This window comes from Pieris rapae, chromosome 16 (genome assembly GCF_905147795.1).
Source record: "Pieris rapae chromosome 16, ilPieRapa1.1, whole genome shotgun sequence".
NCBI lineage: Eukaryota > Metazoa > Arthropoda > Insecta > Lepidoptera > Pieridae > Pieris > Pieris rapae.
Window position 1 is genome coordinate 7,719,435 of NC_059524.1, and position 288,358 is coordinate 8,007,792.

The following is a 288,358-nucleotide window of genomic DNA, read 5'->3' on the forward strand; positions in this document are numbered from 1 at the left end:
AAATAATTAAAAATTTAAAAAGTTTGGTCCCTGTGGCATAGTACTTTGAACTCTGGCAGCGTTACCTCTACCTGCCTCGCTGTATTGCTATACTTATTCCTTAAGTGAGAAAAGCACTAGATCTGGGGTCACCGGTACTATCTACCAGGCGCCAAATTAAATTTTTAATTAGTACTTGTGCACTTGAACCCCACGGCCCAAGAATGTCAACTCCAGAAGGAAGAAAATTGAAAAAAAAAACGTTACATACCTTTGGTTAAAAGTTATTTATAAAATTGCCTAATTGATAAACGTAAACATTTTTGAAAGTTCATCCAAGTTCTACCAAGTTTTTTTTTCAAATTGTAACGTTAGCTTATAAGTGTTCTCATGTAAGTGACTAATGTCTATTATGAGAATAAATGTCTTTAATACTAAACATTTAAACGCATTAAAAATTACAAATCTGTTATTACATTAAAATGTACCCTACATTTTGAATAGTAATAATCACTATTAAAATAATTATTATTCTTCACAATTAAGCAATTTTTTTCTTTAAATTCACTTTAAATATGACTGTTAGGTAATCTCTTTATTATCATGGAAAATGTAGGCGATGCGAAAGGTGACTGCCCTCTTGCACAATAATTACTTATAAAGGGTGTCTTAGCGCCGATTTTAAATTTTTATAATAAAAAAAATAAATGTATTTGTAATATAATAATTGCAGTAAATTATAATGTATTAGTACGGGTTTTATGTACGGAATATTACACCGTCAAGTTGTCTGCCACCACGGTGAATGCAGAGTGAAGCATGACTTAAAAAAGTGCGGTAAAACAAACATTTGAGTTAGAGGTTATTGCCAGTTCTTCTCTTCCGTTCTACGCCCTGGATTTGAAAACTGGCAGTTAATGTAAAAATAGAATCATTTACTCTAGGTATTTCTTATCTTGGCTTTCATAAGTGTACATTATGTTACCTATATGAATAATGATTATGATATGATTTTTGTTTTGTTTTGTTTAACTTACTTGTATTTTTATGTAATAGGAGGCAAACGGCTCATCTCATGTAAGTGATACCGCCCCGTCCATGGTCACTCAAATTGCTAAAAGGCTAGCAACGGATCATAAGTCGAATTGATTCGAAAATAGCTACTACTACCACGACTGCAGCGGTGGCGGCAAAACCAGAGAGTACCCAGTAGTATTGGTCATGGCCTAATGCCATGACCAATAAGATTGTTTGAAACCCAGAAACTGATTCGCCAACACACTTATATTATGTTTTTCCCAAAAAAGATGTTTTTATAATAAGCTAAATTGAATACTACATATTTATTTGTATATTAATTCCTTCATGCCTCATAAAGTTCTTATAGGCTACGGTTATCGGTGTGGCACAGAGCACTTAATTCAAAAGTCTCAGATTATGGGCTCTCCGAAAAATTATGCAACTGGATTTTCAGCTTTCTGGGTCATCAAGGTCTGACGACTAAACTATGAATAGTTTATAAGGCAGTGTTGGTCGAGTACTACCACTATATGGAACCAGACCTTCAAGGACAAGAAATAGCAATTCTTAAAAATCTGGGAGTAGTGGCAGTGTCCATGGGCGGCGATAATTAACTATTTAAATAAAAGGGCTTTGCTGACTTAAAGGGATAAAATAAAATAAATTAAGCAATAATACTTTATTATAAACACAGCCAAATTTACCCATATCTCTTCAAATATAGGTAACTAAACTTAAAAGAAGTTATTTAGTGTTGAAAGATTACCGCGATAACGCTAATGAAAACTATGGTATAAACAGTATAATTATTATTTGCTACGCATCATTTCATTTATTCAACTCTTTTTTTACTTATTTTCATTTCATTTACCGACCGTTATCTTTCCGGACGGTCTCCGTCTTTAATAAGTATTACAAATATTATTTACAAAGGAATTGATTAAAACCAAAATTTCGTTATTAACCTCCTCTCAAAACAGTACAAAAGAAAATAAGATTTAAAATGATCTTCTAAGGTTTATTGTTAAATTTCAAAATACAAACATAGTATTGTCTTTAATTAACATAACTTTTACACATTAAAAGAAAACACTTTTTCAATGGATTGAAGGTTTGTATTATTATAAACTTATAATTATTTAACATAATTTCACGGTGTCAGTCACTGTGACTGAAGACAAAAGGTAATTTCAAAAAGTATCACAATTAATTAATTAAAAGTTTAAAATAATACATAGCATCAATCCGTTAAAAAAGCGTTTTCTTTAAATACAAAGATGTTTAATATCCTATCAATACTACAATGCAGTAAAATGTAACTTCGTAATTTGTGAATTTTTATTTCGTAATTCGTGGAACGTGGGCGTTCGTTATGAAAGAGATACTGTGACAGGTCCCCAAATCTAAAATTTGTAACACATACTACAAAGTCTTGCATTTGTTACACGGATCAAGGTACTAACTAGTAAAACTCATTATGTTAAGTATACCTGTCGAACTAAGGTACGGATATTAATTACTTCATATGAATCCACTCATTAATAATTCTTACATTCATTTGCTGAACTAAAACATGCCAACTACACGGCTGAGTGAATCCTTTCATAAGCATATGACTATGACATTATTTAACCATTATTTACAATATCGTGTGGCCTTGCTCCATATTAATTCCAATTTAAAATTAATCTAACAACTCTAGCACACGACACTGTTATTTTAAAAACCACAATCGATGAGATTCAGATATTAAATTTCTCAGACATTGGTCGACGTAAAATAATAGTTACACTTAATTTTTGTAAGGAAATATTTCCTGCGGCGCAGCGCTCCAAGAATTCTAGCAATTTCTGTCAATTCACGTGATTAACATACCATGGTCCTCTTTAATCATATCTGCCCCCTTTTCCCCAATCATCATTGTAGGTGCATTAGTATTACCACTTGTTATTTCAGGCATAATAGATGCGTCCACAACTCTTAATCCTTCTATATTATGCACTTTCAATCTTTCGTTGACGACTCCATCGGGCGAGTTCGACATGCGACAAGTTCCTACTGGATGCAGTATGGAGCTAACTGTATTAACAACATAACATTGCCAATACGCATCGGTGCCCCATTCAAAATTTTCGCACCCTTTAACATTTAATTTGACAATTTCACCTCCTACACTTCTATAAAACGATGTTCTGGCTATTTTGGTTAAGAACTTCATACCTTCAGCTGCCACGTATATGTCATTTGGATTCCTAAAGTATCCAAGTTCAATCACTGGTGGATCTAATGCATTGGTACTTCTTATTGTTACTTGGCCTCTAGATACTGAATGCAGAAATACAAGTGATGTAAAATCTAATTCTCTGATTGTATTAGCTTTACTAATAGAAAAACAAAAGTCTCTATTAAAATTTCCTATTGATTGACATCCATATAAGATACCAGGAGCTGCGGTTGCTCCGATATGTAAATTAAATATTTGGAATTGTGGCTTCAATGTTCTGTATCTATTTTGATAGTCATACGAAGTGAACGTATGGTTCAGTTGGAAAAAGCCTGATTGTATTGGTGCAGGGTAGGCATCCAATTCCGCTGATATAAGCAAGTTTTGAATTGCAGTACTTAATCCCTTTCGACCAGTTATTATCAGTGGCATAATTGGATGATCCTGCAAGTTCTTGCCAACTGGAAGATCCGCTAGCACTTTTATATTTAACTTCCTCAGTACCTCTTTAGGCCCAACACCAGATAACATTAAAAGCTTTGGTGTGTCAATTGTTCCAAGTGATAGAATAACCTCTTTGCTTGCATTAACATCAATAACTTGTCCAGAATTTAAGATAACTCGGACACCGTGAGCCCTCATTGTGGTTGGATTAATGTGTACCTTAATAACTCTAGCAAACTTAGTTATGTATAAGTTCGCTCTATCTTTTGCTGGTTTCAAATATGCCTCGGCAGTACTCGATCGCCTTCCATTTGCAAATGTATAATGTGGTCGAGATATTCCGAATTTTTCTGGTCCATTGTTTTCTAGTACCTTTTTAACTCCTATTTCTTCATAGGAATTCAAAACTATTTCGTCTATTTCTTGAAAGTATGAATTACTATTTGGCCTCGATACGGCAACAGGACCATCTCTTGAATGTAATCGTGCATTTCTAGGATTCTCAAATACAGTGTTGTCTGTCATTCCTTCTAGTTTTTTGTAGTAATATAGAACCGATTCCGAGTTCCATCCGGGTGCTGACTGAGCCCAATCATCAAAGTCTTCTTCCACACCCCGGGAATATATTTCGTAATTATTAGATGAGCTGCCACCCAACATTTTTCCACGTGTCATGGGAATGTACCCATCGGGGTGTGTTTGTCCAATTCCAGGATCTAAGTATGCTTTATAGTCCCAATCATACTCCGTATGTGCCAATAAACTAAACAAACTGGGTGCCTGAAACACATAAATTCATCTCTTAATACGACAAAAAAAATATTTACAAATTTATCTAAATATATTTAAGTCAATTAATAATAATAATAATAATAATTTATTTATTTTTCTCCCTTAAACATTAACAATAATAATTCATAATATAGTGACAGTATTGGGAGACTGGTTTCCAAACTAGGTAAGAACCTGTAATATGGATAACCAGGCTTCCATTCCATAGCAAGTCATATACATAACAAAAAGGAAGTTTGTAAGGGATTGTGTATGTGAGTGTGTGTGTATTTGTGTGTGATAGTGGGGAAGGGTACGCATGCGTGTGTTAGTGAGTGTTAAAGGGTAAAAATTAAGTAACAATGAAAATTAAATCTTGTTAGGGATTGATATTTTCTGGTTTGTAAATAAAAGTAAGTCTTCTAAAAGAATTTGGGAATACCACACTCGCAGGTGGTGGATCTCCTCCAGCTTCAATTAGCAGCACTCGCCAATTGTAGATTTCACTGAGCCTTGCAGCAACCACTGCACCACCGGAACCCGCACCTACTACTATGTAATCGAAGGTATCGCCGCCTGAAAACACCAAATTTTTATGAGTTTATATTCAATTCATCTTCATCATTAAACACTAAAGCATCGGGTAGCTAATCAACAAAAAAATTGATAAGAAATATATCCCCCTTTCCTCAGACTGCATTACCTAAATATGTTCCATTTAAACTCTTCCACAGCTTGCAATTTATCTTTCCTTTGATATTTGAGTCGATTAGGTTAGGATTATTATTAAAATTAAATTGGATTTCATCACACCATACAGATTTAAATAACTGAACAAAATACTATTTTACTCTGTATTACACATAAGATAGTAAAAAAACGTGATCCCGCGTTGTAATCATTTATTTTGTAAATTGCCACTACTTAGTATGTTGATCCGCATGTTTGTTGGTGGTGTAACAGACAGTTCTGGAGAATAACACTACGATTTTTTCCATAGTACAATACACAGAGTACACACATTACAATTCAGGTGAAGTAACGTAATAATGATAGTCTTACCATGGTTCTGAGCCTCTTAAACTAAATTGCTTCTGGTAAGATTTTTTTTTATTGTAGATTGACATAAATATGTTTGAAACCCTAGCGGGTGTCAAGTGACTGAACTACGTCGCTAGGCTAGATTTCAGTTAGAGCGGTAATCATATTTCGGTCAATGTTGTGCAAATTTTATTTATTTATTAGTAATATTACAGTTAACATAAATATCCATATATAAAACAAAACACTGATCTTGCCATCAATCTGTTTTAGCTAAGTACATAATGTACTTACTTATAGCAAAATATATGAAACAGAAAATATACAAACGAAATAAACATAAGCAGGTTGAAAAATAAAAAAATAAAACTATCATTAAACCTTAAACTAACGACAATTACTTAAAAGTTTTAAGAAAAAGTTCTTTAGTAAGGTGGAAAAAGCAACATAATTAGTGGGATAGTCAGCTAAAACTGAAAACATTGGGGATCTGTGCACATAATTCGTGTTCGTACGAGGCACATGGAACACTATGTCATGTCCATGAATCACTTAGATAGACTATTCATTCCTAGAGAAATTGAAGACAACAAATCTTTCCGCCCACAAATAATAGCGTGCAAAAATCTGCATAGCTATCGAAATATTGATACTGTTGTAAGCTAAGGAATTCACAAACTTTTTATTTTTACAGATTTTCATATACAGTATGGAGACCAGAAAAAACTTATAGAGTCCAGCACGTTCTATCATAAGCAAAATAAAGGCATGGACACGACTTACACTACTAAATAAGTATAAAACTAATAACTAGGGTCTAGCCACTGTTTGAATTGAAGCCGTAGTCTCAAGATGTCACATTCCGTAGTCACATGAATATGGATGGAAAATAGACATATTTTTGTATTCAGATTACAGGTTGCTTAATTCTGTCTGTGTTAGCTGAAATATAAGGATCTTATCACTACATAGTAAAAAAACAGTCGCTTTCTGTGTCTCTATATCACTATGTATGCTTAAATCTTTAAAACTACGCAACGGATTTAGAAGCGGATTGAAAAATAAGATTTATATGTATATCAGCCATATTAAATGGCTAGAGGATAGAAAAAAACTGATATTTTTCAGGTTTCTAATGTGATGTTGTAAATAATTACGTTTTTACCGCTTACATTGCAAACGCAGTCTGAACCCTACGACTTGATTTAATATAGATCTATATGGCCTTTTACAGCATGATTAAAATGAAAATTTTCGAAGATATTACAGGTTTCAGAATTGCAGGCCGTAGCGTTAGCTGTTCTCCCTTACGCCTGCGCGGCCTGTCATAATAGTAGCCACAGACAGATTAGGGTAAAAAAACCGCCTTCACCGGGGAAAGCGAAAACCTTTACTGCGTACTTCGCTCACTAGAGTGAGCTTCCGTCCTAGCCTTGCCCTGGCCCAATCGAGTTTGGCCTCACAGGAGACGCCCTTGCGCCAGCCGAGGGAAAAACGCCAATTCATGCCGAGCTCGCCAAAACAGCTGGATCTGAGCTGTAAAGGCCCTTAAGGCCAACAGCGTGTTCTCCCTATAGCACTTTGAATTTAGCAGCGATCGGACGCGTTTATTATCGGAGCTCTCTAGAGAGGAAAATAAAAATACTTAATAAAAACGTGCTTTTTGTCAGCATTGCAGCCGTGCGAAGCCGGGGCGAGTCGCTAGTATAGTATAAAGCCTTCTTCATTTTCAAACTCTTAATTTTCCTTTCCAACATTGATATTCTTTTGGCCTACCCACTCTTCCTTTCCCGCGGTCCATTCCATTGTTATTAATGTCCATCTGATGTCTAGGTATGGTATTAAAATATAAGCAAAAAAAAATAAAAACAGCGTAATCCTTTTAAAACGGTATCATACTCCATATGTACATGATTACGTGAAACAATGGATTTTTCATTCTAAAAGAACAGAATAGTGATACCAATCGCAAAAAAAAACCGGCATGTCTTTGACCAACTTTATATGTAAGGCACAGAAGACTGATCACCTCACTAAATGTAAATGATATCAAAGGCTCTTTACGATTGTAGTATTAATATTTATACTTAATTAACGAATTTTACCTTGTTCCATTCAAAACCTTGATAAAAATCAAGTTTATTTTGATCTGTATATTTCGAAACTAAACATTGGCAAATAATATTATGGATAACATTACATATATATACTGTTAAGGTCATACTTTGCAATATCTTATTTTTAACAAAAGTTTCATTCAAATATAAATAGATATATATGATTGAAAATTTACCAATTTAATTTATTAAATTATATTACATTTTTATTATCACTCGCATGACAAAAAACTTAATAAAAGATACCCAGTAAGCAAATAACAGGTAATATATAATAAGTAAATAGGTTAGAACTATTTTTTTATTCCATTAAGCGATAGATTGATTTAAGACATTAGAATGCAGTCATGTTACGGATAAACATTAAAACATAAAAATTTTAAAAAGTTTTCTCAATACAAATTTAGATGAAAATGAAGTTTTATAAACTAGTTAAAATATTAACAAAGAATAACAAATCTATAATTTAGTAATTATATTCTTTATGAGTAAATAAATAATTGTTTGTTTTCATAGTACCAAATAATTGATCAATTATCATGAATTTGATTTACTCAGCAGAGATAAATAAACTTTAAAAATACCGAAGGTTTATAAATTCGACGTATATTTTTCAAATTTCACATTCAAGGATTCTGTTTTAATTAATTATTTTGAACTGTGAATAGTAAAAGTGACTATTCCAATAATCCTTATCACAATAAAAAAATCTTGAACGATGTTTTGATAACATTATTTTTTTCAGGACTAGGTCAGGACGTTACACTTATATTTAAATAAATTTATTTTATACATTTATTTTATAGATTATTTCAAAATATAATACGTTTTTATTGTTATAAACATAAACATAATTATAGTACTTATAGATTGATTCAAAAAAAAACATTTGAAATTATATTTCTAATTAAAGCCTTTGCAAATATTATTATTATTAGTGTTAATTTCGATATGTATATTTAATGATAAGCGAAATAGATATAGATAAAATTAAACTATTCGTTCATCCAAGAGAGTATTTACTATATTTTTAAAATTCTAATATGTTCTTGATATACAGGATTCGTTACTTACTACTTTATATAATAAAACATTTGTATATGTAAATGATGCACACATATTCGAATCATTTTTAAAACAGAAAATTTTAATCCTATCTATTAACAATCGCTTCATACTCTGTGCAAGAAGACAATCACGTTTAAGGACGGTGTCTCGATGATTCGATGTTTACGCGGGAAAACTATCAATTTTGACTTGAACAAAAAAATGTGTATACAACCCCATCGAAACAAAGATTTATACTATACGATCAATGTAATCCTCAACTATACAAATTGCATATATCACCGTACTAACAGTTTCACTTAAAAATTATTCATATTTCATACCTTTCAAATCGTAGGAAATAGGCCATCCGGCGGGCGCGATTGCCTGGGACAATGCAAACACACGCAACATCCATCGCAACCACGGATTCCAGGCCCACTTCGATTGCAGAAACCCGAGGAATTTATTAGCCGCTACATTTAAATTCATTTTCAAAAACACTATTTTTTTAAGCAAAAATTTTACTCTGCCCGATATTTTGTAACATACAACCGAATGCGAGCACTGCTTAAATAAATATAATTAAAGAAAAATTCGTGGCATTCCACAAAAGGCCGAATTTGATAAACTGGATGTCAATTTATCGGCTCACATTATATAAGTATACTAGCTCGATTGACGCCGATTTGGTGTCTATTGTATAGAGTTGACTGACAGTTTCTCGCATCTTTCCATATTATTATCGTTGTGTTTTAAATAGCGTAGTCTACTTAACTTATATATTATATAAATTGATTTATGTGGTAGGTTAAATCTCATGTAATTTAGATATATATTATAAATACACTAAATATAAACAGGTGTTCAAAAAGTTATTTTAAAATTATTAGAAACGTATTCAGTTTCTAGTAATTGTTCAATATAATTATCAAAGTGAAGAACTCTTATTTCGTTTCAAATACAATTAATATTTTGACGAAAAAACATAATATTTGCGAAAATTCAATTCATATTAATCAATTGCATTATACTCTTTATGAAATCAAGTTAATAGGAAGTTTGATCTACTTGGAATTTTTATTAATTGGTAATATCACCTTTGTGACATTAATTTATTCCTGATTCTATTAAGCGTTGTTTAGGATGATAGTTATCTACCCAAAAGTATTTAACTAAACAGTAGTACATTGTTAGTACTATTTTATCTTTACTTAACCATTAACCCAGAAATATAAATTATAAATTACTTTAATTAACGTAAAAGTATCCAATTTCCTTTGTCCTATTGCTTTGTGATTAGAAGTTTTAAGTGTCATATTTTTTTTTACTGACTTCAAAAACCGTAAAGAATTAAATGATTTTAAAAATACTTTATCAAATTACAGTCACAGGCAGTTCTGTTCTGTTCAAAATTTTTGGGTTTGTGTTCACCGCGAAATTTAAAATTGGGGCTGTTCTATCACTAAAATATGCCAATTTTTTAGTAGTGAATAAGATATATTTATTCAAAACAAACAACATAACACATAAAAATATACCTAATAACTAACCTTAAAATTTAATTATTAAAAAATATTATTAAAAGGAGTCCCTTTAGGCAAGGCTCCGAAGAAACTAGACTAATTCTTTGTGCGAGGTAGCTGCCAGCTCTTCGTTCTCCTGTGATGTCGACTTACCTTATTGATATTTCCCTAAAAAGCCTTATCGCGCTAGCAACCCACGGACCAAGGGTCTCGACACCGAATGGGAAAAATCATATTCATATAATTGTACTTTTGTTATCATTTGGCATGTTTTTTAATTATGTTTAATTCGTATTATATTACTATCGTATATTATCGTCTTTAATCCCTTATATTAAATAAAATCAAAGGTGTACATTGCGTTGTGATGCCCATACATGATTTAATCAGTGATTTTAACGTGACCAATTTATACAAGGTCAACAAGTAGCCATTGGAATTTAGGTTTATGCTAAATTTACTCACGTCATCAAAGCCCAAAGTGCCCTTAAAAGGTATTTACTTATATACTATAGTTTATGTAACATCTTTATACTAATACTATGACGACAACTTGTATTTCTATATGACTGTCCAACTCTAAAACTACTAGACTGATTTTAATAATTCACCATTAGGATGCCACATCTCTAAGCAATAAGTTTCCAAATATTATTAAAAATGTCTCAACGAATCTGGGACTAGTAATTAGTGAGTCTAGGGACTAAGTGAGGCCTACTCCATAATCCCTGTTCAATCGGTAGCTTATATGCAACGTAGTCAGCAATGAAACATATGAGGCGGAGAATCTGTTTCCACCGGTCTCTAACTAAACTGTTTCTATGCTTTTACTCTATAATTCCGATTTCAATAATCAAATAATAGTTTGGGTGACGTAGGCCTATTCCGTAATATCGCTTATTAAAAAAATAGATAACAAAACTGTATATTGAAATATATTTATTTGTTTACATAAGCTTGGCAACTCTAACCTTAGTACAAGAAAAACTAAATACTAGCCTAGTCCCATCAAGCAAGTTTAGGCAAACAACAAACATGAACAGAAAATCGGTGTCGGCGTTTAGAAGCTATGATGCAGCTCGTGATGATGTTTAGTCTATGTAAAAACGAGAGGGTCATGATATTAACAATTCTCTATTGACGTTAAAATTGTGAGACTTGTTATGGTACAAATACTGCGATCCAATTTCAGGGAGTTAAATCTTACAATTGTTAAAACCAATTGCTAATTACTATAGAAGTAGGCTAATTGACTTCTTAAATATCAATATAGTTTTGGGTACAAGGCTTCATAAAACCTCTACTGATAAAGATCGCAAAATCCTGCATAGGAACTCTTTACCTCTGATATTGATCATTTTTCTTCCGCCTCGTGCTAATTATTATTATTTTTTATTTTTAGTTAGTGTTATTTTATGTACGTTTTTGTTAATTATTTATGCATTTCTCGTACTTTACCCTCTATAGGGCCCTACATGCCTGCCTATATGGCATATTCTGTCTGGACGAAATTGATTTTTAGGTTCGTTGCCTAATATCTTATGTTAACCCTGATTTTTGTTAAGTATATGTATATGTTTAAGGTTACGAAGTGTTTATATACTACACTTTATACACTAGGGCCATAATTTGTTTTTTATATTTATAATTTTTTAATTTTACTTTATAAGATCTGTTATTAACACTGTCCAAAACTATCAATATATAAACGAATTTCTAAATGGTATTAAAAGGATTTATTTTGAATTCTGCAATAACTATATGAAATTAATAGCAACATTTTGATTATAACCGGAATTTCTTAACGTTGAGCAAAAAAAATCATGTGAAATATTCCTAACTTTGTTGCAATATTTTATTTCAATTTTATTAAAATTATTGTATGTGATGCTATTGCTTCACTGAATTTTAGATTGACAACATTTATAATAAAGCAATTTGCACTATATTTTAATTCAAACTAGGCTTAATAAAATTTTGTACTAACAGACGTCGTTCATTTAAAAAATATAATATAAGTATTCGTTACTCACCTAGATAATTTTAATAATATCTCAATTAAGTAATACATTAGCATACTAGGTCAGGGTCTTCAAGGCTAAGTATTATACATAATATAATACAAAAACCTGTTTAATATACTTATTGTGTTGCGTGGTTGGAAGTAATAAAACAAAAGTTTTGTGTGCAATTTTAAATGTTAGCAATAAGTTAATAAAATTATATATTTATATTATTATATTAAATACTAGCCGCCCCCGCGAAATTCGTTTCTCCTTAGTATACCTTTTTAGTACATACTAACATGAAACATTTTGCTGTGAAAAGACTAACTGACGGTTTGCCGGAATGAAAACTTTTTATTTTTTTTTCTCTATACAAACCTCAGAGTTTTAATTAATATTATTTAAAAAATGAGGATTCATCGTAGAGGTGTGAGAATTAAGGATTGTATCTTTTTGTATGCCGTATTATAAAAAAAAAGTGTATTGTCTAAAAATAAAAATTTAGGGGTTACTCTTAATATTTATGGAAATTAAATATACATGTTAGCCGATTCGCAGACCTAAGCGATATGCACACAAAATTTTACAAAAGTCAGTCGAGCCATTTCGGAGAAGTTTAATTACAAACACCGTGACGTGTAATTTTATACATTAGATTAAATACCAGCCGTCGATGAATTAATACTAATTATTTATTTATTTATTTAGTACTCCTACAGCTAACATAAATTATACATAATGACATACAAATACACTGAGAATATAGCCAAATATGAAATACATGATATATTTAACAATAAAAAGATTTAAAATTAAGGGAACAAACAAACAAAAATTATTTAATACATTTGACTAATTGTGATTTAATTTATATAACTAATCTTAAATTAGTTGTGTTGTGTGATGATATAAAAGTGTGGGTATGTACGTCATGGTGTGTATGTGGGGTGTGCTCATGATGTGTGTGATTTTGCGCTGTGGATATTCCTAATACATTTTTTAACCACATTCCGTGATAACCCAAACAAGTCAAGGCCCAAATAGTGGTCATTGTATGTCCGGGGCAGCGCGATACAAAACTAATATTAACTTTATTCCTGATTACAATTATAAATATAGTATGTAGGTACGATCAATCAAGTAATTGCGCTTCTTAAACGTGAGATTTCGAAATTACAACATATTTTTATGCTCCTATACGGTATTATCAGCTTAATGAATAAACATAGGTGATTTTTATAAATTACTTACAAGATAAATAAATAAAAACAGCTAAAGTTGAGATATCAGAGAATATCTTTTTAATGAATTAAAAGTTTTGTCAAGAAATTAGGCTAAGCCAAGTATTTCTTGCTATTTTAATAAATACCTTTGAAACCTGAAAAAAGTTTTTTTTCAGGTTTCAAAGGTTTAAAATCTATCTAAGATTGTTTTCTTAAATCCTTGCCTGCGAATAAACGCGCTTTTGACACCTATGTAAAAAAGTTTCGGCAGCAATCTGTCTTGACCCTAGATTATTTTGCTCATTGAAGTAAGAATATTGAGTTGTTAATATGACGTCATTAATAATTAAGCAAGGTAGTTAAATATACCGCTGTGTAAATGAGTTAAAATTTAATAATGTATACTCGTATAACGTGAACATTTTAAATTCATAGTAAGTAGTAACTCAGTTTTTATTTTATTACGCGTGCTGAGTTTTGACAGCTTGACTTTGGTTACTGTTAAATTGTCAATTGACCATGTGCTTGTCGCTTGACCAATGATTATTGGGATGAAAATGTTTATACTAGAGCTTCCTATTATCTAATTTACAGAAAAATGTTTTAAAATACTTATAAAGTAATAATATATTAATGTATTATTTGTGAATATTGTGTTTATGTACCTTTTCAGGGTAGAAATATTAAATTTTGTAGTATTATAATCTTTGATCGACACGTAAACATGACATATTCTTTTTAGCGCCTTTGTATTTAAAGATTGAGAAAAAATAATACAGAATTATATATTTCACCGGTTTGAGACCTAGTAGTTAACTCTAGTGGCTGCTTAATAAATATAAATCTAAAGAAATGGACTTAGTAAAATCCACTTCAGAATTAAAAATTCAAGAGTAAGTTTTATTTATTAACCTGTAACAATACAATTTACGGATTGATTTATTATCATACATTATATACCAAAAGTGTTTTGAGTATTAATTATATAATCGTATTCAATTGTTCATCGATTTGCTTAATTTCAGTACAGACCGGCTACAAAATAAGCGGGAAGACTACATTGATTGGAAAGACTATTTTATGGCGATGGCATTTTTAGCTGCAAAACGTAGTAAGGACCCTTGTTTTCAAGTTGGAGCTTGTGTAGTCAATAAGGAAAATAAAATAGTTGGTATTGGGTAAGCTTTCCTCCTAACATAACAACCCTTTAGTTGCTGTAGTATTACTAACACTTAAACAATATATGCAGATGTTCTTATACATATAAACTGGTTAATTTTTTTTTCAATTTCAAAAATTCTTTATTTACTGGTTAGAATTGTAAGACTAGAGTCTATTTATAATAAGAATCAATATGTAAATTAAATCATTACCAACACATCCTATAGTGTAGAATTATTATATAATTATTCTTATGTTATACATTTCGTATTTCTCATACACCTTACTTTCTGTTGAGACACACCCATTCAATGTTTAATATTACTAAAGCATTATTAAGCTACCATAAACATTTTTAGGTATAATGGAATGCCTATAGGATGTAATGATGATGATTTTCCTTGGGGAAAAAATACACCATCACCTCTGGATAGTAAATCACTCTATGGTAAGTTACATTTTGAAATATGGATTATCAGAAAAAATCTATTTCAATGGTTAAAATTAGTATATTTAATAGAATATTTATTTTCCTATTCTCATTATTATTTGTAATATAATTTAGCAATTAATTTAAAAATGCAGTAAGCTAATATTTATTTGAAAAAATTTTAGGCATTTTTTTCTGTGTATGGATTCAAAACTATATTGCTACATAAGCAAATAACTGTTTGAAATATTCAAGGAGCCTTAAATATTTGTCAAAAATTCATAATGACCATTAAGTCATTTTTTTTTATTTTAGTGTGTCACGCAGAAATGAATGCAATATTAAATAAAAATTCTGCTGATGTAAAAGACTGTACAATGTATGTTGGTCTCTTCCCATGCAATGAATGTGCTAAAATAATAATTCAGTCTGGTATCATTGAAGTTGTATATTTATCAAATAAAAGTTGGGATAAACCAAAATATGCAGCATCAAGGAAAATGTTAGATGCAGCAGGTGTCAAGTATTGGTAAGAGTAATTCACTATCATATGCATAATTTATTTGTTAAATACTATTGATGAACTCTTTTTTGGCTTAAATAAATGTATTGATTTTTTTTATAGTATGCATGGTTAAGTTGTAATGATCTTATTATGTTTTAATACTTTTTCAGGCAATATATACCAAAGCAAAAGAAAATTGAAATAACATTTATACCTTCATGCAGTAGCAGTTCTTCATAACAAATACTTTTACTATATATTATTAACAATAATAATTATTGTGATATGAATAATTAAAATTTTTGAATTGTTTTGAATAAACTGTTATATGTACTAATGATATAAATGTGATATGGCAATGTATACTTATAATTTGGACGTGTTTTGTAAAATAAAATAAAACTAATTTTGTAAAATAATTTTTATTACTTTATTTACAAAGGGTACACAATACTCCCTCCCATCAGGGAGCTAACAACAACTGAACACTAAGAACCCATAGGAAAAAAATTGCAGAAGAAAACTGCTATTTGAATTATAACTGAAATTTAAAATGGTTTTACTTGAGGTTACAATGTAATTAAATCTAATTTCTAGTTTGACCGGAACACATGGCACCAATCTTGTGTTAAATTTCCCAATATCTAAAATTAAAGGCATAATATGAATATTTTCTTCTATAAACACTATTTCCGGGATAGCAAGGACATGTTTGGGTTGGATTTGTTTTTAATGGGATTACAATTGATAATTTTAAATTTCCAAATCACTGTTTCCATAAATGTATGTATAACACAGTAACAAACTGGTCATAGTATTTTTTCATGTCTAATGCAGTTTGAAAAATATACCTTTAAAGGTAGATAAATATATGTGAATATAAAAAAAACTGCATTTAAATAGTCATGTAGGTTAAATGTCCTACATTCATATGATATAATGTTTATCTCTAGATATAAAACAAATAATTATTACCGGCCTTATTAATAAACAAATTTAAAAACTAATACTAGGAAAGTTGTAGAATGTTATGGGAATAAAGACAAAACAATATGTATAATTTATTCATGAATAAGACCATATTTTATATAAAACACTGTTTTATAAAAAAAAATTACAAGATACGATGGGCCATTTATTATAATTTAAACAAAATTTTGATCAACAATTTCCAATCACTCATTTAGATATCAAATATTATGCTTGATATTTTATATTGTAAAAAACATTTTTACAGTTGGTATTTTCGCTACTAACGTAAACATTGTTCTATTGGTCAATCAGAGATACAATTATACAGAAATCGTCAAATTCAACTATTTCAGGGTCACCTTCAATTTGTAGTCATCAAAGATAATCATTTTCATGTTTGGGTAATGTATATCTGAGGAAGATTAAAATGTTATCAATGATTATTACTTGTAGGTTAAGGTAGGTCATCAAAAAACACATTCCTGGTGACAGTTATCAAACTTGCACTAATGTTTTAAATTTTTAATGTGTATGTTAATTTCATACTATTGAACTACTGTTTCTGTCTATACACTTAAATTTATAACAATAAACTTTGTTCAACAAGTTGATATCTGTTACCATGGCTACAATTTTAGTATGGAAAAAACATTGTAAGGCAACATACTTCCTTCAGCCCATGCTTCAAAATATTGTCCAAAAATAAATTGAAGCAGCATCAACATTGAATTAGTGATTTTTTATAGTTTGACGATAACTATATTAATTGTATAATGAAATTCCACTTACAAATTTTATCCTTTCCCCATTAGCTATGTAATAATTACATATTAAAATTGGTTTACAAATACTTAGTCCGTACAATTTGTATAACAGTCAATGAGTCGAATTAAACCTAACTGTATTTTACAGCGAAAACTTAAAGTAGTTATTTACAAAGCGAACCTCGATCAATTATTGCGTGAGGTTAGTTCACACATTTATATATAAAACCAGAGATTTAATACAAATCCTATGTAACTTGAATATTGAACACTTGAGGCCATGCTTACAAAATCAACAATCACTAAATTAGAGGAAGCTAAAATTGATGATGTTTAACAAGGGATAAGCGACGACTTAAAATTAAATGAAAGGAACATTAAAGTAATTTGATGAGTTTGCCCTTGGAAATGTATTTACTAATAGACATTTTTTTTGTTTACTCAATAGGTACAAAAATTTTTGACAGTGTTTTGGGAATCAAAGTGATGTTTCTGTCAAATTTCCTTGACAGTATATTCACTAGAATATGAATCAAACAATTACTTATTTTGAATTAAACATTTGCATTTTAAAAATAAAAAGTGATATTTAAATTTATTTTATTAGTAGAACATTGGAAAATCAACAGCAAACTGAGCATTTTTAATCTTCACAGAAACATTCGCAAACAAATTTCATTCTTTGTGACACCCGAAACCTATTCATGCCTTAATATTAACTATTATTAATTTTATCAATCGAGATATAAAAACCATTTTTGGTGTTTCCAAACTTCAAAAGGGCGAAGCTACCTTCAATAATTTTATTCCTCTACCATTATTGCGTTAAATTTTTTAAAGAATTACTAGAAAGTCTTTGTCAACATGGAAATTCAAGGCACATAATTTAACGTGTAGTTTCTATATTAGACAATACAACATAAACCAAATGTTCGATAAAACTATATAAATTAAGTTTAATGTATAACCATAAAATACAAAGAGTGACCAATAGTAAAAAAATATTTGAATGGAAAATAATGCTGCATAATATTTTGCTGTCGAGAACTCAAGAAATAACTAATAATAATAATATATGCTTAAATAATCTTTGCAGCATAAATTAAAACTATAAACACTAAGTTAGTTAAAACACATTAAAATTATTCATCAAAAAATTATGTTGGTGTAAACAATGTTGAAGTTGTCTTTGCTCGAAGGAAATTTCACTCCATCTGAAAAATCGTTTTGCACTATTTACGAGGGTAGGAGTTAGAAGGACAGGATCAACTACCCTCACTTTCAAAAATCCTGGTAAATACCAAATACTTTCTAGTTTTTTCTACGATTATGATCTACAAGCCTTGGAATAAAATTACTGCAGACCTGCCTTTAGCCTTCATTGGTTAAGGTCAATTTCCTTTGGCTGTAGATCTTCTGAATGGTTTTCTTCCGGTGGAGGAGGTTTGAACGCGATCGCGTAAGGGAATTTAACCCTACACGCTTCTATGTAAGCTTCAATTTCTTTTTCGCAAGGACCGAAGTCGCCTTCCCTCAGACTTTCTAGTACTTCGAGAGAACCCTGGAAAGTGAATAAAAACAATCTTTAGGAAAATTGTATAATGTTATGTATTGTATAATATCAAAATAATAAGGGGACAAATTCCAATATTCTCAGAGAACAATATTCCTATAATGAATGCGAAAATAAGTCTGAATGTTTATGGAGTAGTGTAGTATGATATTTTGTTCTTTCGTTCGTCATAATAATGTCAGTTTAGAAAACAAATCATTTTTACACCGCAAGCAAAACCAATATATAATAGTATAGAAAGTGAAACAAATCTTTAAGCTAGACGAAAGTTTTACTCTTGGGTCATCTGCCTATAAAGTCATTTATGATGAAAACATTAAATTGAACCAACAAACAAAATGAACAGTTTTGCCGCCATTTATTTTGTCAATTCCAAATTTCATACCTGTATAGTAGTGTTAGGAGTATCCAAGGCTGTGGCAAGTGCGAGCGCATCGTTAGTACGTTGCGGCACGAGTCTTCGCAACGCACGCGCACCCCACAGAGCGGACGCTTGCGACTTTGACCCGCATTTAGTCACGTACTCTTCTGCTATTGTTAGAGCGCTGCGATCACCGAACATCTGTCAACAAAATATACCATTATTTTTTTACACGTATTCATTATTCCAAAAAAAAAAACAAATAAAAACTCAATAAAAAATATTGTACAGTGTTAACTCCATGTAACGTAAACTAAAGCATTGAAATCATTATCATTTGATTGGTTTAGCTTGTCTTCCATACAATCATACACTCTGTATAGCAAACAGCCCTCCTCAATAACGACAACAATAAGAATAAAAAGTACTTTTTAAGTCGCAGGAATTAGTTAAAACTGCTGCTGAGCTCTGTTCCTTTTTGTTGTCGCTTTATTGTGAAATCCGCTCTTTTATTAACAAATTGGTATTGCTTGAGTATGATTTATCCTGAATATGCCAAAATCGCAACATATGAATAAAATAAATAAAAATTACAAGAGTTTCGGGTACAGCAAAATACGTCAGGCAAAGATAACAGAGTATACGCAATAGCGTTCAAATAAGAATTGTGTTTTATGTAAATACTAACTCTAGCCTGAAATAAACTTTTTCTTATTCTAATAAAAGATATTTGTTATTTACCATTTAACGACAACTCAACGTCATAATTTACACAGTCCCTGGGAGTCGTTAAATAGAGTTTACATTTGTATATTGTATATGTAATCATTAATTTAAAGCAATTAAAAAGTGCCTTAGTCACAATCTCGTCTTGAGCGCTGTCACTCTCAACATACAAACAAACAATTATGGTATAGACACAAAAGGATCACCTTGCTTTATCATCAATGCAAGTCCGTCTTACTGGAGATACGAAAATTTGTTACAACAAAGTCAGTCACAAATTGATTATTTATTATTCCTTATTTACCCTTTATAAGCCATCTATGTGCTTAGCATCATAGTTAGGTTTATGTTTAAAGACATTTCATAATAGACCATAGTCATTTACATGGGAACTTTTGCTAAAGATACAATTTATCGCGTCGTGGGTCATTGAAGAGCTTCAAGGATGAATTAACAAAATAGAACTTGGGTGGACTTTCATTCGGTAGATAACTGGGATCACTCAAAAGATTGTATTCTAGTCTTAATGTAAATAAAGTATAATATACCGCTGGTTGGTTCTATCCGTAAGTGGAATAACATTATGAACTGCGCTTCTGAATTAGTTTTATTTCAGTGAAAGTAATGATAGTGTATATAGTTACATATATGTAATATGACTATGATAAAAACTGCCAAACCCAAAGCATTTCATTACTAAAAAAATTTTAAAAGTACAATGTCAATTTCAGTATAAAATTTTTAACCAAATTTTTTTTTATTATAGAACCGGGGGCAAACGGGCAGGAGGCTCATCCGATTATTAAAAAACGACGTACTTTTTTAAAATTAAGTTTAATTTCATTACAATTTTGCTTAAAGGGAACCTTTAAGCTTTCTTTTTATGTTCTATTGTTGAAGCGATACGTACCGGTTTTGTCTCCGCATTGATGACAGCTGCCACGTACGGGTTGAGTGTCGGAAGTCGTTCTTCCAACCAGCACTTGAACCTCACCAGACAATCGTGAAGATGCTCATGGGTGTTGTCCAGCGCCCACGCACGCTTTATGCTTTGCAGCATGAGTAGGGGCTTGTCTGAAAACGAAAAGTACTTTATTATAATAATAAAGTTTAAATTTAGCTGACGACGACGCCTATTATTTACGTGTATCAATAGTTTTTTTAATGTTAATAATTTTATTAAGCAGCACAATATTTTTTTCGCTCCAAAAGCAAAAGGAATGAATTAAAACAACAATAAAGTATATATTATTTTAGACAAATAGGTGATCAAACTCAAACTCAAAATATCTTTTATTCATATAGGAAAACAAGTACACTTATGAACATCAAAAGAAATTAAATTGTTAATTCACATTTCATAGTTCGTAAGTGAAGGGCATGGAGGAAGAAGAACTGGCAAGAAACTTTCCGACACTCTTTTTAATCGCTAAGTTTTAAGCCATACAAATTGTTTGAAACTGGAGCAAATCATTAGAATCATTTAAAATTTCGTCAAATTTACAAAAAGATTTATTGAGTAATTTACGTTTAACGAGGGCTTTGAATTTATTTTGTGATAATTTTTCAATTTCGCTTGGGAGTTTGTTGTTAAAACAATTTCCATATTAGGAGTGGTTTATCTTCTGGAGCCTGGTTGCTCGTACACTCAAATTAGTTCTATTTCGTGTACTATTCTGGTGAAAGTCGGTATAAAATCATTTATATTTTTTTGTTGATCAGCACTGTCGCACATATGGGATCGTATTTTAACTATAGCATATAGTTAAAATCGCCTACCACCAGACCAAGAGTATACAAAGAAAAATATTCTGCTGGAACACAAATTCACTGTATGTAACACACCGTCATCTCGTAAAATATATTAAAAACAGTACCTTTTCTATAATATATTTCGAAAGCCATTAAATATGTGTCTATCCTGTCGGCAGCCAGCTGCCGGAGTGGCAAAAGGAACTTTATTGCCTGTTCTAACGGGTCTTCTACCTGTAAAGTATAATAAAACACTAGTAAGTTAATTTCATGTACATAACAATTTTCTATATGTTTATTTCTGTTTGTTTATTCATCCAGTCAATGAGTTTATTGATAATGTATGTGTATTTATGCAACTCTTACTTTGTGGTCTGTGGGTATTAGACCTCAATAATACACTAACATTCGACGTATGCGCAATGGCTTAAAAGCGTCGCACAGTCGGCAACCGCTGTCCTTGTCTGACAAACGCGTTACGCGTTATGGTTTTAAACAAAAACTCGATGAACGCACCAATCCTGCAGTGGGATCTCGGACCATAAAATCTATATATTTTTATTCCTTGCATTATTAATTACAATGGCAATGTTTTATCGTTTCTCTTTCTTTAATTTACGAACACTGAAAATACTTAAGATACCTGCAATCAGAACCGTTAATTTATGGTACAGGTAACAAAACCTATCATATGGGAACAACAGGTTTCTAATTTTGTGTCACATTTATTTAAGTCTAGAACTGTTCTAGATACTAGTATACAACGTTTTATTAGGACATTTAAATTAATTATTAGGTTAGCCTGATTGACTTCAAATTATTCCCCTTATAATGGTTAATTTTTCAGCTTCAACCCGTTGAAAAAGTGTTTTCTTTAAATATTTAAGTGGAATACTAAAACTTAATATTGTTATTATCAACTTACCCTAGCTAACTTATCAGGTATCAACTCGTCGAGTTGGGGAGCTTCGGGATCACCTTGTTCCTGCTCCCGTCTCGCCTTGTGATGTTGCTCACGTTTCACCTGAAATTTCCATATTAAAATTTACTTATCTTACCCGCTCTACGCCCTTGACTTGCGAACTGGTGGTAAATGTAAATTTACGATTAATTTAATTTGTTTTTCTTGACGTTCATAAGTGTACATGTTTACCTAAATGAATAAAGATATTATGACTAGATATTATGACTATGACTACTTTACTTTTTGGATTGACTTATATATAACCGATTGATGATAGCAGGGACTTTTAAGGCTTTATTTTTATACAGATATCGTTCAGGCTTCGCAAGTGGAATTATTCTGAATATTCTACTAAATTTCTATAACATGGATTACAAGTATCATAATAATGTATTATTATATATAAAGGATAAATTAGAATACATATAGAAAGTTGGATTTTTTTCAAAGCAATTTACTAAATGGCATTCTTAAAATAATTCTGACTTGATGATTATAGCACGATAAGTGTTATATACTAAGCTTTTACTCACTACGTCGTTATAGAACAGAAGCCAAAGGCACAAAATACTTATGCCTCTTAAACTACAAAAAGAAATAGTAAGGAGCTTCTGAAGTTTTCTTCCTTAGAGGCCCAAGCCGATAATGAAGGCAAAATATTATTTCCACAAAAGAATATAATATACACACCTGTACTTGCGCGGCCAGCGCGCTTTCCTGTTCCGCCTTGCGTTTCGCTTTCCTTTGCTTGTTTCTAAGTTTCTTCAGTTCTGACGGCGCCAAATTCTCTGCAAACAATGTCAGACAATTAGTATTCAATTTAAACCCTTATTATAATACAATACAGCGTGAATTCCTATGACGTACGAAAAATACCGAAAGCAGCGTGCTTTGCATCATAAATATATGTCTCATTTTGTTGACATCTCTGTTATGCATAACAAGCACTGCTCAGTTTATGAATGAAATTTTCTATCTGGAACATTCCAAGACATTTTGAATTAAGAACAAGGGGATTCATATGGTTTTTTTATCAGAACATTGTCACAGTAACATTTAAGTATATATTAATTATTATAACAGGCTGAGGGTAGTGGAAAAAGATAGGCATGGACGGTGATTGCTGTACATTGGACCTTTTCGATTTATAAATCTTTTATTTCTTTGTATTATACCAAATTTGTATTTTTTGTATTGTTGTAAGGGTTTTTGAAGTTACATTGTTAAGTTAAATCTTGGGAAACGCCCTCACGTAAATCAATTATAGGTTAATAGAAAAATCAAGACGGCAATCAGCGTCCGTGTCTATATTTTTGCACTACCCACAACCTTTTAATAAATATTTTTTAACTATTAAAGTAATTTTATCTTCAAACAATCTATTTTTACTATGTTTAATGTAAAAAAATCACAAATTCACCAAATTATAAATACATAAAGCTAAAAAAATCATAGATTTAACATCAAGATAATAACTAAGCATAAATTATACAAAAATCATTACGAGTACGCAATATTAATGACGCGTTGGTTATTTCTAGATCATCTTGGCGTAATCAGAATCCTATTAAATTATAATGACGAGATCCGCATAAACAATTAAACTAATCGATGCTTAACGGATATCAAATAGAAATTGATACGTTGTTAATAGATAATTACTTACAGGGAATGTGTGTCACGGGATTTTCATCTTTTCACTTAACAACTCAGCACATAACAAATAGCTGAGAAATGAAAAACAAAAAAGGTACATACAGAATCGGAAATTAACTGTTTGCCTCTTCGATTTTTGCATAATATATATGAAAGATTTTGAATGACATTTTTGCAATTTTTGGGTACTTTACTTAGATTCTCAACTAGAGAAAGAAAAAAAGAATGTGCCAAGAACTTGTCCAAATACAAGAAGCAGGGTCAAGATATACGCTGAATATGGGTTTAAATAGACGTTAATTCCAGCCAGATTTTTGTCTGCTGACCTGGTTACATATTTTTTTCATATTATATATTTTATTTATTTAAACAACTGGGGTCAAACGGGCAGGAGGCTCATCTGATCTTTAACGATTCCCCGCCCATAGATCCGTATCGTAATCGTAATGTATCGTATTGGTTCGGAAATACATAGGTGGGCAGCTGGTTTCACATAGTATTTTATAAACGACAATTCGAAAGGAACTCTCAGTAAATGTACCACGCTTAGCATGAAAGAATAATCTCTAATCTATATCAGCTGATAGTCAATAACTAGGACATATCCTGTCGACTACCGTGATGTCGTCACGTCCGTTGCAATATCAGATACAAGTAGAGCGTGGTAAGAATCGTGATCACCACGTGAGGCCAAGTGCGAACATTCACTATTTAAATCATAAAAATTAAATTTATATGAACAATAGAAGTGGAGAAGACTTATTTTTATTAGTTTGATTATCTTGAAGGAACTGTATGACTTTACTGTATACAACTATACCTACTAACTGCATTAGTAACTTAATTGAGATATATTTCTTATCAGTAGCCAGTACTTTCTGTACTTGTATATTATATGTTTAAAATAAACTGTAAATTAGTAAGCTTACAAATATTGTGTGCTTTGAAGATTACTAGACAGTGAATAGAAATAACGCAAAAGATGAGTAGAGTTCTTTAAAATTCAAAAAAAATTACAAAATCTCTCATCAACTTAAGTTATAATTTAAAAAAAAATATTTTTGTGTATGTTATGTTCGCCTATAAGTGCTTCTTGTATTTTAATTTTGCTCTACAAATGGTTCAGCCGTGCCGAGCTTTAGGAAGTTTTGTAAATTAATTAATAAAATAGTTTCTTAGTTACTCATCTCCTTGGAGCGCTACTTTTTAAACATCCAATATGAAACAGTAAAAATTGAGCAGAATAACTGCATCGGGCACAGTGCATAAGCTCCAATGAACCGATCTGTTAGTACCCATATTTGTGCATTATTATAACTAAGCCGGCAAAGTTTCGCAAACTTCAGCGGTATTAAGGGCACCCACTTAAGGTACACCGCCCTTCAAGCCTTTGTCTAAGCATTTAAACGTTGCAATCGATCCAGTTTTGATGGTAAATATGAAATGATTACTGCCTTAGTAGTTATATACATACAAAAGGACCTTGTATTTTTTTCCCGTAAGTTTTGGGCGAAATTTTCATTCTACATTATAATATTTATACATACAAAACGGTTGATGGTGGATTATCTTGCATTATATATACATATTTTCTGTGAGACTTCTTCAAATTAAACTTGGATTAATCAGATTTCATATGATGTGTGTTAAAGAAGATTCGAGAATGGTTAAGATTTACAATAAGATGATGTTTTTGTATTTAAGACTCATCTCTCGAGTCTCGGGTTCACTAAAAAAAAACAGTAAAAATATTAAATAAACTAGCTAGTAATTTTGTCTAAAAGCACTAATGAATTTATCATTAGGACATAAACGTCATTAAATTAAACATTTCAAAACTATAACATAACATACATAACGTACATAATAAATAAGACAGTCTTCATAGAACATTAACGAACAATTGATTTTAACTTTATTCCACATAACAATAAAAAAAAAACAAAAAAAGCTAACAAAATTAATATCTACATATATAGATAATATATCTTACTCGTCGATCGTGACAACCACACACGACAACCGACGCATTCCCGAGTTGGAAATATAAACACTGACATATCGAGGACATAAATGTCATATATATGACATAACATCAATTTCAAGAAAATATATATAAGCTGACCCGGCGAACTTTGTACCGTCTTACAGCTTAATTAGCTGAATCAAATTTATGGTTTTATGAAAGTAATACGATGAATGAAAAGTAGATGTTAAGATAGCATTAAGAAATTTGCACGAAAATAAAAATCTACGAAAATTGAAGAAAATACTGTCTTGCCCGAAAAAAAGCTATTATATTATATATTGCCTAAAATTTATTAATTTTCCATCGTTTGGCATTTATATTTACTTATAACTTTAATATATATGACAATTTAAATGTATTTACGGTGAACATTAATTGAGAAAATGACAGTCATGCCGAGAAAAGGAACAGAAATCATATTTTAACAAAGGATCTCGCAAATCCTTGTCCTTTTCAATAACGACCTCTTATGGAGATTTTATAATAACATTCCGGGTATAATTAATGTAGACTTCTTTGTTAAAATGTGTTCATGCGTGCAAGTCCTTGACTTCGCAAACAAGACATATTATGACTGATGTTTGTGTCTCTAAAAGTAGTGTGAATAAATTTAAATCGAGGCGATTCTTATTAAACGCTAAAATTTGTTGTTCTTTACATGGTGTTTTTAAATAATTTAATTCAATAATTAAAGCATAAGAACTAAACATGAAACTATCGATAACAAGACTTATTTAGCAGATTTGCTGAGTAAAACACAATATGTGCATGGAACATAAAAAAATATATATTTTCTAAATATTAAAAACAAGCAAAAAGGCAAGCGACCTAAACTTTTTATACTGTACTTTTCTAAACAACATACAGTAATCTTCGGAACAGTGAGGTCGCTCCGTGAAGCCTGCGAAGTGCCCAGGAAGCCTCTATGCTTTTGGAAGGAAGGCTGGCTTAGTTAACCAGGGCTTCACGTACATCAGACCTATTGAGCGTCTAAGTGCGGAAACAGAGTCCACATACCATAACCATGTACTGTTCTAATGCAGTTTTTTTTATATAATAGGGGGGCAAACGAGCCTGCGGGACGCCCAAAAAGGGCAGTCATCGTAGCCCATAGACACCCATTTTGTGCGTTGCGGCTTTTGGGGGAGGAGTACGCTCGAATTTTGAATTTTTGGAGTTCGTATCTCTCCTATCTTTGGAGTTCGGAAAAGAAAATGCTTTGTTAAACGGACTGTGGAAGATTTCCAGCCATCAAGGTGGATTTATTACAACTTAGTACTTTTCGAGGCCATGTACGGTTTTAATGGCTAATGAAAACGGACACATTTTCGTAAGAATTGTGTCTCCGGTCTGTCTAGGACACGACGCATACATGTTGCTCTAATTCACTATGCATTTTGTAATAAAAACTTACGATTTATAGTAAATTTTAGAACAAGGATAAATACACAAGAAAATAAGACTTTATGTTGGATTATGGATGAGTAATATCAAATAGTTTAGTTGAAAGACTGCACTGAAACGTCGGAAAAACTGCAAAGAGAGTAGTCACAAATATCAATAGAATAAACTAAAACCTTGGTTCATGACAACTTACGAATTTTGAATATAGAATGCGGGCGTTAAAAAAATCTTAATAATTTCACCCAAATGCAACATAAACAAATGAGCATAGCCAACAATACATACTTATGAATTATAACAATTCTGAACTTCGAAATGACGTCATTGTACTAAACAATGAACTTAAAGCTTCTAAAGAATTCAGAGGTTGGCAAAAATTCGAATGGCACCGGTAGCCCTGACAACGCCCTGCGCATGAGTGTCGCAACAGACCACACCGCAGCTGTTTTGTTTGATCCAGTTTCATATCCACTTGTCTTTTGAAATGCCTAACGAGTCTAGATAGTTGTTTATTTTGAGTACAATTCGTGCGGAACTATAAACCGGATAACCGTAATTCCTTATATTATAAATGCTAATTGGAATTTTACTGACTTTGTAAATATTTAAATTGCTAGAATAGGCGGTTTGTAGGAGAGACCAAATCCTAACATATCTTCTTTGGTTAAAGTTATATATTAATTTTAAGCTTTTTATAGTAATATAGTTCAAAGTAGTAATAGGAAGAGCTGGGCCTTGAGACAAAATCATTTATGTGACGTGACCAACTAACGCCAAACAAATTTGTATAACATAGTCGGCTAAAGACTAATGTTGTTCCAAAACAAATTCCTTTTGCGTTATTCAAAAACTACAACAGAGCTAAGTCGTTCTTTAAGCTAACTTTCTAATAAAGTGCCGATTCCTGCAAATTACGTCAGAATTACAGGCCCCTTTCCCGTCTGGTTATTTCATTAAAACTAATAGTCTTAAACTAAAATACTTTCCTTTGTGATGAACGACAGATACTTAAATGGGTGCATTTACTCTGAATTAAAATAACTTAAAATATGATATAAAATTCAAGTGACACAAGTTTTAAAATCTACCCAGATTTTTTATTAATTCGAAACAAATTGAAAGAGATTTGAAAATTAAATGTTAACGTTGAAAGTGCATCAGACATTTCTAAGAAATTAAGCGATTGATGAAGGATGCTCATATTACCACATAAGCACGATTTAAGACAATCGTGTGCTCCTCATTATTCTCGAAGCCACGTATACGATCCACTTGAATAATGACTTTTGTCGGCATCACGATTGAATGTTACGAAATGCGCACGTGTTTTTAATATTAATTAAATTCATAATAGATCATTGAATGTAATTAATTCGGATTCATCCTTGACATCATCATGAAAAGTACTATAGGGTAATGATTGAAATCTACAAAGTTGCTTAAAACCTTATATATAACAAGTACAATTTCTTAAACCAACGAAGTACCCATCAAGAACTTTTAAGTTTTAGGGTATTATAGGGTAGGATACTCGCAAGGGTCCCGGTAGAATGCGACAGCGACCCCGGAGCCTCTGTAACGCGGCTTTGTAGGAATTTGTCGAGGTGTTTTTAGTGGGTATTTCTCCCAGTCTCTGAATAGCAGAGATTTCGGTGTGGGTCGAGTCCCACATACCCCTGCAGCTTTTAGAGCAGGGGAGGCGCAAATGCATTTCCACCTCGAATATAAAAAAAGGATTTCACTTTCATCAAATTTGGTTTAAAGATAATTAATAACGTAACGGAAAGCACATACTTGCTGGGAGATGAAAGATTATGATAATGTACGTTCCGGACAATTATCACCGGTGCCGGAAACATAACCTTTTTGCTTTGTTAACTACTCCAGCGTCAACAAGCTCCATTCCCCGCTTACTTTATCTTACTTAATAGTTTTCCGAACTATTCGTTGGAGAGGGGTTTTTTATTTCTTGTACTTTCATAATATGTTAATTTACAATTTTCCCATACACAAACGATAAATAATTAATTGTTACATCTTCATCTCTCTAATCGACTTAAAAACTAAAAATATTTTTTGTATTACTAATGTAATACAATAATTACGTGGGAAATAAATACAGTATTGGTTTAGAGATGAAATTTGTCAAATCAAAATAAACCAAACACACACAAAACAAAACCCGTCGCCGTTCCCTTTATCACTAGACCCCATAGACGCTCGGAATAAATACAATGCAATTGTTCTTGATAAAGTTATTTCACTAAAATACGTAGTTTATAATCATTGAATACTATTAAGACGGATGTAAATCATGTGACCTATTGAACGAAACAGGATACAAAAGCGATTTTAAATTTATATTAACAAGCATTGCAAACAAATTGTTTTACCATTAAATACGAAGTCGTATTCTTCATATTATGCAAAAGTCCTGACTTTTTGACCACAATCGGCGATGGATCAACTTGATGATGCGTTCATTAGAAGTTGAAATAACTTATTTGTACGATATTTATAATAAGATAAATTCTCTTAACACTGCCTTTTATAAAGCATCAGTTGACATTGACACGCAGAATCGTGACTATTCTATATTTACTTCCGCTTTTTAAATGAGACAATATCAAATATTACGAAAGGTTAACGAAAGGTTCGAGGTTGAGAACTAGCTTCAATGGCATAAACAAATAGTAAATGTCTTATTACATTTTTAGATTAATATTCTTTTTAGCGATTTTTAAACGTACCAAGCCTTAGTGTACCTTTATGTAAGGGAATAATTGTAGAAACTTACAACATTTAAAAAAAGTAACGCAAGGGTAACATTTTTCACCAATAGACTGAGTAGTAATTTGTAAAACAAGTTTATATAATTGTGCGACAACAATGTTAGAGCTTGTTAGATCTTGGCTAATCATACGAATGCAACACAGATGAAGCTGCGGTTGGAAGTAACATAGTATTAAATAGCTGTGCAACGTTTTTATTTAAAACTAAAATTTCCTTGGGCCTTTTAAAAAGCATTCGAACAATTATTACCCGGCTCAAGTTATAACTACGTAAGCAGATAGACAATAATAGGACATAAATAAATCAGTGGCGCTATAACCTCTTTAGGTCCTGGCCTCAGATTTCTGAATCTGTTTCATGATCATTTTTAAATCTAATAGGCAAGTAGATGATCAGCCTCCAGTGCATGACACATGCCGTCGACTTTTTGGTTCTAAGACATGTCGGTTTTCACACGATCTTTTCCTTCACCGTTCGAGCAAATGTTAAATGCGCACATACAAAAAAACATTGGTGCACAGCCGGGGATCGAACCTACGACCTCAGGTATGAGAGTCGCACGCTGAAGCCACTAAGGCCAACACTGCTTAAATAAAAATTTCGTTTTCAAGCATAGACAATGTGTGGGCAAAAATTACTGTCATCAACCCCTCTATAGTGATTACATAATACATGTTTCATAGTTTTCAACAAAACAAAACACAAATTTGCAATTTAGTATCGAATTATATATTTCCATAATAATTTGTATTATTATAATATACTTTCTTAAACGAGTACCCCGCGGCAATTTCCAAACTGTGTCACTATTTCAATAATAACACAGCCGAGTAAATACTTGTCTCAGGCAAAATAGCAGGTTGTTTCAGTTTCATTAATGTTGATAAGGCCAGCTAGATATTAGCAATTCTATATCCTGCAATCGACTTTCTAAACAACGGATAAATAGCCCAGTTTCACTGTCGGCACGATCCATTTCTCATTGTGGCTCTATAATAAAATTGGTTTTTGCCAGATTTCTATTTTTCATAATTTTTTCCAAACTGCAAGTAATTGATCATCATACAAGCATACATGCTTACATATAATTTATTGAGTTTCTTCGCGATTTCATTGCAGAAAGCGGTTATTAAAGTTACACATAGGAAAGTTTAATGGCACTAAGCCACAACTCGAACTTAGGATTGAACTATTACTCACATGTTGTACTTATATTCTTTACTTCGTTAAAGAAACTCAGAATAAAACCACGTTTTTTACCTAACCTTACTTTAATTTCGCCAAGAATTTAAAACCTCTGAAATTGCGTACTTATGGAATTTATTGATTTATCATAATTTTGCAGATTATAAAACAAACTTACATCTAACATAATGTATTAACTTATGTTTCATATATACTCTTTATTTGTTTGTTTATTTTGTTTTATAATACGCATATTAGCTGTAAGGTAACTAATAAATAAATAGGAGTTTCCATTCCACAATCCATCTATTAAAATTCAATTAGTCACAAAAATTACATGTTTACACGACTTGTAATGACATAGGCCTATGGCAGATAAAATAATAAACTCATCACTAATAAAATCTTGATTATTATCTGTGCACCATAATTGATGTTATACGAGTAGCAGTAAAGGCAATGAGCAAACGATGCTTTAGTTCAATTATCCTTAGAATGTTAAACATTGCACTTTTGTAAAAATATCATACATATTCTTAGCAACAATTTTTTTATATAGCTCATTTTTAAATAGTTTCAAAACGATGTACATTACTAAACCCTAAAATTTCTCATTAAGTGAATGTAATTCTTTGAGAAATAAAGTATTTTTGAACTGAACATACTAATATTAAAAATCTTGTTTAATCTTAAACAGTCTAAACCATAATGATGATAAATTATATATCTGTTACATATAAAAAAGCACTAATATTTAATAAGTCAATTTTAATATATATATATATATATATATATATATATATATATTAGATTTGAACTAGAAATATTAAAGAACCACTGTTATGGAAAATTATTCAAGTAATAACCCTGTAGCGTTGCAACCTTCAATGTTAAACTCTTGGTCTCAGATTGCATCTGTGCTTAATTTCATAGACAAGTAAGTAAACAGCCTAACTGGCACATGTCAAATGTCATTTGTCTTGAAAAAATCGTCGACATTTGGGTATGAGACTGCCGGATTCGGAAAGTCAATTGGTGCTCAGCCGGGGATCGAACCTACGACGCAAACGCAAAAAAATATGGATAGGAAAATAATTTACCAGTATATTTTTATATAAATAAAATTAACTTAATATGACAGATAAGGACGAATTCCAAGCACAGGAATTACGCATATCACCTTGCAAAAAGATTTATCGGTACAGAAGACGCTTAACATTGTTGACAACAAAAATTATTCTACGCACATTATTAACAAGTAATCAGCCTGGTTCTGTGTGCGGACTTTATTATTTCTAATTCCAGTTATTCCTCTTGTGTAGAAAGTTTTATGATGTCAATAGCAAATGTCATCCCAGTATTATGTTTTTGTAGAAACAAACATTTAGAAAACACATTCTTCTAACGATATATATACAACTACTTTCTTTTTAATAAAATGGTTTCAAATAATATTATATCTGTAAGTTTCCAAAAATAATAATAATATTGCCTTTTATTCAGATCGACTTAAGTACACGCATAAACATAGATTATATTAAACTAGATATTCAAAAAAAAATGCAGATCTGTTTGCCAGTCGGCAAAGGCCTCATCCAAACTTTTCCACTCTGTTCCACATCACTCCTGCCACTTGTACCCGCCCAAACACACCTTATAAAAAAACCAAAATCATGATTTTATATATAATAATAGCAGACAGACGAAACTTTGTAATAATGTGATCATAGCCTGGTAATCCCATTCCCCTTGAAAGGCTCTACAGAAGGCAAGCGCTGAATATGAAAAAGCTTATTATGATGTTATCAGTGTATTTTATTTAATAATTATCATGACACAAATCATTGATTAAATGCGTTTTTATTGATAAGGTTACTAAAATTGTAAAAATATGTACTTTTACATTGTTAATTTAAAAACATATTTGTGGTGTAATAAGAATATGAAATCACATTTTTATGCCATACTTTACTTTATAAAAACAATTATTCTACAATTTTGCCTCATTCCTGTATATTCCTAGATTATTTTTAGTAAAGGCAAATCATATAACATTATATTTCTGTGGCTGACACACGCCATAGAAGGATAATCTATAAGGCTCTCTGGCAATTAATAGTTTGCTTGGTATGACTTGAGTACCACAAGGTGTCAAAAGAAGGTTTCAAATTCACACGCTCGCAGACAAATTCGGTAAACAATTTCACAAAAAACGTCGAATTCCAGCATGTCTCAATGCCTAAATCGTACGAAAACAGAATTTTAATTAATCTATCCAAAATATTGTTACATTTCGTCCCAATTCCCACCCATGTTTACATACATACGCGTACGTGCCAATTATTACACTAACATCGTAATAAAAATTCCTAGTTTACAGCCTTGACTAAGTTTTTGAAAGGAACCCATGACATATGCAATAATAATGCAATGTTATGTTATTTGTGAAAATTTATTTTAGGTCAGACAAAACACTTCAATTTTGCGATCGTACTCGGCATTTACCAAAAGAATGCGAATAAGTCCTACACTCAAACATTTTGTATTAATTTTTTTTTTATTCGGGACAATTATGTATTGTGATCTTTAGTTTTACTCGTTATTTTAAATCTTAGTTTTATAGAGCTAGATTACTATTTATGAATGCTGATTAGCCGTAAATAAATAAATTGAAACTTCGTATGACATACGACCTTCTTGGAACTAATCAATTAAATCAATCAAATTCATCCCAAGGATTAGGGTCATTTAAGTATTCGTCACATTTATAAAAAGCTTCATTGATGAATTTACTTTAAATAGCTCCGGAACACAATAAAAACTATTCATAATTTACATTAGTGTACTTACTATTTTTTTTATTTTACAAGACAATATAAAAAAATCCCGAAATATTAAATTAAAAAACCACATTTGTATTAATACAATCAAAGTAGCGAGAAATGCATATAAAATAGTTCTTTTAACTATATTTCAGGCTAACGTTAGGCTATCTAATAACTGACTGGGTAGATCATTAATTATTATTAGCCGCGGTAGAATAGACCACAACGTTCTCCCGCCATATTCGCATATATTACTTGTCAAACGGTTGAACAATGCTTTCGATCATGAACCCGTACAAACAATAATTATCACCCGATTAGATTTACCGTGGCACGAATTCGATGTCAATGTCGTCTTGTTTAAAAAAACAACGGCTTCGTGCTTGTGGGAGTTGTACTCATTATCCTGGTATGTGAGAGCCGACCTCGCCTAATACCAATTAGCGGTTTCACCCATTCTGAATGTCTTAAAGGACTTTTGCGGTTTTCCTCAGAGTATGCTAGTCATCTAAAAGAAAACATACAAAGTCCAAAAATATAACCTTTATAAATATTAACAACCGGAATATTCAATCAAAACTTATTTATGTGCAAGAAGTCATACTGTACACCTTTTAATTTTGCTACTTGCCTATTAGATTAAAATGATCAAAAACCAGATATAGAAATATAAGGCAAAGACCGATTTAGAACAGGGGCAAACGGGCAGGAGGCTCACCTAATGTTAAGTGATAGCCCATGGACGCTCTCAACGCGAGAGGGCTCGCGGGTGAGTTGCCGCTTTGAATAATTGGTAAGCTCTTTTCTTGAACCTAAGTCGATTTGGTACGAAAATAGTTCAGCTCAGCTGGTTTCATATAGTGGTAAAAACTTTCTTAAAAACGCTCGACGTCTTAACGTCGTCGAAGGGATACGGGTATACATATTTGTATAGAATCCGCTTTTAAGAAGGACATCCTAATAACTGTAGCATTTCCTACTGAAATATGAGTAAAACATTCGAATAAACAATACGAGCATAATAAAATAAACAAACAAAAATCCAAATCCGTCATCACGTTCATCCGTAGTCCGATATCGTTCATAGATCACAATGTAAACAGTGCTGAGAAAAACCCACACAATTCCTATATGACGAATAGCACAAAAATGGCCAAAGGCTCAGTGCTGACGTGTTCGGCGTAGGCACATCGCACGTGGCATGCATTTTACGACCTCATCGGGAATAACACGAAACGTAGGCGTGACGTAGACAAAAGAATATTGACCTTTGCGTAACGACGAGTCAACAATGCCGTAAAATAAATAACAAATCGGATCCACGAACATTACCTTTATATATAACGAATACTAAAACGCTATATAAGTATACATTTCATTTTTTTATGTAGATTATATACATTATGGGGGGTAATGAGACTACGGGACCCTTTTGGGCGGGCAATCATCGCAGCCCATGGTCATGCATTTTTGTGGGTGCGTTGCCGAGCCTTTGTGAGGAAAACATGCTCTTTTTTAAGCAGGAGGTCGTATCTCCCAGGATTCGATTCCACAGTTCGCTACCAAGGCTATTTTCAAAATTTTATCGATTACACTACTAGCTACAAAAAGATACGATGCTCAAATATACAAGTAATTAACCACAAATTTCACAATCCACATAACTCAGAGCATTACACAGTAATGATATGACGACACAAAACTTAAATCAGCGAGATCAACCGCAATGATATCGTCAAAAAAAATGTTGCCTTTAACGTCACGCATGTCTTTGAAATGACGTCGATTTTTGGACGCACCAATCCAGTCACTCTATTCTAGGCAAAGCTATTTTTTATTTTACCACTGTAACTGTCAGAATAACTTTTCTGTACACTGCTTTATTATTTAACATAGCCTGCTGAAAATAATCAGATGGTAATGTTAGTTATCTATGAACACAGGATCAAAATAAAAATCTTGCCGCCTTACGCTTGTTGTATTGATTTTAAACTCAACATTTGTATTCTATTTTCAAAATGTTATCGATTACACTAGCTGAAACAATTTTTTAGTAGCTTCTACAAAGCTATCTCGTAGACTTAAATATTTTAAAGCGATGATATGATCGCTATGATATCATCAAGAAAAATTTACCTTCAACGTCACTCATGTCTTATGACAACATCGACGTCAAACTAAACTTAAATGAATCATGTAGCGATTTTAATTTGTAAAAGAATGTTGCGATGACAAACGATGAGTAATATATATGATTTGATAATGGTTAGTATCAATAAAGTTAATTGAACAAATAGAAACCGGAACGATGAAGAACAAGGAAAATGATTGGCATTTTTAATATTTCCTATATCTACGCTGAACAAACATAGTTTCATACAAAAATAATAATGAAAACTTTTTTGAATTTCAATTTTAGAACTCTTCGGTAACCTTATGTAGTATATTGCATTCGTTTATCATTTATGTGAATTGGCAGCAAATCTAAAACTCTTGTTACACGTGAGTTTAAGCATGGATGGCAATCTCAATGATGATCCGGGTGAAGGACGTACCTTACCATCGACTAATGAAGATAACATCAGTGATGGGCGACGCAGGATAAAAGAAGATAAGAGAGTAACCTATCAGTAGATACGGGCAAGCCTAGGCATTGGCATAAGTTCAAAAAATATTACACAAACATGTAGTACGCCTCAGCTTTATATCAGATGTATTCCCCATACTTTAACAGACAACCAGAAACACCTTCGCATGGACCGGTGTCGCTAAATGTTAGATAAGTTCAAAGGCCGCGACTAAATGCTGTGTTTGACATCGTCACAGGTGATGAAACATGGATATATAGCTGCCAACCCGAAACCAAAACACAATCAGCTCAGTGGGTATTTCGAAAGAAAGAAATTAAGGAAAAAGATGATTGCCTCATTCTTCGGTCGGAAAAGTAATTTCGCGACAATTGTGCTAGAAGATGAAAGGACAGTTACTCCTGAGTGTCGGTGAGCTAATTATACGGCGCCGTTTAGTTAAAAGGCTAGGTTGTTAATTGAACGGCTAATGAAGGTAGTTTGGCTGCTACATATAGTGTAAAAGTAATAAAACTTTTAAAATAATGATCTAACCGTAGCTGTGACGACATCCATCTCCATGAAAGGCAGTCCACGTGGTAATAATTGTCATCGAACACGCGCACTTACAATTACTCATTTTGGCGTCTCATTTTTACATACAACTCCCACATATAGTTTAGAACAAGAATGAAACTTAATTGTTACGAATATGAAGTCATAGTTACGTGTCCTGTTTATAAATGTTTTGACGGATTAAATTGGAAAATCCTATGTCTATTACTTTACTTTAAAATATATAAACGAAACACCCAAAAATGTTTGCTTAATATGAGAAAATTGCAAGCAACAATGATGTATGCTACTTGTTCAAACAGGATTTAAAATATTTTAACTTTTGTTGTGATAACAAACAAAGGCGTTTTAAAGTCAAATTCCAAGGAAGCGATAATTGCCGAAGCGAAGAATAGAGTATTAGACATGGTTCGCAGCATCCGACCTATCTGGATGACATGTGTGGGAAATAATAAATCTCCCATTGAAAGACATGTATTGTATTACATTGAATTTATGTATTTTCCGAATGATTTACATAAGTGTGAATCAATTGTTATTATCCATGAAATTGCGAGAAAAACAACATAATATGATGTTTAATATCCGTGAAGCGGTTCTTAAAATATATATTGATAATTTCGTGAGTCGGTAGGATTTTTCCTTAAATGGGTCTTCATTTAGATAGATACGGCGAAGATATCTGTATACCGCCTTAGATTTGTGTTTCTCAACAATTTTTGTGGTATGTCACCCCACCTTAGCTTTTTCAAAATCGTTAATACATAACTTTTAATGAAATAAAATAATTGATCACATAATAATAAGTTTTAGATAGATCTCACTATTAAATTATTAACGAAACACTTTGAGTAAATATTTATTATTTTATTTTAATTTACTGAGATTCCACTTTGGCTACCTTCAGTCTCAAGTCTCCACGTTGTGTTATATCCGACCTAATTTAGATTGCCCCTCTTAACAAACCAATTGCCCCACTGTGAGACGTGGGAACCATGTTAGGAAACCTTAGATTATCAACTTTAAAACAAACTTAATTAGATTTCTATCACGTATATTTTAATAATAAATACAAAAATCTACTAAAAAAATTATAATTTAAATTACGCACGTGTTATAAAACAATAATAATTTGCCTATCCAAGTGGAATTTCAAGACAAAAAATAGCATAAAAAGAGGTAAAATAACGACACGCAGTTTTAAATAGATTCCATCATCAGTTAAATAACTGCTATTAGGAAAAATTACTACTATCACAAGAAACGTATTAAACTGTATTTAAATGACTAGGAATTTTAAATGGTATCCACAATGGTCAATCAATGGTTGACCACATGGCGTATAACTAACTTTGAGGACCTGAGTTCTCAGTTGAACAAGACAAAAAGAATCGGTAAGATTATTAAACTTACATCATGCGGGAAAATTTATATACCTTTAATATCGCAATTATATTGTACAATTCATACATTATTTTAGTGATATTATGTTCTATGGCCTATTTGTAAAGTTTGGAAAATGTACCTGCCAGGTAGGACCTCCACTGGAAGTCCACAGCTATCAGCAGTAAAGCAATTCCAAGAGATGAGGACTGTAAAAGACTTTCAGCCATCAACATATCTGAATCTCGACCAATCTTTTCAAGTATCAATGTAGTCATCCCTATTCTTATCAATTCTAAGCAACGCCGCCTTACATTACCAGTGTTTAACACGTTTTGTTGAGAACGCGGCTTTATTATTTACTATAACATTACTGATAATAATCTGAGGATATTATTAGATATGTATGAACACACGATCAAGATAAAATATCTTGCCGGATGCGTTTTCGCTTGCCAACTTGTCGCGTTGAATTTAAACTCAACATTTGTATTCTATTTTCAAAACTTTATTGATTACACTAGCTGCCCCACTAGCTTGGTTTCGCATTAATGTTTTTTACTTAGCCTAAATTTTTAGTAGCCCGATACCGTATTATTTGCTGGTGTTGTTTAAATAAACAACGTACTAATTTCCTCTCCATAAAAAACCTTCATCAGAGTGCAAGAAAAAAATGAATACTCAAATTGGTCCAGTCTTGTTTTAACCGAACAAACATATTTTGTTCATCATATTTATTATAATCGCATCAAAATGCCATCATAGTTTTGAGCAAGTTTTTGTGCTAAATAAAATATTTGTGAATTCCTATACACTAATTAAACGTGTCCTATTCGTAATGACTCAGCGTCTCGCGTTTTACATATCACAAATAAAACGGACTTAGGAAACCACAGTGTTTTCTTTTATCTTATATCTTTAAACGAGCAATTCTTGTATATATATATATATATATACAAGAATTGCTCAAGATATAAATATATATTCCGAGATTCCAATTATATATATATAATTGGAATCTCAGAATAGGTTCCAACGATTTTCATGAAATTTAGTATACGGGGGGTTTCAGGGACGATAAATCGATCTAGCTAGAAATTATTTCTAGAAAATGTTATTTTATTCTGTCGGTAAGATCGAAAAATATTATTCATATTTCAGCATTTTATTAGTATGTAATTCGTACTTAAATATAATTTCCAAAAAACACAATTTATAAAAAAAATACCGAGCAAATCTCGATCACACAGGTACTAAGATATATAAACTAACGGCACGTTTGTCTATAGGATTACGTGTTTATTATTTCATATTAATAATATTTTTGCAATACATAGAGGTTTTTCAAAACTTTTAGAAAAGAGCGTACCAATTCTTAAATGGCCGGCAACGCAGTCGCGAGCACTCTGGCATTGAGAGTGTCCATGGCGGTATCACTTTACATCAGATGAGCTGTTCTAAAAAAAAACTTAGGGGCCATGTATTTAAATTCTTTTTGAGTCTTATACTCGTATATCCGTACCGTGAAGGCAACTCACATGTCAGGACTCAAAAATCATCTCGTATCGGACATAAAATTAATTCATATAAATCCCTCAGAACAGTTGCCATCGGCTCTGCAACTGAATTAACTAAAACAAACCGAGTTATCAAACTTCGAGACGTAATGACAACGTAACAAGACGTTATTCAAAACTTGATGGATTGCATGCAAGTTTACATCGAGTTACCGATATAGGTCATCAACAATAGAAGACAAAAACAATATCGCATGTCAAGAACAAGAATTAAGCCGACCCGATTCGTGACCAGTCTGTATCTAGACCGGAAACCGAGACACGTTTTAAGAGTATTATGACTTACGCGATTGTAATCTGATATTTTCTGTGTAAATTCGGTAATACGATTGTGTTTCATAGTGGACAAAGCTTTTGTTACGCGTTGTGACTTCATATCGTGATCTTTGTAGACATATTAAACCCAAGCAGACAACCGTGATTAGGTCAGAGTAAAACAAAAGAGAAAACAAAACCGTTTATGACGACATAATTTAGCAGAATATACCGGTTATATCGACCAAAATAAAAGGTCCCAGCTAAATTCTATTGCCTATCAGTTTATACGACTTAATATGAGTAGTCCCTTTCATGTCGTTATAACAGGTTTTGACTGTAATCGTTTCGTCAACGCGTATTGGACTAGGAAAGCTGTTGACCAATCAGAAGCAAGCGCTACACGCGGTCGTGTTTCTTTTAACTTTCTCTTCCCGGTGCATAGTTTTAAAATTTATTGTAATGGTGACAATAAAACTACGGTTTTCACGCTACTAATTACTGAAAGTACTAATTTACGATTATATATATAGTAGCTTAAGTCGCCGGCGACAGTTATTTAGATTATTAAACGGGAATTAAAAAAATAATCTACAATATTTTATCAGTAGAAATGACATTAGAGTCTAAGTTTAAAGAAAACCATTTTTATTTATATTATTTGTATAAAAAATACTTTCTATTCATCTGAGAATCATTATAAGACAAAAAGTATTATTCTATTGTCAGCAATCTCATTAATTAAACATAACATCTTCGGGAAGCCCGCTATTAAACTATTATATAATAGCGGAATCAAAATACTAGCCGTTAACATCCGTAACCATTGTTTGCAAATAGGAGATAATACAAGATCAACGTTGTAGGTGAAGTACAAAGTATGGTATTTGTAATGACAAAAAACGATATTCTATCTTCGGGACAAGAAGCTTTGGAGAAATTAGTCGTGATGATCTCAAGGCAAAAAACCTCGCGGATGGAAACATCACTATTAAAAGACGATATAATATCCAATCATGTAGACACAAAAAGGTGAAGACATAATCACACATGATGATTCCCTGCTTATATACAAGCTTTTGATCTAAGAGAGACGAACTGTCTTATCACTATTTAGGCAAAATATAGCAATAGTCTTGTTTGACTGTGATTGTTCAAACTGAATGAACGTTTTGTGTGGTTTTAGAGACGATGTCGACCGATTAGAAACAAACAAACCGCAGATAATTTCTTTGATTGTTTCACATTCAGATCCTAACAGTTAAAATCACGTATACTTATTAAGATTAAATATGTAGGTAGGATTATAGAAACATAACAGATTAATAAAGTTACCACAAAATTGAGACAGCATTAGTATATCGAAATTGGGTTTAATCTTTCAATAATGTTTTGTTTAGTGTAAACTAAATCGATATCGCTTTTACAGGATACACCGGTAAAACGATGATCCAGAAGCAATATTTACGTATGCAAATAAGCTTTATTGCGATGTAAGCAGAAAACGTTTATTACAATAATTATAAGAAATAATTACAACACCAGTTTTATCTAATTGTAATATTTCTGCATAGTTAATTGGCTGCATTGTGCTGGAACATTAGATGAGAATAATTTGATAGAATACAGCTGATGACTGGCCTTTTGAAAACAGATTTAAACCTGCCTTTATACGTAGAACATATTCTAGCTATGTGTTATATGTAAATAGACATATTTTATACGACTTACCCACAATTAACACCATGCTAATAAATTAAGAAAGCTTCACAAGTATTGTTACCGGCTTACCTGAAACAAAAAAAGAAATATTAATTATAATTTTGAATATAATTCCTCGATCTTTATTACATGAAAGCAAGTCAGACCAAAATAATAATATCTATCGAAGAAACGCGAGATTTATGACTGTAGGTAGAATCCCTATAACACCTGAATAAACTACATTCCTGCAAGTGTTGTTTAATCACAAACATAAGAGTTTGATTTTATGCGAGGTTTCTTCAGTGTCTGCGAAGGCTTGCTACAAGCATTTCTAACAAGTTAAGTTTTGAAAAGTTTTAGATTCCCTGCCCTGCTGTCTGATTGGAACTGAGCTCGTCAGCCACCAATGCTACATAAGATTTCACTGCTTAATCGTTTTTTCAGTTCAAATCGTTAGTTGTTAGAACTGGATATAATTATAACAAATTTGGGAAGACTGAGAGACAAATAAAAATAATCATCAGACGAATGTCTGTAACAATTGTTTGGTATCTATGCTGAGAATAAATAAATTTTATATGGTCCTAAAAAGTTATCAAATTAGCAAAAAATACTCAGATAACAAAAGTTAATTAAGACTGTAAACAATGTTAGTTACATAAATAACCAAGTTGCATTTAGCATTACAAAACATACGCAATGAATTGCCAACCCCTATTGTCTGGTGTGATCGAGATTTAATTCGATATTAATTCACGTTTCCGACATATGTACATTAATCATTTTGTAACTATTTGTATTCTAAAGACATGAGATCAAAGCTTCAACTTCGCAACGCTTTCTCATAAAAAAATAAAACTAATTAAATAATTTTTAGGTGTTCGTCTAAATTTCTATACGAGTGCCTTGAATTTGGTTTAGTAAACCTTACTGTTTATTGATGAGTAGGTACATTTCTTCTACAAATTATTTTAACTATGAATAATTTTCAAAGGCAAAGTCGTAGGATCGATCCCCAGCTGCATCAATGGACTTTCTATGTTCTTGCTAATGCTAAGCTTCTAGGGCTTGCCTAAGTTCCTAAAAGACGACAGCGTGTGTCAAGCACATGATGATAATCACCTACTTGCTTATTAGATTACCTATAAGGTAGTAGCAAGACTGATTTATTTTTATAAATAAATTTACTAATTTAAATAACAATATTTTTTGCACTTTATAAGATACTAGACATTAAAATACATAATTTTTCTAAATAAACCAATTTGGTATCATTATCTACCTTATGCAAAATAATGAAATGGGATTGTTTATGTTTTATATAACACATTAAAGAACTGATAAACGTAACGTAGGACCAAACTACATCTGTACTATAAAGAGTAGTCTATAGTCTCAGACAAGCTAGTCTATGATCAATAACCAGAGATTACAGACTCATAATCAATGGGAGAGTTAAGTAAAAACAATAAACTTTCACACGACTCGCTATGGAAAGCGAATGTTACAAGAAACGCGTAAAAATCAACGAGTTACCTTCAAGCAAATTGGATATGTGACAAGTTTCACTCATTTTCGAAAATTTCTACTTGCTATTTCTAATATACCAGCTTTCACTAGGTCGGTGCTGTTTTTAACAATATGTTATACAAGAAAACCAGGACAGGTCTGGAAATACATCAACAGCCATGTTATAAATACTGCCTCAGTCGGTATTATTAAAATTTTACCAAAGATTCAGTTATAGTTTTTATTTCAATTTGGTGTATTCATATTATTATAGGAATCGAATATAAGGTTATGAGCTAGATGAACGATAAAGATTCACAAATACACTTCTTCAGTACGACGCGTACTTAAAGGTTTCACTTTTCTAAATTATCTATTATAAAATTGAATCAAACCTATGAGCGGGGTTGTATACTCCGCCAAACCACAAAGCCAGTAAATATTTGTTAATATTATAAAAGTCTAGCAAAATTAGCTTGACACGAATTCTTCATTCAAATACAGAAAGAGTTTAAACATTAAAAAACAAATCAATTTTCCAAGAATTTAGTCTATTAAAAATGATGGAACGAAAATAGCCAGTCGATTACTTCAATTATCTCTCGTCCTACCACAACAAACACAATGCATGCAATCATTTTTAACAATTACAATGTGCGCAAACAACTTTTTGCAAATGCACATACGTATATGTAAACTACGCCATTTAAAATCTCGCAATAATCACTGGAAATAATTTTATAATTTCCAGTGTTATTTGTAATTTTATTGTTTTCTTTGATGGCTTGGACGTTCCTCGTCAAGGTTCAACGGAATAGATTAGGTGTTCTCTTATCTATTCTCTTAAACGTCTAAGGGTAAAATTTAGTGTAGATTAAGATTATTACAGAGAAAAAATGCTATAGACAGAGTCGGTTAAAAATATCGAAAGGGGGCTTAACCTCGATAGATCGATCTTTAGATATAGGATAACAAGATAAATAAAATAATGTTTTAAAAGTAAAAAATCTAATAAATATCTATAAATGTTCCTCTTACTTACCATGCCAATAGACAATTTTATAAATTTAGTTCTTTTATATTGTGTTGATATTGTATGCGTCTTTTTTTAATAGGTTATAAACGAGCCTACGATTTTCTTATGGACATCCAAAGATAGTTTTAATTGAGTTCTGATTTGGTTCTGGTTGATCTTGTGAACTTCTTAGTATTTCACTGCCCATGTAAGTGCTTAAATAAAAATTTTGTACGCGTTTAACTCATTCATAACGTCATCACTAACAGACTTTTCCACGATACTTGTCAATAACAATTAATAATATATGGGCTTTAGACACGAACCTCAAGCAATTACGTAACAGATCTCCACTTCCAAGAAGTGTATTAAAAGTTGACAGATTGTTCAATTTTCTTCTCATAGCATAAATGTGGGAATCGCGCTGTTAATGTGCAATGATTAATTATCAACGCGATTAACTCTCTAACTACTTATATGCGAACTGCGCATTGTGTAGGGCTTAAACGATTATGCCTAATTAAAATTTATATAACACAAAACAGTTTAAGAAATAATTCAGTCGTTATATGGCAAAACATACCTACTACGGCGTTAGAAATTGCCTCATACCTGGTAAAAAAATCGATTCCACCCATGATTGTCTTGGCTTGGCTATGAAAGCCGATGAATTACGTGGTATTATACCCCATAGATATTACGAACTGTTAATAAAGTAAGTTTATAAACAATTTAACATCTTTTCGTAAACGTCGACGTATAAGAATAAAGTTATTTTGTTATAAGAATAAAATTGCTAACATGCTATGGAAACAATTGCTATCAATATAGTTCAGTCCTTACGATGATTTCAACATTTACAACCGGTACACTTACAGTACCTACATACTTTTTACATATATAAAATAAATAAATACATCAGTGTACAAGTTTTTCTGGGCCTCAGATATCACTTTCATGATAATTAATTATCTAATAGGCAATGATGCACCGGACACACGCCATCCACTTTTTGGGTCTAAGGCAAACCAGATTCCTCACGATGATTTCCTTCACCGTTCGAGCACACAGAAGGAAAGTCCATTGGTGCACAGTACACCTACCATCTTAGGGTTGAGAGTTGCACGCGATAACCAACACTGCTCTTCATTTTCATTATCATTTCATGTCTATACCGTTGAAACGTAAACGTGTCAACTGTCAATATGTGGCGATACATGTATACTTATCAAAGCCTGCTAATTTGTCTTATTGTTAAACCAATGTATAATACCGCCTACACGAATGTGATCTAATTTTTACACCGGTCTCAATACCGGTTAAATGGCTTATGTTAATGTAACGTGTTTATTGTTATGTAGTTGAAATTATCCTTCAAGGTTACGAGTAGGCACAGCAAAGCGACTTTATCTATATATATAAAAGAAAGTCGTGTTAGTTACACCACTTATAACTCAAGAACGAAAGAACAGATTTGAGTGAAAATTGGTATGGAGGTAGCTTAGAGCCAGGAGACGGACATAGGATACTTTTTATCCCGTTCGACAGCGTTCCTGTGGGACTTGACATGAAACGTCAGTCACTATAAAAAGTGGTATAACAAATAAGAATCAGACTTGGAATAATAAAACGCAAATGATAGCTATGTAATTGACGTATAATGACAGCTATGTAATGACGTATATATGACAATTTGATATTTGTAAGAAATCAATATTCAAAATATTTCTATTAAATAAATACGTTTAATTATTTTTACAATTTACAATTTAATTATAATGATAGTGCTATTGCCCATTCGTATAAACAGTGAAGAGAACTATAAAACTCGGTATTGTCGTATGTATACAGTTCATCCAAAGAATGATGAATGTTTCTATTTGTTGTTGTTGTCGAATGACGCATTTAATCGAGTATTGGAACGGGAACGTGAATATGATCACCAGGAATTAGATTTAGTAGTTCAAACGAATGTACCCCTGTTGAAATACCAACAAAAGGAAGTTTATGATACTTTAATGAAGGCAAACGATGATGAAAATGGTGGTTTATATTTCCTAGATGCCCTTGGTGGAACTGGCAAGACATTCCTCATGTCATTAGTTTTAGCAACTGTTCGGGCGAGATCCAACATAGCGGTTGCAGTTGCTTCTTCTGAAATAGCAGCCACATTGTTAGAAAGATGCCGTACGGCTCATTCAGAATTAAAATTACCGTTAAATCTTCAAACTATTGGAGAACCAACGTGTAATATTGCAAAACACTCAGCAATGGCCAAAGTTTTAGCGGCATCGAAAATCATCATCTGGGACGAATGCACAATGGCGCATAAACGTGCATTGGAAGCACTTAACCGAACATTAAAAGATTTACGCAATGAATCGAGATGTTTTGGAGGAGCAATGATTTTACTGTCTGGCGATTTCCGCCAAATACTGCCAGTAATTCCAAGATCTACGGCTGTCGACGAAATAAACGCTTGCCTCAAATCGTCAAATCTATGGCGCTATGTGACGAAACTGCAGCTGACAACAAACATGAGAGTTACATTGCTTACTGATAAAAAAGAAGAAAAAGAATAAAGATGTAGATGACCTGAACTACATAATGGTATGCGTTTGGTGGTTAGAAAATTGAAGAACAATGTAATTTACGCTACGATAATGATAGGAAAATTCAAAGGTGAGGAAGTTCTTATTCCGAGGATCCCGATGATCCCAACCGATATGCCGTTTGAATTTAAAAGACTTCAATTTCCGATACGTCTTGCATTTGCCATGACCATCAACTAATCACAAGGCCAATCCTTAAAAGTTTGTGGTTTAAATCTAGAACATTCATGTTTTTCCCATGGTCAATTATACGTGGCATGTTCACGGGTCGGAAGACCATCAGCGTTGTTTGTTTTTGCGCCTGATAATAAAACAAAAAATGAAAAAATGTGTATCACAAGGTACTTAAGGGAAGAGCAACCTATGTACTAAAATACAGAAATAATAATGAATGATTAATGTAGGTATTTAATTTTTTTGTATTTTTTCCAATAAAAAAACCCAAACTGCTTTTTTATTGCCATTAAGGCGGAACAAAGTTCGCCGGGTCAGCTAGTATATACTAAAATTATTTATATTTCAAGAAATGATGTATGGGTAACGTAAAGCAAGTAGTGGGGAATACTGTGTGAATGTTGCTCAAGACATTCAAGAAATGGAAAAATATGGAGGAGGCTTTCCCCTAAAAGAAACCATACAAATACTAGAACAATAACAGAATTAACCTTTTTAGAACTTATACTAACATAACTAATACAAGAAATGTGATAAATAGTTGATTACGGTTAAATTAATAAAGCTTTAATAAATATAAAAAATATTGGATAAAAATAAAAATATGGATTAAAATAATCATAAAGACGAATAACTAATAATTCAGTTATTAAAATGATATTAAAACTATTATTTAACAAAAAACTGTCAAATCTAGGTACAAAAACTCAATAGGAAAACCTGCGTCTCACCCACAATGAACGCGCATTAAAAATTCCACATTTGCTACAAGACAAATAAATATTACTAGGAAGGCCTGGTACAGATTAAAATTATACTCAAACCTTTGTCATTTCATCAAGTATATAATTCGTTCTTTATATGCTCATGATGGGCGTGGCCTAGCACGATCCTGTCATTAACTGACCACTATGAATGTTTGAATACACGTTTCATTTGTCTTACTTAATACCATTGTTTGAAAATATCATTGTATTTTGCCAATTCGTTACATGTATATCTATGAAAGGTATCTACAAAATTCATTCGAATAAACAAATTTCGATACTTCAAAAACATACTATTATTTATTAAGTTTTTATTTAAAGTAATCCTTATATACTTGTTTGTATATAATTTATTTTTGTTTCAGTGAAACTGTTTCTTGTAAATTAAACAAAAATAAATAAATAAATCAGTGTAATTCGATACAGAGGTGGTACTGGTTAGTATATTATAACATATAGTAGTATAAGTATAACATACTAACGAACCCGACAGACGTTATTCTGTACACACATCTTAAATACAAAATTTCAAACTTAAAAAACAATACAAAAATATCTAATTGTACATAATCTGAACTATTTACGAATCTACTTAAACACTCGTCAAAATCGGTCCAAACATTTATTGCATTACGGCTTTGTCGAGAAAGATTCGATCGCCTTCGTCGTGACTTAAACGTGAATAGAAACTCGAAATAAACAGTAAACACATCAACCTAATAGCTTCAAGACTTTGACTCTATTGTAAATAGAAATATTACCGATGTAGCCGGGCGTTATTCGTGAAATAGTGTATTGGAAGTAATGAAATGTATTTAAAAAAATGTGACATAGAAAAGGTCCCGATGGGAGTAGAGTAAATAATTTAAAAAAAGACTTGATTGTCAAATTTTCAATTTTCAACCAATTTTCAGTCAAATCAGTCAAGCCGTTTTTGAGTAATAAATAGTATAACTAACACGACTTTCTTTGACTATCCTAATATATATATGTAAGATTAGGAAATAGATTTGAATGTGAATATAAAACAAATTAATGATTGCATAAAACATACAAATATGCATTTTAGAATAAGGCTATTTAAATTATTTTCACATTAAGCTACATTATCATAATTACTTAATTTTTTATATCGCCATTGCCATCTCTCAGTACTACGTGGTACTTAATATATATCTCTCACAGTATTTGTTAAAGGTTAAGGCTTTCAAATAAAATAATAAAGAAAAATATTCTCTACTTACGCTCATTCGAGATAGTTTTATAAAACAGTTTCTATTGCTTTTATTTTTAAGTGTTTTAGAATGCTTTTAAAACTTATTTGAACCCAACACAATTCAGTAACTTCAGCATATTAATTATGCATGTGGCATCTTGAGGAACTATCTATAGAAATTCTCCGATTAAATTTAAAATCGATGTTAATTAGAAATATCTAAAAATCGAATACTTGGAAATAATCATATATAAATATTTTCGTGCGTACAAAATACTCCTGCCTATCATAGTAATATAAAATGACGTGTTTTTAAAAGAGCTTCCTACATTTATGTTTCTTAAGTAAATATTGCGATCATTATCAGATGCGCACACGGCGCAACCTTGCAAGGACACATCTCACGATGCCCACGCATGCATAATCGTGACCAGGTGCATCTTTTTGTTGACAGATTCTGTCTTAAATAATATTTGTCAGTTTGTATTTGTTGCAAGAATAGGTATTTTATCAATGTCATTTATCAGAAACAAACAAGAAAAAGCAGAAAGATGAAGACGTATCTAATAAGTTTTACAGAAAAATAATAATTGACAACCATGACAGCTGACGGGAAAGCCAAGACAATATTGAGAGAATAACACATAAGACTATAATATTAAAAAAAATTGTTATTTCTATAGTCCTGGAAGTCATTTTCTGAGTAATAAAAGGTAGAACACATAACCAATATATTATCTTCTAAAGAAACAGATGGATTTTTAAATACACCTTATGAATACTGAGGGTATTTACTTCTGTGCAATTAAGGGTTTAATTGTTTTACTTCAAATATTTAGTTATGTTTTGTGTGCGGAAGAGTTACTGCATCTGGCTCAGGACAAGACACGCTGAGAGAGACTGACGTCCAATCTTCATAAATGGAAAGACATTAAAGAAAGAGAAGAAACTCGTCGTGGTTGATTTACACAGGGACGTGTTATACTCGACTACCGTAAAGGAGTCGAACCATCGAATTGTGTTAATTATTTAATAAATTTGCATGTTAAATAGATGCCCCGGTGGAATGCAAGAGCGATGCCAGAGTCACTCTAACGCGGACTCGTAGGTACTACGGTAGATGGTTTTTGCTTTGCTCGCCGAGTCTCTGAACATCATTCTAGTGTGGAACGAGTTCCACATACACCTGCTACTTTCGAGGAACCTCGGATTAAAAAAACAAAACACAAATATATTCTATGATAGCTATTATTCATTGTCTCTCTATACTCTGGTTGCTCTTGAGTATAGGTTAATTAGAACCTTTACTAAAGTCGATAATTAGTCTGAATTGAAATATCGTCAATTTCCTGTGCGAACGGAATGTGTAACTAGTCTAATCACAATAGGAAGTGATTAGTGATAATGCAATGCTCAATTAATACAATTGTATAGGTACTCATAGTCACATAATTCAAGATTAGTAGGCCCAATAGACTTTGTCTTGTAAGAGACCGTATTTGCGTACCCCCTTCCTCAAACGTAGCACGGGTAAGTTTGTCTATTCATCCCCTCCCCAACCCCTCAGGGTGATCAATGCCCACCGACACCACCACAGGTAGTTCCTACGAGGTCGCGTTAAGAAGTCTCCGGTGTCACTCTCCCAATTTTACGGGACCTCCGGTGCAGTATACACAACAGAGCAGGAGATGGGCATATCTTCTCCTATTTTCAGCACGTCTTCGAAGCTAGGATTCGTCTTGAGCGCTCTCTTTTGTTCTGTGTCTCCTTCTGTAGCATCATTTAGCCATCACCACCTAGCTATTAGCGAATAAAATTTTGGTGAAATTAAAACCCACTTATGACTTTGAAGAAGCCACCCACGAATCTGCATTGAACAAAACCTACATGAGTTCATTATAATATGCTTTCTAATATAATATTTGACATCTTACTTTCAAAGACATTTAAATTCTAAAGGAGAAAAACATACCGATGGCACCTTTGTAAAACCGTCTATTATTTATTGAATCGGTCGCTTACCATAACCAACATAATATTAGTAGCCATATAGAATACTAGTTCTATATACATTACTTGAGTGGTAAAGAATATTTATTATTATACAATATAACAATCAAATATATTTACAATTTTCTTAACCTACATAATAATCATAAAAAATATTAAAATAAAATAAAACAAATTTAACTTTTAACAAAAGTTATCGGGCGCCAACTTAAATCACTTGACCGCTATAGGGAAAAAAATCTAATTTGGAGGAAAGACTAAGATATTATTAGAGTCTTTAAAAATAGTTATTATATTTTTGAGATATCAATTTTCAAACTAAATTTTTCACATTTGTTTAAATACATAAAATTTCACTTGTTTTTTTATATCATAATACAAGCATAGCTTCAATTCATAACCCCCGACAGAAATAATACATACAAAACCCCAAATATGAAAACGTACCTGCAAGCTATCATTAATTTCATATTACAATGCATATCCGCGTTCTTAGTCCCTTAGTAATATCCGTGATCTAGACGTTTGAACGAGATCATTCTGTATTTATCGTTAGCCTTGAATAACTTGTCTCTTTGCCTCTATAAATATACTGTTTTATAACTCCATACATGCATTCGAGACCGAATGTATCACGTCGGAGTTTACACGAAATATTGCATAACGAAACAACATTAAAATAGTTTATTATGTTATCATTTTTATATTCTTACTAGCTGACCTGGCAAACGTCGTTTTGCCATGTATATCATTCATAATAAAAAATAGGGGTTGATCGTAGAGGAGTGAAAAATAGGGGTTGTATGTATTTTTAATGCTGTATCGTTAAAAAAATTACGGTTGGATTACCCTTAACATTTAGGGGGATGAAAAAATAGATATTGTCCGATTCTCAGACCTACTCAATATGCACACAAAATTTCATGAGAATCGGTCAAGCCGTTTCGGAGGAGTCTAACCACAAACACCGCGACACGAGAATTTTATATATAAGATAATTGCAGGTTGTATCCATTTCTTTTTACTTCTTACACTTCGCACAAGATGTCTGTATTACTATAATAAATATTATGTATACTATATTGAGTGCAGAATAAATAGTAGGTTATTTTTATGACCCGTCTCGTCCTTCTGATCCTGTCGTTTTTAACAAAAGTAATGTTTGTTTAAGTTTGTCGATAATTACCGTCGACTAATTACATTTGTAAAAAATCAACCAACTCTGTTATGTTTATATGTACTTATAATATTTTGCTACTCTGCACATACCATTCATGAGCCCACAAAGTCTCACGACCTTGTATGAACTGCGAGTACTTTTATGTTCGTTTATCTTAAGAAATCGCCTACCCACTCCTTTATATTATATTAATTGTTTTTATTAGCAATCCTAATAGATTTTCGTACATAACTACATTCAAATAAAAATCTGTTTACATTCACTTTAACAGAACGTTATAATTGTAAAAAATGTACAATTCCAAGAATCAGACATCTTCACCATTTTTTTGTATTATAAGTACGTATCGCATATCTTATTGGGACGGATCATAAATATACTTTATTGTTTCTATACTGTGTGTTTTAGTAAAACTAAATAAACAAAACAATAAAGACGATAGACAATCAAACTGTCATAGTTTTAGAAATCCATGGACACATGGACAATGAAAAGAAAATACATAATTAGTTATCTATTTAAATCATAAATAATAATACGATATTTCGCAATCTTCAGCATTTATTAGACACGCTGTTAACTTTAGTTTAAGTATTATAATTTGTATGTTGAATACAAATTCTTTGAGCTACGGAATATTCCTGTGTGTAGTTATATGCGAATCTTAATATAACAGCTTTATTATTCTTTAACTCCTCGACGTCAAACGATAGACGAAACGACAACGTTTCGTTAAATTGTGATTGGTCAATTCAAAAGCAAAATGTGTCACATGCCTGTGATTGGTTCTCGCCTTTTTGTTGATACTGTTCATTCGTTTTATATTCCAACCCCTTAATAAGGGCCTTACATTATTTTTCAAAGCAATGTTGCAAATGACAGCTAAGTTTATTAACAAATTATATAAATGTTTATAGCATATACTTCGCTAGCAATAAATGTTATTTCAAATAATCAACCAATCAATTTAGTCCAAGTTAGTCACATACACTTTAGTCGTAAGTGAAAAAACAGAAGAACAGTGCCTTCCCTATGAAAGTAATGTTATGGGACCCTACTAGTAACATAAGAATGTTTAATATCGTTTTTAGTAAATTTACTAATTCCTTACTAGTCTTAAGCTAGGCAAGATCAAAATGTTCCATGATATCTAAGTAAGACACATATATTAAAAAAATATAATCAACCAGTCCTCGAACAATATTTCTCAAACCTCAAGTCGTTACAACCACAAGCCATACCCATTTATGTAGATCACGAAATAGAGCCATTTATAAGCAACAGATGCCGCCAAAATAATTACAAGAGAATGAGACACCGTCCACAGATCGCCGCAGGCGCATGTCACGATTTCTAACAAAGCCTTACTGGGTCAACGACTTGACATGAACCTTGAAATGTTCTAAGACCGCGCATGTGTATCTGACCTATTTTCACGTGAATTTACGATACTACATTGCGACACCAGTGATCTCTTTCAATAGGCTATAACGCACTAGAATGCCTTAGCAAGGCTTTGAACGATTGTGTACGATTGCATAGATCCGAATGACATATTAAAACCAATTTCATTGGAGTTGGTTCGGAACGTATTTTAAAAAAAACAACACTATCCATTCTAATAAAAAAAAATATTAGTTTAAACAATCAAAAACCAAGAGGCCACGACATTATAAGAACCATAAGACATAAGTGGTTGATTGTATTATAATTGTGACGAAATTGTATTAATTATACGATGTATTACCACGATAACAGAATCATCTATAGTTTCTCTTATATTAAAATCCAATATAATAAGACTAACCAAATTAATTTTCTGTAAATTCTGAATAAATAATAAATAGTACACAATTTAACTAATTAGTGAAACATGAAAACGTTAGACTTGGCAAAAACATTAAATTCGTCATGGCAGTATTGCAGCTGTCACTGTCTGGATTTGCTATGCAAGTTATTAACGCAATCTGATTAAAATGTTCATAATGATACGCAAATGAAAACAACATTAATATTCAAATGTAAATTGAAATGTCCACGATTCATTGGTACTGAAATTGGCCTATTTTGCAGGCGTGAGTCCTTTTCCTTGACTGTATATAGCAATTATTTCAAAAATATTACTAGTAAGGTTAGTTCTAGATACAAAGATAAAAGTATTTTGGAAAAGCGAACTGTGTCTATGGAGTAGCTCAGAAAAAATCCATATGTTGGTATGTCACTACAAAAAAAAGTCACAAGTAAAACAAACTACATATGTTATGGCGAAATGAAGTTCTCGGTATAAATAAAATTCAGACATTTGTGCCCTAAACACCAATTCCTATACCCATTTAATAATCATAAACCTATAAGCTAGTAAGTGTCATGAAATCTATATAAGATATATGTCATACTAGATTAGCGCGGAATCAGTATTAAACCATTATTGGTTACATAGTAAAAATTATAATAAAAAAATCAAGATTCAAATTTACATAGTACTGACGGTTAAAAACTAAAGAAACTCACAGGCCTAACCACAGAGAACTACTCAGTAAGACATAATTTGTGTATTCATACAGTCAAAGACATTTAGCCTTTGTTGCATACCATTATAATATCAATGGAATGACTCACGTCAGTTTCACTTCACAAAGGTTAGCACCTACAAGTATTGGGAGGCACCTATACAACAGTCTAATAAATCTCAGAACTTTATTGCACGTAATACCATTTACAAGGTTTAAAATCAATTCAAAAACCTATAGTGCAACGGGCCTTATAGTTTATAAAAGATCTCATTCAGACTACTTTGATATATCATCTTGATTTTGTTCACTTTTTTCCTTAATTAAATTAATACAATTTATATTTAAATGATGATGATTTAAACAAACGACCAAGAAAGACGAGTTCTCTCTACTTATGTCCGAACAGAAGATTCTTCGAAGAATCTTTGGTCCTGTTTGCGACGAGGTTGGTTGCGTTATTTGCTACAATGAGGAACTTTGTCACATCCTTGACGAAGCCAACGATGCCCATTCATAAAGTGCAACAGGCTCAAGTGGCTGAGACATGTGAACCGAATGGCGAACGACAGAGCCCCAATGTCCTTACGGACCGAAAGACCGAGGCTGCGTTAGTGGGATAAAGTTGTCAAAGACCTCGAAGGAAGCACTGGATAGATTGCGATTGCAGAGTGTATTTGAGGAGGCGAAGGCCCACAAGGGGCATACCCACTGTTGATTTAAGCTAATGAAAATTTCATTTTATATAAATAATATACGCCACAGTGTTTAATATCATTTACAAATTCTATGTAATGGAAAATTTAATCGGAACTAATTATTATTCGTAAAAACGGTAAACGCCAACCTTTGGTAGCGGGTACCAACGATGAACATTTACCCTGCTGAAAGGCTCGCTACAAAAATTTTCTATTATCACCAAAAAAAATCCATGTTAAATCTTTTGGTAGCATTTCAACACTAACGTGTTTAATGTCCCTTAATTAAGACAGTATTGCAGAAAAATATTAAATTTATTAGTAAACAGTTTGATTGCAACTATGGTGAACTTATTTTAATCTAAATTATATAAAAGGACTCTTAATGAAGGACTTTAGTACAGCTGTAAGTCAATTAAACTTGTAAGGTTATAACAGTTCATAAATCATACATTTAATCTCAACAATATGATGGATGCAAGTCGGCTGTCCAAGCAAATGAATCAGTAATGGCCGTAGTTGAATAACATGCGACATTATTACGCCGTTATCAATAAGTTATGTCAACAAAACTTTAATCCTGTTTTTGTTGGATACTAAAGCATGGGCCTTTCTAATCAGACCACACCACATAATTAAGATTTTTTAACTACAGCGAATGAAACTTTTAGATAATTTACATTGGCTGGACAACAATAAATTTTTTTTTTTTTCTTTTTGCATACATGACAGACACGAAGAGATCATACAAATATCAAACAAAACAAAAAGATACTAATAAAAAGAAACTATTAAAAAATCGATTTTCAACTGTGAGGTGAGCAACTACGGATAACCATACCTAGCTCGTTTATGAGAATGCTCAATCTGAACATCGGTGGGCTTTGACCAAAACGCGTTCTACGGAAATTGGCAAATGGAATAATGTAAGACGCAGATAACATGAGGTAATTAACAACATTTAATTAAAAGAACGTTACTCCGAAGCTCATAGGAGAACCTTGACGAAATATAAATAACCATAGGTTACATCAATTTCACAGAACTAAAACTATGATTAACCACTAATCAGTATGAATGTGATTATCACGACTCGGAAAGGGAAACGTGAGTTAAAGTTCATTCACCAGCCGTCCATTATTATTCTGTATTCGGGACAAATCCATAGAGGCACGTGTAATTATGATTAGCATATTTGCTATCATTATTAGCACTGGTATTTATTTGTACTTTCAAATTAACTATAACATGTTGACCTTATAGTCTACTTCCGTTTTAGTCAGAATCTTATCTTAGGCATGAACATTGAACATGATTCGATACAGGTAGATAAAAATTTATTCTCGAGTGTTATAAGAACTAACGAACAAAACTAAGACGTATACGTTAAAAAATATAAACTTTCAAAAATAAGAGACACCCTAATGAACTCGTATACTACATTAATAAAGGAAAATACTTCAACTAAAATGTTCTAAAATGTGTCGAACCACAATACCGCGTCACACTACCCTCATGTACTCTTCTAAATGCCACGCTCTTTCAAAATAAAAACTGTGCGGTAATTGGACTACCGACAACAAACAACAGTCTTAAATTAGCCAAACCAAGTTTAGAAATGCTTTCCTAGAAGAAAGGCTGTTTTTTAGAGTATTTTATTTTATGTATTTGAGAGTATTTTCGGGGGCAAAAATGAAAAAAATTGTAAAGGAAGAAATACAGCATTACCTTCAAATATGTAGATAATTTAACAAATTAAAATCTGTAATTAATTAAACAAATGCAATATAGGCAGTTAGCCCTTTGTGCTCTTTAAAGAAACGTCGAGACTTAACTAAGATTTCTATATAAAACTCACTAAATAAACTAAGTTTTCTTACACACTTATAAATGGCAAAGATCTCTAGCAATGAAATTTAAAAACGAGGCTTATGTAATTACGGAGATGACCGATGCGCCGGCGCATCCGGATACTGGTCAAGTTCACGGCCTATCTTTGTAACTGGTATTGTTATTGGCTAATCTTTATATGCTAGTCTTCTTGAAACAAGCCTATTAACATACATATTATACTCAAGCCTTTTTTATTTCTGTGACCATACAATAAATTTAAATATAATATAACACAATACAAAACATTTAGTCTACAATGTGTCCTAGGACATATGACGTGTCCCTTATTTCTATCCCGGGCAACTCCAGCCCACACAGCCCCCGTGATGCAGATCATCCCTCCGTCGCCTTACTGACAGTCAATGCTTTTTCCCATATCAAGCTGCTATTTAAAAGTGAACTCTGTCGATTTCTTACGAATTGCTTTTGCCGTGTGACCCGTTGATTTACAAGTGATATCATCAGCCGATTAACATACATAAAAACAACTTTTAAAACCAAACCACAATTCAGGCTTAAGTTTTGCCTCAATAGTGAGTCGGGCGGGCGGGGCAGGTCGGGGCAGGAAACCCTAGACTAGAGGTATCTTAAAACCCTGTATTTTATTGCTTAATATATCTTACTAGACTATGTTTACATTTTATCTATTGTATAGTCATGCCTACGTTGAAATTAAACTTTCTTAATACAACTCATTATTCCCTGACAATCGGCCACTTTTATCTATACCAATATTAAACAGAGAAAGGACTTGATTGTTAATTCGTTTGTATGCATTGAATAGGCTCCGAAACTACTGGTCCAATTTGCAATATTCTTTCACCATAAGAACCGATGTTAATCGTAACATATATACTACTTTTTTAGACATCAATGTCTAGATATGTCTAACAAATAAAAAAAAATTTTTGCGCCATTTACCGAGAAAAGCTTTAGCTTGTAGAATATTTTTCGTATACCCGGAATACGAGCAGGAGGCTCACCTGATGTTAAGTGATACCGCCGCCCATGGACGTTATTTAATGTTGACGTTCAGTACATGATTTAATACGGGTGATACAGCAAAGCACACCTAGTGTTATTTATACTAAAATAGATTTCATAGATACTAACAGTAATAGTAGTATTTGGAATATAGTATTTACACAACTATCCAATAGAATCAATGATTTAAAGAATCCAATAAGAATAATACAAAAGACACAAAATTGGTACTAAATTATATGCAGATATGTGACCTCGCTACTTAATTTAATGCTATACTTAATCATAAACATCTAGAAACGAGAACATTAATTTCTTCAACAGATGTTGGTAAATCACATAAATCATGAAACGTCAATTCACGGATCTAAACATCTCTGGAGGTCTACATGCATTCGTTATAATTCATCGAATAATATTGGTATCTTAAAATTATATAAAGAGAAAAGCACAGACTTATTATAAAATGCTACTAACACAAAAGAAGATGCTGATTCTAAAAGCAATCGGATTTCATGAACTAGCAAAAGACAACCAAGGTCCTTTAAATGAATAAAAATAAAAATAACATCCACACAAGCAATAAATTTAACTTTAATCCCACACGAAGCCAGCATAACACCAATCACGTACTACCCTAAAATCAGAACCGAATATGGTCACACAAATATAACTTAATTCGGAGCGAGTGTTTACAGCTTGCCTCCTGAGCTACGAGATGGCAGTGGATCCGTTACTAAAACGCTTTGGCGCAGCGTACGACGGTATTTTTGTTTTTAAAATTCTACTTTTTCTCATGAAAGTGACATTTATGTTTATAAATAATAATAAACTTCTTTAATAATGCTATGTATAAGAAAGCTTAATCTTGAATAAGCATTTGGATATTTATTAAGTGATCTAACCATATACGACGATACCACTTGTTTAAATTTTTACCCATAAAACCTACATAGACCATATCGCGTGCGTCTACTCACAACTTGTTAAAATTCCACAACAGTTTGACCCCAGGTCAAAGACATGTCCGGAACAGCATCATCAAACAATCAGCATCCTGCCTGCGGCGATCTTCGAGTCAAGTTCACGGCGACCGAGTTGCGCCGGCGCCGCTTCGGTGACCGTACCATCGATTGACCTAAACGCGCCGTGGCCGACTTCTCTGGCATTGAGAACGTATATTAATTTCGTAATAACAATTTGCTTGAACTATGATACGTTTGGTAATTTATTTAAAGCTATATTTACCGGTCAAACGACAAGAAACCACAAACGACTTTCTGAGGCATATCAAAGCACCGACTACAGCAAATACATCTTATACCAAACGTCAATTATACTGTGAAATCTTTATGAAAGCACAATCGAGACGTAAAGTAAGTCGTTAAGAAAAATATATTACCATTATACGTCAATTCTTTAAAGCATTAAATAACAAGATTCCTTAACTCCAACCGTCACCGCCTACGCAGGAGTTATTTAGACGTCCTAAAAAATACCTGAACCTGATTGCACTTGACTTATACGATCACATTAATTTTATGCCGAAATGGCAAGACCACTTAATGTTGTGGTATTTAATATTAACAATGAATATGCAAGCAAAAAGGCGATAGCAATTCCACCGCCATTGTAAAGATTAGAAACCGATCGAGCGAAACGTTATGAGGGTCACACGACCGCACCTTTTGTCTCTAAATTACATTTTGTTTTCTTCTGTCTGGTATTCCCCATAACCCAGTATTGACCTCGCTATAAATTTTCGATTTGAAGTACAATGAAGACACTGGTATTCAACAAGGATAGAGTGTTAATCGATTCTTGGACATAAAACTGATATTCATAAAATACAAGTTTGGGGGAATTAATGTATACCATTAAAATATATGTATAGCTTAAAATTTAAATGAGACCACTTCAACCAGATACACATTAAATTATGCCTCGACAATAAAACATGTATCAAGTTTACAAGGAGTAACATTGGAGCCATTTTTATTACTAATTTACGTCAATACAAATGACAATTCTACGTTATACGAATCTTTTCTTTTGTTCAATGGAGAACACTCAGCGATCTATTGATTGACCTTGACTTACATATAAATTAATTTGTACACATAACGCGATCTCGTGCGATAATCGATTGAAAAAAATCATATGACACAATAGGCGACCTCTATTTTATAACATTCACGTAATTCAAATCGAGTGGGTCAAACCGATAACGGTATCGAATAGTGTGATATGTTGATGTCACGCATCTGGAATAATCATTAAATTTCAACGTATTTCAAGGTAAGCGAGCGCATTGACAGATGGGTGATCAATCATTTCGGATTATATATCAATCAAAGTGTTAATTGGGTATAACATGCCCTATTCACATTTGCATCACGATCGATCTTGCATGCATAAAACACTAGTTAAGTCTAAAGCCAAAAGTGCGTGTGAACCTGTTAAGTGCTATGAAGTTTAATATGACGAAGTTAATCAAATATATAGTTCAATCAAAAAACGCTTTAAATTAACAGAATTTACAATTATTTACCTGTCGTGACATTAAATGTTGTGTTAACATTTCTCCAGTGTACCTACCTACACTGATGAGTTTCCGAACCAATTCGACCTAGGGTCTTTTAAAAAAGAGCGTACATCTTAACAGGCCCGCAACGCGAGCCCTCTGGTAATGAGGATTCAAAGGTATCACTTAACGTCTGGTAAGGCTCTTGATAGTTTACCACTTATTAAAAAATAAAACTCTTGTCGATCTTGTTATTATGGTAAGTTTAGATATCAATCCAAGCTATTAACTATTATAACCTATCTCACGATAATCTAAATGTTACATCATCACACACGCTGCAGGAAATCCTATACCACCAGTAAATGCTTTACATAATAGCAAATTGGCTTAGTAACTTATTAAATTTAATTGAGTCTATGTATAATAAAGCAATTCAGGTATAAAATCCCCTTACTTACAAATTCAGCAAGAGTATGAAATCTTTTCTCACTTGCCTTTTAAATCTACCCTGTCCAAAACAATTGTATTTGATATCATAGCATTCTTCTTCTATTGGTGCTTCTCCGCCACCGACAGTCTTGTGAAGCTGCAACCACAACGCATTAACTCTTCCGCAGTCGCAATACCCGTGCACTCCCTAATTGAATGTAGCGGTCATGACGAAACACGCAGCTCAGGTACACAACATTCCGTTGTTGGATGTTCTCCATAAGTTTTATCAACATTCCAACTCTATTATGACCTTTCTCGTTAGACATTCTGGATTCAGATTATGCCTAGTATATTATTTCAAGCTTCACAGCCGTCAGATCAATTGGCAATGTAACAAAGGAGAACTCGTACTCGGAGTTTAACGGTCTAGTTTTAAACTAACCAATCTCTTGATCATCGTACAGTGGTTATAATCTAATTAAAGCTTTAAAATGATTCATATTCAATTTAAATCATATTCATCAGAATATTTTGGCCAGACTCGTAACGATTATGTGGAACAATCATCATTACTCTTAAATCATGGTGACATTAACAGCCGTATACAATTTTGGTTTGGCACGTCTAACGATGGTTCATCAGAAATAAAGGCAAAGACACAATAACGAACGATGTTGTAGTACGTGCTCTCAACCGTTGAGTATACGTAGTTATAACAACTTCATTAAAGAGTAAATAGTAACTTTAAAACATTACTATACATTTATATAGACTAGTCAATACATGTTTGTTATTTTTTTAATATTGGGTAGTTTAGTGTTAATGGACGGCCATTTACATCGTTGGTCTTAATTTATTTAATGTTATATAAAGGCAGCTAATGTTTATTGTAGTTTAAAACAAGGCATAAATAATCTAATGTTTGGAAAAAAACTTGCCCCGAGATTTACATCAAAGTGTTTTTTACATCAAAATTAAAAAAAACCTAACAAGCCCTGCTGAGTAAATGATTTTCACAGAACACACGGCAGGTAAACCTATTTTGGGCCATACCCCACTTAACCTTTCTTAAATTCTTATGTAAGCTACAAATTTCGAATAATAAAAAAAATAGTTCACTTAAGAAACTTAAATGATAGGTTTCAGAAATAACTAGGAATTTGGATACAAAATGCCTTAAGGAAATATTCAAAACTTATGAAAAATTAAAATTCCAAATAATTTTAATACATTTCGAAAAAAAGCAGAGCTCTCTTAACAATTTTGACCCCTTGCTGTTGTTCCACATTGGGAACCACTATACTAGACTGTAAACTAAAGTGACAAACACGTAATAACTTTACAAATACACTATTCTCATTCTATAAGAACCCTTACCATAACATCTATAGAAATGATGTTCTTATATTTCAAAGGCGGATAGCCGATGATGTAGTCCTGAGTTCTTAGAACGCATCTTAATGTTCACGGCGAATGTCAATGTATTTATTCTGAGAGGTTTCGAATGCAAAAATAAGTTTATATCCTACGTCCGAACTACGCAAATGAGTAGAGAAAAATATTATGAATATGTCGTAATTAAAATGTAATCTTTAAATCAATTTTAATCGGCAGTGCATCATTGGACTAGTAGTTTCACAATGCGGCTCCCATCAATGAGGTCGTAGGTTCGATCCCTGGCTGTGAACCAATGGACTTATTATGTGGACATTTAACACTCACTCGTACGGTTAAGTAAAAGGCGTATGTCAGGCACGAAGACGTAAGTCTGATCACCTACATGTTTATTACAGATACAGAACAGAATTTAAAGGTTACAGTGCCTCAGGTCGCCGTAAAATTCGATACTTATCTTAAGTATGACTCTCGTATTTCAAATAGAATTATACGGTACACACTTCGCGCAGGATAAGTAACAGTAAGGCTCAAGAAAGCGCGGATTCCGAATTGATAAATCAAAATCATTAAGAACCGTAAAGAGTTAATTAAATTATGAAAATAAACCTAATGAAACGTTTACGTAATTTTTATTTTATATAATAATTAATCCTAATGTAAGGTATGTATATTAGATACGAAAGCCACTGTGTTATGTATTAATGTAACAAATCTTGCCTGGAGCGCATCAAATGCATATAAAAATAATTCATTGACTTGTTTCTTATGTTTAACGATAAGATATCTAACAAATAACCGGCCATTTCATTTATTAGGCGCGACAGTAAATACTTCAACCCTCTTGCACCATAGAAGTTTGCTCTCGAAATACAGACATACGATAAAGCTTGTTTTTTTTTTTCCTAGAAGACATTTATTTACACCTTATAAACCACTACACAATTACCTAAACAATGCAAGTTACATCACATTAGAAGAAGTTCAATAATCATAACATTCAGGCTTTTTTCGCGCGCTTTTCGTCCGCCATTTTGTGAGAACGCGAAAGTGGAAAGTCGCCATTGTCAGTGTCTCGGGAGTCGGCGTTGCTCTTTCTATGTGAAAATTTAGATAACAACCACGATTAATGTACGATAATCTAAAGATTCCATCATTTTCTCATTTAATTAACTTTCTGCTCCTTTACAATACCAATTTCTGTTCCCTGTCATTGTGCAGGCTTGGCTTAGTAGTCTGTAATTTCGCCAAGTAGTCGTCCGCTAGGGTCAGTTGATAATCCCATTATCCATACATTTTGTACAGTTCATTGCAACTATATCGAAACGTTTGTGGCAACTTTTAGTTCGACATGCGTCCTTAGAGGTTGAAGTATGGCTGACTAAAACCTATTGGATCAATGCTTTTACCGTATCTATATTTAAAAAAATTACATATCGGCTGTACTAAAGTCAAACACTTCGATTACGTTCCAGGTAAACGTATGAATATATATTTACAAGATAATATATATTCATATATATGCTGATTTGAGCATTGATATTGGAGTACTTTCACACATTCCCATACGTTACAGTCGAGGTCATAAGTCGACCTAAAGTGATCATTTTAATCGAGTGGAATAAAAAAGGAGGATCTGGGTCTCTATTTTCTGTATCGGTTTCATGATCATTTGTCAGTCCAATAGGCAAGTAGGTGATCAGCCTATTGCTGCACATCCGGGGATAGAACCTACGACCTCAAGATGAGAGTTGCACGGATCCTAAATTAAAATTGAATTTCATATAAAAAGATGTTAATCTATCTGTAAGTCACTCAGATCGCCATTCAACCCACAGCTATTCATAACGATGAAAAACTTAATTTTCCTAACATTATGGTAACTCTCTACAGGTGTGCGTTATCGAAAGTAAAATCTGATGAGATGTCAACGTGTAATTGGTTTTCCTGACTAGAATCTATTAGACGAAGGAAAATTTCCGAGATTGTATACATATATCACGAGTTTCATTTCGTTTGTTGTTTGTTGCTCTGAAATAAATTTGTACAATTTTAATTTAAAGAGAAAATATTCTATAGTCATAACTTTTATTGACTAGGTAGGTACCTATCCAAAAACCACAGCTACTGAACAAATTTGACTTTAATGTTGTAAATTTATGAGTTGTGAGGCTTATTACAATGGCACCGACATATTACATGTATGTCTAACTAATAAATTAAATCACCTGCCAAATCTACTATTTCTGTTAAATTTTAAAGAATTGGCGACAATTTTAAATAGTTCGTGCAAATGATTTAATGTTTCATTTGTACATAACACAAGCCTTTACTAACTGTTCGAGCCAAGGCTATACATTTTGCTCACTGAGGCTTTCTAAGTTTTTACAAGCATGGCGATTTCCTAAATCGTCGGAGTTATAAAGTATAGCCAGACGTAGGCACTCTCTTTGGCCGTTACATTCATTCGTTACAAATAACATTTCATTATATCGCTTATATTCTATTGTTATACACGAGTGGGTATTATAGAGTAAAACAAATTCCTCAATTATTTAAAGCACCCCGATGACCCAGGAATCGTACTTTTGGTCCTTCGATCTATCCAACAACGTACAATTTGATCCTTCGAGCTATCCTGTATCGTACATTTTACAGTACACTAACAGTACTTATTTATATGTATAATTTAATTACGTTATTACATATTACGCCACCTGTAAACCATGTAATTATTTTCTAGTTTTATTTTCTTAAAATTTTACAATTACTTAAAGAACGCATTTAACAAGTGAATTCAAAATTAACACAGACGAATCAATTACGTAACCCAAACTGAACGAAATCTATATACTTTGTATATATTTTGCCTCTATGCTAGTCATCAGTCTTACATACATGCGTTCAATGTGAGTCAATAACTGATTAAGTCACTAGTCTAAGTCTGACACTGGTTTAAAATACTCCCGTATCTCAAATACAATAAAATTGGGTAAACAAACTGTTATGTATAACAAAAACCGCTTCATAATTTTAACTAAGCGCCTTAATGAAGCCTCCAAACATATTAAAGAAATGCGTCAAGAAGTTTTCCATCAACCCATAAACTAAAAATAAAAATACATCTATGAATCAATTATCATAAACTAGAATAAAATTAAGAAATGTATTGAAATTCACGAACAGCTGGCGTCTCAATGTCGGCTCAAAACAACAATATTATTAGTTATGCTAATGCTACTAGTCTGTGCTATATTTCTGTCCATCCATTAATCAAACTGATACTGTTCTTTACCAAATCGGTAAGTGTCCGGCGATTCCGTTTTTGCCTAAATATTTGGCGCCAGAAAATAATACAAACGAATAGGAATTTTAATGACATTGAAATAAGGTTCTGATCTATTCAAACTGGTATAGTGCGAACATTTGTTGGCAGATTAATAGTGTTAGGGGAGTTTGACTTTTATTACAAAGATATAGGGTCGTACGTAGCTTGTACACTACCGGTGTTTTGCCGGGTTTTCCGCCGGCGAAGTATTCGACCGGCATTCCAAGAATGCGGAGACGACTTAAAAATTTGGCATATTTTAGCCCCTAAATTAATTAACATAACACCGCGTCGGCGCCTGCATATTAAAAAGCTTTATCTAACTAATTGGTGTGATACGAAATAAAAGCCAAACGAAAACAAGTTTTAGATAGAAGTTGCTTTTATATACGATCACTATCTACTTGAGTAGGAATAAAGAACGCCTTTTTTACATTAAAACATAATAATTTAGTTCATCATTTTAATAGGTTATATGCAAAACAATAGTAACATAAGAAAAGCCTCAATGACATAACCGACTTTCCCAATGCCAGCTGCGTGATAATTATATAATTAATTAGAAAAATATAAGATGTACTTTACGCTATATATGTTACCAACATGAATAAATGATTTTTATTTAATTTGAATATGTAATTTAAAAAGTTTCAACTCCATACGCCGTAAGATATGAATTATTAAAAGACATTAAAAATACAAGACTTCGACAACAAAATCTTAAATATTAATAGAATATAATAATTATATATTAGTAATTATGACCGGAGTTAAGACATAATATTTTTACTGCCAGCATATATCTTTTATATAATGAAGACGTCAATTAAAAATATTTCTATAATTAACATATAGTTTTGATAGATGCATTATGTAAAGTTCAATAATAATTTTATATAAATAAATAACATATACCTATAGTAATCATTCAAGCCTTTTCCTTCCTCTTGTTATGCTTTTCTTCGTACAATTCAAACAATTTAATTATTTCATACTTTTCTTACATTATTATTTATACTGCAAGATACCCATGCTTGGAGCTTTCATTGCACTTCGAAACTTACTATAAACGTTAAGCTTACAACCATAAGATATAGGAGTAAAGATGCATCTACAATTCAATGAAATAATTAAAAAAAAATTCTAATTGTGATCAAGTTCGAGTTATGGAAAATATTTATAAATTTTTTTTTTTTTTTTTTTTTTTTCTATATACATGTGTCTTCACTGAGACATCATGGAACATTACGATCTAGCCTAACTTAAGACTAATAAGTAATTTAAGTCTAACCTAATTTACTAAAAAGGATTATTATATAAGTGAGTGTCCAATAACACTACTTACAGTCTCTATTAAAGGGAAGAAGACACTCTGTTCTTGTGTTCTATGTTGCAGACACTCTTTAGCACTTGATATTTACGTACATTATCACTAAATCACTAGTTCAAATGGTTTTGTCCTTTTCAGTCTTCTCACTAAGTCCGTGGTGTCAAGGAGTTGGATAGCCTCGACATTCACGTGATGGTGGAGCCTATGTTCGTGTGCTCCAGCAGTCTTTTTTATTACTGTAGCGACGTCCTCAACATTAAGGTCCCGGTGGAGGTCGTAATTGCGAATGTACCAGGGAGCATTGACTATTCCCCTGAGCACTTTGTTTTGGAAACGTTGGATCACTTGGATGTTACTATTACTGGTGCAGCCCCACAGCTGGCAACCATAAGTCCATACAGGTGTCAGGACTTGTTTGTATATCAATAATTTATTTTGTACTGATAAGGTGGAATGCCTTCCGAGCAACCAGTACAATTTAGTGTAACGGAGATCCAACTCTTCGCGCTTCTTTTTAACATGGACCTTCCATCGTAGTTTAGTGTCCAGCGTCATACCTAGGTACTTAGCTGAATTTTCGAACGGCACTTTGTCGTTATCAATGTATACTGGCAGGTAATTTGATGTCTTGTTGGAAAAGTTAATGTGAACTGATTTCGACTGATTTAGTCTTATCCGCCACTTCTTGGTCCACAAGCCAACAATATTTATAGCTCTTTGTAGTTTTACTACCGCTTCCTTTTCAGTAGCTGCCGTAGACATGATAGCAGTATCATCGGCAAAGGTCGCGATTATGTTATCTTCTAGTTCAGGGATATCGCACGTGTATAAGAGGTACAGGACCGGACCTAATACACTCCCTTGCGGCACCCCAGCTTTTATTTGTTTCAGTTCTGAATAATCATCTTCTTGTCGTACCCTAAACGTTCTTTGTGTTAAATATGACTCGAGGATATTTGAAAATTGACGAGGCAGTAGTTTCTTCAATTTGTAAACAAGTCCTCGGTGCCACACTTTGTCAAAAGCCTGAGCTACATCCAGAAAGACCGTGGAGCAGACTTTTTGTTCTTCTAGTGCTATTTCAATATTATTTGTAATTCTATGGACCTGCTCTATGGTAGAATGTTTATCTCTGAAACCGAATTGGTAATCCGGTATGAGCTGCTTTTTGGCAATAATGGGGTTAAGACGTTTGAGAAAGAGTTTCTCAAATAGTTTTGCTATAACAGGTAACAGTGAGATTGGCCGGTAAGATGTTACTTCGTGTGGTGGTTTTCCTGGCTTGGGAATCATTATAACTTCCGCAACTTTCCACATACTGGGAACATATTGAAGTCGAAATGTGGCATTAATTAAGGTTGTCATTTTAACTACGGCTTTACGGGGGAGATGCTGTAGTATCTCACCCGTAATTAAATCAAAACCTGGCGCCTTTTTCTTAGTTAAACATTTAATTTCTCTTATAACTTCTTTCGGTGTGACTAGACGGATGTTTAACTCTTCTAACGATGTTTCTTCGAAGTCAAGTGAATCTTCTTCATCGATTTGAAATATATTTTCTAGGTGATCAGCAAACCTCCTAACTTTTTGTATGTTACTTGCAGCCCAATTCCCATTAGACTCTCGTAAGGGAGGAATATGTGTTGTAGGTTTTTTGATATTTCTTATCGCTTTCCAGATGGAGTAGTTGGTGGAACCATCAGATGTTAATTGGCTTAGGTATTTATTTATTGAGGTATCTTTATATATTTTTATCTCTCTCCTTAGTTGTTTAGTAAGATTATTCAGATGTTTTTTGTCTTCAGGACATCTTGTGGAATGCCACCTTTTTCTTTGAGCTCGTTTTGTCTGTATGAGATTTATAATCTCTTTTGGAAAGTAGTTGTTTTGTACCTTTTTCTTAAATTTAGGAGTATTGCTCCAAGCAGCTTGTTGGATGTTCTTTGTAAATTTATTTACTTCAAATTCTAATTGTTCCTCAGTCTTTAAAGGTACTCTTAGGTCTATCATATTCTCAAGATAAATTTTGAAGCTGTCCCAGTCCGTATGTGGGTTTACGAGAGATGGATTCTGTTTTCGCTTTATAGGGTCTTCGCCAATTGTGAGTAAGATTGGTGAGTGATCTGAGTTCATATCATTGGCTTCCTCTATTTGGAGAACATTTGGTGATACTTCTCTAAATATGAAGAAATCTATAAGATCTGGTATTTTATTCTTGTCTGTTGGCCAGTAGGTAGGCTTTCCTGTCGAAATAGTATCACATCTCAAATCTTTCATAGCATTGAACAGTTCTTTTCCTTTAGTCGATATTAATCTTGATCCCCAGTAGGTATGTTTTGCATTGAAATCGCCTCCCAACACAAATCTATTTCCAAGACTTTCTAGTAGGCTTTTGTACTGATCATACTTAAGTGCATGTCTAGGTGGGCAGTAGATAGATGAAATTGTTAATGGACACTGTTTCATTGCTACGCTTACAGCCACAGCTTGAATATGCTCTTTTTCATATTTAAATGTCTCATGGTGTTTTAAACTGTCCTTTATTATAACTGTACTTCCCCCACTGGATTTATTACTGGGATGAAGGGCATGGTAGGCTTGATATCCTTTAAGTTGAATGTATGACTCCCTGGTAAAATGTGTTTCCGATACCAAGCAGATGTCAATGTTTTCATGTTTAAGAATAATATGAAGTTCTCTTTGGTGTTTTAATAACCCATTAGCATTCCATGCCATTATTTTTAAAGACATCATTGCTTCAGACGTTTAGAAGCTGCTATTATGGTGCCGCTTTCTAGTTTTTTAAGTCTTTCATCAAAAGATGTCAATAATGAAAGTATGGTGTTAATCTTTTCATCTATGCCTGTGTTAGCTTTCTCGTGTTGTTTTGTTGAGGATTTAGCCTTTGGTCCTTTAGTGACCTGAGCAAAAGAAACAGTCTTGGAAACTAGTTTTTCTGGTTTTACAGATTTGACCGGTTCTGTATTTGATTTTGATTTTAAGACGTTTCTCATTTTTTGCAGTTCTTTTGCAACTACACAGCCTCTATAGTTAGCTGGATGTGACTCACCACAGTGAACGCACTTCGGTTTCGCGTCTCGAGGCTTGTTACAGTCTACTGTGAGGTGCTTTGCAGTACATTTTACACACCTCGGCTCCTTGGAGCAGTATTTCTGTGTGTGCCCATAAGCCTGACACCTCTTGCATTGAGGAATCAATTTTGGTGATTTCAGTGGCTGTACATCAATTTTGCAGCCAAGTATCGATTTGATTTGATAAATGTTCTTTATGTTTTCCTCATGATGGAAAGAGAGAATGAACATGTTCAGCGGTTCCTTGTTTTTCCAGCTATATTTAACGGCTGCGTCTAAAATTTTAAATCCTTGGAGGATGAGGTCTTCAACTATCCTATCAGGCTTGCAAGAAGCATGCAGATTTTTTGCCATAACTCTTATTGGTCTGTTCTGCTTGTTTTCGTAAGAGAACCACGAGGCTTCTTCTTCTTTTAGATGTTTTGTGATACATCTATAGGTAGCTTCGCTATTGGTATTGATCTTCACCGATCCATTTCTGAGCATTTTTACTGTAAAGGAGTCTTTATTTAATTCTTTTTTCATTAAAGTGTCGTAAAATGATTGGTATTCAATCACATTTTCGACGATAATCGGGGGTGGAAGGGGTTCCTTTTTGGACTTTTGTTTGGCAACTTCACAACAAGTAACTTCTTTCATGGGGGAAGGGGAGGTGTTTAGTTTCCTTTTCTTTCTGCTTTTTTGTCGCACCCATTCCGTTTCTTTAGCCAGTTCTTCTTCGTCCGTCTCATACTGGATAGGTTCAGCGGCTGCCGCATCCCTTTGTGTTAAGGGTTGATTTTGCTCGAGCTGAGCTATCCGTTCCTTTAGTTCATGGACAATAGTTTCCAGGTCTGAGCATCGGGCTCTTTCCTTTTTCAATTCAGCTATTAATAAGTGGGTTTTAATTTCACTGACAATTGGAGATGCCATGATAAATTTAAAATAATTAAAATTATAAAATCAAAACCTTGCCTTAATTCATTACACAGTAACAATTAGGTCAACGATTCATCGTAGCGCGACCGCAGCGCTGCGTCAGCGCGTTGCACTTTTTCGATTACAATAATAAATACGCGTCGTTTCTAACCGAAATGGAAACTGATTATAAATAATAAAGACATTTGTCGTGCTAAATCTCGTTCGAAACTCGATATCCGCTAATTAAAACATTTACAACGGGCGTAGACGCAGGACGGATAACGAACCCTTTCCCTTTAGTTTGACGATCCCGACTTCACATCACTTTCTATAACAACCTGTTCCAACCGTCATTAGTTTTTATTATTAACTTTTACTGTATAACTTGTAGGACAAGTAACCGCCCTGGAAAGTAAAACCCTTGCCGCCCGCCCAAAATACTTGCTTAACTATTTGGTGAAGAACAATATCTTTAGCACAATATATGACATTATTGTGCTAAAGATATGAAGAAGGATCAAAATTGATTGCAACGTTGTTAATTTTAACATATTAAGTTGAGTCAAAACAACTTTCTACGTGTCTGGATGAACTTACGTTCATTACGTAAATTTCTGTGCCATGCATATGAATGAAGCTTTGAAATTGGCGAACAAGTGTTTTATTTGTCAATAATTGGCATATAGCCGGATTCTTGAAGAAATTTTTAACGTTTCACAACTATATGGGCAAAGGCAACTCCTTTGCCAATAGACAATGCCAGAGGGCTCGCGAATGCCGTGACAGCCTATTAATTTATACAGTCTTTTCTTGTAGTACAATAAGTCGAATTTCTTCGGAAATAATTCAGTGAGTTGAATATAGTGGCTATAAAAACGCTCAGTTGTGTATCGTCTTAGTTGAGGTGATACGGGTGGAACTACGTATTCTTCCTCGACTTCCGATGATTAAACGAAGGTATTTACCGCACTACTATGTGAAACCAGCTACCCACTAAAGTATTTCCGAACAAATTCGACTTAGGGTCCTTTTCCAACTCTTACAAGACCGGCAGCGCGCTTGCGAGACTCCCTTTAACCTCCTATAATATTAAAAAAACTGGTTTAAGCGACAATTCGTAAACCACGAATCAATAAAATTATGCTTAATCTATATCGCACATTATAGGGCATATTTGAACTATACGGTAGGTAAATATTGTGCATTAACTTTTAAAGAGTCACTAATAATTATGTTGGAATTCAACGCAAATCAACGCCAAAATCTACGTATTGAAGCTCGCGCTTTCTATGGCCCGTTTGAAGAATCATTGCATACAATTACGCACACATACAAAATATTAGCAGACCGTTATGTATCTATTTCAGATCACGCACGCATACAAATTAACATCGAAACCTGTGAATGAACTACTGTATTCGAAATGGAGAAACCATAGCAATTTAGTTATTTTCCACACATCTAGATTTAAATAGTTCCATAATTGATTAGATAGATACCAATCGAATCATGTTTATTATTTCGTTAGTATCGAAATGTATTTTATTAATCAATACAAAAATATTCTGTGATAAAAACTTTGATGGATGATTAAGTATTTTATGATATAGAATTACTGATACTTTGTTGTTCACTTCATCGAAGTATCGACGGAGTCAAATGTAAAAAAAGCTTATTACGGTTACACGCTTAGCGTTGCTTAATACAAATATTTTTGCATCGCACAATAATCCGTTGTTGAAATTCTCTACTTACAAAGGTCGACGACCTGTCGTTACCGAGTACGTTTCGGGAAAACCAACGAGCACCATTTACGTGGACCATTACATCAAGAGGCATTAAAGGTCTCCTCAGCCACGTCTGCCTGTATGTACGACATAAGCTCAGAAATGAATAAAACTATTGTGGAAGAGGTAACATCAATCACACAATAACATGGACAAAATAGACGAATTTTGCGGACAAAGTCACAAGTGAAACTTAATAAATTTATTATTATTAGGTACGGTAAAAACCCCAATAGATGATCATGTACCAGTATATGATCACTCCATATATTTGTATATCTATATTCTCACTATTTAGCACATGCTTATAGTAATATGAATAAATAAAAAATCTGTGTTTACTGCACAAGACAGAATTGCCTTCAAAGGTTCTAATATGTAACTAAACATCAACCAATAGCGTGAATTGTTTCTCGATCGCCTTTTCTTACTCTCTCTCAATCGCTCTCTCCCTTTTCTTCGACAATAACCCTGCACATCTTCGTGACGTTCTGTAAAAATTATAACCACATGCGCCTAAAGAAATTTCACTTCAAAGAAACTTACGCTCTCACAGGTCAATGTTTAGTCCGTGTAATAATTATAAGTTACTTTATAATTATTCCAAAACCGAAGATTATAAATAAAAACATGTTCTACAGGGTTTTTGCTATTACAGCAAAACATGGTCCGTGTAATTACTTCAAATCTTTGCAAAAAAGTCATTTAAAAACATTTAGTCATCGTTGGTGTTCAAAAACGTTTCGTGTGCAATACGACAAACGGATGTGTTAAGGTCATTATTATAATTGATTTAATATAAGTACGTATAACTCCGATCCCAATTTTTTTTTAATTAAAATTGTCCATTTGTACGAAATAAAATAAAAGTCTGGTTCGTATAGTACTTGTATACTACATTTCAGCCCACCCTTTTTTCATACGCCCAAAAAGACTTACAGAACTTACACCAGATTATTAACTTTATTTGGTTTATATTGAATATCGAATATATGTGTAAAGAGCGACGACATTGCATTATATCCGTCGCCAAAAATGGATTGTCTTCGTAGGGTTTGGTTATTGGGACGTAGATCGGAGATCGATTGACTGTCACGGTCTGATCTCAGATTGTTTTCATTCTGATATTGGGGATTCATTATTGGGTTCGGGCGTAAGACACGTTTTACTCAAATCGTATTTTACACGAAATGAACTTCGAACCAAACGTAATCAATCTGTCATTATGGCATCTTACAATTCCTGTGAACCATGTCCAATAAAGTATGTACCCTGTGGTGTATAGACATTTGTATTTGAATTAAGACAAATTATTTAAATACATATTTTATTATATCATATTGAGAAACGAAAATTGGAAAAGTCAAGCCTATAAGAATATACATCTAAAGTCCAAAGGCCTAGGGACGCTGTAAAATTAGAAACATGAGGATCGATCCTTGTTCTTTTAAAGCATTCAATAAAATATTTTAATATCTTAAGATATTTGTGGAAATTATTAAAAGGTTTTAATTGTGGGAAATATAAATAATGTCATTTATTTATAGCCTTTAGAAATTTCTCTCTATGGTCTGTTTTAAAAATTTGAAGTTTTGTCACATATATATAAGTGATAAGTTCCCGAGGCATTTACTTACATATATTATTAACGTATTCAGGGCTGATTAAAAACGATATACATTTTAACAAAATTGTGAAGCATTAAAATGCGGCAAACGCTTTGCATAACTCAGTGAGCGTGAAAATTTGCATCTGGAGGTGCTAAATATACAGTAATTAGAACAAGGTTCAGATTGCGACATACTATGAGAAATTATACTAACTGACCAAATTAAATGTAATTTAGAATTTTTATGATATTTTAATATCATATTTAGTAAACGAAGTATCGAAATTACAGGGTTTCATAAATATTTTTTGTAATGAAAAGTCCCGTATGCCTACAATATGGGCGGATCAAACCCTGGCATTGTTAATAAAATACCGTGCCATTTTAACATTAAAAGTCTAACTTAATATTTATTTTATTTGTACTATTAGTTTGTGAAGCCTGCTTGTTTTATAAGCATCACATATTACATACTTTTCATTATACAGGATGTACTAACAAGCAATTGAATAGCATTACGGCCTTATGTACGATTGGAATGCGAGATAGTAATGCAGTGTGTGCACTTTTTTATCTCGAACGGCAATGAGAAGTTCGTTTGAATACCAAACATTCTTGTTTCATACTAAATCACTTCCATTGACTAGCTTTAGCTGTCCTTATCTTTATGGGACAAACATTAAGTTAATTTAAGTTTTTATATGTATGTCTGTAGGTTTATGGCAAATGTGATAGCGTGTTACAGCGACATCAGCCGCCCATGGACACGGGGTTAGCGGGCATGTTACCGACCTTTCAAGGAGATGGCTCGCTAGAAGGTGGTTAAAAATTATTTAATCAATTACCATCTAACATTCGCAATATTGGAGTGTTTGACAAATTCAAAAAGGCAGTAAAGATGCATGTTAGAACGAACACAGTTGACTGAAATTAAGACGGCTTATGGCGACGTGTATCTCGCTCGTATATATACATATTAATATAAAGTTTCTCATGTAAATAAAATATTTTTTTTGTAATGAGAAATAAAGGTCTTTTAACATTAAACATTAACTATATTATATATATATATATATATATATATATATATATATATATATATATATATATATTCACGAAACTCCTTGGTGTGCGAAATATAAATTCCCCTAATTAATGACTCTAACCTTCAAAATTTAACAAATGAATCAAGGTAATTTATCAAGAATGAGAGGAATTTCAAACATTTGAAACCAGTATCATATGACGTCAAGTAGTTATGGCCCATCGGACCTTATTAAGCGAAATACAAACAAATATTAAAAAACAAGTTGGCGCCAGTCGGCGAAAACAATATCGTTAATCGTTTTTTTATTTTAAATAAAAATCTATCATTAGAATTCAAAATAGCTTTATCGCTTTAAAATTGTGCGAATTGTTTACACCAATAAATCTATGTTTTTCCTTTTGATTTTTTCGTTATTCAAATATGAAATTGATGCTTTGATTATATTAAAAAATTAATCAGTGGCGCTACAAGCTGTTTTAATCTGTGCCTCGGATGTCTGTATCTGTTTTATAATCATTTGTCAATCTAATAGGCAAGTAGGTGAACACGCCGTCGAACTGATCTTGTCACTGCATTTAAATATAACTAGTCAATATTCACTAACAAAAAATATTTTGTATAAAAACAATACCATTTAAAAATTCATAACAAAGAGTTCACCTAGGCTTTACGGGGAGGTCACAACCGCCTGGACCTGTGCCCTTGCGTTAACCCCGTCCGTAAGATCTTCGTAGGTACATTTACACAAACGTTACCCTCGATGAAAAAGCTCTCAGGATTAAATACATAACAATTAAGTATAATGGACTTGTTGGACCATAAATAATTATATGATTATTGATATAACGCTGAAGTAATCAGGTCTCTTAAAAACCTAGAGTTCACGACATTTTACTCATATGTAATATTTGATCTGAACTTTCGAACCACGTAATTACTGGTGTCATTTGAGCTAACATCACTTATATAATCATTATATTACCTACCTACGCACACATTACTAACTTCCTTAGAAATGTTTCTAACAAAGAAAGATTTTCTATAATAAAAATAATATTTTGCTGAGGCCTCCCATAAAATGCGCTATACTTATATACTATCAATACTATAAGCTGTACTGAAAGTGATGTACTACAAGGCTCTGGGCTGACTTGTTTTAGAAGCGCCGAGACTGTTAAATTCAAACAAATAAAAATAAATGTAAAATCTTGGTGTTTTGTTCTAATAGACAAGTGGATCAGACATCTGTGACTTACATATGTCGACTTAGTAGTAAGGCATGACGGTTTTCTCACGATATTATCCTTAACCGTTTTTGTAGTGTTTAATGAGTTAAATGCGCATATAAAACTGAAAGTCTAAGTGCGCAGGAGTTTGAACTTACACTCTTAGGAATGGGCACACCTCTTAAAACCACACACAAGTGGCCACTGATCAATATCACAAACTCTCCCCTTAATAGTGTAAAAAAAAGAATATTTGTTTATTATAATTCTAGGTAGCATTGAACTCAAATCACAGCTTAGCCTCAATAAAATACGATAAGGTATACCCAAATAACATCAAAATTGATTGCATAATTTAATTCAGCAGACGCCGGTCGACCGGCGCCTGCGCATCGCAACCCGGATCCTTGAACTGATTTTAATCTTTGTCACCTACAGACTAATCTCTTAAAATGATATATATACAGAAAAATATATGTTTCAGTAAATAACGGTTAAGTTTAAAATCTGAAATCAAAGATGAAATTCGGATTTCGTACAAACCTGGAACAAATCCAGGTGGTACTATAGAAGGGATAACTTTAAGTACTCATAACGGACGAGAATACATGGTGAATGTCATGAAAATTGAAGAAGCAAGAAAGCTGTAGTCTGAACTGTAGCAATAGATCCAAGGTCTCTGCATACAACTTCGCAAAAAATGCGTGATGATATAAATAAATATTTGCAATTATACAATATTTTGCTCGCTCTATTTTATCTCTCCCGTTTGTCCTTGTTGAACACCATGTCCATACGGTGCATGAGTGTCGATAGACTTAAGGAAAATAGTTATTAAATAGATCAATCTTGTGTAGTAAAGACTATTTATATACTTTTAATCCTAGCGGCCAGTTATATAATCCCGGCGCAATAGAAAATAAAATAACCCAGAATATCGCAATTTAAACTTTAGAAATAAAATATAGTTATTTTTTGTTATGTTAGCGTGATTGCGCAGTTACCTAAACACCATGACTTGGTCAACATCTGTATTCTTTATCGATTTACGCAACACAATTGTAATACTTTTCCTCATTCCACAAAGATTTAACACTTTTGATAACCGTTGTCTTTTTTTTAACTTGGGACAAATGACTTAAAAATCATTAAGTCTCTATTATGTATTCTTAAAAAGGGTATTTTTATATTTTTTTTAATCGCTGTGAACTGTAACTCTTCTACATATATTTAAATGTATACCCCTTCTTTGGCTTATATATACTTGTATTTTAAATTATACACCCGTAATATGTAATACGGGGTAAATTCATAATTAGATAATTATCATATACAATTACGAACCTTTATGTATGATGAATATAATTATAAGCCCCGTATATGAATCTTATAATGAAAGACTCAACATTTGGTTTCAAAATACATTGAAAATCTTAACTGAAAAAAAATTACGAATTTAAGTTGGGTTCAATTCTTTGTTGCCTAAAGGTTTCCAGACTTCTAGAAGATTGTTCACAGCAAGGATACAAAGGCACCTAATACCTTGGCTTGAGAATAGTAGGCATAACAGCAGACTCCTCTAGTATTAAATTTTCATAACAGTTTTTTATACGTATTAACAAATATTTCAATTAATCAGTCGGATTATAACAAAAAGCGGGAAATCACGCGTGCGTCGAGGTGGCCACGGTTTAGCGCCATCGTGTCGTGGAATGCGGTATGACGCCTCACCAAAAACACGGCACCAATAAAATAATACTGGGATTAAAGTAAAAAATATCTGATATCCGTGCGTATACCTTGACCGTAACCCACACATACTTTGATGTGAGTCCTACCCTAATTCCTCATATTGAAATCGAGATGTTTTTTAAGCAGAACTGCAGCCACCTGATGTTCTGCTATTGAATGAGACGCCGCCTATCAAATGTCACGCCAGATGCTTATTTAGCCGCTTGTACGAACCAATGTTATATATTCCGAAACTCCGTGATTTTAACATATATAGACTAACATATTTTCACTCCAGTATATCTCTAAGTTCAGTGTGCTTCTTGGCAAAGGCCTCCTGTAACCATTTCCACCGTTCCCTACTTTGCAACCGCCTCAAAAATCCAGGTATTAATACGAACAACTCCTCTGAACACTCTCAATGGTAAAAAAGTTTCACAAACATAATCTTAATATATATGACAAAGTTTGTTCGAACTTATACCTCTAGAACGGCTATACCGAGTATCATGATATTGACACAAAAACAAAATATTACATAAACACCAAATTCCAATACAAAATAGATTTCTTACATGTAAGGCTATACGAAGTCGTACGGTCAGCTTGTCAAAACATAAAACACAGCTATAACAACGAAAAGGTACTCAATCAATATTTGCTTAGACCATTACGTGTTCAATACAATTTCGATGTAAATATCGCGCCACCATTAAGACAATTTTCGGTATTGAGTCATCTTCCTTAAAATGACTTAAAACCGAAAAACACTTTTCTTAGATTTAGAGCATTCACATTAAACGTCTGTCGGTAAGACTATTTCACGTGTAATGTTAGAAAAATGCAAAAACAACAAAAACCGCCGCTAACAAATACAAATCATACTTTTAGTTTTTGGTTATTTATTTATATTCAATTTTTTTATTTTTCTCTAGATTAAGGTTCTATATACAAATATTCCAAATACTTCTTTTCGTTATGCACTTCTTGCACTCATAATTTTTTTTCTTTTCTTACTAAAGTTGCCTGGATGAGATCGCTTGTTCGCGATAAGGCCGCCCGTAGCATCCCTTGTATTTTTTATGTATTGTGTTAATTGTACTTCTTTGCAACGAAGTGTGAATAAATAAATAAAATATAAAAACTAATGCTACTTCTGCATTATCTTCAAAAAACTTGTTAATTTTCTATTCATAATAAATTTCATAGACGTGAGACGTTCGCTCGGTTTCTATTCAATTAACTAGATGAAATAAATTCAATAAATTAACGTATAGTTTCAAAAGATGAAACAGAGAAATGCAATGCTTATGTTAAAAATTCAGAGTACCAATATTATAGGTATATCTACACCTTCTGTGTCGCAATATAACAATAATAATACATTAATCATTATTTAAGTAATATTCTAAGAAACAATAAAATGCATTCTCTAAACATAAGACGCAGCAATAACATATGGGAACATATTACGATTGTCAATTATTATTTCTCACTAAACTAAATTTTCATTACGTAACAAGTATAACCAGTTCCATTGTAAACAAAAAAACGCATCGGTGCGATAACCTCATCACCACATTGTGGGGCAATCCCAACCGCATTCCGCTCAAATTGGTACATCAGATCCGGGATTATTCTAGAGCTTTTTGTTCAGCACACGATAAGTTAAGTTGCAAATGAAAAAATATTTGTGTACACATATTGAATACTTTCAAGAGTTTAGAATTAAAGTTATAATACAGACATACTTGATCTATTATATAGAGTGAACATCATAATCTAGAATGAAATATATAATCGTAGAACACTGCGGGTAACACAACAAAATTATATGTTATAATTTATTAAATAACAATCAATAGGGTGAGCCGAGAATATTTTGTCATGGCAGCATGACACCCATTTTTTGTGGGAGCGTTGCCGGCCTTTGAGGTAGGAGTATACTAACTTTGAATAGGTTGAGTTTGTTATCATAGATAAATTAATATTAATCTCTTCAATGAGCCGCTGTTTTAGTAAATAAGTTTGCTAACCTGGCTTTCAAAGCCAGATACAAATTAATAGGAACAATTGTTATATTATTACACGCATTTTGAGGTTATATAAACACACAAACACAAGCAAAGACATAAGCGAGTGCTTGTTGAATTTCGTATGGAGTTATGCAAATCGACTCCGCGACCTTTGGAGGACGACTGGTGTCGATGACATTCAAAATAATCCAGTCCTGTGAGATCGAAGAATTTTTTAATTGGAAAACGTCTGTATTTTCAATTTGGAAATCAGTGTTTTTATTTACTTAAACTAAGTTACCAATACATATTACTCCAATGCGGTAACTTACATTTATATCAAGCACAAAACAATACATACTCATAGAATCAAAACAACAAAATTAAACAGTTCAACTAGGTATTTACAAAAAGATTAACAATTTTTTACAGTATAGGAATATATCTTTTTTTATAGAACAAAGGGCAAACGGGCCGGAGGCTTACCTGATGTTAAGTAATACCGGGGCCCATGGAGTTGCAAATACTTTAATTTAATATAATATTATTACATTTCATTTAATTTACGACTTTGAACACTAAAGATTTTTTTCACAATATCACAATCCTCAAATATAATCGAAGAATAGAATAAAAATTCGACTGAAATTCTATGGCGCAGTCATCGATTCAAATAGCAGTGTATATATGAAAAAATAAGCTTATCAAAAGAATAAACTTATTTAAATAATGTATAAAGGATTACAGATGAAATTTAAATCCTATATTCTTTTAAAGTTAAATAATGACTACATATTCCCGAAATATTAAAAATTAATTAAATTTCTTACCATTGATCTTGGTCAGAAGTAATATAAATAGCTCATTCACTGTGAGTAAACTAAATGACTAATGAAATCAAAAATAATTTGTTCTACTTACTGAAAACTAAAATTAGTCAACGCAAGGACGGAGACGAATCACGTCTATATCTGAAGAATATGTCTCAATTATTCAAGAAACTGAAAATTCCATAAGTTTTAAGAAAATAATGCAATTTTGAGGAATGTTAAAAATAACTCTACTACGGATGCCTTTCAAGGACACATAAGTCGTTGACACGGAACAAATGAATCAGGGCGATCGGACGATAATATTAAAATCAAAATATTAAAAAAAATATTATTTCCGAACACGGGAAACAATATAACATCAATAACTATTTATAGAAATATTACAAATATTGTATCAGCTCCGTAAAGGCAACCGTTACTCAAATAAAATCCTTATCTGTAGCACCAGGATCTAATGATCCTGTGTGCGTCGCGCGGCCGTAGATGTTTATTTGTGTGCGTATTGTGCGCACGCGTCTACCGCGCCGTATTTACTCTCGCGCCCCTACCACCGCGGCCACTCATGAGCCGCGCGACACGAAGAACACACGTTCACCCCCCCACAACCTGTGACCCTCGGAGACCACAAGCATCCCAGTTGCTCCCAGCATGTGCCAGTGTTCAAACGCAAGTGAAAACTATTTGTGAAGTGACTGTTATGTGCTAAGGCACCAAAGTGTATAATCGTCGCAGCCTCAACCGTTATCAGTTAAAGTAAGCCTGTGTTTTTTTTTTATTATGATAAGAGTTGCAACCCCCGACCTAGATCACACGGAATTAAGTGTTAACAATGTAAATTACAAACAATATAGCGACTTTAATATTATGAAGTTTCACAGACCTCTTAGGCATAGGCGACTCAATGACGAACGTATAAAAGAAACACCTGTGAGAAAATGCAAACAAAGTGTTTTTGATTCATTGCGCAAGGATAGTTATCATTTGAAAAAGATTTCGTGGAATATGTTAAATTGCAGTCAGCTAGCTCATAAATAAAAATTCAGTTACAATATGTATTCGTACGTTTTTCTAATCAACAAGAAATATTCTATACATTTGTCCCAAGAGAATATGTCACGTTAAATATTGACATGCATTGGTTTTTCATCACGGAGTATGTGCGAACAAGGTCGCGGCTTTAACTGTCGAGAAAAACACGTAATACGTAACACTAATAAAATTCAGGTAATTCCGATAACAAATCCTGATCGTATTTATTACATACAAAAAAACAAGCGACGACACAATGCTACAATAACATCCGCGTAGCGGTACTTATAAAAACTAAACGCCCGCATCATCTTCGGCTACAATAAGACGTTTGAATAAAATTGGTATCGGTTTTAAGTTACATACAGCCATGAGCAGCTTGTCTTTAGTTCTAAAGTAATAATAATAATAAAATGAGATTTGCCTTTTCAAAATATCGCATAATGATTTACATGCTGCAGGTATTGGGTCATTTTGTGAGAGGCTGGTGCCTTAAGGACTATAGTAGACCTGCGGTAACAGTACCAATTAACACCAGTTATGTACCATCGACTAAAACTTACTTAACAAAACTTTAAAGTGCATTCGCTATCGACAAGATGAAAGTAGTACATATCAACGAAAGTAGTACAAAAATATTGCATCACAATCCGTAGAGACATAAAATCGTACAACTATTATTTCGCATGAGGAAGTGTTAAAATTTAAATATTCACAAATAAAATTAATTTCAAACGCGGATGTCGTTACAAAACGTGAGACATTTTGCGTTTCCACAGTATACGCTAGTTAACAATAATTTATAAACGTAACTGGGCCATAAAAACGACCGGACAAAATTCAACAATACATTGATTTGAAGGTTGTATGTAAGCACAATTAATGTTAGCAAATTAACTTAAGGCCTTGCTAAATATAAAGGGTAGTGCAAAGATCATAGAATGTCGCCTTCCCAATTATGGTAATGCACTTGATGACACAACAGTCACCTGTGCAAGCCTTAATTGTCATCACAACCTCCTTCGTTATAAACATAGACAAGTATGATTCAGAAAATTTATATGGTATTTGTAGATATTAATAGAAGGTTAACTAGTTTAAGACGATTGGAAACGGGATTATTCTGTATTAGTTTCAGTCAGCATTACGATCAACTGTATATCTAAGACAGATAAATATACGAAGACGAACGTGCTTTAAATTTAAAACATTTGTGCGAGATAACATTATTCGTGTAATCAAGCTTTCAGTTATTCCTTCCTCGAACTGACTATATTACTATGAAAATAATTTGGAAATCCTACTAAGGCTGATAATCAAAAATGACGTCATACATAAATCAGCATAAAAAGTGAATCCGGCTCGCGTCGTGATGGACGCGTTATCGAAACCCAACAGACTAGAACGCTACAAACGGAAGGTCTGTGAAAATCCAAAGAAAACAATAAGACTCGTGTGTAGCAACGCAATTGTCACCGGCTCTACTTCAGACAATAGACTAATTTCTCATCATTTACGTTCAAGCTTCGTCTAACAGGTCTAGTTTATGTCTCCTTGAACGTAATTAACTACAGATATAATCAAAATAATGGCCATTCGGAACTGGTGGTCGGAATTACAAAATTTGCTATTATATTTTAGCTTTCGTGCCACGAAGGACTTGGGTGCAATTTAAGGTTGCCTATGCGCCACGCTCCGAAAAACATGAATGGTAACGCCCAAAGCGTTGAAAAAATTTTGAAACTCATTGCAAAAGTGCTTGTATTTAACGTTGTATCGTACACTATTATCTAAAATCAACTAATTGCCGTTTTCCACATTGAATCTTCGCGATCAGACATTGCAATATTGTATAGTAATTAACACTTACCGATTTGGAACAAAAATCCTTACCTGCAACAGAAAAAGATTCAATTATTTTTCGCAATTAAAACCACATTTTCACATATCGCACTCGCGAGCCCTCTACCATCGAGTGTCCGCGCGGTAGCACTTAACATCAGGTGAGCCTCCTGCCCGTTTGCCCCCTATTCTATTAAAAAAAAAGATAATTGGTCACGTAAATGAGACCGAACGAATTTCGTTACGCAACAATACACCTATGTGAAAAGCACGAAAATCTCTAGATGCCGTAACAGCAATTACGGGCGTACGACATAAACGAACAACAAACCATTATACGGAAGATTACATACAATAACTTAAGCGTGGCCACTCTGCGAAATTACGAAACAAAGAATCATGAAAGTCGCAAACAAACAAAGAAAAGAAAGCGTGCATTTATAACAAAACCGTAGCACGTACCTACTATGGAAGCCATCGTGCGGTGCATCGACCATAAATCCCATTAATATTGCGACCCAAGTTACTAACTATGAAGGAAATCCAAAAATGGTAGAGTTTGCGTCAACGACCGCTCCACTTCCCCATTATAAAAATATTTAAGCACGTTTTGCATATTTTCGGCGTTACAAAATTTCCTCAAATAAAATGGACGAAGGTTAAACAACACAGTGCGGAAAGCTTACGAAACTATGTAACCCTGAAAGTTTAAGTTAATCATTAACAATAGAGACGACAAATACATCAAACTACATTGCTACACGGCCGGTTAGACGAGTGCTCGAGATTTAACCGTACAAATTAATCACGAATGTCGATATTTTAAATGACCTTTAACCGGTACTTCCTATTTATATACAAAGTAATAATAATAATAATTTATTGCAAGAATACGGTACAAAAATGTGTAAGCGTAAGTTCGCATATTCTGCCACACATATTGGCGCGCAAATTTGTCTTTAAAGAATTTTGTATTATTAGTCATATGTATTGGTCAGTATTATTTGTATCGTACATATCATATCATACGCTATTAAATTTATAACTTCAGTGTCTTACAGTAGGCAAATAGTGATTTAGTGAAAAATAAATTATTTCCTAAAGTTAATAATACACCAAGTCGATATTTCAAAACTCTAGTCAGATTTATTTTTATATTTTTTTAATAAATTGTAAACCTTGATCGCCTTACAAAAGGTGTGTTTCCTAAACAGTTACAGATTGATTATTGGCACAGCCAATTTCTTCCCATGTCTACTTCGACAGAAGTTTAATCCGTTAAAATATATATTATATAATTCCCAAATAATATAATGGCATAAACATATACAAACAAATAGGCAATCAATTTAAATTAGCCACATTTCGAAATGTATTCACAACTACGTAATTCAAGTCTGGAGTTGAAGACTACGAGAATTCTCACATTAAACACAAGGCTGTGCGATAACACAGTTTCTATTATCTTCACATCTAAGGGAACATAATGGGAAACAGCTAAATGACATGAGACCTAGGCTAGCTTGAAGGTGCAATAAACAAGTTATAGGATGGTATTTTACCTTGACCGAAACGACAATCGCAATGAAAACCGTGACATTATTAACATTATACAATAACAAAAACAAATCGTAATACGATTAAAGGAGATTAATACAGAACATTTTTTTAATTACAATACTAATCAATTCTAGAACAAGAGAGAAAACTTCACAGTACTGAATCACGTCAATCAACATTTAATCAATTCGTGTTCACCGTATTGCGAATTAAATTTATTTCTACGGAAAATAATTACCAACGGAGGTAATTACCAATATATATCCCGTCAATAATGATTGATTTCTTGATAGACACCAATAGTCGTTTCTAATAAATTCGAGTAAGATTTGCTACAATATCGAAAGTTGCGACAATGGCGTCTCATATATGACAAGTCCAATTCATTGAACCTCGATTAATTTACTTACGAAATCACTTACACGACAGTTGTACAACTTGTCCACGTGCATCGCCGCTGGCGGTAACTTACCTGATTAACGTATACCTAAGACATTAAAAACTCGTACGCTTTCCGCAACTTCAAGGAGATCGATGTATGTTATTATGCGTAGGTAACGATTTCTTGAGACCCTGCCTTTGTAATTACGTAAATTGCCACTAAGAACCTTCAATGCGTTCTTACGAACGTCAACCGGTTGATAAACTATATTCCGATTCTAGTGACTTTTGTATATTGAACTGACTAAATTGTGTAAATTGGACCTTACAAAATGTATTTATCGTTATCCTATATACGAGTTCGTTGGCAAGACTAGAGTTATTAGGTAGAATAAACCGGGTTTTTCCAAAGCGTTTTAAAATATCCTGACAGCCAAATGTGGCTAACAAAAGGCCATTGGAAAGTTGTAATCGACAAGTACTGAATACAAATTATCACGTATGTATTACTGTTTCACAACAGCTATATACAAATCTGAAATTCCGTTTGTAACAAATCTTTTGTTGTTTATAAGAAAGTAGCCTTCATTTTAGATGTTTGGTTATTAACCTATTTCCATATCAAAGTAATAGTTTTTTTCCTTGAACTTTACATGAATTAGAATCAGGCGTATACAATAATTAGTATAAATAATAAGTATACAAATGTGTTTAAAACAAAAGGTTTAGTTCTCTTATATCAAAGTTATATAAAAACCTATTAAAGTCAAATATCGAGGGCGAAACAGAAAGCGTCTGTCCCTAACGATCAGAATTTAAAATCACGTTTTGCGGTGACCGCAAAAAATTCGGCACCTCGCATGACAAGGGCACGAGACAGTATCAGTTAAATCTTGTCAACCAAGTGACGTGCATTCAAATTTGTTCAGTGGTTGGATCGATTATTTATAAGCGTCTTTTATTAATTGATTTATATAGGACAATTGTTTCTATCTAACTCGCAGTACATTTTCGAATTCCCAATATACTTCTCAGAAAACGTAATTGTTTTACCCATATTGTTCAGTGCTTCGACTTGTCAGAGTAATGTCAAAAAGTTTCAATACTCCATTACATTTTCAACGAAAATGCACAAAACAATCGAGTCATACAAGGTTAACTGGTGTTGAAAGGATTTACAAGATGAGTCCTACAAAATGTCAAACTTCATTAAACATTTGCTTTGAACTTTTGCCGTGGATATTGCTAAACATTCCATATGAACTTCACTATTGCCAGGCAAATGAAATTGTCAAACTGTAACAAGGACACCATAGTTTTAAAACATTAGTCAAATATCCGTGAAAGATTTGTCACGTTAAAATTTCAATTGTTTCGTGTAATGATAAAAAGTAAAGGCCGCGGCAACCTACTGCGATTTGATATCAGTTTCGAAGGAACATTAAAATGTTAATAGAGCAAGTCGGTACGCCCTGCTACATTATTATTACATAAGTGCATACCAAAGCACAAATTTAGTTCGCCTTACCCATGCAAAATCGTTAAATAAGGCGCGCCTAACAACTTTACTTATTACACTTTTTACTATTGTCAATAAACCCATTAAAGATAATCAAGCTGAGATTAGAAGACTTTCATATTCAATCTAATGTCTGTACAGAGTTACTTTTTTAAATCGAAGTTTCACAATCGCCAAGTAAAATTGTACAATTGCAACGTGTACGACGCAAGAATGCAATCGACGAATTAATATGAATGCGATTCGCGACTCAAATTAAAGCGACTGTGTCGCAGGCACCGCGGCCTTCCTGTCTGACTTGTTACTCGTTAATTTCCAAATTAAACGGTTGAGTCTCAATGCCATCAGGGTCGGAGGTGGTCACTGCACGAACTCATAAAAAGGCGGGTGGCCGCGCGCCACAATTCAGTGCACCAACTACTAGCTGAGGTTTTTGTCTCCACTAATCCTTTCACTTAGCGCGTTCATGACCGAGAACCGCGCGTTCAATTAACAAATTCACTTAGATAAGTTTATACATAAGGCGATCTTGTTTTGTGTGCTTTATTGTGGGTTATAAATGTATTATGTACTTGTTTTCAGATGGTGAGAGGGGCGGCGTTAGTGCTGACGCTAGCGCTGACATGCTGCACAGCGTTTTGCAGCGTCCTTGTGCCCACATACGTATTGCCGCCTGACTCGTTCGTGCGCGATCAGCGTTCGCTGGCGTCCACGTCAGATTCACAGACTGCAGAATCACAAAGGACGATCAAACGTCTTATCGGTGGACATATAAAAATTAAACCGGAAAAGGATCACGGAAGCCCGAAAAATTCCATTATATTCAATGAAAAGAGTGAAAGTGGGAAGCTCGCAAGCGTAATCGCGCCGGACCAGCCGGGCGGCAATGTGGGCTGGAACCAAGGTATTTGGGACGATGGTATGCTCATGTCTAGCGCCGGTGAGGGCAAAGAAACTAAAAAGATGAAGGAAGATGACGAAGATAAGAAAACATTGTCCGATCAGGTGGCCGAAGGAAAATATGGATTAATTCAGAATGAATTATTTTCAAAGACACCGAAACGGCCGGGGATATTAAGTTACGAGCCAAACAGTGAGACTAGATCGAAAGACAATTTACAAAACCTGGGAGGTCTTAAGAAAGATGAAGTTTGGCTCGCAGAAGATCATCTATTAGTGATAAAAGGGGGATCATTCCCCGAGCGTACAAATGAACCAGAACAAAAAGTATGGCCACCCATAGACAACTACGAGGCGCCTAGAAGGCAAGTAAAACTACCAGACAAACCGAAAGTTCCACCGCCCTTTCCCGTACGTCTCTCCGACAACGGACCGCTCGTCTTCCTTACGCCTAACGGCAGTGTCCCTGCGTCCATTTTCCCTCCCTTCCCTACGGGAGAAAGCGAAGGCTCTCTACCGCCATCGTCATTCCTTTATCCACCAGGAACGTTCGACTCCCCGAGTTATAATCAAGGAAACACTACTTCCGGGGGAGCGCCGTTGCCAGGTCCTCCGTTCCCATTCCTTCCCGGGAATGCGAGCGAAGGGGCATTCCCTTTCCCGGCATCCATGAACGGCTCTTTTCCAGAAGGTTTTCCTCCGGGCGCCGCCTTTCTACCACCACCGAGCAACCAGTCAGACCTGTACGACGAAGACGACCCTTCGATATACTATCCGCCGCCTTACAATTTTTCTTATCGCAATGACTACAAGGGTAACGTGCCAGCTGGACCTTTAGTACCTGGAATTATTCTTCCACCACCACCCGACTTCTTTGCGCCACTCGAAGATATGGCTACAAAAGAAATAAGGACCACGCAAAACCCACCATCGACTAATACACGTACTAAGGGTACATCAAAACGCCCTTCACCAACACCTGTTACATTCAGAGGAAAGTACAAAGCTAGACTTACGACCACAGAGTTACCGAAAACAACAGAAACTCCTGTAACTTTAACAACGACGTTGGCTAATGAAATTCCAACTACAACTAAATACAGAAAAACGCAACGTGTCATACCCAATCGACACCCGATTAAACATTACAACAATGAAGCAGAAATTATTACGAGACCAAAAACTGAGAAACCCATCTATAAAACACGGACAAAACTTACTTCGAAACCACTTTCAGTTTCGGTGTATGATTACCCAGAAGTGTATGACAATAAGCAACCGACTACAACACAACAGCCTTACGTACCCTACAGAGTACCAGAAAAGGCGATTGAAGAACACATCAATGACATTCCTTCGACTCCGGCAGCACCTTTACGAACATATTATTCAAACGTGCAAAACGATGAAATACCAACAACCAAATTACAACCCGTGTATAACAGAAAGCCAAATGAAAACGCTGTGGCTTCATTTTACTTCTTTGACGAGCAACCTAAGACGAGACCTCCAGAAAGTAATTTTGATGGCCGATACTACTATCAAACTGTACCCAGTCAAGCTTCATATGATCCACGACCAAATGCTAATCAAGAGTCTCAATACCAGCCTGGAGTTGGCGTTGCCTATGGAACTTTTGATCAAGGAGATGCTTTCTTCTTATTTCCACAAAAAGAAGGAACTCGTACCTTTACACAAGAGTACTTCAGTATTCAGAAACCGCGCCCACAACCTACTTACGTGCCACAGCCTAAACCAAGACCCGACTCATTTTATCAACAAATCTCTGATATTCAGCAAACAATTGACTACTTTACAACAAAAAGACCAAAAGCTCATCGACCGCATTCTACTAAACAAAAGCCAATCACATCACGGCCGGTCTATCAATACAGTTATGAAAGCAAGCCAAGACCCGAAAAATTAACATTCCGGGCACCTAAGCTCGATCCGGAACCTTTCCGTCCGATGGTCAGCTACAGCAAACCATTCAATGGCGATAATGAATTCAATGCAGTAACACCGTCCTCTGCGTCTCCGAATTATCAGCAATATCTAGTCGAAAACGTTCAAGTAAGCACAGAAGCCCCAACATCTTCCAGATATTATCCAAAGACAAAATTAAGAGATGAAGACTATGAAGATGTGCCAATCAAGGAGACATTGCCCGTCAATAACAGAAATCAAATCCCGGTACAAACTGGTAAACCAATTCACCACGTAAATAGGCATCCTAGTACTACCCCTAATCCAATTAGCAACGGATATTACACAAAACACGACGAGCGATATATCGATGACTTCACAAAAAGTACGTTTGACATATTTGGTCAGAAACTCGACGACGGAACTAGGGACGATCACGGCTTGGCTGTTACACCACCCCTTGAAACAGTTAAAACGCCCATCGACAACAACATAAACCTTCAATATGCCTATGAAATCGTTGAATCTCAAAGTCCTAACCCGCCGTCACTGCATGGTGACACTGACGTCAACAATAGACATCCACGCCCACCTGTAAATCCAGACAGTGAACAAGTCCATCCATCGCAAGCAAGCGCACAACTTGTGGAGCCCCAGACTCCAGCATCTCTTGCAGGAGACACGATAGTCAACGACAGGTATCCAAGACCGCCTATACACCCGGACAGTGAGTTCATACCCATACCAAACCCCAATTATCGAAGAGGACAGCAATATAGAGAACAACCACACGAGCCTCAGTATACTGGTGAACAGTACGACCTGAACAGGCCATCGTTGGTTGGAGACACAGACGTCAACTACAGGAGACCTTTACCGCCAATCAATCCTGATGCAGAATGGATTGGGGCCGTCAACGCCGCAGGTGAAGGTCGCCCGGGATCTCTCATTAGGTATAGGCTTCCTGGGGAAGGGGCGCACGTGTATTTCCTTACCCCACAAGCCGCCAGGGAGAGGTACAGAGCTCCCGGCTACGGACGGTGAAACCAAAGCTCTAGTCTGAACTGAACGTATAGTGTAAATACAAAGCGCAAATGTGATTTATAAGTGTCCTAAGTAGTGTAAGAACGAAAAGACTAGCGGTCATCCGCAATGCCATATTATTAATGTGTTAAACGATGTGTTTCGCGGACGTTAGCGAACTGAACGTTATTATTAATAGCTATTTATTAAATTATTTGTTAAGTGACTGGTGCAAGAGTAGTAATAGTTAATTTATTTGTTTGTCAGTATTTTCGATACACTCACGAGTATGTTGTGAATTGTAATGTGTGAGTATTGTTATGAACATAATGCGAGCATAATGACTGTTATTGTAAATTGTATAAAACAAATATTTGTGATTTGTAATGACTCTAAAGACTACGAAATAAATTTTATTAAAATTTGTATTATTTGAAAATTTGTTTCATTTCAAAAAACGGGATCACTTTAATACTCTAATAACATTGTCCAGTAAACGATAGCATTAATGCTATTGATAATTACTTAAATTAACCTTACAAAGTGAAAAATGACCGTGAGCCGATTGATTATGTCGCAAGATTACTGGCGGTCATACATTAAAACACTTACCAAAATGTAACACGACTCATTAAATTGAGTAACCAATTATGTTAAATGGGAGCATTTAATATAACTAATGTCAAAAAACAAAATAAAGCAGCCATTTACTTAATAAAATTTGACTTTATTACGATTTGAATTAATTTCTTGATATATTATAAATTTAATTACTATCCCGTGCAAAGCAACGCGATTGAAGTGTGATAATTATTAATTGTAATACAACTATGATGCAGGACATTAATTTCTTTTTGCGATTATTTTTTTAGTCACTTCTATTGAATGTAATAACATTTACATAATAGTTACATAATAATTCAGTATTTCGCTTATATTCTATTGTTGTACGCGAGTGGTTAATATAGAGTAAAAATTAAATCTTCTAAAAAGCACCTATCAGGGTGGACCATAAAATGGTACTATTTAATGAGAATATAATAAGAAATCGCTGTTCTGTCAACGAATCAAGGTCACAGACGCAGAGGTCAAAACAAAGAACAGAAATGATAACAAACTTTAGTTCTGATTTTATAATAAAATGCTAGGATACTGTTTGAATTATGAATTAAATAATCGTAATAATGAGTCTATGAAAAAGCTAGCAAAAAATTAAAATAGCGTAAATTATATATTATATGTATTAATGGTTTAATGTTGTTTAAAGGTGTTTATATAACAATGATATAAGATTTTATATATTTCTTACCTAAGTTGTAAAATAAACCTACTTTAATTATTATTATAAATTGGTTAAATTATTGATATCTGATATAATATATTACTGTATCTCGTGATTTACTACTGATGTCTGAGCCTATTCCGACTAGTACATGTTTTTGACGCAACGGAGTCAGACTTAGCGCTAAGTACTGTATTAACTAAATAAATAAATAAATCATATATTTCATTTAAAAAGTTTTCTGCATAGAAAATGGTTTGATTTTCTTACTTCTATTATTTTACTATTAGTAATACTAGCGGATCCGACAGACGTTGTCCTGTCTATACGTCTTTAATTTGAAAATTTCAAACTTTTTTTAATAAGCTAAAACATTCTGGACCATTTTGATGAAAATTATTATTCAATTGTTATGACAATATCTAACGATCCAGCACATGGTCTACAATAACACAATGATAACAAAACTTTTTTTTAATTTGATCGCAGCGCTAACTGTCGGGACAGACTAAAATTAAAATTCGAATATTATTTAAAATTTGACAGTGCGATGTTAGCGCCGTCTGTCGGATCCAATGTAAAACATTCCAAAATCAACAACTACTAATTAATTTAAAAAAACATTGTCCAGCGGACAAAATTGTGAATCTAAACCATTCTCGAATCTCCACGAACACACACAAAAAATTTCATCAAAATTGGTCCAGTCGTTTAGGAGGAGTTCAGTCACATACACACGCACACAAGAAATATATATATTAAGATGACATACCTGTATCTGGCTCCGAGGTCTGCGGCGCGTCCTGTAGGGGATGGCTGTGAAGTCTCAAATACACTTGTATGGCGACGCGTGCGCATCTGAAGTAGAACGGATGCGCTCGCAACACGTCTTCGAGGCGAAGCAGACCGACATACGAACGTAACGTCATCTTTCGCATACAGTATGAGTGGAAGTCGAATTGGTCTTCCATTATCTCGGAGAAATGCTGGAAGTTTAATCACTGTTAGATACATGTCGTATCAACTTCAATTTAAGACCACTTTTTCAATATTCACTAAATAGTTTGGTCGTGTATAATATAGATATAAAATATTATAGAAAATATCACGTAACAATTGTTTGTACACGAAGACGGCTAGCTTAATAAATACCTCATTTGAAAATATATAAATAATATTTTAAAGATTAACAATAAATGTATATATATATTTAGAGTGATAATAATAATTATAACATATTTATGTTCATATATCTGACATATGCATGTCAAACATGGAAATTTACAAATAAAACAAAAATCAGTATCTCAATAAGGCATAGAAAGGAGCATGCTAAACATTAAAAAGGTAGACAAAACAAGTGAGTACAAGAGACAAAGATACTTAAAAAAAACTGAAATGTAACATTTGAAACAACAAATAATACTTAAAATGTCAAATGAATACTTAAACAAAATCAGAGTTTTCCCGTTTCTTCAAGTACTTCCTCACATTTTTTGTGAGGTGGAAAATATCAATATCCTGACACTTTTTTTTATAGAACAGGAGGCAAACGGGCAGGAGTTGGTGTCATAGTTCAATAAAACCCGAATGTAAATTTGTAAAAATAATATTAAATTAAAAATGTATTGTATTAAATAAATTTCATTAAAATAATTGTATTAATTCCAAAAAAAAATCAAAATACTTACTCTATCGACTTCATGTGCTTTTTTTAGGGCTTCGCCCCACTGGTGAAGCCTCTGATATGCCGCTGCAGCCTCCGTTTGGAACCACATACACTGCATTTCATTTAGATTCTCTGTCGCCGGCACACCTGGAATTAATATGAACAACTAGTTAATATTCAGCTTTCAATGTGACCAAAAAAAATAAATTTCTGAAACAATTTACCCTTATATATAACCTCTAAATACCAAGTATCTCAACCTTATATATAACCTCTAAATGCGAATCTTCAAACACGTTGTCTGGAGAAGTGCTCGAATGGAGCATGATTGACAGACTCGAGCGAAAACGCAAGTACGTACACATCCAGAGCAAACAACGTATACGAAGAGAACGTATACGAAGGGGTATTCGCTACCACGGCTAATAAATGGACAACCCAGTCACCTATTAGATAGCCTAAAGTGAACCAACATCAACAGTACATTTAAAAAATACATGTCTGTGTACTTATGTACACGCATTAGAACACTTCTTAGGCGTAACAAGATAAAAATCTTTAAAAAACAATGATGTTTCGCCTTTTACCTTGGAAGTTATATTATAACACATTATCTAGTTAAATAATGTTTATTTAATCATCACAAAAAAGCAATTTACATAATTAAAGAAATGGACATTTTTGATTTTAAAATTTTGATTATGCTCAGAAGAAGAAAACTACTTTTATATGCATTTGACGGACTCATAAACAAGACTGCTATGGTTATATTTATACAAACCACAGTGATTTTCTAACATATTATGAATTCATTATAATATTCTGTAAAATAAAGAAATTATGAAAAAAAACAGACTACCAACATATATCCTTAACAATATAGAATACACACAAAACCACAAAAAAAAACTATAAAACCGATCACCGCGATTAAGAGATCGTAAAATTAAATTAAAAAATATGATAAATAAACGTTTTAATTCGGTATTTAATATGAACCTACCTTCTCTTGTAAATTTGGCGCACATCTCTTCAGCTCGCTTCACATGTCCCGCTCTAAGCATATACCGCGCACACTTGCTGTTCACATAACGATCTGCCGTGTCCATCGCTTGAGCTTCCTCCAGACATTGGTATGCTGATACTGGGTCACCAGCATGCTGGAATAAAAATCATATTTTTAGCCTATTTTGTTTTTTTGTGAACTGTGTCAACATATATTAATCTATTTTGTGTGCTTTATTTCAGCTGTGGAACAGTTTTGAGAAATGTTTTTAGATTCTTAATAATAACCGGCATTGAACCACACATTTTAAATGAAATATATAACAATTTTAGTTGCAATTGTAATTTAATAGTGGTCCTATTATAATATCAAAAGTAATTTATACTACAATCATTCCAATCTACAATTTATTTCCGATATTTACTTTAAAGAAATATTTCTTACTTACTAAGAAAAAACATGTGTGCCATCCACACATGGACCTTGAAAAATTATAACACTAATGTAATTTAATTTTTAGGTCTAAGTAATAACAATTATTAATTTTGATAAAAACTAGATTTTTTTTTAAATTATATATATGAATTTTCCTTTTTCCAATATCTAAAAAGTCTTATGCAGTTAGTTATTTAATTAGAAAAGTCTTTTCTTTAAATTATTTTTTTAATTTAATATAAAGTTTTGATAAAAACTAAAATAATGAAAGTTTGAAAATGATCAACTACAAACTAATTTAATGTTTATCAAATCACAATGAAGCTCAAGTAATTCAAAATTTCTTACTAAACATCTATTACCTTGAATATCCTTCCTTTAACTATAAACAGCTCTATTAATGTTGGAGTATGTTCTATAGCTGCATCTATATAGTACAACGCCTTATCAGTATCCTTTTTGAAGTCAAAATGTTGGGCTGCGAAGTAATAAGACCATAACAGTGCACTCGCTGGTTGTTTCACTTCATCAGGTGCATTACTAAAAGTGCCTAACTTAGACAAATTCTCTATGTATTGTAGTATTAATTGTTCTATTGCGTCAGCCTTGCTTTGGTCCTCGTATAATGATCTGAAAATTTGTATGAAATATATAAATATAGGTTCCAATTATGGTATCTAATAGTTTTATTCTAGGATTACACATAATATAATTGTCTTCACATTTAACTAATGTATATAAATATTGTAAATTCTATTTTAAAAGATTAAGAGAGGTGTTTCAATTCTTCTCCACACGTAATTAACTTTTGGAAGGGGCAACTACCATCATCTTTATAGTTTATTTAACGATAAAAAATAGCAATTTGTGGTCAAGTTGGAATAATAAATGATTTTACTTTGACTTTGAGTAAATTTTTTTGCAGTAATTAGGCTTTGTATGTACGTATACGTGCCAAGAGGACGGCTATATTGTACCTATACTATAGCTGGACACAGAACAATTAATTTATATTAATACTGCTCAGAGGCAATATTTGTATTTCAGTTCCAATTATAATAAATATTTTAAAATTTTTTTATTAAATATCTTGTGACAATTGAGTCTTGTTATCTAAATATTATATTATAATGGAATATTTAACAAAATTTCAAAAACCATTATTGATTACAAACTATAAAACCTATACAAATTATCTATTGCCCTTTGGATAGACATGCTTACATGAATTGCTCTCAATGACACTTTACATTTAATACTGTGAATTAGGTCATTAATAGACCAACGTAGCTTAAAAAGTTTAAAAAAAGTAGTAACTCTTTAATGTGTCTAACCGGTAGTAGCCGGTTTCTTCACACTCTAAGAAATGGATCATTTACCTAAGGTCAACATGTAGTGGAGGGATTCCCTTATGCAGGCCATGCCTTAAATACTCATCCACGAGTTTATTGAAGACACCCGGACACTCAGCCTCAGTCAATTGCAAGCGTCTGGGTGCTATTGCTTTCGGGAAGTCCGCCCTGCATAAACATACAAGTTTGTATGTAAATATATAGAAAAATGTATAAATTACATATGCAAAATAATATAAAAAAAAGATTTGTTTACAGATATAAGGAACAATCAAAATTTACAAATTACAGAAATTAACATCTCCAGGCCTTATGGTTAACACAAATATAGAACTTATTTATTGAGAGAGAAAAAAGCACAACTTAAAAAATTATAGGAACAAATTTAAATAAAAATATAACAGGACATGCTATTTGGTTTTATTTTCTAATAATTGTAAAACGACTCTAAACTTGTGCATTGCTGTTCATACATAAAAATCAACCAACTTTAAAATCTCAAAACAATGTTTATGTGCTACTAGAATTACTTAGTTTTGTTTAATTATTAATGGGATATATTTCATACCATTTTTAGTTATTATTTTTCATTTTATATATAAGTGGAAATTATTTTATAAAATAAACAAACAAAAGGTTTACTATTGCTACAATATAACAGATCACATTTCATTACTTACTTATAAAGATGAAAGAAGGCCACTTTTTGGTCAGGGGTAGTTAGCCGTTTGGCTTCTATAAGCTTCTGGTAATACATCACATTCTCTGGGTTTCTCTTTAACAGACCTTCATACAAAATTTCTGCTTCCTTAAACCTGTAAAATATTATTCATTTGTATAAGTAATAGGATGACTAAACAAAATAGAACAGACTTTGTTCAGTGGTAATTTTTATTATATAGGACCATTGCTTAATGCAGAACAAAATATTAGATACAACAAAATTTATTTCTCTAACAAAATGGAGAAGTTTTTGATTATAAAATAAACTAGAAAGCCATAGTTACATAGTTCTATAATAAGTATTAAAAGTATGTTATCTGCTTTCACTTTTTGATACTTATTTTTGTTCTTTTGAATAAAACCTTGTTTTATTTAAACAAACTAAATTGACAATTAATTTAGAAAAAATATCCCATCCTGATTCCCCTATCAATATTTTAAGAATCAGCTTGACCTACCTTTCCAATTTCAAATAATACTCTCCACATGTTTCTTTAATTGCCAACTTGTCAAGAATTTGTGTTTGGAACTTTAATAAATGGGATAGAGCCCTGTCATATTGTCCCGACTCTGCCAGAACCATATTCTGATACAGAAGTAATTCTGAGTGTTCATAATCATAAGGACCCTTCATCTGATTAGTTCTGAATGCATCTAGAATACTGTTAGCCATTTCATATTCACCCAACAAATGGTAGCTCATGGCAAACCCAATCCATGACGCTCTTTGTGTCGGCCTTAAAATAAATAATTGGTAGCGAGTATCCTGAAAATGAGATTAAAACATTTAGTAAAAATTGTAGGCATTTATTATCTATCCTATCAATTCATACTCAAAATCAGATCTAAAACCTTGTGTTCCTTAAATATACAGAATACATTCAAGAAATTAGAATATGGATTACATGCATTCTTATATACAAATATTATTAAAATGAATCATAACAAAATAGGCATAATACAAATATGTAATCCAGATTATAATAAGATGTACAATACATGAATTTGTAAGTATTCAGTAGCATTGTTTAGGGATACATGAGAGATATACCTTTAAAAAACTAATAAGTGTTACTTTTAAAACATTGTATACATTGTATATATGCCATATTGTTATTTTTTTAAATTCTTTTGAGAACTTTCAGAGTTATAAGTAAAATTTTTCATAAATACTTATTACTAACTTTATATCCCTCCAGATCTCTCATTTGTATTTGTAACAAGGATAGATCCCGAAGAATCTGAATGTTCTCCTTTTCCCATTTGAGAGCATTTCGGTAGCATTTAATTGCCTCATCATACTTTTTGTCAGAACGTTGAAGCAACCCATATACATGCCAACAGACTGGAGACTTCAAGTCATTTCTAAGACCCCTACGGACATATTCATATGCTTCTTCTTTTCTTCCAAGGCAATTTAAAGTCAACCCCTTCATAGCCAATGTCTCTGAAAGGTATTAAATATCACTTTTTATAAATCTTGTTTGTTTACATTTAAACCAAATTAATATAAAATACTCTTGGTTTCAATTACCTCCATGTTCAGCAAATTTGGGACTGGACAGTATTTGCTTTGCAAATTTCAACCCATTTTTGTATTGTTTATGCTCGTAGCAACGCTGTAAGGAATAGTTTATATGATAACATTTTATGGTTAACCTATATAATTTTTTGATACTGCATACTAATATTGAGTGTTATGATTAAGTGAAAATAGTTACGTAAAATTATAATAGCCTATAAAAAAAACGCATTATGATTTGTAAATTGTATAAGTCAAGATGAAAAATTCTGCAGGCAGGCCTTATAAGCTATTATTTAGAATCTAAAACAAAAATGTCAAACCTTTAATAATCCGAATATAGACCTATGTTTATAATGAAACTTACCAGAATTCTTTTAAATAGAGCGTTTTCTTTAGGCGGCAAAGGATTACTGGGCGGCATTTTGTTATAAATATGTGAAAAATTTTCTTAATAATTCACAAAAAATTGAAATATTCGTAAAAACCTCGTGGCTATAAACCAAAGAAGTCGATGATGGATTTGGGCCTTTGGATAAGATTCTGATTGTTGTCTATGGTTTTAGACATATGTTTTGCATGATACATCAATTTATTGCACAGGCTATAATGAAAGAAAACATAAAAATAGAGCCAACCTTATGTAGGACTATAGGTGTAATGTATAAATTTTAAATTGATCTTTACACGTTTAAACACCAAAATTATATGATATGCGATAATACATAAAAATATAATAAAAATCATCATAATATTACTTACTAGCCATAGTTATTGTTTAAGCTAATGTCTGTATTTTGAAAGTTTTTAAGCAACTGTTGTCGACTTAAGACTGCAGGTTATATTATACCAATGGTTAAAAGAAGAAAACAGTTAATAAATTATATGGTTCAAATATGAAAACTGAAACGATTGAACTTAATTCCAACACTTTCTTGGCTACTTATTTCCTCATGAAGAGTCTTTCATAGATAATATTTGAAACAGTTTTAAAATCTATTGTAACCTGTGCACTTAATTTTATCTTTGAGTGCATTCATTGACCATTGTAGAAATTGTTATTAGTTTTATATAGTGACTTAACATTTCATATTAGTAAATAAAACTAAAAGTTGTTAACTTGTTATACAATTAAGCGCTTAACATTGCGTTTGTATTTTATTAAGGGTCACCGAAATATGGGCTTAGAAAACATGCGACGTTGGCCAATGTATATTGTATTTGCTGTTTGTTTCTTACTTACCCTTTCGCTGTTTAATAGCTGGAGTATGGAGACAGAATTACAAAACAAATTAACTGAGCTTAGCACTCAACTCCAAGAATGTTCTAAACATCAAACAACGTGCATGGAAGATTCGTTGCGCCACATTCAACAAAAAGATAGTTTTAATTCCAAAATTAATGACTTAGAAAATCAGAAAATTCAGTTAAGTAATGATTTGTTAGAGTATAAAGATAAAATGTCGAAATCTGAAACGAAAATAAACCGCACATTAGTTGACGTGGAGCTTTGTAAAACAGAACTACAATCTTTGCAAAACTTACAACTAAGCAAATCTGCTACACTTGAGACTCTCCGGTTAGAAAAAGAAACTTTAACTAGCCAATTAGATGAGCGTAAACAGAAAGTAGAAGAATTGGAGAAAGAAATTTTAAGGTTAAAATCAACAATCACAACTAAAAGTGCGCCAAACCCTCCTGCACCATCTAAGGTAACACCAGCAGCTCAACCTCCAAAATTAAGCTCTTCCCTTAATGCCCTCAATCCAGTGAATGAACCTGTTCTTGAAGATAATGCTAAAGAAGAAATTGAAGATGCAAATGTAGATTTTGATCAACAATTGTAATTGTTGTTTAAGATTTCACTAGGTAGGTATTCAAAAGTTTACAGTTTGTTGTTTTGTCAGGATTATGGCCTATTATTTTTTTCTTTTTATAAAATTTTGTTTAAGAGTTAGTAGACTAAAACAAAAAATTAAATTATATTCAGTGTTATGATTTTATCAGCCATCAAGATAAAAATATGGTGCTTAAAGTAATCAGTGTTTTTGATATAAATAGATTATCATTTTAACATAAGATTTTAATACTAAGGTACATTTTCTGAAAAATAAAATTTTTGAAGGTTCTGTAGGCCTGATAAAATAATAATTACCTTAATCATTTAAACAAGGTTTAATTTAAAAAAAAATACTCAGCTCATTTTTGATACTCTGTCTAAGGACCCTAGCAAAGATAGTCTTGGGCATAGATTTGTTTTGACAAAACACAAGATTTGTGAAACAATGATATTAGTCAGGGTTTTTAGGACAACCTCTTTTGTTTTCCTTTTAAAAACAACCATGTAAAGTTGTATATGTTGCTCAACTTTGACAAATATAATATTTATTTCATCAAAATATGTGGTAAACAAAGTATTGCAACTGTTAAGCAATGGATATGTCACAATAAAGTAAATATAGTTATTTAACCCATTTCTAAATATAGTAAATATTTAGAAATGGGTTATTTTTAGGGGCTATGGTAGATTTAGTGTTTATATATATATATTTTTTTTATGACATCACAATTACAATCTTTGTATTACGGATTTCTAAGCATCAATGAAGCTTCAAAATTTACATAATTGGCTATTAACGTGTTTAATTTAAGTAATATAGGCATCAACTTATAAAAAATCAACTATATTCTTTGTATCTTGAAGAATTTGTATTTTTTAAACAATTCTGCTGTTCAAGCTAAGTAACTTGATGTAAAATAGATCAAAATATAATTATGTATATTTAAAGTAAATTTTTAGAAGTTCAAATCTAATTTAAGATATTAAAAGTATACAATAGTAATAGGTAATTTGTTCTCAAAAGTATAAGTATTATTTTTATATTCTAAAATATTGCCATTTTGGTGCCAGAAATATAGATCTGAAAAAAAAAACTGTATTTCATTTAAATTCAATCCTTAAAAATAGGCTAATGTTTGGTTCCAATGTAACATACAATAAAAACTAACAGTGAAGATAAATAAGACATACTTTGTTAATTATGCAGAAAAAACAAAATATATTACATATTATGATAGATTTAACAACAAGCAACAAAAAGAGAGGCAAATCTAATAACGAAAAATACTTAAGCTGGTTACTGACCAACTGATCCAACAACCTATAACAAAGCAATTTTTCGTGATCTTTCAGTGTAAACGAATACTCGTGTTCAGTGTATACAGCAAACAAAGAGCTAGAACACAGGATTGCTTTGAAGAGATCGCTCAGGGGCGCGAGCACGTCCGCAAGAAGATTCTAAGCTGTTCGCACGAGCGAGCATTCGTAGAATATTCCATAAAAGCTTTGTGAACGTACTAAGAACATTAAAAGAATGCTGACTGAATTGACATCGTGGGGATAGAATGCGTTTTCGCTCGTCTGATGAAAATCGAGATTAACATTCGCATTAAGCTAACAGCGTAACATGCTCCTTTGAATTCTACGCTCCATATTCGTCACTGACGAATGGTCAGCTACTCTTCGGCAAGATGACAGGCAGCGAGGTTGTGTTGGGATCTTTGATTCTACTAAATTATTGTTTAATTCAAATTCTGAAGAAAAAACGTTATGGGAGCTCGAACTTACTAAGTTATTTCATTGTCACTCCATTTATCAAGAAATAATACAAGTGGAACACGGCGTGTGACGACATTTTACTGAATCACAGCCGGGTGGATAACTCAAAGCGCCTCGTCGCTCGGTGGTTTCCCCATAACACTACGTACTAACTGCACGTATGCTCGCTGTGCAACATGTTACATTACAGACGTAACGTTGGTACATGGTAAGTACCTAGCTTCAGGTTTAATTTTGGCTACAAATGACTTTATAAGGTACATATTGATAATATGATGACAAAATTAACCACTTTCGGGAGCTACCAAGACCATTGTTAAATATTAACTTTAAACAATTGGTATACAATAATTTTGTGAAACAACCCACAGATTATTACAGAAATGTAGGGCGCTAGTACAAAAATTACTTCAAACTACACAAATTAGAACTCTTTGTGTTTGGAACAAATTATCTGCCTAAGGGTCTGTTTCACAATGTCCGGATAAGTTCCAAATAAGCTATTTATTACTTTTTGGTAGGATAAACAGTATTTTAGCGTTTCACGTCTGTCAGATAGCGCTATTCGTCATGAAACGCGAAGTATCTTATTTGGAAAATTTATCTTTCGAATAATTTATGTGTTGCATAGGCTATTTGGTACTTTATCCATACATTGTGAAACATACTATTGCTTGATAGTGTCCTTGTTCTTAATTTTTTGTTGTTTGTATAAGTTTACATAAGATCAGTTTAATGAAAGTAAATATTTAGCTGGATGTATTTTATTTCTTAAAACATGAGCACAATCTTAAAACAAACAAAATAACTAGTGGTTCTCTTTACATTAAAGGTAAATAAACTTACATATTATAAAGTATAAAGCTTTCAATAAAGCTATGCTATAATTAAAGAAGGAGCATTGTACACACTCATATGTTGTAGTCATAACTTTACTTTTAAACAAAATATCTTCAGTTAAGATAAAGGTTTTTTTTATATTTGCAATTATAAATTATTCCTGCAGCATGCTATGGGTATCGTATACTGTTCAACACCATTTCATCAAAGCATTTTTATTAAAAATTGCTGTTCAACCGCATAATTTATTGTAAACATAATTTTGGAAAACAAATATTTTGTTTTATATATATAAAATATATAAGTAATTAAATACTGAAAAGAAATTCTATAATTTAAAAATATTTCAATGGTATAAGCTAAAGATGTATCCTCAAACAATCTCAGGAGTTTTTTTTTACTTTTCAGTTCAACTGATCTAGTGAATATCACTTCTAAGATTTTGTGACTAGTTTAAATCCAATCACTAGTCTTAAACCAAGTCATGAAAATTGCATAAAGAAATTAAGAATTCTTTTGGTCCCAGATAATATGCAAAACCAACATGCATAACAATGTTATTAAGAACATCAAAATCAACAACATTATTAATCATCAAAACAGAGGTTGAGTAATATAAAGCAGATATTCATGAAATGAAGCAGATTTTCACGAAATGTTATTCAAGTTGGTATTTTGATATCTTATTAAACTCAGCTAAAAGATTACGTCTGCACTTACTCTCATCACTATAATAAATTGTCCAAACTATAAAGTCACCCACATTCAGAGGATCTTCAGAATAGCATATCTGCAATTTGCATTTACGTTCCCATTTTGCACTGTCTGCGCTATTATTTCTTGTGCGCATAAACTCAATGTAACCATTGCACTCCACAGCATGTTTTGGCAGCTGAGCATTTAAATTCTCATGTGACCTATTGGAATCACTACTTGTTGATGGCAAACAGTCACCTTGGCCACATTCAAGATTAGATGGTGTAATCTGTTCATGTACAGATTGGTTCAAACCATCACCCTTGTTATTCAAGTCAAAAGAACTATGCTTATAATCATTATTCTCATGTAGTACATAATGCTCAATATTTTTATATTGCTTTTGATCAGGTTTTAGCCGTTTTTTGTCTATGCCATCAAATTCATTATCTGGTCTACAACCTGGAGCCCACTCAGGGCTATTACTAGGTGATTGAAATAATCTCCGTTTACCATTCCTTGGCATTAATTCTTTCAACTCGGGAGAACATGATGGACTTATAAATGAGTCACTTTTTCTGAAAGACAGTTAAATTGTAATATAAGCATACTATTGTGGCATTCATGCAACATGATGCCCGAGGGAAATATTTAAGACTAACTCTACATATACAAACCTTGGAGATCTATTCTGCTTTATTTGGAGCTTAGATATGCTTTCCACCGATGTTAAATAATGTCTTGAGTGTTCTACATGATTAGTAAAAAAACTATTCACTTTCTTTCTAGACCGTATTGTGCGCCCAAACCATTTTAAAGTAACATCTTCTGATAAATACAAACCAAGCTTTTGTCTTTCATTATCAATGATTTGTTTATACCAAATGATAAAGTTTTTGGCACTTTGATGTTTGTGAAATACATTTGTTTTGCCACTGGATACAGATAACAATTTACAACTAAATTTACTTGATCTCTTTTCTGGGGTTTTAGGAGAATTCGACATATTCACCTGAAAAATTATTAATTATTTATGATTTTATTTGGAGTAAAAATATTTAGATTTTAGTTCCTACTACTACTTACTCTTTATTTTTTAGACAAAATATCGGCAACTTTAAAAGAGCTTTGCGCTTCATCTGCCAACTTTAAACGAAGAGAGGAAATTCGTAACTTACTTTCTTCAATGTATGCTACTATTGAAGAATTAATTTCTAATAATTCTTTGTGTTGTTGATATATATTTTTATAAGTAGCATTTATGTGATCTGAAAATTTTGACATATTCATAGTATGAAACAAAAGAATTTATCCAAATGCCAAGTGACTTCCAATTTCAAACTGGTTTACTCACCAAGTTGTCGAGCAGCTTCTAAAGCCAAGTTATCCCTACTTAATTCATCATTTTGTTTCATAGAATTCATTTTACAATAAGTCTGCGTGTATTCAACATAAAAAACCTACATTCGGTGGTTATATGAAAAAATAATACCTCGAAATTGTAAAGGCAGCAATAACATATAAAAAATTCCACATTTCCGTTTCGCTACTTTGAAAAATTTATTTTAACGAGTTTATACCACAGTCATTATATAGATGACCACAGATTATAGAGATATTGTAGATAAGCATAGAGAGATACAAAAATCTTCAATATACAGGTTTTTGAGGCAGGGGTTTTAAAAGTAAATTGATTTTTTTTAATATTATAATTAGTAATATTATATTTTATTCATAATTATAAAAAATATGTATCATTTATTATTATTTTTAATTTGAACAGTGTAATAAATGGATAATCTTCTTAATAAATATTTTAGTGCTGCCATATAACTAAAAAGAATTTACTTTCATGTTTTCTAAAGGAAAAAAAAACATTTTTCAAATATAAATTGGCTATGTTATTAATTATAAGTTAATATAAATTTTGAATGGTAATAATTATCTTTAATTAACATGATGTTAAAAGGACGTCATACATAATAAATATATTTTAAAGTTGTTTTATTTACAATTATTTTGTATAGTTTATCCACCAACCTTTTAGTATCCATAGACAATCCTTTAATTGCAGGAATCAGCATTGGATAGCCGAATCAACAGAATAGCCGCGCTTCTCTGGGAGTGGTAATGTGCCGAACCAATCTACTGCGTGCTTGTGATCACTGACATCGACCATTGGTCTATCTTTGCCAACCAATCATTGAAAAACCAGTGAGGAATACCCAATGTAAGTTTACAAATTATTTGTAGAATTTTTAAGTGATGTTGGGTAAAATGAGATTTTAACATTGTATAGTTTGATATTATTGAGCTAGTTTAAAAATGTCGGAGAAACTTATTTATAAAGCAGCCATTTTGATTACGTTGCAGCAAATACAATTATTGGTTTCCTGCTACACGATGACATGGAATATTTTAGATAAAAAACGAGTGATACATAATATTACTTGATATAAACTTAAGGGAACTGATGATCTATTATGTTACTACAGTAAGAGGGGTTTACTAAAACACCATAACCGTGTTTTCTTACGTAAAAAAAATGAAGTATTGCGCCAAATTTTCCAAATACTCGATGAGTGCTGCTTAACTATGAAAAGTCAATAATAACAGATTTAAACTTTAAGACGATTTCACAAGATGGTAATAAAAGCCTAGAGGTTTTCCTGGGTTTTGACTAACGTCTATGACATTAGGATTAATAGCATACAGGTGATTTCCTTAATCAGTATAACAGTCTTAAAAAGCCTATGCTTCAACATAATCTAAATATTTACACATACTCTTGAGTACCTTACATTATTTCCTATAAAAAATTTAATCATATATTAATGAATGTAGTTTTTAAATACAACTTTAGTCGTCATTATTTTAAAACAAGACTTGTTTTGTTTTTTAAAGAAGGTAACAGATATAAACCTTTGGCTTTCTTTCAGAAAACAAAATGGAGCATGCTCAAATCCAGACATCAGATGGTACACAAGTGGTGACACTAAATGGACAGCAATTACAGGTTTTACAGATGAGCAACAGCCCACATGTTGTTCAAGGACCTAATGGACAACAGATAATGGTACACTCTGTACCACCAAGTGGGCCTATACAGGTATTTTTATTATAATGACATTGCATTTAATGCTTAAACTAAAATTCGAAGTTGTGTAAAGATACAATAATATGAAGAACTGACAATTATATTATCCTATGTTGATAATGGGTAATGTGGATTGTATATTTTCACAATACTCGCACACCATATTATTATTTATTTAATTTATTGTTAAGAGATTTACTGAAAATGTCATTTTCTGTTTAGATATTTCAATTACAATGTAACAATTATAATAAAATGTTATTATTTTTGTGCACGCATTCAGATTGGAGGTCCTCAAATCCAGGTGGTGGTATCATTATTCTATTATAATTGATAAAGCTTTATTTTCTTTTATGTGGATATCCAAAGACTTTTAGGAAGTCTGGTTATTATAGCATGTATTATTGCAAATTTCTTAAAGCGGGTTGGTGGTTTGAACTTTTGCTGTGCGAAACAAAACTTTTATTTTAATGAATTCTTGCTAGTATATTGTAGGTAAACATTGTGAGGAAACTGCCATGTTGCAGACCACAGCATTTATAAATTGTGTCAAAGGTTAAGGCGATAGATAAAAAAATTGATAGTGTTTAATGTCAATGTGATGTATAGTATTGCTTTTTATAGCAATAACAGACAAAGTAATGTTTTGTAATGGAAATATTAATTGCATTATGAATTAGTATGCATGGTATAGATGTTGCATATTTGATTAGAATAAAATTTCAAAAACTCATTACATATTTTTATTAAGTTAATATAAAACTGGCTTGTATCAATAAATCAATTAACTATTGCTCAATATAGCCACTTATTTTCAGGTGACTGCACCCAACAGTCAGCAAATACAAGGTCTTCAAGTAGTACCACTGTCCAGTATTCAAGGTGATTTTTCTATTTTATGAAAATATCTAGTTAGTATAGATAGATACTACTACAATTAATATAAAACTACTCATTTAATTGTAAAGTTCATTTGAGTTTTAAAGTTGTTAAAAAATACTTTTTACATTTAACACAACTATTTATACAATTCTCTGTTGCTGAGCAAATAATGCACACACTTCGTATATAATAGGTTCGCCTGATAGCAAAGTATTTCAAATGAGCTTTAAATCAGTACATAGTATAAAACAAAGTCGCTTTCTCTGTCCCTATGTCCCTTTGTATGCTTAAATCTTTGAAACTACTCAACGGATTTTGATGCGGTTTTTTTAATAGATAGAGTGATTCAAGAGGAAGGTTTATATGTATAATAACATCCATTAAATAGTGGAGAAGTACTGTTATTTTTGAGGTTTCTAATGTGATGTTGTAAATAATTACATTTTTTCCGCTTACATTGCAAACGGAGGCTGAACCCTACGGGTTTTATCAAAATAATGTACTAAGTATTGTACACATTGAAAAGTCCGTGATGGTATATGTCTATCTCTTATGGATAACCCACAAAAACTATTTTTTGTCATTTACTTTTAACGACAAATAATAGCTAATTTTCGAAGCGATTACCAATACAGCATCAATCCTTAACCAATTAAATTGAATGATTACCTTGAATACATTGTTCATTTAATATAGATCTATACAGCTTATTTAGCAGCGATCGAACGCATATATTATCGGAGCTTTCCAGTGACGGAAATAACAATACATAATAAAAACCTGCTTTTCATCAGCATTGCACCCGTGCGAAGCTGGGGCGGGTCACTAGTATAGCAATAAACAGAGATGCATGGAATTGGATTGAATCACAAAATGCATCAATCAACAACTTTGGCCCTGCATAAACACAAATATTTTATGATAAACAATAAGAAAAAGTTAAATATTTTCAGGTGCAAATACCAACATACAGACAATGCAACTAGTGCAGACTCCAGATGGTCAGACGTTTCTTTATCAACCTACTTCCCAACAGATTGACCAGCACCAAGTCATACACCAACCTGGTAAGAGATTTAACTAACTTTGAAGATCAGTAAAACTACTATATAAATATTTAAACATTTTAAATATTTTTTGTAAGATATTCTTCCATGGATAAAAAACTAAAAATAATAATTCTGAATTTAGTACTGTCATAGTAAGATACAGATTTATTTAACTATAGAACATATGTATGACTAAAGAAGTTTATATCATTACTTATGTCTATTTAACTTTTAATGTATTCACAACAGCACTCAGAATTGTTACTTAAGCTCTGAACATATATGTCAGCTTTTAATTAGCTCAAAAATACATAAATAATTGCACTATATAACTAAAACCATTCTATATGTAACCCTATTGGGTTAGCTAGCACACAGCACACAATATATTGCTTAAAAGTCATGGGTTTGATTCCTGGACAAATTTTTCTAGTTATATAGTGACATTGCTGTGTTTTAACTAATTATTTTGTCAATGATTTCAGTGTTAAATTTCGGTAATATAGTGCAAGTAGCAAACGCAGTCCAACCACAGCAGATAGTCAACCAACCGAATATTGTTATGGTAAGTTTAATATATTAGTTTTAAATATTAATTAATAATAGTTTATTTAAATAACACTCTTTTAATTAAAGAGTGTTATCTGTTCAGACCGTTGTGATCTGCGCTGTTCCACTAGTAAACTAAAAAAAATTCTACTAAAAGACATAAAATATAAAAGTCATATAAAATAGAATGCAACCATTTTTACTTATATATGTTAAAAAACAGTAAATAAGGCGGCATCATATCAAAGGCGCAAAGCATCAAAACAGTTATAATAATTAATACAATAAGTTTTTTATAATTTAATTCATTTATTTGCCTATTGCTGATTTATTTATCTTTAAACTAATACTTTACACTTTAAATAATTAAACACATTATTAAGTTAATTGTTGAAAGGTTTTTTATTCGGAACTTATTAACATAAATATTTACAGATGGTTAATGGAAACAGTGCCGGAGCGACATCTAGCGAAGGTGCGACGGCCACCAACGCCAACGCAGGCTCTGATGAGGAACCGCTTCTCTATGTCAACGCCAGGCAATATAAACGGATACTCAAACGCAGGGCTGCGAGGGCCAAATTGCATGAACAAGGGCGTATACCTAAGGAACGACCGGTGAGATAAGAAATAAATTGTCTATACCATTTTCATAAAATGTTACTTGGTGATATCTCTATTGTGTCTAAAGAACTGTATGGCAGGGAATCGAACCCAACACCGGGTTGTGTGTCAAGCGTTTTTATGTTTTTAAACGTTTGTGGTTTTTGTTTGTTTTTTTTTTTCACATTTTTTGCATAAAAGCTAAAATCATTTTATATTCATCTAGATTTCATTGCTAATAAAATAAAAATATCTATTTCCAGAAATACCTTCACGAGTCTCGACACAGACATGCAATGAACAGGATACGAGGAGAAGGCGGAAGGTTCAACGCTGGCAGTAGAAGGTTTGTTAGAAAAAAAATTACCAGTGTTTGACTATTTTTAATTAAAAGATTTAGTTTAATCAACATACTTTTTAGTTGTTGTGTAGTGAAAAAATGACACATGCCTATTATTCACATTAGACGTGTTTTTGGTTGAGACAAACGAACGTCGATCTGGAGTACTCGCATGTAAAATAAAATACTTTCGGATATTTTTTTAAATAATAAAACTACTAGGAACTAGTTAGTATTATTGCTATTAATATCTATAGACAGCGCGAAATTTGACATGCCTATCATTTCTACGGAATTTATGAATGGTATTCTTTAGCTTTCGTTTAGTTCGACCTGTTTAACCACTGACTTTGATTTCGATGTATATATACTGCATTGAATAACAGCGCAATTTAATAACTCAACGTATTCATGTGATGAAAATATTACAGGAACATGGAGACGCAATCAGATGACCCAGCGAGGCATGGCATAGATGATGTCAAACCAGATGTCTCCATCACCATCATACAGGTGTGCCATTAACTATTTTATACAATTCCATTTCAACAAAAATATAATATTATATATAGTTGTTTTATATATAAACTTTTTCCTTTAAAGAATCTGAAACCAAGATGTGGGTGGATGTAAAAATTATTATTTTTTAAATTAAATTAATAATAAATACTAATAAGTCTACTAATGCTTTATTTTCTAATGTATTAACTCAATAATATTCTATTTCCAGAATGATGAAATTGAAGAACAATCGAACCAATGGAGAAGGCTTGCACCACACCCTATGCAGTCGGCATAGCAACGGAACAAGAAGCGATGACGGAACACTTAGTGAAATGAATTGTGATTGTGATATAGTGAAGTGTCAAATGTAGAATTGTGGTACACTATCGTGTTGATAACAGGAACAGTTATTTATATTTGGACCATAATGGAAAAGTTCATAGAAATATTCAGTAAATTGACTAACCTTGTGAACGAATCATCACAAGTGTAAACTGGAATTAATTATTTGCCTTAAAAAATGTGTCAATCTATATAATTTATAAATATATATAACGGACACATTCTGTGCTCATATTGAATTAGGATACAAATTTTAAGACAATATTCAAGATTATTATTCAAAATACTGAATGTTCTGGTGATACAGTTATCAAATATAATATGCCAAAACAGATAGCGTTGGTGTAGTTTGAATAATTCTGTTATGGCCCTATTTTTATACAACATAATTTATCTTTAAAACTTCAAAGAGAATTGTTGGTCAGATTTGACATTGATTTTGGAATATGTCTAAAGATATTTTTTTATTATTTGGATTGTGTTATTGTTAATGTTGATTCAAGATTGATGAAATTCTTATTTACCCTTAAGTTTTATTGCAAAATCATTTGAGTGTTATATCATACATTGTTAAAATCATCAATATTATATAGTTTTAAGTAGGTTAAGTTCTGGGCTATCACAATATAGGTGTAAATATTTTTATAAATGTAATTAATATATTCATGAAATATCAGGGAAGTACAAAATATACATATTTGCATATGATTGTTTTATTTAAAACACGGATTGATGTGAGAAACATTATTAAAATTCCTACAAAAAGTGAACAAATAATATCAGGTAATACAAATTGGCAGCAATATTTTATTTCTATACTTAAAACTATTCTTAAATAATACATGATTACATTCTTAACTATAATATTGCACTGATATTTTAAACTATCCAAATATAACACATAAAAATGTGTTATCGGTATGTAAGAACCTATTGAACTGATTTTGATGTATGTGAACATGTGAAAAACATATATAAATTAACAATATTATATTAACATTGATCGTATTATATAGAGTTAATTTCTGCTTGAAAAGGCAAAAATTATAAAATGTAAATGTTTTTTTTTATATAATAGGGGGGCAAACGAGCCTACGGGACGCTCAAAAAGGGCAGCCATAGACACCCATTTTTAGTTGGTGGGTTGCCGGCCTTTAAGGGAGGAGTTATATATTGTTTTTAGTTTTGTTTGGAGGCATTTTCTCGGACCCGTTGGATTTCTGATTTTATAGCGGATATAAGAGGTAAGGCGGGGTCGTCCGGCGATAACTTTCCTTGGGTGCTCATGAGCGCTGTGTTTACTATAGGTGTTGCTGGTACACGAGTCACAGACTGGAAGTGTTTTTAAAACAAATTAAAGTGAATTGATATAAATCATATATCTTTTTACTTATTTACTGAGTTGTTTGCTTTTGAAAATTTGCTATTAAAATAACAGTACTATATATAGATCTAAAAAATTGTTGGAAATAACTTGAATAATCACCTGAAGCGGTGTGGGTCCCCAAGCGCTAGTGGGCACGCGACGCTCGTTCGCTTTGCGTACGAATGACGTACGCGGACGCATGGAATCTATTGGCGTACCACTGCGACTGTTTGTAAGAAAACAAGGTCTATTGTAATAGAGAAGAGTAAACCTAGAGTTGCAATTATCGAACCCGACTGTTTTACAATACATTATTTCTAAGTAAAATAATACATGTACACAGTATAATATTCCTCTGTGTTTCTGTTCCTACAGGTATTTAAATTTGTTATCTAAATATTTAATAGATATGTCTGAAATTTAAAATATTTTAATTAAAATAAGGAAATAAGTAGGTTACCCTATATTTATAAATTGCTAATAATTACCCTGGTCCAGCCGAACGTCCGCGTACACTATCTACCGTACATGGAACACGAACGTTGTCGTTACGAGCCTCACTCACTGGTTCTGCAATATGTTTTCATTTGAAAATACATTTCTTTATCAATAAATTTGTCGACACGGACGGTCATTATCATAGAAATTTAGTTTTGACTTTCTACAAAATTCTAAATCTTTATTCATAAAGGCAACACAATATAGTGTATATTGTGTTGCATATATGAACGTCAAAATGTATCTGAAATGCTTCTAATTTTACATTTACAGCCAGTTCTTAAATCAAGGGCGTAGATCGGAAGAGAAGAACTGGCAATAAACTTTCAGCCACTCTTTTAATCGGTAAGGTTTTGTGTTTTTCACAACGTTTGTAAGGAGCTGCAATTATTACACATGTTCTACATCTTGAGTAATTAAAAGATTTTCCCTCCATCAGCAGTAGGAATGGTGAAATAGGCACGCACATATATTCTCATGGGAACAACATGCAAAAACATACCTACCTAGTCCTAACTAACATCAAGTCACCACAATTTCAGACACTAATGTTAAGGTATCTTGCCGAAACCTGGATTTAAACTAATTAAAGTTTTAAGTCACAAACATTAATATAATAATTTTTATTTAATGCAGCTTTTTGGAAATGTACTAAAGTCGTTAGAGCTTTAGTTCCTGATTAAACTGAGAAACAAAAGATGTGTTTTGTATAAGTTCTTAATACAATAGATACGAGTTTTCGAGGGAAAGACAAATTAAACAACTTACCAGATTTATCTTTACTGCTTTCTCTTTCAATAGTACAAGTGTCGGGAGTTGTACTCCCAAATAGAGTGAAGGCGTCATCCATTAGTTCATTGAATCTTTGCCTCATGCGAGAAGATGACGGCTCTTTGCGGGTCAGAGTCTTCATAGGGCTGGATGGTTTTGAGGCTAAAAAACATTACGTTGAAGATGTAGTGAAGAGATATACAAAGGAACAAAAACGTGAAAAATACACGTCACTGCATCAATCTATTTTAAAATAACTATGGAAAGAAGAAGAATATTTCACGGGGGGCTGTCAAAACGATAGATTATGATTGTATAAACAATACTTTCATTTGTATTTTAATGAAAGTTAATTACTATTTGGACTTCCGTAATTGTAGTATAACTTAATATTTAAATAAACAGCAAAGAAATTCTGCCAATAAATTAAAGGTAGCTGCCACAGAGACTAAACTTTTATAATTTGTTTGAATTTTCTCATTCATTTCTAAATATTTATTTGTCATAACTATTAATGTCTTAAGCGAATATATGATCTCCTAAGATTTGTTGAGTCTATTTAAGGCTTACGAAGTATTATAATACTAGTAGATTAGAAGTGGATTTATAGATTTTGGCTAATGATTTCAAATAGATAATCGTAGAGAGTCACATTTTGGAGTTAAAACGCCAGTCTACTATGTAACGCGAATAGCATATTATCCTTTTAATATTAAATTTGTATACCGCGTTATCCCAAGTTTAGGATAGTTCTGCACATATTGAAAGAACTAAATCAAAATTGCGAAATATTATATTATACATATTTTGTTAAATAAGAAAGATAATTAGTAATAGAATAAACAACATTTAAAATAATATTATGTGTTCTGTATTCAGCCCAAACTTACCATCTTTAATCCTCTGGCAATGCAAGTCCCATACTAGAGGCCCAATGACCCCTGGATCCTTATCAATGCTCCCCAAACGGACCAGCTGTGAGGGCATCTGGCGTCGTGGTACTGTGTCTTTGAGACCCTTGGGGCTGGGTATTGGGGAATCAATGTCCAGGTGTCGAACTGATATTGGTTCCAGAATACGGGACAGGGGTTCTACGATGTTGCCCCTTTGGAAATAACTTATATTGAAATTCTTTTGTTTGATTAGCCAAAATTTTGTTGATGTAATTTTCGCTCAAAAGATCTTTCGCGTCTGAATCAAATCATTGTCATCAACATTTTAAAATATGTAGGTAAGTTCAATATGTATTTTTAATGTAATAATTAAAGTTATTCTGTATACAAATTTCAGTCAAAAAATAAGAATTATCAGTTTACTTATTATGTATTTACAATGAAAAAAAAATTAATAATTTTAAATTTTTCCCCACGTTTCAGTTTTATGTATTAAACTGAAATTTGGGAATCACACTATTCCCAATAATTGATTTCAGTTAAATTTATTAACCTACAATCTGATGTGAAGTCACCTAAAGCAAGAAATCCTTATCTCGCGAGTCCTCTGGCATTGAGAGTGTCCATGGGCGGCGGTATCACTTAACATCAGATGAGCCTCCTGCCCGTTTGCCCCCTGTTCCATAAAAAAAAGTATTACCTGGGAAAAGTAGTGACAGAAGGCATGGAGAGGTATGAGGTTGGTGTTTGGGGCGCGGATGGTTGTCCGCTGTCAGAACTCTCAACTCCCGCTGCTTCGAGTAGACTGTCAGTTGTACCCACTGACAAAGGTTATAATATACATGCTTCACAAAACTGTTCTCAGAACTCTCACAAAAAAATTTTGCTATTAACGTATTAACGCCACCGCGGCAAAAATTCTGGTAACGACTTAGAAATCCGTTGCCCAAATTTGATGATATTATTTATTGTTTAGTTAGTATATGGTTGGTAAGTATATTATTATTTTATTTAAGTAACCGTTTCTGGTGCGTGTAAAATAAACTTGGCGTTAATACGTAAGTACCAACTTTTTTTTTAATTTTTTGGTTCTTCTTTTATATTTCCTTACAACACAAAAATGGTACCTATAAGTTACCTAAACGATACCGTTTGCGATGTTTTTGGATGCAATTTCCATGTGATACATGAACTACCTATTTGGATTTTCAGAGGGCTGCATCTAATATAGCAAAGTGATATTTTAGGTGTAAGATGGATGGTGGGCAATTTAATACTTGCTCATTCAGTGAAGGAAAACATCGTGAGGAAACCTTAGACCCAAAAAGTCGACGGCGTGTGTAAGGCACAAGAAGTTGTTAAAGAAAAAACAAATGATTACGAAACAAAAATCTGAGACCTTATTGTGTTTTTTGGGTTCGGAAGTTCCAAAATAAATACCTTAATTAAGTTACAGAATATAAGAAAACAATTAAAAAATTTATTGAAGTTTCGATTTTGTCTTTAATTTTAAATAAATCCCAGAGAAAATTCAACGAACCTCGCTTCTTCTGCGGCATCCTGAGAGCGTGTGGTTTCTTCTGTCTTCTTCGAAGTGCCGCTATATCGGATACACTAGACGAAGTTGTTGATGAGCTAAAATAAATTGTAAAGAAGCTACAAATTTCAACTAGACGAATATGAACAGGGCCGGCCATATGGGGTGTCAAACAGGGTAATCGCCTGGGGCCAAGCAAATTAAAAAAAAAACGATTTTTTAAATACTTTTTTTAAATATCAAAGATTGTGTGGTTTCTTCTGTCTTCTTCGAAGTGCCGCTATATCGGATACACTAGACGAAGTTGTTGATGAGCTAAAATAAATTGTAAAGAAGCTACAAATTTCAACTAGACGAATATGAACAGGGCCGGCCATATGGGGTGTCAAACAGGGTAATCGCCTGGGGCCAAGCAAATTAAAAAAAAAACGATTTTTTAAATACTTTTTTTAAATATCAAAGATTGTGTGGTTTCTTCTGTCTTCTTCGAAGTGCCGCTATATCGGATACACTAGACGAAGTTGTTGATGAGCTAAAATAAATTGTAAAGAAGCTACAAATTTCAACTAGACGTATATGAACAGGGCCGGCCTTATGGGGTGTCAAACAGGATAATGGCCTGGGGCCAAGCAAAATTAAAAAAAAAACGTTTTTTTAAATATAAAACATTTCAATTTAATCTTTAATTACTTATTAAGGTACATAACGGGAAATTAAGTTAATTTGTTTAAATAATTAATTCACTCAAAGAATAATTGTAAAATTCAGTATGTAATTTCACATACTTTTTACGTAAACCAAAGTGCTTCGTAAAGCATACCTGGAAGCACTGCCCTTTCTGTAGATGGGAAGCAGAGCACTGCTTGGTCTTGTGCGACTTGGAGACACCACGCTAACGAGCTGAAATAATAATAAATGGTACTCTTTTTAAAAAAAACAAATCATCAAACAACACTTATTTTAAACCAAATATAGCAAATTAATTAAAATTATCCTGTCTAGCACTAGTCACAGGCCCTTTATCAACTAGATAATCGCTTAGTTTATAGTAGGCCTATTTACACAGCTTTTCTTTAATACATTTCTAAAATTTATTAAAAAGCAGAGATAAAAGATTTTAAGAAAAATACTCCTCTTTAATAAAAGAGCCTCTGGGATTTTATTAAAGAGGAGTATCCCTTTCCCAAAAAAGAATTACCAACATTAGACAGTACGGGGAAATTGCAGCCTGCGTTTGTTTCGAGTATTGACATTGTGCGTATGTTCTATTCTAGTAAACTTATCACTATTTTTGTATACATACATAATATTTTCATAAATGTATTACGAGGGAAAGGTAAGTATATTAATTTCCTGGAATCTCTTAGAGATTTCCTACATTTAATGTTTCGTTTTTTTACATAAAGGAACATATAATACATTGGCATTAAATATTACCTTTCCGTTCTCTTCGCGTACATAAGCTCGATTTTTCTCTATTTCCTGCATCAGTTCGTTTCTGTACGCGCGGAGGGATGCCGCTGATTTAATAGACTTTTTGCTAAAATTATTCATTTATAATTATGGTTACCAAATATTTGACGTTAAACAAAATTCTTAAGTTTACGTAAATAAATCCTTTGAATAACCGAAAACTTAATCTATTTTGGGAGAAATAACACCCAATAGCAACCAAGATGGATCTCAAAAGGCCAAGTAAAGAACTTTTAAAATATATATTTATATATTATAGTATATTAAATGTAACGATGTTAAAAAAAACAAATAAATCACTTAACATCAGGTGAGCCTCCTGCCCGTTTGACCCTGGTGCTATAAAAAAAAAGAGATTCGCACGCTAAAGCAAGTACGTCATCACTGTTGCGCCTAGGTATTAATACTAATTATAAACCACCAGGTAAAATAAAACTCACCGATGTGCAAGACACAGTAAGACAAAAATAATTATCAGTAAGAGAACAGCAATTGTTGAGCCCACAGCGAGGGCCCACAGCTCAGTTCCATGGATGGTGGTGGGTGCTTCGCCCTCCAGTCCCTCTGCAGCTCGAAGATACGCTGCTAATTAACAGTATCTACTGGATTCACATATTTCAGACTGTCTGACATTTAGAAGGAAAAGATTATTAATCTAAATTTATGACTGTCTTTTTCATCATTAAACTTGATGGTATAATTATAACTCAGAGTTTGTTCCAGGGATCAAACCCTGAGTGAATCTATTTAAGAGAATATTGTTATTAATTTCATTGTTATTAAGTTCACCTTCTTGCTTAGTGTACGTTAATATTAATTGCAAAACAGTGAGTGATGAAATAGAACACAAGAACAGAGTTTCTTCCCTTTAAAAGAGACTGTAAGTTGTGTTATTGGACACTATTATGATAAAATTCCTTTTTAAATTACTTATTAATCTTAAGTTGACAAAAATTCCGTAATGGGAAATGATTTTCCCTGAATAGAAGAATACTTCGTGTCATATCGTCACTGTTGATAACCTCGTAAGTCAAAAAGCCATTTATTTTTTATTATTAGACTCTTATATATATATATAAAGTATATATATATGTTATTAATAAATGAGTCCTGTTTACCAACCGAACTATAGCCAAAAGCACATAAAAATATTTTAAGGAACATAGGTGAAATTAAACATTTGTTTATTTCCTGTAATGTTTGTATCTTTGGATATACGAGGTTATCATTCTACAGCGACGGAATTCTTTCAAGCGTTATAGACTCACGTTCAGCCTTAGTCGTGACCACAGCTCCAAGTTCCTTTGCCACCTCAGCATCCCTCACTAATCTCATGTCTCTGGCCGCTACAGCTGCTGGCACAGCTCTACCACCCACAAGTACTACATACACTATCTCGACACTTCCAGTCTCAGCTGACTGTACGTAAGACAAAAATTGAGTAATGAAAAACTATGCAGAATACTTTAGTTTACGAAGTAACCACATTTGGAAAGTAAATTATTTGAAGTACCAACATTAGTCTGTTTCAAGACAATCAGATATTAAATGGTAAAATAAATAAGAAAGAAAGATAAAGAAACTGAAATAGATAGTGTACAATAGGGGTTCGACAATTATCAGAAAATAAATTACTATTTTTGTAACTTATCATGAATAAGATTAGTCTAGAAAGACATGCCAGTAAACATGAGTTGTGAGGCATAACTTCTAAAATACTCTTTAAATTTCATCCTTATCATCTCGATGTCTTCTAAAGGCTGGCAACACACTTGTCTCGGTATTGCAGATATTCATGGTCTTATTTCCAAATAACGCAAGTTTTCCCATTAGAAAAACGAAATCTCCTCTCTAAAGCGCATTTGATACACGTCTTCATTGGGCTACGAGATGCTTTCTCTCACATAAGAGAATTAAGTCAAGCTAACACTCACCTCGGTAATGTTCTGAATATGAACCTGCACTGGCGGTTGCTGTTCCGGCTTAATAATTTCGCGCTTGAACAATACTGTCTCATTATTACTCTCTTCTAGAGGTTCAATGCCTTCACCATTCATATCCATCTCTTCAGCTTCTCTAGTATCTCTTTTACGAATCACCATAGTTGGTGTTACTAGCACCCAAGCTATATTATCATCTACTCTCGTCGGTTCTATCTCTGATATTAATGACTCCATGCTATTCGCTAAAAACATTTCCTTATCTATAGTTGAAACACTTTGAATTGTATCTATGTTTATCATAGAGCTATGTATATCATTGATCGGGCTAATTTCATTATTCTTATTGACTATAAATGAGTGTACATCATGCTTCTTTCTTGCTGTTGTGGCGTCAAGTGATTTAATTATTCCAAGGTGTTTTTCCTGTTGCCTGCAAATTATCATTATCCCATATTTATTACGTAAAAAGTTGTTTGTTAACCACACTCGGTGTGGTAGGCGGGCGCAATTGCTTGCAGTGCCTCTGACGAACACAAATTTTCTCAGAGAAGCACCATTTACTTTTACGTGTTTTGCGCATCCTAAATATTGCTTGTGAAACGGATATATTTAGTTGCGCATTGGCTGAATTCACAAGAATTGCATCATTTGTAATTAGTACAAAAAGATTTAGGTATTAAGTTTTTAGTTGTTTTGTTTGTACTGTGTATTGTAGGTTACTACTGAAACATCTACTACAACTGAAAACATCTTATGGGTATCTTTTTTAATCAAACAATCTTATTAAATCCGTAAAGATTTTACTATACTGAAAACGAACTTGTATATATTTTCTTTAATATAATCGCATTCGAAGTGAATACGCAATATTTAAAATAACGTATGATACAACTCAGATATATCAGATACCTCCAAGGCACATCTACTTACCTCAAGAAGGCTTTCTGATACAGCCTTGCTAGCCGCAGCTGAAGACTATCTGGCGTCGATCCTTGTATGACTGTGAGTAGCCAGTACCGCCTATCTTCCGGGATCTCAGGCTCTAGCCCTTCTGGTGACTCACAATTGACCACACATTCACCCGTCTTGTCTGTCACCGCCTGAACCGACACTCTGTCGTTAACGGGATTAACTTACCCTCTGACTTACGAAAGTGCGTTACAGTAGAGTTTTATTCTTTTGTTTTTTACGGTTATTTGTACTTTTAAATGAATTCTCAAATTAGTAGGAAGACTAGTTCGAGCCTATGGTCCTTCGAAGTCTGAACCATTCATCTTCCAAAAAAATATACAATTAATGGCCTACCAAATTAATAAAACAAATGTTTCAATTTAAATTAGTTTCTATATATATTTTGTGTGTGTGAATTAAACTCAACCTACACGGGTGGATGGATTTTTGTATTTTTTGTTTCTTCAAATGATTAAGACATTTATATCCTACCCGAAATACATTGTCTATAACGTCTGTCGGATATATTACCTGTGGCGGATATGAATCCAAGTACACCGTAGCGAGGACAGTAGTAGTCCGAACAATGGGTGAACTTGGTACAGACGCGGGTGCAGACAAATCTGGTGGAGGAGGTCCATCACCCGATCCTGTCCAGAAGAAATCCTCCAACCGGGGTGTTTCGGCGTGCTGGTCTGATGATAGTAGCATGTACACTAAAAAATACTTTAGCATTTATATTTATTTACTTTAAATATATGCTTTGTATGGAACCTTAATTTATTTATTTTATTCCACAGATCTCTTTACAATATGCCTTAAACATAAGTGGCAATGATCGGGTCATATAGCAAGATACACAGATATAAGCGGGACTTGAAAGACCTCTTTTTCTTTTTTCGCTTGGTATGGAAAAGACCAAGGGAAAAAAGAAGAAGAGGGCGCCCCAAGAAAAGGATAGAAGAAATAGAAGCGATAACAGAAAGTGAATGGAGAAAGAAAGCCATGGATATAGTCAGTTGGAAAAAGCTGGAGGAGGCCTTTACTCGCAAAGGGGTTCCGATCGACGTACTAAATTTAGCTAGGTTATAGGATATATGTATAACAATATAAATAAAATAATGTTTAAAATGTAAAAAATAAAAGCTGAATATTATCTTTTTGTCATGATTTGAAATTATTATCCCTCAGATCTGCTTGGGCTAAATAGTTAGTACTTTCACTGGCTTATACTATTTCGCAGATAAATTACAACTTTCTTTGGTTTCCTCATAATTAAAATATTTAACGATTATTTGGCGGACAAGGACAAAAGAAGGATGAAGGAGCTGTGTTGGCCTAGTGACTTGAGCATGCGACTCTCATCCTTGAGATCGCGGAAACAATCTCCGGCTGTGCACCTTGGAAATTCCATTGTCATTGAAAGTCTTGCCTTAACCCCAAAAAGTCGAAGGCGTTTGTCAGCGTAGGAGGCTAATGATAATCAAGGAGTTACTACGCAGAAGTTAACTAGGCACCTCGCCAAGTGTCATCGCCAAATCAGGTGCCAAGTTGATTTCTCAAGTTGATCCATACATTGTGAAACAGGCCCTAAGTGTAGTATACTTGCCTATTAGATTGACTTGAAGTGATCATGAAACAGATTCAGAAATCCCAGTCTTAAAAAGGTTGTAGCCCCACTGTTTTTACTAACGATAACTTAGACTACTATAACTCAGCAAGTTCCGTAATTAATACATATTCATTCATATTCAAGTTATTTAAGTCTAGCTTAAAACCAACAGAAAAGTTGTAGTCATTGATTTTGTGTTCTAAGCCTGCATGATGTTTTAATGACGGTTGAATCAACATTTTGGGTACATCGCGTGAGCTTCCGTTTACCCCTTACAATTTATAGGCTTCACTATAAACTCCTTAATTCTGAATCATATCTTGATTTGTGTGATATTGTTTTTTAGGATTTTTTTTTACATTATGTCTAATCCTAGAGTTACTAAAAGTGTTCTATAGGTACCTACGGCTCGCTTACCTGCTACTTTGAATGGCTATCTCGCTGTAACAACTCAATTAAAACATTGATGTGTTTTACATGTCTTACCATAACATTGTTTTGCAGGCTCTTAATGTGGTTTAAGTTTGCATTTTGTTTGTTCATTACTGTTATTTTTATCTTTTGGTTTTAGTTATTATTAATTTTTACTCATTATTATTTTTTGTTTTATTATTTTGTTTTTTTTTGTTCTTGTTTGTTTAGTTGTTTAATTTATATTGCTTATGTTCTAATGTTATTGATGTGTGTTAAATTTGTGATGTCAAATTTTCTTGTACATATTTTTAGACATAAATAGTTTTATTATCAAAGTGAATTAAAAAGTTGAAGGTATACATTTTTGTTGCGATATTTTGATAACGTATCTTATCTTACTATTTACTACATCAGAGATAATATTATATTACTATGTGAAGCGACATCTACCATCTTACAAATCACTGTAACGAAACCGTGATTTAGAGAAATACCACGTAATTCCATAGAGTCGAAGGTTTGAGCGATCAAAAAAATAATCTAAAAGCCTACAATGTACCAGCGTTAGGATAAGTTTCATCAGTTTGTGTTTTATATATTAAATTTAGCATTATACATAAAAAAATTGGGGCGACCTGGCAAGAAATTGTAGCTAGTCCTATATCATGTAAATGTATAACGCAAGTATTTAAATGATATAAATGTATAACTAGCGTTGTTTTCTCAATTAATTCCATTGATGAAATGGTTAATATAATTAAGTTTTGTAACCATAAACATACTAGTTATGTCTCGCTAAAAATCATCAAACAGAAAAGCTGCTTATAAAAGTTATGAATAAGCTTTACATTACGTGATGTAAGTTGTAACGGTTCTTGCTATCAAATTGAAGGCACGACGCGACGGAGCCAGGCGGTACCATCCTAGAGGCTTTGTTTGGAAGTAAACGCATTTCCTTGAATCTATAGTCATACATTTAAAATACGAACTACCAAGAAAAAACTGTCATTGTCATTTTAGTAATTTTTTATTGACTGCCTGTGTTCCAATTACAAAAGTCAAATCAAGAATGATTTATGATAGTCACAACGTTTATATGCGTCTACCTACATGTAGCGCGCCTTACAGATCACAGGTGGAAAACAGTAACCACATGGAGAACCAAGCAAACGGTACAGAGGCAGACCTTACGCTCGATGGGATGATGATAGATGGCAAGACTTCAAGGCCTTTACCGGAGAGGGTTTCTGATACATACTTACTGTCAAAAATATTTAGTTACACATAGGATAACCATATATTGTGTATCAGGAAATAATTTAAGGCTATAAATAAATGAAAGAAAAATTGCGTAATAAGAAGCGTAACAAACTTCGTAACGAACTTAACAAACGTCGTAAAACATCCAAAAAGTTAAAATGAGAATGGGCTGCTCACATTGCCTGCGTTAGGGAGGACAAATGGGTAAACATACAGGGTTTTTTTTCTCATCTGTACCTAAGAAACCTGGGAAGTTGGAATAAAAGTAATATCGGGGAAAGATTGGAAGATGGTGGACAAGAGACAAGTGGAAGGATTTGGAGAAGGCCTTGACTCCGACGGAAGTCGAATACTAATTTTAGAGACTCACTTTATGTACTCGAATAAAGGCTATTTATATATATATTTTAATTTTATTAATATTATTACTGGAAGAACAGGCTCATGATAATGAGTCAACATAATCGTATCATGAGATTTATGAAAGGATTAAAGTAATTGATGTACACGTAATAAAATAAAAGTTTTCTTTGTCATCTCTTTTCAAATACCCAGCACAAAATTTTACTGTTTGCGGTTATAGATGTTTTTAGATAATAAATATAACGTATCTACTATCTACTATACTTAAACGTCAAAGAATAAGTGTTAATACGTGGGATTCTATGTCTGCGAAATTGTTTGCCAAAATAAAATTCTCCATAACCCTTACCTGAATAATAAAAGTTATAAATACAATACATATAAATTTCCTTCCAATCGTGCTGAGAATTGTAGGAAGCTCTTCTATAAAAATTACTTAGATACGTAGGTTTGTGTATGTACACAGTACAAAAAATACCAAGCATATAAAACAATAAAAGTTACCGAGGTTGGTTAATGTAAGGCAAATGACGAAAGTGTCATAAATCAATTCTAATATACTTACGCCCAAACCCAATAACCTATCTCAATCCATTTCTGGCCATCTTTGACCGGAAACTTAATCTAAAGATTTATAAAAGATATCAATCGACGGATTGTAGTAGTATAGTAGGTCGGATCGGTGTATGTGGGATAGACCTTTGTATGAAAACGACATGCATTCTATCCGTCACCAAAAATAGATTGTCTACGAAGGGTTTGGTTTTTGGGATGCAGGTAGGAAATCGATCGACTGTAACGGTCTGATCTCAAGTCGTTTCCAATCTGAGATTGTGGATTCATTATTGGGTCCGGGCGTTAAAGAGGAGGTTCGATACTACTGGTATTGAAAAGTATAGCCTAATTTATTGACCTGACCAGCGACCCGTTGAAATCATTACTAGGTATCGGTACATCCTGTGTAACCGGGTTTTAGATAATGATGGAAAATATCCATATAAATGGTACAATTTGACCAGCAGCCCTTTTGTTACTAGCGGAAGGACAAATATACACCGGCGGCTGCGCACCGAACCGTGATGGACTAGAGATTTTAAAATTCGTTTAGTGGAAAATAAGTTTATTAATTATATAAAATAAATTAACCTCCTTGGTCAAAATATAAGGCCCAAAACATGAGGATCAGCAATACCTAAGGTATGATTGTAGCGAGACAATTGCTCAAAACCTAAAAAAATCCATGAATTACCACAGTTAAAGACACTGAGATAAAATAACAAAGAAGTAAATCTAACCATATTGCGCTGGCAATAAAATTTTATTTATATTAAGCTAAAATATACTTACTGTGATCTTCATAACCTTCAGTAAAAGAAAGTGTCACTAATATACTCAATGTAATATAAATTAAATAATTCCATTTAAACATATCGCCACTGAAACCTACTTCACGGGTATATTAATATGAACATAATTTTATTAGACGCATGATATAAAAACTTATATAAATTTTAAACCTATACTATTTATAGGTTCGACAAAATGAATACTAACGATATAAAGTTAACAATGAAACACCTCAACACACTCCGACTGCGTTCTTCGATCTTGTGGAGTGAGAATTGTTTTTCGTTGCTAAGCAACAATTTTAAATAACGCGCGAGAATTTAAATCAATGACGTTTCCAGAGCACAGATCATAAAACGTAGTAAACAGAAATATCATACAGAGTGCTAAAATGTAAACAGCATTGATAAAAGAAGCGTTCTAATTAATGATATTATTAAACAATATACACGCGAAAAATTGGATGGAATGTTGAATTAATTTACTGAAAACCTGTTTAAATTATGGACTGTGTGAGAGCACAAAACAATTTTTCGTTATAGCAATCTGTCCAGATAAAGTGGCAACTCTAATGTGTAATGTCACATTCCTATATACTTCTATGTTGCCACATTAAAGTTTTTTCCTCTTTCTTGTATTTAATGTTGTAGTTGAGTATAAAATCACTATAACTATAACCACACACTAATCAATTTAAATAATATAAAGAGTATATCACTCACCACTCATAGGAATTTCATAAGTAATGACAACATACAAATATTGATCATGTATTCTTTATATGTGAAGAAATATTTATACAAAATAAAATTTAATAGAAACATTTTATTAGATAAGAAGCGAAAGACGCTTCACTTTTTAAAATTGTAACTTGCAACACTCACTGGCAGCCATTTGAATTTCTGTCAATCTTTCAATTCAGCGCCATTCGGGAGAGTTCGTCGTTTCTGATCGACGGACTTTGTGCGACGTGTACGGGTGTGTGCGAAAGTATGAAGTGAAATCGTACCAAAAGTGTGTGAAATGTTTAGTGTTAGTTTTTACTGTGCATTGAATTCAAAATGAGTGCGAACGGATAATCTTTTTTTCCATTGTTTGACCCAAAATACTTTGTACATTCGCGGTACACGTAACATTTGGTATGAACTGTTTCAAAATGGCTGTGTTTTGAAGGACCCTTTGTTTGCTTTCGTGTGCTTCTCCAGCATGATATTGGAATCATACAGACAAAATTTTAACTTTGCAAGGTGAGGAAACTATTTGACTGCAGTTTAGACTGAGAAAATTGTGTGGAAAATTACTGGTTCTCACGGAATCTCGGCGTCGCTTATTGCTTTCTACTGAGCGATATCAACCGCTCACTGGCTACGTGTGAGTTTCTAAAAGCATTTTATATACTTTCTGTTATTGAAATGTACTATTTATTATTGTTTTATACGACTTTAAAGTATATCTATATACTGTTTTCACTATACACTTGATTAAATGAAGTTAGACTTGTAAGTCCATGATCTATGTAAATAAAATCAGGAAACCAACTTCACTCTTATTAGAATTAAAAACATGTTTCTATTGGGATTTAAATATGCTTAGTGGCTAGAATTATTACCATTTATATGTATTAATTTAAGCAGTATTATTTTAAATACTTGCCAAAATATTTAGATAGACTAAACAGCTGTTTTTATAACTAAGGTATCCAATATGCTAGATACCTCCGCACTATAATATAAAGCCAATATAATTAAATATTATTTTAGTATTATTGTGATTTATAGAAAATTAAAAGTATTTCAATGTAAGTAGCATTTGGAATTGTAATACTAATTGTTATAATTTTAGACAAAAACAGCTGGCTGAATTTATTTTAATCTTGTCTAATTACTTATTAAATTTATTTACTTAAAAAAAGAATTTATTATTTTAATATGAACCTCAGTGCTTGTATTGCTATTAATTTGTTTACTGTTTATTTATGAACTGTCTATTGTTTTCCTTGTTTTAATGCTTTTGTTTTAGGAATATGAAGGTATTGTCATACCATTTTGAAATATATAAATAAATAAGTATTTAATCTCACAAAACCAATACAAATGTTTCTATAATTTTATACATAAATAGTGATTATATAGTAGATATACAAAAAAGCTAAAAAATAAACAAATCTTTTCTTAATGCAAACATTTTTTTCATATCAAAGAAGAGACAAATTGACTCATATATCATAATGATAACTGATGTACTGACACTTTCAACAAATATGATACATGTATTTTCTAACAATATCAAAATTAAGAAACTCAGCGATTATTTGTTCATTTGTTAATTCCTTACATGTAAAATAAAGCTTGAGGATCTCTGAAAGGATGCAATATCATATGTTTGCTGCACAGTCACATCTGTTTTAACAGTACTGAACAAATCTCATATAGCAATTATGGTCAGCGAGTATGCATGTATGCATTTCTGTTTATATCCCTTGAATATTTTTTAAATTATTACTTCATTCTTGAAAGTAAGATCTCATTTCATCACAACTCAAAGTTTCAATACAATGCTTTAGCTTGCAACATTGTGCGTGCGCGCATATACAATGCTAGCCCGTTATGCGTTTCGAATAACGGTGTTCGCGACATTTCACCAGTCTTTCGTGACCTCAACTGTCAACTCTGATTCTAGACCTCAGGCTTATTTTTACTAACAAACTAAAAAGAAAGTAATACAAGTTTCTGTTTAATTTTAGCAACAATTAGAAGATTTACGTGTAGCCAATATATTAGTTGCCATGTTGCTTTTGCCTTATACTACATGAAACTGCTAATATATATTATCAGTGTTTAATAAAACTGTTTTCTACCGTAGTTTTAAATTCTGTTTCATAATCTAGCTGGTTGGTTTTTATTAAATACTTACTTCATCCATTTAAGGATATATAATTCCTTATGTACAGTGTATATGTAAAGTTGAACCATTAGACTACAAACTTTCTCTTGCTCGTGATTATAATTGACCAATGTAGCATAGATAAGGTATCTCGATCTAACCTGCGCATTTACCCGGTCGTGTCACCCACGCAGTTTCGTTTAGAAAGTCGATAGCCGCCCTGATAATGCTAGGCTTCCGTCCCTGAACTCACCATGTACTGAACTCGTTTTGAATCGTGCTAAACAATTTCTGTTTTATTGCTTTACGGACTTTCTCTAGATTCAATAGAAAATTTTGCTATGTCAAAAAGTACAAATTATTATTGAATATATTCTATTTTTTTGCGATTTATAATTACGTTAAGTACGTATAACATTAAATTGTCAGTGTAATAATGTAAAGTCCATATGTTTGAATTTCATATTTAGTACATTACTAAAAAAGAAAAGAAAAAAACTATTAGACACAATATACAGAAATACTTAGATAAAGTAAAGTGCACTGGCCCCCACACTGGGATTCCCTGTGTTGTGGGCAGACAGTCTCTTCCTTTTCACATATAAACAGTATTTTACTTAATGATTTCTACAATAATTATTTTTATATACTTAAGTAATAAGAATATTTTCTGTATCAGTATAGGACAGGTTAATCAGTGGCGCTATAACCTTTTTAGGTCTTGGCCTCAGATTTCTGTATCTGTTTCATGATCATTTAGGCTAGTAGGTGATCAGTTTCCTATGCCTGACATATGACGTCTAATTTATGGGCTAGTCGGTTTCTTCACGATATTTTCCTTCACCGTCAATGGGCTTAGACAGTAAATTAGCCGGGAATCGAACCTACGAACTCAGGGATGTGGTCGCACACTGAAGCCATTAAGCCAACACTGCTCACTTATATATAACAAACATTAAAATTTATTAAAAACGGGAAAAGAGTTTAAAAAAAATTATTTTTCGTTTTTTCTATGTTCCATGAAAACCAAAGTAAGCATATACAGCTTCATTAACATTACTTAATGTTAATGAAGGTCTGAAGTAATGATTCACTCCGTTGGCAGACAAGTATAGTACGTCTACAAACATATGGTTTGCAGGCCACGTAACAATCTCGTTTATTTGCGTGCGTCAGTGAGGGCGTTTGTAAACGAAACGACGTTCTAAGAATTCACTTTTTACGGCCTCACTTTGATATCTATATTGTGCTGTTGTGAATTTGTTTATAGTTTTCAAAAAACGGTTTCTACAAAGTTTAAAGGTATTAATTTGAATGCGTATATATTAGTGGCTCTCTGTTAAGTCGTTGTCTTGTACAACAAACAAAAATTACAGTTTAGACAGACAAAATCGTCCAGCATTTTGCTACAAATTCCCATTATAGATATAGAAGTTCTATATACATGATATAATATTTATAAATAAAAGATAGCTTCATCAGAAATTTGACTCGTTAAATAGTTGGAAACTGGAATGCCAAAGAAAATCTTTTATTGAGTTTGGTATTGGTCTTTAATTATTCTTTCAAAACTTTTGTTTAATGGAGACATGCTTCCAAATGGCTTCTGTGAACGAATAAAGCTTGATTTTATGATGCTTTCTACGAAATTACATGGAGAAGCCTCTGAAATATTCAAATTAGCCGGCGGCGACGACTTATTGCGTGTTGTTAATTCAGGGCGAGGTTCTTAGTGCGGCTGATGATAGTAGGAACCTATCGTATCAAGGTTAAGCTATAATGAATATTACTAACTTAACCATAATTTTCTGCCTATATCTGGAATAACTAATATATATATCTAGTACATTCTGTCGTAAGAATTCAATGATAAAAGTCGTATTGCCTTATCTGTCTGGCATAAATATTAATGTTAATATAGTCTGTATCATAAATAGCTAAAAAATAATTGTAATAGTAAAACTTTTTAATAAAATATAATTCGCGTTTAGCAACCCTTAGCTGTTTTCCACAACGTAGTGAGCATTTAAATATAAAGAAGGTTAATTTTTCAAAGATTTTCTTTAAGTACAGAGCAATGTTTTATTTTTTACCTTCCTATTTCAAAAGTAAGCAAAGCTCTCAAAAATCTCGGAAATCCTCGAAGATGCATATCGTTTTCAAGCATAGACAATGTGTAAGTCAGATGCGTAACAAAGTAAATCCCCCCTATCCCCCAATAGTGCTTACGTAATACTTGAACAGCCACAAGGACAGTATACACTTTTTAGATTAGATAGTGGCTTATTTTTTAATTAAACATGCGACGAAGCGTACCACTTCTGAAAAGGCCGGCAACGCTCTCGTGAATCCTCTGGCATTGATTCCACGATTGACGGCGGCATTATTTAACATCAGATGAGCTTCTTGGGTTTGCCTCCTGTTCTATAAAAAGCTCACCTGGACACGCAAAGTCGGAGGGCTCATGAGTCATGAGTGCCTCCTATTAAGAATTGGTACGTTCTTTTTTTGAAAGAAATTGGTAAATTAATATAATAATTGTAATAATAAAGCTTTTTATTATAACGAATTCGTGTTTGGCAACCCTTAGCATCTAAATATAAGGAACGCTAATTTAAGTTTATGTTAACGTGCAGAGCAATGTTTTATTTTCGCTCCACATTGTTTTGTCCAATGAGTTCATAGAGATTCATTACTCTAATGTTGAAAAAGGTTTTTCATATAACGGTGTGTTGTTATTATGTGTGTCTGTTCTAAATAGCTTCAAGGTGACTACGTTGTAATTATAATGTGATCTAGAACAAAATGAAACGTTTTTAAGATTAAAAGAAAATTATATAGTTTTTTGTAAATCGTTGTAATTAGATTGGTTTTCAATTTCGTAAATTATGATAGAAATATCAATATGTGACTGGTTGATTGAGCAATACAAAAATATCACCATTGCATTAAAATTGGCAATAGGTGAATAAAAAGAAGTCGATTGTCTCTCTATAGTTATTTTTGTTCAACAGGGAATGCATGTCATGTACCCAGAGCGGTCTCAGTATTGCAACAGTCAGCGCACAAGCACCCAGCCAGACATTAAGCCGGCTGGATCGCCGGCTCAGCAGCCAGCAAAGAAACGCCGTGTGCTAAGCCCGGCAACGCTCCACGCCACCCATCAGCAGAGACCGGACGACTCGCTTTTTAAGGTAGGATGCTGTCACAACACGAATTCTTTATTGAATGTTATATCTATATCAGGCTTGTGTGCGTAAATAGAGAGACAAAAGAGTGAGATCCGATTGTCCTACACGCACAAATCAACTTGGCACCTGATTTGGCACTTGGCGTGGTGCCTAGTTAACTTTTGCGTGTAGTAGTAAAAAAATATTCTATTATTATAATTTCATAGAAAAATATAAATAACAGTTGAGCGTTATTGAAAATACAAAGCCTCTCAAAGGTATGTAGCATCACTGTATGTAGAATTAAAGTGCAAGATAGGCGTTACATATGACATATTTTCTAGTTTTTTTTAATTCTCGTAGTCCCTTTAGGCGGTGATTTAATATGAAAAATGAATTCTTCAACACAATCCCGTAGCGGTCTCAAACATTTTCTCATCTGCGATACTGTGGAGCATTGCGAACGGGTGATAACGGTCAAAAGACCGCGTGACCTCTCGGTTCGTTTGGATAATCGGTGCCGTTCAGCTCAACTCAATTGACGTCCACGGCAAATGGGATTCCAGTCGACCTCAGCCTCATCTAATTGGACATAAATGAAGTCCGTCCTAAAGAAACAGTTATTTATTGATAGTTTGATACTACCTAGTGGTTATCTGTAATTAAATGTATATATATAAAACAAACTCGTGTTACACCCCTTATAATTCACGATCTGGACTTTTTTTTTTATAGAACAGGGGGCAAACGGGCAGGAGGCTCACCTGATGTTAAGTGATACCGCCGCCCATGGACACCCTCAATGCCAGAGGGCTCGCGAGTGCGTTGCCGGCCTTTTAAGAATTGGTACGCTCTTTTCTTGAAGGACCCTAAGTCGAATTGGTTCGGAAATACTTCAGTTGGCAGCTGGTACCACAGAGTGGTGGTGCGCGGCAAAAACTGCCTGGAAAAACGCGCAGTTGTGGAACGGCGGACGTCGAGGTGATACGGGTGGAATGCTGAGCACACCGATCTTTTTGGAGGCTAATTTTGCCTTTCCCTCCAAGACTGCTGTTAGCTATCTCTTTTTTGGTGGAGTCTTCTCCGCTCCGAATAGCAGAATAAGTAATGGAATATCGGATAGATAATCGAATAACAATAAACTAGTTAATTTTGCAAAACCGCATAATTTTACTTGGAATTCCATAAAATGAGGAGATGCGTAACCAGGCTTTGATCTTGATCGAAGACATGTGTTAGCTCATCAAAAAATTTTGTATAGAAAGTATTTTCATATGCACTATCGCAATATTGGTGCTAGAGAAAAGAGGCTTTTATTATATATCTCTGTGTGTGTTGTCTTTTTTGTGAAGTCATTTTTGTTTTGTCTAACTCTGCTCAAATAAAATTCAATCCATCAAATCTATTCTCACCGTGCTATGACTTAGAACGCGACATTGGCGGAATTGTGATTTACACAGAAGTCGCAAATGTGTAAAACTCTCATTCTACTTTCGCAATGGCAGCTTTTAAACTTTTCTGTATTTTCAAAAAGTTGTATTAATGTAATCCTAAATTAAGTTTTACTAAAGTTAACACGATATTATCAGACTTTTAGGCGGAACGAAGTTCGCCGGGTCAGCTAAAAAAAAAAATAATTGAAAATTTTAAATATGACATGATTACAATACAGTCGATCTTATTTATTATAAGTATTATAATAGTGTTAAGTTGCGTTTATAAGAAAATATAATTGTTGTAATTTTTAAGGATCTCTTACAAAAACAAAGTTAACTCAATCAACATTTTCTTATGTAATAAAATTCTATTATTATAAATGATTCATCGATTGTTACGGGAATTATGTATTCGGTGTTTCAAAGTATAAAATTATTCATACAGAGACGGATGACGCTGCGCAAACCACTTTGCGATCTACCGAACTGTGAAATGGTCTCCCGGCGGGAATCTTCTCTTAGAGATACGACATCAAATTATTTAGAGTAAGAGTATACTTCTAGACCGGCTACACACCGGCCTCTTTGGCCGTCCCATAGGCTCCTTCGCCATACTATCAAAAATAAGATTACATGTGTTATTTGAAAACGTATTAGTTCCAGTTTTATTGCAAACTATTTCATAATTTTGTTCGATCTTCCGTTTGGTTAAGTATTCTTACCCGCTCTACGCCCTTGACTTGCGAACTGGTGGTAAATGTAAATTTACGATTAATTTAATTTGTTTTTCTTGACGTTCATAAGTGTACATGTTTACCTAAATGAATAAAGATATTATGACTATGACTATTGTCTTTTTGTATTCGCCTGAATAGCAAATTTTTCAGCAATTAAATTAAGTCATAGTACCGTTATCGGCATCTGGGCCAGTTTTGAAAGTACGCCGTGCTTTGTTACACGCAAACCGAAATGGCTAGCAATCCTTTTACACTACCGTCTTGTTTTGTTTTGACTAAACCGTTTGCCCCCTGTTCTATAAAAAAAAACCTAACATTGGAATATAAAGTAACTAGAAACAAAAGTTCTGTATATAAAGTCCCATAATAAATAGGCACGAAACACATCTTTAAGAAACTTGAGGCAAAAAGATATTTATAGGCAAGAAGATATGGCTAATTTCTAAAAGAGAAATATAATCGCCTCGGCTTAGCGATGAAGCCGTTTGATAGATCGCTCAGTGTCATTATAACAACGTTAAAATCGATGTAAGCGATAATGATGATAGATGGAGCCTTCCTAATTTATCAAAGGCGCAATATTAATTACACAATATGTAAGACTGATGACAACTTTTACGTTAACTAATCGCAAAGGAAATAATACAACACCATTTATAATTCTAGTTGTTCGAGCAATTGAGCGTTCACCACAAGAAGGTTCTTAACTTATATATAATGCATTGTCTTGATCAATATCGCTACTTTTATATTTTATACACGCAACAACTATAAACAGGTCTATTGCAAAATGCTTGCGAAAAGCCTCGCCGTCAGAGAAACTGCCCCGACTGCCAATAAACGTATTGGCAGTCCGTCAGTTAATGAGTATGCAGCCCAAAGGTTTTGATATATTGAAATTTTGGAGTGTTCGTATGAAGAGATTCAAATTTCACTTTCGAATCCACGGATGTAATTGATACTTGATGATGACTAAGTGAGTCTTAACTTCAGAATACGATACATACATTCTTTCTTCAGTCGGTAGCTCATGTCTGAACGTCGTGGTCAGCAAGGAAACATCTGCAGCGGACAATCTGTTTCTATCCACTGCCTCTCATATCAGTGTACAGTTTTGAGGACAATGAGCCTTTAACTTGGTTAGACCAGCTGGTGAGCTGGTTAGCAGCCACTATCAGATCCTCGAAGTTCTCATCACCTCCGCGGATTGTATGTCGAAAATATGATTCGTTATCGGCATATATACATACACACATACAAATATATATATATATATACTTAAATAAATACAGTTGACCGAAACGGCATTTTTAACCATAAGTTTTGAAGGAAACACGTTTTTGCAACTGAATAAATAAAACATTGGTTTTTACGGAATAATCAGTACTCTAAATGTCACGTGGTGCCTCGTGCGAGTGCCCGTGACGAATTTCAAGACCACGCCCAGTTGTTTACCAAGGAACCAAGGCCGCATAATCACGAGTTCGCGCCGACATGAATATATTTCTTTACCAATATACGTCCCGGACCAGGAAAAGATATATTCGAATACTCGCGTCATTCTATATGTATTGAAAAATTGTATCGCGGAAGTTACACATGTATTGTTCATTGCGATTTTTACTCTACTGCCATCATTTTTAGGTGTCATTTGGGTTGATGAGTTGTGTGACGCAATATTTACGCCCAAACATCACGGCCAGCGATAATGTGCTTCTTGTTCCTAATTTGGATCCACTTAGATGACTAGCAGGATGTTCTGGTCTTTTCAAAGCATTGAGTAGAAATTGAGACGTTGAGCAGAGAAATAAATGGAGCGGTTGTGTTGTGCAATTCTCGCTATTTTATTTAGTTTGGCTTCGTCTCACGGCTACAATGCAACGTCGTGATATATTGCGCAACGTATGTTTTGTTGTGATTATAAATATCAGTGATTATAGGTTTTTTTGTTGAGGAATGTCATTAGTGTCTGCTATTATCTGTGGAAACGACAGATAAAGAAAAACATTCGGATTTATTTCGAAGTGATACATTTTTAAAACGGTATATGATACATTGTTCAACTGAATAGCAGTTTTAATCCTTATCACTTACAACGCGTCCCTAATACCGTATTCCGAAGTTTGAGAGATCTTTGTGAACGGGGAATGTTGAAATTGCTCTTTCTCAGTTAATCGTTCAGTGGAACGAAGGTCTCAATCCAATAGTCGTGAGTCGTGACTTGCTCTGACAATAGGATTTTTTAATACTCATCTTGCCTTTACGTGCTTGAAAATATTAAAAATACCAAGGTAATCCTCAAGATCAAGTGCATTGTGATGAAAAATGACGAAACGTATACGATTGTCACAACGGATTAGTTCTTAGTAATTACCTCAATATTACAATGTTGGACATTGGAGTTAAATTACGCGCTAAGACCCGGTTCTGAATCTTACTTATTTATATACATTAATTATATTTAAAGGCCGGCAACGCACTCGCGACGCCTCTGGTATTGAGAGTCTATGGGCGGCATCACTAACCATCTGGTGAGCCTCCTGCTAAATAAAGTTTTCTAAGTGAAAAACTGAAAATAACCATGGCAACAAACGCGTTATATTTTGTCCACGTCAGCAAAGTCTAATCGAAATCATAAACCAGGACCTCTTAATATAGAGTACATTATCTTGTGCCATAATTTCGTATATGCAGTGAAGATTTCGTGATGCGCAAATTGGCAACGTCGGCCATGCAGGTCACTCACCCGCTTCCCTGCCGCCCGCGCACGTTACGTAACTGTTGCCACACCGACAATGCCAAACTCCTCACTTGTTATTTACGCCTGGTACCTATGGGCCTTCTTAAGCCTTATTACATGTTGATGGAGCCGAAAATAGAGCAAAATTTAAATGGAGTAGTTACGAAATGCTTTACTGATTAAAACTTACATGCGCTGATCTGATTTCGATGATACTAAATAGTTGTAATATCTGTGTTAGTGTGGAACACAAGGGATGCATGTCACATTCTAAATTATAATTTGCCTAAAACAAGTGTTCGACAATAAAAAAAAGTGTTTTTTTTTGTAAATTACATAATTATTAATTTGGTAAAAGCCCCAATTGATGTACATATTATATGATCACTACATGTGTTTGTATATCTGTAATCACACCGCTTACACACTGTATACGTGCTAATAATAATATGGATAAATAAAAAAAATCTACGCTTACTGCACAAGACGTTATGCGACAGAATTAGCATCTAAAGTTCTAATATGTAACTACTAAACTACAACCAAAGCATGTATTTTTTCTCGATCTCCATTTCTCTCTCTCAATCTTTCTCGCTATAGCTCTGTACCACCTCTCGTTCCATGGTTATTTGCTTCATGCTGCGTTCTCCCTTTCTCACTGTCTCTCAATCAGTCACAATCGCTCTCTTATCCTTTTCTTCGATAAAAACGCTGCACATCTTCGTGACACTAATGTTATTATTATTGCGTTTCATCCGTAAAAAAATTAAACAAAAATATTTGGTGACTTAACGTACCTACTTCTTGTAGATTAGCTTCCGGTTACGTAATGCCATCAAAAGGCTTTTAAAATATTCGTTTACCAGTCAATTGTGATGTTAGAAGTAACTGGAACGCAGTCTACTTTGATACAACCAGTAACATAGTGATAGTGTATTGCTTAAAACGCGTCTTCCATAACAAACCTTAGTCTGTTCTTCTAGTTTACAGTTATGTAATATATCTAAAATGCGTTACAATTACAACTGGTGTTATGAAAACCTACTTGTGCAACGTGTTTTGCCATTGTATCAGAAATGTAATATTTCATAAAAATGACTAGGATTTCTTTATTCACTCGTTTTATTTGTATGCATTCCAATATTTTGTAGACAATTTTATTTTTAAATACAGTATTTCCTTCATGTAACACGTAAGTATTCAAGTATTACCTAACGAATTTCAGGGGGGGGGGGATAAAACGTTATGGTGCGGGGCGGGGATTGAATTATGCGTTACTGTTAATAATATTTTCGACTTTCCGATACTTTACTCCACGTTAATTGCAAGTTTAAAGAGTAATAAGTACCTGGGTGGTAACGTAACGTTTTACTATTAGGTACAGAACGTTACGGCGCGTTACATGGGGGGGGGGGGGGGGCAATAATACTTGAACGCTCCCTAACTTGTAATTTAAAGTGTGTAGAAAGTGCAAATTTTCCCTAAATAAATAAAGTCATCCCTTAATCATAAAGATGAACGTTTTGGCAAGGTATTTGTGAAAACTTTCCAACCGGACCGAAGCCCGCTGAGTTTTGTACATTTGTCACTGTGATTAATCGCTGTAAACTTTCACTGTTATGTTTAAAAGTTTCGTAAAAGCTTTTGATTAAAATAATTTGTTTTGCACATTAGCTGGAGTATTACGGGGTAGAAGTTATGCATTCATCATCGCAAACTAGCAGTTAAATTGCAGTCTCTGTAGTTCTAGTCTGATGTTAACACTGATTTGTCTCGTTCCATTACAGAGTGATAACGATTTGATAGACAGAGATGCATGAGTACTGTAAATAATACAGTGACTTTCACAGGTTAAAAATAAATCTGTGGAAAAAGAACTTCTGTGCGACCGAGTGTTATCTAAATCACTAGTATTCAGTGTTTTATTATTAACTAGCGGAAACGACAGACGTCTTAACTTTGAATGTTTATTTCGAATAAGTATAATTAATTTAAAAAACAATATTTGAGAAACAATTTTTTTATTATTCCAATGCTTTATGATATACAACGTTCTTTGTATGTTTTTGATGTTCAGGAACTGGCGACATATAACCAAAAACTCCAATCGAAGCAATTGTTTTAAACGATATTAATTTTTTTTGTCGCACGGATTCAGTCAATGTTATGTCAAACGCCATGAGGTTACATAAAAAAAAGTTTGATTTGTAGAAGCGCAATGCACTGAAAAATAAAAATATGCAATCGCAACCAAAGTTAAGGTTTTTCTTTCATAAGAACCTCCAGACAATAACGAAAACAAGAAAAAAAGAAGAAGCTAAATCGGTCCAGCCGTTCATGCGTGATGCCGTGACCAAGGGAAATAGGGATTCATTTTTATATATTTATTAACACTTTGTTACATTACAATACAAAAATTAAACTCGGTTAAATTAAGAGGAGAGCAACTGGCGGCCTTATCGCTTTCGAGCGATCTCTTCCAGGCAACCACTGTGAGTTAAGAAAAATAATGTATTAATATATGTATATATAAATGGATAAAACATTGCCAGTTATTAGTTCTCTCAACTTGAAGTTTAACAAGAGTTTAGGAGTCATGTAAATGAAGCTAATGGTTGTTGTACGTGAGACGGCCATTGTTAACTAGTGCTTGAATGAACCCTTTTAAACGAGGGTGTTGGATGTCGGGATGTCTCGCCGGTAACATGTTAAAACAAGTTGTATAACTCTATAAGTATAATATGTTTAAAGAAAACAAGCGGTGACCGATTGTATTTGAATTTTAAAGAGACTTTCTCTCTGCAGACATTTTCATAATTGAGCAACATTATTTATTTGAATCAAGTAATAGGTTTGGACTGAAAGTGATTTTGGTCGTCCGTGAAGAATTTATGTAAAAATAAACTGACATGAACCGTTATATAGACTATATATATCAAGCCTTATATTCTTACAAATATAGTCCTAATAAAACTGACTAGCTTATTCTTATTATTATTATTAGCATGTCAGGCGAGTAACATGTATTCTCAGATTTTTAACTTATTCTTATTAGAATGTTTATTACATATTAAAGTCTTAACTATTAAACATCAATGTTCATTATACATTGTTGTATATAAAAATACATATATAATCTAAGGTATTGTTGTATATGCGTCGTAAAAGGCCCGTAGTTCATAATTTACTGGAATTGAAATTCCGTACGGTGTATGTAGGTTAATCGTACTTACTATATTAACGAGATCGATCTATAAACATGTATCGGATGGATACTCGATGTGCTGATACATTAACCTGAATTGTTTAGATATGATGTTTACATATACTGGCTGATAAATGTATTGGCGTTGATTAAAAAAAATATAAATTGAACGCAGTTTTAGGAAAATAATGTTGTAAATATAGAATTCTTGGAAAAAGGTAGATTTATGGTTTTGAAATATTTTCCGATTAAAAAATATTTCCTTTTGAGTTCGTCTACTTATGTTTATAGTAGTTTTGTGCTGAATCCCAGGCATCATGGATAGATGCCTTTCTGCCTCTGTTTTTTACACATTAAGGCAATGAAGGCCCTATCCCAGTACCAATAGCTGTCAGTATCACGGGATGGACTGCGGTGCCCAATGGAGGGCTGGAGCACTAAGGCGCGCCGGCCCGTAATAACAATTAGTTATGTAAAACAATTTGTCAATCTGAAACGGATTACTTGGCATGCGATTAAATATATCGTGTATAGTTTAAAACCATGTTCTGTATAAATTTTCCTCGGAAAATTACATCAAAGTCATTTTTTCTATCAAGCGAAGTTATTTATCTTGTATCGATCTTTTACCATTAGCTTTTTTCCATTTGCCAAAAAATGGAAAGAAACAATGTACTTTTTTTGAGTTTGTAGTATCTTTCAGTTTACTGTAGCTAGTTTCTTCGTATCGTTATAATAGAACTTGGAACAATAAAATAGTACAATTTAATCAAACCGGATGTAGTCTATAGGAACTGTGTGGGTGGCAGACGTCCAAGTTGAAGGTTCTATACCGGATAATTATCGCTACATAAAACAAAGGTAAATTTACATATACAAGTAAATTTAAGACATTATATACGCACTTAATAAATTAATTGTAATGACAAAAGCTCAAACATTGTCAAATTTTTAATAAGAATATCAAAATTTTTAAATATCAATAGTAATGTAATAATAATTAATGAAACAAACAAGTGTTTTGTGGTATTATTAACGATACACAAGTAATTTGTATTTATTTTAAAGGGATACATTGTATATAATTTCAGTTTCTATATTGTATGAAATAAACAATTTCTAATTTGAATGTACGTAGTAAGTACATACGTAACAACAGTGTACGCAATGTTATATTGATATCCCAACATTGTAAAATTAATAGATAACTTATGATAAGGCTTTATCACAATAGTATTATACTAATATACATAATATGCAATGTTTGCCTAGTGGCTTTACCGTGCGACTCTAATCCTTGAGGTCGTAGGTTCGATTCCCGGCTGTGCACTAATGGACTTTCTTTCTAAGTGTACCTAGCATTTGTCCAACGGGGCAGGAAATCATCGTGACGCGTGTATCAAGCACAGAACGCTGATCACTTGCCTATTAGATTGACAAATGATCATGAAACAGATAATGAAATCTGAGGCCCTGAAGGAAATGTGTAAAACAGAATTGATATTAAAAAAAAAACAATATTTATTTTATCTGGCCATTTTACGTGTACACAGTCTGAATTACATGAATGTTTATGTAACACATATTTGCGATATGTCATGTGACAGTGGTGGACCAACTGGCGCTGGTGTTTACCAGTTCCGTTGTTAGTCACATGTTTACAAGTCATGGGTGATTTTCCAGGCAGATTAATAAATTAAGTTTCCTCTGGGATTCAATAATAAGGTACTAAACGCGCTCGTGAAGTATATCAAAACTAAGGTTTGATTAAATCTCATCAGAAATATATATTTTTATTGTATTCCTATTTAAAGTAAAAATATTATAATATTTTGCATTTTATGTTTATTCTCTATTTTGTACTCTTATTAAGTATTTTGTTATAATATTTATGATGGGTTTGTGTGTTATTTGTAACGATTAAAAACTTAAAAATAAATAAATTTGACTAGTGCAGTACTCTACATAATATGAAACACAGTTGACTATAAAAAATTAATGTTTATTGAAAATATTAAATACAAAAGTATATCTGTGTTTTGTATAAAAATAGTGCACCATTGCATATTTATTAACTTAGAATTATTTTCTTGTTATTCGTTATCGGATTCCACTGTCAAAAAAAAAAACAATCATTTACATAGCATTCATTTGTATTCGCTTTTGACAGTCCATTGTGTTGTTTATCTTCAGGTGAAAGCGACAAATGTGTAGGTAACGCGGCGAAATTATACGTTTTAAATTTAGTTCATGTATACAGTATTGACGAGTGTAAAATAATGTGATTAGATAGTTATTAAAATTAACTGAAAAAGAAAAAAGAGTTGTGTTACCTTAATTGTATCCCTTAGTTAATTGTAAAAAGCACATTTGTCCTTGTTCGTTAATCAAGCGAACGAATTGGTGAATTATGTTTGAGCAGTACATTTTTTGCAGCTTTTTTTTTAATGAACAGGGGGCAAACGGGCAGGAGGCTCATCTGATGCTAAGTGACACCGCCGCCCATGGACAGAGAGGTCGCGAGTGCGTTGCCGGCCATTAAAGAATGAATACGCTCGTTTCTTGAAGGACCTTTAGTCGAATTGGTCGGAAACCTTCAGTGGACTGCTGGTTCCACAAAGTGGTGGTGCGCGGTAAAAGACAGTGTTGCCTTACAGGCATCAGTGTGCGAATCTCATCCCTTAGAACCTACGACAGTAATTAGAAAAACAGATGCTCATGATGTAGCGCCAAATTTCTTTAGATGCGTATAGTGACATCACGACTAAAGTTACGCAATATCTTAAAGTAAGGTGTAATTAATTGGATTATAAAGCAATGACACCCGTATGTTTAGTGTTATTGTTGCTAGGTTAATTTCTATTCAGTTTACTAAGTGGCCGATGACGCACGAGGTCGACGCGGCTGCATTGAAGAGTGCATTGCACCCTAGAGTTTAAATGTTTGCCTAGTTGAGTCCATAGATAACGATATTAGATATTTAATTATTATTATTTTAAGTGTCTAAAAGTTTTGTAACTTTTAGACACATAAAATAATAATGCTTTGTCGTCAGTTCCAAAATGTACTCTTAAGCAAACATTTCTTTCTAAAACAGTAGAATTTTTTTAGAAGAGCTTAGAAAGCAGTTTTAAATGTTACTTATGTAAAATTCACATTCTATAGTCTACTTTATCATTCGTATCTCAAATTACAATGACGTCTCGAGCGCTGTCAAATATGTGAACGTCAAAACAGAATGGTTTGACAGCTGTCGAAACTAGAGTTGAATCTAGAATCTTTATTTAAATATAAATACCAATAATTTATGTCTTCTATAAAACAATTTGCCTAGGTATTAAAACGTAAGTTTTTCAGAATATCCAAAGCGTAACTTACTACCGCTGCTTGCTATTTCCTCTCGAAATTTCTTTTTATCGCCCTCGCAGGGGTGAAGTAATGGCAGAGGAACTTCCTGCCAAGTGAACAATGTAACCCTTAGCGAATCCCCTTTACAATGTCTTCGTATTTACAAAAACGGGATATTGCATTGTGCGTTGCTGTAAAATGTTTTACGAAATTTTAGAATTTTATTTTGACTTTTTTTTTTTTTTCTTTTGGTAGATTGGTAGATGTTGAAAGTATGCATTTTGATTGATACGTGTCGGTAACGTACAGTTTTGTAAGTATTATATCATTACTATAAGGCAATGTTTAATATTTGTTTGAAAAGGATGCTTCACATATAATGTAGTGTTTTATAACTATATTTAAATTTCGTGTACCGTCTTCGTGTATCCCGTCATACCATTTGCCCTTTCAAAGTTCGAGTTTTGGCCAAAACTCACCGATTGAACAATTTTCACACTTAAATCAATTTCCCTTTGGTTTTTATAATTCATAAAAAAATGTTTGACGTGTTTTCTTTTCCTTCTCTTCGCGTTTGTTGTTTGCCTATAAGTGCTTGTCACATTCAATCTTATATTTTATTTTTCTTATGTACCAATATATCAGTGTACCAAGCGTTGGCAAGCTTTTGTCAATAAAATACCTGCATTATATGTATTGTATGAACAGCACCTCTCCGATAATGCGAAATATTCATACAACATAGCAGTCTTGTTTTCACAACTACCGTTTGTTACGTTCTGTGGTTTCAAAACGATTCCATTACAGTCATGTGCGACAACGTGAGGTGACTGAATTAATTAACACAAAACGAGCGATTTTGATCTCTATCTATACAGTTTATGGTCGAATGTGGTTTGATGATGGGTAGTTTGCTATCAGAGCATCGTAGGCATTGATTACTTTACTTGAGGTACATATTAAGTGTATATACTGTTGGTGATATCTTCATAGATTATCCTTACGCGAACAGGGTTTGGGTTACGTTGTCAGGATATTATGTAGGGTTACCTTATGTAATTTCCGCCGCGCTTGGTGCTAAAATGTTGATAAAATTGACTGTATTATTATTTGTTTGGTCAGCATTTTGAAAATATTTGACAACTGATTAAACAATTCCCAACTTTTTTTTTTGTAAATTTTGCCTCGCACCATTGCACAATGAAGTATTTTCGGACCAATTCGGCTTAGGGTCCTTCAAGAAAAGAGCGTACCCATTCTTAAAAGGCCCGCATCGCGCTCGCGAGCCCTCTGGCATTAAGATTAAGGTATGGGTGGTATCACTTAACATTTTATGAGCCTCCTGACAGTTTACTATTAAAAAAAAACTTAGCCATTCCGTGGCCTCCGTCGCACAATGTATGAAGTAGTTCATAAATAATGTAGAACTATATTCACCAAAGGAAAATTGATCTTACTGCGTCTTACATTGATAGGACATCCGACCGCATTGCGCACGCGCATGATTACGTTTTCCTTTAATGGCGTATCTGCGTCCTTAGGCGCGTTCCATTTACGTGACACAGAAAAAGGTTAAATGTATTGTGGTTAATAAAATAACGAGTCCTCGGATGTCCAGTTTAATAACAGACACACACACGCACAAATCGTTCTAGAATTTAACAATCATGAAAAATTCTTTTGAAATGTATCCCAAAATCTCGAAAGATGTGTTACACACAAGGAACACTTTCTATTTTGTACACAAATATTCACTTACATCGGACCTCGTAACTCTAGATATATGAAACTTTTCTGAAGGCGTCTATTAGTCTGCATCTCTATGGATGCATATACTGTTGACAATTAATGACAATTATTTATTTCTAAAAAAAAAAAATGAAATATTTCCCAGCTAGGAACCGTTTTTGTTGGACATTTTAACTGTGGGTTTAAGTATTTTTCTTCATTTATTATTTTTTGTTTCCCATCGTTCCCTTCCCTGAACTTCCAAATATCGTCCGGCCATTCTCGAGTTTTTGCGAGTCAAAGGAGCAGCAACTCATTTTTATATAAAGATATTAATAATAATATTTTTTATATTGTCTCGTTCACTGTTTACATGTTTTAATTGCTTTGTTTTCTTCCATTAGTTTTGATCAAAATAATTATGTCTTATGATTGCATTTCTTGCTTATCTTATCTTATTAAATTTTTCTCGCAGTGGTCGCCTGGAATAGACAGTTGACCGCCTTTTCATTTAATTATGTCCATCCTATTATATTATGAGTGATAAAACTTAAATATTTATTAATATTAGATATTTTAAGAGCTTGGAGACTTATATTCACATTGCAATTATAAGAACCTTCTGAATTTGATTGACACTTGTTTGTGTATTGTCGAAATACACACCTGTTTTCACTGTGCTCGTTATAAGGTAAATATAACAAGACACTAGAAAACAAGTATGACGCACGTACTGTCAGCAGAATAGTCATGCGGCAGATTAACATTACTACTAGTTTTTGCAAGATTATTTTAATCTCAACTAGAGTCAATGGATAATTATCACATTTCATTACTAATAAGAAAAATCATACATACCCACACTTTTACATCATCACACAACGCAACTAATTTAAGCTTAGTTAAATAAATTAAATCATAATTAGTCCAATGTATTAAATATTTTTTGTTTGTTTGTTCCCTTTTTTAAATCTTTTTATTGTTAAATATATCATGTATTCCATATTTGGCTATATTCTCAGTGTATTTGTATACATTATGTGTATGTTAGCTGTAGGAGTACTAAATAAATAAATGAGACTTAGAATTCTTATAATTATAAAGTGTAATGTTTTAATTTACTACTACAGAATGTTACAGCATTTTTCTCCTGTCCACTTCTTCCCTAGACAGTGTAATATGGGATCATTTAAGCTCTTAAATAGGCATCACCTGGAGTCTGGACAGGCGTACCCTCCAATAGGCCACATGCCACCTAATATCAGGTGTGATTGTAGCCAAACGTCTGGCCAGTTCTTTTGTTTTTATTATTTTATTTATTGAGAATGATTTACAGCTTGTAACTATATATTGTTAATAATTAAATGGGTTGGTAAAAATAAAAAAAATCAATAAAATTGAATTAAAAGAATAAATTTACTAAAATTAGTTGACACATAGGGTAGTGTAACTTATACACTTATAAATCATATGATATTACATTTATTCAAGTACCTACTAGTCAGAGCACTTTGTTATCATCACAGGCGAACAGGTCAATCAAATTCTTTCCAGAAAGTATAATATCTGCTAATGGTACATTATATGTTTACGTTCGTCTATGGGTAGCCAGTATATAAAATCGATTTTTCTCATGTTTCAGGTAAACAATTTGTGTAAACATCGGCCTGAAACAACGAGGTCAGTAAACAAGACTCAAACCTATAGCAATATTTGTTTTTTTCTGTTACAACGAATTGCTAAGTGTTCAAGGAATTTCTTGGTAGATTTTATACAAGACTTAAAGTATCCCTGGTCGTGAGCTCTTCGGCTGTGTAACAACGGATTTTTCTATGTGCTAAATATAATAATAATCGGGTAGACAATAATATGTGTATGATACTAAACACAAAAGTTCCTTCTTTGCTCGTAAAGTGAGGGAATACATGAAGAAGCCATCTAAGACACAAATGAACATATTGTCATAGGAGGTAGTATGTGGACTCAATTTCCGCACTCAGACACTCATTTGGTCCGTTGTGCGAAAAGTTCCAGCGGCTACAGAAGTTCAGAAGTTAGGTTAAGCAGGCTTTACGGAGCGACCTCGCTGCTCCGAGAATTTCTGCTAGGAAATCACAGCCACGCATTCCAGCACTACGTGGCTTAGATAAGATTCATTCAGCGGCTATCATTTAACATCAGGTGAGCCTCCTGCCCGTTGGCCCCCTGTTCTATAAAAAGAAAAAAACAATTCAAGAAAAATCATCAACACAACCATTCCACCTTTTGCACTACATATTGGGGGTTTTAAATACGGCCCATGCGCACTTAGTTTATAACGTGTTATTGTGTTTTTTGGGGGAGAAATTCTCACATGAAAAGAGTAGTCTTGCCTCTACAGACAATTACTTTTAGATATAGACAATTACTTTTATATATAACTTGAAAAACAACAGAGTGAAATAAATAATTGTTTTGTAACGGCCCAGAGAATTTGTCAGCCGTGAAAATGAATTCGCGGAAGGTAAGTAGCAATCAGGAAATTTATTAATTGAAAACGTGTTCGCTCAACCTCATAATATCCTGCTTAGTGAATAATTTATATAGGTCATTTCTTGGCAATTTATACAAGTATAAGTTGGATTACTGTCAAATACAAGTATTTCTACATTTGCTATGAGTCAGGGGCCTCAAGTTACGAGAATATTTTAATAATAATTTTTTCATTTATCACTTCGACGTTGGTTGTTTAACAACTGAGCGATTTTTAAGGCACTGAAATTGATTTTGATCCAATTCCATTTCGAATTCCATAAAGGCCGGCAATGCACCAGCCTTCAGGCAGTGTGAGTGCCCATGGGCGGCAGTATTTAAACGTATATATTTTTGTAGTAGTAGAAGTAGGATCTTTCCTTTGTCCACATATTTGTGCATACAACTTTAGGTATAATTCAAATTCAACTTAATTAAGCATTTAATAAAATAAAACATATTTAAAAATGATTTGGTTTGCCTTGTGTATGTCACGTTGAAATGTTAACCACTTGTTCGCCTTATTAATTTACCTATAAATATAATTTTTAAGGTTGTCGGTGGACAGTGGACTTGTATAGTCTGATTAAAATAGCATTAATAATCACAGCAATTACCAGTTATTATCTTTGACAGTCTTTATGCATTTAAGCCATTTACTCAACCGAGTATTATAATTGATGTCTCATCTACTCTTACTTCTGCTTTAAGCAGAAACGAGCAATACAATAAAAGTTAAATACATTTCGGACGATTTCATAGAAACGTAGTCAAAAACTCAGTAATAATAATAATATTTATTTATTTCTCACAATTGTCATTCTTCTTTGGAGTAATTGTTGTCAGTGTAAAGAAGTCTGTGATAAATGTTTTTCTGAGCTGTTTATGTATTTGACACCGAATCAAATTCGATTCAATCCCTACTAAAATAGCCCTTTCGATAAATATATTTATATCAACTATCATTTAGACAAGGGTGATTTGGTCATATTGCCAGGAGAGAACCGAATAGTTTCGACAAGTTTTTAATGATAGGGTCGATTGCCTACCCGTCGTCCTGAACAATATAAGACAAATATGGACCTAAACATACATAATGACCTGAGACAAGCCGAGACTAGAGTGGTATGGAGGCATCTATACCATTCTAGTCTCGGCTACTATACTCCAAGTATCGGTTAGAGCTTTGCAAGACAAGACACGACCTTCAATATGAAGACTACGAGAAAGAATATTCATATAATATTTTAAGTTTGACCAAAGTAAAATAGTTGGTTGTATTCAGTGCTAGTTCAATAAAGTAGGTTTTAGCACTAAATCCAGGTATGAATAGCTCATTAGCGTCTGTGAATAAGTGTATAATGGTATTTGTTTCACAATGCTCTTTGTACGTGTGGGAATTGGCAAACACCACTCATTTTTAAGAACAAAAAGATTCTAGACAAAGGCACCTAGATCTAGGACTTGTACTACTATATAACCTATATGTCTTTTTGTGGGTCATAAATTCATCATCGGACGTCGAGGCAGAATACGAAATTCCACCCGTATCACCTCGATGTCCGCCGTTTCACAAATGAGCGTTTTTTCAGGGCAGTTGTTGCCGCGCACCACAACTTTGTGTAACCTAAGTTGAACTTAGAGTCCTTCAAGAAAAGAGCGTACCAGTTCTTAAAAAGCCGCCACGCACTCGCGCGCTGAGCATTCAGTGTCCATGGGCGGCGGTATCACTTAACATCAGGTGAGCCTTCTGCTTGTTTGCCTATTCGGCCGTAACAAGTGAATCTGTGGACTCTGCTTTCGGGAAAAACGTGTGATGATTTAAATAAAAAAATAATTAATTTACGCCTCATCTCAGGGGCTATGCTGCGTTTCATTTGATTGTAATTGGTTAACATTATCTCTAGCCTAGTCCAATCCAGTCCACAGACGCGTGATCTGTTTGACCAATCACCATCTAAACGTTTTTGATTTTATTTTCTCTATACTCTAAAATAAATCAATGTCTTCTAGTCGAGCACTTTTATCGAGATGACATAAAAAAACGAGTGTCGAACACACTAGAGCGGTAGGTAACACAAGTTCGGCTCTATATCGAGAGCAAACAAAGTATATGGCGAGAGAACGTTGAGGTATTTGCTACCGCGGCTAATATAGTCTACTCAAACGGATATTAGATAGTTTAACGCTAACCAACATAAACTCTTACTTAAAAAACTACTTTTATATGCAACTGTCGTACTCCTAAACAAGACTGTTATGGTTGTATCACAGTATGTTACATTAGAAAACCGCTGTGGTTTTCTAATGTAACATACTGATATCTTATATTATTTTATAAAATAAATAATTAAAAATAAATATATAAAAATGAATACGATGCTTTCAATATAAGAACAAGTATTTCATTGATTATAATATATATGTTTAATAACAATTGTTTACCGCATAATCAAAAACAAATCTCAAAATGTAATTTTCAAACTAAAGGTTTTTATCTCCAAATGAATTTTATTCACTTTAAATATTTGTTACCTATATGGTAGTATTAAAAAATTACACCCGGTATAGTTTGACTCTTATCCGTGAAAGTTTTCCGCAGCGCGATGAATATTTTTTATTCGATACGGCCATAGCAACGAAGCAGTTATTGACCTCTGACGACCATTAGAGTTTAAACATCACCCACGCTTAGATGTCTTGGTAAATTGGAGATTAGACGTTGTGTTGCTAGATTTTTCTTGTCAATTCCTTTGTTTAGGTAGATGACCTTAGGGAATATGTTCACTAATAGTTCGCCTATTTATGTTTGTTGAAAAGAACTTTCACTGACTGATTTCAAAAATTCTTTCATGATTAACATATTGTCTGAGTATAGGCAATATTGATACTTTAAAAAAAACGAGTAACCATGCAAAGCCGGGACAGGCTGCTAGTACATCATTGCTTTATGTGAATAAATAAAAATTTATTTAATTAAGAGTTTTGGCTCTATTTGCAAAGTGATAGATATAATTATGGGCGGGCTTAGAATTTTTTAATGAATAAAAGTATGTCTTAGTTAAGTTTTATAGTATTCCAATGTATAATAACAAAAGAGTTATATCAGAAAATCACATGTTATACTCGTACGTTATAATTATAATAATTAAGCCTCATTTATTCATCCAAGTATCTTTACAAAAGGTCCTTGCACTTAAAATTTTATAAAAAAAAATTTTTTTCCAATAAAGTATAGGTCTCCTCCAACTAGCTCTCTCTATCTCTTGAGCATTTTTCTCTCAATCTCCCAGTTCTTAAAAAACTAAGACTAATATTAGTTATAGTATATACGCAAAACGGACCAAATTTAAGTCTAGTTGCGGAAAATGAGTCCACCTACCTACCTAGTTATAGTATATCACATCAATATTTGAAATTAAATTATTTAAAACGCAATAAGTAATTATCGTGGGCCAAATAGAAAACTAATTTTTCCACTCCAACGAATGGCTGACAAGAAAACAGCCGCGCACGTGTTTCGCTGGTTCAATGAAAGTGGGGGGGTTGGTGACGTCACACCCGGGGCCACCCCGGCCGAAAATAGATGCCCGGGTCTCGCTCAATGGGGGGTGACGCCGGTTTCCAAGGCGCTGTGATTATTGACTGGGACTTGGAATTTTAATGTTAACAAGATCGCAGTAAAATGCGCTTTGAAAACGACTTTGTATTTTGAATGGCATTTTGATTTTAAACTATTAGTTTACGTCTCTGAATAAAATAGGAATTGTTTTAGCTCAGATGTGAAGTAATGAATAAATTATTGGAACTCGCTCTCAGGCGATTATTTTAGATGTCTCGTAAATGCCAGTCCTACAATGATTTGGACCATCAGTGTTTTGTAAACCGGGAAATCTTTAGCAAAAAATCACCCGCTGCGGCTTACGCCTTTAGAAAAGAAAGAATATGCCTATATAAGCCTACTGCAGAAGGGAAGGTCATACAATAACAGACAGTAATGTTAACACAGCAGGTAGTCTAACATATATTACATTTTTAACATATATTATTATATTTTATCATTTTTTAAATACCGTCAAAATCTAATAATATGACATCCGCCATACTACTCTCCTCCTCCTCCTGCTCGTCTGCCTCCTGTAACATAAAAAAAATACTCATATTTGGTCGTAACAACCAATGACGTTGTTACAAAGTACCTCATACAATAGAATTCAGCGGGGACCTTTGATTTTGGTCGATATAACCGATATGTTGTTCTGAACGATGTCGTCGTAAACGCCTTTGAGTGTATTTATTTAAAAAGGATGTGTCACGCTTATATGTGATATTACTCGTTTATATAATGCCATTCTATAAGAACAACATAACGTGTGTTATTGGATACCTTATCTTCACGGCCGTCAGTCAATTTAAGTGAATAAAAATATTTAAATGTCAATTCAATAAAGGTGTAAATTGTGATAAAATGTAAGTAAAATAAGAAGTGAATGTTTCTCTTGATGTTGATCACGAATGACTGATTTAAAGTGGAATATTTTTGAAGGCTGTGGTTTGTATTTGTATAGGCTCAAACGAATTAAATCTAGATATACCATAGTGGAAATTGGATCTTGATTATAATTAATTGTCGAAATCTACCCGAATATGACAATGGGTTTTCATTAATAAAGTAATAGGTTCTATCGATTCCATAGAATTCGGTGATCTGCCGTCTGGGCGTTTATTTTTCACTCTTATTAGTTATGTAAGTTGGATAAATTCCGAGGACTCCATGATTGGCGCGCTTACATCCACCCTCACAAAACACTAGTGGCTCTATAGATTCTTCGCCAGATCCAATGTATTTTCTTATACGCCATAGGTGATCAGCCTTTTGTGCCTTATGCCTTTGGTTTCTGGTTCTCAGCCATGCGGTTTTCATTACAATGTTTATGTATTTATTTTTCCATTAAATCAATTGAACGCCAAAATAATACCCACACCAATTATCCTACATAAAAAAACATTAAAAAATTATACTTATATGCCTAAATCTTATAACTAATAATATAGCAAGCAACTCTTGTTAACTCAGCCAGTGTACAAACAAATAGGTCTACCTCGACAGAAATTTCGTTAATTATTTGTTTAAAAGGTTACATAAAGCAAATAAAAAAATAATGCACAGCCGCGATTCAAACGTTTGACTTTTGAGTTGTTTCGCAAGCTGAACGCACTAAGCCAACTTTTGGACTGCTAGTACAGTAATTTAATGAACACAAGAGCACTAATTAAAAGCGCGCAACAGACTCGCATTACAGAGAAAATCCGTTTTCAATACTGAGCTTCATTAACGCGTCTCGGCGTTCCAAAAACCATTCAAATAAATGATCCTTGAAATAATGAGTCGGTTTTCCCTTTTTTTTAAATACTGTAGATGCGAATGATGGAAAGATTGTTTTTGTTCGGTTTTAAATGATTATTTTTCTATGAATAATGATCGGATTTTCGTAGCGGGCAAAGAGATGAGAGCTTTTGTTAGTTTAAAGTTAAAATATAAATTTAATAGCAATTTTCCTTCGCCTGTATACTATATTGTCGAACAGAATGCTTCAATCCTCCTTTTCAGACACCATACATTGCCCACTATAGTTGACTACGAAAATCATATGACTAGACTAGTCAAAAGGCTAAGTTTAAATTATCAAACGGTTGTGATTGTTATATATCTTAAAAGATATATTAATAATACAGGAATTTATACCTATCATATCAGTTGTGCCCAAGTTTGTGTCACATTTTTAAGCCTAGAACTGTATTTTCTAGATACATTGTTTTATTAAGATATTTCAATAAATTGTTAAGTTAGCCTGGCTGACTTCATATTCAAGGGGAATAATGGTTAATTTTTATTTATGGGCAATACTAATATCATTCTATCGATGCTTTTACCGGCTAAGAAAGTATATGGCTCTGTATGTAAGTGTCTGGGAATTGCATACTATATTTACATATATATATATATTACATAATATATCATGTGTGTTATTATATAAGAACACATTTTGTGACACAAACTTATAGTATTTACAAAATTCTTAATTAATTAATAATAACATTTTAAAATTTATAAACATAGAACTAAAAGTCATTTTAATGTTTGGTCCCTATAGCTGTGTACCTTTTATTTGATTTGTTCTTAATTTGATCAAGATAAAAACGATCATGTCACGAAATGTTTGTGTTTATGAGATGAAACACCTGTATATATAAAATTTCAAGTATATAATTGGAATGCTAAAAATATTTGATCAAAATGTGTTCATTATAATTTTAGGACTGTAGTTTTTTTATAAAAAAAAGTTTTACATACATTTGGCATCGGTACGCTCTTCTGCCCATGCATGTTTTATCTGGCGCCGGGTTTTGATCGATTTTGCAATTTTAAAATATGACGTCAATATCGTCCAGCTTATGAATCTTCAATGGAGTGTAATGAAAGGTTTTATAAACTAAGCCGCGCAATACGCCCACAGTTGGTTTAAAAGGGCCTAATTCATCCTTTGTAGATAATATTTCAAAAGAGAAATGATCGTTAAAGTCGATAAATTTGATCTTCCTAAATCCACTTGGTTTTTTTTTCAGGGATTGATCCCAGATCCACCAAATACAATGAGTGTTATTTTCTTCATATTACTAATATGGATGCCATCTGACAATTTACATAGTGAAACGTCTTAGTTCTCTTTAATTAATATATTAGTTTAAAACTTAATCTTAAATTATATCTGTCTTGTTAGCGGCTTTTTAGTAGCTCGTAATGAGGCAAAGGTGAAACCAGAGGCTAACCTCGAATCGAGATGTCTTGGGCAATGTTTCGTGTTTCCGTTCTCAATGTATTGCCCCTGCAGTGTAGATAACTTGCAGTGTGTAGGAAGTTTATAAATATCTATCCATCAACGAGTGTGTACATGTTTAAAATAACAACAATATGATTACCACAGTATATGACAGTGTAGGCTATTTAATTTATATATTGTCAAATTTTTTGTGGTTATTTTAGTTTATAGTTTATAGTAAATGGCTTTTGTACTTCTTCATGTAGAGATACATGTAGTAAGATTTGAAAAGTCATAATAAAAGAGCCGCATATTAGTTGTTGTCTTTCATGTTTAAATTATCTCCATCTGGATAGTCTGTCATTCGGGTGTTCGAAGAATAGACAGACAGATGAAACCAGTGTGATAGTTTTCATACAAAGTTCTAGAATTAAAATAGTCCATATAAACTTATTATTTATTTATTTCAGGCGTTGTTTTCCGTTAATTTCTTGTTTCTTGCACGACAGTGTTATCAGGATCAAATATAAGTTGTGTATCGAGCCTAGCCAGGAATTTGTGTCAACGGGACATGAAAACTTTTATTTACTGTTTATCACGGTCATTTTCCCCGATAAAACTAACACTATTCGACAGAAAGAGACAGCTATAGAATCCAAATAGTGTAATTAGTGTGATTCAGTAAATGTGACGGTAAATATATTATATACGGACAAAGAGATGAAGATTTTGTTATTTAAAGTTGAAATATACATTTTATAGCAATTTTTCCTTCGCCTGTGTGCTTGTCGAGCAGAATGCTTCAGTCTTCCTTCATTCAGACACCATACAAAATACATATACGACTAGATCTATCTAAAGAAAAACACTTTTTTAACGGATTATAGATATGTGAAGGGAGTTACAGATAGAATTAGCCGGGTCCTAAAACGAGCTTCCATTAATACAATTTTCAAGCCCCACAAGAAGATTCAGCAATTCCTAAGACCAATCAAAAGTAACACCCCATTGCAAGATGCAGGTATATACAAACTGGATTGCGACTGTGGCCTGTCTTACATAGGGCAAACTAAACGCAATATGTCCAGCAGACTCAAGGAACACATCGCGGACATAAGACATAGACGACACACAAAATCAGCAGTCTGTGAACACACACTAGATAGGCCTAATCACTACATACGCTTTGACCAACCGAAAGTACTTGCGAAAGAAAAAAGATTCTTCCCAAGATTGGTACGCGAAGCCATTGAAATCAAAAAACACGCCAATTTCAATAGAGAGGACGGCCTAAAATTATCAAACACCTGGGATCCAATAATATCCAAATTAAAATCTCAAAATAAACAACCCGCGAAAATGGAGGACACCGTGAGCAATTTCTGCAAAAACCCTACATCTTTTAGTCGATACCAACTCCGGGGAAATAAATACAGATAACACAACATTTTCTGCAGCTGTAATACTTTTTGACATTTAACACCTTTGTCTTCAGTCACCGTGACCACGCACGCTGTAAAGCACGCGAAACGTCGGTTTAAATTTAAAATTATGTACAAATAATTATAAGTTTAAATATAATAATACATATCTATAATCCGTTAAAAAAGTGTTTTTCTTTAAATGTGTAAAAGTTATGTAAATAAAAGACAATACTAACTGAATAGTGTTTTATCTTTGGTTGAAAATTTAAAGGAAATATAAACTTTATCCGTTTTACGATACGACATGTTGATTATATGACCGATAAAGAGCATGGAGTGTGAACGATTCTGTCGTAATGTTGAATAACAGGGGTACATATATTAATGACTTCTAGTTTAAATTCTTCGCAATTGTTGAATACCAGCTAGTTTTACCGACGCAAATAACATATTAGTGTCTGGTCTTTATTTAGTAATGAATAATGTTACATAATTGTGAAGAATTTTATAATTTTTTTATAGAACATGGGGCAAACGGGCAGGAGGCTCACCTGATGTTAAGTGATACCGCTCATGGACACTCAATGCTAGAGTGCTCGCGAGTGCGTTGCCGGCCTTTTAAGAATTGGTACGCTCTTTTCTTCAAGGACCCTAAGTCTAATACGATTATTAAGTAATATGAGTATTAATTAATCTATTACGAGTATAAAGAATAACACATATACACTTTTGGTGGGTAATTTTTGTATCATAGTAAGGATACATTGTTGCGTATAAACTCCGTCGGCCATTGATATTCTACTACATATTTCTATTACGTGGTTGAAGGGTGAATAATATTACGGCTCGCTATGGACCCTGTGTGCCTGTGTATAAGGTTCAGTCGTAATAAGACAGCAATGAATGCGCATTCATTGAGTTGAGACGAGGGTGTCAACACGTCATCTACTTTGGAGATTTTTTTAAATGTAATATTTCTTTTTTACGTCAAGTGCTGTATGTTACACCGGTATACGTTAGTTATGGCAGAATAATTATCGTACGTGGACAATCTAAACGTAAATTATTGATAATTTGATATAAAATAAAAAACTTTTTATAAAATCAAAACACTTTAGAAACCAAAAAGGTTTAGGAGGTTGTCCACACTTGCTAACCATTAAATTTTTTGCCGCGGTGGTGTTAATACGTTATTTTTGAAATAAGCAATAGAATGTTCAATTTTGTATAATTTATTCTAGAGTAAACTTTTGTTATAACACTTTTTTTGTAAAGTGTTTGATAGAACATATTCGTTCTATAAGCAACTAACCAGAAATTATTGTGTTACATATCAAGCAGGGACCACCTTATTCAATATTAGTGTAAAATTTCGGTCCTTCATTATACCTTTGGAACAGACAAAATTACGTAATTTATTCCGAGAAACACGATAACGACTGTCGGGGCAGAGTTTTTGGAACCCTTGCCGAATGGGGACCCTAATGGGCGTGTTATCGACGCAGCCGGCGGGGTGAGGTCGCGGGGACGGAGGGGTAACACGACCGACCTTGGCCGTGACTCCCCGGCTACGCATCGGGACTAAATTGATTTTAGTCCCAACCTCCCCCCTTGGGTTTATAATGCGCGCTTTCTTTGTGGCATATGTTTTGAAGGAGGTAGGGTTTGGATGGGGCAGAGGTTTTGAATTAGGTATATTTTAATGTTCATTGAAATGGTAATAGATCTATTTCTCTATTTTTTTTGAAAATTTCTGCCGCTTAGACATTTAACGTAAAATATAATGATAATTATCGCATTGGTTATTGTCTGTTAGCTGTATTGTCATTAATATAGGAGTTAATGATTTGCACTATGGATTATAGCATTATATTCGGTAGTGGGCTGAGGAATTATAAAAACGATTACTTACTTAACTGCATATTGCTAAGGAAAAAAGTACAAGTAAAATGTAAAGTTACAAGTTTGCAACATTTTTGCCTATTTGTCTTGTATTTTAGAATAAGATAGTTTGTAACATACATGTATCAAGTAAATAATGGTGACGACTCACGTAACAGCTGCTACGCCCAGTCTGTTTACAGTGATAAGAACAATCTGTTAGACTAAAGATTTTAGTTGAAATATCATGTGACTGATATCAAATCGAAGTTCTTATCGTACCTTGCGTTGGTTTCTTTTAGCTAAAAGAAGGCTAGTCGCGTTGAATAAATCGCTAACCGCCGCCAATGGATACGTACAACGACTGGGGGATTGTGTGTGTTGCCGGCCTTTGAGGGAATTTGTATTATTGTGGAAACATAAGTTCGGCTATTCAACACACAAAGATTCATTCACAGACTGTTTTTAAAATTTCAAATTACTATAAAAATGCATTAAGGTCACACAGATATCGCAGTTTATTTCCTGTTTTAAGCTACAAAATCGTGTTTAAAATTTAAAAACCTTTAAAGCCATTTGAATTACTCTGTTGTTTTTGTTTGTTTAGAGTTCTTTGTTTGAATTAAGTATGCAATGAGAAATCATATGTTTAGCCTCATATGCTGACCTAGTATTTAAATGAAACAAATTATTATTAACGCTTCGCCATTTATTAAGGTTGAGGTCGCCGTTGAAATAACGGTTTCTTGAGACGTGATTTCAATAAAAACTGTTTAATTACCTTGTGAAAAGGTTTTTGCTAGTTTTCCTTAAGATTTATCTTAAAATTTGTTTTATTGTTTTAGTGAATGACGTGCTTCGGCAACGGATTAAACACGCGACACTTATTTAATTAAACATTCAATTGTAATTAAACATTAGGGACATTTATAATTTAAATAAATAATTGTTTTAAAGTAAATGACTAAGCACGTATATTTACCTAATATCATTTGAGACCCCAAAGAAATATATTATTATAGTAAAAAGCATTTACATTTTTATTTTGAAAAATGAAATTTTATATGTATGTATATACTTAAATACTTTAAAAATTAGGCTTATTCTAAACTCGTTAGTAAAATTTTACGATCTTCATAAGAGTAGTCTTTTTTCCACTACTGAGTAGTATTTCAGAATCAATTCGACTTCGCTCAAGAAAAGAGCGTAACAATTCTTAAAAGGCTGCAACGCACTTGCGAATTTTCTGCCAATGTGAGTGTCAATGAGCGGTATAGCCTCATGCCCGTTTGCCTCCTAGTACAAAAAAAGAGTATGAAGTTTTAGAAGCTAATTTAGTACATTATGCATGAATGTAAAGGATAAATACAAAAAGCTTGCACACCGAAATAACAATTATTATATATTTTAGTATATACCTATATATTATAGTATATATATATATATTATAGTAATAGTAATCATGGCCATAAATATAGTACTAACGTCCACGTTTAAGAGCAATTTGAGCAAGCTTGCACGACCTAAAAGTCAAAATAGATAAATGTTCCCAACACAAAAATAACACGATTTGATTCTCAGAACTCTTTCCATAGAAAAAAAAACATGTAAGTATTGAAATAGAATACATCAATGCTGGAGGCCAACGTGAATAGTTTGAAACTAATAATAGTGCACCTTGTTTTGAACTTCTAACAGAGTTTCAGTCATTAAATGTTAAATTGAATTTGTGAAGTGGAAAATCGTGTAAAACACAATTTTAAAAATTGTTTTTGTTTGCTACGTACGTAAATTATTTAAAAAGAGTATGGGTACTGATGAACACTCCTTAGAAGTTATACTTCTTTGGCGTATGGAAAAAAAATAACTAAAGTGCAGTAGTGATTAACGATAAATATTAAAATTTATCAAAAAGATTTTATTAAATTAAATAAACTATTAGTAAATGCTATCAATTGATTTAAAAACACTAAATAATATTTATTTATTCACACTGTTTAATTGTACTGTTACGAAACACGTGTTCTAAATATAAATATGCTACAATTTCAATAGTTATAGATTTTCATTCCACCTAGACCTAACTTCACGATGTCAAATTCAGGTGTCGGAGTGCGCGCGAGTCGTAAAAAATTCACTAATTATTTTTCTCCATCGCGCCAAAAGAAGTATTACTTCATAAAAACTGTAGTAGTGTAAATGCTGCACTATAAAATAAATCAGTAGCACTACAACCTTTTTTAGGTCTGGGGCTCAGATTTCTGTATCTGTTTCATGATCATTTGTCAAACTAATTGACCGTCGACTTTTATGGTCTAAGGCAAGCCGGTTACCACACGATCTTTCCCTGAAATTCTGAATGTTAAATTCGCACATACAAAGAAAGTCTGTTGGTGCACAGGTGCGACTCAAATACAATAAAAGACCTTCTTTTTCTGTATATAGGTATGCTTATAGATATATCGTATCTGTTGTTCATGATATCTCATTTAAATTACATGTTCAAGCCAAGGTATGTTTATGAAGCAATATGTTTGTCCAAAAAGACAATTAAATCTGATATGCAATGTTGTAATTCATCAGTGATATATGCGATTTAGCTTCTTGGAATATCGATGACCCAAAATCTTGGCAATGCGGGCACGAAGTTTTTGTTACTGTTTATATAATTGATGAAAGTAATTGTATGGTTTCATTTTGTATTTAATTAAGAAAATTATACTATATCTTAATGACTCTATACAATTGAAAGGGAAGCTGTTTTGAAAGCGAGTAACTTTTATTGTTTATTAATATGTAAATAACGTAACGTAATTATCACAAACAATTATAAAATTTTCAAAACCCTTATAGAACAATAAATAATTCAACATTAATATTTAATGAAAAGAAAATTAAAAACATATTTAAAAAGTTTGGTCCCTGTGTCAGTGTACCTTTATTGCTGGCAGCATTTCCTCGCTGTATTGCGATACTAATAAAAACTTGAATTTAGATTTGGGGTGGCATAGTCAATCGAAAAGTTACCTGTATTTTGACGGTTAGGTATGTAAAATTTTTTCAAATTAGCAGATTTGAAAGACTGAAATTAATTTAAATTTACAAGTATATTACTGAACAATACATGTCAATAATGTATAGGTAAGTTGCACATATACAACATGATAACAAGATATTTTTGAATATCACCGTTTTCCACCGGACGCCTTTATCGCAGCCGCAGCCTTGCTGTGCCGGACTTGTAACCGGTTGCAGCAAGGTTGCAGCACCAATACAAGTCGACCTCTCTTGTTTCCACTCTCACCTTATTGTTGAAGACGAATGGGGATCACGATATTTTGGCCACGCTTCGTGCGTTCGTCAATGTATGATCACGCGCTTGCTTGGTACTCGGTTCCTTTTTTAATTTCGACAGGTTTCGGGGAATTTTGTTGAGGTCAATGTAACTACGTTTGAGACGTTCTCTTGTTTATTACTGTAAGTATTTCGAGGCTTAGGCAGAAGTAGAAATATATTGGGGGTTTTATAATTATTTCTAGTGTAGAAGAACGTTGGTTATAGTGCAGATTTGGTAGAGTATTGTGTAAAGGCTAGTTTACCACTAGATCGAAGAATAGGGTAGGAAATTAAACACTCCAATGATGACTTAATTCACTTCACTGATTTTACGTAAACTCTATAATTTCTAATTTGAATAAAGGTATTGCCCGCACGCATGTGTTTCAACCTCTTTTATAATCTGTTCCCTACTCCGACCCGACCATCCCACTTCGGGCAGTTGTTGGAGTCAATTCGTAAGAATTCGTAAACAACCGAACGAGTCAAATGAGAAACTATAGCACATGCGTACTTGTAGCAATATTCATAAGAACATGTTTCATAAAAAATGTTTAAAATTTGATTAAGTAAATATTAAAAGCTAACAGTTGTTTATTAATGTAGGAATCTATTTAACCAAATAACAGTATGAGTCTAATGATAAACTATTTATCAACGAAACCCTCGAAACTTCAGTAAATATAAATCTAGACACATCTTGTACCTACAGTTACAATGATGTAATCTGTAGCGACCTTTGTTCATCAAATTTTATGAATCCTTGGTGACATATGTAGCCACATAAATTTCCGTGACCTGTAAATATTACAATAGTTTAAACTTAAAGTATAGAAGTTCTTAAAGAACACACGAAGTACTTGGCTACACCGTGGGCGAGTATCAAAACTGTTTGTGACCTTACTAGTTAATGACTAATAGAAACGTGCCAAATAATGATTGGGACTTATGCGTGATTAACATGAAATTTTATTAAATTGCCGTGTTTCTAAAATGATTAACATCGAATCGATGACGTGGCAGTAGTGAGGAAAGAGAACTGTTTATATTTTTATACGACTTATCCAGAGGTGGAATTTAAAAACAGCGGTTGTATTGTTTCAGGTGGTGTTTGTAAAGTTTTTGATGATTAAAGATATTACTTTTCTGCAATACATGAATATATATTTTAATTTAATTTATTAAGCTATCAGATATATAATATTATTACATTCTATTCCATATACTCTGTTTTACACATACACCAATTACCTAGTGCTCCCCTCATCTTGATAGCCACTCAGTTCTTATCCTAACAAGATCTTCAACCTACTTGTGGGCTCTTCACTAAATTGAATATCTGCAACTCTTTGATCTAATGATGCCAATGGGATAATGATCCTTATACGTGTTCTGAGATGGAAATATAAAATATATGTATAAATAAATATATGGGTGGAAGTTAACGTTATCGAATTAAACTATGGTGTTTGTAGTAAAGCGTTACTAGTCTTGATGTTGGGTAAAAAATTAACCTTGTTCGATTGAACTTTAAAATTCCATGTCATTATGATTTAATATCAGAGTATTATTATATTATAATTGTATTAAAAGTGAATGTGAATCATATACTAACTGGTGTTGATGGATACAGACAGTTCTATGACGGTTGTATTAGGACGTTTCACAATGTCCGGATAAGTTCCAAATAAGCTATTTATTACTTATTCGTACGATAAACTAGTAATTGCGCTAAAAGCGCTATTCATCATGAAACGCGAAGTTTCTTATTCGGAACTTTTATCTTTCAAATAATGTATGTGTTGCATAGCTATTTGGTACTTTATTCATTGTGAAACCGGCCCTTAGTGTTATAATTAAAATTTCTGTACCAATATAGAATTATGATAATATTACAATATAGTGAAGTCAGATTTAGTAAGAGACTGAGAATAGAAGAGAGTGACTATCTATAAAAATTATTAATTTTGTACTACTAATTTCGGCTTGAAATATTATAAAGTAAATTATGTTTCTTAAAATATTAATTCTAAACCATGGAAAACACGATAGGATGATTAATAAATTGTAATTGTTTTAAATTCGAGACTACCAATTATGTGCTGTGTAATTAATAATTAATGGTGAATTAATATTTATTTAACAAGGCTGTGACGCCTTTTATTAATTTGACATAAATAAATATAAAGGTATGATAGCCGAAAATAATTGCGTTTTATATATATTTTTTATATAAAAATATATTTTTAGCTAAACGGTGATAATCGCCTTAAGTCGTATCGAATCGAATATATGTATGTCTATCACAATTCTTCTTCTAAAGGTTTAATTTTAATTTTCGTGCATTTTAACGATTGCTAAAATGCACGGTAATGGTAATAAAATTGTTATTAGATATATTTTTTTTATTTACGTAAAGATATTTTTAAATGTATACCTAGGTACTCGAACCATAACTAACTTAAGTATAAGATTGTAATGTTGGTTATATTGATCAAAGCCTTTTCCGTCTAAGTAAAATTGTTTTGGTATGAATTGTGAATTTTACAATTTACTTTTTAAACCAATGTCTCGCTCTGACGATCTAATATTTTGCAGTATTTTATCAAAAGTATTTCAAACGAAAACTTTGCATTGAAATTTTAGACCTAGTTTGGTACTAAGCATTAAATTTCTTTGAAACTTAATTTTCTAGCGATACTTAATACGGGCTGAATTATAAAACTTCAGAAGATAACTCTTCCAATAGCGATTCTAATTTCAATAATGAGTTATGGAAGTCATGATTTTATGGTTGCCACATCAGCAATGGATTTTGAAAGAACTATGTGGTACGTACTACTAAGCAGTTGCAATTAGAAATTCAATGTAACAGCCTTGTATATTGCAGTTGTGCTACTGGTTTCAATAGATGTTCTCGAGACAAAGTTATATTAACCTTAGGTTCTATTTATCTTTGATAATCTTTGTGTAGTGTCAGTGTTTGCTTTTCCACGTGTTCTGTGTACTTTTGTAATGCAAACTTGAAACTTTGTTTCATTAACAAATGGGAAATAACGGAACGTATAATGCTACATTATATATTAGTGTAGAATTTTTGGATAGTTTACAATACCTTTATAGCTGACGGTATATATCGTTCTCAGTTTATTTGTTATTTACTTAGAGTCCTTCCGTTATGTAATGGTAGATTAATTATTATATAGGCTGGCAGTAAATTTAAAATTAGAAGCATTTATATTTCTTTTTTTGACGGTCATTTATTCATGTAGGGAACATATTGTACACGAAATTTTTTTACCTACATGAATAAATGATTTTTGAATTTTGATATAAAAAGATTTATTAACGAATAATAATATATAGACTATTGATCCTTTACTTAATGTATAAGGTTTTATTATTATTAAATTGTTTAAATTATTGTTTTATAATAAAAGATTCTAAGTGCGGCTGTCAATCAAGATGTGAGATGTAATGCGCCTTGAAAATAAAATTGTGTAATGACAAAAGATTACACAATTCTGGTCAATTCTGAAATACTATTTGAATCATCAAATTGTGATTTATTTTAAGATTTTATAATATGAGCGAATAATGTTATAGTAATTCCATGTCTATTGATTGATATAGGCAGGGTTAAGAGCCTCCTAACTCAAATAAATATTCTTCCAAATTATTTCACCAAGAAATACAGAATGCATAAAATACTTCCAATTTTATTTTAACGAATTATAAAGTTTATTTATTCTCGAGTAAAGGAAGACTTAATGTAATTTTTAAAATAAAAACCAATAAAACCTACATGTTTTTATCCTTGACTGAATCATATTATCCAATTGCTAAATGTTCTGTAACATTTTATTTTATAAATGACGTATGATTGATGGTGTAAAGACCTTGGATTACTTGAAGAGTTCAAGGTTCGTTAAATATACATATAGAAACACTAGTACATATCGATTCTTTATTGTATATTTCCAACAAAGGTTTTCCTTGATTGTGAGGTTTTATAAATTATGATACAAATTTTTTGATGGATCTAGAACTCATTTCCTTCTTTGGAAGGATGATGAATTTAGGAACGTTCTAGGCCTCTGAAAGGGGCTGGCTTAATTAGCCAGGATTTTACGAAAAACGGACAAAATTAGCGTCGTCTAAGTGCGGAAACTAAGATACACTAAATACATACGTAACATCTTTATATTCCAGAGTAATGCGTTTCATATTAGATCAAGAATTCTAAGAAATAACCTGCGATCTATTAAATACGTAGCTGCGGTCATTACCTCTTGTTTTTTTGCGTTTACGCATATATGAATAATTATTGTACACAATTTTTTGCCGTCAAAAGAAAACCTAAAATCGTAATTGAATAATGAGATGATTACTTCACGCCAAAATTATGCTGAAAGTAGTCTTATTACAAGTGTCGCAAGAGTTTTTTTTAATAGATATTATTTACGGAATTTGTTGGCTTGCTTAAAGTGTTCGGTTTAATTAACAAACAAACGTATATAGACGTACGTACAATTCACATATATTCCGTATGGTATTTATATATTATAATGACAAATATGACAGTTTAGAAGAAATTTCTTTTTGTGCTGGGTAGAGTGCTTTCGAGGAAGCGTTATGTCATACTACATTAGAAATAATAGTACCAGAATAACAGGAAAAGTTGTATACTAAGATATGTTATTAAAAGCAATTAGAAAGTATATAATATTAACAATTTGAACACGTGCAAATGGTTGTATATCCTTAGAAGTTAGACTTGCTTTGATAGGATTTCTATATTTATTTATTGACTTAATACATCATACATATAACGAAATCTGCTTATAATTTTATAAAATCTTTTTTCTTAATATGTTATAATATATGGAAACATAAACACACAAAAATAGTAATTAAAGAAAATACAATTAAAAACATATACAAGATAAGACAAACACACAATAATATAAAATTACCAAGAAATTTTGGTATTTAAAGCAGAAAAAAAATTATTTTTATTTTTTCTGATTATAATCAGCAAAACAGCGAATTAGGTTCGAGAAAGGCACCCAACAATGCTTTCTCTATAACCGATCAGCCCACTACCGAATATATCCAGCTTTGGACAAGTGTGTTCAAGTTTTATGACATTGAGAGAGTTATTGGTATCACTTATCATCATGTGAGGATCCTGGCCGTTTGCCTCCAGTTCTATAAAAAGATACAAAATGTGGTTCGTACCCAGACCGATAAAGCTACTTAGCATAATATGACCATAAACCTGAGTTTTGCCAAATACTTTCACGTAAACAAACGTCCCCTTATTTATTTCCAAATTAAGGTTGTTCTTTGCCAAGAGAAAGTCTCTGACGCCATATGACTCATACGCAATATTAACAATATTTTACTTACAATGTAACTATGTAGAACCATTTACCCACTTCGATCGATTTAGGGTCGTTTGGGAATGAGCGTCCGTAATATGATGAGCCTCCTGCCTGTTTTGTAAAAAAAAAACAATTGGATTAGTCTTAGTTTATTTAATCGAAAACTGAAAGTAATCTAGATTTTCGTTCTTTGCATTGTGCGCAGTAGGCTGCTTTGAAAATTATATTATTAAATATCTAAACTGTTATTTAAATATACGAGAAGTTATTATGATCAGTTGACCAAAATAATGGGTATTTTGTTTTAACTGGTTGATAACCTTGTGCGGCAGTACAACATAGAAAGTAATAAAAAACAATTGACTAGTTATTTTTGTCTTACAATGTCAGTACTAAAAATAAGTATGCAGACTAGTAAATAAAAGGTCGGTAAAAATAATGGAATGGGTGGTTCGATAAATAGTTCGGTCGTTTTATGTTAGATTAGGTTAGGGATGGTCCACTCATAATTTAGTATAGCCCATTTAGTTTAACTGCTTGTTATTTATTATATGATCTATTTTCATATTTTTACTCATTTTTGTTTGCTTTGCTGCTTAGTTTTATATTTCGAACTTGTTACTAAATATGCATTTTGTAATATTCAACTTATTAAAACTATGCCGCGATAAATCAGTGCCTATAAAAACTCGTAGATTTTTAGTATATATGAAAATAATATTTAGCGATTGCCAAATTAGTACGCTTCCTAATCTAGATAGACTGAAAATAGACGCAACGAGCTGGCAATGACTCAGATATAGATGAAATAAGTACTAATATTAACGGTGTTATAAATAATAATAATTAATAGTTGATACGTGCTTTTTATGTAACACGTTATATGAATATAAGGTTGTCTACTGATTTCGATTTTGTTAGAGTGAGATCCAAAAATTTCTGGAATTTGATATTATATGTCAGTCATGCTAGTCAGGCTTGCCGATCTTCTCTTGTCCTGATGCTGCAATGTCATACAATACCGGTCCATTTCCTAAAGTTACAAAGTCATGATTGATTTCTTCTACCAACACGTCGTTGTACCAATACTCTGGATTTGACTTTTATAATTAATTGGGATTACCTAGGCCTTACTAATCACGTTTTATTAATAATTAAAATTTTAAATCTTAACTTACTAAGTAAGTGTGTATGTATCTGTTGATAATAATGATTTTTTATTTTGTTTCAGGTATTGAACTTCTTACTTAAAGGTAATTAAAAAAAAACTTTGCCTTTGTTCTCTGAGAACTGCGTAATATTACATCCAAACAGGTTTCCTATTCAGATCCGTGTTTGAAAACTCTGAGTATTGTGATTTTTATTACCACCGTATCAGCGATAACAATGGTTCGTTTTCATACACTCATTTAGGTAGTCTTATTCGGACGTGTTCCATAGGAGGAAATTCTATGTAAAAAGAGTTTTTTTATGATCTCTCTCGATAACATGACAACTAAATCATCCGCTTAACGAAATTGTCTGGTATTTTAAAGAATTTTCATTTTATTGTATAATTAATGTTTACTTTAATTTTCATACATTCATTTAAATGTATTATGTGGTAAACTATAATAAATAAATTATTTAATGGTCGGATTTAAATTATATCAATTCACTGTAGATCAAGCCGAAAGGATATTTTATTGGAATTTCACTCTCCACCTGCCATTCCATCCAAATATTATTTTTACGAAAAACGTGTTTAGCGAATATAACATTAAAACATCGTTTTTTAATACTTTGGAGGTCACTTGAATGGACGACATTTCAAACTATTTGTTTTTGTTCCACAAGGCTATGTGGGTAATCGTTTTTATGAAATTAAGCCAAAATTTGTGCGGGCAGATTTGTATAGTATTTAATCATACTGAATATCCAGATATATATCTTATCTATATATGCGACACACAACTCTTAGTGTGTAGTTTAGCATGGACTCAGTTTTCGCACTAAGACGCCCATGGGGTCTTTTTTGCGTGAAGTTAGTTCTTGAAAGAATGAGAGTTTAACACTGACTCGTATATAACTCTTGGACTAATCCAAAGCCAACGCGCAGCGAGTCGAGCCTATGCATCCTCGCGCGCTGCAGCCCCCATGAAGGGCTATTTACACTAGTTCACATTGTCGCACACAGCGACAGCTAGTTAATATATATCATATAACATAAATAGTAAGCGTTCACCTGCACGTGAAGTTTTCACGTGTTTCACAGTTGCGTAGCAGATCGATTGGTTCGCGTGTCTGCGATATACTGTTTTTAATAGATTAAATGTAGCTGTCTGTTTTGAATGAGCTACCAAATCTTTTGTTTTAACATAGAATATACAAGCAACAACTGAATTACATTTCTTTCTCGCTATAGTAGCTCTCAAGATTTTGATTTAAAAAAATATATATTTTGTACACTTTTTCTAAAATGTGGTCTTTATTCGGTGATTCAACTTCTGTCAAAAATAAACAATGGCATCAGGTGTGCCTGCCAAAGTAAAGACAAGATTTCTTCATGAGATAAACGCTTCAGCATGTACGTCCGCTGCACATAAATGGGTCCATTAAATTCACATTCGCAATGCCCGGAATAATTAAAGAGCTCTTTATACGGTTTAATACTATAATACCGCTACAATGTTGGTACAATAGAGCCACGTTATGAAGGCTTAGCATACATTTGAAACTTCGATTATTTGGCGACTTTAAATGGTATGATTTTCGAGTTACGGTCGAGAATGTTTAGAAAAAAATGTAAATTCCAAGATGTTTTAATCGAGACGTAGAGTTTATGACTAACAAACTTCAAAGAAATTTTACAGAGAAAACCATTGACATTCACTGGTAACTCGGTGTTATAAAATATTTTTTGTGTATTATTGATTTATGTTTTTATGAAGATTATAAACCTAGCATCGTAATTGATCATTAAGCTTAAAGTCTTTTTTGGTTTTGTAATTATAGGTCTACTTTTGTTTTTATTTTTTAAACAAAGTTACGCACATTTTTCACGTCACCTTTGTATTTTCTGATTTCTTTTTCCTTACTAGGGCTGCCAGGAAGACATCGCTTGTTAGCGATAAACCCGCCCATTTCCTCCTTTATGTATGTTATCTGAATGTACGTATATACGTATCAAATCTGTTATGTACAACAAAGTTTGAATAAGTAAAAATGTAATATAATTTTTAATAAGTTTACGTAGGAATATGAGAAGTGACAAATTTTCATTTCTGCAAAGTTATATGAAAGGCCTTGTTAGGTTGCATTGAGGCTGGATTTTCGTCAGTAACGAAAAGCTGCCAAGACTGGTTTTGTCGTTTGACACAAACTGGGTTTCAATGTGCCACTTAAAACAAAACTGGTTGCTCTTTTTAATTAAGCCAAACATTCACTTTGACGCCAGTTGAAGTTGTTTTTTAATTAACCAATTTATGGTAGCTAGGTGGCTTAGTTTTTCGCCATGAAGGTACCGAGTTTGATCCCTATTGAAACAGATGGATTGTAACACCATCATTGTGAAACTTGTTTCACTGAATACAGCTACTTCGAATGCGTATGACATTGTTTTGTTATAATACAGAAATATAACGAACGAGATTCACTAAGTAAGAATTGTGAATTATCCGAATTTTTAAGCAATTTTCACTCAAACATTTATTATTGCCTAAACACACTTTCGTACTTCTAACAGTCTCCTATAATGGAAAACATTTTTTAAACGAACTCGTACCAAAAATTCTTGGTAATTTTATTGATCCTGTGTTTGTCTTGTCTTGTATATGTTTGTAATTGTATTTTTTTAAATACATTTTTTGCAAAATTTATGTTTACATAAATTGTCATACGTTTTTGATAGAAGAGTTTATAAAATAATCAGTAGATTTCGTAATATGTATGATGTTGTAGACTTAATAAATAAATAAACGAGTTATTCACAAGAAGTGTTTTCAAACTTTTTGTAATTCTTGTGAATACGCCTTGTTTAAGTATTTTCGTGTTGAGTACCCCTTTCGTGTTTTAACTTTCGTAACACAATAGAAGTTTTTTTTTTGGTCCATTACTTTTATGGCTTTATAGACGTTAATTGTTTAATTAATTTTATACGGACAATAATGTTTAAGGTTTCAGTTTGCAACTTTGTGGTAATATTTTTAATTAGACTGAATATTTTTACTGGCTTGATTGCGAAAATACATTTTCGGGAAATCACCACGTCAAAGGGTTAATTAAGTATAATTTCTGTATGTAAAATGGAGTGGGTTTTGAGAGTCTGCTGTCATGGCTTGCGTTTTGTAGGTACTCGAAAATCTTAAATTTGCTTATGTCATAGGAATATCTAAGGCACTAAGTAGGGTCCCAGTAGAATGCGACAGCGACCCAGGAGCCTCTGTAACGCGGCTTTGTAGGAACTTCTCGACGTGGTTTTAATGGGTATTGTTCACCCAATCTCTGAATAGCAGAGGTGTTGGTGTGGGTCGAGTCCCACATACCCCTGCAACGTTTAAGGGCAGGGGATGCGCAAATGCATTTCTACCTGAAGTATTGCTGCCGCCCACTGAAGTATTGCCTAACCAATTTGAATTAGGTGCAACCATTGTTTGTTCTAAAAAAAAAAGTTATCAAATATGTAAAACAATAACCATCAGATTAATATTATTCGGTAAACGACTATATTTGTAACATTTATCAGAGTTCATACAATCGTTATCAAGATAATAATCGTATACACAGGGGATAACAGTAAATTGCGTATTTGTCTAAGAAACGATTCGAAACGATCTTTATTACACGGTATTTCTTCCAAAATGAGACAGTTATGGGCACCTTATACTAGTTACTTTTTATAGTTATTGAGTATCACGTAAATTTCATTCAAAGTGCGGGTGCAATGTCAAAGAAATTGTTGCTGTAACGCGAAGGTAAAATATTGCTTTATTGTATAGATTGTTATTACTAAGAAACTAAATGCGGTGTTGGCCATGGTGGTTGGTGTGTTGTTAATGGCTTAAGGTCCGACTCTCATCCCAGAGGCGGTAGTTTCGATTCCCGGCTATGCACTTATGACACTATTATTCTTTTTATGTGCGCATTTAACAATCGCTAGAACGGCGAAGTACTTGCCTATTAGATTAACACATGATCATCAAACAAGAAACAAAGGAAATATAGTTTCATCTGAAAGATATCCCTGAAGCTCCTGATAGATTTTTTAACGATATATGCCCATGTATACACAGTCAATGGGCTCGCGAGTGTGTTGCCGGTCTTTTAACAATTGGTACGCTCTTAAGATCACGACCCTAAGTCGAATTGGTTCGGAAATATCAGTGTTAAACGATTCAATGAAATGGCAAACTATTAAATGAAAAACAATTGAGCATCAACGAATCATTACACAACGTGCGGGATAAATTCACCACTGTGCGTCACTGGCTGCCAATTGCAATCAAAACGCACTATTTATAGATGCGAAATGCTGATCATACCCATGTTCATACTAGTATTAGTACGCGACTTTGTCTTTGTTTGTAAATGATAATTTAGAAAATCGTTCCAGCCGAGTTCCCAGTTTCATTCAATGACGACCCGTAACTTTTATCATTCACTACCTTTTTATATAAGAGGAGTAGTGATATCACCGCCCATGCACGCCCTTACATTGCCAGGAGGCTCGCAAGTGCCAGCCTTTTCAGAATTGTACGCTTAAAGGACCCTAAGTCGAATTGGTTCGGAAATATTTCAGTTGGGAACAATGTCGTGCAAAAATAGCCTTAAGAACGCTCACTTGTGGAACGACGGACGTAAAGGTGAAACGGATGGTATTTCATATTCTGCCTTGACGTCCGATGATGAAACTCAGCTGCAGGTATTAGTCCGAACAATTCTGAAAACTCTTCGTGGGAAGTGCGTTGGAAGTAGCAGAGCGACCTCGATCTACCCAACGCCAAGGGAGGGAATCGCAATTCGCAATGTGACGATGTTGACGATTCATGACCTCATCCCCCTTCATCATGAAAACATTAAGTTGTTTCAACCTCATATGTATAGACCCTAATCGAACTTTACAATTTTATCTATATAAAACCGTGCACAGATTACTACAGATAGCTATTCTTAAAAAAAAAACGTTTTGATGCCTAATATGAAAAAATTGTTTTAAAAAGAGAAACGGTTCACGTACAAAGCATGAAACAATTCGTTCCTATTATCCTAATTTAAAATTCTATTTCGCCTATCCAAACTTTATTTGGACAGAATGATGAATACACGAAAGGCTAGACGTCTCTGGAGAAATTTGTGAACTCATCTTATATGAAATATCACGAGAGTGGTGAGCGTTGCCAAGCGCTATGCTGACGTGCTAGCAAAGTATTTTTTATTATTAGTAACATCATTCTATGTAGGCAAGTGTTGTGTTTGTTTTGAAAATACTCCAAAGAGGATATGAAAACTGTGAACTAGTGAAACTAAAATACCTATATAGCGTACGCTCCAGAAACTATTGACATTTGAGAAAAGATGTAGGTACTCAGGTTTTTATAGAAGTCATCAATTATCAAACACGTAGTCAGGAGGTCCATGCATTGGTTTAACTCAATTGATTGTTTAAACATTGTGTACAAAGTAATAGCCGGAAACCAAAACTTTTTATGGCGAATTTTGATTAAGTAAATACATATGAATGTTTAAAAATATGTAGAAATGTATATTATTCTTTTTTTTAATCTGATCAGATCTGAGTGATCATACAGCATGTCGGCATACAGTGAATACTCGGGTCCGAGAGCTAAGGATGGCAATGCTTTAAAAAAGGAACGAGACGGTCGCACGGATCTGATTGGGCGGCTCCGCTACTATGGCCCCGCTCCGCTCGGATCCGAGAAAAGAGCACTTAATGTGTTAAATACATACTATTAATCGCCACTTAAAGGCTATGATGTAATTAAATTCCTTTTATGCTTACATAAGTAATACTTTGAATAATATATGTCCACTTCTTGCGGGTTTGCACACTAATGCAATATTGTATCATGTTACACAGATATTGTAATTCTTCGTATAAGATATAGAACTTCCGATGAATGTTGTCAGTCAATTTATTCGAATTTCCCCGAGCTTTATAATACACTCTCACGTTAATGTGTAAAACAATAGTATAAAACAAAAAAAGGCATATTGAAAGCGTAATGGCAGCCATTTCCGCGGGTACGCACACATGTGAAAGGAATGCCATGACTCGATGCGGGTTCGTTTCCCGTCGGTAACTCGATTGGCAGGCAATCTCGCGCCGGCGCCGCGCAATTATCAACCCCCTTTAACCCCCCCTGTCCCCGCTACTCCCCACAATCTCCGAGTCATCCGGGCCCTTTAAATGACTTTAAATGTTTCTCATATTGCGCTCTGTTGAGCTTTCGATGTGGTTGGTTTCTTGGATGATTCTTCAATTTGAATAAAAAATATCTATCTATCTATTTTGGATGCGGACTAACAACATTTAATTAAAATCATCATATTAATTATATAACAGTATACGCCTAATAGAGTTTAGTCTAAAATTACTAGATTTCTGAAAAAACTCAGCGATGTATTCTTACCTTACTGAAAAATCCAAAGTAAAATTGGCTAAAAGTACCTTATCCAATACATTGCGTAGTTATATCGTTATAGATTTTCGATCAAAGTCGACGACGCTCAAATGAACACCAATTTCGGCGTCAATCACAATATCGTTTCCAGCCGGGGGGATTATTCCATTGCGTTCAATGGATACCCCATATTATGTAAATCGTGATCACACATTCTCTTAGTACACACATTTTATATATTAAAGTCGATATATATAAAATTAATTTGACCTGGGCATGAACGCGATAAACACAACTACCGAAGGGTTTTTATAGCTTACCACTATTAGATTTTTGTTTTGGGTTGTTGATGAAACTACAGTAAAAATCATCGTTGTTGAATGGACATGAAAACATGGCTCGTTGTTGGAAATTACAGAGGAAGGGTTAAAAACACGTGCGGAAACTAAGTTATAGCGGAGTCTGCGATCAAACAAATGAGCATCCGCAAATATATGGCTTGCAGGTGTGGTTCATAGGTATGACTTTCGCAATTGATTCAATAAACTAGTATCTGTCTGGATAACCAATCACAGGTTGACAGATGTTTTTGATGAGGCATAATTAATGTTGCTTCACTATCAATGTAACAAAAGATAGCGTTTAGTCTTTAGACGTCTATAGTATTATATATTTTTTATTATACAATAATTTACATTACTTCTTGGAGTGACACTACTGATTAGTGGGAACTAAATATGTTTTTATCGCCACAATTGCAGCCGAAGAACTTCATAATGTTAGGAATAAATCATGGTTCTACTATCTATATCTATCTACTTTATTGCTATAATGCATGTGTTAGCTGTTGAGATGTTTTAGTATTTTTGTAAGTAATTGCTATTATGTAACAAGTAATTATAATAAATAGTGAATTCCCAAATAGTTTAGTTTTACAATTAGATGGTTTTCTTAAGTCCAACCTGATACAGATTAATTATTAAAAATATACTATTTATTTATTTGCTTATCAGTATTGCAACAGTTACTTATTATACGATGTAAAAACACTTACATTATAAAGAAAAGCCCAAAAATATATTCACAATATATATATTGAATAAAGAGAAATAATATAATATCTAATTAAGCATCCTAGAGTTTTTTTAATATTATATTTAATACATTTTTAGTTACATTAAATATGTATATATATTTGCTGCTTATGTGTGTTATAATCTGAAAGTATACGATACTACGAGAGTTACGTAAATAGTTTGCATTAGACCGGCTATATTGTCAATTTTTCGTAATTGTTACAAGGCGTTAAGTATATATTTATAACGCCTTGTTACAATCATATGCTTTCAAAGTAAATGTTAAAGTAATAATAAATTTCGATTTGGAAAAATTATAGACGCAATAGGGGCCTGTTATTATCTGATGCCAGTAAATGGAACTGTCATGTGAGCTGTGTCTCGCTTAAGGGCGGGGAATAACATTTTCATTTATATTTAAAAATTGTATCAGGATGCCACATGCCCTAACTATCAATATATATGATAGACCTGTATAGTGGCTTTCTTAGTCATTAAACATAGGGGCAAGTGGTTTATTTTTATCGTCTTAATTTTTTATTTACGATTTTCATACGATATCATATAAATTAATTCGAGTGCTATAAAATATTGAGTAAAGATTTATGTAGGAATAAACGTTATTTTTTCCAATTAAATACAATAATTTCTATTTATTCGTCATACAATGCCTGTTGTAACATCTATATATTTATTTTAAATATATGGTTTACTTTTATTAATATGATTCAAACAATCAAGTATTTAAAATTAACTTATAAAGTAATAACAAGAATACTTAAAAAATATTAAAAACAAAATTAATATCACAATCAGTGAGATAAACATAAAATAATGCGTTTGTAGTACATATTATACAACAAAATTATTATATTAAATATATTTGTATTATTATAAAAAGCACAACCATTTTAATACCAACGATATTGTTTCACTTTCGAACTAAAACTTACATGAAGGTTAATTAAAGTAATTACAACACACAACAGCTGTTTAGTTTTTTTTATAAAATTGCGTTTTACCTTGTGCGTAGATTTGCACCTGTGCTATGATTTTTATAATGTTAGCCTTGCTGCGTTGTTTTTAGTTCTGGGTATCCGATTTCTGTATGTTTCGTAAGCATTTGTTTTTTCTAATAGGCAAGTAGGTGATATATTAGTTAGAATAGATAGTACAGGGGTACATTCGGGGTTCTAACATCAGACATGAGAGTCGCTCGCTTAAGCTTAGGCCAACACTGCTATAATCCGGCCATTCGTAATTTTAGTTATCTACGCAATCAGTTTTAGATTTAAAATATCCTATCCGTTATTTGTGACGACATCGTAAAAATCATTTTTCCCTAACACGCGAAACAAAGTAGGCAGAAGAAGAAAAGCTTAAAAAAATAAGGCAGCAGCCCCAATTCTATATACCTGATGTACGTGAATTACAGGTATTTAAAAAAAACGGTTGTTTTTAATTTTTCGTTTTAAAATTTTAAGAGTCGTAACAATAACGATTCGTATTCTAAATATAAAATCTCGTCCATACACAATTTGCACATATGACGTAATCATGAAAACTAATTTATCACACACACATTTCTAAAGTAGCAATTTATCAAGACTGTTTACTAGCATCGTGACAATGACATATCTATTTTCTTAAAAAATAAAATAACTTTGTCAAAGACGAATACTGCTAAGCGTTTATATAAATACTCATTTGCTGTCTTTAAAATTTCACGACGAAAATTAGAGCTTAAATATCAAGTTATGGTCAATATACTAAAATGGGCTTTAATATTAGCTCTATAGTGACCTCCTTAAAACATATAGACGAGTTGTTCAGCTAAGCAGCTTTGATAGGGTTTCTATTTTAAATGAAACGAAAGAATTCTTACTCATGGTACTTTCCCTTGAGAATCTGTACTGTCTTCTTATTTCATTCATTAAAGATAATTGGTATTCTTAAGACAATATTTGCATTTAAACATAATATTATTATTTATATGTAATTAGAGTTGAAAAGTTATTTGACCCTACTGTAAAATAATTATGAAGTAATGACTTTTTTATGATTATAATATTGAGAAGTTCCTTTAAATGTTACCGTCGTAGGTGCGGTTAATAAAAACCAATAATTAATCTGTCCTTCTATTTCGTACTATCGATTTGATTGTTATGATCACGCGCTTAAGACCCGCCGACACGTGACTGCAAAAACCTTGTTCTGGATAAAATAACCAACCAAATAGCGGTAAAAGGTTTAAGCGGAAATCCTGTTAAGTTTCGACTTTATTGCAGGTGAACAGCATTCTGTAGTCAAGAAACAAAAAGCGATTTGTCTGTGTCTGTTTCGTGTTTTGTTTTAAAGTAGTCTAGTAGATGATTCTGTGCCTGACATAAGCTGTCGGTTTTTAGGACAGACTCGCAGACCTTACGAAGTTTTTCTTCTTGGTAAGAGTGTTAAATGATACTAGTCTTTTGGTCCACAGCCGTGAACACGACCTCAGCTAAGAAGCACAAACTCAACATGGCTCTAATATTTATTGATTTTTGATATTTTATCCAATCTCAGTTTGTTTTGTTTGGGATAAATGACTCCTAGCTGTGCGTCTCTTTTCTTTCTGTCTATATTAACACGTTATTTTGTGTTTAATTCATGAGAGTATCTAATAATACATTTATAGAAATATTGTTAGATGTAGCTTCTGATGTGAATATTATTTTTTGAATCCGCCCCAAATTAAATATATGCATAAGCATGAGTTCTTGACTAGTATTACCATGGTAGGTAATATAGCAATGTTATCAAATCTAGTAGCCTGTGTAGATGCTTCCAAAAATCATCTGAAAATACCTAATCGAAAAACATTTCGCAACACCTTCCATACAGGATTGATCATCAGACTACAACGCCTACCGCACTTCGTAACGCGTTATTACTGTACACAAAAACCATTACCAATGATTGATGACTGCCATCACAGCCGAATTGCGTTTTAGGAATACTTTACTCTACCTCTTGTCAACACTACGTCATATGTTTTTCTGTAATAAAGCAGGACTTTTCTTTACCTGTAGTTTAGCGAGAGCGAGAGCGATACATGAATTGAATATCTTCCAGAAATTACCTTGGGCCAAAGTCGCACACTGATAACAATAGGCTAATAGTTCTCATGCAATTACTAAAGGTATTTATATTGAAAAAAATACCAATTTGATTTATAATACAAATTTAAAAAATAAGACTAGCGCAGCCCCTTAACTTACATTTTCAATTTAAATTGTTTAACAAACAACTTTATTTACAAATTTCATATTTGAAACTCCGTATTCGTTTTAACAATTGGAAATGAGCCTATAATGAATATTTTAATTAACAATAATTGTCTGTCGTCATGAAACGTGACAGTACGTCGATCTACGCCGCGATAGTGCGTGACACGTGATAATAGCAGTAGGTACTTTGTTCGTCTAAATATAACATTTAGACGCGTGTCAATTAAAGAAGAAATTGATTTTTAAACCTACTTACTTATATCGAAGATACCTTTTCATTTGAGTTCTCTATATTTTTAAAGGTTTGCCAACATCTAGGGATAGATATAACTAACAGATTGTACATCCTTTAATAAGCTACATTTTCATCACTAAATTATAAAAATAAAATAGCTACATTTATTTATTTATTTATTTCTTTATTGTATGAATAATCTTAAATTGTAGTAGTTTGTATGGTGGAAACATAAACTGGACACAGTTTTTCTGTCCACCAGGACGTCGAAAATATATAGTTAATTATAATTAACTTAATACAGTGACATAATGTACAACAAAACACCTTTACCCTCAAAAATTGCACAAACAACGCACATAAAAATAAGCATGCAAATGACATATTAATTTTCAAAAAGAACATTAACATACGGTCATAAAAATTTATAGCAATTTAAGCTATTTATGGTCCAAATACTTGCCCATGCAATAAAGGCGCCTTGCCTTTAAAAATTTAATCCCTGAAAGCATTACACGGCAGTAATGTATAACTTCTAGCACACTTACATATCATAAGCAGCGTTAGAACTTAGAAGGCTTCTGGGAAAGAGAATGGCAAATTATTAAGTGTAGATATTTAGCTTTGAACTATTATCTAATAATCTATATCTGTGTATTATGGAATACACAGAAATAAAACGAGACATTGATTGAATTTATTTGTTAAATTAATTTTTGTTATAAACGGCAAGATTATCTTTATCTTACTTTTAGTTTATTATTAAAATTAACTATACATAAATGACATTGTAACTGGCTAGTTAATGAGTAATATATTTTTTAGCTATTGTATATAAGGCAGTTGAAAACTCTTAAGTGATTAGAGAATCTCTTATTACGAAGAAAGCTATACACCAGAGCTTACTTACTTGCTTACAATGTGCCATTCACATTGGTTCGCGTAAGCGTGAAAATCAACGTGATCGGAACACGTTGTCCTGACGGGAGATGCCATCCCACATCTCTGTTACGTAATTAATGAGCAGAATTGATATGAGACCTAATCAAGTCACGTTGAATACGTTGTCATCTATTACATAAAATAACGTGTACAACATGAAAAGTAAATAATTAAGTAGTAGAATATGTAAGGAATTTTGAAAGGATTGATTAACGATAAAATGGAGTCGAATGATCAAGAAAAGCCTTACAACGGGTTTTTTCACATCGGTATTATAGACATTTGACTACAAAGACACTATAATTCAAAGACCGGCCACGCATTCGCGCGCTCTTTGGCTTTGGGAGTGCCCAAAGGCGGCACTATCACTTAACATGAGGTAAGCCTTTTGCCCGTATGCCTGTTGTATAAAAAAGTCATTTAAAAATAGTTTTAAACCGAAATGTTGTAGTAGTCTGAGTAATAAATGAAATTTGTGTTATTATATTCCAGCAATACATAATTTAGGCCTATATATGCCTACCTTGGCCTAGTTTAGCTCAATATTCGTTACCGCACCGAGGTCTTCAAATTGTATTGAGGGTTATTCGTTATTTATCCCCAATTTCGATATATCTAGGACATCGTATTTAACCTTGTTGGACATTATAGTAAGCTGCAATCAACTATACATTGAACATTTTTTGTACTGTTAGGAAATGTATAATATGTCGCAGTTAAGTAGTTAAATCAGCGAGTTAATTGAATCTCTAGATAGTTAATTAAAGATCGATATTCAATCAAGTTGCTAAAGTTCAGACAAATAAGTGAACGAAACGTTTAACGAGTTTTTAAATGAACCGATCATGTATTACCTCGACGTCAGCTGCCCTTTGGAATATTTCCGCACAAATTCTACTAAGGGTCCTTCAAGAAAGAGCATACCAATTCTGGAAAGTCTGGCAACGCACTTGCGAGCCTTCTGTAAATGGCGGCGGTATCATTTAACATCAAGTGAGCCTCCTGCCCGTTGGCCTCCTATAACATAAAAAAATGTGACAGAATCTTCGTCTGCAAAACAAAAGAACCAAATTGTCCGCTCCAGATGTTTCCTGGCTGACCACGACGTCATGAGCTGTCGATTGATGGCATAATTAAATACTTAGCACGCAATATTAACATATAGTGACTATAACAATTAATTATTCTATATACTATCAACTCGTCATATTATTAAAATTGATGTATAATAGGTGGCAACACAGGTTTTTTAAGACATGTGACATTCTACACCTGTATTATTTTATTATTTAAGCATCAGTAAGTTGCTGTAAAATGTGCCTTTATGCTTATGAAATAAAGTTTGTTTTAATTTTCTTCAAGTTTTTTTTATTACGTAGGTATTTAATTTTTATGGAACAGGGGGCAAGCGGGCAGGATGCCCACCTGATTTAGTGCGAGAGGGCTCGCGTTGCCGGCTTTTTAAAAATTGGTACGTTCTTTTCTAAGGACCCTAAGTCGAATTGGTTCGGATATACTTCAGTGGGCAGCTGGTTCCACAAAGTGGTGGTGCGCGGCAGAAACTGCCTAGAAACTGCCTGCGCAGTTGTGGAAAGGTGGACGTCGAGGTGATACTTCTGAAATTTCGTATTTTTCCTCGATTTCCGATGATGAAATATACATGCAGCATGTGTCTTGATTTTAATTCGTAATGTATTTTTCTTATATAACAAGAGGAAAGCGGTTTCGTGCCCGTCCATAAATCCCTAAGTATCTATTTTTTTTTCTTTTTGTGGAAGTTGTCTGGAAGAAATCGCTTGTATATGTAACTACTGATGGTATAAACTTTTGATAGCCATACATACCTATCCAGAAAGCGGATAAAGTCGTAAATGTTGCACTCTCCAATGCAGTAATATGTACTACATATTTTACGATCGGAATAAGATATTATACGGGTTTTGTAAAGGTTACGTGGCGTTGGAGAAAATTGGTTGAGACTAAATATAGATTTTATTGAATTTGGTAAGCAAGCGACGCTAGCTAACAAACAAAGCTGTTAGACGCCATCACAATTCATTAGAATTTCAAAGTATATGCAGCATCCATTTTGCTCGTGATATAAACGATAAGGACTGTATATGTATTGTATAGTTAATAACATTATACTTTACAAATAGCTCGCGCATTTTAATAATATGAAAACCCCGTTAGTTCTCATCTTCAGATTAGTTGACTAAAGACATTGTCCCAACGATTGGTCCATGGCCCGCCTTAGCCTTTCTCAAGTTCTTATTAAATGTAATTTACACAATTTTTAATATTAAACCATTTAATTGTTCAGTAAATAAACTTAAACAATAGGTGTTTGATAAAATCAATGGGGAATTGTTAACGATAAAGTAAATACATTTTTTGTATAATGTAAAACTGAAAAACCAAATAATTTTAATAAGGTTTTTCTATTTTTATATCTCCCTCCACTTCTCTCACTTGGAGAGAGTTCCAATTAGATTAGCTTTAGTCTCATGTCTCTACGTTGTGTTATCCAGCCGATTTCTATCCCTCATCTCCAAATAACTGCCCCCGTAAGGGGCGGGGCACGTTCGGAAACAGTACTGATACACATTCATATAAATATCAATAATCTGCTTAGAACGTACATACATTTATAACAATAGTCCTAAATTAAACGTAACACAAGTCTTCCGCCTCATTAGTAGTAAAAATAATAACTAGTTATCTAATATGTGGTTTCTTTCCATGAAACTATAATAGCTGGTTTCCTGATATTTTTTGATAAGCCTATCATTAATGTCATATTCCATTAATTTAAGCATATACAATGTTCAAGTTAAATTCCTTATTATAATGAAGTCGTTCTGTAGTTTAATTCAATTAAATGCATCCGCACCCAGACGTTCTGAAACGGGAATTATATAATCCTATTTTGTTTGCTTGCATCTTCATTTGCATATTAACAATCTGACTAAGCTACCACTTGAATTATTCGCTACCATTTCATCTCAAAGGTAAATAATAAAAATTCATCGTTTAATTTATCCCAAATGTGATCTTAATCAAGCAATCTTTTACTTACAGGAAGTCGTGTTTTTATGAATACTTATACGAGACGTCAAATTGGGTAGCTCGGAGTAAATTAATATGTATTAAAATGTTCATTATATAATATTTAAGGCGAAATATTCCTCTATTATATATCTATATTATATTGTATACAATCATCGTGTCGCGTGGATGGGTGTAGATAGCATGATCAATCGTTAAATATTTCTGGCCCGTTCGTTTTCATGATTAATATAATCAAACTAGGGAAAGTACAATGAAAGCATGGGTCAATGTTAAATGTTTTGTCATCTAACAGCTAAATAAAAAGCATTATGCTATAAAGCAAGGCAGCTTTTTAAACAACAACTCAACGTTTAAACAAAAACAGTTAAAAAAACACAAAGCCCGTTTGTGTTCTATAAAAAAAAATATTTTTGTAAAAATTTCAAATTATATATAGAACTTACGTCAAAATCAATACTTATAATAAAATAAAACATAACTACATATTTAGTTTTCAAGCTCAAACACTACGCCACTTAGAATCAAAGATAAAAAAACTGCTAAAGCCAGTTTGAGAGCTCCCGATTCTTAATTCTCCGAGGCCGAGAGAAAAAGCCGAAGTAAAAAACTCTCGGTACTCTTTTCAAAAAGCAAATCATCAAACAATACTTATTTTAAAACAAAATAATAATAATGTAATAGACAAGTAGAACATTTCTAATTATGTCTGATATGAAACTGTTAGCCTACCACTATCAGAGCATCAGTTCTGTGGATGGTGAAAAAAGTTTAGAGACAAATTTTACCCGATACATAAATAGATATAAAAAAGCGACCCGATCTGTTTAATAAGTCTCAAACACACAAAACGTGTCAATACTGAGCTGCTATATCTACTTTGAGAAATACTTAGATGTCTACCAAGATAAAGATGAGGAAAAAATTTAAATGTTTTTGGATTATATATACTAATATTTTTATAGCTATTTTAAGCCAACGCCCTTCTCTATAATTCACGCTCGACGTAAACAGATTCTATAAAGTTGTTATTAAACGCGGTATTATCTGGTGAAGTACTTTAATTAAAGATTGTTATTATCGTAACGCGTATCAGATTATTTACATGTATAATGTAAACAATCAATATTGTTTTATACAATACTAGCGGATCCGACAGACGTTGTCCTGTCTACACGTCTTTAATTTCAAAATTTCAATTTTTAATAAGCCATTTTGTTGAAAATTATTATTCAAATGTTATGACAATATCTAACGATCCAGCACATGGTCACACACGATATAACACAATGATAACAAAACTTTTTTTAAATTTCGGGACAGACTAAAATTAAAATTCGAATATTATTTAAAATTTGACACTGCGATGGTAGCGCCGTCTGTCGGATCCAATGTAAAACATTCCAAAATCAATCAATCAACAACTAATAAATTGAAAATTAATTAAAAAAACATTGTCCAGCGGACAAAATTGTGAATCTAAACCATTCCCAGATCCCCTTGAACACACACAAAAAATTTCGTCTAAATCGGTCCAGTCGTTTAGGAGGAGTTCAGTCACATACACACGCACACAAGAAATATATATATATTAAGATAGACTGCGTAGAAGAGTAGTCGATTTAGTTCGTAAATTTATTTCTTAATTATTGAGGTTTTTGGACCATGTTTTACTTTTGACTATGACCGTTTTTGACGTATTTTTAATATTATTACACCGTCCTTGTCTTTTGAGGATTTATTTATTTATTTCGCATTCCTACAGGTAATATCACTTCATATTATAAAACAAAGTCGCTTTCTCTGTCCCTATGCCCCTTTGTATGCTTAAATCTTTGAAACTACGCAATTTGATGCGGTTTTTTAAATAGATAGAGTGATTCAAGAGGAAGGATGGAGAGGAGGATTCATATGTATAATAACATCCATTAAATAGTGGAGAAGTACTGTTATTTTTGAGGTAGGTACATTTTTTCCGCTTACATTGCAAACGCAGGCTGAACCCTACGAGTTTTATCAAAATAATGTACTTAGTATTGTACACATTGAAAAGGTCTACAGAAAAGACCATGATGGTATATATCTATCTCTTATGGATAACCCACAATAACTTTTTTGTCATTTACTTTTTACGACAAATAATGGGTAATTTTCGAAGCGATTTTAACCAATACAGCCATATTAATCCTTAACCAAGAAGATAAACGAAGATACTCAAAAATAAACGAAAATAAACGAAAATACACGAAAATAAACGAAGGTTAACGAAAATACACGATAATAAATATAAATGAAAATACACGAAAATAAACAAAGATAGTCGAAAGTAATCGAAAAATAAAGATAAACTAAAATACACGAAAATAAACGAAAGTAAACGAAAATACACGAAGATAAAAAATAATAACTAAAAAATGAGTAACATAGTGAAGTAGTAATAGATACGAAAAAATCGTTATTTGTATGAATTTATGGATCTGTTAGCCACTCCTGTAATACGCCAATAACAGAAAAATATTTTTATTTTTTCAGTCTAAGTATATTTTTCTTTGTGTTTTAAAACTTCGACCCGAATCTCGGCTATGATTGCGCATCTATCGATGTCTTTTCTGTAAATATTACTTGTTTGTTTACGATTTTACAATAACTATTTACTATCCATTAAGATTATATGGGCCTTGAAATGACGCACGTCGTATAATATATGATTTCTCTACTAAGGACTGGAGTATAAATATAGGTTGATACTGAAGATAATTCGTTCCATACGTTCTGCTTAAAAATCCAAGTGTAATGATTAAACTGGATATAATTCTACACAAAAAATTAAGAAAAAATAAAAATAGCTTTTTGCTCAATTTAAAACGGCTTAAGCGAAAATCCGCAATTTGAAAGGGATATGGGGACGTAATTTATTTGTAAACGCTTTTGCAAATTAATTATTCAAATGGTTATTGCTAAAGTCGTTTTTTTATTTTATTTATTATTAGTATTATGATGTCAAGTCGATTATAATCAAACCCTATAATTACAATATCATACGATATCACGTGCTATCAAAAATATGTGATTTTAAAATCAGGTGAATTTGCTTCGTTTGCAGCATCAAACTAAGTATCCTGCAGTATTATTATTTTATGTGAATTGAAAGACGACTGAAATGAAGAGGGTTTCAGGAAGGGTGACGTCACGCGGGCTTTCCCGTGACTCATTGACGTTCGTGAATAGGTTTTCTTATTTCTACTCGCTTTGTCTGCGTGTGACGTCACTTACTTAATGCTGTTGGCAAGCATTTCTGTAGAAGGGGAAATCGCGACTGGCGTAACTTTATACTTGAAAGTCGCCAGTTTTCCTTTAGATTTACTTTTTAGTTTTGTATAGTATTTTGTTAACAGGGTAATATTTAATAAGTAACATACTATTATAGAGTATTTACAATATTCTTAACATAGGTTTGGAATTATAAGCAACTTCCGCCTGGTTTATTTAGAAATAATTTAAAAGATACAGATATATTTTAAACTACATAATAATAATAATAAATAAAAATTGATAAATAGAAAACTAAATAAATTTTAAGACACGGATAATTTATTATCCTATCCTATTATATAATTATTTAAGATAAGGATCCAGCTGCCGACTAAAGTATTTCCGAACCAATTCGACGAAATATCCTTCAAGAAAAGAGTGAACCAATTCTTAAAAGGCTGGCAACATCATCACCAGGCCCTTGGCCGTTTGCCCCCAAAAACAATTATAATAATGTCCCATAAAGAATTGTGTTATAAAACCGAAGAGCCGAGTATCGGAAAGTCGTACAATAACGCTTACGTGACTCAATTCTATTCTTGGCAGCGTTTTGACCGTTAAAGAGCACGAGCGCTAACGCGGCTGAAACTTAAAATAGGCTGAAACATATTCAAATATCTTTAAGCTAATATACCGATAAAGCGCCTTACGCGTCTTACCAGGTGCAGGCTTGCTGAAGATAGGGGAGAGTGAAGGCAGTTGTGCGGCGACGAAACCCGACCTTCAAAATGAAGAGAACTGAAGAAGCTAATACAAGCTATAAGTTCTTAAGAAATCGGTAAAATGCGTAAGCTGTCGTATCAGCACTAGAAAGTCGCGAATTCCGACCATCATTGAATGTTTATTGCCAATGTGTATCATTGAGTACAGTAAGTTGGTAGATTCATGGCATAGTATTGTCTTTTATTAACATAACTTTTACACATTTAAAGAAAAACACTTTTTTAACGGATTGAAGTTATGTATGATTGCAAACTTATAATTATTTAAACTTAATTTTAAATTGTCATTTGTCATTTTGGATTGTCAATCCGCGAAAATGGAGGACACCGTCAGCAATTTCTGCAGAAACCCGAATTAAGAATTTCTTTTAGGCGATACCAACTCCGGGGAAATAAATACAGATAATACAACATTTTCTACAGCTGTGATACAATATTAATATTAATGCTAATGTTCAATAAATTTTTTAAAATTCACTTTGCTAAGACATCATAGGACTTTTTTAAGCTAATAGGATGCAATCAGGCAGGAGGCTCTCCTGATTCTAAGCGATACCGCCCATGAACACTCACATTGGCCGAAGGGTCGCAAATGCGTTGGCCTTTTAAGAGCTTAAGGTCGATGATTGATTGCAGGAGGAAGACGTTGTTTTTATATTTACATATGCTTTTCATATTTGCTCTGTTTTGTTAAGTTTACATGTAACAAATTTAACCACAGAATTCTAGAGTTCAATGCTTTGGCAGGTTGAGTTATTAATTGTAATTAAATATGGCTTAAAGAGCTATGACGTAACCACGAATATAGGACGGCTCCAAATGGCAAATGAGTCAGTCGGCCCACGTATGGTTGCTTTATTTTGACCGCTTCCGTTTTTGGAAGTGTGCCCTTAGTATGAAACAATTTATGTTGCCATTAGATGCATATAGCAGTAGAAGTTATAAGACCTGTTATATATCGAAGTGTTTTAAAACACACTGTTTTTATATTTGATTTAAACATTAAATAAAAATTCATAATACAGATACAATGCGTTTGAAATGCTTCACCACAGTACTAATTTTTTTACGATACGATAAACGAAACAATAGACAGAGGGAACAAAAAAATATTTGCATATGAATTTGAATATGGTACAATAACGAAACAATTTATAAGTTCAATATTCTGCCACACATATTGGCGGGCAAATTTGTCTTAAAAGTTATAATTTTACATAGTATTTACATATAATATAACAATGAATCACATCATAGTCCATTCTTAAATTATTTTATCACTACATAACTACATTATTGAAGTATACTTATTATTGCATTATTAAATTAATATATTTTATAATATACAAGTAAAATGTTCCATTTTATGTTTCCGTTTCTAATGATTATTGTGTGTTGTTACAGGTAAATCAAGAATTAAAAGGCGGAAAAATAAATATATCAAGTAAGAAAACCTTCATTTTGTTTATACACAATGCGGTAGGACACATTAAAATAACATAACATATTAAAATTTAATTAATTTGTGCACAGCCGCCATTAAAACGCACGAAGTCAACACTCAACACTGATTTTGGTAGAAAACTGTTTGAGTAAAATCAGTTATAGGTTTGAAATGTTAGACTGTAGATTTTCCATACCTCCAATTCCGACAAAGGATATCTGTTGCTGCATTTAGTTCAGAGAGTTGGCTTAGTAGTTTAAGCCGTCGACTCTAAAGCCAAGACGTGCGTTCATATCCCAGCTGTGCACCAATGGATTTGTACAAACATTTCGTAGACTCAAAAATCAAAGCCAACAAGTCGTTTAAAGACATGCAATCTGAGGTCATCGTATATGATTGAACGCCACTGAGTTGTTTCCCCATTAAATTATAAAAAACTACATCATCCAAAAGAAAGTTGTTCTATTAGCTCTCTTTATTCTGTTTGTCGAGTGCCGAGAGTTGAACAGGATAATTTTAAACAAACGAGATAAACACGATGCATTTAAATAGTTTATATAAAAGGCGAGAGCCAGTTGTTGGAGACACCTAGCCTCTGACAAGTGGGTCGTGTCACTGTGGACGGCTTGAGTTGTCAGCTGAGGCGGGAGCGGTTAAAAGTTAATTTATTTAAAATTGTATATTGAGTTTTTCGTTTATTCGTTCTGACCAGTGTTGGGGTAGTGGCGTCCTCGGCTGTGCACCAATGGAATTTCTGTGCGCATTTGCTTGGCTTGCTTGCATTGCTCGAACGATGAAAAAATCCGTGAGGAAACACTTGTATTATACCCAAAAAGGCGTGTGATCATCTACTTGCCTATGACAAATGATTATGACAGAGATTCAGAAATCTGAGTTCTAGACCTAAAAAAGGTGGTCTATTTATTTATTATTTTATTACTTGCAAATTATATTTTGACGTAATTTGTAGCTTCTTTATTAGAGATTCACCCCCGACTGTATAGTGTTATCGCCAATTAAGTTACATAGTTTTGAAACTTGTCATTTGCAAATGTAATAGCGGAAGCGGATATATCGAACGCTACATCCCGTAACTCGCGACGTTTCCAATCCACGCACTCCGGGAGGTTGTCGAGTGGCGAGTGACACAGCCTTTCTATCTGTCTTGGCCAGGTTATAGCCTGTATCGACAGAGCATTCCGTAACGTTCAGACAATGTCAACACAAGGCCTCGATATATTGTGTTCTGAAAATATTTGAGCGTGTTTCAAGGTGGTGAGTGGGTGGTGTTGAAAATGTTGATTGTGTTCTTATTTTAAATTTACCAAATTAATAGTTATAAGCGTTAGATATCTTTAAAATCGTGAGTATATACTAAATTTGAGTTTTTTTTAAATATTATTATAGCTTGTAAATAGAACAAAAACACTATGGTTTTAATGTACAAGTTACATATGTACTTAAATCTATGGTCATAGATCAGACAATCATAAGTACATTGATTATTATTAATATATCGAATATTTCATATTTGTATTCTGCCTTCAAGATGTCCTAATAATTTACTTTCCTGTAAAGTAATTAAATTGTATTTATCATATGCTGACCTATGGCCACAGAAATATATGTCCCTTGTTGCCACGAAATGCCTAACCTATGAATAAAAAAGGCCGCCCATTGCCCTCATTATTTCACTATTCAAATTACCAGATATTTAATTGAAAATGAGTGTCGCAAGTATAGTAAAGTGTTAATGTTTATGAAATAACCTTTACATATTACGTTAATATTTAAATTTCCATATTAAGGTCGTTTTAATCGATAACATATAAAAATCAACTCACGATGTTCACAATAAAAGGCTACTTGACGTAACTGGTTTCCATTTCGACTTGGGTTTATTATTTCCTTGTTTAGTCATGTTATTGTTAACTGAGGAAACGTTGTTCGCTACTGTCTTACGCCCGAGCCCAATAATTAATCCACAATCTCATATTGTTCTCAATCAGAGATTGTGCATTGTCAGACTGTGACAGTCGATCGATCTCCTAGCTGCCTCCCAATAACCAAACCCTACAAACAGAATAGGGATAGGGGGGAAATACCGCGTTGTATGGGTGACAAAAATCGCGTTAAACTCGTTATAGGTGGGATACTTAGCGTTAAAGGCATAGTACGGTCTATTACTTTCTTAATCTCACCTTTATGATAAATATAACCGTATTTCCAATTGTATCAGCACAATGGTTTTATAAAATAATATAATTTAGTAAACTCTCTATTATACAGTAGTCCGTTCTCTACTTGTTGCAATTGATTTTACGTTGTGATGAGAAGAGATGAGCCTTGGTAATAAGAGAGAAGTGTATGTATGGTATATATTATATAAATCAAAAATTGTGAATAAAACAGTAAGTACTCAGTGATATCTATAGGCAAATGTTGTCGGCACACAGAAACACAGATGGCGTGCTAGACAATTTGTGCATTGTGAATGCTTCCAGGGATCACATATCGTGAACAATGGTGATGTCGAAAACACCAGATCTGACGTGGAAATGGCTATTGTTAACCTTTGTTTAAATAGTATAATAGTTGTTAAATATATTCAGACGTATAAAAAACAGCCTATCCATTTCAGTAATAAATTCGATATTTTTTTTCACCAATCATCATCATCGAGGATTATTTGTGTGGAATATTATAATTAATTTGATAACGTTATAATATATTATAATAATGCGATAATGCAGTTATACAAAATGTAACTATTGACGATAATGATTTGACTCAAAATGTAATTATAACTTCTATTACTACTCAAAATGACTTTGCTATGGAATGGAAGCCTGGTTATCAATATCACAGGTTCTTACCTAGTTTGGAAACCAGTCTCCTAATACCATCACAACTGTAATCTTATTTATTGTTGTAAATGTTATATGGGAGAAAAATAAATGAATAATAATAATTATTATTATTATTAAATATTCTATGTTAAGAAAAAGATTCACGCCATTATATGTGGCAGAATATCCGAACTTGAAGTTGAATTTGATTAATATATGTTATGATCGTAATTGTACAATTTATGTACGTTCATAATTACCAATATGTAATCATTTTTGATTTGGTTTGGTATGTACACGGCTGTTAGGAATTTTAGGATAGCGACACAAACATGAAAAAAGTTATTTATTCCTTCGCCATGGTAAATAATAATAAAATATATTGTATTGTATAAAAACCGTGTAAATCATTATTAACAAAATTGACTTACATGGAAATACAAAATATGTTGTATACAGAGAACGTTCGTGTTACATGCAGCAGTTTTCCCATTAATGTTTTAGTCTTTTTCCGGGTCAGGTCGACCTGGATCTTTGAACTCTCTAGAAGGCTCTAAGACACTTGACATGCCGAGCTTGAGATATGAAGTTGGTAATAATAATCAGTTTACATATAACGCAATATTTCTTTTACATTAAATTGAATAAATTAAGTACAGTTTAAATCAAAATTTAAAATATTAAGGGTCGGTTTCACAATGTACGGATAGGTTATATATAAATTTCAAATAAGCTATTCAGTACTTATTGGTAGGATAAAACAGTATTGTTGCGTTTCACGAGTGTCAGATAACGCTATTCGTCATGAAACGCGAAGTTTTATATTCGGTACTTTTATCTTCCGAATAATTATTAATGTGTTGCATAGCTTTTTGGTACTTTGTTCATACATTGTGAAACATACCCTTATACTGTAGTGAAAATTATTACTTTGAAGTCTGGAAAATACCTTAAAAACCTCCTCGAACTAATCGTGGATAAGAAATGTTTACATTCTTAAAACGATTAGATAACGATGGCTGGTTTGATCAACTATTTATGTCCGTAAAAAACATTAATTCACTTAAAAATTAGAGTTATTTCAAATAATGTTGTCCCTTTGCAGTAATATAATATTCATAATATCTATTAGCTGGCATTTGGTTTTATCTTCAGAAACGAGAGCTAACTATGACATAAGTTGAAATTCAATATATACATTTCTACATAAGACAGGCTTAGCGGTAATGATGTCGTCTAGCATAGTTTAATCTTCAATATTATGAACCATGTGATAACTCAATATTAAAAAAGCTTGCTATATTTTAACAAATACAAATGCTTCAAATGGAAAGTACGGTAGAACGCATCAATTAACTTCCTGTGCCTGACACGCCGTCGACTTTTTTGGTCTAAGTCAAGCCGGTTTCCTCACGATGTTTCATTCACCGTTCAAGCGAATGTTCGCAGCCGGCAATCAAACATAGAAGAGAGTTGCTTAGTAAACGCCGACACTGCTCCAGAATATGATTATTTGATTTAACTATTGAACATTAATTTGTGGTAATAAGTATAAAACAAAAATTTGTCATATAAACGCTTCGGGATAAGTTTACTACCATCGGCAACAGATGGCGCTATTTTCAATGAATAAATAAATTCTGAATCGCGCTAACAAAGTTATTTGGTTTGATAACGTTATATACGATGTTCGCAGGTGTATATTTCACGAACGCAAGTATGGGAAAAGTCTTATAGAGGTTACGCGTCTATTACTAGCTGTGCGCAATGTTTATCGTTGCGTTCAGATTCCAAGACGCCATATAAATTTGGAATCAGGGACGAAAATACACGACGCCGGCCCATGCCAGTGTTGTCTTAGTTTCCAAGACATTTTATTTTATATAAAAAATCAAAATAATTGTAAGAATTTCAAAATAAAATATGTAGATAAGTATTTCTTCGGTGTCGTTTTAAGTCGGTGGTAGGATTCGAACTGGCATCTAGTGAACAATGTCGTCGTATTTTGCGTGCTTAGTGTCACATGATCGTGAAAAGAAAACATGATACTGATTACGACCTGTTCCAATATATAAAGCAACGGAACGTTTTCTATATTATAACGTCAATTTTCGTTCAAAAGATTTTTTATTTGCTTATGTATACATATACTAATTACGGCTTTATACATTAATGTATCTAATGGTGATATTCATGGACCAGACTTAGCACTATATATACCTTTATGTATATATTAGAAGTTGACATACGGGAGTCACAGTTAGCACTGTCTCGTTTTTAAATGTCACCGTACGTAATCCAAGGCCAATAGGTACAAATAAGAAATATACAAGTTATTTAACACTTTTTAGTGTATTTGACGTCTTTTTATATGCGAGTATTACTTTATGAGAAAATAGTTTTAAAGCTGTGTCGACTGCGTACTTTACAAGCTCTGTTAAGCAAATCAATAGCAATCAGTTAACTGTATTTTTTATTATATACGAGTCGGTTCCATAGATGTTTTAAGTTTTAATGTATGAACGAACATTACGGTGTCGTTATAAAAATTTTATACGAATTCAAGGCGATGGCCTCTGTTTACATTATTAAATGCTGCGCAAACTAACTGCTTTTATGAGCGAACAATAGACATGAATTATTATGAGGATCATAGTTCCCTTTGAGGCTATTTCTCTAGTTTTTACAGATAGCAACTTCGTTTTAATTTTATTCGAATATGTAGACTGCTTTGAATGTTCATAAATCCTGTTTGTTGATGCGGGGAAATTTTTTTTTCAAATGATTTTTCATATACTTTTCTGTAATACTTATCGTGAAACGGTATGGTTATTTATTATGAATTTCAGAAAATCTTTTTGTATTTTGAAATGTTTTGACGTTAATACGCGTTTCAATTAAATATTGATATTAAAGGTATCTGTATAATTTATGATAATAATATGTTAATTGCAATTGGCATAACAATTTTATTCAGACAGTGATAACACCACTGATTACTAAATTATATAAGTAGATTATAAGTGGTGGTAAATCTGTTTTTACAGACATTGTATATAGAAAAAACAAAACCTATAAAATGCGATGTTGTTAACATATATGCCGTAGTGAAGCGTTTGATTCCCGTAACTAACATTGTTTGAGGTTCTAGGTTTGAATTAGATGTATTAGGTAGTGGTTTTTTTATTTTGTTTTTATATAATGGCAAACGTGTAGGAGGGTCATCTGATGTTAAGTGCTATAGCCACCCATGGACACTCACATCGCCACAGGGCTCGCAAGTGTGTTGCCGGTCTATTAAGGATTGATACGCTCTTTTATTGAAGGACCGTAAGTCGAATTGGTTCGGAAACACTTCAACGGGCACCTGGTTCCACATAGAGGTGGTGCGCAGCAAAAACTGCCTTAGAAACAGCTCAGTTGTGGAATGACGGACGTCGAGGTGATACGTACGGTATTATTTATTTAAAAATACCACGTCATATGTAATGCATGCAAAATGAAGTACTGCTAATTAAAAATAAATATTCCCTGTACAATTCGGATTTGGTACCATACTGGAGTGAGAGCGTTTTTTTTTAATTAATCAGCCCACTACTTATCCGCGATTTAAGATCAAACAGAGGTGTGCGTCACTGAAGTAAATTCTTAGTTATTATAACAAATTTCACTACGTCCTGATGATGTAAATGGATTTTGTGATTAAAAGAAGAGACGCTATCTTTTTTTATTGTTTTCTTTATATCTATCAAGATCAAAGGTTAATTTCGAAGTGACGCAGTGCGGCCGTACAAATATCATACGAGCTGTTTGCTTGATACGATAACAATGTAACGTAGCCAGTGGTTTAACAAGGCAGTGTTAACTACGTCGTTAAGATATCGGCTTTATCAAATTACGCCCAAACCCAATAACCTATCTCAATACATTTTTCACCAACTGAGATAGACATCTTAATCCAAATATTGATAAATTGTGCCAAAAATAGATTGTAATAGCTTTAGCTAACTATCCATTATAGGTCGGATCGGTGTATGTGGATAGATCTTTGGATGAAAATGACAGTACCAATATCCTATCTTAAGATTTTAACTTACACCAGTTTTTAATATAATTAAAAAGCTATTTGATACGTTTTAAACATAGACATGTAAGAAAGAGCACAGCGTACTTTACTAAAAGTTGTTAAATTTAAGCCATTCAGATACCCGACATCCGATCTTTACGCAGAATGCGACGTCCTAACAATCAGACAGCTATATATTAAATATATAGTTATCCAACAACATCAAAAATTAATTTATGATGAGGCCATCGATAGTAGACGTACACATGGAGTCTGTCCCACAATACAAACAAAAACAAGCTATATCCAAAAATTTCAATGCAAACAGGCCACATGTTGTATAATAAGCTTAATAAAATACTAAATATTTATCCCCTTAATACCTATCAATGCAAAAAACAACTTAATTAAATCTCTAGACGACGCCATCAACTGGATGAATTCAAATAACCTACAAATAAACATGACCAAAACTAACATAATTCATTTTCAGACATATAACTCTAAAACACTAATAGACGTACAATATAAACACAATAAACTGGACATAATGAACGAGTGTGTATTTTTAGGTATAACGATAGATAAATTTTGTAATTGGAAATGACATATTGAAAAATTACAGAACAAAATAGACCGTTTTGTTTTTGTGTTAAAACGACTAAGGGAAACTGTTAACCATGCTGCGGTATTAGCTGCTTATCATGCATATATTGCATCTATAATTAGATATGGAATTATAATTTGGGGAAATTCAGTCGAAGTGAATAGGGTATTTAAGGCCCAAAAAAAATGTATTAGAGCAATTTGTGGAGCAAATTGCATCGATAGTTGCGTGCCTCTATTTAAGAGACTCAAAGTGTTATCTCTTCCATGTATTTATATATTAGAAATGTCCCTGTTCGTACACAGAAATATACATATTTTTAAATCGAATGTAGTAAGTAGTAGACATGGGGAGAAATTGGCTGTGCCAAAAATAAATTTAGAATTATTTCGGAAAAACGCCTTCTGTATGGCAATTAAAATTTACAATAGATTACCGAAAGAACTTAAAGATCTTCCGACAAGAATCTTTAAAAAGCGACTTAGTGCATTACTTTTAGAAAAAACGTACTACTCAATAAACGATTATTTGTGTGAGACATGGTAATTTATATAAATTTAATTATGTATGATAATTGACTTAATTGATATGAATCTGACTAATAATGTAAAATCTAAACTAAGATAAATTTGCGCGCCACTGTGTGTGGCAGAATATGCGAACGACTGACAATTGTACCACCTTGACATTTTATACCATATTCGTGCAATAAATAAATTATTATTATTATTATTATTATTAAAAAATAACTAATGCAAAAAAAAAAACTAGAAGAAGGCTAAAAACGCGAAAATATAATGAAGTAGAAGACTTGTTTCTTAATATAAAGTAATAAAATTAGGTTTTTAATTTTTTCTTTTTCAATTTCTTACTTCAGACTTAATAATAATATATTGTTGTAATTTAATATAAAAATACAATCTTTATAATAAATATTAGTTTCCATACTAAACACCGATACTAACTTCATCTCATATCCAAGTTCACTCCACTCATTCACAAGATTTAAAATAAAAATATTTTGTCGAATTTCACACTTACACCAATCTAACTAATTACAACAATTTCAATTTGATTCCACCTCCATTTGGTTAAATGACCAATTTCTTGATGACACTGGAAGAAACTAGCGTTTAAGGTACAGGCTAGGCCTAGTTTAAACGCTAGTGCTCATAGATGTATATTATATATAAGGTTGACCACAATGAATATTGTAATATATGTAATGTAGTATTTGTTTTTGGGTCAAATAAAGAAACTTTTTATTATTTATTTTAAATTTTAATATTATTTATACGATTTGATTGACCTATATGAATAAACGATTTTGATTTTGACTTTTGTGGTTCATACATTGTTGTTTGGGGTTTGGTATTGATTAAGATGATTTTTTTAACTAAAACGAATCCTTTAACAATATGTCTGAAAAACAATAAAAAAAAAAGGTAAATTTTTGGGAGAAATTCTTTTGGATCTTAAATTCAGTGTTAAAAGTAGGTATGTTTATATTTGATAGGGAAATTATTTATTTATGTAAAAAAGGTTGGTAACGGATATTATAATAAAAGTCTAGGAATATACCTTGGTGTTGCGTAAGAGACGTGGGATCTATCTGCATCTTCTTCCGCAATGAGCATAGAGAGTGTTCAGAGGGGTTGTTCGGATTTATAGGTATAAGTCCGCTGTAGCTGACTTTCATCAACGGACGTCAAGGCAGAATAGAAAATACCATCCGTATCACCTTTATGTCCGTCGTTCCAGAACTGAGCTTTTCTTAAGGCAATTTCTGCCGCGCACCACCACTATATGGAGCAAGCCGACCACGGAACCAATTCGACTTAGAGCCTTCAAAGAGCTTACTTATTCTTAATAGGCCGACAGCGCGCTTGCGAGTCTTCTGGCATTGCAACTTGTAAGTGTCCATGGGCGGCGGTATCACTTACCATCATATGAGCATGTAACATAAAAAAACACATTAAAATATATAGTACATCCTTTCAATAAATGACAAATATAAATATGTGATCCTAGAGCAAGAAATTTAATGATAAGTGATTGCAATATTACGGATAAGATAGTACTGCAGCTGTAGTAAGCGAAGCTCTGCGAAAATGTGAGACTTGGACAAATTTCAAGAGAAAATTTATTAGCTAACTTACACATAGCAGGAATCGCAGAACCGTCCTAGGTTGTCCAGAGATAAGAGGGATTTCGTCTGAGTCAATTCAATTTGGGGAATTTCTAACTACTTTTAAAACAGAACAAGTATTTTTCTTCAATACTCAAATTAAGTTTTGTGCCGTTAGTTCAAAATTTAGCTCGGCCCAGTTATTAGCTATTACGTTTAACGGTGTTCTCAACTTGGCAACACTGGTTCATTAATCACACCCTACATATAATAATTAATTGCTTATTTATGTGGTCTGCGAACATCTATTTACTGTATCATTAATTATTCTATATTGGACGGAAATTGTTAACAATTGTCTTGTCTAAATATATGTGTAAAAAAATATCGAGTCTAATAAATTGCGAAATATACTTACTGTATTTTCTAATACAAATAATTATCTAAAAAGATTTTTTTGCAAAAGATGTACATCGCTTTTTCTGTATTAACAAACTCTTCGACATTTAAAATATACTTAAAGACATATATAAATATAAACAATATATACGTTACAATGGTACGAATATATTTTAAGTATGTGTTGTGGTTGTGAGTGGCTCTGGCTTATGCTGTGGAGCAGATGTATTCCACAGCGCTAGTCATTTCGCAAACCACCACGTTTGTAGTTTGCGCTTCAGACGTAAAAAAAGGTAAAGAATGTAATAGTTAAAATAAACAGTATTACACCTCGAATATTAGTTTATAATAATATTTTTTACTTAACAATGAGATACATAGATATTTATATACTACTTAGATAGGTCCTCAAAAACGCATTTTTACCCACTGCAGAAAGTATCGAACTCTCGAATAATTCGAAAGAGAGAATAAGTTTCGTAATACAATATGGTTCCAAGTTTGAAAGACGACTTTAAAAAGTAAATACGAGATCAGACGTAGTAAAAAGTGGCCAGTTTCAAATATACCTCGTTAGATGTATGGTGGTTGGACTTGTTTGGAACCGGACTATGCCTATACTAGTCTATGTCATGGGAATTTATTGGGGCACCTAATCGTATGCTATTTTTGTCCATATGCCTTGTGAATAGAGTTGATTTTCAAATGTCGTGTGTAAGAATTATTTTTATGCATTGCCCTCGTCTATTGTGAGTATGGCAATATCTTCTATCTTCTTGTCCTATAAATATTAGAATTCTGTTATAAGAGACGGAAAAGGACTTAAGTTCAAAATTGCTTTAGACTGATTTAGTTTTATTTAGGCGTAGAATGTGATTGGGAAAACGTAACGTTCAATTGTCGTAAACTTGGTATTTGTGTGGAGTAAACGCGTAAACTAAAACAATTCTTTAATTCGTTCGCAATTACTTGACCTCTATTTTCTCCTCTTCCCTTGAAAATCTAAATAAGAAAATATCTAGAAAAGCAACTAGTTTCACATGATACGTGATAAGAAAAAAAAAATTATATCTGGGCCTCAAAGTTCAGAATCTGTTTCATGATCATTTGTAAATCCTACTGTGCCTGTCGATGTTTTCCTTCACCGTTAAGAGCACATAGATAAAAAGTCCATTGGTGCACATCCGGGAATTGAACCTACCGTCTCAAGGATGAGAGACGTTGAAGCCACAAGGCAAACACTGCATACGCGGTAAAAAGTGTCTTAAAAAGAGTCCTCCTGTGGAAAGTCAGCATACAAAAATCTATATATAATTTTCACGCTGCAGTATATTTCCGCCGGAATAATATAGTTGGTGCGTTGAAAATCGGTTGTTTATATGAGTGCACGAAAAATGAATATGCATTTTCCCGTTGATAATGACGCAGCAGGTCACAATGCGTGCAGCGAATGCGATGAAAATTGTTTGCGTTCGTATGCGCTAATGAATTTTAACGCTGGCACGTATTTTATAAAAAATCTTTTCGATATTGTATTTTGTTGCGTTTTTTAAATTATGGAAACAGCTACAAAAGTCGAGCTGCCTAGTCCATGTAATCACAAAAGTAACCGCCATCGTCATTGGTAACTAGTGTCTTTGCGATTTTAGATTTAATTTAAGGAAACAATTTTGCTAAATAAATGATTGTCTTGATTTACGAGCATTTCACTTCTCTTTCACCGAACACTTTGTACACATATTATTTGCTAATAAGATATATATGTACATATAATTTGATTTAGGGTCTGTTTCACAATGTCTGGATAATTTCTAAATAAGCTATTTATTACTTATTGGTGGGATAAACACTATTTTTGCGTTTCACGACTGTTAGATAGCGAAGTACCTTATTTGGAACTTTTATTTTTTGAATAATTTATGTGTTGCATAACTATTTTGTACTTTGTCCATACCTTGTGAAAAAGGGCAATAGTATGAAATAAATTTCTTGCTTACTAACTACAGTCAAAATCTGTTAAAACGACATCGAAGGGATTACTCATTTCTGGTCGTAAAAACCGATAGTCGTAACAGCCGGTGACTTTGTCATTAAGATCCTAATATAATAGAATTTAGCCGGGAGCTTTGAGTTTGGTCATTAAAACGATGCCGTCGTAAACGGTTCTGACTGTATATTTAAATGTTGTGTACCCTCTACAGTCTAGATATCCCATCATCTCATTTGTCCCTCACAGAAATTAAACACACACATATCACACATTAAAAACACACATATCACACATTAAAAACAGGTTAATTTCAGTTTTTTACCATTTTCCTGAATTGATGTTTTTATTCTTGTTTACGTTCCGAGTATAGAAATATAGAAAATTATTAAAAATTCTGTGGTCATAGATCAGACAATGATAAGTACACTTTGCACAGTATGATTTATTAATATATCGAATGTTTCATATTTTAATAGTGCCTTCAAGAATTCTTACTAATTTAATTGCTTGTCCTGTAAAGTAATGAAATTGCATTTATCATACTCTGAACTATGGCCACAGAATTATTGTATTAAGTATACCATCGGTAGCGTTCATCAGGGTATTTCCCATCTAATATCACATCGTTGACAGGAGCAGTGGTGGAGTGAGACAGGCGTGTGGGCGCCCGTGGGCGAGCCGAGCCGCGCGTGCGATGGTGAGCGGTCTACGCGCGCGCCTGCACCGCCCGCGCCTTGCCTCAGGCCCTGTTGCGCCGATAACACGTCAGTATACACCCGAGGTTCGTTCGATCGTGCTCTCTTGTCTATCGTACTGTCACTAAATACAGCCTTGCTTAGTACCTAGAACCTAGCTCATCAATGGAAACAATATTAGGAGCCTACCGTCTTCTATCACTTAGATTAACCTATTTTTAAAAAAACAGTTTAATTGATCTGTTTTAAGTAAAGTATTCGTGCTCTTTTTATCACAGCGTTAACGCATATTTGATTAAGAGACGAAAGTTAACTTAAAAGAGTGGCTACTGAACCATTTTAGATTTTATAAAGACGTAAAAAATTCATTTTGGTTATTATTATTATCAATATTTAAAAAAATTGAAAGTATTAAAGTACTACCCAAATGAAGGGCGTAGAACTGGCAAGAAACTTTCTGCCACTCTTTCTAGTAATGTTCCGTATTCAGCCTTTGCATGTTATTTCTCACTTTGCACAGAGAGAGAAAGTACGTGGATAAGTAGAAAACACCAGAGCATTATACATACATAGGATATGAATAGCTGGTTTCCTACTAATGTAGTAGGTAAACTCTTAGGAAATACAAACGATTTTGACTAGAGTTCGCAACATTTATAAAGTTTGATCCGGATATAGTTCAATATAGATATACGTCGTTTCCTCGTCATCAGCTAGGTTCTCAGTACTAGGCAAGAACCTGTCAGTTGGTATTCACGGCTTGTTGCTAACCACCGGCTTGTGTTGACTTGAGATCATTGTCCTACTGCTTCAAATTATCATAGTACCATACCTTATATTTAATCTTATAACACATTTCACTATTTTTTTAACCTTCATTATTATAATAAAGTGTGTGCGTATTTTGTACATGTCAGAAGTGTAACTTCTTTGTAAATTAATTATTACCAGTATATGATCACTTCATGTATCTATATTGTCACTGTTTACACTTATATAAATAAATATCTGCGTTTACTGCACAAGACGTTATGCGCCAAAATTGCCATCTAAAGTTTTAATATGTAACTACTAAATGAATACATCAACTAATAGCGGGTATTTTTTCTCGATCTCCCTTCTCACTCTCCCTCAATCGGCCTCAATCGCTCTCTTCCGTTCGTTTGACGAAAACGCTGCACATCTACGTGACGTTTCATCCGTAAAAATTTTACCATCATTCGCCTAAAGAAGTTTTACTTCAGTAATTATTTATCCCAGGTTCCTGATAAAGTGAAATCTGTTTTAGAAGCTTGTGACTTAGGTTGCCACCCGTTTGTTATAATAAAATGTACGTTATTTCAGGTACAACAAAGTACACGTAAATTCGTTATTTCGATTGGCTCTGAATCGATTTCTAAATATATAAAAAAAATCTGTACAATTGTTTAGTCAATAATTATTTAATAGAAACTGATCAACAAAAATAATAAAATATATTTTTAAATATAATGTAAAACGTTTCTCTCTTTTCTTCTCGTGTAACTTTGTTGCACAAATTTAAATGAATTTAAAAAACAGATCCATTTTATATAGCCATTCGTGTGTTGTACTGTTAAATATCTCTTCTAGAATTCAATTAAATAAATACAGTAATATAAAGGACGAGGGTAGATAACATACGCGTTATCGCAAATGCTCGATAGCGGTCAACTGGTATCCTATATCATAAAGTCCCTTCTACATTATGTCATGAATATATATACCCAAATATTTTTATGTATAAGTCTTTATTTTTTTTTGTATTGTAATCGCTTTAGTTATCGCAGGCCTTAGGTCTCTTCAGGAATACAAGTACCTTAATGTTTGATCCGTAACACTTAACAATAAATATTTGTAATTAGGTAATATAAAATAATTATGTTAAAAACATTTTTTTTTTTATTCACAATTCTAATTTATTTGTGTGTAAACCTATGTGCATGGGCGCACTTGTTTATTATCTAATTAAATTTAATTAAACTAATATGGCAATTTAAATTCTATACCTACTGTATGAAACTTAGCAAATTACTTCGGAATATAATTAATGACCACTAAAGCGTTCGCACCGTTACTCGATGCTTTCTTATTATTATTCTACGGAATTCGGGGTGCGGTCCCCACGACTACCTGAGTCCCCCACTAATGCAACCCCGGCTCGATGAGCGTCACTCCAACCCTTAAACGCTACGATGCGCTTGCGCCGGTAACGTGCGAATTTTTAATTTTAGTGTAGTGTATAGTGTATATTAATGTATAGTGAAATGGATCTATCTGTGCCGAGGATTAAATTTGAAGCACACGACGATTATGACGAAGAGTTTGATTTTGATGACATGTAAGTTTTTAGTTAGTTTTACTTGATAGTTACGTTGGTACACAGCAAGGGAAGAGATAGATAGTGCGGAATCTTTGTTTTTTGCGTTCCTTTTGAAGCGGTCTGATATATGATTCATTCCAACGGGGATAGAAAATTTTATAAATATAAGATTTGGATTTATAATGTTGGTTTGGTATTGTTTATGTTAAAATATGTTGCGCCTAATTCAATTCAGATAATTAAAACTACTACGTTTAGTTCAGGCATGGTAGTTTCGTTATTTAAGAAAAATTTCAATTTCATATAAAAGTTATTGGAATTTGGAAAAATTTGATATTATAGTAGTCTAATTCATATATATTAGGATATTTTGTTTTTAAAGAATTATTAAATCAAAAATCATACTATAAGTGTAGCAATAGTAATAATAGTAATACAATTGTACCAAGTTACTTACTTGGTAATTATTGAATTTATATTATTTATTTTATATTATTATATTTAAAGAATTGTTAATAAACTCAAACTCAAAATTACTTTATTCATATAGGTAAACAAGAACATCAACAGACAAGATGTTAAATTTATATTTACTACATAACATTACTACTACATATTTATAACACACAGAGAGTAACCCTAAAATTTGCAAAAAATAATAATTGTAAGTAGCTAAATATGCTACCAAAAAACATAGTCATATACAAAAAGTAAAATTGTTTGTTACAAGTTTTTTACGCTCGACTTCCATACATTATTATTCTTAAAATAACAACGATCCCTTTCGAATTTAGAACAAAGTACAGTGTTAACTAGTTAGGAATTTTTCCAATCAAAAATGCTATAAATACATACTTAATACAAATTAAAACGTTATAAAAGTCAAATGAATTGTTCGGTATATCAATAATATAACACCTGCCTTCTGACAATGATTGTTTATTTAATTCCAACACACAAATATGGTAATAATTAAAAATTAATTACCATATTTATATTACCGCTGGCAGCATTTCCTCCCTGTATTTCTATTTTTTTTTTCTTAAAATAGCCAACGTTAAATACTAAATACTAGCATGTGACAGTGGTAAATGAGAGACACATTATAATGTAGAATCCGTAACGAAGACAATAATTGCATATATAAATAACGTCTTAAATTAATCAGTGGCGCTACAACCTGTTTAGGTCCTGGCCTCAGATGGCTGAATCTGTTTCATGATCAATTTTTAAATCTAATAGGCAAGTAGGTGATCAGCCTCCAGTGCCTCACACACACGTCGTCGACTTTTTTTGGGACTAAGACGTGTCGGTTTCCTCACGATGTTTTCCTTCACCGTTCGAGCAAATGTTAAAAGCGCACATAGAAAGAAAGTCCATTGGTGCACAGCCCGGTTTATCGAACCTACCACCTCAATTATGAGAGTCGCACGCTGAAGCCACTAGGCCAACACTGCTCTAAATCCCTAACGAAGACTAAGATATATAAATAACGTCTTACATATGAAATATCTAGACGAAATTAGCTCCGAGCTACTCGTAATTCGTTAGTGAAAAGCTAAAACGTGGAAGTTCACAACACTGCGATTGGATAGGGAATTGGGATCAAGTGATCTCGCCTACATCTGATGAGTTGAAAAACTTTGATGAGCTCCCGTTTTGTTTGCGTAGAGGCCGTAATAGGGATCGTATTTCGTCTAATTATTTTGTACTAATTTTAGTGTATCAGTTGCGCAGTTCGTCTGGTAATTGGTAGTCTATTTACATTGATGTAATAATTTATTGCAAGAATATGGTACTAAAATGTTGGTACAATCGAATGTTCGCATATTGTGCCTATACATAATGGCGTGCAAATTTGTCTTAAAAGGAATTTTACAAGAGTCATACATAAGTAAATTTTTATAGGTTTTTTATATTACTTATCAAATTAATATTAATGTTTCCCGTAAATTTAATTTATAGAATAATGCATTTTTCCAAAAGTAGTATTTAATGTAGATTTTTAAACTAGTAGGTTCTAGTTGGTCTTAATGATTTTTGCAAATTGTTGTAAACCTTGATTGCCATACAAAAGGTGTTTTTTTCCATACAGTTCCAAATAACTTTTTGGCACAGTCAATTTCTCCCCATGTCTAGTCCGATAGATGTTAATTCCGTTCACTTAATTATTATATATATTAGTCTAAAAAATAATAGTGTCTAAAAAAGTAGGGATTAAATGTTGAAGTGTGGTTTATACAAAATGACTGATTCACTTTCAATATATATATAATAATAATGGTATTTTGGATTTACAAAGAAAAGCTTTTACTAATATTTTAAAATTATCTCTGGCTGTTTCGTATAAAGTATCAAATAGATTGGTAAATAAGTCTGAAGATCCTTAACAAAATCATAAAAAGAAATTCTAATAATTTGAGTAATGAGCTTATTAGCTATTATTACCAAAGCTTATTTTTATTTTAATGGTATTGTTATTAATATCATAAAGACTACGTGACTTAGGATTTAAAATTCAACTGAAGTAATTAAATAATCTACAGGTTTATAAGTAATAAACTAATGGACAGGATTATTATTTATTATAAAGTAATACATTTTTAATGACTTACAGATATGATAGTTACCGGGTTTCTTAGCGCTTATATTAAAAAAATTAAATATGTTTATTATGGAATATAAGATATAGGTGTCATTTATTCCATGTCATTAAATTTGAATCGATTGATATCCCTACTCATCGGCAAAGAAGACAAAAGGCCGAGAGAAAAAGCCGGCGTAAAAACTCTCGGTACTCTTTTAAAACAAGCAAATCATCAAACAGCACTTATTTTAAAACAAATAAGGAAAATTTATTAGAAGTATCCTATCTAGCACTAGGCCCAGGCCCTTTTATCAACTAGATAATCGTTTACTTTAATAGTAAGCCTTTTTACACAGCTTTTCTTTTATACATCTTTTAAATTTATTAATAGACAGAGATAAAAGAGCCTCTGGGATTTAATTAAAGAGTATCCCTTTTCCCAAAAGAATTACTGACTTAAGATAGTCTACTGCGCGGAAATTGCAGCCTTCGTTAGTTCCAAGTATAACATTATGCGTATGTACTATTCTAGTAACCTAATCACAATTTCAGTAGGTATACATACATAATATTTTCATAAGTATATTGCGAGGGAAAGGTATATTAAATTACTTGAATTTATCTCTCAGAGATTGAGTACATTTAAAAACAAACATTGTTTGCAATATAACTGTCATAATATATTATATAACAGTTAATATTTACATATATTGTACATATAGTGAAACACTAGTATTGAATTTTTTATTTACTCATTTCATTCATTTTCACTCCTAACATAATTATGTATATAATAACTATACCTACTAAAGATATAGCCAAAGATATAATATACACAAATATATTTAAACATTAACAAAGGGAATAGTCAGGAATCAGTAAAAACTATTCATTATATTTAACTAAATAATACCTAAGTCGGCTGTGTTGTGTGATGGGTGTGTATGTGTAGTGGTGATGGGTGTGGGTTTGCTCATGATTCTAGTTATAAAGCAATAGCATAAACAAATCAAGACTTAAATATTAGTCGTTGTATTTCCGAATGTCATACAATGCCAAGCGAATGTTGAAGCAATACGAGAAGGTGAAACCGAAATCTCCTTGATACAGTCATGCTTCAAAAAGCGCAGCGAAACAAGTTAATGTTTCAATGGTAATACAAATTACAGTAACGGCGCAGTTTAAATTTTGTTTAACTTAGTAAAGATGTTCATAGCGAATATTTGTATTGAGGTAATTTTATAGGAAGATATGAGAGGAACAGGCAGCTAAAAATGTAATTTTTTAAAGTATCATATATATGACTTAAGTGGTATTTCCGAACCAATTCGACTTAGGGTCCTTGAAGAAAAGAGCGTACCGATTCTTAAAAGGCCGGCAGCGCGCTTGCGAGCCTTCTGGCAGTGCGAGTGTCCATGGGCGGCTGTGTCACTTAACGTCAGGTGAGCCTTCTGTTCGTCTGCCTACTGTATCATTTAAAAAAAAGGGAGAAGAACGGAAGGTCAAAGTATTGTAAATATATGAGTGTATATAAATAGTTTAGTTATCAGTAATAGGCAACATGTTAAGGTTATGTAACATATATATACAATAGTTAATAAATTAAAAAAAACTCAAAATGTAAACCTTATTAATAATACTTCTTTCCATAAACATCTTATCTCGACATATCATTCATTCATACTACATAAAAATATTATCCGCTTATCTATTCTGATGATGTACCGTTACACCTTCCTGGAATCACTACAATGGGATTTGGGATAAACAAATAATCCCCTTTAACTCTACACTGTTGTTACTTGTGTATATGGTCATAAAGTTGAATTGCTTCCAGTGTGGGAGATAGCAGAAGCCGGCGGGCGGGCGAGGCCGTGGCGGCGGCGACGCGTCACAAGGGCGGCACGACGACGGCGCACAGCAAGCAGGTCGCGGCGGGCGGGGCCAACCACCCGGCCCAGCCGCAAGGTAACAAACGTACGGTCTACCAATTGTTGTTACCTCCTTACACTTGATTATACAACCCGTTAAAGTTATACACAGCACAGATGTATAGGGAACCAGCGAAACGAACCCGGCTTCGGACGAAAAGTACTTTTTTTTTTATTTATTTATTTATTTATTTATTTATATAGTACTCCTACAGCTAACACAAAATACATATAATAACAAACAAATACACCAAGAACATAGCCACAAACGGAATACATGATACATTATAATAATTTTATTAAGTATTGTTATTTTTCTCGCTAGAGAGCTGGGATAATAAACGCGTCCGATCGCCGCTAAATTCTGCAGACCTTTTCAATGTAGACAATGCTTAGTACATTATTTTGATAAATCTCGTAGGGTTCAGTCTGCGTTTGTTCTGTTGCGTAGTTATAAAGATTTAAGCATACATAGGGACAGAGAAAGCGACTTCGTTTTACACGATGTAGTGATAGTACATTACATACTAAACTGGAAATCAGTGGACGGAAATAGATATTCTCTGGTCGTTTTAGCAGTATTTAATGTTTTAGTATTGGTAATAACGAATAATCATTAAAATGTTTGTGAGTATTATGATTAATATAGAGAAAAGTGCAGAGGTACGATGGGAACTTATTTTTTATATATATAATAACAATCAGCTCGAACGGTGAAGGAAAACATCGTACTGAACTTACCTAACCTAGACCCAAAAGGTCGGCACAGCCTGTGTTAGGCACAGGACTCAGAAGGCTAATCCTATTGCCTATTAGATGGACAAATTACAGATATAGAAATCCGAGCCCAAAAACCCAAAAAGGTTGTATATGAGTTAAACAAGATGTTTTTATTTTGTTAAATTTACTCAGCATAAGTACTTTAACTGGTTGTATATTTACGTTTTAAGTAATAAATTTAGCTTAATTAACTGTTGCGTGATGATGGAATTGATAAGGAAAACTACTTTGCTACTTAATATCTGATCTATAAATATTTCTACATAAATTTAAATGTAAGTAGAACGCTTATGCAAACTTTTCCCTTCGTTTTTTTTCCTTCATCACGACACAATATCTGCGTTGCATGACTTTCGATAAATTTCCAGATTTTATTTTAGTCGTCAAAACAACTATTTTTGTGTTTGAATGCTTACAGTGTGTCCCAAAAGTAATCGATACACGCATATATAAATATATTTTATATTTCTAGCTTAACTATTCAGCTATCACTAAAATTCTAATGCCTGTTTAGATATATATATCGTACTGTTAGGCAATTTATATATCTGCATCTTCTACCGCATTTACCATGGAGAGTGTTCAGAGGGGTTGTTCGGATTAATACCGGCAGCTGAGTTTCATCATCGGACGTCGAGGCAGAATACGAAATTCCACCCGTATCACCTCGACGTCCACCGTTCCACAACTGCGCGTTTTTCAAGACAATTTCTGCCGCGCAGCGCCACTTTGTGGAACCAGCTGTCAGTATTTCCGAACCAATTCGACTTAAGGTCCTTCAAGAAAAGAGCGTACCAATACTTAAAAGGCCGGCAAGGCACTCGTGAGCCCTCTGACATTGAGAGTGCCCATGGGCGGCGGTATCACCTAGATCAGCATCCTGCCCTTTTGCCCCCTGTTCTATAAAAAAATCGGTTTATTTTCACTTTTCTTTCTATGTTCGAAAATTATCAACCTTTAAGTTTCTTTGTTTGATTAATTTGGGACACCCTGTGCACTTTATACGCAATAAAGTATGACGCAATGCAGCGCCTACGCATGACAAGTGCTTTATAAAACTTCAACCATGCTACTTAGGAGGTAACAACTGTCTTCAACGGTTGACGTAAATCCAATATGTAGTCTGTTTGAAATGTTTATACTTTTGCTCTCAATTTTTTTCGTTTATAATAAATATATTATAACACAGAATATAATCATATTGTACTATGTAATAATATTATATGCCTGATTCTTAATCTAACGAACGTGGTGTTAGGTAAAAAATGCGTTTTAAATAAATCAGTGCCACTACCTTTTTACATCTGGGCCTCAGATTTTTTATGTGTTTCATGATTATTTGTCAATATAATAGACAAATAGGTGATCCTCTTGTGCCTAATACACGCCGTCGACTTTATGAGTCTAGCCAGCCTGTTTTCTCGCGATCTTTTATTTCACCGTTCTTGCTAATGTGCACATAGAAAGAAACTCCAATCCAGCCGGGGATCGAACCTACGACCTCAGGGATAAGAGTCACGCGCTGAAGCCACTAGGCTAACACTACTCTAATAAGGCAAATAATGCCGATAAATGACATAGAATTAATTTTGATTGTGATGTTAAAAGTAAATGGAAAAGTTGGTATGCGTTGATGATATTCGAAATCAGGTAGGCTATGGAATGACTTTAAGAAACCTTTATAAAAAATAAGTATTACTACACTTAGATGCTGTTTTGTAAAAGTATTCACAGTTGAGGCTTAGCAATCAGTAAACAGTTTGTCAAAATCATGAAACCATAAAGAATACTACAGTTAAAAAAATATTATTCGCGACCTACGCACAATTGAGTTTCCTTAGTAGCTACCGGATACAATATAGTAATTAATTCTTAGAATAATTCCAAAGAGTGATTAACTAATTACTGTTTAATCATCGTCTAATTGGCATTTTGTTTGAGACGTTATTAGAGATACAAAGCAATGTTAAGACAAAACTTTATTTCAAGGGAAAATACTTACATTATTCTACTTTAGTATAAAAACATTGCTAGTAAGTACTTTAAGCGTCACCTAGTTAAAAATGTTTATAAACATTAACCGGTTAGAATTTCATATAATATAAAAAATCTCTTAAAACTATAAACGTTCATTTTTACACACAAAAAATGTATATAAAGGTGTGTAATTGTTTTAATGTGTATCTTTGCAGGATCCGGCTGCGGTGGCGATGGCGATTACCAGCTGGTGCAGCATGAGGTGCTCTACTCCTCGTCCAATAGGTATGAACGTATTCCTTAAGTAGATAATATAATATAATAATATATTTATTTTATTTCTCACAAAAACATATACAATAATTGTCATTCTTCTTTGGAGCACTGCTATTGCTTAAGTGAGACTGATGCCTGTTAAAGGTTGTGCACCTGTGTTACAGGTCATCAGGCCTCCACCACTTCGGATCGACAAAATGATTATATGTAAAGAATAGACAATTATATTAATTATAAGGAAACCACATGGTGTATGCGTGTGTGTTTGTGTGTGTGTGTGTTTGATGATGATGTGTAGTTAAATTTAGGTCCATTTAAAAGAGATTCAAGCCAAAGGGATATAGAAACTTTTATAGAAAAGTCTAATTGGCATTAAGTATTTAACTGGGCATTTATTTATAAAATTTATTGGCTCGTTAAACGTTATTTAGTATCGTGTTTGAGTGGGTTATTTTAATTCAACCATTGCGCAATTTTATCTGAATAAACGTATATTGAGTAATATCCCAGTGTATTTGTGCAAAATTTTGCATTTTTAAACCTCGCAACTGTCTTAGGTACTATTAGCGATAGATAATTATTTTCGATTAGATTCCAGAAGTCCGATCTAAAAATGAAATGTGTCTGCCCACTATTGGGGACATACTATTTGAGATTAGGTGACTTTATATATTATATAAATTACGCGTCACGTTGTTTGTCCGCTATGGAGTCCTAAACTACTTGACCGATTTCAATCAAATTTGCTCACCGTGTGCAGTTTGATCTAACTTAAAATATAGATCAGCTTTTATATTTACTGTGCGTGTGTATGTCACTATACTGATTTTAATCATGGCTGGACCGATTTGAATGATTTTTGTTTGTATACGTTTGGATGCCCGGCATATCGCTTCAGTCAGTACTTTTATACGTTGTTGAATATCCTAATCACTTGCTATATAAGACAACGTCTGTAGGGGCTGCTAGTATATTTATAAAATCTATACTTTTTAATCCATACATAAATAAGTGTGTAACAATCTCGAGTTGCTGCAACTTAATATTGTAAACACTTTGGAAATATCAACAGCGGTTCTTGTTTGTAGCAGTTGTTGAATATAACCTACTTAACCGTATACTTCCAGGTACGAGGTGCTGGAGTTCCTCGGCCGCGGTACATTTGGGCAAGTGGTAAAGTGCTGGAAGAAGGGCACTAACGAGATAGTCGCCATCAAGATCCTGAAGAACCATCCCAGCTATGCCAGACAGGGACAGATTGAGGTGAGTTACATAATTGACACGTAAATTTTTGGTTTTCTTCAAAATACGATTAGATTTTGTATTAAGTTGTAACTATGACATGAGAAGTTTATTATTACAATTTATAACCTTGGGAATTCTTGAAATAGATTAAACTATTGATTGATTCAGTAAAGAAATTGTACTTAATAGGGATATGTATTGGATATACTTGTTGATGCTCTGTAGCTTTGATTATTATCGGTGAAATGTATGTTTAGATTTAAAATTGTTGTTGTTATCAGTTAGAACTCAAACTCAACTACCAGCAAAAAGATAATGTAGCTTTAAAAAAGTAGTAAAAAAAAATATATTCAATTTCTTGAGCAAGCGACGTGTTATGAAAAATATAAAGCAGCCTACACAGTATTAAGTGAAAATCTTTAGTAATTTTACGGCACATTAACCACAAATGAAAATTATTTCGAGAAGAAAACAATTTTTCGAGTCGACGCTTGCATATCAGAATAGTTTGGGTACTAGCAAGTACCTATTGTTTGGTTTAAAGTCAAAATGAATAATTGGATAAGATAATTCACGTGCAAACCAGTGTAGTAATAAAATATTAAATAAATTGATGTCATATTTTTCATACGTTTTCATAAGTCTTAAGTGCAAAATGAGGGTAACTGGATTTTAGAACAGAGTGATACAGATAAAGACTATAGGTAGTGTTTTTGGACACTTCCTCATGTCAAATAGCCTAGGTTAGGCTTAAATGAATTATTAGTCAGTCTCAAGTAAGGTTAGATGAGTGTTAACTATAGTGATCATTTTCTTTGACTCAAAACGGGGCATTGATTTAATTTAGGTCAAATAATAAGTAGTCAATGAAACAAAAACACTTTTAAACTTATTTATTATAAAAAGTTGGTTAGCTTACGAATCACAACTTAACTTAAGTTAGTTTATCAGAAGAAAAGAATAGTTTTAATATTGGTGACCATTTCCATTTTTTTTATATATTATTGCTACTTAAATTTTCATGCGGTTTCTTTTGCGTGTCACATTTCGGAGACACCGGGACTTGTATTTGGAAAAAGGGACAGTCGGTACAAAACGGGATTTCTGGTCACGTTAGTGTTACCCAACCTATTTAAATCTTAGCCTTTCCTTTAATATAAAAAGTAATTTTTACTTTAGAAACTTAAATGATAAGTTTTAAGAATAAATAACTAGGAAATTGTTAACGAAACTCGGTAAGTAATTTTTTAAACAAAGACAAACTGAAATTCAACTTCTAAATTTTTCTAAATTAACAATTATTCCCCCTGCCATTTGTGGAGTATATGTATTAAAAAAGTATTTTTCATACAATCATAGCCTAAAGTTTACACGAAGAAGGCTACCGACTTATCTAAAAAATAATCAAAACAAGCAGAAATGTCAGCCTCCATATGATAGGTACATAGAAAGTTCGTGATAAATTACACAAGATTAAAAGCTTAAAGTTAATGTAGTGTTTCCAAGATTTTCCATTTATCGCACTGGGCGCTGGCCAAGACAAATCCAAGATGTCGCAAAGAATAAAAAATAGTTTAGAAAGGCGACGATCTCTCAACGTCTGTTTCTTTATTCAATAGCAGTATTTCTTTTGCGCATTTATCTAGTGAAAGGCTGTCGTTTTGGCTGTGTTTTTTTTTAAATTATTTCCTATCCAACCATTCGTAATATGTATAGATTAGATATATTTCGATTTTGCGATTTTTACTCGTACAATATTATCTTGATGATCGGATACTGTAGTTTTAATCAAGAAAACAATTTAACAACAGAAATTAAACTAAGTTATATTTTTGAGAAAACTTAACCTTGACATACACTTTAGTGACTATTTAATTTATTTTTATATAATATAATAGAAAGCCTTTTTGTTTAGTTAGTAAAAATAAAGTTAAAAAGAAATGGGTCTAAGTTTAAATAAAAGCAATATTTATTGTCTTGTAATTAGATTTGTCGCGATGAGATGATGTCGCTTATTATTGAATCGGCGTTTCATTCTTGGCAAAGTTTGTATCACAATAATGTATCAATAGATTTAAGGTAGGTCAGGTATTATAAGTATCTCAAGGTCCAATGCCTAGATAATATGACATAAATCATTGCATCATTCTAGTACATAAACGTATTAATTTTTTGTAGGAATTCTCGAAAATGAATTTGGTTCAAGCATAGACAATGTGTGGGTAGTACGTGTAAAAAAGTTAATAATTACTGTTGACGTAATCACAAAATAAGAAAATCATTGACCCCCCTCTCCCTATATCGGCTATACTGCGTAGATGTTTGAAACTCAGACATTCCTAAGATTTCCTCTCAATGTTCTTTGCCTACACGAACGAGTTTTATTTTCGTAGACAAAAAATTATTCTCGCCTCACCAAGGGGCCCTTTTCGTATATTTTGACACCTCGAACGTTTAAAAAATATTTTTAATTCCAGTTGATATATGTCGCTCCAATTTATAAATTACTAACAACGTAAATATCTCTAAAATTTGGGACAGGCTAGTGTGCGTACTATATCTAGCGGTTCTGGCAACGATCCAGTTATCAAAATGTTTGTGTTTACCGACTAGAGTGCTACAACGCGAACGATAATTGGCAAAATAAAGAGATAAAGAGTGTATTTACGGGCGAGAGTTGCGTGAAAATTATATGCGCAGTTCGTATCGTAATATTAAGTGTATTCCAAGGTATTGAAGTTAGGTTTGCTTCGATAGATTATATAGGAGTACTAGAATATTATATATTATATAATATTGCTGCCGACTAGAATTAGTTGAAAGTCCATATCGTACTAAATTAATATTAAGTTGAGTATTAACAGAAATGATTAAAATTGAGGTGGAGATAACACTCATCAACCTTGAGGAGACCAACCCATCACGTGTTACAACTTTGAGGTCTGGGTCTCAGATCTCTGTATATCTCATGATCATTTTTCAATTTAATAGGCAAGTAGATGATCAGCCTCCTATTCCTGACACACGCCTTTTTGGATGTAAGGCAAACCGGTGAGGAAAAGATGTTTTCCATTACCGTTCGAGTGAATGTTAAATGCGCACACAGAGTCCATTTGTGCACAGCCGGGAATCGAACCTCGGATAAGAGTCGCACGCTGGTGAAGTGTTGACCAGCGTGCGACTCTTCTCGACTTCACATTAAACAAATGCATATACTTCACATTAAATATTGTTTAAAATTCGAATCACTACGCACTAGTAGATTTTTCTTCATAAGTGCGCATTTCACGCTCGCTGGTACGGCGAAGGAAAACATCTTGAGGAAACCGGGTTTTCCTTATATCAGCCATAGAAGGCGACCTACTTGCCTTTCACTATCACGAAATAAATACAGATCACAGTCAGCCTCAGAGACAATCTGAGGCCAATATAGGTAATTTGTATGAATTAGTAAGGTATCTTAAATGTATTCTGTGCTGGTTATGATAAATCTATAGAGATTGGTTGATAAATCAAAAAAATATTAAATTATTGTATTTGTAATATGTATTTTGCATTTCTTGCCTACCTTATGTAATTCAGTCCATGTTTTTTTTTCCTTTACTCAAAGTGGTTGTCTGCAAGAAATCGCTCGAAAGCGATAAGGCCGCCAGTTGCTATCATATACATAATTATGTTTATTTTTTTTCTTTTATGTAATGCAACGAAGTGTTAATAAATAAATTAATTAATTAATCTCGTTACCCAGGACCAATGTTTTATGCAAATCATGTTACGAATAAACAAGCAGTATCTGCTCCAATTTTTCTTGGCATAATTCTTTGTTAAAGTATGAACTATTTCAGAAGCTTGGACTTTGAATCATAATATTCTTGTATTCACGTTGAAATTAGAAGTTCGGGCGTTGTTCAAAAAACAAAAACTTTCTGACACTCCTTTCTTTGTTGTGCTCGGGAAATGGAAAATTGATAACTTTTATGTGTGTAACCCAATTTTTTGAAAGAAACTGATAAATACTCCTCGAATTCTTTTGTTTGTTATCGAGATAACCAGAATTTGATATTGTCGAAATGATTTCTCAAATTAAAATCATATCAGAAGTAATTTATCTATTTAGGTTTGATTTACTGTTTACTGGGCAGTATTGCCCTAGTGGCTTTAGCATGCGACTCTCATACCTGAGGTCGTAGGTTCGATCCAGGGCTGTGCACCAATGGACTATCTTTCTATGTACGCATTTAACATTTGCTCGAACGGTGAAGGAAAACATCGTGAGGAAACCGAGAGGTCTTAGACCCAAAAAGTCGACGACGTGTGTCAGACAATGGAGGCTGATCACCTGCTTTGCCTATTAGATTTAAAAAATGGTCATGAAACAGATTCAGAAATTTGAGGCCATGACCTGAGCTTGTTGCGCCACTGATTTTTTTTAATTTACTGTAAGTTCACAAATCCAGTAAACTGATTTGTCGATTATTTATTGCTACTCTCCGCTACTCATTTTAGTCGACGAGTTTCTTCTTTCAGAACTTTTCATCATGCTCTGTGACATTTCAAAACAAATAATTGTCGTGTTTGATCACGCTCTTGCATTACCGCGGTAACAGACAATTTAAATATTATAATAAAATGTGTGTTTTATAAAAATTCCAGGTTTCAATCCTCTCCCGGCTGTCCCAAGAATCGGCGGACGAGTTCAACTTCGTCCGCGCCTACGAGTGCTTCCAGCACCGATCTCACACCTGCCTGGTGTTCGAGATGCTGGAGCAAAACCTTTACGACTTCCTCAAACAGAACAAGTTCTCGCCTCTGCCCTTGAAGTACATTAGACCGATACTGCAGCAGGTGCTCACTGCCCTGCTCAAGCTCAAGGTAGATATAATTATTGCTTTAAAATATTAAGTTAAGTTTCGTCTAGGTTGAATGCCAAAGCGAGCATGAAGGCGTCTTTCATGTGGAGTCATGTTTGAACTAGCCAAGGTGGAGTGGAGTCGAGTTCCTGGAGTGGCAGAGTACTCGTCCGCCGTTTCACAACTGAGCGTTTTTCAAGTAGTTTTTGCTGCGCATCATCACTATGTGGAATCAGTTGCCCACTAATGTTGATTACGGTCCTTGAAGAAAAGAGCATACCAGTTTTCACAAGGCCGGCAACACTCGCGAACTCTGGCATTGAGTGTCCATTGGTGGTATCACTTAACATCAGATGAGCCTGCCCTGCGGGGCATGCTTAAATGCATTTCTACCTTGGTATTTGAAATAAAAACAAAGTTAATTTGTTTATGTTTATAGGTTTAAAATCCTATACAGGTTGAAACTTCACCAATTTTTAGACTTTTGTGTGTATTAATTAGTCTTAAATATTAATTTTAACCACTGTATTTTGATATTGGTATCAATCCTGAAAAAAATGTAAGGCCTGCGCATAGTTGTACATTTAATAACATCATGGCCGTAAAAAATGATCTTAATTTTTACAGCAACTGGGTCTAATTCACGCGGATCTTAAGCCAGAGAACATAATGTTGGTGGAACCGGCTCGTCAGCCGTATCGTGTGAAAGTGATTGACTTTGGCAGCGCTTCACACGTCAGCAAAGCCGTCTGCAACACATACCTGCAGAGTCGATACTATAGGTACGATTGTATTTTTATTATATAAAACCTACCTGTGTTTTATTGCAATTAATTAGGTTAATCAATGATATAGAGCCGGAATGCGCGTGCGTCGCGTTATCGATGCTCGCGCTAGCCTTAGCGAGTGACTGTTCCTATTGTGATTGCTTACCGTCCACTCCTTTGTTCTCGCTGCTACCCTATTTTTATTGTTAGTTATAATTAATTATTTAGTTGAATCTAGATATGTCAAAAATCGCAAATCTCAACTAAAGTTTGCATAGTTCCCAGTTTACCTTAGTTAACTTTAGTTTTTATCTGTTTTTTCTCATAAGTTTTTTAAAAAAGCAATACGGCTTTTAATAAAACGTGTTAGTTATAAGTTTGTTACATTCCAGGAATTAATGTACACTGGACATGTAGCACTTTTAATTTTTATTGAACATTGAATAAAGAATTATTGAAATTGAAAAATTGAATTGAAATTAGGTTAATTATTGTGAAGGATCTCAGTCTAAAAATGTATCTATGCAACAGTAAAAAAAATAGTTTTTGAAGTAAAACTTCTTTCGGCCCATGAGAGTAAAATTTTTACGGAACGTCACGTAGATGTGCAGCGTTTTTGTCGAAGAAAAAGGAGAACGATAGAGAGGGAGTGAGAAAGGGAGATCGAGAAAAAATACACACTATTGGTTGATGTATTTAAAAATATAATATAAAAAAAAACAAAAAATATTTTTTGTGGGCATATTCATATATAATATTTAATGTTTCAGGGCACCAGAAATAATTCTCGGTCTGGCGTTTTGCGAGGCGATCGACATGTGGTCCCTGGGTTGTGTGGTCGCTGAACTGTTCCTCGGCTGGCCACTTTACCCTGGCTCCTCGGAGTACGACCAGATACGGTACATCTCGCAGACGCAGGGCCTGCCCACTGAGCATATGCTCAATAGGTGAGTGGTGAAATCCAGATGTTATTCTTAATATACAGCAATGTAACAAGTTTTAATAATATAAACTCAAAAGTAAATAATTATAAAATTATCACACTTTTCTTCTGAAAAAATCTTCTGCATTTGTTCGTAATTAAAATCCTAAACTTGATTTTTTTTTGTATTCGAGTGGAATCAGGAATTAGGGGAAGGGGTTTAGTGTTGCGTGGTGGAAACATATACACACATTTTCTTTCAACCAGAGGTCCAAATTTACTAATGATAATATGCTGATTATATATTATATGGTATATATAGGCAAAATTTAAATTATGGGTTAAAAACTATTGTAAATTAGTATAAACTGATAGGACCAGCTTTATTGCTAATGTAATCCGAGCAAAAAAAAAACTTAAAAACAAGAGTAAGAGTAGAAATTAAACTCAATTGTGGTGTTACAGTGCATCAAAAACGGCAAAGTTCTTCTACCGCGACGTGGACAGCACATACCCGTTCTGGCGGCTGAAGACGCCCGAAGAGCATGAGCTGGAGACAGGTATCAAGAGTAAGGAGGCACGGAAGTACATCTTCAACTGCCTGGATGATATTGGACAGGTTCGAAGACATTTCTCATATAAAACTTTTTTTGTTTAAGCTTATTGATAAAAGCCGCTGAAGCGATTTAACTGTGTCTTCTATAGGGTGTTTAAAATAATATTAACTTTCTTTTTAGTAATTAGATAGAATTAAGTACATTTTTAAATTAATTTAGTTTAATATTTTTAGTAATTTGATAGATAGATGAATAGATTAAACTTGTGATTCAAAAATGCTAATAATAAAACATTGATTTAGATAATAAGAATACACTTTCGTTTTTGAACTAAATGTAATATGTGTTAAATAATTAATAAACTTAACTAGACGTTAAGTTACATAACTCATATATTGTATTAATTGCTGTCTAGTTACTGTGGGAACTAAAATTAGATCAATTTTGTCACATTATTTCTGTCGTGAATAAAGTTTTTTATTATATATAACTTTTTTATTACTTACTTGTTTCTTCAGGTCAATGTTCCAACGGATCTTGAAGGTGGCCAATTGTTAGCGGAGAAGGCCGACAGAAGGGAATTTATTGATTTACTTAAGAGGATGCTTACAATGGATCAGGTAAGGTTTATCAATTTAAATTCAAATTAATTATTGATTTTATTGTACCAAATTATAGTTAAATGCGTATTCTATGGAGAAAAAAATGACTCCTATTTTGAACATTATTGAAAAAATAAAGGCAGAATGAATATTGCAAAACATATACATACATCCTTAAATTGTGTATATAATGAGCAATTATAACAATTTTTATCACATTTTTATATAGTAAAATCATTATTACTAATAATGTAATAACACGATTCCCTCCGCACTGAAATTTGACGTCAATTCCGTAAAACCACAGAATAAATGAACTGAAAAACTGGCACATGCAACCTAAGAACATGATTATGTTTCTTAAACAAAATTTGAACAAGGTTTCTATAAATAAACGAAAAAGCTACAGTGCCACATTCTTCTCTTGGCCGGTGCCTGAAATTTGTACTACCGTCGCCATTTTGAAATGTCAGATGGACGTTGTCAGTTAAGTGTCATGTCTTGGTGCATAGAATAAATAATTTTACTAAACATCTAATAAAAATTCAACTGAACAATTTTTTTTTATTACTTGCATTATTATTACATTGGCAAAAAAAATATAGAATAAAATAATTAATATAAAATTAATTAAAAATACTAAATAAGTCATCTATCTTAAAAGGTATCATATCAATTGTTCCTATCTTTGTGGCACACTTATTTAAGCCTATAATTGTATTTCTAGATACTAGTAAACATAGTTTTATTAGGATATAAAAAAAAATATTCCCCTTATAATCAAGCGATACCGGCCAAGAAAAATAATAATTGACTAATAACAATTGTTTTCTCAGGAGCGACGAATAACACCAGGTGAAGCGTTAAATCACGCGTTCGTGACGCTCGCTCATCTTGTCGACTACGCGCACTGCAACAACGTCAAGGCCTCCGTTCAAATGATGGAGGTATGTTTCCAATGTACTTACGGCATTCACATACAGATGTTTTAAGTTTGGTATTGAATGCTTTTTATAGTGTGACGTTGTACAGTCGACTCTATTTGAAACTAGATCAGGGGTGAATTGCAAAGAACTCAAAATTTAAATTGAAACGCCTGTTTTAAATAAAGGCGTGGGGGGGGGGGGACTATTAAATAAGAGTTTGGTCAAAATTCGTCATTTATTATTTCTTTATTATTATTATGTATTAATACTTAATTAAATATTAACAATTTTTTTATTTCGAAAAAGTTCGTAATCTTTTTTTTAAGTGAGCGACTTCAGACTATTATTGATCAAAGAATTTAAAAAAGTATTTGGATTGTCTATTTATGTAAATAAACGTTTTTTTTTTTGTGTCTTGAACTTAAAGCAACTTTACGCACCCTTTATACAGAAAATGGCTGATAATCAATAATAAATACAGGTTTGCCGTCGTTCGGGGAGCGGCGTGGGTGGCGTGGGCGGTGTGGGCGGCGTGGGCGTGGGCGGCGAGTATGTGGGCGGCGTTGTGGCCCCAGCACCATCTACAGCCCACCATCTCGCGCTCACAATCAACCAGCAGCGATTGCGGGCTGCGCCTTACGACAACCTTGTAAGAAAACTTTGTATTAAGAATACGTATACGTATCGCGGTAGGAACGTACACGTAAGAACAATCGACGTTGCTTTGCATATTTTGTATTAATTTTTATGAAAATAAACGTCTTGCCGGCTTGTTTAATAATAGTCTAATCAATTCCACGAAATAGAACTTAGAATAAATTACTTAATTACAAATAGATATAGATGAATAAACTTTTGGATGAACCGCGCGCACATTACAACTTGTTTAGCAAAGCGATACTACTACTACTACTCATACGAGCGAGACAGATAATATTTCTATTGACGTAGACCTATTTGTGTGTACACTGGCTAAGTTCACAAGAGTTGCTTGCTATATTGTTAGTTTTAAGATTTAGGCATATAAATAGAATTTTTAATGTTTTTTATGTATGGTGTGGGTATTATTTTGGCGTTCTATCGAATTAGTAGTAACTGTTAAGGTAGAATAAATAAATATTTATAATCAATTGAGACACCCGAATGGACCGAAGTTCCTTTCGATTAACACTGCCCGACCATCTGTCGACTCGCTCTCGAACTCGTCTTTGACCCTGAAAGATAAAAGTCACTGTCAAAAGGGATTTGACATGTCACTCAAACGCCATCTCTGAAAGAGACAACATGCTTTTTGACGGATAATAACGTCATCTATTTATTTATATATAATATATAAATAAATATAATAGATGACGTTATATATATACGCTTTATACTGTGATTGTCAAAATAAACCTTTTTCACATTATATTATACCTTTTGCAGTACCAGCTTTACGGAGCAGGACGAGTGGCCGTGGGCGGGAGGCAGTACACCAGAGCTGAGCCTTTCCCGCATCAGTTCGTCTCCTCTATTCTCTGCCAGCCCGCCTATCAGGTAACTTTAACTTACAACTTTCTCCTTATAAATCTAAAAACTTATCTGTCAGAATTATTCTTGAACTACGTCACATATATGACCAAATTTACTTACTTACTTCTTTATATTATAAGTAAATTGTAACAAAACTTTAAATAAAATTAATTTATTCAAAAATGGTGGTTAATTTATCTACCCCATACCAGAATAATACTCGAAACAGAATCAAAGCGTACGATCAACCAGGCTCCAGAAGTTAAACCAATCCTTATATGGAAATTGTATTTGGTTTTACAACAAAGTCTCAAATTAATGAATAAATTTAGAACTCTCGTTGAAATCTTTTTATAAATTCGAGAATTATTTCATGAACCAACCTCTGATAGCTATTTTGAGTTTGAGTTTCATGCTAGGTAATCATTTACATTGTTCTTGTTTTCAGGTGCAACAGCTGGCTGCAGCGGCTGCTGCGGCAGCTGCCGCCCATCACCAACACGGCGTGGCTGGCGTGGGCGGCGTGGGCGGTGTGGGTGGCGTGGGCGACGTCGAGTGGCGTGCGCCCCTCATAGTCGAGCCCGCGCCATTGCCCGAGCCAGACGTCTGGGACCTTCATCACCACCACCATCACCCTCACAAGAGGTACTCCTAAACATTTATCTTGAGACTTTACATTTAGTCAATTTGAAGTTTATTTTAACCTTTGATGTTAATCTAATTTTACAATTTAAATATCTTCGAAAAGAAGAGATCAATCAAAATGTTAGAGAGTGAGAGAAGTGAAAGAGACAAAATTTCAATAAAGTGGACTATATATTTGAAGTGTCGAAATCTGAATTAAGCTGGGCTATAGATTTGACATGACTCAAAATGACGTCACCTAATGACGCAAAAGAAGTAGGAGATGCTCCGCGTAAATGGTAATGAGAGTGGTTGTCTCCAGATCAACAAAGCAGCAGTCGAGCGTGGCGCATTACCAGCCCCATCATCAGCCGCATCATTACAGGTGTGGCCACCTGATATTAACCGTGCTTTAACTATTAGTAGTAACTAGTTGATACTATTTCTGTTGCCATTAATGCCTTTATCCACGATAGCACACGTCTTCACCAATATATTTTTTAATTTATTAAAAATCCGTCATGAGAAGTATTCAGATTCTTCTTTAAATTTTTCAAAAATTTTAATTCCACATTGAGTGGTTTAAGCGTGCGACTCTCATCCCTGAGGTCGTAGCTTCAATTTCCGGTCATGCACAACAGGATTCGAGAGCTAATTTAAAAATTTAAAATTCAAAATTCCCTTGATTATTATTGAAGCAGAAAACAGTGTGTGTCATGCAGGATACCTTGACTTTATTCAATTATAAAACAAGAAATCTTAGTGCTAGACCTCAAAAGGTTGTAGAGCCACTGATGTATGTTAGTTGTGCTTTACCATGTGTTTGTTTTCTACTTTACAAATTTTGAGTATCTCGTGGCTATACTACTAAAAATCTTCATGATTCTAGCTTATGAAAATCTTCAAACCATCTGAGGTTTTCTGGAAGTAGATAAAATTTTGGAATTACTTAATAATTAAAGATGATGTTTTCTGGAAGTAGATAAAATTTTGGAATTACTTAATAATTAAAGATGATGTTTTCTGGAAGTAGATAAAATTTTGGAATTACTTAATAATTAAAGATGATGTTTTCTGGAAGTAGATAAAATTTTGGAAGTACTTAATAATTGAAGATGATAATCCAATATAAATAAATGCCTATTATTCAAATAATATCAATAATATTATTTGAATAATAGGCATTTATTTATTTAATAAAAGTTTCTTATCTTAAAAATCGTTTAAAATTCTCATGTCTACATGCTACTCCAATATTGGAAATTCCATCTCACAGCAATTCGTTTAGGATCTCCGCTATTAAATTGTGGAATAGGCTGCCTGACTCCATACTTTTGCCTTCCATCTTTTTAAACTCTTTTCCATAAACATTACTTAACCATATCCTATCCTGCTCAATCGTGGCTTTTGTAATTCTTGTATTTCCTTTCTTTTGTATTGCATAGTTTTCTAGTTCTTTTTTTATTATTTTAGATTTAGGTTCTGTATTTTTTATTTATCATTTGAGTAGGCATTTCTTGCACTTTACCGATGATTTTCAGTTTTTAAGTTTTTTCCCTGCTTTTGCTAATAAAAACAATTCTTCCAAATATATGATTTAGAGTAGTGTTTCCTAATCATTATGCCATCAATCATCGTCTGCCTTTCTAAAATTCTTGTCTTTCCCCTATGTAACATTAATTATTTTAAATATGGATCATTCACTTAAGAAACTTAAAGGTTAGACTTATAGACCAGGAAATTGTTAACAGGAAGTAAAGTTTCAAAACATTATGATAATTGAAATTCCAAATAGTTTCAATTATCATAATATTCGAATAGTCCCCCTTAACAATCAAACAGGCTTAAAGCCTGCGAAATTGAGTAAGAGTATTAATGTGCTAAATAAATTCCAGCATGGCCAGCAGTGGTGGTAAGAAGGAGCCGACTCAACTGTCGCCGGTGAAGAAACGGGTTAAGGAAGGCACGCCGCCATCACGGAGGCAACAACACGATAACACGTTAGTCCTAAATCCTATTTTATTTAAGATTATTTCAAATGAAACTTGTAATAGAAAGTTTAATAATGTTTAATGTTTAAAGAACTTTATTACTCATTACAAAATAAATATATTTTATTTACATGAGAAACTTAATATTAATATGTATACATATACGAGCGAGATACACGTCGCCATTAGCCGTTTCAATTTCAGTCTGTGTTCACTGTAACATGCATCTTCACTGCCTTTTTGAATTTGTCAAACACATCAATATTGCGAATTGTAGATGGTAATTGATTAAATTGCACACCCTCATACCTAATAATACAATACACATTTAATATTAAGAAAGACAATTTAAAAGACAACAGATAAAATACAGGTTTTCTTAAAAACTTTTTTACTATAATTGACAAACATATGTTTTTTTGAAATTATACTCTTGAAAAAATGATACTAAATTTTTACGATGATTTTTACGATTTCTGACTGCCAAAGATTAAGAATTGTAAATCTGACTTTTTTAGACAGCAAAAATAAATTTTAAATTGTAAATCTTCGGTTGTTAGCGTAATAATGTGAAGAATTAGTGTTTGCATACTTTAATATTAATCTGCACTTGCAGTATCCGCCCTGGGGCGTGGGAGCCGAACACTAGCGTTGCAACTGGCGGTGGTGCGCACACCATCACCATCCGGGACACGCCATCACCAGCCGTGTCTGTTATCACCATCTCGGACTCCGATGACGACGAGCCAAGGCACGACGCACAGCGACCGCACGATAACAGAGGTACATTTCATTTCTATCTATCTCTATCCATCTATCTCACATAATCACTAAATAATCGTGTTAATTAATACATTTAATATCAGTACTTGTGACCATAGACAAAAAAAAATATAAATTATATTTTTATGTATAGTGTATTATAAAGTATTGTGATAGCAGTTTGAATTTGAGTAGTGTTGGCCTAGGGGCTTCAGCGATAAAAAAAAACAAAAACACTTGCTTGTACTGTAATGAAAAATTTCAAAGTTTCGACTTCAATAGAATAATTGATGTATCACAGGTAGCGGCGAGTGCGCTGCCGTGGTACAATCATCGAGTGGGGTGAACGTGCCCACGAGTGGGACATCAATCCCTAATGGGACAGTCCCCACGGGGGGCGTCATCTGCAGCGCAAGGGATGAGCGCCATGTCAAGCACGAGCCACAGCACCATCACCAGCCGTGCCACCACCACCACCATCACCAACAGCAGCCAATACAGGTATTTTTTTTCTTATATATTAAGCCTAAATTCAAATTTATGCAAGCAACGTTTAACTAAAATCTATTCTCCTACATTTAATTTTGAATTGGAAGTAATTTAAAGTAATGTTTAATCCCTCCAGCAACAGCAGCAGCAGCAACAACAACAACAGCAGCAGCAGCATCAACCCCAGCAACAACAACAACAGCGACAGGCAACAGCAGCGCAAGCGACGCCACAAAGTCAGAAAAAGAGATTACTTGCGCTTGCCCAGCAAGAAGCGCAGGCCAAGCATGAGCCGCATCACGAACAACATTATAATGTGAATATTTTTAATTAATTTCTTCAGTTATTATAACTTTTGTAAAATTTCACCTTAATTCCTTTAGCATTTTACCGTCATAATAAAATAAAACATACAAATGAATATTTTTAAGTTTTTGTTCCAAATACGCCCGGATGTGTTTCAACATTTTCCAAATATGCCCACGGACAGCTTCTCTGTTTACAATTCAAAAAAATAGTATAACACTCCTACTCTTATAATAATTTCTCTGCTAAGAAATGATTTGTGGGTATTTCACAAGATAGTTTTATATCGTAAATTTTATGTCTAAATAATTTATAGACGGGTGGCAACGTGCGTCAAGCGAACGAATATCAATGCAACCAGTACGTGCCTAATCAGCACAATAAGAGAGATAGTGTAAGTATTATTTGTCTTGCATTCATACGCTCAGTTTTTTAGATTTGAGTAAAGCCTTTGACCTTGTAATACAAATGGGATAAATTAGTAAGAACAATAAAATATGTATATTGGGTTATAAATTTCAATTTGTAAGTAATTTAATAAATATGTTTTTCATGCATAAAAATGTTCTCATAAAAGCCTGAGGTCGCTTCATTGGTATAGGGCCATACAATTTTAAATATTGTAAATCTATTACAGAACGGCGGTTGTCGCGATTACATCCCCGCTAGTGGGGTGGTACCAGTCAACGCTGTGAATGCTGTTAACGCAGTGAGTGCGGTTAACGCGGTGAGCGCGGTGAATGCGGTTAACGCGGTTAACGCTGTCAGCGGCGTTAACAGCATGGCCGGGAATATGAACGTTAACGCGCACAAACACGCCTGGCACCACCATCCGCACACGCATTATAAGTAAGTAGCTTTGGAAAATAACATTGACGAAAATAATTCTTTTACCTAATTATAAAAGTTTTCAAGACTATTTAGAAAAAATATTGAGCATCACGTAAAAAAGCATTTATGAAGTGACGTTAACCGTCCTACGAGTCAATGGTAATGAGTACCTATACAAGACAAAATGTTTAAATTTGGTAATGAGTACTTATACAAGACAAAATGTTTAAATTTGGTAATGAGTACTTATACAAGACAAAATGTTTAAATTTGGTAATGAGTACTTATACGAGACAAAATGTTTAAATTTGGTAATGGTATTTTTATGGCATTAAAAACGTGTATTAAAGATATCTCTTACCATGGTTACTGTTTATTTTATATGGAAGTAACATTGTAATTAGTAGGAAGTAATCATCCTTAAAAATCAAAGTTAGGTGAATTTCGATTATAACCCATATGCACACTGTCTTCTAGCACTTTCCTTCGCTATATACAATGTTCTCAATAAGCTAGGAACATTAATATATTTTATTCTTTCCAGGAGCGGCAGTGGAGGAGTACTGTCTCCGCCAGGGGTCGTGTCTCCAGGGTATTTGGCTCCGCCCCTCTATGTGCCCACTTACCACTACCACACGTAAGTTTCTTCAATATGACATTGGCTTAGTGGAGGATTGATAACTCTGGAAACTTTTTTCAAAATTTACATTACCATGGATACAAATTGGGATAATTTAATACAAATATGACTTCAGAAAAACTACATTGGATTTTTAACACAAATATCAGCATGTGTCAGACACAGATGGCTTGCTAAAAATAATAACAACTTTCATTCGCCAGACAATGCGGTCCATTGTTGTCCATTATATGTAGGATCACCACAAATAAATATAATGGTTGCATGATATATAAAAACTATATGTAATTTCAGTGGCGGTGTGAGTGGAGTTAGCGGCGTACCAGGGCCACCTCCGGCTCACCACGCAAGTGGGGCTCGAATTCCGGGATACCTGCAGCCCTATTCGCCCACCTATCTCGTCCATCAACATCCGCACCAGCACCTCTGGTATACAGATTGAGTTGCCCACGATTGGGAATGATCACGATCAGATATGACCGTGAATGGGAATGACCCTGATCGGATATGACCGCGAACGAAAATGATCGTGAGAGTCGGCGGTTAGGACGCGAGTGTATTACGCGTCCTATAATGTTATATAAACGTGAATTTAAGTGTTTTGTATAGCTTTTAGTGAATGTGATCGTTAATTAATTAATTGGTCGTCGGCCGCGATCACGAATATTTTGTTTTAGTGATTTATTTAATTGATGTAATGGTGAGAATGATCAATGCAATACGAAGTACGATTGTACGTAGACGATTTTAGTGAAAATATGTTTTTACTATGTTTGATGGATTAGGTTTTTTTCGAGTAGTTACGAGTAGTTGCGCACATTCGTGGCCTTTACCGTCGCTATGGTTGGATACGTCGTCGGTAAGCGCCCACGAGCGGTTCAAAGGGAAAAAAATATTTATCACACTGCAATATTTTAAATCCAAAATCTTATGACTAGTGTGTACGCGTTTTTCTATTGACGGCTGAGGCGCGATTTTTTTCCGATTTTGCGATTTGATCGCAATCGCTTTTTTGCGACCGCTGATTATGTCAGTTTCGGTCGAGAGTTTCCTTTTATTTAAGAGTAGGTTGCATTTACTAATATTTTATCTATGTGTTAGTACCGAGGTGTCATTAACATGATCTATTTAGGGTTTTTTTGTTTGAGATTTTTGATTTTCATATCAATTAGGGTAGTTTCATAATGCTGTGTTTAATTCTGTAGATATACGTAGGACGCGGTGATGGCATATGTATAGGTTTCTAAGGATTTTATCAATTAGACATAGATATGTATATTTAGGTAGTGAATTTGATTTTTTTGTTTAGACGGTGGTGTCGGTGTGGATTATTTTTATCAATATGGCAACACTGATTTTAATTTTTTGATCATGCAACACTGGATTCTATGTCGATCAGGCAACACTGTTGAAATCAACTTTGTCTGGCAACACTGGCTGTTTGAGATCATGTTTATTATATTATTAATAAAATAAAATGATTTTATTTTTTCTTATTTAAAATCAATGTCCACCGATATCACCAATATGGCGCTTTTAATAATTTGCTAATTTCTAACGCGTCAAGCGACTGGGTGATGATTTGTTTACAACGGGCCCGTTTTATTTTACGTACCTTTAACTCGCTTCATCGCGTGACCCTTGCGTGTCAGCTGTCAAAGTGACATTTGCAGACGATGCTAATAAATGAAGATTGTTTTTAATTTAATACTTTAGTTGTGTAATATAATAGTATTAGTAATATTTATCTAACGAAAACTATTTCAGTTTGCCAGATGTTATTTCTTTTTGTTTTTAATATTCATTTTACAATAAACAAATTTGAATTCAAATGACGCACTAAAATAAAGATGTAAGCGATTTCATCTTACTTTTATTTAGAAAGTTATTGAAATAAATTAATAAAAAATTACTACCATTTGATAACTCGCAAAAACTATGCAAATCATGACGTAACATTTTTCATTTGACAATTAGCACCGTGAATGCTTGACAGCTGTCACGTGACGTCACGTGTGGCGACCATTTTAGTTTAAGTATTCAGCCTGGCGACCGCCATTTTATCCTACGTTTGTCAATTTTGTTTAATGTATATTCCATTATGGATTTATTTTGCTGTCTGACAATAATTTTAGGGCTTTGCATTGTAGGGCTGAATCTTTTTCTAAATGTGCCTGTTGTCATACACCAGCGAGTGAAGTACGGCTTTAGATTTAATTCAACCCTACAATGTTATCCATTTATCATAATAATCTATTATTTTTCCTAAACTTAGTTTTGCACGAATTATTATACGGTATTGGTTAGAAATATATTTTAGTCGTTGATCTCCCATTATCCTTACGGTCTAAGCGGTTAACTAAACACCGTTTATGAGTTGCGCCGTTAAACCGTTGGCGATCGTTCTTTGTATATAATGTACAAAGGCAATATTTTGTCTGTCTGTCTCAATGGTCTAATGTTATTTTGTGACCTTGATTTTTGTTTTTGGTATGTCACAAATAGTTTTATCATTTGACAGCCGTTTTATTTCGATTCCAAGATTATTAATTGATTAATAAGGTTGGAATGGGAGGCACTGCATTCTTGCCGCAAGATTAAAGCATGCGTCATTATGTCAGGTTTCGTAATATTTTAAATTGAAAAATTTTGGACGATATTTGAAAGTCCTTCCAATCTTATTTATCTAACTTAAATTACGACTCGTAGCCATTACGATTGGTATTTTGAAATCGTATAATTTACTCGATAAGAAAATGGAATGTTATTTTTAGTGAGCTAAGTTTGTATATGGGGCACGCGATTATGTAAATTACCGATTTCTGTGATTTAGTGAATGAAAATGTACATTTTGTTTGGGTCGTTGCAATAAAATTCATTTTCGTATAAAATTTGTTCAGGACCGGCCCCGGTTTCACTGTTAATTAAATGTACAAATGCAATTTCGAAGAGCTCCGGTCATTCTGCAAGTCCGTCTTATTACACTAGAACCTAGTCTATGTCAAATTATAGTCTATGGCAGAGTGGTATAGTTAATAAGACTGATTTAGTTGAACGAGTGACCGGAGAATGAGTGAACATGTCCGCTGTCGCTCCAAGGTTATCTGTCGGTGAAACTATTAGTTTTAAGTTAACATACCGTACCGATGGTACTAAAAGCTAAATATATTGGGTATTTTCTTTTCTAATGTTAGTTTTTAAGTGCTTGTAGCACGATTTATGAACCATTAACATTAATTTGTGGGTGATCAGGGGATAGCACTGATGTGGCTTAAGTTTTTTTTTCTTTAATAATCGCATAGTTATTATGAGAATTGTAAATAAACATCCAAATATCCCTTTTTATTTTACTTTTATTTAAACCCTTTCCCTTTTTTATTTGGGCCCGTCGACGCACTGATCTGTGGCTCGCGAAGTAGACCGTGCCACAGTCGGAAAACCTAATATTTCGATAAATAGAAGATATGCTTGGTTTGTGACCGAACGAGGCCCGCCGCGTGGCATCTATAGTCAATAGTAAGGCGATATCGCCAGAGCTGCTGTCTCGACAATAACCCAGTGTCAGACAATAATCATTATTATTTATTTGCAAAGTTTCGTAGTGATCAGTTCGCCCCTTATAAATCTATAGTTAATTAGGATAACGCCGTTTTATCTTGGCAAACACGTTGTGTCAACAATTTATGAATGTCGTGACGCGCACCGTATTTTGAATTGTTTTAAGTAAGGTAAAAATTACAAGTTTACAGTAATCGCACGATCGTTATTCGTAATATATAGGATTTTTAAGACTTAAATTTGTATAAAGCACTAAACGGTATAAAATACGATTCGTCACTATTTAGTAACTTTGACTGAATGTTTACATGTGCTAAAGCTTGTAGGGTATAGAAAGTTGTATTAAAAGACACTTTATTTTAAATATCTTGACGCCTGCGGGATTCATGCGGCAGTTTTACTATTCTTAACATTAACACAAGTCTGATTTCACTTGACTTTATTGTAATTACAAACCGCTAGAGGTTTTATGTATCGGATGATTGGATTTTAGAATGGAAATTATTATTTCAGGGCTGTCTAACGCTGTTTTGTGGTTTTCAAGTAAAATGAATTGATAGATTTTGGGTAGCGTTACTAGAGAGTAAATTTAGTGTCTCAATGTGGCTCATGCTTAGTTTATCGTTAAAAATGTTAACATTTTATAATATTCAATGTTTGATGTACCTAATAGGTATGTGTGATAATAATATAGGCTTTCTACTAGTTAAAGTACAATTAATTCTAATTCTTATAGGTCAATATTTATGAGCATTATTTTTACACTGTCTTTTAAATAAAATGTGATTTGTCGTTAGTTGTATGTGTAGATTACTCGGCGGTCCACGATCAAAGCGGTTAGCTGCTAATTATAATGCTTTAACAATACTATTTAAATTACATTCAAATATAATTAATACACCTGAAACTTTCCTCTCAGTTACATCTATGTATGTAGAACTCTAGTAAATTGTCTACGGACTTCTCTCACCAAAATATTTTGCCGTCCAATTTTCGTACCTTACTGCGCGTGCGATGATCAGCGGACTGCTTCTATTTACTACGTCTAGGTATCTTTTTAACAAGTCTCGACACCAAACTGATTTTGAAATCTTAACTATGTCGTTTTAAGATATTTTATATTTATATAGAGCTTATAGGCGGACTAGAGCTGTAGGGTTTCGGTAGGCTGCGATCTGAATTTTGTTTGCAAATCCAAGATTCAAATCGCAGTTGAAAATTATATCAGGGACTTAGAGCACTAGAGACGGCTTTTGATTTAGATCAACAATTTATATATAAGCCATGTTAGTAGAAACAGCATAGTTTTAAATGAGATAGACGTTTATATTCTATAGAAACAGCGACATCGAGAAATTTATAATACCAATATTTTTAAGCATTTTAACGTTAGATATTTGTCATTTTTTTAATCTTTGTACTTCTTATAAAACTATCTTTCATTACTTTGATAATCGTAAAATACGACCACTTAGTATTTCTCGTTGTCGTCTTGCACCAATTTGGTCTTAGATTGCCGTTTTAGATATATGACTGTTTCTTTCTAGTGATTTTAATGTCCAAAATAATTCGTATTTGCTGTTTTCTACGTATATCCGTAAGTAAGTGTATCCGATTAGCGTCCAGTGATATTTTGTATTTCGATGTCTAATTATTAGGTTCATTCTATCGATGAATACCTGTACTAACTACACGTCTTGTACTAGATTAGATTCTGTAAACGTAGGATTACGACCAACATACATAGAATATAATTAAAATATATTTAAACACAAATTCGACTAACTGTAACCGCTAACATACACTGCTACGAGACGTGGGGCTCAAAGTACAAATTTATCAAAATTGCCCCGTGAAGTCTCCGATGCTTTGCTCTTTTCTTATATACTTAGCGTTATATAAAAAAATGAAGTTATATTCGCAATGTTTATTAACATTTCTAAAGTTTAATGTTGCATTAGAGAATTCATTCGATCATTTTAAGTATCTTCGATGTTTAGATTTCTTAAAGTTTTTACTAACACATCACACTAAAATCACACGGTTTGTATGTGTGTAGTTTAGAAACCAGACGATGTCGGTACACTTTTTCGAATTAAATCATAATTTTATAACAATCGATGTGCCTAAGTGTAATGTTCTACTGATGTATTGTAAATAGGGATAATCTAATTAATGTTGTGGTATTTATTGCGTACGGCGTATAATGCCTGCAGGTTCTGAAAGGTATTTCGAGACAATAACTTATTTGCATTTCATTCGTTTGCTTTTACCTCCGGTTTCTTTAAGACGCTACTCGCCGAAATTATAAACTTAGTAAAGTTATAATATTTCACCAAAATATAGTTAATACTGATTTAGCATATTTAGTTCGTACACGATTTTAACACGTAGAATCCATTTTATACTGAGTACCTACATAGATAAAGGTTCTACTTTACAGCACGCTATTTTTGCAACTACAGGAACTTTAATTTCTAAAGTGTATATCTTAGAATTTGTATATTGTACGGTAGACGCCTGAATGTACTGAATCGTTAATGTATCATCATCTATATCGCGGTGAATGGCGGGTAATCGGGTAGTTGTGTAGACTTGATTGTGATATCAATAAACATTTTCATACGAGCATCCAATTATTTGTTTTATTTTTAACCCTTTTCCTACACATAATATACATACGTACACGCAAGTACGACAGAACCTCAAGGTCCTTACAAAATTCACAACCCGGTGGCAAAAGACCGAGGCTGCGTTGTTGGGATGGAGTTGTCAAAGACCTCGAAATAATAGGCGCTCACAATTGGACGCGGGAAGCACTAGATAGATTGCGATGGCAAAGTGTAATTGAGGAGGCTAAGGCCCAAAAGGGGCTGTATAACCATTGATGATGAATATACATCGTATAAATTATCTATTCGTAGTTATATAACTGCATGCATACATTACTCTTTTGCGACTCATTGAGTTTATTAGAAATGTTTAGTGTTAACCCACTATCCAAATATATGCCGCTATGGCAATATGTGAGAGAAATTCTTTATGAAATAGTAGGCAAACGAGCAGAAGGTTCATCATGTTAAGTGATACCGCTCACATAGCCAGAATGCCAGTGTGTTGCGGGCCATTCAAGAATTTGGATCTTTTCTTGAAGGACCCAAGTCGAATTGGTTCGAAAACAGTTCAGTGGTGGTAAGAAAAATTGCTTTAAGAAACTTTTTCCTTTTCACTTCCACTCAGTTGTGGAACGACGACGTTGAGGTGATACGAATGGTATTTCTTTGTTCAGCATGGTATAACAGAAAGGAGACAGTGGACTGTATGCTCGATTTAGTTTTGGTCGACACACGCTAGAAGGGAATTCTTACTGCAAAGTTTTATAATATACTAGCGCCCCCGCGAACTTCGTTTCACAAAATAAATTTAATTTATACTTTAGCCTCAATAACACATGCTAATCATAATATTGAATTGTAGCCTATATGATACGTTTGTCGGTTTACCATAGCAGTGCCATCTATTGATTACTTACTCAATCCAGTCAAAAAGTATCCACATCTGTTAGAATCTTTTGGAGTTAAAAGATAATTGTGACTGTCCATTAATTAAAGACAAATAATTTGCAATAAAATAAAATTCCGACTATAATTAAATATCTAAGCTATCATATATCTTATCATATCATATCTTAAGTTAGACCAGACTTCTCACGGTATGCCAATTTAATTTAAAATCGGTTAAGTAGTTTAGGAGTCCATCGCGACAGAAGATTTATATATATTAAGATGTTGTTGAGTGTATCTTTCATCCTAGTCAAATAAGACTTTTCTCTTAAGGTTTCCATCTAGTGGCATATCTATATATACAGATACTATTTACTAGAATTATTCCAACGTAGATTTTTTACATAGGATAAAGATTTATTTTATACTCAGGACACAGAACACTGGAAAAGGGTAAAAGGTTATAAAGAAAACAACAAATACCGTACGTAAGCTTTTTTTAAAACTAATTTTAGGTTTTATACATTACACTTAAGATAAATAAACTTCTCGTATATTTGCCGAATACATGTATTGCAATTACTATTATTTACTCGGCAATGCCTCTGGGGCTATTATGTAGTCGCCGACTGGATAATAAATACACAATGTGCAAAAATTTACAGTGAATTTAGTGTCTGGCATAGGCTTTAGAGTTCACAGAGCTTTTTTGATAAGACAGCTACTGTAGTCATGCTACAAAATATGTCAAAAATTGTAACAACTTACGATACGTAATAGTTGATACCCTACTATAGAAATATAAGAAATCTATTGAATTTAGACTTTTTCTAAGACCTACATTGCGAAATGTAGACCTAGACAAATAAAACTGTATGGGAGTCACATTAACATTGATCACGTGATCACATCATACAGCGGTGAAAGCGGGTCACGCGTGTCGCAATGTATCTTTGTCTAGGGGTATGTGTAAACCAAAGCCTATGCGTATACCATGAGCGAAATCAAATTTAATGTGTACTGACAGTAATTTGAGTGAGCACTCATGGTAATTAAAACTATATACAATTGTACCAGTACGGCGATGTTCAGCTAACATTTAAACGTATTAAATGTTTCACAAGGCAAAGGACTTAACATATGAAATTTGCACGCAGTACAAATTGTGAGATCATATTTTATATAATGTATTAAATTTAGCAGTACACAAGCCATACTGTTTTATGGCTAAAGAAAAAAATTTAGTCTGACGCCTCAAATTGGAGGCGATAAGTTCAGACTGTAACATAATTCATAAATTTCAATTACGTCAAATTAAACACCATAAAATTATAAGGTTTAACAATTTTATATTGTGAATAGTCAAACAAATTAATTTTTATCCCATTTGTCAACTGCATACCACACTTTGGCTGATACTTATGCTAGCTCTGATGTACACCTTATTTTACAGATCTGGGAAATATGAGATGGCCCCAAAATCATATGATGATACATAATTTAATAAAATGCATTTTTATAAATTAAGCGTGATATATTTGCTCAAATCTACACAAATAAATCGTTTAATCTTTCAAATGCATTTTTCCTAGAGGCTCATAAAACCTATTTATCAGACGAACTCTGATTTCTCAGTCACAGTGTCACGTGACCAACTTCATACCGTCGTTCACGGGTTACGTCTATCATTTGTCTATGCCCAAGTGTACGTTGGAAACTAACTTTGACATATTAAAACAAAATTGACCAAGATTTAAAGTAAAAATCAGAAATCGAAAAAATAAAACATTGCATGAACTTAATTTACTGATTTAATTTATATTAATACTTAATCTTTTGTTAAATATTAATTCCTCCTGTGTACATCAGAATTAGCAACATTGTTACTGATGAAAATGGCAACATTAATAAAAACTGTAAAATTCAGTTGGTTTATGACCGATTGCCTCCCCACCAGTAAATAAACCACGATGCCACAAATACATGAAGAAAAGCAAATGTCTTTTAAAGCATTCCGCGCCCCGCCCTTTACCTAAAGTAACAATGAAGAAATTTGTACTTTACCCAGGGCAGGGCGTCTACCGAAACAATTTTTAATTTTGTTCACATCACTTTAGACAATATTAAAAAATATAAACCATTATTAATATAACAACAAAACAATTAAACACAAATACTCAATCTATTACAAACTATATTAAAAATTAAATTGGCAACATTTGTTATAAAGAATAACAAAGTCTATTGAGTATTTGTATTTCTCTTACACTAAACGTTCTATTGCTTATAATCGATATTTTCTCAGTTTCCTCGTGTTGCCGAAGAAAATAAAAAAATAAAACATTAGTAAAACTGCCGCGCGGGAGTTAAAATTTAATTTCCACTCGTGCGCAGCAATAACACCAAGGCGGATTAACTTAACATGATATACTTATGTAACTAAACCTACGTGTCAAGAGATCATATCAAACTTAAAATTAATTGTCAAATTATAAATAATGCTCTATGGTCCACGCTAACCAATCGAGCCTTCCGACTGTGATGTATATATTAGTCTGAAATCTTACAATTACTTAACATTAATAATTGTTTAACACTGTCTAAATCGAAAATAAATTAAGAAATATAATTTGCACAATTAAACGCCCGCGTTCCAATTGAACCAGTACACGATCGAATAAAGTGTCAGCCGCTCGGAAGTTCGCTCTCGGCACTGCACTATTAAATTCTATTTGGACCTAGGTATTACAAGTGAATTGTCACACCTTGTGTAGCGGGGAGGGGAGCGGGGAGGGCGTAGGCCCTAACTGCGTTTGAAGTGCGTCTGCACGAGCCGTGCCACTTTGGGCGGGCGGATGTGAACGCCGCGCAACTCTTGCTTGTGTTTGTGCGCCGGTGATTTCGCACCGTTGCTGGATGGCCGCTTGTGAACTCTCAAGAAATCTGGAAAGAGGGACACAATATTAAAGTATGAAAATGGTGACTGGAATCGTAGAACAATATAGACAATTTAATAGCCGAATCTAAGATTAAAACATATTTAGTTAGCATATTGAAATAAAATATCTACCAGAGAATTTTCGAAATAATTCAGTTTATACACAATGCTTGGTTTCGCTGTAACATTTCTTTGGCATTTTGCCAGATTCCCATACATTGAGCTTCCATGATAACTAATATTTTAAGCAACTGTGTTGCATATACATCTATAAATATTAATTATTATAAAAAGATATTTATAATTATTCTAATTCCACACAAACGAAATTATGTAACGAAAGGTCGTAAAATCAGAAGCAGTACCCATTTTTTGGTGTAAAATTTTACGACTTTCGTTTCTTTGAGCATTGGGACCCTTGCAGTTGACATTTACGACTACTCGTATAGAACTATAAAAAGTTATACTGGAATTTTAAAATCTCGGCAACACCCTTCAAGTCGTTCCTAATTTAAAGAAAACCTTTGAGGCTATTAAAGTTTTACTGCCGTTTTACGTTTAATAAATTAGCTATTGTCATACTAATATATAGAAGTTAAAATTAACCTAATTCAGATGTAGTAAAAATTGGGACCAAAAACATTGGTACTACTGATGCAATAAAATGCTATGTTTATATGTTATAAAAACAAATGAAGGAGCCGGTTTCAAAATCGGATCTTGTAATAATCGCAGCTCATAAAAAGTGCTTAGCAACATGCGATGCGCAAGAGAGCAGGCACCCACCTCGCACAAGGCCATGACTTGATTTGATAGAAGTATTTTAACCATTAACATAATAAGGAATATGGTATACAGTAAAAGGCACTTTAATATGATAGAAGAGCTCATGCTAATATTATATAAAAAGTGTAAAATAAACATGAAAAACTGTCACAATCTCGATTTTGTCTGTAGACGCCTGCCTTGAAGAACTGTTGATAAATATTTTCACGATTTTGAAGAGAAGACAAGATTAAAATTTCCCAAACTCCAAATTTAATAATATGAGAGAATCTGTGATTAATATTCAAGAAAAAAGGTTTTAATGTTGTAAATTTGTGTTATAATTGGATATTGATTTAGTAAATATTCACAAGTTAAGCCGCAAGTATATTACACGTGAATTTCACGATTGTGACCTTGAAAGATAAGGAATTAGAAGTATTGACGGTTAGCTATTATCGTATAAAATTCAAAGAGATTCGTCAGAAACTATGTCAGTGACGCAATCCAAGGCCGACAAGTTGACCACGCGGACTATTCCCGCCAAATTTGTCACGTGTGTGGAATATTACAATAGCACATGAACTAACCTCAAAATTATATAGCGCTAGAGTTATTCACTAAAACAACAATGTAGGAAACTCATAAATCTTAAACAAACGAGAAGAAAACATTTTCACAACGTTACATAACAATTTCCCGCCAAACGTTCAATGGAGCGTTTCGCGGCATTTTCGCTGGACCTATTATACGGTTGATTTAAGAAGTGCCTAAGAATTGTAGAGTATACGTATTGCGGAAGTCTTTCGTAGTTGGCCGGTTTATAGCTTATATTTGGCTCGCGTAAACTGTAATGGCCTTGACATAGCCCAATGGATGAAGTTGGCGTCCAAACGCCACTTCGACAAGGCTAAACACCATCCCAACCCACTGGTGCGTAAAAGCATCAATTACTACCCCTTCCCGACTAAAAAGGCTCGTAGGAGGCCCCGACACGTACTAACGGATCCGGATGATCCAATCACAGTAGCTAACGATAAATTAAAAGCCGCCCGCGCGGCCAATAATAATAGCAGTAGCAATAGACAGATTAGGGTAAAAAACCGCCTTCACCGGGGAAGGCGAGGACCTTTACTTCGCACTTCGCTCACTCCAGTGAGCTTCCGTCCTGCCCTTCAGGCGATTGACCCCCCCGTGACGGCCCAAGCCGAGGTTCGAGTCTCACAGGAGACGCCCTTGCGCGAGTCGCGGGAAACCCCCCCTTTCCGGCTGAGCTAAGCTCGCCAAACAGCCCGTGCTGAGCTGTAAAGGCCCTTAAGGCCAACAGCGAGATTCCATTCAAAAAAAAAAAAAAAAAAAAAATGTAATGGCCTTGAGTGCGCACACAAGCCACTATCAATTCACACAAATATGATATTTAATAATATTCAAAACTAAGCGTCTTTCTTCCGTCTGAAGCATATTGATAGCTACAACTGGGTCTTCACTCATTACTTACGATAATTATTGGAATGGTAATTAGGTTGAGTAAAAGTTTTCTTATGAGCAGTGAAAGGTAATTTTTTTTATAACTTGATATTTGATTTATTTTCCTCAGAGTTCATTAAACGACCGGCTGCCCGAATTTATCCGATTGCCGACGTGGTTATTTTCGTCGACCTAAATATCTGCGCGGACGCATCGCGTTTGTGACTCGTCCAAGAGGTTTTACAACTGTTATTATAAAGGGTAAACTTTGACATTATGGCTGTTACCTATAAGCTAAATGAGCTATAATTGCTTTGACACGACTGCCATTGTTCGTAACAAGTTGGCAAGCGAGATTGAGAAATGAACCGAATGCAGCGCACGCGCATAAATGACCGCGTCTGATGAACACGCATCCGTCGACCCGAGTGGAATCACTGATGGCTTTGGGATAAAAAATATGAAAGGATAGGATAAATCGTCTAGGAACGTGAAGGATTCATCCTGATGTGCGTCAAATTAACTTTTTCTAACGTCACGCTTCCTTCGAGAGTCGATGATGTCCAAGTGTTATGTTTGTCGTTTTGTTTCGTCCTTTGTAATTGCCGCAGGATACAGCGTAGCATGAATAGGTAATATGCGTACATGTCTCAGGCACGTTAATGCCATCGAAAATTCATTTCTTTGCGATGCACTTCAATTATCTGAAGCTTTGTTCATAGCGAACAAAAGGTGCAGAAAGACAACCGCCCAACAAATGCCGTTCTCTGAATCGCGTATGTATACAAAAGCAGGATATTGCGGCGAATTACCAAAAGTATGGAATCGCGTGAGTGGTTGCGGATTTTAAGACCACAGTAATTCAACAACGACAGACATTGCTCACGCGCTGCCGTGTTTATATTATCGCTTTATAAACGCGGACAATTTTACGAATATATCTAACACAATCACCGACGGAAAACTGGTTCGATGACGTAAAGAAACAAGTCTAAACTTGCCCGCGTCCCGTGCTCGCACACCCGCTACACGTAATGTTCTTGGAAGCACACGTGTGGGGGGTAAGGGGGATTGAAAAGAAACGAGCGCGGATTTGTCAGGCGTAGGCGGTGACTGCAATCAAACAGGTTGCCTCATGCCCTATCATGATTATAGGGCTACTACATTTGCCACTAACAGGCTATTTTGTATCTCGTTTAATCACCATGACAGGAAACGGAATTGCATTTACTAGATATGGAATGCAAGTATTGAGATTACGAACCAGTTCCCAAATATCTAGGTCAAGTGAAAGGCGTGTCAACATCACAGATACAGCGTTACAAACTGGCTATGGCTGTATGGGCAAGGGCATAAGATGCAATAGATACATAACACATAGTTAGTTTCGTGCACTCGCTATGAAATATTCGTCTGTTAATAAAAATCAGCAAATGCAAATCGCAAAGCAAAGCAAAGGATTAGAAGTTACTCAACCCTGAAGCACATCGTTCTATCGATACACGATAAAAAGTGTAACAAAAACCAATCTTGCTTGTATATTATAGTTGTTTGGGTATCGTGCTACTGGTTTTAAGACAAGCCTAAACAAATACGTGACAGGCAGGTAGAGTGCATTGTATTCCGATTTAACGTTTGTTCATATTATCTGATATATTTAAAATGTGGTCAACCTGAGTTCGTAGTTTATGATTTGATTGACGTGAATTTTGTCGTATATAACTGGAAAGACACCTGTCCTAATATTGTATCATCCTTTGAGATTTAATAAGTTCCTTATTATTATATATTCTTAAAAACAATATTTAAATCTGGTATATTTTACTAATAATGGCTTTGTTTGTTCCTTCATATTAAATATATATTTTAATCTACCAATCAGTCAATCTTACAACTGTGCTTTGTTAAACTGTGCTTTATGTTTCTGTTATGTGTATTCCGTTTTGAATTTAGTGTGTAATGTAATTGTTTGGATATTGTTTAGTGATTAGCTGTAAAAATATTTAAATAAATAAAAAAATATACGCTTGCTCATTATTGTATTGAATGTTAAAAGCGTTTGAAACGTATAGAACATTATATATTCAGTTAAGACCATTTGATTTATGATCCCATTACCCATGACACTGTTGTATAAACATCTTTGTACTCTCATTTTCCACTTGCTACTTTCTCTGTAAAATGGTAATGTACCATAACGGGCGTGAAAGGCTTTGGCGATTTGGCTTGTGTTTTCTTATTTGGTTCTATTTAAGATTAAAACAGGAAGTTTCGTTAACATCTGATGTATAGTTTGATTGAAAACGTAGGTGTGAAGTTACTATGTTTGCTGTTTCGTTAGTATCTGGTTCTGATTCTCACGGGTAGTTGTAAGTAGATCAAACAACTGTAACCCTGCTACTGAAATCAGCTATTGCAATTGCAAACTCGACCGATAAATGATTGCTGACAACGTCATAATATTATGAAGTAATGTCAACTGCATGAGTTATGTTACTTAATGGATATTACATATGAAATTTTCTAAATATAAATACAATAATATGTATATATATGTACAGTGTGTGTTGCGACTCTTACACCTGAGGTCGTAGGTTCTATCCTGGATGTGTAATGGACTTTCTATATGCATATTTAACATTAGCTTGAATGGTGAAGGAAACATCGTGAGGAAACCGGCTTGTCTTAGACCCAAAAAGTCGACTTGTGTCAAACACAGACTATATACATATTGACAAATGATCATGAAACGGACACAGAAACCTGAGGCACCGTCACAAAAAGGTTGTAGCACCTGTGATTTTTTTAATAATATACATATGTATATAGAAAATTCACTAGAATTGCAGAAATATCTTGGTTGCGTGGCGGCCGTGTGAAAGTAACAGATGCATTGTAGCGAAACGGTTTCTTTGTCACATTTGCGCAAGTAAAAGTTCGACGTAAAAGTCTATAATAACAATTGACAGACTAATTAATAATTATATAATAATTAATAAAAAAAATAATAGACACAAAATGTCTCAATTAAAACATTGAATATTTTGCCATGTACCAAGGAAGTTATGACCATCTTGTGTAGTGAATATCTAATCTGTTTTATTACAGTTTAATTTATGGCTTAGTAAACGCAAGTGCGTGAAAAGGCTGCCAAGCGTCACGATGAAAAGAAATACCTTTTATTGCAATAAAATCTATACTTACAGTAAGAGCGTGTGAAATGAAACTTTTCAATGCTTGAAACAATAAAATGCTTTAAAATTTAATCGTTTGATAAGGAAGTCTTATTTTTTGCCTTTAAAGCTTTCAATAATTCTTCGCGTCTTTTTCTAGTCTATATCTAGTGTTACCAAGTTCAACGAACTACAAGCTAGGACTAGAAGCAGGTGTCATTTATCTCCGCCATGTGACGACCGAGTTTATCCAATTAAAAATCTTTGCTTGTAGCAATGTTATAAAATTTTTATACACACATATTGTATGCTTTCGATCGAAGAACTAATGGCTAACCTTATTACCATTAATTGAGCTAATTTAATTACTTAATTGATTCCGACATTAATATCGCGAGAATAGTTGACATGTTTCTTAACCTTTAATCATATGTTTTAAAAAGACACTAACAAAAGTATGTAGACACGTACAAAGACAAAAACACAATACATGCGTGTGCATTTGTGTAAAGAGACACAACAATTATTAAACAAAAATAAATAATATAATAAACTTGATTGCGAAACACAAATATTAAATTGCGGTAATAATAATTGCTGCAGCAAGATCCTACATCACTAACAAACAAGGTTTACGTTTTACTTATATTAAGCATATAACCAGGTATTTACAAGTGTAATCTATATTCTGAGAAGGATAACCCAGCGGTGGGATCAAAGGTGCCGCACCCAATGACGATCAAAGAGCCGCCATTATCAACTACTTGAAGTATCATCGATGACAGTGCTACCGCGCTACCGGTATTCAACATATCTTTCATCTATACATATTTGTTTTTATGCCCGCATATAGTTTCACCAATAAACAGGATTTATGATCACAGTTCCTGATAACTTGAAATTTATAGCATTTAAATGGTATTATTAAAACAAAGAAATGAGAAAACAAAAAGTTCCTGGCAGGTAATTCATTCGGACAGGTTGACCGCAGCCAACCAACCGTAAATAAAAATCGTATTCCCATTCGCTACTGCATCACGCGTTAAATTGCGGACTGTCTTTTTTTGCCGCCCATGGACACTCAATGCCAGAGGACTCGCAAGTACGTTGCCGGCCTTTTCATAATTGGTACGCTCTTTCTTTGTAGGACCCTAAGTCGAATTGGTTCGGAAATACTTCACTGATCCCACAAAGTGGTGGTGCGCAGCAAAAACGCTCAGTGTGGAACAACGGACGTCGACTTGATACAGGTGGAATTTCGTAATCTGTTGGACGTCCGATGATAAAACTCAGCTGCATAGGTCTGAACCAGCGTCAATATAATGATTAAACATTTATCAATCGAAACTTAAGTCCTTCCTCTTCGTGTCTCTATCATTTAAGTAGTCAATTAAAGTAGATTACCAAGAACTTTACAATCATTAGCTAAACCAAGACATGTGCGTTCTTCTCAATTTGTATCTAGTCGTGATTGGGATAAAACACGCAACCTATGTTCCCATGGTTGTTATTCAAACAGTGAAAGCGGGAGCCGAAACAACTTTATAAATTTGGAACAATAATCGATACTGGGAAAGACAGGTAACGATCTTAAACGGTAGCTAAGTACGTTGAGCAGCAATAATCTCTATTGTTGAAGCATTGTTCAGAAATGTCTTAACAATTGAGAACGAGTCTCCATCCGAACCGCTAGGCAATAAACATGGGTTTTTAAACAGAAAACAGAAGTAGGCCATTGTGAGATGTGACCTGATGTTACTAAGCGCGACCTATGGACCAAATTTTAGATGAGACTCGCATTGTGGACGGACAATGCATAGAAAAGATGGGATCAGAGGGGCGAAGCTGCTAAGTATTACACGGACAATGGGCACAAAGACTGGTGTATGTTTACTCATGAATGTGGAATAATAGACAATGGTCGGTGCTATGTTAATATCGCATAACAGGTTCATGCGGCCTTTCCCAAGATAAGTCTACTTGTATAACGAATTCGCGTTTCATGTTTAATCGTGCATATATTCGGGTTAAGATTCGGTGTAATCCCGTTTTTAAATAGTCTATTTGGACGTTTGCTAACTATTATATGGCATTGTTAAGTAAATTAATGAAATTTCTTTGTGGGTTTTGAATTGTAAATTGTCATTTGAGATTGCAGACAATGCACAATAGAAAAGATTTCATAAGTTCCTATGCTTGGTTTTGTTACTTATCTTGTACTAAATTAAATGTTGCCGTGTTGATTCTAGCGTGCGACTTTTATCATTGAGTGCGTTGGTTCGATCCCCAGCTGTACACCAATGGGCTTTTATCTATATAAGCTTTTAAACAGATACAGAAATCAGAGGCACATACCTAAAAAGGTTTGTGTTTTTTTTATCTAACAAAAATGTTACTTTATGGCAAAAGCAAATATATTTTTTAAGTTACGGCCAAGTGTTTTGAGCGGCATTTGGCTAGCGTTGCGGCCATTATAATCGGTGTAGTGGTTTAGAAGTCCGGTGCGACATATGCGCCACATCTGGTGTTTATTATCGCGTATTAAATTGCATCTCGGTTTACAAGGTCTAACGTTAGCACTTGACATTGCTTTTGAAAGTGCGATAACGCTTATCTTAAGTGAGCAAAGCGAAAGCTCACGGCAATATACCAATAAGTGTTTTAATGTGCCGAATGCTCTCTATGGGATACTTTTTGTGCCCCAAAAGCTTTTTTATACAACTCCTGATTAAAATGTTAGCGTGACGCTTAAAAAACTGCCAAGTGTGCATTGCTTTATTAAAATTTCAACCTGTGTGCCTTCGACCTTCGGGATCAATCAGTATAGGTAGCAGACCACCCACGATTACTAAAAAAACTAACAATTAATCCAGGCGTATATTTTGTTATCTAAGATTAGTTTAGGTATATATATTTTAGTAAAAGTAGAAGCGTAAACAAAATGTATGCAATCATCGCACACTTGAAGCAAATGAGTCCTTTAGTTTTTACCAAAATCATAAATTGTAATTTAAGATAACCCATAACTTAATAAAAAGCGATTAGCAACCGTTTCTTATAAATATTGTATTGATCTGATAAATATGATAAAACCAAAAAAATTGTTTGCTCCTCGGGCGTATTCTTCCGGAGGATATTTCCAAAAAAAATCTCATCATTTTGTTTGTTTAATTGCCTCGGTTTCCCATATTTTTAGCGTATTAAAGCATTTTCCTCGTATAGGCTAAAAAAAAATCTGGCAACCCTAGTTATTATTATACGGAGTTTTTATTTAATTTATACAACAATTACCTAAAGTCTAGCAAGACCCGTGATCGTAACTTCAGTCCATAAATATATTTAAGCCGCCAATAAAACGCATCAAAGGAATCACAATCGTTCTGAACAATAAATATAATTTTTACGACATTATTATGCAGGGCACTCACTAACAAGCATTTATGGGCGATCAAATCGTTCGGTTTCGACAAATTCCACTTTTTAAAACGTGTGAAAGTCATATTAAAGGGGTCGTGTTGTCTCGCAATAATGGTCAGACCGGCGGGGTCGGTTCGTAAAAATGATTGGTCAGGCATTGATGGAGGATCGGAGAATGGAATTTATGAATATGGGTCACCTTCGGTCTTGGGAAAGGAAATGGCATTTGAATGCAATACTGCAACGTAATAAAACAGCTAACAACGATATATAAAGATGGAATACATGTATGCAAAATGGTTCTAACACGGAATCATTAAAAAATATTAAACTTCCCTTAAATCGGCTGTTTTTTATGTGATACCGCCGCCCATGGCCACTCACATCGAAGCCTGAAAGTGCTGTCGACTTTTCAAGGACTGGTAGGTGAAAAAGTGTTTATTGGTATGCTGTGCTCGTGAGGTTTAGCGGGTTTTAGCAGGTTTAGCGCATCATATTCTGCGATAGGCTTAAAGAAGTCAAGGTCTAGTCGTTGGCTGGTATATTGGTCGTTGTTTAGAACATTACTATTTAGTTCCTATGTGAAACTAGAATAGACTATAAAATCAATAATAATAAACAATATAACCATAATGAACTCATGAATAATTGAATTGATTCCTCATTCGAAAGATGCACTGACTTACATTATTATATCCTATCCGATAAGATGTCCGTATAACTGCAGTCGAGTAGGCATCGACCTTTTACTATTTACTATGTATGTACTGGTCACGTAGCATGCACGTGTGTCGAAGAGTAATCAAATAACGGGTCGGCCCGAGGGCGTCGATGGTAACCATAGATAGTATACAGTAAACATATGAACACAAATTTGACACTTCACGACCATAAAGATTCATTTTTTAATGTTCCATATTTAATTTCAATATCTTCTAAGATTAACGGCAGTCAAACACTTATAGGCGAATAGATTCAAATTTAGAATAGATAATATATATGCACAGAAATTCGACTTTAAAAAGATTTATTATTTATTGTTCTATATTCAAACTATATTCCAGTATTGTCTATGGGTTTCGCGAGTTAATAAATGAATATATATACATATTTAAATTTAGAATACATTAGAAATTGACCTCGACTGCAGAAATAAAAAAAATAGAACATAATATAAAAGTATTATTGGTTTGAAGAGTGCGATGCAATTATTATAAGGATAACAAAAATAACGTCTTGAGAAATCGATTTCAAAACGCATTGATAAGTTTGTGTTGAGTGGTTGTCAATCATCCACTCAACCGTGTTAATGTAGTTGAGGACTTTTAATTTGAATATTTTCGACGCACTTATGATTTGAAGTAATTTACGCCTTTTTATGCTTGGTTAAACTGTATTTGAGTGTGAGATTTTGTGGTTAATAATTTGGGTTCCGCCGCTCTATTTTCTGCTAGAACTAATCAAGAGGGAGTATATATGTAGGTCATAATTGAATGTTTTTAGACAGATATGACAATTTTAATAAGGAAAGATAATAGGTAAGGTAACATTATTTTTGGTAAATCATTGTTATTTTCTATAAAAGAAGTGTACTTATATTTTAATTATTATTTACAAAGTTTTTTTCGAGTATTAATCAAAAAATTTGGTATATTTCTACCCTTTATAGAATAGGGTGAACTAATCATTTCAGATGTTATCGTAGTTAATGAAATTCTGCGTGATCCGTGGGAAGAAATGGGAGGGCGCACCGAACTGACCTGTTTCGCAAGCGAAAATGCAAATGTACCAATTTATCCCAGACCTCCCCTTATCAAACTGGATCTATCGAATTCTAATACAGACTTTTACGACGTACATACTGGCAGCTGAAAAATAAAATTAACCTATGAATTTGTTACTGGCAGTCGAAAAAAAATAACCTAGGACTTTTGTTACTGGCAGTCGAAAAAAAATTAACCTAAGATGTTGTTACTGGCAGCTGATAAATAAACATACCTATGGATTTCTTTACTGGCAGCATACAATCAAAACGAACGGTGTAATAGCGATTTCGAAATTGTTATTCAAATGTCCTTCAATTATGGGTTTTTAGTATTGCTATAAAAACAAAGAGTGACATTTCCCACAGTGCAATTGTTTTATTAACTTGTAACAATCAAAATACGCGACAATCTTATTACAAAGATTACAATAAGTTACAATTATGTGCATAATTATAATGGGAAGAAAAGGATATTTACGCTCTGATTCCTCAGTGTTACGAACGACAGGATTACTGCTGTAATTATTAAGATTTGCATTTGAAGTAACGAATTTTGAGTTCACGCTCTACTAACTGTATAATTAAAAACCGTTGCAATTTATAATTACTAAAAAAACGTTTTCAATCGATAATCTGTTTTTAGTTCATTTTATACAATATAATAATCCTTATAATAGATAGTTTGATAGACACCCCTGTTCACATACACGGTGGATGGCGGAAACGTATTCCCAAGAGGTATGATTTTCCAGAGTCGAAATTGTCTATGGTAAATAACATTAACGAAATACGTTTCGTAATTTAAGTAGTATTAAAGTTTATATGAATTCTATCCAATTACGTTTCTTGATGATGAAATATATTATGTAATGTATGTGCTGTATGAGGCCCAAAAGGTTTTTATTTAAATCAGTAACTATAATGTTTACGGGCCGTGATTTCCAAGGCTGCTGATAACGATTTTCATGCAACTATTTAATGCACATTTCACTGTCTTAATTCTCTTTGATTCCTTGACTATTTGGATATTACATTATTTCGACAGTTGCCGCTCGATTTGGTTCGTCTTCTTTATAAAAACAGCATAGGAGTAGAACTCCTTTGCTTTGGGATTGTAGCCAAACATCTGTCTAGTTATGTATATAAAAACAAATATTAAATAAGAGATGCGTGTGCGTTCTTAATTTAAATGTGTTCTGATTCTTTGTTTGTCTATGTTCGAGAAGCAAGTGTTATATCCGGTATATTATTAAAAATCGAATAAGTTTTGAAAACAGAACACTTTCAATTTCAGACAACAATATGGAACGTTTATTATTCTACGTCTGCCACAAAATAAACAATGGATTGCAGTAATGTAACACAAATAAACGAAATCACGGAGCGTGGTGCAGCGCAGGTTCCCACAAAACAGAAAATTGGGGTGACCATTTAATTAGAATAGGCAAAATAATGGACACGAATTAGCATGGGAAGTGGCATAGAAAGGGTAGAAACTAGGTACTTGAAAATTTTAATAAAACGTTTACGTCATAGTAGAGAGAGCGATTTACGACTAATAATTTATCGGTCATACCGAAAAGAATATTACTGTGAATTCTATTTTTAAAAATTCTAACGTAAATGTTAAATATCGAAATCCTTGTATATAGCATTCCATAAAAAAGAAAAATCTTTAATTTAAAAAGCGAATGCTTTTTCGTGTTTGCAAATTTATTACAATGGCGCTCATTCCCGCCAATTCGTTGACAGATAACATAAACGAAGCGAGAAATATTAGTTCTCGGAAACACGTTTAGTAACCTTTGACCTTTACATGATATTCACACACAGTTAACCAAATTTTATTGAAAGTATAGATTTCGCGTTCTTATAATTAAACGCGATAGATTCTAGAAGGTTCGAGATTTTTCTGTAATACGTAATCTTAGGCAGGTATATGGGCAGCCTGACGTATGCCGTCGACTTTTTAGGTCTAAATCATGCTAGTTCCTCACGATTTTTTACGAACCTACGACCTCGAGAATGTGAGTCGCACGCGCCAATAGGCCAACACTTAAATAGATTTCTAAGGTTTTCTCTTCATGTTTTTCGTAAGCCTAACACATACAGTCCTGATAGTGTATACTTTGTGGTACACGATAAGATAAGTTGTTTCGAGATTTTAAATTTTCAATGATTTTGATATTTAGGTAAAGTACTTTATCCATTATTCTTATCGCATTTATGTAATTACTGTTTACATTTCATTTAATTTAAATGATGTATAATTGTAGATGATAACATTAATTATTAGTGATGCAACGGGCCGTATATCGCTAACTAGATATCATTTTCAGGCCATGGGGTAAAGTGCCAAAACAACAAAAACAAAATTACACTGAACAATTTTAATCATCAAATGTAATCTAAAAAAATAAAAAATAAAGTTTCTACGCATAGAGTAATATTAAAAAAACTCTTAATAGAGGACTAAAATTAACTACCCCAAAACATATTGAAGCCTCTTAGACCAAGGATTTTTCTTTTTACTAGATAGCAAATAAGCAATTCCGGAGTCTATACCCAAAATACAGAAAAAAAAAACTTCCATTCCTTTAAAGAAGTCGTGAAACAGTGTATATCTTCCATTATAATTCTGGCTGGTAGCACATTCGGCAAAGAATTCGAAATTCAAAATTTTAAAAAAGTTTGAAACAGGAAACTCATGTTTGACTATCATAAAGTAAATGATCATTGTTTATGACCCGTGCGGTAGGTCGGTAAGCACGTGCGAAGCGGGGGATCAAAGAAATTTTATTATTTATAAAAACCATTGTTTGCATTAACTCCTGACAACTCTATTGCATATATTATGTCAAGGATCAAAGTTGACAAATAGCATTACTTTCAAAACCATAGGGAATAATCCCAGACATAAGAGGATAGATAGATAGAAATTAGGGTATATTAAGTGATAGCTACTATAAAATTAACCGATTGTTTTATCAAACAGTAGGGGCGCTATCGTAATTGCCTTTTTATTGAATTGAACGAGCCATAATCGTACAGAGATAATTGGGTTTTTCAATTAAATAATTGACACAAATAAATTATAACCAGCGAAGTCAACGCGCCCTAAACCATTACAAACTCAATTAAATCCCATTAACATAATCCTAGATTCTTTTCACTATTTTAAAACTTGTCACCACTTTTGTGCCTTGAGAAAGGGCAACTTAGGGTAACAATAGCCATTGAGATGACCCTCGACCGGTATTTGTGTATTTTAAGCAATAAACAGCGCTTTTTATTGCATTGTCAGATTTTGCATTTGAATAAAGAATTGTCCGTTGCGAGCTCGTGCATTGCAGCGTGCAGGTCTGTGCATTAGACGCGTCTATGGAAATCCGTTTGGCGCGGGAAGAGTGACGTTTGACAGATGCTATGAATGAAATCTTTCCATAATTAAATATAAAAACTTTGTTTTTTTTTTAATTAAAATTAAAAAGTGGGATATATATAAGTCGTCGGAAAAAATTAAATAATTAATTATTATGTTTGTTTCTTAAATACACCTGAATCTCCTTGATAACCGCTAAAATTGTGTATCAATTGATCTCAAACTATTCCGTTGTTGCCACATAAATTATTCTTTTATTAGAAGCTATTTGATGAAATGATTTGTAAGGCTTGTCAACGAATTTGATTCGCGGCCTATTTTTATTGATTCATGAATTAGAACGTGCCTATAGGCTGTGACCGTGCATTTAGAACAAAATAAATTCCGATTCACGCCTAATCCTTCCAATAGAACAAAATAACATTTCATATGAACAAAGTAACAAAAGTCTTATTTGTTCTATTGGAAGGATTTATATTTCCATAATATGTTGTATGGAAAGGAATACATTATGTGTGAAATGTAAGAAAAAACGGAGGCTGTTTTTTATATTCTGTGGCATTAGCGTAAACGTGAATATTTTTAATAATGCACCTACCTACACGCACACAACAAACAATAACAACAATTTTCAATCCTTTTGGATGCGTACGCATCCTATCTGTCGCGTTCACTCGTATAGCTCTATCCCTCTCGCACGGTCAATGACCGCACATCTTCAACAAGATTGCATCTAGTGGCCAAGCAGCTTCCTCTAAACACTTTCTGACCAATTAAAAGATAATGTCGACGAAAATCTGGCGTTCCAAATTTAAATTAAAGATTAGTTTTTAATAGGCAAAAAGTTTGAAACTGGCTTTGACCCAATTTTCAGAGATAAGGCAAAGACAGAATTTCGTTGTTGTCAATTTTAATAATTGCATCGCAATCTGTGTCATACTCGTCCAATTTGATCGATTTTAAAACCACTTCCACTTAAGACGTGACTCGTAGCTTATTTAAAACGGTGCACCAATAAAACGAGTACAACATGGCCGCGGTGAAAAAAAGCAAAACAATTTTTTGTGCTCCGAAATCTTTACGAGCACACCAATAGTAAACGACAAGGATAGATGACCTCTCTTTCTTACTTAAGGATAATGTTCGAAATTCAAATCCTTTCTCATGTACGGCTTCCAGGAACAAGATTTTAATGAAACGTATGATTGATACACAGAATAGCTTATATGAATTAATTAAATGACAACCATTTTCAATTTTGGAATGTTATAGAAAAATAAATTACGTTATTAAGACATGTCATTTGACCCCCGTTGCACGGCACAATATTTTACTTTGATATTTATAATTTAATATTAAAGGCCATCGCTCTTGAAGTTATACAGTATTTTTGTATTTTGTGAACAGTATTTATAAACGTCAAATGAATCAAATAACTCAAATCTTAACTAATTCATATGATCATAAGCCGTTTAGGGGTTTAACCTTGGTGCCTATACCACAGAACAAATTAAATTCCATAAGAAAGAAAAAAACCGTTTTTATTGCTTATTCGTAATATTAGGTGCACATATATTAAATTTATGAAGCCAAGCAATCGTCATCTATAATTTATAAAACTTAATGCGGTTTAAAAAGTAGCGTTACAAGCTTTTTAGGTCTGGGCCTCAGATATCTAATAGACTAGTGGATGATCGGCCTGCAGCGCCTACACACGCTGTCGACTATTTAAGCCAAAGGCCAACCTTACGGTGTTGTTTCCCTTCGCAGTTCAAGCTAATATTAAACTCCCATAGACAGAAATTTTAGTGCACAGCCGGGGTTTGAACCTACGACCGCATAGATAATTTTACGCTATTTATAGATAGATTACGGAAAAAATATCACGTTATCAATCCCTTGAAATATCGGTTAGTGGGGCAAAAACGAAGGACGTAGTGTAAAAACGATAGCCTTCGACCCTACGGTTTCCTAATTTTTTACTAATGGCAATATTTTATCGAAAACCATGACACTTGACCTAACGGTAACGTTTTGACAGATTGAATTAGATCATTAATTGCATTTTTCAATACTCTGTCATCTCTTTCTGTCAAATAGTGTTAACGCTGTGATAAATAGAGACGTACTATGTGAGAATAACGTAATTCTTATCGATGTTCTCTCGATGTTTTATCAAGTGATAACTTAAGCCGCCATAAAACTTATAATGGATAGTTAACCTTACCTTTTATTAACAGTTTTATAAGTACCCGGTTCAATATTGGGCAAATAATATAGTGTAAAGACCAAACAAAAGAATAGTTACTTGCGCCTGGAAGATATTTTGGCCCTTTAATTAAGTACTTCCCAATAGTAGGCTAAGAGGTGTTCAAGTAATGTATCTTGTGTAACATACGGATGCCAGACTTGGGCAGTATTTCAGAACATTTTTTGAGTTGAGAACATGGATAAGGGGATGCAAGCAAGCTCTCATCTTATTCCACGACGCCAAATAATTGTATAATAGTTTTGTCGTTTCATATTTCATAGTTCCTGCTTGACACGTTCATACGCAGGAGTGGCTTTTTAGGACTGATGCGCATGCGCAACCTACGAACTATATGGATAGTTAAGCAAAATTTTGTACCATTGTGTCATAATTGATTGATAAAATGTTATTTTAAGTAATTGCTCAAAATGCCTTCCAAAGTTAAGGTAACTTATTAATTTAATTCAAATTTATAGAGTTACCTTGAAGCAGTAATCTATAATAATAGAAAAAGTACTTCGCGATGGCAACACATTGCCTGTTAATCTGAGGGCTCGAGTTCCAAGACAAAAATCCATTCCGTTAAGCGGAACAAGCTTCGTCGTTAGTTGTGACTAAAAAAGTATTACATAGTTCCAGATTCAATTGAATTCTTTGCAGTTATGCTAGGGACAAAATGACCGGTTATTATTATAATTGGTACCTCACGTTGAAGAAAGATTTCTACCAACCGGTTCGGGAATTTTTCTTGGCGCTTCTAATACACTAATACTAATTGTAGTCTTTGAGGATTCGAAATTTAAAATTTTACTTAAGTTATTCGACAGTTTGAAAATGGAATGTTTACATCTAAATATAAACATTTTTTAAATATTGTTCTGAAGTAAACAAAAGTTCATTCAAAAATTATTATTTTTTACTTACACGATTCGAAAGTTTAAAAATGGATTGTTATGTCTCAAATTGAATATTTTTTTATGTCGTTATTAAGTCAACAAAAATTTATTAGATTTATTTTAAACTAACGCGATTCGACAGTATTTATATGGAATGTTTACATCTCCCATTAACTAATTTTTAAACAAAAGTTTGTTCGAAAATTATAAATCGTGAGGTTATTACTTCAAAGATTTAACATATCTAAAATCATAAGAACTTGAATAGATTCTATAAAAACTAGTTATTTGTAGACAAGATAGAATTAATCTTCTATAATCTATCATTCCTAGTGACATGTTTTTTATTAATGTTTTTACTAAACATTATAAGACTAGATATATACGTGTTCAGACGTCTATATATTCCAAACAATTATTATTATTGGTAAGAATCGTTTCAACAAATCTTACTTGTTTTCTGTTTCATATACGTATATTGTTGATGTAAGTAATATGTTTTGGCTTTCTATATTGTCTTTGTGTTTGTCTAAGTGTTTTGTTTTATAATATATATGATAGCTGTAAGATTACTATATAAAAAATCTATTACAATTTGTTTTTCGGGCACGGGCGTTGATTATCAAGATTTTTTATAGTAAACTCTATAGATATTGTAAGGGCGGGCCACAATTTATAAGATAAATTATATAAATGGTCGTAAATTATTGCCAGCTACGTAAATTACAGTAAAATATTTCTCAAGTAAACCCTATTCCAGGCACATTTGACAAGAAATAAATAGCTTACACAATATCGTTAATGTAGGCGTCCATTAGATAAATTGCAACACTAAACTAATCCATTAATTGCATAACCAGTTAACAATTCAGGAATTTAAATGTACCGCGATTTATTGACACACATTAGCATGTATTCAAATATAGTCTACATTTGAATATAGAACTTCATATGTTAAATTTTTTCGCTCTATTCTGTATATTTGAATATCGAATTCTGAACATCTGTCAACATTTTAGCATTTTCTCTCTTGGCAACGTTCGAAATAAGAATTTCAGAAATTCAAATTGCTCAATGGAAATCGCTCATTGTGCGAAATTCGTAGATCAATGAACTTTGCGGTAAGCTTTTCTTGGGCTTACGTTTTATCTCATTCGCGCGTAAGAAAGTTGAAAGGGACGTCGAATTGTTTGTAAACTAAGTCGTGATTTTGGCCGAGGTGAAATTTTGGTAAGACAACATTTACAGTTGTATGAACAAAATGTATCGTATATGATTCCTAGAGTATTGTTTGTCCAGTTGACCGAAGGAGCTGCGCTATCGCATGAAAAACAGTTAACAGAGGCGGTTATTATTGTAATTTTTAATCTCACTAGAATTATTTAAAGTGCAATGATACCCGAACTTTAATTATATGAAATTAATGCTTTGTTTTGAAAATTGCCAGGTTCAAAAACCTCGCGATTCGCGGATTAAACTAAATTGCCATTCAGTTTCCGGTGCTCCGGCGCATTTTAATACGCCACAGTTACTTTGACAATATGGTGATATAAACCACTATGAAAATAAGATTTAAGAGGTAGATAGAATTGGTTCTGTGCCTAACCAACGTTGTGAATGGGTCTAAGAGGTGTTTGGTTCACTGAGTTTTCCAAGAGCATTTGATGATACACAACCGGGATCCAAACGCAGGACGCAATGTGAAAAACGCGAATTTTTTATAGTATGTATTTTTTTCCCATATTATTTTGAGGGTTGAACTGCGTTCAATAACATGGCGCAAGGTCGTCGACATCAAGACTGGCCCAGGAGATTGTATTAACCTAACACAATGTTTTCATTGTTCGGGGCAATGTTGGTTCGAAATTTTTAAAAGAATTTAACTTTTATAATATAAGCAATATAAACTGAATACGAAAAAAAAGGATTTTAATTGATCGTTAACATTTTTTTTGTTTTTCTCTAGATTAAGGTTCTATATATAAATATTTTTTTATATAACTTCTGGTTATGCACTTCTTGCACTCATCATTTTAGTTTTTTCTTTTCTTACTAGGGTTGCCTGGAAGTGACCGCTTGTTAGCGATAAAGCCTCCCGTTACATCCCTTGTAACTTGTATTGTGTTATTTGTGTTTCTTTGCAACGAAGTGTGAATAAATAAATAAGATAAACTAACAAATTAAGTAGACAGACAACTTATGGTTAAAAGCGATGTCTTAAGGCAAGTGAAAGTATAGAAAATAAACGTTCTGTTCAATTACAAGCCACTAAAATCAGTAGCAATTTAAATAACTTTTAAGATTATTAAGAAAGTTATCGCGTTGTGGTTGACCTCAAGCCTTTTATACCGTAACCAAGGTTGCAGCCATTGCCATGTAACTGTACTAGTACCTATAAGGGGCCATTCAAGTATTACGTAAGCACTATAGGGGGGGAGACCTTTTTTTGTGATTACGTCAACAATTATAACTTTTTTAAACATTGTCTATGCTTGAAAACGAAATTCATTTTCGAGGATTCCTACAAAAAATTATGTATGTAATTATTTTTGATATCTTTGCTAAGTTTTACTGACAAGAGGATGGGGGGGGGGGGATAAATTGCAGTAAATCTACTTACTTGAATGCCCTTGGATGCCTTCACCGCGAATTTGCAGGCTTACCTTTCTCGTAGATTACATAATCAGTATCAATAAACAAGTAATACTTTAATAATAGAGTTTTAAACGTTGCGTTTCGCACGTATACGTGACCTTTACGTACGCGGAATTACGCAAGATGAATCAATCAAGGGACGGGATGTTTATGTTTCGGGCGGTTGTAACCCATGAGTGCCTCAGTAACAGTTAGAATTTGGCGTAGACACTGGGTTAACGATCATCATTGAACCCGCGAAAAGGTACCTAGTACCTAGTAAATATATATATATTAAAATATATATAATATATATATTTTATTAATTAATAGAACAGGGGGCAAATGGCTCACCTGATGTTAAGAGATAGCGCCATCACATTATAATTTTTTCCCAGCTGTCCTTTTAATCTCATTTGTACTGTATACCTATTTATTGAGACAAGGATCTATGTTCACCAGGGTTAAACGTCAAATCCTTAAGATGCCACAAATAATAGAACCGAGTAATAATCTGTAACAAAGGCGTGAGACGTCTAATCTATGACCCGTTCACAAAGGGCCAGTTGTACCCATAATCAATATTCATACAAGTTCACACACAATTAGTTTTACACAATTGCATTTGAAATTCAGATTGTAATACTATATCTTTAATTCCTCGAAATATTAATACAATATTTTTATTGTCGTGGCTGGACTGAAGGGGTTTCGGTGAATATTTAAAGAATTCGTTATCAATCAAACCCTTTGCCCTTCTTTACTCTTTGCTTCGCACTTCTATAAAAGATCCTTACGACCTGTGTTTGAGCAGTTCATTAACGGCGGGGATGTGTTTTTAGTTTGTAACCCCGGTTTTATGATGGAAAAGGTATGTACTGTTTTATTTCCATTACCCCAATATAACTGATTAAAACATACGTGAGAAACTTCAAATGACCATTCCGATAATTACGATATTAACATTTCTATTCAATATTAACATAAATTTTAATTCATTTGGAACACATCAAGATGGGACATTTAGTGACAGTTGAATTGTCGCGAAGAATGGATGGATAGAATCAAAGTTCACACGTGTTCTATGCAGTTGGTGTCAACAATAGGGGCTGAAGTGACCCGAAGATTAGAGAGGGTTAAGTTTCGAGTGCCTAATGTTACAGATTAAATTGCTGAGAAGAACACAGCGTATGACTATTTCGCATTACATTCAGTTACGTTACGCATAACAGTAAATCGTTGAGCGTAAAGATATCGTGGAGCGTTGACATTTTTTTGCCTCTCAAGTTTTAGGCAAGTTTTTTCTTAATGCTATATTATTTACATGTTTTATTTTAGATTAAGTTAGTTCATTATATTTTTCAATTAGATTAAATTAAATATTTTATGAATTAAATATTTATTTTAAGTTTTTTCCTTACTACGTTTGCCTGGAAGAGATAGCTTGTTAGCGATAAGGCCGCCCGTTGTCGCTTACATCTTTCATGTTATTTGTTTTTCTTTTAATGTAACGAAGTATAAATAAAGAAGTCGGGTCTATCCCAGTTATGCGTCAATATTTTTCTATATATAAGGGCGTAGAAAAATACAAAGAAATATCTTAAATGATCTTGCCTTAAATTCTGCTGGGTGGGACAAATATTTTAAACAATTTCTGTCGAAAAATAAGAAACGTTTATATGTAAATAAATCAGTTCCCAAAGGGTCATTTCACGTAAAAATTGATTCAAAGGCCACAATAGAATAAAAGAATCAAATATATAGAGAACTAATCCAACCGCGTTGAAGATCACTCAAGTGGAGATATCAGAATAAATAATGTGTTTCTGTACGGTGATTTATATTTTTTGTATTGAAATCAAGTGATACATCTTTCACGCCCTTCAAGTGACATCGTCGATTTATTTGCATAATGATAGTATTTGAATGATGAATGTATTGAATTCTTGGAGTATTAGGCATTAGTCTTAAGTGCTAAACAGTAAAAGAATTTTACAAAAGAAGCTTCTTACTCCCTTTAATAAGGACTGTAAGTAGTTATTGGACACTTTCTTATGTTAAATACTTATCAGTATTCAGTCTCAGTAGAGACAATTTATTTAAAACAAATCTTGAATCAGTTTTATGTTTTTTTAATAAGCATACGAAATCAAACAATAACTGTAGTAGATGAAAACTGTAGTCACTTGTTACGTAAATTCAAATTTAGAATTCACTTTTAAATTTAGAACATGTGTTTTTTAATTTCTTAAAAAAGTTGTATTACTGTATTTGTGTTCAACGCAAGGTAATAAAGCAGGATACCACTGACCACGGGGCAGATGTAATTTCATATGTCTAGATTGCAATACTACAACCGCAAACGTACAGCGATACGAACGATTCGCGGTTACTTAACGGAAATAAGATCGTGATTCTAATTACATGTATTAATTACAATTCAGACTTAATTGTAATCATTGTATACATTATGCGTTTTTACAACAAATTTTTGCGCGAATGTCTAGTCGTCGAATGTACTAGTCGAAAAGTGAAACCATGGGAAAGTGGGCAGGGAAGTTTACTAAACATTATCACACATTCTGGGCCACTTAGGATTCTTTGGGGTAATTATGGTTCCCACGTCGTCGGTGTGACTTCCGATAACCCGCAAACATCAGGGTGTCAACTGTCAACTATGGACAGCAAATATAGATTATAAACGGGTAAGAACCAATAGTCTATGGATATTTGACCGTTATATTAACTTTAACCCGCACAGCTGTGCATCGAACGCACTAAGCGGAACAATACCGTTTTTATTCTAATTTTTAATACAAAATATATCTCGGTACTGGCAATTTATTTGGCGTCCCAATATTGAAACTGACGTCTCATTTAAAACAATAAAGCTTAAATTGAAAATAATGCAATCTGATTGATGGGTTTTGTTAAAACGCGGATTGTTTGGGTGTGAATGTTTTTTTGACAAAAGGTTAGGTCACGTTCGCACGTTAGTTTATTATTTATTGATCCGATAATTCCCTTTTATTTTAAGGGCGTTGAGGGAGGGATATCCGGCGTAAGCGTACTATTATTTATCGGCTCATAAGTTACCTTCTTTATAACAGGAAGAGCTTTATATAAAAAAACTATATCTATGTACAGAAAACTTAACGATAAATAGGTTATATTTTTTTACTAATTTCATATTTTTGTTTTAGTCTATTTAGGGTTTATTAAGGACAAGATAAAAATTGAACTTTATAAAACTATTCCAGGCTATTCGATGGAAAATTAAGCGTCGTAAACAAGGAAGTATGAGCGCTGATGAGCCATGCTTCCCACACGTGCATGGGAATACAGTTTAACAAGGGTGATACCAATTATCTTCCTGCCGATTGGTATTTAGAGTATTTGGAGGGTTATTGATATCACTATGAGAAAATTAATTTCGGAGTTAACGGTTATAAACAGTTACGCGTAATTATTTTAGCAATTGTGTTTTTTAGAAAGGTGCGTCGACCTCAATCGAAAGTTTGTTGTCTACTCTATAAAACGCTTTTTTTTTGTACGGGATTGCGATCGCTAGCAGAGTACATATGCTGTTCAAGTACAGATTTCTGATCTTTATATAGAAATCATTCAAATCATTAAAGAAATTTTCCTTTTACTTTAATGATTTTTCTTCTCTTCGTGTCTGATGTTTATAATACGAAGTACAAATACTCTCTGTAGATTTAAACGCAATGCTTACAAAACATTCAAAGGGTCTAAATAATGAAATAGACAAAAAAATAATGATCTGATAAGTACCTATTTGTAGAAGCGGGAAGACTCTGATTTGTTTAAGTAGTAATTTTAAATTATTTAAATGTATTATTTGTTGATTCAAATTTTAAATTTTTGTTTTCATAGTTTTTTTTTTCAATGTATTTTTGTCTATTAATGCTGTAAAACTTGTTTTCTGTTTCATATACATATATTGTTTATCTATGTAATCATGTTTTGGCTTTCTGTATTGTCTTAGTGTTTTTCTTATAATAAGTATAAACTGTAAGATTATTTATAATTATATAAAATAAGAATAAATAAACAATTGTATACCTATTAGAAGTTTTATTTCTGTACAGCTTAAACCATAGACAATTCTCTAACTTTATAATTGTCCTGGTGCCGAAGAACGCTAAAAATACCGTGGACTGCGAAACGAACCATCAATCTTTACTCAACTCCGCGGAATCGCCAAAATGCGCAGAGCCGATGAGAACATGGAGAAACTGATCGTGGTGAAGCAGAAGGCAAAAGATCACAAGGCCCTTCACTAATGGACCAATCAAGACACATCATCCTAAAAACTATACAGTGTCATAAGAGGCGTTGGACAGAAACCGGTGGAATTGTCCGCTCCAGATTCCTTGCTGTTTCCTCTTTAAACAAAATAGAAGAACTTCTGTATCATTAAGCGAAAGTGAAGATGGCCTTTCACTTTCGGGAAGTTTACGCTCCAAGGGTAGCGGGTTCCCAGACGGAATCACAGTCCGGAACAGGTATCAGCTGTTTTTGTGTAATTATACTTAAAGGGACAAGCCATAACGATATTGTAATTTTGGATGAAACTGAATTTTTTAACTCTCGATTAAGAGGAAATTCAGTACAAATTACATTTCGTTTCTTTTAACATTTGAATATAATATGTGTGATGTGAACAAGATTGGTTTTCGAATACTATAGTCGATATTTTGAATGTTTTTTTGGTCCCACGTAAAATACTCGATAAATTGAATAAATCAATGTTAATTGGTCACCTCGGTTATTTTATGGATTATATAGTTAGCAATACCCTTCCCTACTCTCTATAAATGAAACAATTTTATCACGCACTTGACAATTGTTTTTTAAAATCTTTGGACTATCGACTGAGGTTAAGCACTCAAAAAACGGACGGACTTTTTTTTAAATTATAGAACAAGTGGCAAACGGGCAGGAGGCTCACCTGATGTTAAGTGATACCGCCGCCCATGGACACTCTCAATGCCAGAGGGCTCGCGAGTGCGTTGCCAGCATTTTAAGAATTGGTACGCTCTTTTTTTGAAGGACCCTAAGTCGAATTGGTTCGGAAATACTTCATATCGAAATCAAAATTTGTATAAATGTATTTGACTCTTATAATAATAATACAGAAAAAATACGGATTTTAATCAAACTTTTATTAACTTCAGTCCGCTCTCTCCATTGTGGTTATCTATACGCTTGTACAAAATTACTTGTAATTTATCTCTGGTCACTTAACTGAGTTTCTACTAAGAGTCCCCTGTAAGAACTTGATTTCACAAACGAAGACTACAATACTCGAAAATGACTAGTTTTAATATCTACTAAGACAGCTGAGTAAGATTTTTTATCATTCAAATAACTGCGCGTGCGCGGGACTTTCTAACATACTTATTTAGAAAGTATTGCTGTATAAAAGGTAAGATACCATTACACAAATGGAAATCAAATACTAGTTCTAAAAAAGTTTGCATATTTTTAAAAGCCTGTTAAAGAGAGATCCTTTAAACATATAATTTTAAATGTAATTTTAACGACACTTGCTAATCGGTAACTGGCAACACAATTCTCACGACAAAGTGCTCACCTGCGGAACCCTAAGGAAGCAGTGTAATATGGTTCAGTGCTTATTAACTGCCAAATGCAATATCGGGGTAAAAACACTACACTACTTTTATTACCCAATATAAAAAAAATATACCTAATACGTAATACATCCATCTACCGATGTAACACGGCGTTGCAAAGTGTCAAGTAACTGTATTCAAAAATAGAACGCAATTGCACAATTTTAAATTTAGAACGTTAGCAATATACATATATCGTAATTCATTTGTAGCGTGAATGAAATCGATATGCAGACATGATAAATCCCCTCGGGAACGATTTTATGGAATGAGGTGATACGAGACGCATAGAAAACGCTTTATTTAACGCCTTTAATATAATAGTTTTAATTATATGTAATAATAAAGAAATGTTATTCTAAGGAACAGTTTGTTGACAGTAGGTAATTTATGATTCACATACATTACGTTAACTGTTGATTAGTCATTACTCTTGCACAATTCAAAAATAGAACGTTGGCTAATTCAAAAATGGAACGCCATGAGTGTTGCGTGTTGAAATCGATCTTTGACAGATGATGGCATCCCCACGGTCACTCGATGCGGAATGTAGGGTGCTATAAATATTATGCTAAAAGCACGCGGGGGTAGCAGATGCCGCCGCGACCGTTATTCCCCTATCTGATACAATTTTCAAATATCGAACACGTGTGTTGACATTTTTTCAAATCACCCACATCGATTTTCGCGATCTTGTTTATCGAGTGTCTAGACTTTTTGCTTTTCAAAAGTATGTTTGGAAAAGGAATTAGGGTCAGTCTCCCCTATAACGCTACATTTCTGTAGTTGAGTAGTTTTGCGTACCTTTGCACTTGTTTAAATTGTTTTAATTTTAATTAAACTAAATAAATGTATTAAACTCGTGTTCCCAGTTTTTAAATTGTTAAAAAAACGGCTGTATGAGAATATGCCTACAACGCGGTCCGCGTTATAGTTTACTGTATATTATCTTAGACAATTGCAGTAAATATTGTTATAAAACAAGAATCAAACATGCAGTTTTACATCAAACAAATAACAAGAGATTTTATCGACCAAGATTGTAACGGACGTACTTAATAACTTATTAAAATTAAAAAAAAAACTTTATTAAATAAATATTATTTATGGATCGTAAAAAGTGCAGCTGAAAAGTCTAATATATTACAAACGAAGGGTAAAATGAACAGGAAGCTTTAAGTTGGGGAAAGTGACAGTTAAAAAATCAATATAGCCGTTGACAGAGGGTGAAATGACAGGGACGCACGCGTCGAAATCACCGCATTTCTTAAACACAATTACGACAATACGTTTTTTTTTAATTTATAAATGGCACGTGTCTTGCAAATTACTATGCGGTTAATTTAAAGAGATCTTATTATTGTAACAATATTAAGGAATAGGTTGTTTACTAATTTATTCGGATAAACTAAATTTCAAATCAATACCTACTCTGGTGGCACAGACTATGAAAATAGTTTCGAAAAACGTTCGATATTTTAAATTTATAAATGGAACGTGTCTTGCAGATTACTATCCGCTGTTAATTTTTAGAGTTCTTATTATTTAAAGCCTATGATGTTGATAATATGTTCGATTTGAATTTCAAATCAATAGAATACCAGTGGTGGCACAGACTATATAATTCTTTCGAAAAATGTTCGATATTTATTGGCAGGCGCGTATTTACGTAATAATGCCAGTGAAAGCGATAGATATAGAAATCAATAAAACCGTTGATAAATTCGCGAGGGTGACTTACAATGCGCACGCGTCGCATTGTACGGGCATTACCAATAGCAGTGCCATATTATTTTCTCTTTTATATGGGGAAGCGTAATTTTATGTACCGAGGAACCAGTTTGAAATTACGAATATAGTAGAAAATCGCGAAGTTGTTTACGTAAGACGGATTACCGAATCCCTTTCACCGATTTTTGTTCTTCAACTCTTGTCTAACGGTAGCTAATGAACGGTTAAAAATATCAAAATTGCCGTCGAGTTTACCCACGCTACGTTACAATTATAGAAACTTGACCGTTTGTTACAATTTCATAGAAACTTAGAAACCCCGCAGTTTCGTCCACTTATGAGAGTTCAATGACATCGGAAAGGTGTAATTACGGAATATTAGGGGTTTGTAAGAAACTGGGTGACATGTTTCTTTACTGCCCCCTGCTAAGCACGGTCAGTTTCAAAGTGTTTCTCAATTTGAAATTTATGCAGGTTAGATTCTAAATTTAAAAATACGAAAACGAGCACAGACTATTTTTAGTAATCTTTTTCGTTGAATGTTTTTGACTTAAAAGGTAAAGGGTTTTCATAACTTATTATTATGTACAAAGCAGTTAGAATATAACTTTTTTTGCTTTGAAAGAATATCTTTTTTTTAATGACATAGTTTATATTTAAATCAAAGTAGGACATAACAATCAAATATACAGTATTCCCAATTTTATAAACTTACTTAGCAATAATAATGATTAAAAAGAAAATTAAAATAAATTTAAAAGTTTTCTCCCTGTGGCAGTGTACCTTTACGCTGGAAGCATTTCCTCACTGTTTTGCAATATGTACTTATTATAAATCTTTAATGAGAGCCACTAGACCCCCATGGCCCAAGAGTCTACTCCAAAGGGATGAAAATCGCAGTTATTTTGTTTATAAATTGAAATTAAAAAAATAACGAAATTACCTCAATATTAAACACGCTTTAAGTTTATACAATACATATAGGAATCAATGACAGTGATCAATGATGCCGCCATTTTGATTTGACGTACTTTACCTATGTTTGACAGATAACATTATTTAATTCGTACCTAGAGAATTCAAAATTTACGCAAATGTTTACATAGTATTTATTATCGCCTTACAACATGTGTACTCTAAAATAGGACATGTGTGGGAGGCACCAAGTGTATGCGTACATCAAAACAAATGAACTGGGTCAATTCATAATTAAAGGGACGGTTACTTTTAAACAGTAGATTAAGATGAAGAGCGATACTAGTAATATATTTCCGATGCGATTTTTGAACTAACTAGAATATAAATTAAATAAGTTTTAATAACCGACTGTAATGAGTTTAGCAGTACTTATTAAGTGGGATGTTGTAACGGGCATTCACAAAAGGTCTACTAAATAAAAACCACAAAACATTGCTATACGATATGTTTAACTTATTAAGAGCAGTCAGCAAAAAATTGCTTTCATTTATTTCGCCATTAAGGGTTGACACTATAAAAACAATCTAATAAGCACTTAAACACATCCCTTACTTCCGTATTAAGAACCTTTGAATCTTAATTTTTAATTACGGAGGTGAAAATTGATAGGCAAAAAGTTGGCGAGGGTTATTATTGTGTTAGCGTCTCGGGTTTTATGTATTCCGATGGATATGAGTGTCAAATGTTAGGTAATTGTGACACCTTTGTGCTTGGATCGTTTGGCACACGTTTGTAGCACAGATAAAATAATTACTTATCAAAATATAGTCATTTAACGTCTAGATGCTAAATACTTTTTTCATGGCTGGACATAAAAGAAACAAACTTATTAGTTAGATTTTTAAAGTAGGCGCCAAATGACTCATGTTATTTTTTTAGTTTATGTTCTATAGTCAATATTAGCATAAGTTAGTATCAAAAGATCTGCCAAAATAATATACACTATGTATATTTCATACTAATATACGCTAGAAATTTAAGAATTTTCAAGTAAAACCTTGTCCTAGTAACACAATACTGTTTAGTTTTGTATTTAAATAATTTTACGAGGCGCAACTAACTAAACACTAAACTCATTTTCATTTTCGATGCTCTATTGTTTAGTTACAATGTGCGTTATATTACCCTAGTAATGTATTAGGTCCATACAAACAATCGCTACACAGATACTATCCATACGACGCCATTCAGTCTAGCTAAAATTTTAATGCCTATAGCACGAATCACTTGAATTGTTTCAGTATACAATTTTATGTTTAAAAACATTTAAAGCTGTTTTCTTGCTTTGGAATAAAGTTTAAAGATTTTTAAAAGACTGACGTGTTACCAGCATAAAAAAATGATTTATTAACAAAGAGACGCGTGCTGAGTGCATTGTATGTGTCAATCACACGGTCACCTTTGCTTTGTAAATAAATTGTGTTGCTATGTGCAATCATCGTAGGTTGAAATAATGCTTCAGATTTTTTTTATTTTAAGTATACATTACATTTAAGTAAAAATTTAGCTATAATTACAAATATGTATTTTTTTTCTATTTTCATGTTATAAGAATAGGTTTCACATAACAAAAGTCGTCGCCTTATCATCACTAAATGTAAACAATACAGTAATGATAACATTCGTATCGCCAATACAAATGCACCACAGACGTATCGGTAATATTGTTTACAATGTTATTAACATAATACAACTAACCTGTCATTCTCCTCTGTGGTTTTTGCGTTTTATTGTTGTTTGGACTGGACACTTTCGCTTCTTTCACTGGTTTCGTCGCCTGTTGAGTTATGGTGATAGGTGACCGGCGTAGAGCAGCAGGAATGGTAGCCGCCGGTACAAGCTGCCAGGCGAATCTCTGGTCACCTGCCAGAGGTTTCTCATTCGCGAAATCGAAGCCCCAACGCTGACTATCCAAATCCAATTGCCGAGCTAGCTCCCTCTCAACGAAACGTCTGTTTTCCTCTTTATCTGTGCAACCGAATAGATTTCTTCGCACCGTATCTATGGTAGTTTCTCCTTGCACTCGCAGTGACCTAGTGTTCAACATAGTGGCTTGTAGGCCGGGAGCCCTTACACTCAACGCAGACATCTTCTTGTCAAACACTCTAATACAGGATCGCATCGACGCAGTGACCTAACAAACAATAACTGTTTAGTTTTTATCACCTAAAGTTTCATCACGCACCGATTAGAATACTAATTTACTTATAGTATGTAAACAAATCGTACGACGCGACGACGCGCTGCGATAACACAACCACACGCACGGAATCTCAAATTATGACTGTGCCGTGTGTGCGTTTGCGCCTGCGTACCGCGTTGAATGCGTTGCGCAGTGGGTTGTGTCTGTGTGCGTCAGGCTAAGCAATCGCGTGCTCGGTCAACGCGTCGCTTTTAGTTTCCCCGCTTGACGCAGTGTGGCGCAGCTAGTATTTTAAATTCAGCAGAAAAACTTAACCGTAATGTTAACCAGGAATAGGAAATAAAAAGTATACCTTTAAAAGCAATCCCATTAATGAATAAGACATTAGGATGATATCAAAGATCTCTATCTTTGAGCACGTCGTTTACTGTAATACGTATATTATATTAAGTACTTTATAATCCAAAGACTCAAATATTAATGTATACAAGGCTGAATGTTAGTTAACTGTACGAAAATAGGGTTTGATGCGTTTTTAATTTAAAAGCACAAACTCATTATCTTGCCGAGGACTATATACCCTGATAGTATTTAATGTTGTTCCTAAACTTATTATTATAAACAATAATATCATTTTAAAATATTTAACTTAGATTAGCGCCATCTCCTGATTTTTAATAACATTAACATCGCTATGAATAAACAGCAATGAATCACTATGTCTAGCCAGCAAACTACAATATAGAGGATTAAGCCAAATAGGTTTCCCTTGATCTGAGGGATTGAAAAATGGCAACACCACCGCTGTCTTGTTTACGAAAAGCGAAGACGTGTCTAGTTTCGAGTTTTACGCGTGATTCCTACTTTAAAACTTCTTATCTAATAGAATACGGCTTTCTTTATCGCACGCCTACATAATTGAGCTAACCAGAAAGAGATAGATGCTCGTGCACGCAGCACAAAACAGCCGCCATTTTGCCAAGCCGAGAACCGAGTCGAAGTATTTTATTGAATTAGATAATACATTTTAAAGGTTTTCTGTTTATTACGGAATTATTCGCATTTGTAATGTTTTAAATGTTTTTTAATTATGCATTTGAGTTTCATTTCAAATTAGAATCTTCGATAACTTGCCCTTGTACCATCTACATAAAACTTGGATAAAAAATTGTATAAGAATGCGTGGTCTGGAATTTGGTCAAAAAACGTCACAAACGCGCGAAAATTTTCTGGGTATAGACACATAAATGACTTACCTAATACTTTTAATTTGAGATTTTACTGAAAATCACGAATTTACCGTCGGGGTTCACTGCACTGTCGTACTAATTTTCAAGATGTGAGAGCGACGCGATGGCGCGAGCGCGGGATCGGCGATCATTGGTTCAAAATGGCGGTCATTCGCGTGATTGGCTGGCGCGATTTTAGGCGCGAAATTTCGGTTGGTCGAGGCGCCGGATGGCGGGAAATAATCGCGACTTTCCGGCAGGCTTATGAGTTTTGTTGAGGAAAATTATGTTTGGCGGGAATCGCTTCCGTGTTTTCATTCGTATAAGAATCTTACTCGAGAAATTTGCGAACTGAAAAGCCGTAATCGCAACCGGTACGAGATTTAAAGGGAAGGAAACGGCACTTTTCAGAGCAAGTAATTCACGCAATTTATTCAAAATATACCATTGTTTAATGTATATTAAATGTATAATCTTTTGTTTATAAGAATATTCATTTCTGTATGTTACGTCAGTAATTATATAGAAGTTTTGTATAGTACATTAAGCATTATTATAATATGTTTGGAAACTAAATCAAGTAATAAAACTGTGTATTATTTGTAAGTGTAAGTGATTTGTTATACCTAAATCGAGCAGAGCGAATCAATTTGATTTCGATAAAGTGTCTGTAATAAAATCATATGTTTTACTTTTAAGTTAAAAATTTAATATTCTATAGTTATCCAAATTTTTTGTAAATTTAATTACACAGATATTGGCATGGATATTATTAAGATATATGAGTGTTTTAATACAATCTTAAATATGTTTAGTACATATCCTTATTAATTCAGTAATAAGTAAGAAATGAAGGTTGATTTAGGTTAAGTACATATATTTCGACTTATGGAACAGTCTAATTATCTCAACCACGCCTTTCTAGGGCACATATCATATATATATATATATTAATAATAGCCTTTATTGCTGTAAAATACTTATCGTACATAAAAATGTGAAGTACACTATCCATATATCCTATAATCCGCTAGCCGCTTAATTTCAGTTTTTCGTGTTGTAGTCTTCTGTAAGAGCTTCCACTTTCTCATCTTCTTATTTGTCTTCCTCGTATTCTTTTGTCATAGTGAGGACGCCATTCCGTCGCTTCTTTCGTACATTTGTCTTCTCTCACGATGTGTCCTCTCCATTTCCATTTCAATCTTTTACTAGAAGTAATAGCATACACTTTATTGTTTTATTTCTTCTAGTTACCCTTCTTTCGATACTAGTTTGACATACTCATATCTATCAGGCACGGAAAATAATATATATTGTTAACTTTTCCGCCGTGTCCACGACGGCGGTATCACTCAGGTAAGTCTCCATTTTTTTTTTAATGTGTGCGTGTACGACTACATTAAAAAAAACTTTTCTTTATGACCTTATTTTACGAAAAATAACCTAGTATATGCAACTTTACAGAATTTCTTTAAATAAAGTTTAATTTGATATATTTTTACTAAACGCTTTTATTATCATAGACATGAATTCAAATAATACAATTATTTAAATTTACCTTATTACTGTCCAGATTAATACAGAATTTCATAATAATAATAATTATTATTGTAATGGAATTATAACTATCATTGTTATCGTTATCATAAGTTTTTTTTTTATTATTGGCTTATGGTGACTGGAATTTGAAATATATTTATTAAGATGGCGCGTAACCGAAAAATGTGACGCCGATAAAGAAGTTTCACTTCAAAAAACAAAAGGTACAATTTGATGTCAATACATAGTCTATTTTTATTATGATTTACGTGTATTGAGAATTTTAAAAATTCACTTATCATCTTTAATGTATTTTTTAAGGTTTGTTTAGGCTTCAGTGTGCGAGCCTCATACCTGTCTGTGATCATAGGTTCGAATCAATGGATATTCTATGTGCGTATTAATCGCGGCACGTTTAGACTAAAAAGCCGGCTGTCTGACACAAAATGCTGGCTTGTAGGAAAAAATGATCACGAAACATACAGAAATGAGGATCAGACCTAAAAAGTTATTACGCTGTATTTTAATTCTTTTAAATGTTTATAAGAACTAAAACTGCATATCAACTTACTATAAACATTTTTTGCACCTGCAGAGAAAGTATTAAACAAAACCATCTGTGTGTAACGGAAACAGATTTTGTCCCGACCGCATTTCTACCACAGATTTCCGTTAGAAATAGGTCAATAAGTCACAGACTAGCGACAAACGAACTTTTTCGTTCTGAAATGCAATGTTGTATACAAATATGAATGTTTGTCTTAAATATAATTAAATGCATTATCATCATTAGTCGTCGAGGCAGAATATGAAATTCTACCCGTATCACGTTCCACAATTGAGCGTTTTTTTAACTTACCAGAACTATGTGGAACCAGCTGCCCACTGAAATATTTCCGAAGCAATTCGACTTATTCCACCAATGAAAGAGCGTACCAATTCTTAAAAGGCCGCCGATGCACTCGCGAGCTAGAGGGCTCGCAAAGCAAGTCTGTCTATAAGCGGCGGTATCACATAACATCAAGTGAGACTCGTGTCCGTTTGGCCCTGTTCTATAAAAAAAAAACAACTAGGCCATCACCGCTCTAAAGGAGTCAAGACATTGACTGAAAGATTTTTTATACGTACTTTGGCAGGTGTTTATTACTACTGAATATACTACAATGTACTTCTATTTGACTATTACTTTTGTTTTCAGCGTAACGTTCGAATTTCAAATCGGAACAGGCAGTTAAAATCTGAACTACCGTTACAGTTTTTATACTTCCTACGCTGAATGATTGAACTGAAACACATTTCCATCCTCTTACAAAAACTAACACCTGGCACAACTATAAAATTTATTTTAATTATTTTCATATTATTATGATAATATTATTTTATTTATTTACAAAAAATCATTCTTACATTTTTTATATTTATTTTACTACAGTTGCCAGGAATAGATAGTTAAATTTAAAAATCTCTTTCCCTTGACAATTAGGATTCCTATTTTCTTGAGAACAACGAATGAAATAAAAATAATAATATTACGATAATTAAATATTTTATGTATTAAAAGTTTTCTGTGGAGTGGTTATTCAGGTACCAAGGTATCCTTTAGTAGTTTTTGGTTTACCTTCAGTTAATTTATATCCAATAATAAAATACAAAAAAAACATTAATTATAAACAGCAGGTAATATTTTACAATATTTATAATTACATTATAATCCTTGAACAATACAGTTATCAATGTATTAGCGGAAATAGAAACGACGCATGCGCAAAAATTAGGCCAATTCGCAGTTCAACGACTGCACTTGATATAAACCTAATTAATATATTTATTTTGATGAATTCTTACAATATGGGTTCTGTTAACTATGATGTTTAAGTCGCGTTTTTGATACGGACTGTAATCCAAGACAAGATAGATTTCTATATTTTTTTATTTATTTCTTTTAAAATTATATGAACATAATCTTATTTATATATATCTATAAAATCCATTGCCAGGAAATAAGTACCAAAATATATAACTTTCGGTTCGGTCTCGACACTTTGACTATTTTTACATATATAGTATGGTTTTAAATTTCTTTATTTATATAACAAGGGGCAAAAGGGGCAGAAGCTACCTAATATCAAGTGATACCGCCCATAGACATTGCTAGAGAGAGCTCTTTTCTTGAAGGACCCTAAGTTGAATTAGGAAATCATTTAGCGGGTAGCTGGTTCCACATATTGGTGGTGCGCGGAAAAAACTGCCTTCTCGATCAATTGTAGAACGACGAACGAGGTGATACTGATGGTATTTCGTAATTTACCGGAATGTCCAATGAAACTCACCTGCACATAATAATCTGAACATCTCTTCTGAACACTCTTCTTATCTTGTAGTACCGTAGAGCAAAGATAAAATAGACCACTTTTCTGTACATTAAACCGACTTTAAAACTGCTAAGAGAAGGCTCACAATATATTTGACAAAAACAGTGTTAATAATAATAATTTATTTGCAATATGGTACAAAAATACTATTGCAGTACAATCTCAACTTCGCATATTCTGGCACACAATGGCGTCCGTGACTTAAGAATAGCATAGTCGTAGAAATTAACATAATACATTACAATATAAGTTATATGATAGTCCATTCTTATATTATTTTATCACATTATTAAAATAGTTTATTACGTAATCAAATTAATTAATTAATTAATTTTTAAAAGGAGTCTGTATAAAGCAATTAATACTGTCTTGGGGTGTCATTTCGTCTGTGACTGTTTTTAATAAATATGTGCATTTGTGTAATTAAATAATGTTAATTACATGAATTGTTTTCCTGGTCCCGTCCTTTCCTAAGTCCTACTTTCTTATGAAAAAAGGTTTTGACCCTGCACCATATCCTCTCCTGTAATATATTGGATACGCGAGCATGTAGTGCTCCCGTCGACTTGGTAGGTATAAGGCAAGCCGGTTTCCTCACGATAGTTTCCTCCTTCCTTCACCGTTCGAATGTTAAAAGCATACATAGTAAGATAGTCCGTTGGTGCACAGCCGGGGATCGAACCTACGACCTCAGGGATGGCTCTCAGCTAAAGTAAACAGTTATCAATAAATAATAATAATTTTTTATTTGATTTATTACATACATATATGTATGTACGTAGATATGTATTCTAAAAAGGGCTTTCAACAACATCTCAGGGTTATAAACAAAACGTTTGGGAATCAATCAGGTCACGCATTCGATGTATAATCGGGACTATCCTTGTTCTAATCGATTCACATCCTTAGATCGACCGAAGCTAACGACCGTGAAATCGAGTACGCTTATGGCTAATCGAAATTTCGGTCGAATGTTGAATGTCATTGAATCGAATAATTCATATTGTCGGGTTAACAATATTATTAGCGGAGTTTTTGGTTTGTCATAAGGAATATTATATAATAATATAAATTACTAGCTGACCTGGCAAACGTCGTCTTGCCAAACTACTACCTTTAACTCAGCGCCATCTGTTAGAATTGTATCAAATAATAAACAAATGTTAATGTTATCGTAATTTTAGTAAGGATGCCTATTTTTTTGAAAATGAAATATAGCCTATGTCACTCAGGAATGATGTAGCTTTCCACCAGTGAAAGAATTTTTCAAATCTGCCAAGTAGTTTCGGAGCCTATTCAATTCATACAAACAAACAAACAAAAAATCAAACCTTTCCTCTTTATAATATTAGTATAGATAAACACTACAAACAAAACATCTAATTTATTATATTCTATATATGTCGCAGCCAAGTAGCTTAATTAGCCTTTCAATTAATAGCCAGTTTAACTACCTGAAAGAAATACAGCCGTAGCGTTGGTTACAACATTTAATAAACTGGCTGGCTAATGCTAATGCTAGCTAATTCGTACGATAGAGTTTTTTTTATTATTTTTGGCAGAAATAAGAAAATTTAACATATGACATACAAATTATTTCTTTTAAATTCTTATATACTAAAAGCTAGGCCATTATTATGACTTCCGTATGCAAAGAACGTTTGAATAAATTGTGTTGATTTCGACTGGAGTGATATGGTAATATTTCGAGACATAGCAGGAACAATGATATAAGTACTGGTTGTACGGGTATAAATTCAAAAACGACGTATTTCTTATTATAAGCACCATATAACGCTTTGTTGCTTACACCATGTAAATATTTGTAAGTATATAAGTACAAAGTACTAATTAGTGGGGTCGTTACAAAGTAAAAAATAAGTGGCTTATAAAGGTGCCCTAAGGAATCGATTTGACCCGCATACCTCGAAGTGCACTTAAATGCATAACAAATCAAGGATAATTTGAATCAGGATATTTGTCTATATAGGTTTATTATATGTATACAGCTAGCATTAGGGGAGGTATAAGAAGAGGGCATCCCAAACATTGAAGAAATTTAAGCGAACGGAGAAAGAAAGCCGTGGATTGTAGATTTCTATTCTTATTTATCTATTCTTATTTTCTATTCTAGTTGGAATAAGTTGGAATAAGCTGGAACAGGCCCCTACCCGTGCAGGGGTTCCGATCAACGCTACTGATGGAAGCTAGAAACTGTATTATACTTGTATATAACATATATACAAAGAAAATATTTCTTTTTTATCAAATTCAAATTGAAAATCATTTATCCATATGGGTAACATAGTGTAGTGTGCAAGAGAAGAATTGGCAATAAACTCTCCGTCACTCTTTAAATATACTAAACATATAGCTAAAGATTTAATACATATATATATATATATATATATATATAAATATATATGTATATATATATATATGTTGTTAATTGGAAAATCGAAAATATTATCATACCAAAAAATAAGATAGTAGTCAATATTTCATTTAATGGTGAGATTGAGCGACAATAAAGTTCGTTCGATTGGGATTGGTCAAAGACTAATCTAGTCAAATATACACGTTAAATTAATAATTTGTTGACCTGATTAGAAATACGCTGCAAAGGAATACACTGAAAAGGAAATCAAACGGTTTTCAAGGGCGAATTTTAACGAGGTAATGTGAATTGCAGCGTATCGCGTGTGACAGGTGCCAATCTTGGACGTGAGCAAGCGCAGCGCTGTATGACACACAGGATCGTTTTTAAATTACTGATAAATGTATTACTACTGGCTAATATATTACTGATACGATTGAAATATAGTGTTTAATTTAATTAAATTTTGATTTATTATTGAGATAATATAACTTTATTCTTGCTAACAATATTTTAATTATATTAATATACAATTACAAACTAAAAATATATCTAATAACTAACCTTAAAATTTAATTATTAAAAAATATTATTAAAAGGAGTCCCTTTAGGCAAGGTTCTGAAGATACTAGCAGCGTTAAATTTTAATTAAATTCTATTTTCATTTATTGGACATCGATATGAAGAAAATTTGACAATGGCTGTATACAGATAGGTATTCAGTCGATACACCCGTTATGAAAATGGTGTATTTAAATATCACGAAGAGGGACCAGATGTGATTACCAAAAAATGAAATTCCCGATCAAAACCTTGCTGTTTCTCGTTTTTAATTGATACGAAATAACTATTCATATGACGTTTCGCATGACTTATAGCAATTGCGACGGATTGTAGTATTGTAATTTTTAGTCTAGTCTTAGTCTACCTTTTTAGTAGCTACCCACTAACATATGGAACATTTTGCTATGCTACCCTATTTTCGGTTCGCTTTACCTACAAGCCTAACCTGTAATTTTTTTTTCATTTACTCTCAGTAAATCCTTCCTCAGATCTCAAGGGAGAAAAAAAATCCTTCAATATATCCAGCCGCCTTGCCCTTTCGCCGCCATATATTATTCGAGAATGTTAAAAATATGGCATTGTTACTACAACTTTGAATATAGCTTTATAACTCCCCCCGTGTGCGATGTTTAACCGATATATTAACGCGTCACAGATTCCTGGGCAGTGATTGCGGGAGGATGGAGACGATTAGGACCCTCGATCCCCTTTGCCTTAAATGTCATGCACTGATTTAACTATACGTTGCTCTTTTCGTTTAATGAGGTCAGTAGAGCGTGACCGGCAGAACTCAGGTTTTAAATATAACTTGGGTTGATTTGCAGATGTCTTTTTGGTGGAGGGCAAGGCTGTAAGCTTATACAGGTTCGGACAAACGCACTATGGTGGTGCATGGCAGAAAGTGTTGTCTCTCGATAATAGATGTAAATTAACAAATAAAGAGCATGTAATGTATAAAGAAATTATAAATGCCGTTGAAATGAGAGCGTTTAGAAATATGTATGGTGGTGGTATACATATAATACGTAAGCATTGGGTATAAGATGACAAGGATACGGATGGGAATGCTTAGGTGTTTTGGTCATGTAGAACAGATGAAAGATAAGCGGAAGCGACGAATGCTGCCAGCGTTAAAGTTGCAAACTGCCAATGGGACCAAACTTTTTAAATTTTTTTTTCATTGTATTGTATGGTTTAATAAGACATATTTGCAAGGATCTAATCTTTGCATATTTTGCCACACATAATGACGAGCAAATTTGTCTTAAAAAGAATTTTATATAGAAGTTATTATGAGTCATATCTTTATGTCAATTCTTACGTTATTTGTAGGGATAAAATATCACATTATTAAAATATATTACTACGTTATCAAATTAATATTAATTATAATGTTTATACTTACGCAAACGCATATAATCATTAAATTCATTAAGTTGAATTTAAATTATGTATATTACTTGAAGTGCAATGTTAAATAATTAATATTAAAATCATAAGTGCTCAACAAATAAACATATTCAATAGTATAATTTATAAGTTATAATTCTTTGTTTCTTCCATTTAACATTTGCAACAAACAATAAGATTACAGTTAAAAAGGAGATTGGTTTAGACTGATTTCTAAACTAGGTAACAACCTGCAGGTACTAACTAGGTAGAAACCTAGGATACCCCTATAATAATATAACCTAAACTTCCATTCCACAACAAAGTCATACAGAGTGATAACAAAAAGTACATACTATATGTATGCACTTTTTGTTACCACTCAATATGACTTTGCTGTGGAATGGAAGCCTGGTTATCCATATCACAAATTCTTACGTAGTTTGGAAACCAGTCTCCCAATACCTTCTTAATTGTAATCTTATTGTACTGTAAATGTTATATGAGAGAAAATAAAATTATTATTATTATTCGTACTTTAGTTTTAGGATATATATTCAGAGTTTTGTTAAGTTTGTTAAAAAAGTAACCGCGCAGGAAAGAGAACGATCGTTGAGAAGAATTAGAACAAGATGGGGTGTACAAATATATGGGGTTATAGCAAAACATTAGACATTTATCGTTAAATTTTATTGTGGTTATGGTTATCGGAATCAAATTAGCGTAATAAACGAATTAAATATACTTTAAACCGTATCTTATTACAATTAAGAGCGAGATTAGCCTGTTCGTGATAAGTCAGTCAAACGGACAAATTATTTTGTTTACCAAATAATGCATTGATGGTTAATGAGTTATAAAATTTGGTTTTGTAAGTTCTATACGTGAAAAGGAAGTTCGTTATGGTTTAATATATTAACTATTTAATCGCTTTATTAGATACTCGGAAGGTTAGGTTTTTTTAAATTTTGATAGAAATTCAAAGATCTCGTAAAAAATAAATCAACCAAGAAAGCTTTTTATAAAATTGACGAATTTTTAAATGATCCTTGGAATTGATTTATTCAAGGTCAAGAAATTGGAATAATTGAAAACTTGGAGATTAAAAAAAGTGGCAGAGAGTTTCTTGCCTATTTTTCTTGCCCGTTCTAATCACTTCTTGTGAAATGGTAGTAAATGTAAATTCAGAATCAATTATGCAACATCTTTTCTGTAGACGTTCATAAGTGTTTTTGGTTACCTATATGAATAAAGTTATTTTGAGTTTCTTGCATATAATATGAGGTACTGTGGGTGTCTTCCGTCTGATTTTGAGCTGTCAATGTCAAACATTATTACAATATTTGTACTTTGAAACAAATTTATTAAGAATAAATGTTCGATTCTTTGGTTTGTTGGAAATAAGATTTTACATGTCGTCAGACATACAAGAAGAACTTATATTTATTCTCTATATTGAACAGTATTTTTTATTTCCAACACACAAATATACAGCATTTACAATATTCTTAACCTACATAGTAATAAAACTAGTAATAAATAAAAATTAACTAATTAATTATCTCTAATATTTTTGTTAGTCAAAATTAATCTTTAATTGAATTAAAAAGTGAATTCAATCACCGAATCTTAAATAAAATTAATTTTAATAATTAAACCATTTACGATAAAAATCGAAAAAATTGCAATGGTAAAAGTTATGTCAAAATCGATTAAATTGCAATGGAATAGTAATTCCTACCTCACGAATCTATATAAAAAACAGTTTACAAAATTGAGTGCATCTGCCCCATGCCCCAATAAGCCTCAAACCACAAAAACTAGTCTGATAATGTTACAAAAGCACCGACCACCGACAAAAGTGAAACGTGCTCGAAAACGAAAGTGCTTTCAAGCTAAAAAACCAAAATCGTAATTGAAGATGCTTCAGCGGTTTTTTCAAGGACATTGTAAATTGGAAAAATATTTTTTATCTACTACCGGCGACGCCCGTGTTAAGGATAGATCAAAGTTGGGAAGAATTATTTTGGAGTCGCATTCAGATACGCGTTTAGGTATTTTGACATATAGGTACCGATCACGGTATTGCTTAGTCCTTTTTTGAATTAGGAACTAAGTACCTAGATGACCATGATAGGTATTTTTTTTTATAAATAATGTTTTTTGGAAATTATATTTAAGTACGAATTACATACTAATAAAATGATGAAATATGAATAATATTTTTCGATCTTACCGACAGAATAATTAAAAAATATGAACTAGTGCAAACATAATTTCTAGTAGTAATAAAAATAATTAAGAAGAAAATTTAAATACATTTAAAAAGCTTGGTTGCTGTGGCAGTGTATCTTGCAGGAAGCAATTCCTCTAATATTGCGATACTTATTTGTTGAGCGACGAAAGCACCATCTCTTGGGTCACTGGTACTATCTACCAGTCGCCAACTTAAATCGCTCACCTGATGTTAAGTGAAACCGCCGCCCATGGACAGTCTCGATGCCAGAGGGCTCGCGAGTGCATTGCCGGCCTATTAAGAATTGGCACGCTCTTCTTGAAGGACCCTAAGTCAAATTGGTTCGGAAATACTTCAGTGGGCAGCTGGTTCCACAAAGTGGTGGTGCGCGGCAAAAACTGTCATGAAAAACGCGTAGCTGTGGAACGGCGGAATCACCAAATAAGAATTATTAATCTCTCATTGTTATTTATTATTATTTTTAGCTTTATTAATCCATACAACAATTGATTATTTAACATTACTATAAGTTTCAAACAAAATTTAAGTTAGATTTGTTATTATTTTTTTTCTTTCTCTCACCAATATTTTAATGGATTATTTCATAACTTCAGGGTCTGAAGGGACAATGCGTACAGCGTATGTTGTATGTGGGTTTGTTTTCTGACTGCGTAATGACTTACAGTGTATGTAACACTGGTTCGTACGGACGAGAACATCGTGACGGAACCGGCATGCCTGACATGACCTTCTCAAGACCCAAAATGTCGACGACGCATGTCAGACAAAGCTAGCAGCCTATTAAAAGAAACGATCACGAAAGAGCTAGAAATCGAGGCCCAGACCAAAGGTTTTATATACATTATATGTTAACTGTATGTTAGTTATTAGGAATCTAACATTTAAAATGTTTTGAGTAGAACATTTACACCTTTCAATGTAAAAAACCACTTACAAAAAGCAAATGACCATTCTTATTCATTCTCACTTTCAATACGAGTTTTTACGTCTGTTTTTATTGAGTCTATGAAAAGCTGTAAACGCGTAATCGTAAGTTTTCGTTTAATACCTTTTTAAGCTTCGCCCGTTCGCATTTCTTTGCCAAGATTTTTTGCGACCTTAAAATTATGAATAATGAATTGAATGTAACTGAACCTTCCTGGAACCTCAGCTTCAACTCTGTGTGTACTCATAATTGTGTTTTAATCTTACAAATTATAAATGTTTTATTACAGTAATAGAAAACCTTTTGACTTGTATTCATTAATTATATTTTTAAGTATTCATTTCGTAATCCTTCAGCTAATAAAAATTATATATAACAAACAAGAACACTAAAAATATAGCCAGATATGGAGTACATAATATTTACCTACAAAAAGTTTCAAACATACATATTGTTATTCTTATATTTCTTTAACTGGGTCTCCAGGTTATATTGGACGTCAAACATTTGTTAAATTAATATCATCAAGTCATGATTGTCAGAGCAAGTGTTCTGTATAATTTATAACAATAAAAAAATTAATTCCAAGTAACACCTTCAAAGATGCAACGATCGAAAAGTTGTCAAATAGCTGCTTCCTTGTGTGACATAATTGTTTAGCTTAAAAGCTCATCCAAAACTCACGTCACTAAGGGTCTGTTTCACAATGTATGGATAAAGTAACAAATAGCTATGCAACACATAAATTATTCGGAAGATAAAAGTTCCAAATAAGATACTTCGAATTTCATGACGTGTAGCGCTATCTGACAGTCGTGAAACGCAAAAATACTATTTATCATACCAATAAGTAATAAATAGCTTATTTGGAACTTATTCGGACATTGTGAAACAGACCCTTAGACTTAAAAAAAAAATAATTTAGGTTCAAACTATCTGTTTACTGATTCAATAACGTAGGGCGAATACGTGTTAGCTTTCATATTTGAAGCCATTAAAACAGTAGAGGAAATAATTTTGGAAGTTCCTGAGAGATGTCCACTGAAATGGCCGTGAGGTACTAAGTGCTGTTTCTAAATGATGTTGATTTAATATTTAGTAATAAAATAAAGAGAAGAGACCGAAGAGCTGGCAGCTACCTCGGACAAAGAATTAGTCTAGATATTCAAGGGGGTAACGCTGCCAGTATCTTCGGAACCTTGCCTAAAGGGACTACTTTTAATAACACATTTTAGTTATTACATTTTAAGGTTAGTTATTATATTAGAATTATATTTGTCTTATTGTAAAAACAATAACTTAATATTAAATGTACCTAGTACAGAACGTATGTACATATTTTTAAACGTACACATTGTGATTTACTATGTCTAATGACGTCAGCATAGAAATATTTGCTCTGACCGGAAAAAATAATACATTAGGCCGAATTTGAATGGAGCAGAAAGCGTTATTATGACGACAAAGTAAGAGGGTTGGTTATTGTAAGGACAAGTGTAACCTTAGGGTCTCACGGGTAACCTCACTAACACATCTATGGAGACGAAGGATATAATAATTTTTATTTTAAAATATTAATAATGTAACGCATATAAATATAAACGAAAACTCTGGAAACTTCTCAGCTTCTGGATGGAGCTGGGCTTAATTAGCCAGGACTTTATTCACAAAGGACCATATGGCCGTCTAACGCCTGAACCCAATAACGAATCCACAATCTCAGATTGAAAACCATCTGTGATCAGACCGTGACAGTCGTTCGTCTCGTATTTGCATCACAATAACCAAACCAATACAAAGACAAATCTTTGGCGACGGATATAATGCAATCTCGTCGCACTCTACACTCTAATTTCATAATCAAAATAAAGTAAATTATACCATACATATAATATTAAAATATCTGTTCTTAATTATTTTAAAAACTGGCGTAAGGTAAAATATTAAGATAGGATAAATACACCGATCCGACCTACCAAGATAGCTTGTCCGTCATATTACAATCCGTCGATTGGTTATTGGCACACATTTATATACTTATTCGTTGAGCGAGGTAAGCACCAGCTCTGGGGCCACATTGATGTGTGTGTGTGTGTACTCTAGTTCCTGTCATCATCTAAAACTTAAATTTAAATCCAGGATTAAAGCCGTCGTATATAATAAAAAGGTTACTTAGGAGTTTATTAAAATAGACACTAGAACACTATATATATATGAGAAAAAAAACGTATATAATCCAAGGATCGGAACTCCACATATTTCTCTGTCCAATCGTCTTCTAAGCCCTCCTTAAATTTAGGAAGGATAAAAAGAAAGATGTGGACAAAAGAATCTCCACACGTGTGGACTCACGTGGTAAGGTCAACGAACTGCCAAAAACAATATGGTCTCATTAATCTATAGAGATTGATTGAATCCGGGTTATAATTTGTCTTTGTGAATGAATGCACAGATTATTATAGTAGGGGACATATGTCTGTGGTATTTCTTTCCTACGGTTTGAAACCAAAAATCTATGCACCAGAATAAAATCAATTAAATGGAACTAAATTGTTTTATTATTTCATATAAATTTTGATATATAAAAGTTCGCTACGAATTTTTCAGTAAATATGCGAACCGAAGATTGTTATATTAAGGGCCTGATTCACAATGTATGGATAAAGTGCCAAATAGCTATGCAACACATAAATTATTCGAAAGATAAAAGTTCCAAATAAGATACTTCAAATTTCATGACGTATAGCGCTATCTGACAGTCGTGAAACGCAAAAATACTATTTATCCTACCAATAAGTAACAAATAGCTCATTTGGAACTTATCCGGACATTGTGAAACAGGCCCTAAGTAATTTATTATCTCAGAGTTTTTAATCACAGATTAACATGTCCCTATGTATATCTGTCCTGGCTTAGCACAGATCATTTTTTTAATTTGATTCCAAAAGTAGTTTTGAGTTGATTTTTGACAATCTCTTTAAAAAAAATTGATACACAAAAATATGTTTATTTATTATGTTGTGAGATTTGGGAGCTCTTTTAAGTAAAAAATACCTGTCAGTGTTTCCAGCTCTTCCATAACAAATTTAATAGTTAATTATATTAATTATAGTTGTATACTTCACATAGTATTTTTAATTGGAAATACATTTATCACTAAAGAATGTTATGTAATTTAGATTTATATCAGTAAATTATTTTTATATTTTAGATATATCAAATCTACAATGAAAGTAAATGCCCGATTAGTTAACGATTGATTTTAAGAAACGTCAATAGAACTCGGTTAGATCAAAAGCAAGGGATATTATAATAAATGTCGCTTACAGACGATCATTTTATAAAGCGGTGCTAGTATGAAAAGATTTTTAAATACGACACACAATATTCCTACTAAATAATAGTCAATCGGCGGCCATTTATTATTTGAATTACTATAAAAAAACAAGTGCTAAACTTACACGGCATGTAAATACATATACTTGGAGGGTATTAGAGATTAGCATCTACTGTGTTTTATGTTATTTTTAATTAATATTGTATACTTATATATTGTAGTCTATGTTTAGTATAAGTTTGGCCATATATGGTCTGTAAGTGAATAAATAAATATATATATAAAAATATTCATTTTTTGAATTTTATTTCAATACCAAACAATTCACCCAAAACAACGCCAACTGAACCAGACGATGCTACGATGCTTAAATATTTTACAGCGCTCAATTTGTATCGAGAAAATACAAGCCGTGATTGCTACGAATTTGTATGGAATCCAAAAGCTATATCGGCTACCCATTCGATTCCGGCGTAAGATGCACATTTTACAATTTCACTGCATTTTGCATTCCTCAGATAATCTAATTCTTGAAAAGTCCTATTATATTCATAAAACTGAATTCCACTCCTTCACCGTGCAAAGTATCCTAGTATGGAAATCCTTACCAATTTATATGGAACTGGAAGACATCGCTTGTTAGCGATAAGACCGCCCGTTGCCTCATAACTTATGTTACCTACTTACTTTTTTTTATTTTTTATTATATGTATTATTATGTATATTATGGCAATGAAGTATAAATAAATAATATTGGAGACAATAGGGTAACAGGACTTCAGAGTAAAACGAATTCAAAACGCTTTATACAATATAGGAGTGTGGACTCAGTTCTGCACTTAAACGCTCCAATTAGGCCAGCCTAGCGTCTTCTAGAAGCTCAGAAGTTAGCTCCACTTCGCAGGCTTCACAGAGTGACTGCACTCCTCCAATGGTTTCTGCTCGTTGGAACCCACAACCGATTCCTGAACTTTGTGGGTGACAGATTCCTCTGCCACAGCCTGTGCACAACTGTCTGTCAAAGACAAAGAGGTTCAGGAGACCGTTTTCCGTAATTGTCCCTATTATATATAATGGCCCGTAATAACATTGGTATTTTTAAAGTAATCGAAGTATCGATTGTCCACAACCCTTTGAGATTAAACGAACTATCGGGATGCAATTTAGTTATTGTCTATATGCAGCTGTTGTAACGGAAATGGTCAGGAATATAGGGGCAAGGGGTTAAGACCATTGAAAGAATTTGATATCTTCAAGTGATGATGACGAACGGATGAATACGTTAATAAAGTCTATGGAATATGTAGAAACTATTGGGAAATTATAAAATATAATGAAAAAATTAAGAATAACCACTGTTAGGGGGCTGGCAAATGCGTTGCCGGCCTTTTAAGAATTAGTTCTTGATGGACCCTAAGTCGAATCACATTCTAAAAAACTATGATTATTAAAATAAATCGTATCAAATAAAAATATATAACTACTTTAAAAAAATCTAAGATGATAGATTACTAACTACATAAATTAACTTTTGAAAGGTGTGTATGAAGGTTCAAGAACCATCAAAACATCTGCCCTTTTTATATGCAGAGATTAATTACTTTCCATGGCCTTGAGCAAACTAATTTAATAAAGAAAATTAACGAAATCCAATACTTAAGTATTTATAAAATAAATAAATCAGATTTCTGTATATGTTGCATGATCATTTGTCAATCTAATAGGCAGGTTTCCTCACGATGATTTCCTTCACCGTTCGAGCAAATGTTTAATGCGTACATTGAAGGAAAGTCCACTAGTGCACAGCAGGGGATCAAACCTACGAATGGCACGCTAAAGCCTATTATTATTAGCAACAGACAAATATTGTTGCCTGCCTTGATCAGTGCAACAATATTTGTTTCTGAAAAATTACTTGACTAATTTCAAAAATATTCTACCATTGGAATTATTCATTATCCCATATTTTTTCTTTCGAAATTAAAAAAAATAGTGATTATTTTTTTATTACAAAACAACTTATGGGACAATTCATAGATACCTAAATATTATATAAAATCTCTCCATACAAACCCTCCTCAAAATTCAAGGAATGAATAATATACTCAAATTGCTTTATCCGTCTTTTGGTTTTGCGATTCATTTTTATTTATATATAGTATATAAAACACACACACAAGTTATCGAAAAATGCTTTAATTTTAGCGGTCATTGCCACTTCATGACAGGTGAAAATCAAGGCTACAGTCGTTCTGATTTTCGACGATAAAATATCAAATGATTAAAATAAATTGCTTTGTTATATAATAAAAGATTAAAAAATTATATATTTATTCAAAACTTAATATTAAAGAAAATAGAATAAGTAACTTCTTCCATTTTAAGCATCATATTTTTAATTTGGTTTCTTTTTCTGGAAGAGTTCGCTTGTAAGAAGGCCGCCCGTTGCATCCCTTATAATTTGTTATATTTGTTTGTTTTACAATAAATATAATGAAGTGTAAATATATAAATTGATGAAATATTTATAATAATTGAAATATGTCATCGTGTATTCAATATTTTATTTTATTTTTCTTGTACCAATGTATCAGTGTGAGCGTTGGTAAGCTTTTATTAATTAATTAATCTAAGTACATGTATAGATTTTTAATTGCCATTTTTTGG

General features: G+C 33.1%; 9 protein-coding genes across 17 annotated transcripts; 4 read left to right on the plus strand and 5 right to left on the minus strand.

The window, feature by feature from the left end:
* Positions 1–2,172: 2,172 nt before the first annotated feature.
* On the minus strand, positions 2,173–9,356 carry LOC110994398 (glucose dehydrogenase [FAD, quinone]). Its single transcript, XM_022261012.2, has 3 exons — positions 8,988–9,356; positions 4,881–5,014; positions 2,173–4,447 (listed from the first exon to the last, which is right to left on the minus strand). Exons 1-3 carry the CDS (start codon positions 9,133–9,135, stop codon positions 2,858–2,860), a joined length of 1,872 nt encoding a protein of 623 aa, XP_022116704.2. The 5' UTR covers positions 9,136–9,356; the 3' UTR covers positions 2,173–2,857.
* A 4,562-nt stretch (positions 9,357–13,918) lies between these two features.
* On the plus strand, positions 13,919–15,913 carry LOC110994379 (deoxycytidylate deaminase). Its single transcript, XM_045631673.1, has 6 exons — positions 13,919–14,017; positions 14,141–14,291; positions 14,424–14,576; positions 14,919–15,007; positions 15,305–15,518; positions 15,665–15,913. The coding sequence occupies exons 2-6, from the start codon at positions 14,251–14,253 to the stop codon at positions 15,732–15,734; spliced, it is 567 nt and encodes a 188-aa protein (XP_045487629.1). The 5' UTR covers positions 13,919–14,017; positions 14,141–14,250; the 3' UTR covers positions 15,735–15,913.
* A 706-nt stretch (positions 15,914–16,619) lies between these two features.
* LOC110994378 (N-alpha-acetyltransferase 15, NatA auxiliary subunit) lies at positions 16,620–101,095 on the minus strand. Of its 2 annotated transcripts, XM_045631671.1 has the most exons (17): positions 100,918–101,095; positions 100,563–100,647; positions 100,213–100,475; positions 99,487–99,794; positions 98,986–99,120; positions 98,333–98,473; positions 97,316–97,583; positions 96,516–96,672; positions 95,535–95,659; positions 94,616–94,829; positions 23,297–23,394; positions 22,568–22,666; positions 21,768–21,876; positions 20,801–20,964; positions 19,189–19,365; positions 18,596–18,791; positions 16,620–18,444 (listed from the first exon to the last, which is right to left on the minus strand). In XM_045631671.1, the coding sequence occupies exons 1-16, from the start codon at positions 100,972–100,974 to the stop codon at positions 18,609–18,611; spliced, it is 2,583 nt and encodes an 860-aa protein (XP_045487627.1). In that variant the 5' UTR covers positions 100,975–101,095; the 3' UTR covers positions 16,620–18,444; positions 18,596–18,608. The 2 variants fall into 2 exon arrangements, with proteins under 2 accessions (XP_045487627.1, XP_045487626.1); XM_045631670.1 differs by having other exon boundaries at positions 16,620–18,791.
* LOC110994377 lies at positions 82,918–93,000 on the plus strand. The gene is made up of 2 exons (XM_022260981.2): positions 82,918–83,134; positions 89,295–93,000. The coding sequence occupies exon 2, from the start codon at positions 89,295–89,297 to the stop codon at positions 92,580–92,582; it is 3,288 nt and encodes a 1,095-aa protein (XP_022116673.2). The 5' UTR covers positions 82,918–83,134; the 3' UTR covers positions 92,583–93,000.
* Positions 101,096–105,168: 4,073 nt separating the features above from the next.
* On the minus strand, positions 105,169–107,279 carry LOC110994366. Its single transcript, XM_022260968.2, has 4 exons — positions 107,060–107,279; positions 106,792–106,973; positions 106,383–106,717; positions 105,169–106,283 (listed from the first exon to the last, which is right to left on the minus strand). Exons 3-4 carry the CDS (start codon positions 106,709–106,711, stop codon positions 105,668–105,670), a joined length of 945 nt encoding a protein of 314 aa, XP_022116660.2. The 5' UTR covers positions 106,712–106,717; positions 106,792–106,973; positions 107,060–107,279; the 3' UTR covers positions 105,169–105,667.
* Positions 107,280–107,779: 500 nt separating this feature from the next.
* LOC110994395 (nuclear transcription factor Y subunit alpha) lies at positions 107,780–113,765 on the plus strand. 3 transcript variants are annotated; one of them, XM_045631594.1, is made up of 11 exons: positions 107,780–107,935; positions 108,079–108,420; positions 108,645–108,814; positions 109,086–109,109; positions 109,621–109,684; positions 110,638–110,751; positions 111,219–111,298; positions 111,718–111,900; positions 112,149–112,231; positions 112,657–112,738; positions 112,956–113,765. In XM_045631594.1, the coding sequence occupies exons 3-11, from the start codon at positions 108,653–108,655 to the stop codon at positions 113,022–113,024; spliced, it is 861 nt and encodes a 286-aa protein (XP_045487550.1). In that variant the 5' UTR covers positions 107,780–107,935; positions 108,079–108,420; positions 108,645–108,652; the 3' UTR covers positions 113,025–113,765. The 3 variants fall into 3 exon arrangements, with proteins under 3 accessions (XP_045487550.1, XP_045487549.1, XP_022116700.2); XM_045631593.1 differs by lacking the exon at positions 108,079–108,420; XM_022261008.2 differs by lacking the exons at positions 108,079–108,420; positions 109,086–109,109 and having other exon boundaries at positions 107,787–107,935; positions 112,956–113,763.
* Positions 113,766–114,015: 250 nt separating this feature from the next.
* On the minus strand, positions 114,016–127,744 carry LOC110994036. The gene is made up of 15 exons (XM_045631595.1): positions 127,500–127,744; positions 123,035–123,219; positions 122,483–122,652; positions 121,544–121,982; positions 120,878–121,028; positions 120,050–120,194; positions 119,574–119,676; positions 118,957–119,036; positions 118,140–118,234; positions 117,300–117,420; positions 116,597–116,811; positions 115,704–115,868; positions 114,926–115,007; positions 114,558–114,663; positions 114,016–114,403 (listed from the first exon to the last, which is right to left on the minus strand). Exons 1-15 carry the CDS (start codon positions 127,579–127,581, stop codon positions 114,251–114,253), a joined length of 2,292 nt encoding a protein of 763 aa, XP_045487551.1. The 5' UTR covers positions 127,582–127,744; the 3' UTR covers positions 114,016–114,250.
* A 657-nt stretch (positions 127,745–128,401) lies between these two features.
* On the plus strand, positions 128,402–232,784 carry LOC110994037 (homeodomain-interacting protein kinase 2). 5 transcript variants are annotated; one of them, XM_022260512.2, is made up of 24 exons: positions 128,402–128,870; positions 133,397–133,576; positions 202,464–202,594; positions 209,291–209,430; positions 212,357–212,426; positions 213,545–213,680; positions 218,316–218,534; positions 219,140–219,294; positions 220,050–220,226; positions 220,667–220,820; positions 221,277–221,378; positions 222,197–222,307; positions 222,768–222,935; positions 223,712–223,822; positions 224,247–224,443; positions 224,745–224,807; positions 226,318–226,422; positions 227,030–227,196; positions 227,477–227,676; positions 227,801–227,980; positions 228,287–228,364; positions 228,608–228,819; positions 229,346–229,438; positions 229,736–232,784. In XM_022260512.2, the coding sequence occupies exons 2-24, from the start codon at positions 133,400–133,402 to the stop codon at positions 229,881–229,883; spliced, it is 3,294 nt and encodes a 1,097-aa protein (XP_022116204.2). In that variant the 5' UTR covers positions 128,402–128,870; positions 133,397–133,399; the 3' UTR covers positions 229,884–232,784. The 5 variants fall into 5 exon arrangements, with proteins under 5 accessions (XP_022116204.2, XP_045487652.1, XP_022116206.2 ...); XM_045631696.1 differs by having other exon boundaries at positions 227,807–227,980; XM_022260514.2 differs by having other exon boundaries at positions 209,291–209,421.
* Positions 232,785–236,982: 4,198 nt separating this feature from the next.
* Positions 236,983–271,062, minus strand: LOC110994043 (cyclin-dependent kinase inhibitor 1). Of its 2 annotated transcripts, XM_045631658.1 has the most exons (4): positions 270,959–271,041; positions 270,055–270,129; positions 269,258–269,693; positions 236,983–239,445 (listed from the first exon to the last, which is right to left on the minus strand). In XM_045631658.1, exons 2-4 carry the CDS (start codon positions 270,085–270,087, stop codon positions 239,306–239,308), a joined length of 609 nt encoding a protein of 202 aa, XP_045487614.1. In that variant the 5' UTR covers positions 270,088–270,129; positions 270,959–271,041; the 3' UTR covers positions 236,983–239,305. The 2 variants fall into 2 exon arrangements, with proteins under 2 accessions (XP_045487614.1, XP_022116217.1); XM_022260525.2 differs by lacking the exon at positions 270,055–270,129 and having other exon boundaries at positions 270,959–271,062.
* Positions 271,063–288,358: the final 17,296 nt, after the last annotated feature.

What these genes read in the sequence shown, in the direction of transcription:
- LOC110994366 (XM_022260968.2), bottom strand. Translation starts at nt 106,711, where the DNA reads ATGTCGAATTCTCCTAAAACCCCAGAAAAGAGATCAAGTAAATTTAGT. An exon ending in AAGCAGAATAGATCTCCAAG is followed by an intron (nt 106,284 to 106,382) that starts GTTTGTATATGT and finishes ACTGTCTTTCAG; the next exon opens with AAAAAGTGACTCATTTATAA.
- LOC110994037 (XM_022260512.2), top strand. Translation starts at nt 133,400, where the DNA reads ATGCATGTCATGTACCCAGAGCGGTCTCAGTATTGCAACAGTCAGCGC. An exon ending in CCAGCCGCAAGGTAACAAAC is followed by an intron (nt 209,431 to 212,356) that starts GTACGGTCTACC and finishes GTATCTTTGCAG; the next exon opens with GATCCGGCTGCGGTGGCGAT. An exon ending in CCCACTTACCACTACCACAC is followed by an intron (nt 229,439 to 229,735) that starts GTAAGTTTCTTC and finishes ATGTAATTTCAG; the next exon opens with TGGCGGTGTGAGTGGAGTTA.
- LOC110994395 (XM_045631594.1), top strand. Translation starts at nt 108,653, where the DNA reads ATGGAGCATGCTCAAATCCAGACATCAGATGGTACACAAGTGGTGACA. An exon ending in GAGGTCCTCAAATCCAGGTG is followed by an intron (nt 109,110 to 109,620) that starts GTGGTATCATTA and finishes ACTTATTTTCAG; the next exon opens with GTGACTGCACCCAACAGTCA. An exon ending in TTCAACGCTGGCAGTAGAAG is followed by an intron (nt 112,232 to 112,656) that starts GTTTGTTAGAAA and finishes AAAATATTACAG; the next exon opens with GAACATGGAGACGCAATCAG.
- LOC110994378 (XM_045631671.1), bottom strand. Translation starts at nt 100,974, where the DNA reads ATGCCGCCCAGTAATCCTTTGCCGCCTAAAGAAAACGCTCTATTTAAA. An exon ending in CCACTACATGTTGACCTTAG is followed by an intron (nt 97,584 to 98,332) that starts GTAAATGATCCA and finishes ACAAATTTTCAG; the next exon opens with ATCATTATACGAGGACCAAA. An exon ending in TCAATGCGGAGACAAAACCG is followed by an intron (nt 19,366 to 20,800) that starts GTACGTATCGCT and finishes TTTTGTTGACAG; the next exon opens with ATGTTCGGTGATCGCAGCGC.
- LOC110994377 (XM_022260981.2), top strand. Translation starts at nt 89,295, where the DNA reads ATGGTGAGAGGGGCGGCGTTAGTGCTGACGCTAGCGCTGACATGCTGC.
- LOC110994043 (XM_045631658.1), bottom strand. Translation starts at nt 270,087, where the DNA reads ATGTCTTATTCATTAATGGGATTGCTTTTAAAG. An exon ending in TAATGGGATTGCTTTTAAAG is followed by an intron (nt 269,694 to 270,054) that starts GTATACTTTTTA and finishes ATTGTTTGTTAG; the next exon opens with GTCACTGCGTCGATGCGATC. An exon ending in ACCACAGAGGAGAATGACAG is followed by an intron (nt 239,446 to 269,257) that starts GTTAGTTGTATT and finishes CCCTCTTTCCAG; the next exon opens with ATTTCTTGAGAGTTCACAAG.
- LOC110994036 (XM_045631595.1), bottom strand. Translation starts at nt 127,581, where the DNA reads ATGTTTAAATGGAATTATTTAATTTATATTACATTGAGTATATTAGTG. An exon ending in GGTCACGACTAAGGCTGAAC is followed by an intron (nt 120,195 to 120,877) that starts GTGAGTCTATAA and finishes ACTGTTAATTAG; the next exon opens with CAGCGTATCTTCGAGCTGCA. An exon ending in AGAAAGGGCAGTGCTTCCAG is followed by an intron (nt 118,235 to 118,956) that starts GTATGCTTTACG and finishes AATTTATTTTAG; the next exon opens with CTCATCAACAACTTCGTCTA.
- LOC110994379 (XM_045631673.1), top strand. Translation starts at nt 14,251, where the DNA reads ATGGACTTAGTAAAATCCACTTCAGAATTAAAAATTCAAGA. An exon ending in TCAGAATTAAAAATTCAAGA is followed by an intron (nt 14,292 to 14,423) that starts GTAAGTTTTATT and finishes GCTTAATTTCAG; the next exon opens with TACAGACCGGCTACAAAATA. An exon ending in AATAAAATAGTTGGTATTGG is followed by an intron (nt 14,577 to 14,918) that starts GTAAGCTTTCCT and finishes AAACATTTTTAG; the next exon opens with GTATAATGGAATGCCTATAG.
- LOC110994398 (XM_022261012.2), bottom strand. Translation starts at nt 9,135, where the DNA reads ATGAATTTAAATGTAGCGGCTAATAAATTCCTCGGGTTTCTGCAATCG. An exon ending in TATTTCCTACGATTTGAAAG is followed by an intron (nt 5,015 to 8,987) that starts GTATGAAATATG and finishes TGGTGTTTTCAG; the next exon opens with GCGGCGATACCTTCGATTAC. An exon ending in ATCCACCACCTGCGAGTGTG is followed by an intron (nt 4,448 to 4,880) that starts GTATTCCCAAAT and finishes TATGTGTTTCAG; the next exon opens with GCACCCAGTTTGTTTAGTTT.